Source organism: Aquila chrysaetos, chromosome 18 (genome assembly GCF_900496995.4).
Source record: "Aquila chrysaetos chrysaetos chromosome 18, bAquChr1.4, whole genome shotgun sequence".
In the NCBI taxonomy this organism is placed as follows: Eukaryota; Metazoa; Chordata; class Aves; order Accipitriformes; family Accipitridae; genus Aquila; species Aquila chrysaetos.
In genome coordinates, this window is record NC_044021.1 from 25496152 (window position 1) to 25743293 (window position 247142).

At 43.9% G+C, this 247142-nt stretch overlaps 8 protein-coding genes, 1 long non-coding RNA gene and 1 other non-coding gene across 29 annotated transcripts; 6 read left to right on the top strand and 4 right to left on the bottom strand.

Annotated features, from left to right (window-relative positions):
* Positions 1-17879: 17879 nt before the first annotated feature.
* Positions 17880-24315, bottom strand: LOC115353114. 3 transcript variants are annotated; one of them, XR_003927428.1, is made up of 4 exons: positions 24253-24315; positions 19070-19207; positions 18712-18798; positions 17880-18058 (listed from the first exon to the last, which is right to left on the bottom strand). It is a non-coding gene; the product is annotated as an uncharacterized LOC115353114 (long non-coding RNA). The 3 variants fall into 3 exon arrangements; XR_003927427.1 differs by lacking the exon at positions 24253-24315 and adding an exon at positions 23822-23917; XR_003927429.1 differs by lacking the exons at positions 19070-19207; positions 24253-24315 and adding an exon at positions 23542-23737.
* Positions 23998-85856, top strand: KCNG2 (potassium voltage-gated channel modifier subfamily G member 2). Of its 6 annotated transcripts, none has more exons than XM_030042096.1 (4): positions 24044-24121; positions 27003-27046; positions 59868-60691; positions 83463-85856. In XM_030042096.1, exons 3-4 carry the CDS (start codon positions 59936-59938, stop codon positions 84273-84275), a joined length of 1569 nt encoding a protein of 522 aa, XP_029897956.1. In that variant the 5' UTR covers positions 24044-24121; positions 27003-27046; positions 59868-59935; the 3' UTR covers positions 84276-85856. The 6 variants fall into 6 exon arrangements, with proteins under 6 accessions (XP_029897953.1, XP_029897956.1, XP_029897954.1 ...); XM_030042097.1 differs by lacking the exon at positions 24044-24121 and adding an exon at positions 24390-24483; XM_030042098.1 differs by lacking the exon at positions 24044-24121 and adding an exon at positions 25542-25612.
* Positions 85857-89314: 3458 nt separating this feature from the next.
* SLC66A2 (solute carrier family 66 member 2) lies at positions 89315-156977 on the bottom strand. 3 transcript variants are annotated; one of them, XM_030041676.2, is made up of 6 exons: positions 156659-156977; positions 146751-146884; positions 142381-142434; positions 140009-140047; positions 111908-112124; positions 89315-92448 (listed from the first exon to the last, which is right to left on the bottom strand). In XM_030041676.2, the coding sequence occupies exons 1-6, from the start codon at positions 156859-156861 to the stop codon at positions 92241-92243; spliced, it is 855 nt and encodes a 284-aa protein (XP_029897536.1). In that variant the 5' UTR covers positions 156862-156977; the 3' UTR covers positions 89315-92240. The 3 variants fall into 3 exon arrangements, with proteins under 3 accessions (XP_029897536.1, XP_029897537.1, XP_029897538.1); XM_030041677.2 differs by lacking the exon at positions 140009-140047; XM_030041678.2 differs by lacking the exons at positions 140009-140047; positions 142381-142434.
* A 5805-nt stretch (positions 156978-162782) lies between these two features.
* On the bottom strand, positions 162783-162854 carry TRNAW-CCA. Its single transcript has one exon. It is a non-coding gene; the product is annotated as a tRNA-Trp (tRNA).
* Positions 162855-168871: 6017 nt separating this feature from the next.
* HSBP1L1 (heat shock factor binding protein 1 like 1) lies at positions 168872-171817 on the top strand. Its single transcript, XM_030041682.1, has 4 exons — positions 168872-169067; positions 169311-169377; positions 170337-170431; positions 171440-171817. The coding sequence occupies exons 1-4, from the start codon at positions 169023-169025 to the stop codon at positions 171443-171445; spliced, it is 213 nt and encodes a 70-aa protein (XP_029897542.1). The 5' UTR covers positions 168872-169022; the 3' UTR covers positions 171446-171817.
* A 2249-nt stretch (positions 171818-174066) lies between these two features.
* TXNL4A (thioredoxin like 4A) lies at positions 174067-182832 on the bottom strand. Of its 3 annotated transcripts, XM_030041681.1 has the most exons (5): positions 182279-182453; positions 181067-181143; positions 179980-180088; positions 175335-175438; positions 174067-174653 (listed from the first exon to the last, which is right to left on the bottom strand). In XM_030041681.1, the coding sequence occupies exons 4-5, from the start codon at positions 175376-175378 to the stop codon at positions 174482-174484; spliced, it is 216 nt and encodes a 71-aa protein (XP_029897541.1). In that variant the 5' UTR covers positions 175379-175438; positions 179980-180088; positions 181067-181143; positions 182279-182453; the 3' UTR covers positions 174067-174481. The 3 variants fall into 3 exon arrangements, with proteins under 3 accessions (XP_029897541.1, XP_029897539.1, XP_029897540.1); XM_030041679.1 differs by lacking the exons at positions 179980-180088; positions 181067-181143 and adding an exon at positions 182714-182832; XM_030041680.1 differs by lacking the exon at positions 179980-180088.
* A 1625-nt stretch (positions 182833-184457) lies between these two features.
* On the top strand, positions 184458-192508 carry LOC115353023 (probable 2-ketogluconate reductase). Of its 7 annotated transcripts, XM_030041941.2 has the most exons (8): positions 184461-184951; positions 184982-185025; positions 185670-185917; positions 188139-188523; positions 189776-189947; positions 190764-190942; positions 191685-191781; positions 192157-192508. In XM_030041941.2, the coding sequence occupies exons 3-8, from the start codon at positions 185717-185719 to the stop codon at positions 192311-192313; spliced, it is 1191 nt and encodes a 396-aa protein (XP_029897801.1). In that variant the 5' UTR covers positions 184461-184951; positions 184982-185025; positions 185670-185716; the 3' UTR covers positions 192314-192508. The 7 variants fall into 7 exon arrangements, with proteins under 7 accessions (XP_029897803.1, XP_029897801.1, XP_029897800.1 ...); XM_030041943.2 differs by having other exon boundaries at positions 184458-185025; positions 190767-190942; XM_030041940.2 differs by having other exon boundaries at positions 184461-185025.
* Positions 192509-192625: 117 nt separating this feature from the next.
* On the top strand, positions 192626-201155 carry LOC115353024 (probable 2-ketogluconate reductase). Of its 2 annotated transcripts, none has more exons than XM_030041950.2 (6): positions 192626-193939; positions 194140-194524; positions 196278-196449; positions 198529-198707; positions 198905-199001; positions 199886-201155. In XM_030041950.2, exons 2-6 carry the CDS (start codon positions 194143-194145, stop codon positions 200040-200042), a joined length of 987 nt encoding a protein of 328 aa, XP_029897810.1. In that variant the 5' UTR covers positions 192626-193939; positions 194140-194142; the 3' UTR covers positions 200043-201155. The 2 variants fall into 2 exon arrangements, with proteins under 2 accessions (XP_029897810.1, XP_040974284.1); XM_041118350.1 differs by having other exon boundaries at positions 192626-193787.
* Positions 201156-204891: 3736 nt separating this feature from the next.
* Positions 204892-210182, top strand: LOC115353025 (probable 2-ketogluconate reductase). 2 transcript variants are annotated; one of them, XM_041118351.1, is made up of 6 exons: positions 204892-205040; positions 205739-206125; positions 207078-207249; positions 208584-208762; positions 209320-209416; positions 209830-210181. In XM_041118351.1, exons 2-6 carry the CDS (start codon positions 205744-205746, stop codon positions 209981-209983), a joined length of 984 nt encoding a protein of 327 aa, XP_040974285.1. In that variant the 5' UTR covers positions 204892-205040; positions 205739-205743; the 3' UTR covers positions 209984-210181. The 2 variants fall into 2 exon arrangements, with proteins under 2 accessions (XP_040974285.1, XP_029897811.1); XM_030041951.2 differs by having other exon boundaries at positions 204979-205224; positions 209830-210182.
* A 447-nt stretch (positions 210183-210629) lies between these two features.
* On the top strand, positions 210630-220709 carry RBFA (ribosome binding factor A). The gene is made up of 7 exons (XM_030042078.2): positions 210630-210789; positions 211207-211249; positions 211891-212067; positions 214616-214728; positions 215921-216005; positions 218208-218284; positions 219978-220709. The coding sequence occupies exons 1-7, from the start codon at positions 210677-210679 to the stop codon at positions 220360-220362; spliced, it is 993 nt and encodes a 330-aa protein (XP_029897938.1). The 5' UTR covers positions 210630-210676; the 3' UTR covers positions 220363-220709.
* Positions 220710-247142: the final 26433 nt, after the last annotated feature.

Here is a 247142-nt window from a genome sequence, read left to right on the forward strand (position 1 = left end):
GGCAAAGCCCTCGTGAGTGGGAGCCCCCCCTTGCTAAGTGGGTCCCTTCACCCATTGCTCCGTGCACCCCACCTCCGGGGAGGGGTCCCCGCTGGGCTTCGCACCCCTTCTTTCCACCTTCTTTCTTTCTTTCCACCTTCTTTCTTTCTTTCCACCTTCTTTCTTTCTTTCCACCTTCTTTCTTTCTTTCCACCTTCTTTCTTTGCGGGGCTTCGGGTGCCATAGGAATCGTGAACCGACTCGCTTCTCAAACGTCGCTGCAGGGGTCGGGTTTATTGTTGCTTGTAGAGGAGAAAACAAGCCGCAGAGGAAGGGAGAGCCAGGGCCAGGGTGGCCGTGGTGTGACTGCAATTGCCTTTATACGACGGGGACCGCAAGTCCCGGCTCTCGGACCGTTAGGCAGGGTCGTCTCGGGCACGAGGAGCAGCCCCGTTCGTGTGAACGTTTCAGAGGCTCCCGTTCCCGCGCCACCCGCACCTCACCGTGCCCGTCCCAGCGCTGGCTTTGCTGCCTGCTTCTGCATCAGGCTCATCAGTTCTCTCCCCGGGGCAGCGAGGGCTCTGCAAAACCCCAAGGGGCGTCTGGTGCCAGCATCGCAAATAGTAGCGTTCACGATGGGAAGAAGGCCGGAGAGCCGAAAAGAAACACGTTATTTTTTTTTTTCCCGCGCGGTGATAAATACCGCCTCGCGCCGACGTGTCTTGCAAGCTGGTGGGACCACGGCGACAACTGACCCGAGGCAGCAGCCCGCGGGGCTCTGAGGTACGTCGTGCTGCAAGAGGGGTCTTGTTCTCTGGCACAGCGACGTCGTGGATGCGACACGGGGCGCGGGTGCCTGGCTGTCCCCGCGCGGAGCCCGCTTCGGGGATGCTCCGCGGCGGGCTTGGCTCTAACACCACGGCAGCATTTCCAGGCGTTTAGCCGCGTTGCTGCGGTACCCAGCGCAGGAAATGTTGCGTTTTGCCGTGATTTCTTACCGGGTTTTGATTCCCTCCGTCTCCCGGACACAGGTGCAGGGCAGGGATTGCCCTGCGGACGCTGCTGCAGGTCCCTGAAGCAGCACGCCTCATCAGGGACCCCCAAAAACAAGCTTCCCGGTTCGCTCCCAAAGCTTTCTTTTTCCGTGTGCGACATCTGCTTTTGATTTTTGTCATGCGTCGTCACCGGTTGTTAGGGAACGAAAAGCTTTGCATTTTGAATTATAAAGTCGAATAATTATGGAAACACTAGCTGAGCAGCATGGCTGCAGCCCGTCCTCCTGGGCAGCTCTGAGCTCCCAGTGCCATTTCGGCTCCTCTCAGCTGACTGCAGAATTTTGCAGAGATGCTCAGCGTGTGCCCTTTCTGCTATGGGAAGGGGCTTGTCTGGGACATTCGGGCAGTGGTTACCTCAAAGACAGACCTGCCCGGTACTAGGTAGGTTCCTAGCGTGCGCGCGGCTGTGATCGCATCCCATCGTTCCCTCTCAAAGCAGGAAAGGGAAGGAAAAGGGATACAGCTGTGTTACCGCTTCCCGCTCTGGCGCCAAGGGACGACAGCACTAGAAGCGGTGTTGGTACTGAGGGCTTCAGGCCTTCGTCCTTCCTATTGTTTTGGCGAAAAGGAGCGGTGCTGCCCAACGTAAAGCTCTAAAATCCAGTCCCCTGAGAGCCGCCGAGTTCTGGGCCTGCCAGCAACCTGGCATCCTATTTCCAAACACATCAGAGATGGCAGGGATGGAGACAAGCTACCCCCCCATCGCCCAGGGATACGGGGCATTCCCTTGAAAAGTCGGCGGCTCCTCAGCTCTCAGCAGCTCCTGCTGCAGGCGTCAGCCTCAGGGTGCGTGCACCCTGCCTGCACTGCTGCCTGCAAATGCCACAAGACAGAAAAACGCCCGCCCTGGTGTTTTTCCATACCAAACTGCATATGTGCGATCGCAGGTGGAGTTCATGTCCTTTAGCACATAAAGGCCAGGAGCGTTGTAGACATGTTCAGAAAAACATAGTTGCTACAAGGCACGTAATAGTTTTTACCCACTCCTCCTGCACAGTATTCTCTTGTAATAAATTTCTTAATGGTTTGTTGAGTTAGTGGAAAGAATCCAAAATAACGACATTAGCCATTTCCTTAGAGTACTGTTTTGCTGGAGTGGCCTCCAGCAAACTGATTTCCAGGAAGCTTTTCCTCCCAATATCTGAACGACAGTTTTCAGGGGTCAGCTTTGCCAGCTTTTGCTAACCTCACCGCTTGCACTCCTCAAATGCCACGAATGTCACAGCCCCAAACACTTCCATCTTTTGTGGCTCTTCAGCTTTCAGGCTTTGGTAGGAGACACAACTCCGCGATCACCTTTAAATCGCTCGCCTTTTGGGTTCTGCTCCCAGCTTTCCAGCCTCTCGCTGGCAGCATAGAGCCGAGAAGAGAAAGGGGGACTCGGACTCCAGCAGCGATGCTGCGGGGCTCACGCAGCACCCCTACCGCAGCTCCGCTTCCAAGTGGTTCACATGGCTCGGCCACCCATTTGCCGAGGCAGAACTGGCAAGGGGTTGATGTAAATCGCTAAGTGAGACGATGCTTCGCTTTCCCTTGCTGAAGAAGCTGATGTTTCCAGCCCAACCTCAGCTGTTGCTTTTTAGCATCTCGCTACGCAGCAGACCTGCTGCGGGAGCTGTGCCCCAGGTGGCCCTGCGGACATCATCACCCAGGTCCTGCGGACATCGTCATCCAGGTCCTGCAGACATCGTCATCCAGGTCCTGCGGACATCGTCACCCAGGTCCTGCGGACATCGTCATCCAGGTCCTGCAGACATCATCACCCAGGTCCTGCGGACATCGTCACCCAGGTCCTGCGGACATCGTCACCCAGGTCCTGCGGACATCGTCACCCAGGTCCTGCGGACATCGTCACCCAGGTCCTGCGGACATCATCACCCAGGTCCTGCGGACATCATCATCCAGGTCCTGCGGACATCATCACCCAGGTCCTGCGGACATCGTCATCCAGGTCCTGCAGACGTTGTCATCCAGGTCCTGCGGACATCATCACCCAGGTCCTGCGGACATCGTCATCCAGGCCCCGCATCCAGTCGGGCTGCGTCTCACGAGGCGATTTTCCCCGCGGCATCGCCTCGGCTGGGCGCAGGTATCAAACAGGTCGGGTGGCTTGTGCCCATCAGAGTGCTTGGAAAAGTTCATCCCTCTCCCGTGTATTCCTCCGCATTCTCCTCTGTCTCAGTTCGTCACGCTCCCCTTTTCGCGTGCACGCTCTTTCCATGCAGATATTAGGATTACGCAGGCTGTAACGCACTGGAAGGTTTCTTTTCCCTCCTCCACAAATATCTAAACTTATCCCCAACTACCTAGCTAATCTGCCTGTCAGATCCAAATGTCCCCAACGTTTGGGGGTGTTTTGGTTTGGGATTCTGATTCAGGCTTATCTAGAGAAAACATCGAAAGGTCACTGCATTTTACTTCATCCAGCAAATGAAGCTGAAAGCCGTTCAGTGCTACTGTCTGAATGTACTGCCTGAAACCAATATCCACCTGCAAACACAGTGTGACTAATTTGGGTCTGAAAGAGTTTTATGTAAGTATTGTTTTACTTTTAATGTTCTCTTTACTTTTCATCACTTCTTTAAATCCCACCGAAGGCAAGGTTTCTCACAAGGTGATGTCTTGGCATTTTCACTCAATGATGTTGACTTCCTAATGGCAGCGGGGGAATAAACCAGTAGATTAAACTGTCCAATCAATTGCCCTCCTGCCTGTATTATGTGCATTATTTCCCACCGTACATATTCAACATTACGCTCTATGATCATTAACACAGTGGGTGCTGGTAGACAATGAAAGCCAGCAGCGTGCTAATAAAAGATTTAATTAATAACATGATATCCTTACCAATAGCTACAGAAAAGTTGTTTTAGGGAAACAGGAACTGTGTGTTGGGGCACATTGTACACAAAATAGGGCTGTCCGTGCTAATAAGCAAATACTCCTTTATTGCAGGGCTGGTGCTGAAACGCCGGCCTGGAGAGAAAACTGAGTTTGAGGGAAGTATCCCCTTGGATCAGAGAGGTGGACAGAGCAGACATTACCTCCCAGCAACTCGCTTTCTATGCTATACGGCTTAACTGCTCAGCAAGACATTAATGCCAAGAAATTTAACGAGCATTTTTCCAGCTTCAGCACTGCCAGGTTGCTGAGCCATGGCGTCACTCTCTGCTCCCTAAATTTGCCATTCAAGTCTTACCTGCTGCTCTCCTCCGCTTTGTGAACCGGGACACAAAGCTGCCCTTCTTCCCAAAGAGAGGGTCAGCCTTGCAGCTGCCCAGTTAGGGCTTCTCCTTCCCAGCTGACACCCTTTCCCACCGATGCGCTTGTACTCGCCACGGCTGAGAAATCCCACGAGCATCTGCCGGACAGGCTTTGGCACAGCTGGATTTGCAGAACAAACAGTGCCGTTCTTCCAGCACAGACTCATTGCGTGACCAAGAAACGCTTGAACCGAGGAAGGCGAAGGCTGACTTCTGGTGAGACGGAGGTTTTCACGCCTGGAAGCGTCTCGCAGAGAGTGGGAAGCAGTTAACCAGCCGTGGGCAGCGCAGGGGCACGGGGGTAGCACCGACCAGGGTCTCCGCATCCAACTGACTTGGGACTGCCTCGTGTCGTCCCTCTGGTGAGAACTAGGGGGGTCGAGGGAGGGCGGGGGAACATCAGTCACTTCTAGCCGGGCAGCCGAATCTGCCCGCTCCCGGCTGTCTTCTCTTGCACATTTTTTTCTCAGGTTTTGTATGGGCCAAGTGACTTTTCTTTCATTCTGACTCCTTGCAAGATCACTGCGCAAGCTAACAGGCTGTGCTGTTAGGAAAGGGACTGCAGTCTGAACTCCTCCTTTCTTAGCTTCACCTATTTATTTATGTTTGCTTTGGATTTGCTAGTTAAGTCCCTTTATCTACTTTATTTATAGGTTTTATGTATTTCAACTGTTCCTTTGTTCCCAGGCTGTACTTGTCTGTTAATCTAACTCATCTAATACGTTTTGAAGTCTTTTCATTCTTCCTTGTAAATCAGACTTTGCACCTTGATGAATCTCTTTGCTGCACTGATCTGAATTCTCTCCCGTTTGTCAGATCATCTTCACCTGATAAAGAAATGAACAGGCTATTCCAGGTGTGACTGTGAAAAGATTATATCTATATATTCCAGCCTCATTATATGTTGCTCTGGCTATTTTACCTTGGTATCCTGCATGGCAAATACAGTCCCCTAAGATTCTTTCCATGTCATTTCTTTGCAAGTTTATCTGATTGTGCATGCCTTAGAATGTTCTTTCCCCTTGTGAATTAGAACAGCTTTTCATTTTGATTGGGTTTTATTCCACAAATGGTATCTCATTTTCTCACTTTCTCTCTGTATTTTTCATCTGGGCGAGTTCTTTCCTATTTTTTTCATGTCTTTTTTTGTATTAGTAATTTCCCTCAATTTAATATATCTGGGACTTTCATTAATACGTTCTTTATCCTCTACTTTAGATAATTAGTAAAAGCATAAAAGAACAGATGCAAGTTATTTAACAATGTCTCTGCTAGTGTCCCTGCTGACCTATACGTCATTACTACAACTATTTGTTTATAATGTTTAATTTTATTTTTAAAAGACGTGATCATCTCTTAACTGTAGTAAATGATGCTGAGATGAAGATTCAATGGACACTCTCATAAAATAGTCTACAAATAACTCCAAATATAACAGTAGGAGGAGGTCATACGAGATGACCATTGCAGTCTCTTTTGTCTGCAGAGTCTGTATTACGTATGTTGTTTTCCCAGAGCTGTTTGTTTTGTAATTTTGCGGTTACCTATTAACCTTGACAGAAAATGGTGCTCAGAAAGACATGACAATTCTGTGCTTTGCATTATTGACTCTTTTTTTAAATTAAATTCTGTGGCTCTGAAAGGACATTACCTTTCAAAGGAAAAAATAGATCTTCATTCTGTGACAAAACTACACCAGACTACTGGAAACTAGAAATTACTTTTTCTGGCTTCAGAAGCCCAGCAAAGCCTTTTCATTATTATTTGTGTTTCCAGTGAAATTAGTCAAAAATCTGGCCGAATGCTGACTGCATATGGAAATAACCCTCATGAAAGGTGAAATCCTGGTTTTTACAGCATAAATCCGGGTCCTGTTTTTTGAAGCATAATTCAGTTCTTCTTGGAAAATGATTAGTTCCCTCTATATTTTTCCCGTTTCAAAACCTTATGCACAAGAATAAAAAAAAATTTTGCGATGTACTGTGAGCATACTGTCCCAGAACTGCAAAGAAGGGTCATTAAATCCAAGTGCTTCAAGAGGAACAAAATCCCTGTTTCCCCATTTACCTTTGTATTTTCCTAAGCGGTGGGATAAGCAGTTACTCTTACATCGCTCGCATTTCTCTCCTTGTGTTTTTGTGGCACTCCCTGCTTACGATATCCCAGCCTTCACGCTATCAGAAATGCTCTCCAAGGCTTTCAAGACCTGCATGCTTGCACGGAGAGGGGCCTTTCCTCTCCTGGTGTTCATACCATAACTGGGCCAGAGTAGGAAATCAGCCCTCTTCTGACAATCCTGTACGGCTTTTACTGATCTTTAACCTTCTAGAAAGTCTTGGGCTGTGCCAAATTTGTAGTGTTTCCATCAGTGATATAGAGAGTTTATTGGCCAAAACCCAGTTGGGTTTCATTGACTCTCGCTGTTCAGTGGAAGAAGAAGGACACTTGCAGACCCCTAAGACTCCCCCCTCCCCGATACTGAAGGACTTCTGCAAAATCTCTAGGTCTTTGCCAATCAATCCCTTATCAATATTGCTTTTAATAATGTTTTTCTCCCTGCTCGCTTAGAAACAGCCTAAAATAGCCCCCACACCTCACATTACCATAGTTTGCTTATTTAGAGATCACACCGGCACTTTGCGTAAGCAGCGTACATATACTACACCTTTCCTTTGTCCGCTCTTCTTTGTGACGGAAGATGTTTCTACGCAGCTATTCAGCATCTCAGCCATTCTCCATTCATCATTAATTTCAGATCCTTCGTAATTTGTAAATGGCATTGCAGAATTGTTCACATAAATGCTGTAAAAAAGATGGTTTAAAGTATGCAAAGGTCTCAGCTGAGTAATTGCTGCCTGTACAGAGAGTTGGACCAACAGTAGCCTCATAGGCCCTAAAACAGCATCAAATATTTCCAAAGCAGTCCTGATTTGTTTCTGCAAAACCAAACTCACAGCAAAAACACAGTGTCAGAAGTGCCTTGAATTAATCTAAGATCAACAATGACACTGAAAAAATGTTATAGTGGCACATGACTGGCAGTATACAACTAAAGTGGTCCACAGGCAGTGAGTGGCTGTCAGTATATATACATTTGTTTTAGCCTGTAATTACATAAACTAAATGGATCAGTCTGACAAAAAAAACCCCAAACTGTTCTCACTCAGTTCAGTGAATATTTCCTGCTGAAGAGAGATTACTAAGTGATAGTGCATGATTTTGCTAGTGGAACTTGAACTTTTTGCTCGTTTCCCCCTGGTAATAAGCAAAGCCAATTAATCTCAAATGTTGAGCCGATGAGTAATGGTTCCTTTTAGGAACAATGATGGCATATGCTAGTACATATGCCAGTACTTTCTTAATCTCTATTAATCATACAGAGACCAATGACAGTTTACTGAATTTTGTTGTTCAGTAAGCTCCATATCCAGTAATTTCAGATGGTTTGAAGCAGATCTTACACAGGAAGGTAAGACCAAACAACAAAACCTGAAGACTACTCCATCAATTAAATCTACAATTAAATCTAATGATTATACAGCACTAGTGCAAAAATGTAAAAGAAAGCTTCATCTTAGCCTTGAAAATTGGTTTTAAATTATGTCAGTTATATTATATATATATATATAAAACAACAGAACCCTTAAAATTGTTTCCACATTGCAACTGGAAGAAAATACATGCTGTAAAATCACAAGCACCTATACCTCTAACACATTTTCCTAAGAAGAGTTGCTGAGGTTTATTGACACCTTCGATTTCCCTTACCGTAAAACAGAAGCACAATTTTAATTGCACTGAAGAAGGAACACCAGAGAACACCATTGTTCCCACTAGACTGAAAAAACAACGCCCTGTACGTGACTTTGACCAAAGCACCTTAGCGCGCAGTGCAGGTGGGGTTGCAAATCGTTTGGTCTGCGCTCTGCTTCTTCGCAGCCTTGGAGCTCCGAGTCCGTGGCAAGGGCTACGGGGATGCGCCCGAGGAGGCTGACGCACCCCTGGGGGTACCCAAAGCTGACCGCAGCCTCGCCGCGTCTCCGCTTGTTTAAGGGCTTAAAACTCTTGTTTAAGGGCTGCCTGAGCTTCTGGCTGCAAACCTAGTCTCGTCCCGACGTGTCGACGCTTTGCTCGACGTTGTTTCCACTCCAGCGCTGGCGCTGCTCCGACTGCCGGCCGAGCCCTCGCCCGCTCTGGCTGACGGACGCGGCTCGCCCTCGGCTCCCGCTCGCCTTCCTGCGAGTCGGCCGCGGTTCCCCGTCCCGTCCCGCCGTCCCGTCCCGTCTCCGCTCCCCGCTCTGGTGGCGGGAGCCTCTTCGAAGCCCGAGAGCAGCAGGCGCGGAGCAGCCCTGCAGGCAGAGCCCTCTGCCCGCGCGGGCCCCAGCCTGCTCAGCCCAGCACGCCGTACCCACCCCCGGACTGCTAAAACATTGCTCGGGAAACAAAACGACGTTGTCAGTTGAAGCACGAGCTGGAAAACCAGCCACACTGCACGCAGACCTGCCTAAACCTGCGCTGAGCTTCGCTCCCAGCTCCACACTGCTTAAAGACCGATTGGATGGGAAATCTGTACCCATCTGCCTCCGAGGTGCCATCTCACCCATCTGGAGGCTGCCTTGAGAATGCAAGCGCTCTCCTTTGCACGCAATTTTTTTATTGCTTACACGCTCTCCTTTTTGAAAATAATAAAATATTTAAGCTAGAAGAAAAGAAATGGAAACGTGTTCACTAAAACTCCAGGGGCTGGCATGCTTCATCTTGTACGTCAGCGGATGACATTTCTCTGCTCACCTCTACTGCAGTAGCTCTCTGGTAGCACGCAGCAGCCTCATCTTTTCTCTTTCAAATGTGAAATCCTCTTTTGGATTGCACAGGGTGCAACTACTGGCTAATATTCACTTGGATGGCATTTTCTGACAGAGCTGGCTGCCAGGGTCTACAAATGCCAAGGCAGAAACGTACGTAGCACCTCGGCTTCTGCTTTAAAATACACTGCATGTGCAAGTGCTCTGCTGACCTGGAGGCAGGGAAAGGAGAGTAACGCTCACGGAAAGCAAGACTTTTTAAATGGAGTCGGTAACTTTGCATTGCACTGTGTCCCTCTACACACAGAAATTGCTGGTAGGTCCATCATTGCCCCAAACGCTGTTGTTGTGAACTCTTTAAGATCAGCAGTGAGCAGCTTTAGAAGTTAACAGACAATTTGCTGCATCAGTTGCCCTGGCAGTCCTATAATTAAGATGGTGAAAACTGACCCAGGAGATCCAGGAGGGTTTTTGAAACAGGCAGGCAAATTGGCTTTTGGCAGGTTTCTGACTCCTATTGCAGAACATCTTCGTCGTCCACAAAAGAGCTCTGCAACTGAGCAGTGACCTAATTATTAAACGCTGCTCTCGAAGGCCCTGTCTCCTGTTTGCTGTTTAATGTCTTTTTGGTGAATTCGGCTTTAAAGGTATTTTCTTTCCATTTTCTTGAATCACTACTCTGGCTTTGTGCTTATGCCAACAGCCTTCGGGCTTTGTCTATACTGAGTCTGGAAATCTTTCTTTCCCCTCTCCCCAAGCCAACCATGTTCAAACACAGCGCTTGTGGAGAGGTGCTGCTGTGTTTTCCCAGGCCTCTTCAGACACAATTTAAGAGCTGGGAGTTAAAAGCATAATGTAGAAAAATGCACTTGCAAAAGAATACATTTTTCTCCCACTTACTTTTTTTTAAGCAGAACTATCTAATTTTCTCTGAGAAACTGAGCCAGAGCTCATTTTACTTTGTGCAGACTTGGTTATAGCTGAGTTACAATTTAATTGCAGATGTGTTTTATAATTTTTTTTTTTTTCCACCACTGTCTAAGGGTCTGTGGTGGCTCTTCTTCAGCCTTCACCTGGGTCACCTAACGTCCTCTCCACCCATGGATCAGTAATGTGAGTAATGTGTGATGCATAACGAAACTGTGAGTGGTTTAGGTTCCATTGGAAGATGGTGCCTTCCATTTCAGAAATAAAATATTTTCCTGATTTTTCACTAGCAGTCTGACATTTTCTGTCATATCCAGCTCTTTGGACGTTTGTTCTTTCTTTTGATTAACTCTTTCAGATCATACATTTTTCTGTCTGTAACTGTAGTTTCCTGCTCAACTAATATCTTGGTATTCAGTCTTCTGCAGATGAATGCTATTTTATGGTCGTTTGCAATTTTCAGAGATGAATTAACCCATTCTCCCATACCCCACTGAAAGCTTGGCACTTACTTACCTCCTTTCTTTCATTCTGCACCTTTGAATGTGCCAACACTATTTTCCCTCGGGATGAAGCTCTCCTCTTGCACTCTCCCAGCCACTGTTGCTCCTACCTCTCTCCAGCTTCCTGATACATTGCGCTGAGGGGGTCAAGCCAAGTGGCTGCTTAAGGGCATTTCTTTTGGTGATTTTTATTATTTTTGTACCTGCCTTTAGGCTCTGGACATAGACCACTGGTTCCTTCCACATCCAGCCGTTTGAGACAATGTGTTGGTGACTCGCTACTGTCTTTTTATGGCTAATCCAATGGATTGAATATAGCTTAGGCTACGCTGGAGCCTGACTCAGTGCCTATTAGAGTACAGGCATCTTGTGCCACCACAAGCAAGTCACTTATGATGAAGAAAATAAAACACCTATATGTCTAGGTGTCTAAATCCTGGCACGAAATCCATCAGCTTTAATCCTCAACTCAGCCCTTACTGAAACTCTTTGCGCAAGGAGCAGGTCTGACGATAACTTCCAGGGTCTGTGGTGAAAAGTTAAGCTCCAAGTGTTGTTTAACACTTTCCCTGAGACTAGTTTGATCCAGGTTCTTGAATATGTTCAGCCTAGAATAGAATTGGTTGAACTTGCATATTAAACACTTTGTAATGCAAAGTGGAGCAGTTTGGAGTGCCATCTGTACAGCCTGAGAAGTGATGGAGAAGTATCTTCTTGCAGTCTCTGTTTCTGTAAACTTGTTAATAAATAACAATAAACTTGCCTGACTCTATGTGAATTTCCCAGGGTGACCTCATCACGCACGTGCTTCCACTGTCCCTTTTAAGGTGGCTAAATGCCACCTATGTGAGCAGATTTTTACAGATAAATATAATTTTCTTGTATGCTGTAATAAACTGCATGGGTTTGTATCATGAATAGTGCAGTGCCGGGGAGGGTGCCTTAAGTATAAGCTTTTCACACAGGTATCTTTTGCTTGATAATGGTTGAGAGGATGTTATTCTGGGGAAAAAAAAACATTTGGTTTGTTTGGTTTTGTCAGTAATTTACTGAGTTAATTTGCTTCCTGCATATGAACATGTTCATGCTCCTGGGCAATTGCTATATTATTATAAATTGAATTAAGTAGTAGGATGAAAAAAGCATTTGGATGGCTGTTGCTTATATGTGCAGAACATATAACAATCTTAAGCTTTATTATGCTGCATTTTTTTAACTGATATCCCAGCTGAACGGTTTCTTTTTCCCACCGACAAGCTAGTTGCTGGATGCTGTAGTAGTGCAAGGTTAAGTCTGCCCAGTGATGGGGCTCTGGTACATGATGTTCCTTTGATTTACCAAGGTGGTTTCTCTCTAGAGCTTCGTTTGGGTCAGGGAGCAGATTAACCGCTGGCAGACTGACGGTGGCACAAATTCCCAGTCAGACAACTGGGACCCTCAGCCCCAGCTGTGGGAGGTCTTCTTCCCCCCCCCCCCAATACTGTCCCAGGCAGAATGATCTGTAAATTAACTGGGGTGGAGGGGGAGCTGGTCATGTGGAATTGATTAATTTGGTGTTTGAAAGTTGTGCAGAGAAAGAGGAAGGTTTTAGCAGCAAGGGGAGTAGCACAGAGAAACATGCACACAGAATTGGTATAATTCCTTGGTGTAAGCTCGGAAAAACCTGTTGACTTCAATGGGATTATAGCAGAGCATGGTATTTTTCTCAAAAACAAAAAATTAAATGAGGAATAGCATCTTTGGTAATATCGTAAATGGAAAAACAAAGTAAACATATTTCTCTTAAATAGAAATCATAATTAACTGTGGCTCTTCTTGGAATAAGCCTAGGGAAGATGGGTAGGAGGAAAAATGGTAGCCCTGTGTATTGGGTTTGTGTGGCAAGGTTTTGGTAGTGGGGGAGGTTACAGGGGTGGCTTCAGTGAAAAACTGCTGGAAGCTTCCCCTGTGTCTGACAGAGCCAATAACAGCCGGCTCTGAGACAGACCCGCCGCTGGCCAAGGCTGAGCCCATCAGCGACAGTGGTAGCATCTCTGTCATAATATATTTAAGAAAGGGGAAAAAAACTGTGCAACAGCAGCAGCCAGGAGAAAGGAGTGAGAACATATAAGAGAAACAGCCCTGCAGACCCCCAGGTCAGTGCAGAAGGAGGGGAGGAGATGCTCCAGGCGCCGGAGCAGAGATTCCCCTGCAGCCCGTGGGGAAGACCATGGTGAGGCAGGCTGTCCCCCTGCAGCCCAGGGAGGTCCACGGTGGAGCAGATCTCCACCTGCAGCCCGGGGGAGAGAGGAGCCCACGCTGAAGCAAGTTTTCTGGCAGGACTTGTGACCCCGCGGGGGACCCACGCTGGAGCAGTCTGTGCCTGAAGGACTGCAGCCCGTGGAAGGGACCCATGCTGGAGCAGCTCGTGAAGAACTGCAGCCCATGGGAAGAACCCACGCTGGAGAAGTTCACGGAGGACTGTCTCCCATGGGAGGGACCCCATGCTGGAGCAGGGGAAGAGTGAGGAGTCCTCGCCCTGAGGAGGAAGGAGCAGCAGAGACAATGTGTGAGGAACTGAATCCGTAATTTCCCTGTCACCCTGCGCCGCTGGAGGGGCAGGTAGAGAATCTGGGAGTGAATCTGTGCCCAGGAAGAAGGGAGGGTGGAGGGAAGGTGTTTTAAGATTTGGTTTTATTTCTCATTACCCTACTCTGATTTTGACTGCTAATAAATTAAATTAATTTTCCCCAATTCAAGTCTGTTTTGCCCATGACGGTAATTGGTGAGTGGTCTCTTCTGTCCTTATCTCGACCCACGAGCCCTTTGTTATATTTTCTCTCCCCTGTCCAGCTGAGGAGGGCAGTGACAGAATGGCTTTGGTGGGCACCTGGTGTCCAGCCAGGGTCAACCCAGCACACCCTGGAAGGCAACTGCGTTGAGGTTGTCACCCGAAGGCCAGCTACTGTAGCTACTTCCAGCCCTTTCAAGCAACAAGGTCTGAACCTCAGGTCTTTGTAGTAACTTCCCGAGCACCTCCACCTCCCCAGCAGCTCGAGGACTCTGCAGGCCATATGATGAGCAAAGAGCGTCTTTTTCTCTGTGCTGCATTGGGGTAGCTTTTTCTCATAGTAAGACTTAAATGCCTTGTTTTCTCAGTATTTCAGCTTCAAAGTTAGCCAGTACCAAGAGGTTAAAATGCAATTGTTTGCTATAAAAAAAAAAAAAAAAAGCCTGCATAAAAGGAAACTGCGAAGGAAAAAAGGAGATGGATCTAATCGATCTACAGCCTGCTTTGCTTACAGCTTAGAAGGCTCATGGAGAATAAGATAAGGGTGTCTGACTAGTACTGCCTTGAGAAAATAACAGAATTATTGTTCAGGTTTTTTTAAATGTTACTGTTAGATTAACACTTCTTGCAAAAATGCTAATGAAGAATGGATCCAGGGAGTGCTCACAGAAATTACAAATATTTGGAGGATGGACGAAGAAAGAAAAACACTGTCCTTGCCCCACTGTACTGACTACCCTAGCAACATAGAGAAAGTTTTTAGTACTTTAGATGGCTTTCTATTCTGCATTGGGACAAAACTATCTCAAAATCACCAGGGTCAGGACTGCTGCCCCAATGGAGCCTACAGCCCACCAGCTAGGCATTGATTCTCTCTAGGGCTTTGACCCGAGCTATCTAACCATCCAGTTTCATGCATAATGTGGGAGTGAAGCCTGATTAGACTTCCTAGTCAGCATCTTTGTAAACAAGGACATCCTTCTCTGGAATCTCCTATGGGTAAAGAACCTGGCATTAGAAGAAAATTTTTTAGAATAATGATTCTAGCTTCTGAAGCTACTCATGCTCAATTTTTATGTAGCTTTTGGCAATGTGCTGGGTGTTTAATCAATTTTAATTTCTGTTTGGGCTTTGAAAGGTGTTTTGCAATGTGTGCTGTAAGGAAGCCATAGTACCATTGAACTAAAAATAGTGAAATAGGATTTAATAGCAAATTACTCATAATAAAGATGAGTTTTAAGTGCCTGCTGATTCACTCAGAGAGCCATTAATTAAAAGGAAAAGTGCAAAGGTCATGGGTGACATTTAATCAGTCACCTTGCTTTTACTGAAGACGGATAGCTAGGAGAAGGAGAGATGTGCTGCTATAGGATGACCTTCTTCGGGCAAGCAAACTCCCTGTTTTCACACTGTAGCCAGAGCTGTCTTACCTGGAACTCATTTGAATGTTCCAGGCATGCTCTTGGGCTCTAAATGATCTGCCACTTCCTTATTAAAAATAAAAAAAAAAAAAACAAAAAAAACCTGGCAAGATCTTTGTGAACAGTTCAGTGAAGATGCCTTTTCAATGTGCACCATCTAACAAAAAGGTTTATGGGATGCATCCTTCTAAAACAAAAGGCTCAAAAAACTTTATGAAAAGGATTGTTGGGCTCTGTTTAAATTAGTAAAACCACACCTCCAAAGCATCTGAAAGAGGGCAATGGAAAATGAGTGAAATCTTCAGCCTGCAGTGATTCAGCTCAAGAAAGCCCCAGCACGAAGCATGGTTTGATCAGGCTGCTGTGAATGCTGTCAGTCAGGTTATAACTTGTATAAGTGAGTCAATTTTGCACTCCCCAGCAGTTTCGTCTCCGTCGTGACCATTATATGACAATAAGCATTTCACAAAGCAGCAGCCTCATCTTCTAGCTCAGGTTAACCACTGGGTGAGGAGGAACAGCCTGCCAGCTCCCACGCAGCCTAGCACCTACTTTTTCCCGAGCTACTTTCCTCTGAAACTGGCTGCACTTCATAAAACGAGCCGAAGGCACCCGAGGTGGCTGCTGCTCCTTAACAAACTGCCTCCCTCCCTCTCCTTGCTTGTCTGTCCTCTGCTCTGCAACCATTCCCCCACTGTGGAAGCGGAGAAGTTTCCTTCAGCACAACGAAGGAGAAGGAGCCAAAAGCAAACGGCTCTTCTGTGATGCAGCCCCCACCGGTGCCTCCAAGCAATCCTGAAAATCCTTTTTTTTTTTTTTTTTTTTTTTTTTGCCAAAAGTACCGCTGGAGACTCTGGGCATTCATTACGTGGTAATGCAATCACTTGACTTTCCTGACCATTTTTTGTTTGTTTGTTTTCAGCAGCTCTGTTGCTGTTAAGCAGTAAATGTGATAACCAGTGTACATATAGGACATCAGTCTTGTTCTCATCAAGACTAAACACTGTGAGAAAAGCCCCAGTTATGACACAAAATTGCTTAAATTATTCTGCAGGTACCATTGCTGAAATTTCTCATGTTCTTCACTGCAGTGGCTTAGTTCTGCTTCTTGCTATAGCTCAGCCACTGGCACTTGTGAAGAAAATAATTTAAACATCATTCAACTTAAAAACTGATGTAGCACACATCAGAGCTTCCTTTACACTCTTAGCAGCATCCTATTTTATTTTTAAAGACACACCGCTGATGTGAGCCATGCTGGAATTAATGGGGTAAGCGCATTCCCTCCCTCTCCTCCAAACCACCCTCCTCTGGATGTTGGCATTTGCACCGGCATCTGCAAATTCTAACTCTCCCTTTTTTTTAAAATCCGTAACTGACAGGGTTCACAGATGACACAATGTGCATCTTGCTACCCTAACCTTCCCTTTCCGGCAGCCATTCCCACCCCTCTCATGTGCTATTGTCATCTGTAGGAATAGGCTAGTATCCACATGAATAATTTACAAACAGCCCGCTGGTTGTTCAAAAGCCACCTGAATCCCAAAAGGTGACTGTGCCTTAGGTGAATATTTGAGGTTTGTGTACAGCTACTCGGGACCCACCTGTGACCATCTGTTTTCCTCTCAATCTTAATTGCTGTGTAAAGAGGAAAAGCACACTTGCGGAACCTCACAGTTTTCTCTAAGTTATTATTCTAACAATAATGTTGCAAGCTGCTGGAACAGTAGGTCTGTTGTTTTCTTATGAAAAAGATGCCACATACACCAGCAACATGACATGAATCACAACATAAGCAAATCATTTACCCGATTCTTTCCTGTTCGGTGGTAAGTGGATTCAAGGCCAGAAGATGAAACTCACAGCAATGTACATAGCTAACAAATGCAACACTTTTAAGTCAGGAATAGCACCTCCCTTCCCGAACCCTGAAATTTGTTTCAAAAGCTCTGCAGTAACTTCAGCTTGCACAAAGAAGCTGAAAATGTTATTTAGATTTAATACAGTGTCTTTAAAAAGACCCAGTCAAATTCATTAAGCCCACTGACCTCTTGCTTAGTGAATCCTGTGGGCTGAATGCTCATTACATATAGGAGTCCGACGTTTCCGATGCTATTTAATTTACTGTTTCTCATGGCAAACAGGCTGGGGGAAGAAAAGCTTCAGGGCCAGCTCTCAATGTGGTCTTTATAATGTGGTTTTCATACCAGAGTGCTGTGCATCTTCTGAACAAAGTCTCTCTTACTTCTGCATCAAGTGCTGTGACAGTCTGAATGGTGCCATAGGCATCAAGATGAAGAGTCCTTTTCTGCATCCTTTTTTTCCATAAAATGGAAAATACCAACCTCTCTGCTAACTCAGGGAGTCCCCCAGCCACCCTCTAGCAGGTCTCTAGGACACCGGTCACCCCAGACTCGCAGCGCACCCAGGCTGCCATCAGACTAGCCCTTCTGTGGAAGGCATGCTCTGCTTGGGTATGCCTACGCTAGCACTGCAGTTCAGATTAGGACCGTGCTTTTGAAAATAGTTTCTTGATTCTCCCCATTTACTGTGCTCAGGTTCACACTGCCTGACTCTGGGCAGTCCCTGGGAGCACGCTACAGCTACTCTGAAGGAAAAACTCCTCAAACACTCAGAGTGCAGATGTTGGGCCCTCAGCACCGTTTTTCTCCTAATGTAGACATAGCCATCATTCACTGTTTGCGTTCTGATCCATTTCGTACCCAAAATGCTGCAATGTGTGCAAAGCAAGCTGAATAAGACATAAATTCGACCTATCTATCTGGATGCACGTCTATAGAGGAAGTTACTGTGAAGTTAGTGAGCAGGACTGTAAACTTGCTGTACACTAACTCTTTCTGTGGACCACTCCTAGTGCCAGTTTACTCTTCCCTGAAAATGGGGTATTCTCCTTCAATGAAAATTTAAAAGCTACTTTACAGCACATTAAGTTTACCGTGCTCGTAAGCCTCCAGTCGACATGAACGCTGGATGATTAAATATTAATCTGAATCAACTTTCAGAGTTGTTTTGTTAAACTGATTTAAATTTCTGTGTATTGACATTCAGAATTAAAGGGGATGTACTTCATTTCTCCTCCAAAATGAACTACAATTTATTGTGAAAACCTTAGTTCTGAATAAGAGAGTCAACACAGGAACTTAGCTTGGTTTAATGATCCATTTTAAAAATCTGAAACTAGTCAATTTGGATTAATTTTTTTCTGAGAACTGTAGTGTAGATAAACCCCACAGAGACCATCCTGATATGATTCTTCTCTCATTGTCCTTGATTTTCAGTCAAGTGGCTTAGGAGAACCCTTCAGACCACAAAGCCTGTAATGCAGCAAATATAACACTTTTAGGTGCAATGTTGAATTTACACAACGAATCGTATTTAAGAAGCATTAACTCTTGAGGTTGAAACTTTGCCCAAAGCAGGACAGGATCAAGCTTAACACTGTTGGATTCTTTTTGCATTTGTTTGGCTGCCTGACCATGTCTTTATTCAGTAAATACGGTTTCGTCTCGGAGCCCTGGGTTCTTATGTTTGGTTTGCGAGACGAAACCTGATTTCCAAATTGCTTGCAGTTTATGTTCTGTATTTCTTCCCATTTATAGAATGTTTTCTGCCTTGGTATTTTGAGTGGGCAAATCCCAACACTAGCAAAATATCTTTTCAGCCTGAGCATGGCTGCTGGGATTTGTTATACCAACACGGAGGCGGACATATGTTGATTTTTACATCCAAGCCCTTTGTAGACAAGCAATTTCTGAACATGTGGTGTGGTCTACAATCAGGACAGTATTGCTGCCTGGGTGCGAGGTACGCTGCCAGCCACCTGGGTTTGGCAGCTTGGTCAGATCTCTACACAGGGACAGTTTAGAGTGTAAGTTGGCATCTGCTCTGGAAAAAAGTAGCTGAAATCTAACTACACGTGTTGTTCTCATAAGGTTCCTGTTTTGATAAATGCTGTTAATATGTATACCTGGGTCTCATTTTCAAATCGAAGAGCCAGGTAGCTAACAGTTTCTTGCTTGGCAGAGTTACTCTCCCCTCCACCACTCCTGTGACTCTGGAGATAAACACAACGAGAAGAAAATAAACACCTTTGTAAATAACAAGTTTAATGAGGTTTCTGTTTCAGGGTAATTTGCATATACTACCTTAAAATTGAGTTTAGTGTTAATTGGAAGGTGGCTTGTATGCTGTTTGTTACGACTGTGCTCTTGCAACTGGATACAAGAGATTATAGAGACCCAAATTCATTGCTGTGACTCTCAGCAAAGCTGCAGTAACATAGCCTGATGTCTAATAAAAGCGGAAAAACGAGAGCTGTAACTCACAGCAAGATTATTTCCACACAAAAAGGATATGGAGTGTTTATAAGCCATCACCACAGTAGCTCTATGATGTCTTCTGTGACTTTCTTAATTTCCTTTGTTTATTTAACTCTTGTGATTTTCCAACCTGGGTAATTTTCCCTGAAATAATTTGAAAAATTGGCTTTAATATAAAAAGTACATCCTGCTTCCAGCAGGTTATGTAATTTCTATATATAGTTTGCCGAAAACCCTAAACTCTCCTTCTTCTTATACAAAAGAACATAAATACAAAGAAAATGTTATATTTAGGTAATATATACACATGGCCACTGTTATAACAGATCATTAATATTTTGCACACGCACTGACCACTTTACTCACAAATAACTTGAGGGGAAAAACTACTGTATTTTCTCCACTGCTGTCATTGATACAATTATATTATCCTTCCCCACTGAATTGCTATCTGCAGTATAATTTCTTAGCTCTGAGAACTTTGTTCGCATCAGGTGCCCTGAATGGAATCGGCTGCAGTCACGTAAACAGAAGTTCAGCTTAATTATTTTCCCGTTTGAAAAAAATCACTCTTACCTGAAGCAAGCGATGCTTCATTTCCCTTTCTTGTTTTTCCCCCATCCTTTTCCCTCCCTACAGCTACAAAAATAATTATCTCCATGACAGGTACCAAAATTTTGCTATCTGCCTCTCTCTCCCTTCAAAAGCACACTCAGCAATACTTTGTGACAATCGATCAAAAATATTACAATAATAGTTTTCAACACAGTCTTCACAGACACATTCACTTACCCATCTCTGGGATTTCTGTCTGCTATGAGGGCTGAGGAGTGGGAGTCAGGCTTCCAGGGGCTTCCTTTTATCCCTGCCACCAATTCTGAAGAGCGAGTTCCTATACCCATCTCCACAGTCCGTCTACACACACCCCAGGTGCCCAAAATTCATGGTCACCATCCCCTTCTCTCCCTTTTTGTGATTCCTCTTTTTACACGGGAATAACACATAAACCTCAGCTTCTGCCTGATGCCACTGCTTCTAGGCACGTCCTCTGCAAAGGCTTCCAATTCACCACTCGGTCCCTTCCAGCCAGATGGAGATAACTTTTTATACCAGTGTGCAGCTAAAACAACTTGGCTGACTGGGACACCAGGGTGAAACTACAAAATTACAGCTTTAGGACAGGTTCTTACTGCCTACAGCCATGTCCTGTTTCTTCGGTCACCAGTGAAGTAATTTAACCACGGTGGCTCAGTTCCTCCATCTGTGAAACACATGTACTAACAAACACATACATAAACCCTAATCCCTAATACTACTTATCCCCAAAATGTCCCGAGAAGCTGAATATATTTGAAGAGTGCTTTTCGACCCTCACCTGAAACATCTTATTGACCTGTAAAATCCTTTCTGGATTAGATGATACAAGTCCTAAACCAAATTCATCATGGCAGTAGTAACAACTGAGGTGATAACATAATCCAAAGAAATTGACAAAAAAGCAATGCTAAGAGTCATCCTATTGTGAGTGCAGAGGAAAAGGTAACCCTTTCCTCTTCACAGCTCTGGGATAACAGTCCAGCTTTTCTCAGCTTTCAGATAAAAAACCCTTGAAGTATCGCACTTAAAGCTACTTTTTTGCTTTATGAAAGTAGCTCTCAGTGAGCAGTGCAAGCATATAAAGTGTGAGTGCTTTTAAGTTTATTATTGTTAAAAAAATTTAAACATATTTAAGAAATTTTAAACTAATTGGACAAGTTAAGCTGAGGTGCACCCTGGCTTCTGTGTTTGCCCTGTCACTGCCGTTGTAGTTGCCGTCTGTGGAACAGAAGCAGTGGCAACGCTAGTGGGATGGATCAGGAAGAAATGGGTAAACACACCCGCAAAGCGTTTAATCATACTTCCTCTGACATAATTGGGACTTCGGGTGGTGATTTCATTTGGAGCAGGACCAGGACCTGGTCCAACTAGAAACTGGAATTTTTAAACTGGAAGTGGCTGCACCCACACTCCCATGTAAAGAGAGCTCCTCGCAGAAAACCATATAAATGTCTTTTTAATTGCAGTAGGAAGGCTTGATTGTAAACCAAACTGAATTGCGTTTACTCCAGGCAAGCCTGGGAACAAGAGTAAGAAGGAACAGTAGCTATCCCACTCTTCCACAGGCATGGGCACAAAACAAAGCAGCCATCTTCCCTTTTGTGGCCCACTTTTGCCACTAGGGTCTTCAGAAGGATTGGAAAGGAGCCTGTAGCCTCACTGCTGCAGCTTTGGGTGCTGCGCGAGGCGGGGAATGGCACACATGAGATGGCCTACGAGGGACATCAGCACAAAGCAGCACAAAGCAGCACAACAGCAACATCACTGTGTGAAGAAGGCTGGAGCCAGCGACCCAGCTTTCAACATCAGCTCTGCCGTGACTGTACAAATATGATCCTGTCAACTGCTCCATGCAACCTTTTCTCTCCCTGTTCGAAAATGCGGAGTTGGATTATTTTTGAGGGTAAGTGGCATGGATCCCATAAATGGCATTCTGCTATTGATCTTCACTGACACTCTATCATCAGAATTATTGCATCTAGTAAAGAAACTGCAACTTAGTGGGATTTGGGGGGAAAAATATTGGTTAATACTTTGGACAGATTCAAAAGTGGAATTACACCTGTGCAGTCACGCCCACTATTCACTTCTGCGGACATCCAACTAACCACACACAGCAGGGCTTGATCCAGTGCAAGCCAAAAGGTAATCGCTGAAGATAATGGTGCCACCTCAGTTTGTGAACGGAATTGGGCTCCTAATGTCCACAGCCTCGTCAAATCACTGGTTAGGAATTACAGAGTAAAAAAAGAAATAATAAAAGTATATCTCGGTGTATTTTAACACAGAGCATTTTGAAGAAGTGCAAGCTGTACGCAGGTGAAGCTAAATGGATAAATACACAGAACAGGCACCGAAAAGTAAATGCATGAAGATCTCGTGCCAGTGGAAATACGTCCCAGGGTATGTGTGCTGACAAGCAGCAAACAAATCAAAAGATCTTGCTGTATGAGAAAGGCAAGTGGTTTCACATAGTTCTTCAGTATTGGTAAAAACAAGGTCAGATATTACGATGCCTGTCTCATTTCCACAGAATTCAGTGGGAGAGCTGAAGGGAGTGATTCATGGAGAGCATGGAAGAAGCAGTGCCAAGCTGGAGCCGAGAAGGACATAAGCAAGATTGAATGGGTGGTCCTGTTTGTTTGTTCTCTCATAATGCAAGAATCACAGAATATTAAGTGAAATTAGAGGACAATATATTTAAATTGACAATTACTTCTCCAACATTACCTTGAAAATCAAATAGTTCAAGAGCAATGAAGTGTTTCCTTGAAACTTGATAGATTTTGTAGTAAATGTAAGCAACAATCAGTAAAAGCATGAAATGCTTATGTACGTACAAAGAGAACCTCCTTAATATCTACAGATAGCATCAGTAAAACTACGGGCAGCTTTCTCTGAGACGTGCAGAGTTGGCTCCTTGCAGAAACAAGGGGCTGCCTGGGATTGGCAGTTTTTATCAAGTTTGACCTGACATATTCTTGCAGCTGATCCACTACCTGAGAAAAGACACTAATTAATACATACATAATCTTTGCTTCAGTCTTGAGAGGCAAAAATCATGACAGATGCCAGAACTAGCCAGAAGTTTCCCCGGGGGGGTGGGGGTTGGATATAAAAAAAAAAAAAAAATTTGAATGAATGCCAGAATACACAGTACATAAATTAGAAGATGTAAAGACTGACAAAAACCTGGAGCCAGACACTAGCCACGGAGACATTTTGAAGAAACTGGCAAGAGATAAAGGAGGCACCTCAGGAAATTTATTTCAATCTTCGCAAATAAGTTGCGACTTGGTGTAGCGCCGGGGGAGGGGAGGAGGGGCGGAGGAAAAATAACCCCAGCAAGACATCCTCGTCATCAAAACCATGAAAGTGACAACTCTGATGTTTCCTCCGCACGGTGCAGCAGCATCCTGCGGGGGCCCACCTGCGGGCAGACCCCCCCCCACACGCTAGCATCGGGCGCCTTGACATCTTCCCCAGCGCCAGCTCGCAGACCTCGGGCAGGGAAACGGCAGCGCCTCGGCGAACCTCGCTCCCCGCCTTGCCCACCGAGAGGGTCCTGGCAGCCCCCGCTCCGCGGGCAGACGCAAACCCCACGGGCGCTGGCGAGGGGGATCCGTGCAAAAACCCCCATCCCACGAAGGGAACGGGGCCCTGCGTGACTGGGGCGGTTGGGCGCCGCTTCCCCGCTCGGGCTCCCCCGAGCCGACCGGCCCCACCGGAGTTAGGCACAAACTGGGCAAAAACAGCTCTCCCCAGCCGCGGGGAGCGTTTCGCACCCACCCCGGGCTCCATTTCGCACCCAGCCCGGCTCCATTTCGGACCCACCCCGGGCTCCATTTCGGACCCAGCCCGGGCTCCCTGACAGGACTTACCTGCCGGAGTCAGGCTGGGACTAGCTGCGCTGAAGCCTACGAGGGGATTTGGAAGGAGTAAACTCACCCCAAACCAGCAACGCGACTGGGACAAGCCCACCGACCGGGAGAGCGCCTTCACTTTTTTGGAAGTGCGTTAAATTAAGGCTGGGGCTTAGTTCTTTTTTTTTTTTTTTTTTTGGGGGGGGGGGGGGGGGGCAACTCACATCAGCTGCTCACGGGCGGGAGCTACGAGCCCCGGGACGGTTAAATATAATAACAACGGTATTAACGCCGTTACCTCCTCGTCGGGGTACGCCTCGCTGCTCCCCCCACCTCCCCTCCGCCCCAGCCCGGCGGCTTAACGGCGGGGCGGGAGCCGCCTCCCGGCGGTACCGGCAGGGCCGCCCCCAGCTGCGTGCCCCCGGCGGCAGGCGGCGCTCCGCGGCCGGCACTGGGTGTTTCGGCGGCGGCGGTGGAGGGGCAGCGCCGATCCGAAGCGAGCTGCGGGTGGAGTTGGGGAGGCGGCTAGTCCGCGATGGAGCGGGGAGCAGCCGGCGCCTTCCCTCACCCCGGCGGGGAGCAGGAGGCAGCGCCTGAGGTGAGGGGAGCGGGGGGGCGGGAGGGTCGGCCGGTGAGGTGAGGGACGGCGGCGCCTCTACCCGTGCCGCCCGCCCGGCCCTGACTGGAGGCAACTTTCCCGCCCGCAGCCGGCATCGGCCGCGAACTTACCGGCTCCCCGCCCCGAGCCGTGCGCCGGGCGAGGGGAGCAGCCACAGCCGGGGCGAAGCGCGGCCGCCCCGCCCCGTCCCTCCCCGTCCCTCCCGCCGGGCCGCGGCGGGACCCCCCCGCTCCCCTCCGCCGCCCCGGCCCGGGCCCCGACGGCGCTGCCCGGTGGCCGCTGCCGAACCGCCGGGCCGCCCCTGCCCGGGCACGCCGTCCTCCGCCGGCGGCAGCCGAAAGGTAACGGGTCCGGTGGCTGGGGGTCGGCGGCGCTGGGGGCTGCGGAGGGGACGCAGCGCTTCGGCTGGTGCCTGAACTGCCCGCCAGTGCTTTTTTGTTGTTGTTGTTTGCTGGCTTGCTTGGGGGTTTTTTTGGGGGGTGGCGTTTCGTTTTAGTTACAGAAACAGGGTGTCTTGGAGCTGTCGCTGAAATGACGGTGGTGTGCCCTGGCGTGGAACTGCACAGGAGCCCCAAATCCTGCAGTTTTTGCTGAGGCAGAGCTCCCGCCGGGTTCCCGGGTCTTTCTCGAGGTTTACGCAAAATTAAGTCTTTAGTCAGGTTGCAACATCTGCTAAATAACATGTATAGCTAACGTGATTATGAATTTCAGTTTGGATCCTAAGCAAAATTTGCTCTGAATATGCATGTCAGTCATAGTTAATGTTTGCTAAATGCGTTACTAAAAATTTGAGTGCATGTTCTCAGTAAGATCAGACCGTAAATTGTGAAGGAATATCCACGGTCTGTCTGATTCAGAACCACACCGTACGGTTTTAATATACCGGCTTCAGCACTGGCCCTGAAAAAAAGGGATTAAGATTTGTCCCGAGGAAGAAGGTTCTTGCCCGTAAGACCCTTGGCAACCCTGATGAATTCTAGCGGAGTCTTTCTGAAGAGGCGAGCTCTCCTTTTTTGTGCGGTGCTTGTGCTGGAGTTACTTTTGCAAGAAGAACTTCTTACTGCATCTTTCTCCCCAGGGGAAGGTTGGCTGAGTCCATAAAAGTGGCAAACCTCCACCTGAGGGCATGTTTGTAGCTCAGCCAGCAGCACCAAACTTATTTCAGAAGGAAAGGTCTCTTTTGAGTCTGCTTCTCCCCCCCACGGCTGTTTCTGTGGTTCTGAAATGACTTGAGGATGACCTTCAGAGAAGGAAGTCAGCTTTGCTGGGAGGATTTCAAACCTCTCTTATTTGCTCTTCTTAAGGCTTCCCTAAAACAAACAAGCAGAGCATTTGGAAGGAAACCTATGATTGAATATTCAGCACTTCCTTTCCCTTGGGTAAAAGCTGATAGATGTTCTCACTTGTTTTGGAAAGGTTTCTAGCCAAGCACGAAAGATCAGATTTGACACTGCTAAAGTAAAAGATGAGGTAAGGAAAAGGAGGGGAGTCCTTTTTTATACATCATGCCTTATGTGGGGAAAGGGGGTTAAAAACTAGGAAAATTGTGTCAGTTTTTTTTCCACGACGCTTTTATTTTGCTGGGTTAATCAGTGTATCAGTTTCTGTGAAGACTCAAGACTTTTGACTTTTAAAAAATACTAGCAATATCACCAGATATTTTCAGGCAGTACGTATCTGAGGCACTACTGCACTCGCTAGGAGATTAACAGCACTTGGCTTTGCGCCTCTGGTCTTGTGCCTGATAATACATCGTGGGAGCATTGCATTAACTGTCAATAAATGTCTGTCATCTCTTTGGGCTTAATTACGGAATGGTTTTAGAACAGCACACAAAGGAAAGTTTCAGCCCAGCTTTTAAATGTGATACAGCCCTTTGTATGAATAACTCTTGTGGTGCCTGGATCTATCAGCAGTGTCCCCATTAATAAAGTCCTGCTTTGTTTATGTGGCATTGAAGCCCTAAAATGTATGAGTTCATTTTTTTATTTCCCTTTAGCAGCTCTGTGTTGATAAAACAGACAAGAGAAGAGTTGCATTTCTTTGCTGAACAGGATACTTAGGCAGGATTGTGATGGTCTTCAGATGTTTCTCATCTTTCCCTGTTCTTTGTCGTTGTTGTGTTTGATTCTGGGAGAAATGCTTTTAAGTGCCTGACTACGATTTCAAGACAATCTAAGAAATTGCTCCCAGGTAATTGGATTGTGCCTCGCACTGAACCCAGTCCTGTCTGCAGTCAGAGAGGATCAGTAATGAAGCCAGTGTTGGATGGATTTTTATACGCTCTGGAAACCCTCATACTTCTGTTTGGAGAAGCTAGAGCCAGGAAAGCTGTTGGGAACTGACAATGCTGTAGCTAACCTATGCTAATATTGTGCACGGGTACTCTTGGTACAGGGTAAGAGTACCCAGGTGGTGAATTATTCCAGAGTATTGTCTTCTGAAAGCTCGGCAGAGCTTTTAGCTTGTGAACTTGCATCTAGACAGCTATTTGATTGCTTGTTTTGAGCAACTGGGGGAAAGACTGAACTGGGTGTGATCACTGTGTCCTCAGATTGTTTGCAAGGCAGAAAGAAAGGCAGCATTTTAAGACTGAACAGATGACAAAAATAAATGTTCAGTTTGAATGGTATTAAGGGAAGAAACAGAAAACTAGAGATAGTGAAAACTCTTAAACATTTTCTAAAGGTCTAAGTGATTGAGGAGCCTTTCTCCTATTTTAAAGATGACATAGGCAGTCAAGGCCCAGAGTCTTAAAGTTGTGATACAGATGGGTGGGTCTCAGTAGGGGGTTCAAAAACTTTGTCAATTGTATGTAAATGATAAGGATTGAGATTGGTTCTTTACCAATTTTTTGTAGCTCTACTAAAGAAAAAATGAAGAAGCCCTATCAGCTCTGGCCAGGTACCTCTTTAAATATTCGGTGTGGTTTGCATTGCATCGAGTAGCTTATTTGCTTAATTAAGACATCAGTTTTGAGTTATGTGACTTGCATGTTTCCGTACTCGGATTAATGTCTTCATCAGATTGATTATGACATCTTTTATAATCAATGGACCTTAATGCTTTGTTTGCATCAGGCATTTTTAAGTACTTATTAATTAAACCTGACAACTTCAAGTTACTTTCTACTGCTTTCCTGGTGTATTCTTATTCTGCATCACAGCTGAATCTATGTCCCATTTCAGGGGGTGGTTTAGCCATATGGAAAGTCAGATTCTGTTGCTTCTGTTCCTCTTGTGTAGTGTCTTGCCTGTGGAAGACCTTTTCCTTGCTCCTCGCTTTTTTCGTTTTCAGTGGGACTAAGATACCAAGGCAAATCAAGATTCTGTGCAGTGTGGTTAAATGGCGAGCAGAATGATTAAAAAAAAAAAAAATTTTTTTTTTTTTTTGAAGACTGATTCTGGTCATATTGGCTGATGGAAGACAAGTGGCTTTCCCCTGACTTCCAGCAGAATGGGCAGATGTTCCCCATGTTGCTCAAGATGAGAGAGGGGCCAGAGTCCCTCTGCTTTCTTAATATTGTCCTTCTGCCCTTACCAACTCAAAAATCATCTGTGATGTCTTACTAAAAGCTGATGTTCTTTAGGATGAGTGCTTCACATTTTAAAACTTTCAGTGCTTCCACTAACCTCAGGTGCATGTATTCCACTGAAGAGCAATTTCTGGAGCGTTATTCTTCTTATTAAATATTTAAAATCTCTTTATGTTTTTGCACCCTGGAAAAAGATGAGAAGCATACAGTCTTCCAGCTTCTTAACGTGAACTGGCATCTCTGATAATCATTCAGGTTATACCAACAAATTTGCTGTTTCACAGCCATTTGATGATAAAATCTAAAACTTTAAAGCAAATCAGAGGTTTGTGGTATTTTTTCCAAGTGACAGAAAACTAAAGGAAGAGTTTAAATTACTGTAATTGAATCAAGTCACTTTAATGTGTTCCTACTCCTGAGTAGAAAAGGTCCCAAATGATCTCTTTCTCATTGTCTTTCAGGATTCTAAATAACAACATTAAAAATAAGGATAATTATTAAGACTGTGATGCCAGCTATTGGTAAAAATAAACGTAAAGCCACTATGTTTACAGGGTATCTACACAAATAATGGTTCTCCATGCTCTGTGCTACTTGGTTAGCTAGTGTTTTTCATTTTCTGAGCTCTCTTGGTAGCATTCGTGAAGTTTGTTGAAAACAAGGGATCCGACTAAAACATGTTAAATTGGAGTTCTGCACAACTGGCAGGAGGTAAATCAATATTAGACAAATGGGAAAGAACATGAGCATTTAAAAGGAAAAATGTTGTACTCAAGATTCTAGGAATATTAAAGCAACTGAGACAAAACAAAAATAAAGCATCAAAAATGTATCCTTTCAGTGTTGTTTCAAAAAGTGAAGAATTACATACAGTGGTGATTATGGAGATTATTCTCATCTTCATTTTCAGAGCTTTGTGTTTCTTGAAGAAACAAATAATGTTTAGACTGAGATGGTACCCACAAGAAGCACTTTGTAAATATTAGTGGTGTAGGGGTTTTTTGACAACTGAGTTAGAACCATTTGTCTTAGCCTTCTATAAATGGCTCCGTTAGCAGAATAAATAGGTTGATATCAGCTGGGCAGGGAATAATGGGTAAGATCCAGCATTGTGTGTGTGCAGGGTTGTCATGTGCCAGGATGCTCAGTGCTCACCCTACAGCGAATAGGAGCTCCGTGGGAACAGCTGTGGGCGTGCTGGTGATACCCTTCTGCATCTGAACTCCATCACCCCCCAGGTGGAAAGGGGTGCTGACACATCACAGAATCATAGAATTATTTAGGTTGATCGTTGAGTCCAGCTGTTAACCTAACACTACCAAGTCCACCACTACGTTGGCTTTGCTCGGTACACCTGGGATTTGGGCATGGTCCCCTGGGAACTTTGGAGAGGAATGATAAACATGTTTATTTTCTGAGAAGAGCCATTCTGAATGTGTATATCTCTTGCCATCCTGTGATTTTATTTTTTTTTTTTTTTTAATGTTTCTAGTCAGACATATTACTGGAATGAGCTGAAAACAAGGTTTCTCAGAGGTACTGTAAAGCAGGCATTGTGTGTTGGCTGTGAAGGAAACTCCTCACACGTGTCGTCATTTTATGCATATTTACCCCACTGTCTGAATTATAAGACATCTGTAATTTTAAAATGTTTAAGTAGAGACTGGACAGATGAAGGAAAAAGGAGAAAAAGTAAACGAGTCAGTTTTAGGATAAACCATCCTCCAGGGATTTGGCACAGCTGTGAGAATAATTTTTTGTGCCAAGCCTTGTACCCCTGAAAAATATAGCTAACTTCAAGTGTCGCTGATTTCTGAGTCTTTGGGATTTTATCTATCCAGGGTGTTGAAAGGAACTGGATCCTGAATGGGAAGCTCATTTCCACCCACTTTTTAATTTCTGCAGCTAGAACTGGACCTAAGTGATTGCTTTTAAATCTTCATCACATCAAACCAGGTTTGAATCAAGGAAAATACTGCTTGGTTACTCGTTCAACTGAAAACGGCTATCTCTTAGGGCAGATCTGCCTAATATGGTGACTTTGAAGTTGTGAAAATTTGCATCATCTCACAGTCTCTCCCTTTTACCTCCTCCTCCCCCTCAGTCCCTCCCTTGCCATGGGGCTCAGCAGCGCATGGGTCATGAGCCCTGGTTTCTGTGCCTTATACCACTGCTGGTTCAGGTGGGTTTGGGATTACTGGGCTGTTACTGGCCTGAGATGGAATGATTTCATTCACATCTAAACTCAAAATTTGGTTACAGCTGAAGCAACACTGAATTGGGTAAGCAACAATATAAGAACACCGTATTCAGCATCGACAACAATGGGAACATGCTGGTTTAACTGCACAAGTGATGTAGATTAATGAAGGAAATGATATGTGATTCCCATTAATGAGTTAAGTTCATGTTGCTTGCATGGGTGGTGTGAAGCAATGTCAGCCAGGAGCCCAGCCCACTGTCTGAAGTTGGTTATCACACTGATGGATGGATTTTTCAGTGTGTAGAAAAATGTTCTGGGCTTTTTTTTTTTATATTTTTAAAAAGAGGAGCATCCTGCTTTGGAAATGAAATGGAAACAATTGCTAGAGAAAGTGCATTGTCAACACTGTAAATCATTGAAGGGTCAAAATAATAGGATAAAGGATAGACTGAGCATGAGGGAAGATGAGGGGGTTTTGAACTCCTCAGAGTGAAGTGCAAGAATCCCAGGTAGTCCGTGCTGAATAGATTGTGAGGGACAGCAGGAGAAATAGTTGTCTTCCTTCAGATTATCAGTGCAGTTTTTTCATCTGGTAAAGCCAGGAAGCCAGAGCCTCCATGGAGACTCTGCAATCACAATATAAATTCATTCAGCAAAACTCGGAGTGAAACCCAAGTCTCTTTAGGTTAGAGCTTTTCAAATATTATTCCAAGGCTAAAGTCTGTATGGGTTAGGATTCTACTTTATTCTGACCTGCCAGGATGAAATTTTTACTTGGTTCTCAAGAATGAGTTCTCTTTCCTCAGAAACTGCCTTTGATAATTTTATTCTGTTAAGGAGGAAATACTTTAAAAAGCAGATATTTCCCAGGATGTGGAGCACATCCTCAGAAATTTTAGTTTCTAATTCTGACATCAGAAATGATTGCTTTTGGAGATCGCTGTAACGTGCTTGTAGTTAATGAAGATTATGATAGACCATCAAGATTGATACCATCTTTCCTTATTTCATGCTTCCTTCCCTCCTCTTTTTTTCTTGTAATGAATTTGCAGTTATGTTTTGATGGCAGAGACTTGCTGTGTGTCTCCACAGACAGGCTAGTAGCACTTTGTTACCGTTACCGGACCTTATGCCATCTTTTCAGGCTGCAAGACGTTGTTCGGCTGAGCTGTTAAATTTGTTCAGAATAATGCACATTGACCTAGTTCTGAGCTTACCCCCATGCTCAGAATAATGACCGGTCTTGCCTCCCAGACCTAAGCAATCAGTGAAGCTGCAAGAGGCTTGTTTGTGCTTTCTGTTGATGTGTATGAGTATGCTTAGTTTGAACAGTATCATTTATATGATGTCTTTCAATACCCAGAAGCACACAGTAAAATCTTGACCCTGTTATGTTTAATTGTGAAGACAGTTCCTGTGGCAGTACTCACGTTAATATATTCAGTCTTAGTTCCCAGCTAAGTTTTATGCATCTTTTCCAGCTTGTCATTCAGTTGAACTTGTGTTTGTTGATTAAGGGAAAGTCATGGTACCACATCAGTGCCGTAGGGACCTCCCACTCTTCAGCCTACAAGAAGGCAGGAACAATTCCAGTCATACCAGTTTTAGTTCAGATACAGTTGATTTGCTGTAAGTTCTGTACCTAGAATAATTTTCTTGCTGTGTTCTTTGTCTGTCATGTTTTTCAAGGTCATTTGTTCAGGTTTGCCTTTGAGCTGTAGTTCTTAATGTTGTTAGATGTCTGTAAAGTCATCAAAGGTGTTTCAGGAAGGACTTATTCTGAGTATGACTCTAAAACCTGTGAAAACCTTTGAAAATATATATGGATTAGGGAAGTTCCTCAGGGTTACGTATGAAAGAGAGAAATAAGAGAAATTTAAAAAGTCTTTTCATGACAAGTTGAAGTAGTCTTGAAGCAGGTATAAGGCTTCATTTTATACCTACTGATTTCGAAACAAAAGGTTGGGTCCTTTGAGGCTTGGAAGTGCACGGTATGCACAACCTTTTCTTTATCCGCTGAGAGTAGAAGCACCATATCCTCCACACTTTTGAGTGTCCCAGCATTTGATAATAGTAGATTGCGAATCTCCCCTTTTGTGTGTATATTCTTCAATGTAAATGTCACTAAAATATTTCTTGGTTTAGTATTAAATTTAGTGTTTCCCTAAACCCCTTACTCTCTGTCCAGCTTCTGCTGGTGGTTTTATGAGGCTTCGTGCTGTGCAGGCTTCCTCTGGCTGCAGAAGGACTTGAATTTGTTCTGCAGACTGCTGTTAGGGGCTCTGCAATGGGAGCAGTTCCTGGCTAGATGGCAGAGAAATGTTCTTGGCTATGCTGAGGTAAATCAAAGGAGCCTGTCCAGATCTACCTTGGTATAAATGAGAGCACATCTCAGTCCTAGACGTTTGTTCTTGTATTTCTTTGTACTTGTACTGTGGTCTGGAGTTAAAACCCTCAGAGTTATGGATTAATAATTTATTGCCCTCAGGCTAAGCAAGAGTAAAACTTCTGATTTTATTTCTTGTCTAACTTTAAAATAAAAGTTTGTGAAAAGAGCTTATATTCAGTGCCTAATCCTGCCAGACTTCATGAGTAATTCTTATTCACACAAACAATCCTACTGAATACATTGGTGTCCTGAAGCTGATGGACTCATGTAAGTAAGGAGTTTTAAGAGTGGGTCCTTACAGAACATTTAAAAACCTTTTATTTATAAAATCTCATACATCCTAATTACTAGCTCACAGTTCCTATGCTTTGTCATGTTAATAAGCATGGTGAATCATTTTTAATAGCTGTTGTGTTTCTCTGTAAGCTCTGACAGTGTCTGTGGTAGACTGTGACAAATAGCACCTGTTCAAATGCCATACATGTGTTATGTGCGTGCTTCTCAGAAACACACTTTTTTGTTTCATATCAAACATGGCCCCTTATGCAATGACCTACTACAATTCTAAATGCTGGATTTTTTTTCTTTTTTCTTTTTTTTTTTTTAAGATTGCCTAGAATTAATTTATTCCCCAAATGAAGGGATCCACCTTTAGCTTAATTGAGAGAAGACCAGTGTATGATCCAAGACTCATACTTCAGTATGTTTTAATAAACTGGATTAATTGAGCTGCTTATAAAAAAGTGTTACAAGGCGCGGCATATTGCTGTATGCATGTATCAGTGTGAAAAACCAAAGTCATGTGAGGATTTGTCAGGTATAACGGCAGCAGCCTGATTCTTTTCTGAAGCCTCTGGAGTTAGCATTTCCCTGGGCTTTTCTTGCCTCCTCCTTGGTTGAGAAGATTTTTCAAGCATGATATAAAGATCAAAGAGAGTTGACGACATGATTTTCTTCCCCCCACTTTTTGCTTCCTTGGCATCCTTTGTTCTGATTATTCATGCTTGAATATCCTTGCAAAAAGGACGGTGTCTATTTGTTCTTCTTTTACCCCTGGAAGTATGGGTAAATTAACCAATTAGAACTCTAAGCTCAGGGTACTGTTTATTGTAGAAGGCTAACAAGCACAAGGAGCGAGATAAACAGTAGGCTCAATGGTGGCGTGTGCAGTTGGTGAGCTGTGCAGATTAATACCTGTTTAAACTCAGATTGCATCTCCCTGGAAGAAAGAAGCCAATTACCACCATCCTGGCCTTTGTGGTGTTAGCAGTAGCTTAGACACGATAGATTTCATCTTTCTTTCCAGTACTCTTCGCCACCATCACTTCAGAGATCTCTACAGGGTCCTGGCATCATATGCTGTAGTCCTTGCCTTGAACTTTGTTGTAAGAGCTATATGAGGCCCATAATGACCTACTTAACAGGATTTTGATAGTGCTTTCCTTCTCAATAACCTAGTTATTGCCTGTGTACCTTCCTTAGCTCAACCAACCTCAGTTGCAGGCAGAACTGTTGAGGAGACAGAGTACAGATCTCAGGGGAATTCACAGAAATAATTTGCAATCCTGACAGAGAGCAATATTTTCTTAATTATCTTTTTCCAAGAATTCGAGAATCCACTGGAGTATGTCAGTTTATACCACTCTTGGCATTCTTAAAAGTGGACCATTATTAAAAAGAAAAAAGAAAAAGTAATTGTACCACAGAAAGATCCTACTCTACAATTTTTAAGTTATTCTATGCATCACTGGAGATTTCAGTGCAAAATAATGAAGCAAGAGACACAGCTGCAGTTATATTAAATAGCACAGAAAGGTATAAAAGAAATCAGACCCTTTATTTTCAAAATGTAAAGGAAAATGCAGTGTCTGAGTCTAGGAGCAAACCGCTCCTAAGAGCGGGATATGTTGTGATTGCGCATTTTGAGGTTCCTTGAACCTTCAAGTGAATTCTGTTGTATGAGCTACTGATTTTTCCATCCTATTTCCATTTATGAAAGCTAGTAGAGGTGGCCTGACTTTGAGCCATTCATTGCTGGAATTTCAGCTGGCCATTAAATGTATTCAAATAGTCACAATATAAGCATAATGATCCACTTTCACTTAAAATAAGTTAGTGTAAAATTGCACAGACTGGTGTTTTGACTTAAAATGGTACGAGGTCAAAGTAGAACAGTGTTCAGGCTGTTTATCCATACACCTGCCATTATTTTCTGTCCTCCGTTGTCATGAGCATGAGTTTTGTCTCCGTTCATTTTGTGCATTCACTTATCCGTTCGCAGGGATAATGCGTGTCTCAAAGAGATGCCTTCACAGTCATCACCTGCGTATTCATTGGGCTGTCTCTGAAAAAAGGTGTAGGTCCTTACAAGCTAAGGCTCAGCAGTGCCTGACTTCAGGTTTCTGAATGAAGTCCTAAGCCCCAGGTTTGGTTTCTGTGCTGCCCGCACCATGAGTGTGTGCTACAGGTGAGTCCCTGAACAGATCTGTTCTGTAACACTCTCCTGTCCTGCTCCCCAGTTACTCAACTGGAGAGCTGTGCAGCGTGACCCGAAGCTTTTCTGCAGCCTGCACAGCTGAGTTTCCGTTCTCTGGAAACCAGAGTACTAGAAAGTGTGGGAACAGGCAGGAAAATAGGCATCTAGATATCTTTAGCATAGATTCAGGATACGGTCAGTTTTTGTACCTGTTTGCAGAAGGCAGAAAGCGCTCCAGACCAGACATCGTCATTATCATTTGGGTTTTTTTCTCCGCAGGAGTGTTTCTGAACCCCTGCCGCATAGCCAAGGCCGAGACAAAGCCGTGAGCATGTGCCTCCCTGAGTCCCATTAAAATGGGATGGTCTTCAGGGGTAGTCGCCTTCAATCCTTTGAAAGGACAGAGCTGAGCCCACTGTTTGCTTTGGAAGGGCAGTGAGGTGGGACAACAGTGCTCTTGAGCTGGAGCCGTGAGTCTGGGTACTAAGTTGCCCTCTGGAGTGAAAACCTCTGATTCTGAACATCTGAGGCAGCGCTCTGACTTCTTGGCTGGGCATTCCCTTCAACTCCCATGCTGAAGCTGTGCCACCCGTGCCAGAAACTCTTGGGGCTGGATTGAGAAGGCAAAGGCGAGAGGGACCATGATACTGTGCCCTGTATTCATGGTGGCATGTAGCTTGCTTCTCATACAGCGAGAGTGAGGATAAAGGGTGATGAATGAATGTGGTGATGAAACGGGTATCTCTCTGCCACTTCCGTAATTTCATCCAAGCCAACTGGTAAGTGTTGTAGTGCCAGGAAACAACATGTGGGTTTCCAGGGATCCAAGGAGGGATTTAAAAACATTTTTATGTTGCTTACTCACCCATGTTACATTTCTGCTACACCAGTGGGTTCTCAACAGCACAGCAATAAGTACGATATTAGTACAGTTATGGTTAGGTTTTTGTAATTATGTAAAAGAAGTTTCATTTATCAGTTTTTATTTCCCACCCGCATTTTTTACTGCGTGTTCTGAGATGCCTTAAAGTGTCTCTGAAACAAACAACACGGTAGCAGTCAAGGTTGTTAAATCCATAGCTCCTGAAGGAAACTAAATGTTTTTAATAGAAAATGAGACAAAGGTCATTAATGCAATGTGTTTGTGTGTCAGGCTGGGTGCTTTCTTCCTTGCAGTTGCACTTACTGACGCTGATACGGTTCTGGCTGCTGCCAGTGCCTGCCTTTCCCTGAAGGGACAGCCTCTCTGGGGAAGAAGTATGAGACCTGACCCCTGACTTCCATCCTTTTTTTTATTTATTTTATTGAGTGGAGAGGCAGGCATGGGTGTGAGAGAGAGAGAAGCAAGTCCCTTGGAGCTTTGCAGAGGCACGATGTGCACAAAGTGATGCCAAAGTCCCTTTGGAGGGGGGGCAAGGCAGGCAGGCGGGGGGGTGGTGTTAGGAGTGCCTTCTGTGAGCTGGCATGCAGGACGTGGCAGGAGAGAAGGCTTGGGTGAGGTTGCAAGAGGGAGGTCTGGGCTGGAGCTTCCATTTCAAAGCTTTTTGAGGGCAATAGGTTTATTGCACCTGGGAAGGGCTGGGAAGCTAGTGGTTGGGTGCGTGTGTGGCTAGAGAAGATGGGGACCAAGCTGTAAGAACTTTGAGTATTAGTGCAGTAGACAGTCCTGACTCCTTATGGGCATTAGCATTGTAGAGCACTTTGAAGAGTCTGTCTTTACGCAGAAGGTACTGCTCAGCCTTAACGGCACATGGTTAAGCTGTTGTTTTGTTAACACATGTTACAGGGATAGATTTAGGCTGAGCCTAGCAGAGCTTTAGCTCTTCTCCCACTGCCTCTCTCCTCTCCTTCCTTGGTATGGTGCAAGAGAATCAGAACAAGACTGTGGCTTCCCTCCACCTCCTCAACCCCATGTGCTACACGCGAGGAATCGGAGACAAAAAGACGGTGTCACACACAGAGCGAGCGGCTGTCACTTCTCCCCATCAGCCGCTTCGTGCCTGTGACTCAGCCTGCCAGGGGACCTCCAAGGAGCCTGCGTCCCTGTTGCATCACCCAGTGCAATGTGTGTGGAAAAGATGCATCTGCTCCTTTCAAGGGTGCTTAAAGAGCTGAAAACATATTTCAGCACCTTGGGGTGGGGTGAGAAGACATTAGCCTGCAACTAGATACCAGTTGTGAAGTACACACAATTTTGGGGAAGACTGAGCTAGTGGACTGCAGTACACAGAGCTGATTCCCTCCAGAGAGGATGCGAGTGAAGGAGGGGTAGACAGCAGCATATGGCAGTTCAGCTCTGAAAAGTCACTGTGCAAAATGGCACCTCCTTATTTAGCAGATCAGCTTCCTCTCTGGATGCCCTAACTCAATTTTGTAGAAGACCTAATTCTTTCCTTGATAACTGAATGGATTTGGTCTGGAAATAGAGAATCTCATGGTTCCTCTGACTGAAGTTTTTTCTGAAGTGGAAAGACACTATCAACTTCAAGGCAAATAACATATGTTGGAGGAGAATTTCAGGAGGCAGCATACCAAGATTTTAGGCCAAACCCTGAGAAAACATTTGGAAAGCATTTCAGAAGTAGCTAAATGCAGAAGAAAGAATCACGAAAGAAAAAGTCCATTTACTTTCATCCACTCCTGAGCTGGACAAAAATCAAAGGAACACCTTCACTTAACCGTGGACACATCTTGGAAACATCTGCAGGCTGATGCTTCAAATAACGTCCTTCCTCCTGCTCAGAAAGATGTGCAGGCTGGGAGGGGAAGCACAGGTAGGAGGAGACTGGGGCTAGTAGAAAGAGAAGAGAAGTTGTATTTGGTCTGGCAAGTTGCACGTTTTATTGTCATTTGAAGCTACCTTAAGCTGCATCTCATGCTCTGTGAATCACCTTGGAGAAGTCATGGAGCGCTGCCATGAGTTGATGAGCAAATGGTAGTAAGTCAGTGACATAACTAGAGTGATGGGGTTGGAGTAGAGCCAGAAGGCCAGATATGACAAAAACAGCTCAGTGTAACCAACAGATTTTGTTTTCCTATATATGTGGCCCTTTTATGGCTACACATGATTATTTCTCATGTTTCAAATCAGCATAAGAAATACTCATTTTCAGAGCAAAAATTAGAGCAGGAGGCATACAAAGTATTTGTTTAAATTTTGACTTTCCAGCATGTTAGTGGTCAGGTATAAAATTTGCTGGCCTCGACCTCCTGAAGGAAAAAAAGAAAGAGATGTTAAAATAATCTGTATCCATCTACCTTAGGGAAAGCAGTCAGATGGTGTGATTCCACTCAAAGTAGTTGGAGCATTGTAAAAGTGATGAGGAGAAGGAAAACTTAGAAATGTTGGTTTATTCATTGGCTGGGAAAGGGAAGGAAATATATATTTTTCTAGGAGAAGAATGCACTTTTGGTTTCATGGTTTGTATAGTATGTCCCAGTTACACTTCTAGGCATTGAATGGGAACTCAAATAAGACTAGTCAAGGCTGACTAGAGGTGTGTGCTCAGAATTTGTCATTATCTCTTGTCAAGGTCATAGACTGTCCTTATGTCATCTTGCACTGGTATTGAATTTCAGCAGACCAAATTTTGAAAGTTTTTAGGACTGCCAGAGGTAATCAATTGAGATAAATCTGCGGAGGGAAAAGAAGTTGAGGGAAGATGAAAAGTGCTGACAGTTAGCTAACTTAGTAAAACTGTAAGCCTAAGGGTTACACGTGCCATCTAGCAGTAAGAAAAAAGCCTAATAAAAAGAAAGGAAATTTGATACCAGACTTTGTCCTAGAAGGTAAACGATTATATGAGAAAGAGGGGCGTATGGAAGGTTAAATGTAACTCTTGCAGATACTTACTGGAAGTCTCAAGCAATAAAATTTGCAGGATTGAATAAAAAGAAATGGGAGGATTTAAAGTAACATTTATTAGAGCATAAAATAACTCTTAGGAAAAGGTTTTAAGAACAATAGGAATATAAGTCAGTAAAACAGAATGACTCTGAAGTAAATTGTGAATGACCAATTATACAGGTTTGCTTGTTCTGTTTGTGGGAGCTTTTGCACATTCTGAATTTTATAGTAGTCTCTGACCAGATTTCTCTTCAATGAATCAGGTGCGATTCTTTTAATGCAGAAACTGCAAACGTATAAAGGGATACCATAACAATGATTTACGTTATTAAAACTGAGAATGTGTTAATTAATATGCAATATCCTCTAGATTAAATAGCCAAATCTTCATCGGGCTTCTGGTTTGTGTGTTTACAGTCATTCAGATATGAAAAAAAATCTACATTTGAGCATATACAGCTGCACTTGAAAATGCATTTGAATAGCTGCATAGCTAATTAGCTGATACAATTATGTGGGCATATTTTGTACATACAAATAAGGAGGCGGCGAAAATGTAACCTTAAATATAATTTATTTTTGACACTGTTTTGATAATTTAAAAAGCTATTAGTCATTGCTTATTGCAAGTGCCAGGAAAATTTCATTTGTTGCCCACGTATTCCCTGTGTGGTAATAGTAACTCACCAGCCCTGTTGCAGTAAGCGAGGATGGAGAGCAGATGACATCAGTGCACAGAGCAGTATGTGAAAAGGCAGGGTGAACCTCAACCTCTGAACCAAGTACCAAGAAAAAGTTTGCCAGATGAAAAGGTGATTTAAGCATTGTTTCAAAAATCAATTCCAAGGCCTGTGGGGATGAGATCACAGTAGCTTTGAAAGTAGGACTTAGGTAAATAAATGACAAATTACTGTTTCCAAAACCCAGCCTCAGTAATCCATATTCAGTCAACTTTTGACTTTGCGGCTTAGATTTGATGGCTAGAAATAATTGGGCTGAAATTCTTGTGGTGGATAACAATTGCAGGTCAATTTTTTAGAACGTATGACCACATGATAGGTGATTTATATATGCTATACCGCATAAATGTAATTATGCATGTCTCTGCGGAAGAGAAAATGGACCTGGTAATGAGGAGCTGGAACTGATGCATGGTGAGTTGATACTGTGAGACATTTATTTGGGGTGAAAGGGTCCATGACAAGAGGAAAAGTGTGTTGCACCAGTGGAGAATAACTTGGAGAGAGAGTAAAGAATCTACTTAAAAGGAGAAGAGATTTGCCAAATTATGAGAAGTAAGAAAAGATACCACAAGCGACTCCTTTGCCTTTTCTTTATTAGGAAAGTAGCAGAAAGGGGGCTAATAGATGAAGGTGTTTTATTCATGCTTTACTAAAAGTGGAGTTCAAGATTTGGTTGAGGAGAGTGAACTTTAAACACTGACGGGGTGTTAAGAATGGGTGTCCATAAGGGAGGTGCTCAGCAACAGCTATGACACATGCAGGAGAATTTGGAATGAAAATGTCCATAATATCTATAAAATTCCTCCCTGCTCTCTGTCTGGGATGGCTTGGCTGGGGGTAGTGGAGCTTTCACTGCTCCTGTATCTCTCAGGTGGAAATAAAGGAGTTTAGGAGTGGTAGGTGGGGTGGAAATGAGGATCCATGTTGTCTGTTCTCTCACCTTGTCCCCATCTTGTCCCTACAATTTTGGGCTCGGTGTTCAGGAAAGCTCCTTTGTAGTGGTTTCTAATTCTTTGCTTTCTCTTCTTTCTTTCATTTGGTAGAACCACACAGGATCCGGTAGGTCTGCTGGAGCTGAGGAAGCGCTGGTTCCCTGTGTGGAAAATAACCATCAGTCTGAAAATCTTAACAGGTTTACATGCAAAAAGAGCGAGGACGTTCTACGCTGTTCTGTATCCAGAATTAAAATGAGCCTTCTTAATTTAGATGGAAGTAGGCTGTCCATATTGCAAGACTGCATCTACAGTTTGGGCATCTTTATTAGCTGTGTATTTATAACATTTCATGACACTGTGGCAAACACACAATATCCAAGTATTCTGAAATAGCTGCCAATTAATGCTCATATGATGCCTGTACATACATTAGGAAAAGTAGCTTGCTTTACTGTCACGGACTGGTGAATTCAATGACCCTGATTTTCCTTTCACTGTAGCAAATTCCCAGTTGTCTTAAGTCAGTGGGAATGCAGAGTATACATAAAACAGAGGCAAGAGGCCAAAAGCATGAGATCCTAGCATTAGGATTAGAGAATGGGATGTATTACAGAAGGGATATCTAGGTGATTAGCTCTACTTATTTTTTTATAGCTGGGCTTTGGTTTTGTATAAATATAATGAATAGTAGGATTTCTAGGGTTTGGAGGAAACTAGCGTTTTTTTGTGTCATGATTCCTGGAGAATGCAGTTTTGTTTCAAGTCTTTCTGCCTCACTTTACCAGTCCAGGATCAGGAAGGCTATTTACTATTTTTAGACAACGATGTTTATCCAGAAGCAGAAGAGGTAACACCGACTGACATTGTTTGACCCTTTCACTGGCTTCTCTTTTGCTGTTTGGCTCTCCTGCATGTGTATGTGCCTTAGAAGGGATGCTTGAGTACTCTGAAAGGAAAACCACAGCCCTTTTGTTATGCAAGGACCATCAGGTTTTCATAGTGCCATTGCGTGACCAAGGTATCTCCCCTCTAAAAATAAGGAATAATGTGCGCTCTTTTTCAACTTAGATACACATTCATCGTTATAAATATGCACGTATGTATTTCCTGCTGGTTCCCATCAAAAGTACCTTTGTATGAGCAGACACCTGACCAAGCTACGGACATCGGAAATTTGCATGCACAGGCTGGGTACATGTGAAACCACTGTCTGCAGTGATCGCATTTAACTTGAGAATTAAGGAGTTATGCTCCATAATACAAATTGTTGAACATGTTCAGCTTGGATAAAACAGGAAGCATTTAGTAATAAATATAGCTGCCTAATGTGAATCTTATGGAAAGCTTCTTCCAGAATGGCGCTTAACTTTTAATTACAGAACGTTTCAGGTTTACATGCACCACGACATGGTAGAATTACATTGATTTTTTTATTTGAACAGCACTTCTGCTCTTTCAGTGAGTATCTTATCTCCATGGAGAGATCAGTTGATACGCAGTGCTGACTTTTGATGTAAGAGTGCCATTCTTTAAAAAGTTATGAATATGGAGGATCTTTTGTTGCTGCCAAGAAATTAAAAATAAATCCCCAAAGGCTCTGTGTGCAGAGATTTTCAAAGGACCTAAAGGACCCTGCTCACCTAGGACAGTTTTGGTTGCCCAAAGATGGGTGTCCAGTGCTCTTTTAGATGTACTAGCACATCTTGCTTGGCATCCAGATGTTGGCATTGTCATATCTGCCATCCTCAGGGATCCCAGGGTATCTCGGATAGTGCTAGGTGCCTCTGTGCAGGCACCAGATTCGAGCTCTGTGTTTCCACTGGAAGCCAGTGAGCGCTGGTGGCTGATTTGACCCTTAGTGCTTTCTGGCCCTGCACTCCTGAGGGCTGTGCTTGGAGACCCACAAACATTTAATGTCTCAGATCTCATGTCTGTCATTTCCCTGCCTGTTCAGGGAAATATATCTATGTATGTATATACATATATATGTATATGTATGGGATATTTATAGGGGGAAAAAAATTTATAGGGAAGTGTTCACATATATTTATATATATTTAAGCATGGTCTTAGTACCAGTTATGTGTTTACTTGGTTTTCTTAGGTGATATAGCAGACTAGGGTCCTGATTCTGAGAGAGGCAGAGAGCTTCTTACAAGCTGCTTGGCACTTGCTAACTTACATGAAAAGTGCAGGGATTCAGCATATGCTTGGATTAGGCTCTAAAATAATGAAGTATCTGCTTTATACCATATTTGTCTCTGTTCAAAGCCTTTTATCCTTCACTCCTCCTCTTCCTTCACAGTGTTTCAGGAAATTACATATTTCTTTTTGATTTATTAGTTATTGTAAGCATAAAACCACCAAGTGATCTTAGTTCATTCTCATATTTTATCTGAAAACAGTGCAATTTACATTTCTTAGTTGACCACAAGAGGTTTAGCTAAGTGCTTTCTGTCTCCCACTCTCTTTCTATAAACCCATCTGTGTTTGCTCATGTCTCATATTTATTTCACACTTTGTTTCCCTTCTAGATCATGAAGCTATCCTTTACAGCCACAAAAACATCCCTGTAATGACTACAGAGATGCAGAATTTTATATTATGAACTGGACTCGCTATATAGCATTGGTTGTATTTTTCCTGCTGACCAGTTCTGTCTGGCAAGTGTTCCCAGGGGTCCCCTCCGCTCCAGCCCCTCAAAAGCCTGAGGATTGACCTCTCCAGGAGCCAGCTTCCATAGCCCCTTCAATTCCTATTGACTCAGTTGAAGCTAGGGCTTGTGGAGTATGATGATATGCTTCAGCACAGGGTTTCTGAGACCAAATGGGGCTGCAAGTTCCCATCAGGGTATAGAAGTATTCAGCAGCCAAATACTTATTTCGTGTAGCTGTATGGGATTGACTTTGGAGAGCAAATTTTTGTGTTGGGAAAGCGACTGAATGAACTGCAGAGCAGCTGCTTGATCAGAGCTTAAGCTAAATGGCTCTGTGTCAGAGTGAGCTACTGAGACGGCTGAATGCATTAAATAAAATGAGGTCATTTAAAGTGTAAAATAAATAATACAAAAAGAGTTATGCAGTACAAATCAGATTACATGCTTTCCTTTCAAGCATCCTCATTAAGTAGCTGTTAGCTACTTATTTACTGATCTTTATTCAGATTTTTAGATGCTTATATCCATGTTTACTTTTTACTTGATGAGCAAGCAAATGGGATATGAATTCACATTTTATGAGATGTTAGTTATTGAAAATTTTCAGGAGGAGAGACAATGAAAGTTATTTTTGTGCATGTTTCTTCAATGGCTCTTTTGTGTTAACAGTAGAGGTTGGTTGGTAGCAAGAAAACAAAATAATGAAGTTTTGTTTGGAAGTAATATCCTAGGACAAGTAAAATTCAGGGAGCTAAATCTGGGGTGTTCTGTAGTATTGCATGATACAACTATCACAGAGTTGTTGAGCACATAAGCCTTGTGCCTGTCATGGTTTAACCCCGGCCAGCAACTAAGCACCACACAGCTGCTCACTTACTTCCCCCCCACCCAGTGGGATGGGGGAGAGAATCAGAAGGAAAAAGGTAAAACTCGTGGGTTGAGATAACAACAGTTTAATAGAACAGAAAGGAAGAAAATAATAATGATAATAATAACAGTAATAATATGACAATAATAATAATAAAAGGATTGGAATATACAAAACAAGTGATGCACAATGCAACTGCTCACCGCTCGCCAACTGATGCCCAGTTAGTTCCCGAGCAGCGATTCACGCCCTGGCCAACTCCCCCCAGTTTATATACTGGGCATGACATCACATGGTATGGAATACCCCTTTGGCCAGTTTGGGTCAGCTGTCCTGGCTGTGTCCCCTCCCAACTTCTTGTGCCCCTCCAGCCTTCTTGCTGGCTGGGCATGAGAAGCTGAAAAACCCTTGACTTGGTCTAAACATGACTTAGCAACCACTGAGAACATCAGTGTGTTATCAATGTTCTTCTCCTACTGAACCCAAGACATAACACCAGCTACTAGAAAGAAAATTAACTCTATCCCAGCCAAAACCAGGACAGTGCCTCAGAAACACTTCTGCTCAGTACTGTCACTATGGAGGGAGAGGAAAGGGTCTTTGTAGAGACCAGGCTCTAGGTTCTTTAGCGGACAAGACATACCAAATATTTACCAAAGTACAGACTTAAAACTGAGCTGGAGCCTAGCTTTTTGTTAGTAACTATGAAACTCCCCTATTTTTCTCATTTAGCCAAACATCAAGTTTTTCTTCCTTGACTGTGCTGGTAATGCAGTGCTCCAGCAACTACGACCTGATGAGTTAGACCAGCACATTCAGCTGCAGAGCACCTTCTAAGGAGCCTCTTTTGGCAGTCAGGAAGCATAATCTGAAGGAAAAAGAGGTGCAAAATCATTCCTACGCTTGGCAGTCTCCAGCTTCTTTGAGAGCCTGTTGGAGCTTCTGGCAACACAAGAAAATTAGAGCAGCTTTCCACTGCCGAAAGTGAAATAGTCATGCATATCCTCCTAGCTGCATAATGAACTGGCTAGCTGCTACGCTGGCCTGTCAGGTAAAGGTGGAACAAAGCAGCAGCAAGCATCCTGGAGTTGCAGAGTGGGAAGATGGAAATTAGAGAAGCATCTTCCTCAACTCGACTGGCCCAGGTCACCATCTTGGTCACCTTCCTCTTTTCCATTGGTAATGGAGTTGCCAAGGGCCTGTTGCCTTTTGCAGATCTAGTTGTGAGCAAAGTCATCAGGGCAGGCACTCGGAGTGACAGTTCTGCACGGATACCTAGTGCAGGTATAAAGTGGTTTGTGTGGTTATACTACTTGTGCTGACGTGGAGCCTGTTTGTGCGTCCACAGAGCACCACATAACTAGCCTCTCTCCACAGAGCTATGCAGTACGAATGTTGCCATGGCAGGTCAGAATCAAGTGAAAAAGCTGCTCCACTGGCAACCCTGAATGAGCCCTGGATGCTGTAGTGAAGTCTTACACACAAAGTCCTTGGGTTAATTACCTCCTAATTTTCCATTTTTAACTCATGAGCACCACAGACAGTGCAGCTCATGGAGACTTCCTCACAGGAGGGGAAGGCTGGGTGGCAACGAACTGAAGTAGCTTGAGATTCCTGGTGATCTTTCTGATGGTAATAAGATTTAAAGCATGACAACATAGGGGAAGAAACCAGCAGGCTTGGAGAGTGCCAGAGATACTGGGATCTGGCAGAGTGATTTATTGTCTGTAGCACTTGCAGAATAATGTATGCTTTATGAGTAACGACACGTCCTTTTGCAGCATGAAAATAACTGCTCAGAAACAAACCCCTGTCCGTAGTAGTGATGCTGTAAAATGAACTCCGTAGCTGTATTTTACCCCAATGTTTCTGTGTATCTGCTGGTATTGCAAGTAGAATGATGGTAAGCAATCTGGCAGAAGCTGAAGGAGCTCTGAACAGAGGAGAGCTTTCTCATGGGGAGCATGAGCTGTTCATTTGCTAGCCCAACTGCAAAAACAATTAGTAAATAAATAACCACCCTGAGCATCACTCAAAAGACCTGGATTGTTTTCTTAATGTTGATGTTATTTTCCTACCTGCTTTCATGGCCCCAAGAGCTCACCTCATTCAGTGGGTCATATAAACCTATTGGGCCAAAAACCTCTGGACAGGAGGGACTGTTGTTGAAGTTGAGCTTCTCACTTTTCTGTCACTGAAGCAGTTCTCTGGAAACTTCGTATCAGAGTGTGTGTTCATGATCGCTGGTCTGCTGATGTTCTCCAGCAAGATATCAGTGAAGTGTTTTCATCTATTGCATCCATTGCACGATTAACTAGCCTGCCAGCCTACCTCTTGTATCTGTCCCGGTGTTTTTGAAAGGGGAGGTGATTTTTGAAGGAGTCAGCATGATTGTTGAAGATGTTGCACATAACTGGATCAGTCATATTTTACTTGATTTTTAAAGCCATCGTCTTCACAGTGGAATCCATTCATTCCCACTGCATTGCGTAGGTAAGTCCATTGAAAGTACAAATTTATAGAGAACAAGGTCTTAAAAATGCTAACACCCTTGCTCTGTGAGCTGACTGAAATAATTGCATTAGAGAAAGTGCAAAGTTTTCTAATCCTTTCGATTCATTATTAAACATTAAAACTGAAGTCTGATAACATTATCAGATGATCCTTTAAGTGAGCAAGTGCGTTTAGTGAATTTAAGTGTTTCTCTACTGAATATGGCAATGGCAATTCAATGTAGGGGAAGTGGGTTGCTGGTGAGAGAAATTACAGAGATACCTTAGACCATTTTAGGTCATTTTCATCCTCTTTAATAGCAGGGCAAGAATGGGGAAATGCATCTGTAACCCCAAACTGCGAAAGGCCTCTGCTATCATGTGTTTGAGGGAAAGAAATCCAAACCATCTCCTGCCTTTCCAAGAGCCAAAAGCATCAATGCTCCCACCCAGAGCTCTGGCTTTGTCCTGTCAGCTTTTGTTGGGAAGGCTGATGTTGCTACCACAGGCATCTGTCTAGGAGGAATTCAGAATAGAAGATGTCATGAAATTGACGTTTCAAAACATAATTTTGCGTTAAAATTAATATAACTACATGAGGGGTACTTTGCTAGTTATATTATTAATTTTCATATTTAATTCAGCAAAAAAATTAAATTTTTAATTTACTTCAAGCCACTGCAGTATTTCCAGTTCACCACATCTCAAGGCTGCAAAATGTAGATGTTCCTGCATAAAGACTGTGCAGAATAGAAGTGAGGGGCTCGAGGAGCTTCCCGCTCCAGGCAGGGAAGCTTGTTCGTTGTGGAAATGCAACATATGTACAGGGCAAGATCTGGAGCTCCTCCTCATTTAAAAAACATGTCTGGAGGACCGGATTCTTGAATTCTGCCCACAGAAGGTAGGATAGGCAATGCTTACTGCATCAAGCAGCAGTTACTAGCCATTTGTCATTATTCCCCATGTTCAGTGTCTGGCATCATGCCATAGAGTTAAGAACCCCCCCTCTGTTTAAAGGTCACCTCATCCAAGGGCTCTGAAACTGCAGCCTTATTTATGTTGTGCCAAAATACGTGTGTGTCCCTGCAAGCATGGGTAGGGTTATTTGGACAAACAAGGCAGAACTAGCAACGAGCTCTGGAGACCAAGGAGTCTAATCCCAGATTTTTTTGATGTTGACAAGATTCAGCTAGTGTGCACATGCAGCGTCTGAGCATGCAGGTCTCAAGGTTAAAATAATGATTTGGTAGTGTACCAATGGTTTCAACTGCTTGAAATTTTACTTGCCTGGTACATAGCATCCGTTACCTCGAAGGGCAATGCTGCCATTTAAAAACAAGTTTGCTCCTGTTACAGGTATGTGCCTAGCATAGGTGGTTTAACTGGTGAATGTACAGCCTGCCAAGCTGCAAGGGCTTCCACATAGATTTTTATCTTCTGAGCTGGCTTCCTTAAAGTGGTGTTTAGTAGAACTTGTACCTGCCATGCAGTCTATGGATGTTGGGTTTGACTTCATCAGATGTTGAGTGGTTGGACAGCATCTAACTCCAGTCTTCATTTGTTGCTGCTTTTTCTTGGAGGGGGAGGAGGGATGAACTGTGCATAGCAGAAAATGTAGAAAATACTCATATTCTCACAAGTCACTTGAGAATGATTGGTCAGAAAGAAGTGTGAGAGGGAAGGGAAGGGGAAAGGGACTGGTACAGTGAAGAGGATAAACAGAGATGGGATGAAGGGGAAGACAGTAGAAAAACTGGGAAAGCTTCATTCAGGTGAAGGACATAAGACAGGCTCTACGTGTGGATGAGTTAGGGCAAGTGGTGGAGCTCATTTGTCAGCTCCAGCTTCTCCTTTTCCTTGGGCACTGGGATCTGGCAGGTCCTGTCCACCTGAAGCTGTTTGAATTCCTTTCCAGCTCCCCAAACAGCATAGGATTTCAAGCATATGTACTTTCTGGAGAGTTTTTCTGCTCCTTTCTCTCCCTTGTTTAAAAATGTTTTCTAAGCTTCCCTGCTCTTTCAGCCAGGGTTTGGAGGAGGGAAAGGCTTACCACTTCATGGCATTTTATCCTTCTACCTAAGCACATTTGGGTCTGGGAACCTTCTTGCCAGCCCTGACGTGAGTCAGTGCAAACTTAGCACTTCTGGATAGGGAATTGAGATTTTGGAAGCATGCATCCAAACACGCAACACAGAGACTGGAGCAAGTGCTGAGACCAAGCATGCGTGATGTCTATATCAGAGGTGCTGGAGTGCTGGCACAGAAGAGTGGACGGAAAGTCCCTGGGGACTGTGTTTGTCAGACAGACGTGATCATTTCCGTAGTGAGTTGTCATTCAGCAAAGCAGAGCACTGAGGTGAACGGGCTGCTTCAGTAGGACCCCAGTGGCAGATATGTCAAATGTCAGGTGCCTTCCCAAGGCTTCGGGTTATCTTTTTTTCTCCCCCATTTCTGCTTGCTCTTCCCCTCTGACAGAGCCTACCTCTTCTCTTGAACCTACCACCTATAGCTGGAAGAATGGAAACTATTTTGGTGGTAGCTTTTGGTCCCCTGAGGCTGAATGATTTCTGCTGGTTGATTTATCACAATCCTTTTTGTGGTGTCCATAATACAAGTTGTACCTGGGCTTGAATAAAAAGCTGAGGCTAATAGGAGAAGTTCTCAATGGGATCCTTATGCTGTATAGCTGTAGGCATTTAATTCAGGAGTCAGAATTAAGAATGCAGGCCAAGCCATAGAGACAATGGTCGGACAGTGACTTCCCGAAAATCAAGTTTCTGAGCACGTAAGATGAGTTTGCTTCTCACTGACTACGTACAAACTGATCACTCTAATATTAGGCTACTGAAATAATGTGTCTGAAATCAGACGGTGTGTGCACCTCCATGTGACAGTAGAAGCCATTTGTATATTGTAACGTCTTGACGTTAAAATGAAGACTTATCATAATCGCCTTGGGTTTTGTTTTACTTTCTCTGTTTCTTTTCCATCTCACCTATGTTTGAATTGTATGTGGTATTTCTCTTCCATCCCACTCTTTTCACTGTCTTTTCTCTAGCCTGTGTTCTGTTTTGTCTGTGCTCCTCTGCATTCGTAGCGGTCAGAGAAATGAGAGCAGTAGGATTTGCCTCATGAATCTCCACTTCTCTTCCCTCTTCTCTTTGTTGGAGGGGGGCTTGATGAAATAGAAAGAGTAGACTGTGAGATGGATTATCACGGAGTGGGTTCAGTTTAAAACAGCTGTGTCTCATCCCTATCTTGCCCATTTTGTCTCTGTGCTGATTTGACACCCTGATCAAATGGCTGAATTTGAAGAGTTCATAATGTCTTAAAATTTGGAGTGCTTTTACAATGTATTTCAGAGAAGGGAACTGACTGTATCCTAAGCAATAAAAAACTAGCAGAGCCTGCAAAGATCAGGCAGAAAAAGTTTTTCCCCACAGAATTATTATTACTTACAACAAAAAACAGAGTACCACGTTCAAACCATGCTTTGTTTAGCTGTATTAACCCTCATACGTTTGTAAAATGTGCTTTCATCCTCAGTTCATGTTTCCTGAATATCTGAACAGAGACACCAGGTGTGCACAAAGAGAGTGATGGGCTAAAGTGAACAGACTTTAGACCAGGAGCTATATTTTAACCAGAGTCTGAGGAGATTAGATTGCATGCAGAGATTTGTTTGATCCAGTTCCTGTTAAGTGCAACCATAGATTAAGTATACAGTCTTAAGTGTCTAAAATTAAAAGGTATTCTATGCAATGATGTTAATAATTAACTAAAATCATGTTGAATTCAAAGGTAGACTTGTGTTTAAACAGAGATGGGAATATTTTTGAGGTCAATGCACTGCACAATTGACTTATGAAACACATGAGAACGTCATCTGCAAAAAACCAATGAAATGCACAAAATCCAGTGTTAACTAATTAAAGCTAACAAAAGGAGCAAGATGCATCTGTATACAAATTATCTTCTCTGCAAAGGATTTAATGTAGAAATGAAAAAGCCTAGATCTACATCTAAAACCTATAAGTACTTCATAAAAGCATTTATTCATAGAATCATAGAATCATTTAGGTTGTAGAAGACCTTTAAGGTCATCGAGTCCAACCACAAACCTAACACTACCAAGTCCACCACTAAACCATGTCCCCAAGCACCACATCTATATGTCTTTTAAATACCTCCAGGGATGGTGACCCAACCACTTCCCTGGGCAGCCTCTTCCAATGCTTGACAACCCTTTTGGTGAAGAAATATTTCCCAATATCCAATCTAAACCTCCCCTGGCGCAACTTGAGGCTGTTTCCTCTCATCCTATCATATTCGAACATGTATATCTAACAACCATTCATACAAACCTGTGAATGACCCTGAAAGAGACATAAGGACAGGTACACCCATCCATTTATTAGGAAAAGTGCCCCAGCGAATCATCGTGAACATCTGAATGTGGAACTGGTCCAAGAGTGGCATCACACAGTCAAACTTTGTAATTTCCAGTCAGAAATCTAGTTGCTACATTTTGTACTAAATCAAGCATATTAATCATCTCGGGGTGGTGGGGGGGGTGAAGCTGCTAAGTATAGAATTGGAAAAATCGGTAGGATCGATCAGAACTAAAAAATACTGGTATCGGTGTTAGAGAGGGAGCAGAACTCTTGCTAAAAACTGCTTTTCCCCCCTGTAGTGATCTGCAGATCCACCGGAACACCTGAATGATAATTCTGTGATTTGCAAAGACACCATAACTCGTTTGGTTTTTCACGATTCCAGAATTTTGGCAACAGAAATGAGACAATCTGTTTGATTTCCTGGGTGAGAGAAATAAACAATGCTGTTTTAACATACTACACAGTCTGTCACTTTCGCGTTTGATAGTGCCATTCACATTGTACCTTAGGCCAGCTGCGGGTGCATAATCATGACTGGAGCAGATATTTTAAAAACTGGGTTTTGATGATTGGTTATTCTGAAATACAGCAATCTAAGGACAGGGAAAGAAATATTTCAGATTGACAACTAACACCATCACGAGTAGCAAAGTTTAGTACCTTATCTGAGTCTCTTAGACTGGTTGATTAAAACAGGATACTAAAAGGATTAATTGTTAAGGCTCCTAAAATAAAGTTGTGTATGATTCATGGAAGGGTAGAAACTTCACCATCTAGTGGCTGCCAGTTGAGTCAAAGGTACCCTGTTAGCAGGGTTCAATCACTGACCAACCAAGTGCAGACAGAACACGTCTTAATTTTAGGCTCTTGAGACTGTATACTTAATCCATGGTTGCAGTTAACAGGAACTGGATCAAACAAATCTCTGCATGCAATCTAATCTCCTCAGACTCTGGGAAGTATAGCTCCTGATCTGAAGTCTGTTCACTTTAGCCCATCGCTCGCTTTGTGTGCAGCTGGTGTCTCTGTTCAGATATTCAGGAAATAGGAACTGAGGATGAAAGTACCTTTTAGAAAAGTGTGTTTCTCTTGTAACCTTATGAGGGTTAGTACACCTAAACAAATAAAGCATAGTTTGAACATATTGCTCTGGTTTTATTGTAAGTAATAATAATTCTGTGGGTTCTGCCTAATCCTTGTAGGATCTGCCTAAGCCTTGCAGGCTCTGCTAGTTTTTTTATTTCTCAGGATACAGATAGTTCCATTTAGTGAAATACACTGTGAAAGCACTCTGTATTTTAGGATATTTGTGAAATCTTGAAGCTTGCTAGCCTGAACAGAATTCTGTAATTCTGGGGAGAATGCAAAAGCAAGCGGTGCTTCCTCTGTCTGTCCTTTATCTACCACAGCTGCCTTCATCTGATGTACAACTGAAGGGTGCAAATAGCTTCATAGAAACAACAGTTAAATTTGGTTTAGGGTACAAAGATAAATGGGCACTGAATGCTTGTGGAAGTGCAGAAAAAGGTTGGTTTGTGCTATGAAGATACAGGTAAGGTTCCCATAGCTTCCGGTAGTTAGTTGGACCAAATCTCTGATTTCTTAAAGATATTACATTGTTAATACTTTCACTATACAGCTCTGGCAAGTGCAGTAGCACTAGATAACTCATAATCTAATAGAAACAAATAGCTGTGGACGCATGTCAGAATTATTAGTGTTGAGTCAAGTTAATTTGATTTGTTCATTTAACAAATTGAATTGTTTCAGCTAATTATATAGCGTGGCATAAATGCAATGAGGGATGTTCAGAGAAGAAAACTATTCCTTTTTTCCTCCACTAAATTAATGAAGCTATAAGGGAAATATACACTCAAGAGAATGCAAACAATGTCCAGCTTCACATGCTGAATTTTGCAACCTCCATTATAGCGTGACTCTTCCTGGGCTTCTTGTTGGACTGACCGATGCAGCATCCTCCTCATAGCCCCAGACTACTCTCTGGAGAAGCCTATTTTAACTGTTCTACTCCACTACTACATGAGGAGCCTGCCTTTCTCTGTTAGATGGGGACATATCAGCTAGGTGCGTAAGATTGTGTCCCTGCCTCCTGGAACTCTGATGAAGAAATGGACAAAATGAAGGACTAGAAAATTCTAGTACCTTTTCAAATTCTTGGACTATTGCCTTTTCTAAGTGGGAATGATGGTGGCTTAAGAGGTTAGGGGTATTAAAGATTACTGATAATAAATACAGAAATATGTAAAATTCAATTTTTGGGGGTTACATAGAAAAAATACTCTGTGTGAAATCAACCTGACTCCCCTTTCTCCTTTGCAGTGTATCCTTTTATAGATCATAGCAGTTTTACTCTGTTCTAATTTTCATTTGTTGTTCTTTTTTTCCTTGAACATTTTGAGAGTGAAGCTGGCAACATATATAGCAAACAAGTCGTATTTACATGTTTTCATGATTTTTAAAATCTAGTCTCTTTTCAAAATTGCGTTCAGCACTGATTACTTTAGAAACCTTGCAGAAGAATGCTCTGATGCTTCTGGTTTAACCAATGTTACTTAGTCTCACTTTCTATTCCTTATGAAACAACACTTTCATGACATAAAAGTAGCAAAGCAACAGGCAGAGTTCAGACCCCTGTTGTGCTTGGTAGGGTACAAATATGCTTGGAAAACTTGAAACAAAAATTTGAAGCAAAATGCGAGAGAGGTATCTTTGTCCATATCTTTGTATAATGATGGTTTAACATAGATTGGAATGCTGAAGTAGAAAGTCTTGGATCTGTATAGCTCTGGTTGACCTCTTCCCAATTTTGTGTCCAAGTTGTAGTCTCCTGTCAACCTCACTCCATACGTCTTGGTGCATACTTTGGTTCTACTTGGACACGTGTTGAATGGTTTCCTTAGCAAGAGAATTTGAATATAGACATGACATGGTTGCCAGAGGTAGCGTACTGCAGCTTTTAAAGTTACGAGTGCTCTGTCTGCATGGAAAAGCATCAGGCTGTGCAAAGATGCCCATGTCAGGTCTAAATGTGTTAACTTGAGGACAAGAAGCAGTAGAGTTGGGCAGTGTGGTGCCCTAACTGGGCGAGCACAGCCTGATTTTTTGTGTGGCCAGCAGGAGCAGGGCAGTGATTGTTCCCCTGTACTCGGCACTGGTGAGGCCGCACCTCGAGTACCGTGTTCAGTTTTGGGTCCCTCACTACGGGAAAGACATGGAGGTGCTGGAGCGTGTCCAGAGAAGGGCAACCAAGCTGGTGAGGGGCCTGGAGCACAAGTCTTAGGAGAAGGGGCTGAGGGAACTGGGGTTGTTTAGTCTGGAGCAGAGGAGGCTGAGGGGAGACCTGATTGCTCTCTACAACTACCTGAAAGGGGGTTGTGGTGAGGTGGGTGCTGGTCTCTTGTCCCAAGTAACAAGCGATAGGACAAGAGGAAATGGCCTCAAGTTGCACCAGGGGAGGTTTAGGTTGGATATTAGGAAAAATTTCTTCACCAAAAGGGTTATCAAGCATTGGAACAGGCTGCCCAGGGAAGTGGTTGAGTCACCATCCCTGGGGGTATTTAAAAGACGTGGAGATGTGGTGCTTGGGGACATGGTTTAGTGGTGGACTTGGAAGTGTTAGGTTAATGGTTGGACTTGATGATCTTAAAGGTCTTTTCCAACCTAAATGATTCTGTGATTCTATGATAATGAGTATGTAGGGAGCCATATTCATGCTCGGTGTGGACAAACTCAGAAGCTAATTCCGCCAAATCAGGTGAAGAGTCTGCCTTCTTGCTAAGCTGTGTCTGTTTCATTGTTTCCATATCCTCTCAATCTCATTTTCCTTTTTTGTTTTTTTAAAATCTGTGTATTGGTTGCACCCCATCTGTTCTGTGTTTTGTAAGCCTCATGGGCAGGTGCTTTCTTCTCTTCATGTTTCCACAGTGCCTGGCAGGGATGCAGGTTCTACCAAACTGTAGTAAGTACAAGACTAACCTGGATCTTCTGAATCTCTTAATCCAAAGCATTAGATGTAATACCACCAAATGTATGGTCAATTGTATGTGTAAGCTTTACTATTAAAATAATTGCATGTGTCGTAAATTATAAATCATGTTGCAGTAAGAAGTGGGAATTGCTTTGGTCCTAGACAGCAATGTCAGGTTCCAGCACATCTCTGACTGGAAATAGCTGAGCACTGCAGAATGGATTCACTGGCTCAACTCTCGCTGGACTTGAGAGAAAACTTGTGGTCACCCTAATCTGTTTCATAGTCTGTGGCTTTAAATTATGATGCAATAACCTGTTCTCTGTTGAAGTGTGTTTCATTTCACAAGGAAAATCTTAAAACATTAATTACTAAAAAGCCTCATGGCTTCCTCTTGCTACTGTAGTACAAGTGTAAACCTTCAGTACTTTGTAACTTATGGCAGAAGTTAAAAAGAGACTGTTCACAAAATCACGGAGTAGTTGAGGTAGGAAGGGACCTCCAAAGTTCATCTAGTTTAACCCCCACTGCTCAAAGCAGCATCAGCTAGAGCAAGTTACTCAGGACTGTGTCCGGATGGTTTTTGAATATCCCCAAGGACAGAGACCCCACGACCTCTCTTGGCATCCTGTTCCAGTGTTTGACCACTCTCATAGTACCAGTTTCTTCTGTGCAACTGCACACAGACCTCTGAATTCTTCCTGTTTGCTCCCCTGGCTGCATGCATTAGTGTACAGGCACTTCAGAGGCGCCTAGTCACGATGATTTCCCAGGAAAGGTATGAGCCCCTGACACTTCCCTGTAGGCGTACACTCATTTATGTGCCTGCACTTGATGTGGTCACCCTTCAGCCCTCTACTGATCATGAGGTCTCTCCTGGCTATGTCACCCTGCACCCTTTGCTCCACCGCTTCCTCCCCATCATCACTACTTGAAAGCTCTACTCACCAGGCTGGCCAGCCTGTTGGCAGGGATGCTTTTTCCCCATTTTTCATTCTTATTCAAGGCAGTGGAGCCACGTGCAAAAGCATATAGGACTTAGATGCAACAATACTGATAAAATAGGATGATGAAGAATGTTTGTGTGAAGATCGGTGATGGGAGCAGGCAAGGTGAAAAGGCAGTAAATAGGGAAATAGCCCCCTCTCCATTGAGAAAATAATTTAACAAAAAGGGGAATATGAAACAGTTGAATGCTTCTGACATTTTTTTAATCTTTAAAATTGTCGATGAGAAATACCTGTATTTTAAAGATCTCAACTGTCTGCTGTTGACAAAATTTGGCTGAACTTGTGTGTGTGTAGACACACACATATGCGTACATAGATGGCCAAAGAAAGTACTTCTTAGTGAATAAAAATTGATTGACTCTACTTAAAAAAGGAAAGAATCCACAATATGTATGACCCACCCTGTGTATGATCATCAGACTGGAACGTTTATACAGCATTTCTCCCACAGCATTTTAAAATGATGGACAACAAATATAGAGTCAAATTCTGTCTTGTGTCCCTGCAATGGGCAGCTTATTACAGGCTGTGTTTTAATAGTCTTTCTTGCACCCATGTGTCAGATTAAATGGTAGAAATGCCAACTGGATGATAATGTAGTATCATTTCTGGAAGTATTGGCTTTTAAAGTTAATCTTCAATGGGATGCTTTACTGTAGGCATGTGCATACATTAGATAACCTTGGCATGCAGAGAGTATTTTAAGACCCACATAATTTTGAAGCATCCTTTAATATTCAGTGAAGGTCATGATACATTCCATGCACATAAGATCAGAAACAGACCTTCCAGGCTTATTTTACTTCTCAGGATAGATACCAAATTGGGAGTCCACAGTGATGTATTCTGTTTTTCTGTAGGACAATTAAAGTGGCACAACAAGCTTTTCCATGCTGTTCCACTGGCATTTCTGGGATCTTGAAGTGTGAGGTCAGAAAATTCACTTTAGTAACTAAACTCCAGCATCTGATGCTACCAGTACTGTCCAGAATCAACCTGTTAAAGCACAGGCAATACCATCTGTAACTACTTCTGTTATCGCTTTCTGTTTATCCACTGATGATACAAAGAAAATGAACAGCTGCTTCCTTAAGCTTTACGTTTAATCAACATCATTTTATATCCACAAAATAAAAGACTAACCCTCTGTAATTCAGAGGTTTTGTAATAAACAACATGCTTACAGATTTTCACATTGAGTTAGCTGCTGCTTAGAAGAAGGAAGAAGTGCATGTAAGATTAGATTCAAAATAATTCTGTGAAATCTATCTGGCCCCTTTATGCAACAACCTGCTACCCAGGGGAGAGGAGAAAAGCAAATCCTGGCCTTGATGTCAAAACAATGTAAACTACTTTTTGTATGTTGACTTGTGTAACAAGTGAGGCATGAAAACAAAAGCGCAGTGCCCTGAGTAGTGGCAGTGAATATTTTATCTTACCAACAAAAAGCAACAAGAGACTAAATCCTTAAAGCATATGCTGTGCTGAGAGTGCGCTCTCATTGTGACAGTAATGGTGTTTGCAATCCCAGCTGCACTCAAGCCTGTGCTGTAAAAGCACCCATTTCTCAGAACGCATGTTGCTCCCTCTTACCCTTTATTGGCCCTTAGCCAGATGAAGAAGCTTTTCTCTGCTGTTCATGTTGCCCCATATAAATGGATGTTTAAACAATTTTTTTGCCCAAACTGAAATTGGAGAGATTTTGGCATCGTTAGTTCTGCTGAAATTTTCACAGTGCCAAGAAGTATCTTTAGGTGACTTTAGAGTTTTTGTATGTAAACTAGCCTTTCTCTGACTTTTTACAAATATCCAACATAATGCATTTCTAAAATTTAGTGGCTGGATCCTCACAGAAATGTTGAAGCAGGAGTACCATTGCTGCTGTTCTGATTTGGTTGTTTGAGTGTGGTTGGTAAGAATATTTAGAGGGTGACTCAGGGCTGGGAGTAGCAAGTATTCGCCACTTTCTGTTGGAGATTGTTTTGACTAAGTCTAATGAGTTAGTGAGTTGATTATGGATAAAGGAAGATGCTGCTCTGGGAATGTGTTTGAATGTGTGTGATTTCCAGTTTTTCCTGGCACCCACTTGTTCTGTGTTCCCTCCAGGCTGAGGCATGAGATTCAAAGGGAATTGGAGAATGTTGCTTATAAATTATGGAGTCACTGCCTTGTGGTTACTGACCTGTCATCAATAACATCAGCCTATCCTTCACAACTCAGCTTTTTCTCCTGTCTTTTGTCAACTCATAAGGTTTTTACATCCCCTGCTTAAGATTGTTCCCAATCGCTGCATCCGTTTTCAGTCCAGGTCTTTTGTGTGGAGTCCCACCAGTCCTACACCGATTTCTTGTTTCCTACTTCGTATTTGAGCAATTCAGGAAGTTTTGGGTGATTCATTAATAGGATTACATAGTAACATTTCAAGACATCCTAGTACCGCTTTGGAGAGATGGCTTTGGAGAACCTGGGTGGAGAGATCTAGAGAAAGTGAGGAAGCAATGTGGCAGGTGAAAAAATGTGTTCAGGAGATCTGTGGATTGTGGTGGTGTAAAAGGAGGGGTTAGCAAAAGACACAAATTAAATCCTGGAATTACGCAGAACGTGCGTAATTCCTGCTAAATATGAACGGTTGGGTTCTGCATTATCCAGAAGTAAGAGCAGCAAGCGGGTCGCTTCCAGCTCTGCTTCATTCTTGGGTTCGGTCTCCCATTTCAGAGCTGCTGCCAGGCTGCTGGGCGCCCTGTCCACCTCCCGCAGGCAAAACCGCAGCAGAGCCTCCAGCAGCTCCAGGGTCCCGGGTGAGCTCTGGTCTCTGCTCAGACCCAGGATGCGCACCTCCCTGCAGGAGATGTCACGAGCCTGGATGGCAGGCACCCCAGCATGAGAACTAAAGCTTTTCTGCCTTTTAGAAGTGGGCCTGTTCAGGTAGATACGCCCAGTATAGCTTTAACCCAGTTAGTTGGGGTACCAGTGGCAAGTGAATCTAGGTAGCACACATTTTGTGCTCAAGCACCCAGACCTGCTTGGGTGCTGGCTGCAGGCTGGATTCTCAGCTCCCACATCTTCATTGCTGTTGGTACCTAAACTTGGTGAATTTACATTGGGAATTACCAGCATTTCTGCAATCACATTTGTCGTGGTTTAACCCCAGCCAGCAACTAAGCACCACGCAGCCGCTCGCTCACTCACTCCCCCCCCACCCAGTGGGATGGGGGAGAAAATCGGGAAAAGAAGCAAAACCCACGGGTTGAGATAAGAACAGTTTAATAGAACAGAAAACAAGAAACGAATAATGATAATGATAACACTAATAAAATGACAACAGCAATAATGAAAGGATTGGAATGTACAAATGATGTGCAGTGCAATTGCTCACCACCCACCGACCGGCACCCAGCTAGTCCCCGAGCGGCGATTCCCCGCCCCCACTCCCCAGTTCCTATACTAGATGGGACGTCCCACGGTATGGAATACCCTGTTGGCCAGTTTGGGTCAGCTGTCCTGGCTGTGTCCTGTGCCAACTTCTTGTGCCCCTCCAGCTTTCTCGCTGGCTGGGCATGAGAAGCTGAAAAATCCTTGACATTAGTCTAAACACTACTGAGCAACAACTGAAAACATCAGTGTTATCAACATTCTTCTCATACTGAACTCAAAACATAGCACCGTACCAGCTACTAGGAAGACAGTTAACTCTATCCCAGCTGAAACTAGGACAACATTTCTGACTGTACTGTAGGTATCCGTTTTATCCTCACACTGTAGGCACTCTGTAATAGAAGCATTATATAGATGGGCCAAAATAATCAAAAACCAATTTGCAACTAAGTTTATTAAGTTGCTAAAATGTAAATTGCCATTTATCCAAAAGACCCACTTTTCCCTTCCAGTATCCATTGATGTCCAGGATATAGCTCGAACCTCTAGAAAGGAAATTGCTGAAAATGATAATACACCGGTTTTGTTTCCATTCATTCACTGACTAAACCCTCTAGAAGTATCAACATGGCTTCTGACCTTATTGCATTTTAAGTTCTTTCCCCAAGCGACTATCAAGCAAAGATAGTCCTAAAATATTAGGGGAAAAAATAATACCATGTCGAAAAGTTTCTTGGCATTGAGAGGATAGGATTGTTTTTCATCGAGCAATGCCCTAATTTTATTGTAATTTTAAAATTCTGTTTTACAGATTGACTCTCCAGTCAAACTCCAGATGCGTGCGTTTGAGTAGCCTCAACCTCCCTATGGACTCAACAAATGTATCACGAAATGGCATTGCTCACTGGGAATGCAGATCCTGAGTTCAGCTCCTACTCCTTCAACAACTTGGAAAACCTGTGTGAAGTGCAAACCGAGAAAGGATTCTTCTACAAAAAGGCCAAACTTCTGCACCCTGGGGAAGACTTGTGCTGCTTAGCCCGCCTGGATGACCGGACCAGGTTTGTGATCATCAACGTAGGTGGTATTAAATACAAAGTTCCATGGACCACCTTGGAGAACTGCCCCTTGACCAGGCTTGGGAAGCTAAAATCTTGCAACAATTATGATGAGATCATGAACATCTGCGATGATTATGATGTTAGCTGCAATGAATTTTTTTTTGACCGTAATCCTAGTGCCTTCAGGACGATCATGACTTTCCTGACAGCTGGGAAGCTGAGGCTTCTCAGGGAGATGTGCGCTCTTTCTTTTCAGGAGGAGCTTGTGTACTGGGGGATAGAAGAGGACCACCTGGAGTGGTGCTGTAAAAAGAGATTGCGACAGAAAGAGGAGGAGGCAGCTGAGGCCAGGCTGTATGAAGGGGAGATGGTATTTAGTGAAACTACGCAATGTGCCTTCCAGGACAATAGCCGATTGAGTTTGTGCATGCGAAAGCTCAGGGATATGGTGGAGAACCCCCACTCAGGGATCCCAGGAAAGATCTTTGCTTGTATTTCAGTCTCTTTTGTTGCCATCACTGCAGTCAGCCTCTGCATCAGCACCATGCCAGATGTCAGAGAAGAAGAAGATCGGGTGAGTGCAGCTTTTCTCAGAGTAAAGCATGTTTTGCATTGTTGCCTATTCAGGGAAGGTGATGGGCAAAGTCACTCCAGCAATCATGCAGGTATTGCATTCAGTTTTTATGATGTGGAGGGCTGGCGGGGTAGAGCACAGAGAGAATTATGTCACTTATTATTGAGGGAAGATTGGGCCAAACTCTGCCTTGCCAGCATAGCTTTGCCAGTTCACACCAGCAGGCAGCTTTACCCAACAGATTTGTTTCCTGCCGTCTCTAACCAGATGACAAACTAGCTATTGTGGGTATAGAAATCAGCCTTGCTTGAGGCTTAATGTTTTGAAGTTAGGTTACAAGCTAAGAGATCAGTTTTCCTTAAAGGTACTTTAACATACCACTTTGAATGAACTCTCAGTACCCCACTGTTAAAACCACATCGAAAATATTTTGATGAGGTAAAGGGCAGGGCAGCTGAGGCAGCAATTTAACAGCAGAAACAAAGCAAATGTCCCAATTTTCAGATATGCTTAGTATTCTCAAGTGAAAGCTGTAGATGCTCCATGCCCTTGAAAATCAAGTCTTATGGATATTTTGTTTATTGTTTAGTTCAACAAATTTCCTAAGGGTTTAGTCCCTTATTTGTGCAAGTAGTTCACTTTCCTAGGATTAGCTGTATGTAGGCCAGTGAGAGCTCATCTGAAGATCGATAGAGGAGGGCATTCACATTTTCATTAAATATGTGCTGAAATGCAATCTAAGGGGTTTGGGAGGTGGGGGCTTTTTGAAGAGTTCATGGCCTCTTTAGTTTTACTCATATCCAAGCTTGACACTAAACGTTTGGGCTTATTTCCCAGCGCCATGGTCATTAAAGGTGACTGTGAACTTCAGCTACAGTACTTCACCCCATCGAGTTCTGCCTCTCAGCTGAAGGCTGAGCTCTCCTGAAAGCAGAACCCTTCTTGTGTGCCATCGCCCGAGCGCCGAATGGCTCATCGCTCACTGCCACTAGCAGAAAAGAGTGGTCATTACCTGACAGGAGGCATTTACTGCTTTGTAGCGTTGAAAGTAAAAAGCATTCTGATGGAAAATGGGTCCGGTGACTCCAGAGAGACCCCTGCATTTGACTGAGTACCTCGTGTGCAGTTAAACGTACCCTTTGCTTGCAAGGTATGCTCAGGCTAGGTATCAGCTGAGTTGTTTCATGTGGAATCAGGCTGATTCAGTAGAAGGCAGGAAAAAAGACAGAACATTTGGTATGTTGTTTGATATTGGATTTATTATAAGGTCTTTGTTTTAAAGGCTTTTTATGATCTAAAATTTGAGGATAGTAGTACTGGGTACTTGTTAAAAACTATATTGTCCTAATAATTTTTTAAAAAGATCATTTCCAAAACACGTGCCTTTTACTGTAATTAACTAACAGTGCTCCAGTGTGCTGGAATTTTAAGCACAAGCAATATTTTACTGTTGAAAACTGAGATGTATTTAGTGTTCAGATGTTCCTGGATTGAAGTGAGAGCTGAACAGTTGCTTTCAGAATTACCAGAGTTTAGGCACCTTGTATTTTTACTAATCTGAACATAAATAGGGACTCATAATAATAGGCTAATAATACTGGTTGGGTGGAGCAGGGTAATAATGAGGGTAGAGCAAGCATATGAGAGAAGCCTGGATTTCTTGGTAAACTGGGGCCATTAAAAGGAGCACATTTTCATAGCCAAATGCAAAATTGTACAATAAAGATGAATGCAGACTTGCTCTTGCAAAAGCAGAGCCTGATTCCCCAAACAAAACTAAATAGGATTTAGGGTACAAGCAACTGAAAGTAATTGCAGTATTGCAGCCTGAAGTCAGAAGGGTTAATGTGATCCTTGAATATCTAAGCTGGCGAGTAGTGATTAGAAGCTGAAAGATGATTTTGTGCTTGTATGCGGCATCGGTGAGACTGACACTAGAATACTGCAGTCAGTTCTCACGTTCATATTTTTAAATGGTGTTTTGAAAAATTGGAGAGGGTGAAAAAACCTATAAATATGAGACACCTGGAGAAAAGGCCATACAATAAGCAACTTGAACATTTCCGTTTGTTTAGATTATTGAAAGGAAGGTGAGTGGATTAAGCAAATAAGTGGGTTTTATGGGGAGAGGAGAACTGTATCATCTAAAAGACCTTTAAATTAAGCAGGGAGAGGATGCATGGTTAAAAGCTGAATTCTGGTAAATTCATATGGGAAACTAGGTGCCAATATTTAACACCACAGTGATTAGTTACTGGGGCAGACTAGGAAGAGAATTAGTGGATTTTGTATTTTTTGATGTATTCAGTTGAAAGCTCAGTGCCCTTCTGGAAGGTAGCCTTCAGCTAAACACACTCTACTTCAGTCAAAAGTAAATTACTGATTTCAGTTCAAGTTCCAAAGGTGAAATGCTTGCAATACAGAGGAGATCAGAATAAATTATTTGATGTTTTTCTGTACCCTTCAATTCTAAAAGCACAGAGCTCCTGCAAATAGGCTTTGTTCTGCCCTTTACACAGGGAAGGTCTGTGGACAGAGTGGAAATGGTTATTTTGTTTGAGACAAAGGTGGTTCTGTAGCACAGGGTACAGGTGAAGGATCACTTCTTACATAGCTTATTTCATCCCTAAAGTTCTTTGCCTGCTACTGAATCAGTGCAGGTCAACACTCATAATTGAGCTGTAATTAGTCATGCCAGGAGTCGTACACAGTGTCTGATTTTGGTCCTGCACAAATGGATGTAAATACCCATGTAGATCTTTTCAGCCTCGGTAAGGCTGGGCCAAGGAGTCAGGCATCTGCCCACATGGAATTGCTTGTAGGATCAGAGACCTAGGCTGCAAACGCCTTGCCTGTCATTTGTACAGGGCTTAGCAAGCCGATGCAGCTCATCAAATAACAGGTGTGGAGAGAAGAGAGCTCATGTGAATTCAAAGTCATGTTAATCATCCTGAGCTGTATCCCTAGGACCTAGTTTAAAATTCGTGCCCAGGGATAGCTCTTTGGTCTGGTGGTGCAGTCTCCTAACAAGCAGAAAATGTATGTGCATCCCTCCTGGCTAAGGAACAAATAAACAGCGAATATTATTTCAAGGACGCACCGTACTCGGTGCGTACATTTTCCAGGCTCACTGGCTGGCACTACTGCTGTTACGGTTCCATGTCAGAGCTGTCGTAGATACTCTGGCTAACAAGCAGTGGTCTTTTCCTTGAGCTGGCGTTTTCCAGAAAACAAAAGCTTTTTGTGCCACCTATCTGTCCTGTTACTGCTTCAGGGAAAGGGAGAGGAACCGACCATGAAAAAAACCATGCTGGAGAGCAATTTTTCGTACCCAGGTCCTTTAATGTCATCTGAATGGACCAGCTGTTACACCCAGTGATGTCCTGCAGAGGTAAGTGACGTCACACAGATGTAAGTGTGGGACCTTCAAAGTTAGAAGTAATCACCAAGTATGTGAGGACATTACTTTAGGTGCCTGCCTCTCTCTTTTAAAATACAGAAGATGAATCAATCCTACAATTTTGGTAACTTTATTAACTGCTCCAGATGTTCTTGATGACAGTGGCAATCCCTAGTGGTTTAGCAAGAGTGGGAAGGATTGTGTTCCCGTGTACCATAGCTGTCTTGTTCTTACTAATGGTCACCCTGATTCATCTTGAGCATTGCTCTTTTTTGGAAGTAGTATCGTGTATTTCAGATGCTGCACAATTATCAATCAAGCTAACAGAATCAGATCCTAAACTACTTTTTACTTGCCAAACTAGGACATATATTTTATTTTGTCAATTTTTTTTCTCATTTAGCTTTTACTTACTGCTTAAATTAAATAAAACCCACCAATCCAGTAATGTGTATAATAGCTGCTTCTGGAAATTTCAGGAAAGGGACACTTCAGATGTATAAAGAAAACAAACCTGTGAAGAGAGTCAGGTTCTTCCATGTAAAGTAACAAAACAATAATTGATTTTTGATTTCAGAATTTTCAGAATGGGAGATTTCTATGCAAGATGTAGATTTAATGGTGACAAGTCCCCTCTTAAGGCAAAATACTGCTGAGAAAAATCGTAGCAGGAGCCCTCAGGCACTGAGTTCTTCCAAGGCCACCACAAAAATTATCTCCAAGCCATAAAAATAGCCAGAGGCATAGAGTATCCTTAAGGCATTTTAGGCATATGATGCCTTTAAGTGGGCTTCTCAACTCCCTAAACAAATGGCAGGGATCAAGTGACTCAAGAAAAGCAGCTAATACATTACAGGAGTCTTAAACCAGTTGGGGATGCATTACAGCAAAAGCTTTAACAACACAGTAAGAGCTGAACAGCTAAAAGACATTGAGAGATTCAACTGAAAGCCAGATGGTCATCATACGAGACTCTTCATTTTTTTCTTGGTGAAAACAGAAATGTCAACCATTTCTATCTGAAGAAAGCTTCTTTCTTGTGTTAGATAGTCTTCCTCATCACAGAAGAAAGGTGGTGAACTCGGAGATTAACATCAAGCATTTTGTCCTGATTCACAAAAGCATTTATAGGCCTGAGTCCCACTGAGCTCAATCATTTGTAGTACCACAGTGTAAAACAGGAGAAGAAGATCAGAGAGTACTTCCTTCTTCGCCGTGCTTTCTAACGTACCGGGAAAAGCTAGTCTAATTAAAGATGCTGTGATAGGAAGTTACAGTTCAATAACCTTCAGCTGAAGAACATTACAACAAAGAGAGAGAGACTTATAAATAATGAAGTTAATAATAGCTCATAAAGAAGCCTGAAACTATTTAACCTTCTAAGCTTAATTTACACACTGTGCTTCAACTTTCATATTGGTGAGGATGGGGAATAGATAAATTGCGAATGTGCGTTTTAAACAATCTTGTGACTAAAGATTTCATTTCACAAAGGTACACACAAAAGTAATTTCAGACAAGGTTAAGAGAGGCTTGTATAATGATTCTCAACAGCTTTTCATAGACAAGCTGTTGATGCAGGGGCTGGATGAGCAGTGAGGTTGGTTGAAAACTGGCTGAAAGGCCATGGCACAAAGTCTAGGTGGAGGCCAGTAACTCGAGGTGTACCCCAGGGGTCCATGCCAGGTCCAGTCCTGTTCAACATCGTCATTAGTGATCTGGAGGATGGAGCAGAGCATGCCCTCAGCAAGTTTGCTGATGACACAAACTTTAGATGAGCAAGTGACAGACCAGAGAGTTGTGCTGCCATCACAACCAACCTCAACAGGCTAGAGAAATGGGCTGACAGGAACCTCGGGAAGTTCGGCAAAGAGAAATGCAGAGTCCTGCACCTGGCGAGGAACAACCCCACACACACCAGTATATGGCGGGGGCCACCCAGCTGGAAAGGAGCTTGGCAGAAAAGAGGGTCCTGGTAGACACCAAGTTTACCATGAGCCAGCAACGTGCCCTTGCGGTGGAGAAGGTTGGTATCCTGGGCTGTGTTGGGTAATGTATTGCCAGCAGGTCGAGGGAGGTGATCCTTCCCCTCTGCTCGGCACTGCTGAGGTCACGCCCGGAGTCCTGCGTCCAGTTCTGGGCTCCCCAGTACAAGAGTGATATGGGCATACTGGAGAAGGTCCAAAAGAGGGCCATGAAGGTGATGGACTGGAGCATCTCTCCTATGAGGAAAGTCTGAGAGAGCCGGGATTGTTCATCCTGGAGAAGAGAAGGCTCAGGGGTGATATTATCAATGTCTGTAAACACCTGCAGGGAGGGTGCAGAGAGGACGGAGCCAGGCTCTTTTCAGTGGTGCCCAGTGACAGGACCAGAGGCCATGGGCACAAACTGGAACACAGAAGGTTCCCTCTGAACATCAGGAAACACTTTTTCACTGTGAGGGTGGCCGAGCACTGGCACAGGTTACCCAGGGTGGTCGTGGTGTCTCCATCCTTGCAGATGCTCAAAAGCTGTCTGGACATGGTTGTGGGCAACCAGGTGGCCCTGTTTGAGCGGGCGGAGGGGGCTGGACCAGATGACCTCCCGTCCAACCTCAACCATTCTCTGATTCTGTGGTTATAACTATTGATTTGTTTAGGTTTGTAACCTAAATAGGTAGCTAAATAGGAAGAAATACAAGTATTCAGGGCCTCAGTGTGTCAGAAATGCCAGACATTTTGTTGAATGAATGATATCATCTTGTCTCAAAACTCTTGCAGTTTCAGGTACTTCTGGGTGGGGAAAACTGTCATTTTTACACTAAATCATTTACTGGTTTCAGCAAAAAGTAATGTAAAGGAGTAAAACAGTTGTTATTGTTGGTGCTTTCTATCCTAAGATAGCACTCTGCTTGAGACTCTGGAATGAAGGTTTTCATTACTGGAGAGCTCATTTTTAGCACTTTCTTTTGTGACTGTTCAGCTGTTTTTCTGCATATGATACTGAGACCTTCTTGATTTTAACTTAGAGCCACATGTTTATGTGATGCATAGGTGGTCTGTTTTCATGAATGAAAGTCTTAAAATTGCAGCTTGTGTTTTCCCTTTCTTTGTGGAATAAACTGTTCTAGAAATTACAACACAATCAACATAAAACATGTATTTAAAAAAATCTCCCTGCTGGTATTAGAGATAACTATTTATAGTATACAGGCACCGAGGGTGACTTTTTATAAAAAGAATCTTGGGGAATTGGACTAACTAATTTCCCTGGAGATCATCTGAGAATTCGTTATACCATTCCCTCAGCTCTGCTGTTAAATGCAAAAACCATGAGCTGTACCAGTATCACCGGTTATGGCCTCTGAAGTGATCTACTGATGTACTCATCCCCTAGCTTGCTGGTTTGCATTTTGTGTTTGCTCTGGGCAGTTCAGGCCACAGCTGGCTGGAGGCCAGGGAAGGACCAAATGACTCAGTAACAATTGTCACCTGTCTTTTCTACAACATTGTGCACAAGGAAGTTCCTGTAGACGCGTGAGATTCATATTCACTTTCCCATTCACGTGCCCTTGGTTAAGGGATGTAGGACTTGCACCACTGCAGAGCGGTTATTTTAACTAAAAGTAAGGTGTTTCTTATTTTTTTCTTTCATAAGCTTAAAGTAGGTTTTCTGCTCAGATGGTACTTAAATCAAAATGGTAACACAGTCCAAATTACAAGCTTTGAGAGCATCCTTTGCCCACAGCTTTAGTCATCAGCAATAAGCAAAAGTTTGCTTTGTTGTTTATGTGCTCGATCTGCCTCATGTAATTTCATTGCCTGTTCTGTGTAGTCCTGCACTTAGATTGTGAATGCTTTGGGACAGAAGGTTTTAAACATAACGTCTGTGACCATCATCATAACAGAAATAAAAATTACATCTACACTGCTGTTCAGGTACATGGGCACATTCCTCATGCCTCGGGGCTGTGAGCTAGGTTTCTAAGCAAGGACATTTTTTTCTTTTCATAAGTGAGACCAACCTAGTTCGTGCAAGATGCAATTACTGTATGATATCCTTAGAGTCCAAAACTGGGGAGTAACTGCAAAGTTCTGCAGTGCAAGTCTGAGTCATCATAGTGTGGTCCCCCAGCTCCTATCTGATGGTCAGAGAAATTTGCTGTGCATGTTGCCTTTCAGACAGCTCAGGTTTGTCTGAAAGCAGTTGAAAGTGATGAGGTTTGAGAGATAAAAGTGACATTGCTTCTGTGGGTCACACAGCTTTAAAATCAAGGAGTCGAGAACCTCTGCACTGCTCAATCTAAACCTTAAATGTTGAGTTGTGTGGGGTTTTTGGGTGGTGTGCATCTTTTATCTGACTCCCATGGAATTTGCAAATATAAGACTAATGGCAAAATGTTCTTTGCAAATACCAAGAAGTGATGATCATGTCGTTTGATCATTTTTCTGGGAAGTGTGCTTGTCTGTGAACCATCTGAATGATACAGTCCTTAATGTAAAAGAAATAGATGTATTATATATACATGTCTTTCCTTTGCGGAGCTGAATCTAAATCTTTCTTTTACTGGTCGTCCAAATCCAGCTGTTAGCATTAGAGCATATCTCAGTATCAGTTTATTTTACCGAGTTCAGGATTGTTGTATTCACACACTAGGGAAACACATTTGGTGCTGTGAGTGCTCAGCATCGCAATTGCACAACACAGTTCCCACTGCATCCACTCTGCCCGCAACTGCCCAGGACTCCAGCGGCCTGGAAACCCCCTGGTCAAATAGCACACCGCATGCCAGCTTTGCCACCTCTTTTCGGAGATGGTCCTTGCCCTTCGCAAGGCTACCTGAAGCTGCTAATGAATAGAAAATGTTTGAAGGAACAATTGGTTGTTCTTGATATGGGTGGTGTGGACAGGGTGCTGGATAACGATTAGTGGTATTTAGTCATGAATACTTTTGGAGAGCTCTCGCCATTCCTTCTCCTTGGCTTGCTTGCTCCTCTTGCAGGGGTAAAAATTTACTTTCTGCAGTCCTCCCTCTCCTGAAAAAAAAAAAAAAAATCCAGCTTTCCTGCTTGATTGAAGCTATTTAAACTTTAGCAGACATATCTAGTTGTTCTGTCGTGGCAGCTCCTTCAAGAGAAAAAAAAAGAAACATGGTCCCAGTAAGAAAATCTTTCTCTATTGTATCAGGAGGGTTAGGAGGAATGTTGTGTTTTCTTTCACTAGAGTTGCCTTTAGATTGGGGGGTGGGGACATGGCACTGTGGAACAGGTTTGCACAGAGTCCCACAGTGAGCCTGCACACCCTCGGCTCAGAATTCCCCATCTCGGCAAAGTTACCGCCTGAGCTCTCACCAACTCCGGGTCTCACTGCAGCGTCTTTTCCCAAGTTACTTTTCCCAAGTAAAGAGAGAAATCCTGATGGGACAAGGAGCTGCCCTGGAAGATTTTGAGGACAGTGGGTTACAATATAGACTTTGGGAACCAACTGAGACTCTGCAGTGTTTTAGGCTTAGAAGTAAAAAAACAGAGAGTATTTCTCTGCACTGTTAGCTTGGGGATGACGCAAGAGTTGAGTAAGACAAAATTCTGTTGACTTGTTAATAACTTTATGCTGTGCTAATGAACTCTTTCAGACTACCAGATGTCTTCTTATGAATAAATAGCAGGCTCAGGTCTTCTTTTAAATATTGTATAAATATGCCGCAATATAACATTAGCAATAAATAATGGAACAGCTAAGACTCTTCCATAAAAGCATTGGTAACTTTGTCATGTTGTTAACTGGTTTATTTGTGGTGCAATGTGGCTCACCCAGCAAAATATGCTCCATATTTAATTTCTTTTAATATTTCTCTGGTTCCACCACCATAACTATCTATACCTACCAGTGGGTTTATTCTCCTAACTTCCAGGTAAATCATCCAGGGAGTCTCTGAAGCAATGTCACGATAAGAGTTGCTTGGCCTCCAGTCATGTTTGTAAAATTACTGTCACTACTCAGTATAGCCTGCTCTGTAATATCCTGAGGGTACAGCATCGCTTCTTTACTCCATAGATTGCTCCGCTGCCTTTTGCAAGAGTGTTTGTGCTCCATGGGGTTATTGAGTACTGTCCTAGTGTTCTGAAAGAGAGAAATCTTTCATTTATTTGTAATAAAAATATCATCTGGAAATTTCATCTCAGAGCTCCAGGATATGTTGCTATCAATTCTGGAGGTTTGGAATGAAAGAAAGCAACCAGATTTACGTTTGGCTAGACCTCATATAGCTAGGCTGAGGTAATGAGCTGATTCATGTGTATAGCACTTAGAAAAATTGCATTAAATCATTTAACATTATAAATGCTTACATTTTCGTTGCTTAAAATGTGGCAATTGAGATGAAATATATAAGTTTTTGAAATTGGGGACTTTTTGCAGTGTCCATGGAGGCATTTAGATTTAAGACAAATTAAGTTAGAAGAGTGGTATACAAATGAAAAAAAAAAAAAGGTTAAAGCATTTTTTGCAATAGGTTTTTAACAAAGACTTAAGAAAGGACCAGGAGAAAACTATAAGGTTGTTGGTTTTTCTAAAGGTAAGCATGATATTAGTTCCAAGTAAAACCATGAAAAAGATGGTACCGAGTACAATCGGCAACATTTTTGAGGACAACAGCATAATTAATTCCAGTCTACGTAGAACACCACTCCTTAGTCAAACTTAGTATAATTTTTATGAGGTTATAAAGTTTTCTGAAAAAAAAACTTCTGATGTAGGTACTTCTGTAAGATATTTGAATTAGTGCCACACAACATCCTTCCTTAATAAAAATGGCATTTTTCAAAAACTTACCTACCTTATTAAACGTTCAAAAAATTTCTCTTAGATTTCGAAGTGGCAGAAAACTAACATGAGAAATCATCATCTGGTGACAGCGTACGCAGAAAGGCATGCAAGTGTCTCTGGTGTTGGCCCAGAGCTACTTAGGTGTTTTGCTGGTGATTTGGGAGAAAATACAAAACAATTGCAAATGAAGTTTACGGGTAGCACAGAAATGACACACTAGTCAGGGATTGGAAGTATCTGGCACAGTTAGCTGAACTGATTTAAACATGGGGAGGTAACTGCGTGTTCATCAGCAGAGAGTGCAACCTGTAAGTGTAGAGAGCGTGGAGAGCCCAGGACAAAAGACGCTTTGGGAAAGTGGGTACTCAGAAATGATTTAGAGACCCTGGTGAACTACTGGCTTTACACGATTTCCCATCTGACTAGTTAAGAGGCAAAGCATGAGGCTTGAGATACTGTGTCCAGACTGGTAACCATTAAGCAGGTAAGTGGAAGAAAAAAGTTAAAAGAATTATTTAAAATCTGAAAATTCTGCTTTATAGTGAGACAGTAGAAGAGTTTTTAGGGCAGTAAGCAGCAGAATAAGAGAATGTCTGTGGACAGCAGTGAACAATAACTGGAACCTGCAGCTAGACAAACTCATGCTCTAAATAAAGTATATTACAGTGTGGGTAATTAACAATGGAAACCATTTATCTAAGGATGCTTGAGTACATCTCATAGAGTTTTTGAATACATTCTGTCAGTCCTTCTAAACATTATGTCTGGGCTCTGTTGAAACCACGTGTGTGATTCATGAGCCACTTGGTGAGACCCTCTGCTCCGCAGAGGATTAGCTCCAGAGCCCCCTCTGGCCCTACGGCTCGGTGAGCGATTGCCATCCCGCCCCGGCTCGCTCCTGCAGGAGCACTGTCCCCCCCGGGCAGGAGGGGCCAGCGAGGATGCTGTACGTCTGGGGCTTCCTTGGCCCTCGTGTCTATTTAGACCTGAAGTCATCAGTAAGATGAAATGAGCGGTGGCGGTTCATAATTGCAATTAGAGGCGAGGGCAGCCAGAAAACCTCAGAAGCCTGGAAGCTTTCTGAAGAGGACTGACGTGGCATGAGTCTGGCCCTGTGACGGCAGCATCCTGACCAAGGTATCTTGTCCAGCGCTGACTGTGTTCGTGGGGGGTGATACAGGGGCTGGGACATGTTACCGGTGGGGCTTAGTCCCAGTATTAGCGGCTGTTCAGACTTGAGCTTGTGGGTTCCTCACGAGCAGGATGCCATTCACTGGCAGGGCCCTCGTACCCTCACCTTTCCATGCAAGCACACGCGCACACACACTCCCTTTCCCTCTGCTCCAGCTCGTTTTCTGAGCCTGGATACAAGGAGGAAATACAGAGAGTAGTGTGAAGGTCCCAGCCATCCAATACACCCTGAGCCCTGTTGGAAACTTGGCACACGCTGTACTGGGTAGAGACGACGGCAGAAAAGAAATCACAGCACCCTCCTGAAAGGTTCAAACACTGAGTGTCTGTGGGCAGAAGCTGTGGATATTTTCTCCTGTTTCGTACACAGTAGAAATATTGGCTAATTTAAGGTAAGTCATGCAGTTCGTATATTCTGCACTACTGTCACAGAAAACACTGTTACTGTTGCCTTGAGCAGAAAGAATATGAGAGAGTGCGGGGTTTCGCAGTGGTCAGATCCACCTTGCAAAAATTCAGCCACTTTTTGCAAATGCAGGAGCACAGCTTACAGCATTTCAGTGCAAGGGCAATGCGGTAGCAGACTGCCAGCTGCGACTGAGCCACTACCAGCAGGAGAGCAAATCTACCCACAGGCAACATAGGCAAATCCTTCGCTTGCTTTCAGATAATAGGATAAAGGGAAAGAGAGGGAGGAAAAAACAGGTTTGTAAAAAAATGAAAGAGAAGAGTAAGCTGGACTCTGCCCTCCTTTTCTCCAAGAGAAAAAACGGACACCCCCAACTTTTATAGTAGGGTATGGGATTGCAGGAACCAGTAAAACTAATGTGGGTCAGTAAAATAGAACCAGCAGTGAGTGGGAGGCAGGAGGAGGAGAAGAGCTTCTAAAACAGGGATTGAAAGAAGGGGAAAACTGGGGGAAATAAGAGGGAAAATATGCTTTTAAATGCTGTTAGGAGTCAGTTGTTCTTTTTAATACAATTAGTAAGAGAGAGAGAGAAAACAAGGCTGAGATTCTTTTTTAGTGTGAGACAAGCTTGAGGAGAAGAAGAAAAGAGGGCATTGGGTTTAGGAAGACCACAGTTCTAGGCACTGTCTGTCTGCATCTATTTGTGAGCACAGCCAGGTACCACCACAGCATCATCTTTTCCCAGGGGTTGTGTAGGTGTGAAACCGTTGGGAATGCCACTGCTTTGTAACACAGCCCTGTCTCTCTTGGGCTGGTCCTTTCAGAGGGAAGTGTTGGGTCTAGGTGTTGTCATTCCCTGGGAAAACTGTTTGAACTGCACATAAGTGCCCTTGGCGAGGACTCAGCCCCGCTCTGCTTCTGCAGTGTTTTGATTTATGCTGCCACTTATGGGAGATATCCCCCATCTTTATTTTTGCAGTCCTGCCGTGTTTATGATAAGCAGGTGTGCTGTAAGTGCCAAGTGCCATTGCTCAAGTTTTTTCAAGCAAGAACCGAGTCTGTCTTGTTTTCAGAGCACTAGGATAGAAAATACAAGCTAGGATTATTCTCCAGAAATCAGGAGATTTGCTAATTCTCAAGGTAACTGGGCTTCTTCACGTAAAAGCTCAGGATCAAGCATTTGCTTAGGTTTGCAGAGAATGGATTTTTAAAAAAAGCATTGTAGTTTCCCAGCCTCGGGGGATATGATGCCTCTGTCAGAGCTAGAAAAGAGAATGGGCTGAGGAGGAAGATTTATAGTTCATGTGAAATCAGGGGGAGAGGGGGACACTTGCCAGCAAAGAGGCTTCTGGTGCCTCACTATTCTCTTGGGGTTTTTTTACTTTCAGTTTTAACGAAAAAAGAGGGCCAAAACCCAGAAAAACATTCTGGAAATCTGGAAATAGAAAATTCCAAGGTAATTTTTATTCAGAAACACTAAGAACATCAGTGTTTCTAAAGTGAAGCTGTTCTTTGACACCATTGCTTAGTGAAATCATCATTCTTTTTCCTGCGTTCCTGCCTCTGTCCGTGGCAGTGACTCTGATAAATAACTCCTTCGCGCTGAGCAGCCCCCTGAGGTCGGGCTGTGTCACCCGTGGGTGTTTCCCACAGAGGGGGGGTCTGCTGCATGGCAAAGGTGCCAGACAGCAAGCCATATGGGCAGTGGCCTGTGAAGTCCTGCCTTGAATGCCATGGGAGTTGATGAGTTTCAAATACAATACTTTGTTCTCATGGACCCGTGTCTTCCTGTGTAGCTGTTCGTCTTCAGACAATTTCCGAATGGCACTGAGAGGTTGTAAAATTGCCAAAGTGGACGCCAGATACAAAACCAGTGTTTTGACTCAGAATATTCGTTCAAACAAATGGCAGCAAACCTGTTCTTGTACATATAGGTTGTAATTCTCTAAATATTATTAATAGCCTACTTACATCTTACACACGGGCACAGACGAAAGCCATGGACAAGCCAGGTAGGGATCTCGGACCCCCTGCCAAGGCCCAGCTCCAGCAGCATCGAGCACATCGTTTCCTTTGCTAGTTGGACATTCTGGACAGGTAGGACTTGGAGGGGACTCTGAGGGGAGCGCAGTCTCCTGTTGTCGTGGGCACATCACACCACCATTTCCAGAAACTGAGAAGCTTCATCTTAAAAGGTCTCTGGCCTTCCCTGTTCTTGCAGGGGGCTCTTTTGGAACCTCATGTGTCTTCTAGAGTACAGATTCTGAAAGCTGGTGTAGCTGGTTTTTCTCCTGCCAACACCGTCCTTTCAATTAGTGGCGGGCTCTCTTTGCAAATAGCTAGTGCAAACTGAGCGTCTTGGGTCCTTCTCCTTCCCACTCCTGCCTCGCCTGCTGATGGCCATTACGTAGGTGATGGTGTTGCCCTTCCCAGCCACTCCTGAACGAAGTCAGCTGTTGTAGCATAACCAACCAGTGAGTTACTCTGTTTGACTTTGCACTGAAGAGGATTAAGGAATGACCCTATGTCCCGTTCCGTGGGCTGAGCTGTGGACTGTAAACAGACAGGTAGCAGATGGAGATAGCAGTACTTTTGGGGGGTCCAGGTAGACCTGAATGAGAGCATTTGACCACACCATTAAACAGTGCTTCTCTTCATCCCCTTGGTATATTTATAGACAGCAAACATGGCTCTACTCTGCCTTCACTTGATGATGGTAAACAAGTCAAATGCTTTTAATTGTCTGTTTTTAAGATGATAGGTTTTCCATTCCACTAGCCAACCCAACTAACGTTGGGTTACTCTCCCAACTCATTCCAGTTTGCATCATCCTTGTTGAACATGGGTGGTTCTTGAACAAATGGAATCCTTCACTTATATATTGGGACCTATCAGTGAGCTCCAAATGCAAGTGTTGGTTGTTTAGCATGTGTGTATTTGGTAAGCAAGAAGGAACTGGCGTCAAGGCTTGTTTCAAGGGTGAAAACCGCAGGTTGTGAGAAGCTGCGTGTACTCATTGCAGTGAAGCAGGTTACGAACATGAGAAAACCAAAGAAATACAAAGTGAAGGGAATACTAGCTGATGAGGAGGTCATTAGGCAGTGAGAATGGAGCAGAGTCTTAAGAAGTATCCTCAAAGAAAATGTTACCCTGGGTACATTGCTCCTCCTTAAGTTACAGTATAGCCCCTTTCTCCTGGTGTGTTGTTTGATCAGATGGGGAGATAGTACCAGCTGGCTGCTGGAGCACATACTGTTCCCTCAAGCTGCTCCCAGCCACAGTCACAGAGTCTGAGGAGTTTTAAGATGTTGGATGTCTTTACCCCCTCCAGCCTCTCTGGGAGAGGTACTGTGCTGTTCCTGATAGGCATCTGAAAAATCAGGCAAGTTGATGGTGTTCTGTTTCACAGGTATTTAAGGTCTGGTTTCTTCTTTATATGTTTGCTTCTTGCAGATTTTAGTTCTTGGTTGCTTTCCATAAAGTAGAGCCAGATAACATTCATTTCCCTTTTAACAAAAACTGTTGCTTTTGGAGAAGTGTGTGCTAAAAGTGGATGCAGGTGTGAGAAAAGCTGGTTGAGAAGAAGATACTAATGAGAGGGCGTTTTGTGCATCTGTAGTACTTCTTACCTGCTTTCATTTCTTCCCAGCAACTCTACTGGGGCAAAAAGAAGCAGGACAGTGGACTGAGGAACATATCTGCATGTGGCAGGGACAGTAAGTGAAGGAGGCAGGGAGGTGAAGGACAGCCTTGGGATCACAACAACGGTCTTGCCTGGTAGGTAGGTGATCGAATCCCCTGCGTCTGTGTCTTTCTCCACAATTCAGATGTATATGCCAAATCCATGCAGAGTCCAGCTGTTAAGACATCTACGGCATTTGCAGGGAAAAAGGTGACAGTTAAACAGGTCTCAAGGCTCAATATTTATGGCTTAGAAACCCAAGTCCTACCTACAGTATCCAATTTTGGTCATGCAGTTTGGGGCTGAGATGGCCCAAAGCAGCAGGCTGCTGGTGGATTGGGCAGAGGAACTCTGGAAACACAGCTGGTTCCCTCTGCAGCCTCCTGGATCACGAGTGCCATCTGTGTCTCCCACCTATTTAGTCTGCAAGGGTGGTCATAAGCTGCCACAGCGCATGGGTAAACTCATGCACGTGGTCTTCTCTTCCCTCCCATTGACTCCCAGACCCTTTTCTGAGCTTTCCATGAACGTAATAACCATTTGGCTTTGTAGTTGCATGTCAGAAGAGCAATTTGAGACGGAAAGGCAAGGCACCTGCAGGTAGCTGTATCTCAGTAACACCTTGGCTATATGACTGCAACTGAATGGCACGGCATGTAATTTTACAAGCTGACTAGACTCTGGCCATGGATTTTAGCACACCCCGAAGTTACCTTCTAGCATTTGCCAGGCTGTCGGCATCTCCCTTGTTTCTGTCGGTGTTCTGTGTTTATCTGGAGTGTCACTGGCAGAATACAAATGACAGGCTGTGAGGTTTTGAAAAGTGGTGATTTGGGGCTGTGCTGTCTCAGGATCAAAGGAAATCCAGAGAGGTAAGTCTAAAGTAGGTATAGCTCCTGCCCACCTCCTTACCCTGTCTCTTCAACAAAGACAAGTTGTCCAGGAACAGTTGTACAAGAGCTGTCTTGTGTCTGTAACATGACTGCAAACCGTTAATGACAACCTTCCCCACTGAAGGCAAGGCTCTGGTTACCTTTTCGAGCAGCTGGGCTGAAGATGAAGCACAAACTGAGCTCTAGTTAGAGATCAAAGTGTGTACAGCCAGAAGCAGAGGGCTCTTTCATGGCCCCTTGGCGACTTTAAAAAGAGAAACCGTTACTTTGAATTCACAGCCAGCCAGCTTTGAGGACAGAGCGTGCAGTAGCTGAATCATCTTTGCTCAGGAGCGCAAGAAATACTCGGAGCAGGCTGGCTGCGAGTTCAGCCTGACCCTGGCTTTAACGGCAGATGTACTGAATTGCATTCACCAAGCCTGTAGGTGGTCAGTGGCGAGGGGAGCGTGCCTGCGCCCGAGGGCAGGCTGTGTTGCAGCCCTTCCAACAGCCGGTCGCATCGCAAGGGTCACGCACTCATCCTTACTGTGAAAATTAGCTGGATGCTTTCACCAGAAAATCACTTTTCATCAGAAAATTGCTTTTCATCAGAAAGCGCCAGTGTGAGCAAAATCTTTGGGTTTTGTTGGGGAGGCACGTTTCTGGGAACGTTGCTGTTTTGCAGGAATTTTTTTCGGGGAAGGCTTCTTCATTTCACAGCGATAGTTGGGACGAGAGAAGGCGGTGACCCAGCACCCAGTGCTCTGGGGGGGTCCCGCGGGCTGTGACAGAGCCAGGCGCAGGCTTCCACCCTGCCGGCGTAGGAGCAGGAGCTGGGTCTCTCCCGAGCCGGGCACGTGCTCCAAGCGTTGGGCTGTTGAATAATTGGAAGTGTGGTGGGGTGTCTGTCCCCTGAATCTCCCTGCAGACGATCATTGAAACGGGCAGCTCAGCCTCACGCCCCAGTCGGAGGGGCGCAGCCCGAGCCGCTGGGCTGGGGGCTGTCTCGCTCGCCGAAGCCCCGCGTCCAGACTGCGGGCAGACCGGGTACAGCAGCCTCGGGGACTTTGTCCGCAGGTTACGTCAGAATTTCAAGTTCCACATTGTTGTTGTTAGAAAAGAGTTTGATCCGATGGGCACAGAGGAACACTTGAAATCCATGACTCAAAAGGCTCGAGTGACAAGGGGCAAGTGGAAGAGAACAAAAATACCATTTTAGAGATGTCGTGATTTAAAGCTTATGTAAGCATTTTTGCATGCAATGCCTCTCATGTTTGGTTTTTTTTATTTTCCTTAACATACACCTTTGACAGGGAGTGAAATCTTCACTATAGGGGGGAAGTGGGCAGCACTGAAACTTCTTCCTTGAAAGTACTGTGGAGCTGCTGACCATAAAAAAATGTGTGTGCAAAGCAACACAAGAACTGGGGCGGTTAGAGGTGATGTGGCTTTTGACATCTTCTAATGCCGGAGGGGGGAGATGGCGTCAAAGCCTGCAAGAGTCTAGAGGAGAGTCAGAATTTCTTCTCAGGAGACCAGAGGACAAAGGCAGGGTCAAGAAGTCACACAACACACAGTGGAGAATTTTTCTGAGGCGCAGTGCAGGGAAGTACCAGTGAAAGGGACCCTGCAAGCCAAACCAAAACAGTTCTGAAAGATGCCTGCAATTTTTAGACAGACCATACAGAGCAATGAGTACAGCTGGATTTGAACTCGAGTGACACCAGCTTTTCTTTTTGTAATTTTCTTTTTGCCAAAGGAACCTTTGGCAAAGAAAATGTTTCTCCGGAAGAAAGATACTGCGGTTGGCTTTTTGACAGCAAATTTCTATAAATCCTAGTGAAGGAGATTCACTTTAATTTGACTGCATAGAATTACTCACTGAGACCTTCCTTCTTTTATTTTCTTGTGCCCTGAGCTGACATTAGTATATGGCCCCAAAATCCTGTGCAACTGCAGATATTTCCCCATACTCCAGTAATCTCTGCACAGGAAAAAAAATCTACTTGTTGTTTGAAAGAAACACATGTACACACCTAAATAAACATATACATCTTGTAAAGAACAACATATATATTTATTATGCCACTGCTTTTTGCAATCAAAAGCCAAAGATATTGTTCATTTAATGGCATGGCTATATGCACATTAAAAAAAAAAAGAATGTTAGTCTTTTCATACTAGAAAAGTGCAATGGGGGTGTCCTTTGTGACTGCCATTCATGCTATTTTTTGTTTAGACCTCTAAAAGACAAAAAGAAATCAAATTGTTATGAAACCTAAAAAAAGCTTTCCTGTGGCCCAGTTTCATAAAGCTAGATAGGAAAATGTGATCATAAGAATGTATCCATTAGATTACAAGCTGAAGAAATCTGCTTAGTTATTATGAGAGCTAGCTATTTTGCTTACAAAAAGTAAAAAGGAGTATGTAGGTGTTAATGTACGTGTTTATGGCCATGAGTTGGTATAGCTTGATCTTTTTTGAGAACAGACAGATTTCATACAGACCTATTTTGGGCAGAATGCTATCCTATTCTGTTAGGACTTGTTTTTCTCTTATTCTGATGGCTGATTAATTCTTGATTGCTTTTTTCCATCTCTGTGTGTGTCTTTCTGCGCATTTTTGTTTTATTTTCTTGAATGGAAAAAAACCTCAAAGCCCTAAGCAGAATTACAGCATCCGTTTGGACTCGAATACATAGTTGAAAGTTTTAGAAAGAGAAAAATTGCCTTTTTTTTTTTTTTTTTTTACAATGCTGTAATCAAGGGGGAAAATCTGCAAGGAGAAGCAGCTGCAGCTGAAAGAAGCAAAGCACAAAGAGCATGAAACACGTTTTTGCTGTTACTGTTTTTGATTTCATGTGAGGATAATTATAGGTCATACCTAGATGATATTGAAACATGGTCCAGGGGACAGGAAGACATTTAATTAGTGAAAAAAAAAGGCCTCTGGCAGGTTAATTGACACACAGGTCTGTTTTCTAAAAGCCTGTTCAGACCCTCTTATTCTCAGGACTGCCTTCGGACAGAGCCTGGCTTGTTCAGGTTGCAATAGGTTAATAACGATACTGGGAAAGACTAGCACTTTGCTGAAGATAATTATGCATTAGCTAAAAGAGGGGATCGTTTCATCCCATTAAAATGAACGCTGTGTAGCAGAGCATTATCGCCCCACTCTACTGAAAGTAAACATTTCGGCATTCACAATGTCAGCTGTCTGCTGTGGCTAGTGGGAAGAGCGGAGAAAAGCCAGAGCCCAGCATCAGCTCTGGATGGAGTATATTTCAGCTTTTCGTTACAGTGATGGGCGAAGATGCCAGCTTGGTTCTGCCGTGTTGGATGGCCCGAGCTTCAGCTATCGCCAAGCCTCTCGTGCTCCGCTGAGCGAAGGTTGCCAGGCTGCTCCCGCGCTTGCGTTTTTGATGTAGTTCTGCAGGAAGATTGGAGACGTAAATAGCAAAGCTGTAGGTTTGTGAACCTACACAGGATAAACATGTCAGAGTGTGGGAGGGCAGATGGAGTCTTCCGAAAGTCATCTCCACTGGTAGTCCGTTAAGAGGAGCAATTTTCACTCCTGTTTGCTCCCACACCAAAACTCATACACAGAAGGACTTTGGATAGTTCCCTTTCCTTATGCACCAAATAGAGAGCGCCGGGGGAATTAGGTGCCAAATTAGCTATTAAACGCCTTAATGTCTTTGTAGGTCTATTCCAAGGCTAAATTCTCTATAGGCTTCACTGACTTTCCTTAAACTTTTAGTGACACGAAAATTATATATATGCACATCAGAATCCAGAACGCTTCCTGCCAGATAGGTCTCTTAAGGCGAGCTACATCTTAGTTTCCATACGCGGTGGTCCAAGTAGCGATGTACCTTTCGGAGAAAGCAAATTTGCATATTGGGGGTTTTTCCTTCTTGCCATTGCTGCTGCTTTGCTGAAGCCATAGCTATTCTTGTATGGGTTGTCTTCCTAATGTCTCAGCCTGATCCTTTTGTGCGTGTGCAAGGGTAGTATCGGGAGCTGCAGATCACCTGCAACCATTGCCCGTAGGCGTGAGATCAAGCATATCCTGATGAGAGGTTCCCAGGCAGCAGGGCTCGGGGACAGTATCGGTCTGATGGCTGGTTTCTTGGTAATAAGGTGAGAAGTTACAGTGGCACGGGCAGAGTCCTTCTGCTGACTTTGTGAGCTTTGGCTCTGGCCCGCAGAGCCAGATTTGTGCGGTGGTGTGAAAGCATCTTGGTGCTGTATCTGATGGGAGAGCCTGACAGCTTAATTATGCTGTGAGAGGAGCGAAGCCCCTAAAACCAAAATGTTTTGTCCTATGTGTGATGATTGTGACAAAAATACTTGTTTATGACCAAATTAGTTTGGTGAGGCAGATATAAATTCAGCTCCTTCTCGTCTTCACACCTATCAAAATTAGGAAGTTAAAGACAGGCTATCTGAACTACTACACTAGTAAAACAAGATTATCCTTCCTCCCTGCAATATGCTTAAAATCTTGACAGCAATTTCAATGGGACAAGTAAGTTTTCTCTCCGTATCAGCATGACCCGCTGGGAGACAGTGGGAGGTACATCATATGTCAATTGAAAAGTGGAATACAAAAAAAAAAAAAAAAAATCTATAAATACAAGGCACTACAGCCGTTCATCGTGTTTAATAGAAGAACCGTAAACACTGGCTCTCAGGATTCCTTGTCACAATTTTTTTCCTGTTATTTAGTCATTTAGTCATTGTCTCAATCTCTTAAGCTTGAAATGGGGAGGGTGCCTCAGCATTTTGGTTATCATATTGAGGTAACACAAGGCTTTATACTCACTCAGTGTGATGACACTGCTCTTGCTGCCGGCAGCACAGCAGCCCTTGAAACATGTGTCCAGGTGCTCCCCGACATTTTGGGGAACGCTGTGGTTAGCAAAGAGGGCGAAAGTCTCATCTCTCCTTTGCTGTTTTCTTTCACAACAGGGAAAAACCTGTGCATAAACGCGTAGAGAGGGATGAAGTTAGGAAGTGGTGCTGTGCAGTAGAAATTTCCTTGGCTCTGCCTAGCAAAAGACACCTGTGGTGAGCATGTGGGCAGAACTGTTCATAGAAGTGCCAGGTTCTCAGCTTCTCCAGTGGTGAAATGGGGACCAGCTTGACACAGCCTCGCCACTCGAGTGATATTTTATTGCTATTATTTAGCATAGGCGAGCAAAACGAGGTTTCACATTGGTACCTAATACCAGTGGCATGCAGTGGGAGTCACACACCCCACTGGCATGGATGGACTCCTACATGCTTACAAGCGTTTTCATGAACTGTTCAGAATCAAACTGGCTCACCGAATAAATATACACTTCCCTTAAATAAATATACACTTGCCTTCCGCTCAAAGCCCCCAGAGGATTAACACTTTTATATGAGCATTTACAGAGGAAACAGCGCTAGCCCTATAATTGTCCACATCAAAATCTGTTTATTTAGAGAAGCTCATTAGTATTCAGCTGGTGTTACTACCCGTGATGTAGCAGAGAATTGCCATCGTATTTGTGCTGTAGAATTAAGAATCCAAGAGCAGTCATCACCAGCATTATTGTTTATTGCTGTTCCAATGCGCCAAGGCTGGTTTGTTTACAGGCATCGTAACTGAAGAACCAGAGTTCTCTGTATATTTTCCACTAAGTGAGCCTGCAGGGAAGAGCCCCTCTTCCAGTGCCCCAGAAGGCTTGGGGAGGGCTTCGTGGTCATTAGTTGTTACAGGTGAGGCAATTAAAAATGCTTATCTCTCCGGGCCCTCCCTTTACTCTTGTGGTACTTTTTCTTTTAGAAATACCTACATTTAACAGTACTTTATATAAGCTTTTGACTATAGGGCTAGTGTGTTAATAAATGTTCACTGCAATATAAAAAATGATCTACATTCTCTGAATAATAGATTAAAGATGACTCCAAGCACATAACATAAAATGCTGTAGGTGTTTATGAGCCATTTATAAGCAATTTATTATTGATCAGGAAGGGAGGGAGGGATCACTCATTTATTAAAATCCGTGAATCCTGTACTAATCCTTTCTAAAGGGTGTTAAAGGCTTCGTTAGAAACGAGGTGTGAGCCACTGGCCTTTCAGCAGCGGGCTCCCTGGCCGACAGCTGATACCATCGCACCAAATTCTTGGCAGGCTCGGGATGCTCCTGAGCGTCGTTGACCTGTCCTGCAGCCAAACACGTAGCTGGTAGCTCTGGCTTCAGTTACCCGTTCCAGCCGCTCTTAGCAGCGATGATTTTACTTTGGTACCTCGCGATTCGTATCGATTTCACATGGTGCTTTCCTTTAAGAACTGCCACTCTCTGTTTCTTCGGTTCGCTCCCCGGCTAAATCTTTTTCTTCCCCCTTCTCTGTGTTCCCTGCTCCCCTTCTCCCCAGGGTGAATGCTCGCGGAAGTGCTACGACATCTTTGTGCTGGAGACGGTGTGCGTGGCGTGGTTTTCATTTGAGTTCCTGCTGCGATCCATCCAGGCAGAGAATAAGTGTGCTTTCCTGAAAACCCCCCTCAACATCATCGACATCCTGGCCATCTTGCCTTTCTATATCTCTCTCACGGTGGATATGGTCTCCACGAAAAACAGCAGCAAGCCCAGCGGGGGAGCCGGGAACAAGTACCTGGAACGAGTGGGCCTGGTGCTGCGCTTCTTGCGGGCTCTGCGCATCCTGTACGTGATGAGGCTGGCACGGCACTCGCTGGGGCTGCAGACGCTGGGGCTCACCGTCCGCCGCTGCACCAGGGAGTTCGGGCTCCTCCTGCTCTTCCTCTGCGTCGCCATGGCCCTCTTCTCGCCGCTGGTGTACCTGGCTGAGAGCGAACTGGGAGCCAAGCAAGAATTCACAAGCGTCCCCACCAGTTACTGGTGGGCTGTGATCTCCATGACAACTGTTGGCTACGGGGACATGGTGCCTCGTAGCATCCCCGGACAGGTGGTAGCCCTGAGCAGTATCTTGAGCGGGATTTTGCTGATGGCTTTCCCGGTCACGTCCATCTTTCATACCTTTTCCCGTTCCTACAGTGAGCTGAAGGAGCAGCAGCAACGAGCGGCAACCAGGCAGGTACGCCAGGGAGAAGAGAGCACCAAACCCCCAGATGGTGACGGCGCGCGGGGGCTCGGGGTCACGTTCCCACCAGATGCTGCTGGGCGGGAGGGTCAGCCCGCGGCGGACCGGGAAGCCAAGAGGAGTTGTTAACTCGAAACAGCTGAAGACCTACGTTGGCAGCACAAGAAGCAGTGGACAAGGGGGGATCCGTTCTGCAAGAAGAACCTCCTGAACTGCGTAACTGAGGGGCAGACACACACGAGGTTGTCTCTAAAGACCAACTTCTGATCTTAAGGGCCCTCTGAAAAGTGCCCCTAGAAACTCTACCAAGTACCGCTCTGCTCCATCGCTTTTCGTAGGGCTTTTCTTTTCTATTGAGCAGGTAATTTTGGCAACCTCCAAGGAGAAGCCGTTGAACGTAGCCAGCCAGGAGAACGTAACGTGAAGCACAGCCCGTGCCAGGGTGCCATTCGGCGGAGCAGCCGGCGTGCCGCCTCCTCCCCACTGGGTGACACTCCACGCGCGAGGGGCTGGACGAGGGGGCTCCCCGTGCTGCGATGCCCCGCGCACGGCGGGGGGGGGGTCGGCGGCTCCGCCAAGGAACGCAAACCTCGGACAAGCCGAGGTGTGAGGGCAAGAGAAGGGCAGGAATATCCCTTCAGCTTTCGCAGGGGCTTGGTTTTGTCTGCTCTACAGATCGGGCAGCGCGGCCTGGGCTGCCAGATGCCGGCTCTGACTTGTGCTCTAGCGCGATATGCATTATTTAGTAAATATGCGTATTTACCACCCTAAGCTTTGTAGCTTAGCCCCTCGACAGAAATAAACATAGACAATCTTCCCGACTATGGTACTGAATGTTAACTTGGTTTTTTTCCCTTTGCTAACAGTTGAATATAACAAATATCTTTACAAATCATGCCATTTCTCCACTTTCTGTTAACTATTTCCATCTCTCACGTATCAAAAAATGTGTTTAACGGACAACTAAACCTGAACTACACGCAGCCCGAGAAGGGGAGGGTGATGTTAAACCAGCAGCGACTCCCAGCTCTGCATACTCTTCCTCAGCGGTGGTGGCTTCACTGACTGCAGTCGTGCAAACAGGAGTAGTCCAAACCCGGAGAAGTCTATGAGGCACCTTCACGGGGCTCTGGCCCGAGCTGCACCATTACCAGTAGTCTTTTTTCTTTTTTTTTTTTTTTTTCCTAGTAAGAAAAAGACAATCCTGTCATCTAAAAATGAGAATTATTGTTCTGGCTCTTCTTCCTAATTCTCAAAAGATTGAAGTCAATTTAAAGGGAAAATGAACCATATGGTGGTATCTGCATGTTTGTTTACTGATGCCGGCCCCGTGAGCTCTCCAGCCCCCTCCCCGGAGGAGCTGCGTAGCTGGTCCTAGTCAGTGCGCTGTGTGGGTCTTCCAGCGCTCGTACAGGTGGGGTACCATCGGGGATGGGGGGAAATGGAGCACAACTGCCTCTTGTACCGATGCCCCCCCTTTGTATTAAAGCAGCGTCACCCTCCGTATTCTCCTCCTGCGAGGAAGGGAACAAAAGCTGATGTATTGAAGATGGGATTTGTCTGGTTTCGGGGTTTTTTTTTTGCCTCAGCGTATGTTGTACCACTGATAATAGCAAACTCCTGTATTAAGCCATTCCTTATAGGAATGGAGCAAGGGAAAATAAAAGGTTACACTTTATTTTAATAAAAATTAGGAGCTTTGTTGCTGAATGCTCGTCTCTGATGATTCGGGCGCGGGGAAGGAGGTGGTATTTCACCGTGCTGATGTGAAGCCACGCGTGCCGGTGCTCCAGCCAGGGTCCCGTGCCGCTGGCCCCGTGGCCCGTAGCAGCCCCGATGCTGCTCCTCTGCAGCCACAGCCAGCCCAGACAGCCCCGAGCAGCGCAGCGGGGTCACCGCGCCGGCTTACACAGCTCGCAGCAGCAGGCGCATTACGCGCACGGCTCGCTGGTGAGAGATGGAGGCAGCAAAACCGACCCCCACCCCGCAGGCTGCCTCCGGCTCTCCAGACCCCCCCGTATCGAACTACGAGCAAACCGAACGCAGCCGTACGCGCCCACCGCCTCCGGGAGCGCGTCCGCTCCTTGTGCCGGGCGAGGAGAGCCAAGGGCTGGTGGACGGTGCTGGGGCTGACTCAGGCTCCTGGCAGAGCAACACCAGCACTGGGTTGCTGTGAGTCATGAGAGATTTTATTTTTTTTTTTTTTTTTTTTTTTAATCCCGATGCAGGCGTTTCTTGCATTAAGGCTTATTAAGTTTTGGCATCAGGGATACAGCTTTGCAGCCGCTAAATGCAAACCAGCAAAGTGAGCAGCGTGTGGGGGCAAAGCGTGGCATGGTGCTGAGGGGCAGCAGTACATTTTATGGTGGCATTCGGGTGCTCGGTCTTCAGGTGGGACCTGACAGATTCACCAGGTGAACCCACAAGCTCACCTTTCGTGGTACTTTTTGGGTCATGCACACCAGGTGCTGTTCAGCGCTGCACCTCTGGGGTGAATGCAGTCATCACGGCTCGTGTACGCGGAGGGTGCAGAATACATCCCCTCAAGGTGCTGAGGCCCACGAATGATCAGCAGCAGTACTTGCTCTTAGAAGAGCCGTGTTGGAGTAGGCATCCTTGCAGAATGAAGAGTTTCACGCTGGCACTGCTAGCAAATAACCATGAATGAATGCTGCTTTTGGCCCCACAGCATGGAAACCCAGCACCGGGACAGCTAACTGCAGCTCAGCAGCTGTGCAGAAAACCAGACTGATGACACATGCTGTATTATTGCTGTGCTCCATCAAGTTCCTATTGTCCTACAATAGTGAGTTCTTTGTATTTTTCAAAAGGCACGTAATTAATTCCAGCACGCACAGAGTTTTAATGAAGTGACAAAACCCACTCATTATGCCCGTTAGTCAAGGCCCAGCTTTTAATAAAGTTTCATTTTATCTATTGAGATGACAGATGAGGAAACAAATATAAACCAGGAACCTTTTAAACAAATTATTTTTGGAAGCTGTGATGCACACATTGCCAGACATAAAAGATACTCAGAGGAGAGCAAGTTTCACCCAGCATAGCTGTTGTTATGGGTGATGCTCATTACTTTTGATCAGCTGCTGGAGAAGTGTTGGTTTTATTGTGTACGGTGGTTGTTGTTTTTTTCTTCGACACAGCACACACATGATTTAAGGCCATTTATCTCTTAACTATAATAAATGCTATGCTGCTGTCTGCATGCATGCTGGTGCCAGCAGGTTGTTATACCTGTTTCTTTGAAACACAATCTAGTGCTTCATGATGGTAGCACATTGGTTTTGCCCCAAGGAAAAAAAAAACAAACTCCTCTCTCCTATGGCACAGAGACTCAACGCAGGTGAGCAACGCCGCCTCTTCTCCACAGCCATCTCGGCAGCAGCACGTGAGGACATAAAAATTCTGGCAGTTGGCAACAATAATCATCTGAAAATGGTTCGAGAGCTACGGATGCAGTAACTGGTAAAGGGACAGTTAGAGGGAACGGCACAAAAAGTGAAACACAAGTCCTTCAGCTCATACAGCACACGCGCACAGCCATCTCCTACCTCATAGCAACCTCAATTAAGAAAAAGCACTAATTGCAAGAACAAGACGACACTGGTATCACGCCCTCAGCAGGAAGCTGGACAGAGGTTGCTGTCTCAGGCTCATGAGGCCAGAACAGACACGGTCTATGGCAGCCTCACAGCAGATGCTTCCCGGGGGCAAAGTATCCTTGGCTCTCAGGGGTCTGGCACCTACAAGCTCCAGCCTTAGAGGAGTACGAAGCCTTGGGGCAGAAGAGGAAAGGCGGATGGAAGGGCTGAGGGGCAGAGAAATCCAGCGTGGTTCTGCCGCCCCATCTGAGGCTGAGCAAAGCCCCTGGGTCTCGCAGCACAGCTAAGCCAGCCCCGACAAGAGCCAAACCCACATGAACTGGGACACGGAAGGGGCAGGATGGGGGTCTGAAGTCCTAAGTCCGTGTTTGCTGTCGGGACGTTTCCAGATGCTGACGTCCGCCTGGGACCTGGCTGCTTTACAAGGCTGTTTACAGGGAGATCTGCCCCTGCTCCAGGGTGTGCCTCACATTTTGTTCTAGTCCTTGTCTCTTATTTACTGCTGTTGGCTCAGGTATCCAGGCAGCGTGCTTATTTATTGGCATATTGTTGACTTACAAATTAACGTCTTCTTTCAGTTACAGAAAGCCACCAGCAAAGCTACAGCTGTCCGTCAGGTCCTTGAAGCCTTCCCGGCGCTCAAGCCTAAGCTAAGGGTCACAACCAAATTCAACAAACAGCATCTGTGCGCCAACTTTTGCCTTACTACCCCGTGCCAAATCTGAGCTTTGCTTTTTGTCTTAAAATGTTTTTAATTGCATCTAACTACACATGTAGATGCATGCACCCAAACATCTAACCACGACATCTGTGTCTCTGGAGCTGCAGAGCAGAGCACCGCCTGCCCTGCGCGGCCGAGGGAGAGCTTTTCCCCGAGGACAGGGCCAGCGCTGCCCCAGCCAGCAGGACAAAGCCCTGCTGCTGCCCTGGCTGCTGCTGCGGCGTCCAGAGGTGGCTGTGAGAGCTCCCGTTTACCGAAGGAGCTGCCCTGTTGTTTCATTTAGGGCCAGTCCCACCATTAGCTTCCCCTCCGTGACTGCCAGAGCAGCAGCCACTAACACCAGTGCTATTTGGGATAGATGGTGCAACCACGGTTGAGTAATTGAGGTCCAGACTCCTCCTGGCACTGCCGCTGGCCATGAGATGACACACTCTGTTTCCTCATCTTCCGTGCAGAGGCTGCGAGAGCATGTCCCTCAGCTGTGTCCCGTCTTTGACCTCATTATGCAGTTTGCATGATACAGGGGTTTTTTAAAGCTACAGAATAATGTTAGTCATTTGTTTTTACTGTGAGCATCACAAGCATAAAAGAGTTAAGTGGTCATGAGGGTAAGCTTACCCCAGGATGTATGGAAGAGCAGGGGGCAGAAATCCAGAATCCCTGTCATGCCTCATGACCTCAGGACAAATTACGCCTTGTGCTTACCCACCCATCAGGAGGAAAAAGCACGCTAATTATTCCTACGGACGATGCTCTAGACAAGACGAGTTATAGTAAGAGTAAAGAAGCACACATCTTATAGCTGAACAAAACAAGCAACACTGCAATTTATATATAACAGGTAATATTTATTTAAAAAACCATTGCAACTGACAGAGAAAATAAATGCCATGAAATGTGCCATACATTCAAAGAGATGTATTTAAAGTAATTGATTTCTTATTCTCTGAGGTGATCATTGATACAGATACTTCCTGACAATTAAAAGAACAAAACCAAAGTTCTGTAACATCCTGTCCCTAAAGTACCTTGCAAGATGAAGTTCAAGAGTCCTGGCCAAGAGTCCTACCTTGCTAAATGCCACATACAGAAGATGACTTCAGACATGGTTTCACTGGCTTCTCTTCCAGCACTTGCAGCTCTGGTGTGAATGAGACTGGTCTGCAGAGTTCACTGGTTTGGGTACCACCCAGGAAAGAGTCCCAAAAGGAAAAAACAACAGTTGTTTTATTCTCGGTAATACCTGTAATTCAAAGCCAAAGAGGTGGCCAAAAGTGTGCACTCCCAGGTGAAGCTATAACATACAGAAGTATATGTCTTAAGAGCCGTTTATTTCTTATATCCCCATTTCATAGAATGTTAGAAAAAGACCACCATATACAAAAATCTTATCATTACAAGTTATTAAAAAAACCCTTCAGACCACTAAAACACACAAGAAAGTGTTTGTTTGCATACAGTAGAAATACAATCCTCATTAAAGCAGCATACCGGAGAAGCCAGCTGTTAAGTAAGTTTTCAATTAAAAAAGACAAAAGCCCAGATGTTCCTGTAATACAACCAGAACATTGGAGAAAAGAGAACAAAACATTCATAGTCTGCCATGCCGGGTACATCTTCTTCGTAAGGTCACTTCAGGCCTAAGAGAGTATGGTATCGAACAAAGAGCATGGAGTCAGTGCCCGGGCAGAGCATTCCGTGCCCAGCCCTCGGAAACAGCAGCTCTCCTCGGCTCCGCTTTACTCACGCAGATCCGACCGGATCTGCCGGGGCAGGAGGGACTTCCCGAGGACGCCCTTCCTTCCACCGCGGGCAGGACGGCTCGGCCCCAGGGCAGGACTTCTGCCCGCAGGTTTGAGCCTCAGCCCTCCGCCACCAACATGTCAGCTCCAAAACCAAACAGCACGTGCGGTGGGAGCCCCGACGTCACCAAGGGGGGCACCAGTCTGTACAGCAGCACGGGGACAGCCCGCTCTTCCCTGTCCCACGACGGACATTCCCAACCGAGCGTCGTGCAACCGCTGCTGCAGCCTGCTGACGCTTCCCCTCCAGAGGACAGTTTGCCACCGATGAAGACAGTCCAGACTCAAATCATGAGATGCCCAAATAAAACAGGGTAGGGGAAGTATCTGATTTACACACTGAAGTTATTCAACCTCAGACTTGCTGCCATCCTTAAGAAAACATAAGCTCTTGGGCTAATCTTGGAGAAAAAATGGTTCTCGAAAATCTGTCCCAGCTCTAACACCTTGCCTGCGGTCAGACGGGATTCACCCGGCAGCAGGGAGGGAGCCTCATGAAGAAGCAAGCAGCTCAGGCATAGCTGTTGCTGGGACTAAGCGTCTTGCTCTGGCTGCCTCACACCAAGCAGGGCGGTTTCATGACAGCAACTGGCAGGAGCCCAGGGGCTCGCTCGCAGCCCCCTGCGGGTCCGCACCGCTTGCAGCTGCTGGACACGTGCCGTTCTCAGAACGGGCACGGTGACCTACGCTGGCGAACAGCCATTATAGACAACATTGACATTTATAAATAAACTCTCTGCTCTTTCAGCTTTCTCAGTCCCTCTAAGTACAGGCTGCTGATTCTTCTAAGAGCCTAGAGGATCTTAAGCAACAGAAGAAGGAAAACAGGGACTCCTTCCTTGTTGGGTCAATGCAAGAAACACCCCGAAACAAACTGGTTCTTGTTTGGCATTAAACAACATGAACATGAATCTCAGCCTCAACAAATCAAGCTGTCAGATGCTAGTCCTACTCTGTAGGATACGGCTTTTTCTCTGTCTCAAACTTTTTCACTTCCCCTTCTGAGGTAATGGAAGTGGAGTTGCTTCTACCTTTGTGGCTCAATCGCCATCTAGAAATACTTGCCTGGCAATACTGGCCCCATGGAAGACATCCTCCAGCCCAGCTCTGCCCTGAGCACAGCTGCAGGAGCAGTGGCTGTTCCCAAACGCCATCGTTTCGAAGCACGGCTACCTAATTTACCTGCACTCTCCTGTTAGCTCCTCCTTTTGGCTGCCCGCTTGACTGGCTGTGCCTGCTCTAAACGTGGCTCCAGCACTGCCCGTACTCAGACCCCCTTCGTCATCTCCTGGATGTGTCCGCCTGCCGCACTGATCCCGCAGCGGGGGTGAACACCCGCCAGTCACTCTTTGGCACGTTGATGGTTTACACTGGGTACGACTGGTTCGTTTCTGGCTGCTCGCCTCTTTGCAGGGCCTCCCGCCCTCACCTCCTCTGCTCACCGCACACCCTTCTTAAAGAAAAGAGAAAGCTCTTGCCTTTGCTCTTCAATACTCCTTCCTGCATCGTGGAGATACCGAATGCTAGCATATGCCACAAAATTCCTGCCAATATACAGACTTTATATTATATAAATAAGTAAAAGTTTCAGACAAAATATCCTATAATTTCTGTGGTGTAACATTTTTAAATAGCATTAAAACCACAAACCATCCAGCCCTTGTGATTAAATATACAAACATTTGTGAATTGATAAGGCTCATAGGTACATATGCAAAAATAAAGTGCCCCTCCCCCCACCAAGAAACAGTTCTGTACAGCTAAGTCTGAAAACAGAGAGAGTAAGTTATTTAAAATAAAACCTCCCGAGCTGGAAGTGCAGCCAGATTTTCAATCCTTGTTCTCATTTCTGCTTTCAACTCGGCAACACGGGAGTATTTACAAGCGGAAGAGGAGCTGCCATGGCTGACTCCGCAGCGCCGCTGACCTGCAACCTGTCCAGCTAAATGCCTCACAGGGCCTTGGTGCTGGCTGGGTGTGCAGTGTGGGACGCGGGCTTCTGAGGGTAGTAGCCGTACAAGTAAACCTGCAACAGGATAGCGATGTCCACGAAAACCTGCAGGAGTCCACAGATGGAGAACTGGAATGGGGCCTGATTCAAAATGAAGTAAACAGTCTTGAACGTGTCCCCACTGGTCCACATCAGCACCATCTTGACACTAGAAGACAGAAGAGAAGGGAAGAGGATTTATTGAGAAGAACTTGGCTTTGTGATTAGACCTGCAGTGCCAGAGGATCCCACCTATTTCAGAGAGGATTTACGCTCAAGAGTGGGTTGGGACTCCCCTCGACGAGGGCAGACAGTGTGCCTAGCCAAGACGTGGCAGCACTGTACTTGTAAGGGAGGATCAAATTCTCTACCCCACAAACTGCAGCACTCTTATCTCAGCAATTACAGCTCCAAATGCCTGTGGCTATGAAGGTATCCAACATTTTTAAAATATCCAGCTAGGATATTTGACTCAGCGGTGCTCTGTAAACGACTGCCACACACTGACAGCACTGACCATAAACCAAATACAGTGCACGGAAAACAAAGGCAATTCATCTCAGCAGTTACTTCTTGTGCGTGCAATTTTGTGCTCACGCAAGGTGAAGTAACACGTAGACTGCTCTCTCATGCGTGTGCACTTTTTTACCATCTGCTGAAAAAACACTTCTGAAAGAGACAAGGAATGATTTCTTATTGCAGAAAATGCAAAACCAAAAAAACCAGAAAGATAGATTGTCCGGTAATACAGAAAGAGGAGAAACGACATGCCTGCAGCTGTTACTGGAAGGATGAACATCAGTAGGGATTTTTAGCAAGGACACAGATCAAGAGCAACGCTCAGACTTCCTTTTAATAGCCATCCTTGCTTTCATCTCACTGTACTGCAGTCCAGCTCCTGCTCCCCCACATCAGGAGAAACTCTGGAGACTAGAAGCAAGTTCTTCAAATAGACCAAATTTTTTTCAGTGCCCTCAACAAAATGTGAACAACCAGATCCTGAAGGCTGTTTTCGAGCTTCATGCACTTTAACAAGAGAGCTTTTTAAGCAGCTGGATAAGCGGTAGTGGACAAAAGCTTTGTAGTTCACAGCATGAGCATTGCGCATGATTTGTCATAATTATGAGCAATTACATTTTGCCAGCGCTGACTCCAATTCATCAAATGCAGTCAGGCCCATGCGGCAGGGTAGGACTTCATTTCTCAAACATTCAGGCAGGGAGCTAGCACAATTTGTATTTTGGACACAAGTACACAATGCTATTGCAAGCCAAACGCTGCAGCCCACTCTCTCCCCATACGGGAAGGGTGGCCAAGAGCATCAGTTTATGCTGCCCCATCGCACTACGGAAACACAAGCCTTTTTGTAACTCATGTCGTGGGACCGAGAGCGTAAAACAGGTCTACAATCCCACGGACCTTCCAAAGAGCCTCTGTGGAAGTGCAAGCAAGGACATGGGGTTGAGTAAGCAGTCATTCCCCCCGCCAAGGTCATTCAAAAAAATGTAAATAAATAATCAGAGAAGGAAAACAACTGCTGAACCCACAGCGTCACTTGTGCTTGGCGCAAACAGCCTGCACCACCTGCCTTGTGCATGTTCCCAGTCACAGTGAGTCACCTTACATCACACTTACGGGAGGTTTACAGACACAGGCGGTGGTGGGGATTGTTTGGGATTTTAATTAGGAAGGGCAATAAACTCTGAGGGTAATACAACTGGCACCTTGCTTGCCCGCAGCCAACATTCCTCCCCCTCTGATTTTAAGCTTATCAGTGTTTGCTGGGCAGCTGATCACAATTTAATTGTGAATCTGTCCTGGCGTGGTTGGGGACCCTCACTAAAAGCACACACTAAACCTGGCAGATCAAACTAACTGCTCGCTCTTGACAACAAGGCAATTCAGACATGCCACGAAATACCTGAATAGGAGTTTAACGTGCAAAGGATATTTGCCACATATTCCCCACGGAGAAAACTGGCTGGGTTTTAAAAGTGACCACACGGTGCAGTGCAGATATGGAGGAGAAAATGCACACTGTCAGAAGATGTACAGCCTAGAAAAGAGTTTACTCCCCCAAAGAAAGAATAATCACTGGGGGAAACCTTACAGACACATGCAGTTCAGCAGCGCCGTAGGAGCCAAGCGCTAGTAGATCACGGCTAGCTGTGTCACATGCAGTGCCAAGTTTGCCAAAGTAATTCTGGGTTTTGCTAGGAAGCCACCTGTGCACTCAACAGCCTGCAGTACTGACTGGGTAACTTGGTGCATGCTCCAAGAGCCTTTGCGTGTTCCAGAGCCCCGCTCTTCAGCTCGTACATCAGACACTCAGGGAATCGAGCATCATGCCTGGGGTCTCACTAGGACATGACAATGCTCTACGCACAGGAAAATCTCAACTTGTGCTTGGCAAAAATGATTTAAAAAAATGTAACGGATAGTTTAAAGAGCCAACACCACCGGTCTGTCACCGAATCAAAAAATATACATCCTTCTCTGTCCAGCAGCTTGGACAAAACAGCAGAGAAAACCTGCAAATCACCAAGGTACTACAAAAATGCAGAATAAAAATTATACAAAACACTTGATGTTCCAAAAAAAACTTAGTACTGCAGCTGCACCGAGGTTCTCAGAGCCCAGGGTTAATACAAAGCAGCAACTGCGGGAGTGCTGGTTGCTTTCCAGAGGAGAGGCTGGGACTGGACAACAGGAGCATGTCCAACACAGACCTAAAAGGTGCATGGGGTAACTTAAAACAGCTTGGCAAGGAAACAGGGACAGTGTCACGCAAGAAGTAAGAAAAGGCAATGAAGAGCCCCAGAGGAAAGTCGAGGACACATCGGAGAAGCAAAGAGGTCGGTCAGAGGAGAAGAGGGTAGGAAAAAGAGGCTGGAGCAGGACAGGGAATGACAGGAACGGAAGAGAACTGGGAACTTGGGACAGAAGTCCTTGGAAACGACCTGAATTTGGGGTGGACAGACAGAGGAATACAGCCTGGGACAAGGGCATTCAGGGTTGTATTGGATTTCAAGGTTTTGGTAGCCAGCGACTACAGGGGTGGCTTCTGTGAGAAGCTGCTGGAAGCTTCCCCTGTGTCCGACAGAGCCAACGCCAGCCGGCTCCAAGACGGACCCACCGCTGGCCAAGGCTGAGCCCATCAGCGAAGGTGGTAGCATCTCTGTCATAATATATTTAAGAAAGGGGAAAAAACTGCAACAGCAGCAGCCAGGAGAAAGGAGTAAGAACATGTGAGAGAAACAGCCCTGCAGACCCCCAGGCCAGTGCAGAAGGAGGAGGAGGAGATGCTCCAGGCGCCGGAGCAGAGATTCCCCTGCAGCCTGTGGTGATGAAGACCACGGTGAGGCAGGCTGTCCCCCTGCAGCCCAGGGAGGTCCACGGTGGAGCAGATCTCCACCTGCAGCCCAGGGAGGACCCCACGCCGGAGCAGGGGGATGCCCGAAGGAGGCTGTGACCCCGAAGGAAGCCTGCGCTGGAGCAGGCTCCTGGCAGGACCTGCAGATCTGTGGAGAGGACCCCACGCTGGAGCAGGTTTTCTGGCAGGACTTGTGACGCCGTGGGGGACCTGCACTGGAGCAGTCTGTGCCTGAAGGACTGCAGCCCGTGGAAGGGACCCACGCTGGAGCAGTTTGTGAAGAACTGCAGCCCATGGGAAGGACCCACGCTGGAGAAGTTCATGGAGGACTGTCTCCTGTGGGAGGGACCCCACGCTGGAGCAGGGGAAGAGTGAGGAGTCCTCCCCCTGAGGAGGAAGGAGCAGCAGAGACAAGGTGTGACGAACTGACCCCAACCCCCATTCCCTGTTCCCCTGCAGGGGAGGAGGTAGGGAAGTTGGGAGTGGAGTTGAGCCTGGGAAGAAGGGAGGGGTGGGGAGAAGGTGTTATAAGATTTGGTTTTATTTCTCATTATCCTACTCTGATTTTGATTAGCAATAAATTAAATTAACTTCCCCGAGTTGAGTCTGTTTTACCTGTGACGGTAATTGGTGAGTCATCTCTCCCTGTCCTTATCTCGACCCACGAGCCTTTTATTTTCTCTCCCCTGTCCAGCTGAGGAGGGGAGTGATAAAGCGGCTTGGTGGGCACCTGGCCTCCAGCCAGGGTCAACCCACCACAAGGGTGAAGCTAGGGAACGAGCAGAAGAGGTGTGTGCTGGCCCAGGACCCCCACTTCATCACTGTAATGTCTGCAAGCATCCCTGAATGCCCCCAGCACCCTCTCCAATTATGTTCGTGTCTCCCTCTTCCAGTGCCCACCCTAGGAAGGGGAAAAGCTACAACTGCTGTCAGCTCTCCCCCATCTCAACCAGCACACACAGCCTGAAAGTTTGAGCTTGCTGAGAAACCCATCGAGTGTCTGCGTGGCATCTCAGGGGGGAATAGAGCTGCCCCTGCCCCCACTACCACACAACGGGCCCGTGCTTCAGGATGCTGGGAGAGGGGCTGAATGAAGTCTACACCATCAGCACGGCTTCTGCCACGTCCTAATTTCCAGACACTCGGGTACAATAGTAATGGTCCTCCCCCCTTCTTTGGGCTGTGCAATTGTCCTCGCTGCATATGCAGATGCCATTCGCAATAATGCAGTGGTGCGTGCATGACCGTGCGTGACTGATTGCATGGATACACCATCACTGCTCTCATAGTTCCAGCTATCGTGTCATGTCAGGATGCCACACAGGATAGAAAAGCTAATTTTTGTCTGCCACTTCTCAACTTCACAGACTCACTCGGGGAAGAGAGGTAATTCTTGTATTTATTCTCTCTTTTGGGGCAGAAAAGAAAAAAAAACAACCTATCTTGGGCAGATAGCTGCCTCTTACCTGCCCCAGAGGAGAAAAGAGCAGTGTCTGTGCAGAAAGGGAGGGTTTTATTGCCCAAAAGAAATGGCAGTTTTCAGTTAGTTGTGGGGAAAGAAGAGGAAAAAGGGGAGAGCACACCCGAGCCCTTCTTCCACTGCTCTGCTGTAACCTCCATTTGCTGAACGAAGCTCCCGTCCTTTCCTGCAAGACATGTAAGGCTCATTTTTAACAAGCTACCAATACACCGAACGGGGCAACCCTCTAGTCTCAGCTTTCTTCCCCTGCAGGACTCAGCAAGCCACGTGTCAAAAAATCTGTGGGATCACAGCAACAGCATGAGTCTCCCGGAGAGCCACTTGACGCAGCAGCAGCTCCAATGCAGGCTGCCAGCGGAGGCGACCAAGCCCTCTGCGTGGCTCTGCTCCTTTGCAATGCCAGGTACCAGGTGCCGCCGGCTGGCAGATCGCAGCCCGTTGGCGTACATCTGGCCCTTGGCTTCACGGTGCAAGAGAAAATGCTGCGCTGTTAACGTAGATGAGGCTTTGCTGCAAGATGCAGTCAGGGCCCATCATCAGTGCTGGCCGAGACTGGACAGCACAGCACAAGGAGGCTCCGTGCAGCAAAAATTTCTCACAAAGACCAACCTCACGCTGTACCTTCCTGACATCTGCAAAGCCACGTGAGCGAAGCTGTTCTGCGCAGCACTGGCTACACAGCAAAGCAGGATTTAGGAGTAAATAAACTGAGATCTTTCCTGAAATAGCCCAAAGCTAAGCTGGGGAGACGTGGAAATGCTCACCTTGTTGATACGGACGATACGGTCTAGTAGGACAGCACAACTGCTCTTAGCACAAATGAGCGAGCGGGTTAGGGGTGAGCAGTGCCACAGAGCAATTTGGGGAGGCAGAAATAAACAAATGGCAGCATTTGGTTGTGTGACAACAGAGATGCCAACTGGAGGGGCAGGAGGCAGGAATTGCGCTGAAATAGCTGGTATTGCCAGAGGCTGAAGCAGACTTGTGGTAAAAATAGCACTCCCAGTAATGTAAATCAGTACTGCAGTATCCAATGACAACAAACCTCCTAAAAGCAAGCACCTTCCTTACAGTTGAGCTCGTTACAAGGAGTTGCTAATGTAGTAACAGTCGGTGTCAAGTCTGTGTAAACTGCAATTGACCACAAAGAGGAAAAGCTGGTATTTTTCAACTGCTCTTAAAATCTGAAAGAGCACTTATTTATTCTGCCATTGGAATTAATTCTCAGAAAGACACCATCACTTCTGATTAGACACTAGACTAGGGGTGGGTTGCTAAATGCTATTTTTTAATATGGTAATATAAAAATGCCCTACAGTGCTGCTGTTCTCTACCACTGATTGTAGATTTCATAAAGACACTGTACCAATCTTCCTTTGCTAAATAAATAAATGGCATGCTGGAGAAAACAGCATTCACTCTTCTCAAGGAACAACTTGCTTCATTCAGGTTCCTTGTATATTGTGTATTAATTCTGAAGTGACAGTAACTAGAGGTAAAAAACACCTGTTAGTACACCATATCTGCAGTCAGCCAACAAACCATAACTTTTACAGAATACTCCTGAAATTATTCAGATGTAGGAAGAACTTGTAAAGTGCATTCAAAAGGAAAAAAAAAACACAAAAAACAAAAAACCCAAAACTTTCTGTTGCTTCTCTTTGAGGAACTGTACTAGAGGCTGAGTAATTTACAGAACAATGAGATTAGCCAGATATTTAGGCTCAACCCCCCCTTATCCAGGACTAACGCTACTCAAAACAAAGCTTTTCAGCATCTTCATTCCTTCTGCTCAGAACCTGGCTGCGACAGTCTCAAGTCTCTGATTTTCCATTGGAGTCTTTGCACACTCTGCTCAACATTAGTCACGTCTTGGTCATTATACCTTTATTCTTTTGTCATCTGAAAGAGCAAAAACTACCAAAAAAAAGATCTTGTAAAAAAATATGAGATGTGAAGCCCCCTCTACCTCCTTCCTGGTACACCAGTCTGTCTTAAGACTAGTTGCAACCATCCATCAAAATAACTTACAAGCAGCAGCACATTAGCAGACCTGCAGAGCAGCAGTCTGCAGAACACGGGCTGGTACTTAGTTCAAAACCTACACAAGAAAAAAGACACGACAGTACTCGCTTCCCGTTTGCACTGTAGATTTTCTCACATCGATGTTATGACTCTGCATGTTTGTAGCTTAACACACAAACCCAAAAATACCCTCCAAGCTGGAAGACACAAAGAGAATCAGACGTTAGACAGTGACTTCCGTTGAGAAATTCTGTAGTGGTTTGACCAGACATTTCAGCACAAATAGCAACAGGAGGTACGTGTTGCCCTGATGTAATTACATCCTGCTACAGTCACAAACTCAGTGCTAATTGTGCTCAGACAGTCAATGAACTCAAAAATCCTAAGTTATTTTCAATAACAGAAAAATTAGTATAATTTATTGACCTTTATCTACTTTGAAAATTGCTTTTTGTTTTCTTTCTATCTCAGGCAACTGGAACTAAAAAGAGGAGAATTAGCCTGGACACTTTTTTGTTCAAGAATCAGTGAAAGTTGACCACAACTTCCCCACATCACGGCCAAGTGCTAGACCAAGCCACAGGTGATGCCGGATTCAAAAATCTGACTTTTTAAATTGCCACAGTTTCAGACATTTCTTCATATATTAGCGCTTGACTTTCATTTATTTTAAAAAATGGTGACAGTTCTTTAAATGACTGGGGATATAAAAGGAGAATAAAGTCATTTAAGAGCTGACAATCTAGTATTTCCTTCAGGAATAAGGTCCACATTGAAACAGCCTGTCAATGAGTATTTCGAATACTGCATTTGGTTTTGGGAAGCAAAGAAGAGGGTACAGAAGGTATCTTTCCTGCAACCTTTTAAGCTGTTACCTCCCACAAGCCATTTGCATGGGAATGTCTGGAAGAGAAAGCAGATTCAGTTATAACATCCTGACTTTGGAAAACTTTCAGCTCCCATTTGCAGCTCCAAAATAGTCTGCTTAGAGAAGACAGCAAGCATCCGTAACACTGCACTTCAATCAGAGGCTGGCCTGCCTTCAACAGTGAAACACAGACCGGAAAACATGAAAGCCAAATACCATGGTATTTTTAACACTGCACAAAACAAACAAAAACTAATAAATAAAGCATTCGCTCCTAACAAAAAGCCATATGGCTTAACAAAAAAGGAGTTCTCCTGATAACCAAACTGTTTAGCCTGTCAAAAATTATTAAAAGGTGGGAAAAAAAAAAAAAAAAAGAGAAGAAGAAAACATTGGGACCAGATATCCAAAGTGTCTGAAGTTTGAAAATCTGGAAACTAAACGTGCATACCCTAAGACAGGTCCTTCTGCGTGAGCAAGCATAGATGTTGTTTTTAAATACTGCACAGCCAGCTGGGAATCCAGGCACGAAACTGTTCACCAGTCCTGCGTGCTCTGCCTCGACAAGAGCGCCTTACCTCACTTCTCAACAATTCCTCTGAGGCTGGAGCAGCACCGACCATCTCCAGAGGGAGCCATTTGTCCAGCCCCGCAATGCTAGCAGGAGCTCAGAGCAGCATGCAGCAGGAGAGATCCAGCATTTATTTTGGATCTCTGGAACCGAGTTAAAGCAGTTGAGTTGAAGCTGCGTCCATGAGCAATCGATACCACAGAGGGCTGCAATACAAGAGCAAACTATCTGAAAGCTCCTGTGATTTTCAAGGACTGTATATGTCACTGAGGAAAGACAAAATGGAGGATTTCACCCTGGAACAACCCAGAAAGATGCAGTCTAAAGTGATTGTTTGTTGGCAGCTTCTTTTTTAATAGTTGCATTTTATGCAGACTCACAAATAAACAACAAAGTTTTATGGAAAAATAGGGTAAACAGGTATTTGTCAATTATTTTTCTTCATTAACATCTGTTTTCTAAACCCCCAAGAGCAGCAGGCAGTCAGGCATTTTGACCCCACTTAGCACATCCACCACCCAAAAGCCAGTAGTTGTTAGAACATGTCTGTCAAAGGAGAGTCAAGGGCAAACTACAAGACACGCAACATGGGGCTGGGGCTGGTGGATAGTCCAGGATGACTGGTATGGCCTCTGGCTATTTCAAGCAGCTATGCCTAAAGTTTAGTCTGTAAGGGTCCAGAAACTGGTAACCCTTAACAGCTACAAAATATTTCTAATACTCTACAACTTGTGCTGCAGAAAGATGGGCAGCAGGTCCTAACAGCCTCGAACACCCCAAGTCTGTGCAGCAAGTGGGAAAATAAATCTCTCCTGTGGATCCAAGGAAAGACTTGAACCACAATTCCCACCAGTGGGTGGTGAAAGGGCTATCCCCACGTCCCAAATGCCATGCAGCCATCCGGCAGCAAATCCTTCCTACGGCTCGTCTCCCTGCGCGGAGAATTGGTCCCCCGCGCCCCGGCTGCTGCAGCCTGCCCACGGCCAGGAGGGACACCGCTGCTATGCCCCGCAGTGCTAGTGCTAAGAGATGGCAAAATAACGTCCCCGTGTAACACCATTCAGTGTATTTCCTTCTCTAGTTCTAAATAACTTGGGAAACATTCAATTTGAAAGGTAATAAAAAGATGGGAGGGAATACAGCTTTGCTTCAGCACAGCTGCGTATCCCAAGGCTCAAATCGTAATGCTTTTAAATCTTCCTTTCTTCCTGCCCCAGACAACAAAGAAACGATCAGACTCTTCATCCAATTTAACTTGAGGTAATTGCAGCACATTTTTCCCTTCATCTTCATATGGTAACCAGTACATAGGCTGAGCGTGCTTTTAGTATTCCAATTCAATAATTGCAATTATCACTTCGGTCAACATATACAAGGTAACAGTCCTAGCTCTAGTGCCTACCTTGTCCTGGAGGACTAGCATTTAGTGGCTGTCTCCAAAGCCAGCGCCCCCGAGGACAAAATCTAATGACATTACAGTCATTACTTTTCATAAATTAATCACATCCTTCAGCTAGTAAAATGCTTCTCATATTCTAAGAAAACACTGGAGAAATGAAAATCCCAAACACACTAGTGTGTAAAATAAGTGATCACTCAGGGACAAAGTCCTACCTTCCAGTCAGCTTACTCCCTGGAAATAACGTAAGATTTTTGCAAGAAACAAAGCTCATTCTCCTCAAAAACGCTTTACCGTTTATAGGAAACAACCCCTTGTAAGCTCTGTATGAAGGTATGTTAGTGTCTAAGTCTTCATATGAAATACCAGGTTTTCCCCCTTCCTTCCACATGCACGTGCGCGCGCAGAGGTACAGAAGTGAAGTTCATGGCGACGGTGATGCACCATACACGTGTGCTGTTCTCAAAGCAAAGCCCAGCAGGAAGGCTGTGCTTCGTCAGAAGGTGCCACCACAAACCAAAACTTTGAACAACTTCCCATGTGCATGCAGCATTACCACTGACCCACAGTGGCTGCAGAGCGGTGCTTTAAAGCCCTGCTGAGGACAGAACTGAATGCTGTAGGGAGGAAACGAAAGCATCGCAATCACACCCCACACACAGTAGCATGACACAAATCTTAACATTTCAGCCCAAGTAGGGTCTTTGCAGTTCAGAAAGGACAGACATCCCCTAGCCTATCTTCATTCCCAAACTCTTGCCATCTGCCCCTTTGCACACTATGAATCCTGTTTCAGGAAATTCTCTAACAGAAGACTTAGTAACTGAAGGGAGAGGGCTTCCACCACTACCGTGAAAGCTTACCTGACAACGCCAGGACATCTTGCTTGGCATATAATCGCATTCCCTTATGTGGACATATATCATTCCCAGCCATCCTCCCCGGAACAAATTAAAACCCTACCTTTGAGCCTTGCTGAAACACCTTTTTCTGACAAGTTTTGTTTCTTTCTACATCCCACCCAAGAATGCTAGGAGCACTTCCTCCCCTGTCTCAGTTTTCGGGCAGATCATCCAACATGCCGGTCACTGCACTTCCCTCTCTTCTTCTTCTGTTTGCTTGCCCCTCTGTGTCTGAGGAGCAGGGGACCAAATGCACCAGTGCAAGTCAACTTCTAGTAGAAAATCTCTTGTCTTTCTGGACCACCCTGCAAAGTCACTTCCCAGCCTAAGTTCCACCAACCTCTTTTTCCTGCTGTTCTAGCTCATCTATTAACCACTTAAATGACTCGCCACTCTGCTCACTTTACAGATCTTCATCACAGTCAGTATTACTATTACTGCTATTTGCATCCTTGCATCTCAACCTACATTTCTCCAAACCCAAATCTCATTTTACTTCCATTCCGTATTTCTAATCCCACTCAGTCCTACTGCACTGAGGGGGATAATTCTGCAACCACAAAGTAGATAACTTATCCCACTTACACAACTGGCTGCGGTGAACTCTGGCAAAACAATACAGGTGCTGGAATTTCAAGAACTGATGCACTTTTGTTCCCAAATTTGTTCAGGAACAGAGGAAAAAGACATTTTTAGAAAACTTTCATCTCTCAGGTGGCTCTGAGCTCAATTAAGCTCAGTTCTGACCTTTTGTGACTTGGCAAGACCTGACCTTAACTATGCAAAATACCTTGCATAACACTTCCTTGCCAGCAGAAAATAAGAGTGCCCAAACTTAATGGAATGTTTTTGTAACAGAAATACAACAAATTTTCTCTTGTATTTCAAATTTTCAGGGCACAGAGAAAAGCACCAACTGAAGAGAGCACTGATTAGACATGCCTGCAGTGCTTTATTCCTATTACTGTAAAGAAGCCTTGAACTATTTGTAAAAGATGAATGCTTTCAGTTTGAAGTCATTTGCTTTGAATTTGCTTTTTGAACTGATGGGATGAGGTGCCAAGGGAAGAAAAATGAGAAAGAGGTTCAATATGTGCAAGAGCTTTAGCAGTCCACACTGTGCTACAATCTGGACGATGCTTAAGGGAAGTGGATACTGCTGCTCACACTGTCAGAAGGGCTGGGAGGGTGAGGGAAGGAAGGTCTCCCATTCCCTCCTGGGTTTTTCCACCTGCCTCTGAAATCCTCAGATGTGTTGAGTGCACAGGGCACAAAGAACTGTCTTTGGAGCCTTGTGTTGTGCTACTGCAGGTCTTGAGAGAACAGCTGTGGGGAGACACAGCAGGCAAGCACAGAGGTGAGTGCGGTGCTGACCCCAGCACAGCAACCTGCAGGCCACATGTCCACAGGGAGTCAAGCAGAAAGTGCAGGTCCTTGAACCTGGAGCACTGATCACAGGTCTGCTGTAACTGAAAAAAGGGTGTGGAGACGAGGACAGAATCTGTTTGCTTCCTGGGATCAGAACAAAATGGTTTCAATCTATCTGTTCACATGCTGACAGGACTCTGCCCTCATCCTGAGTGCACTGAAGAAAGACCAAGCCTGTTTACTTTCCCGATGTAGTTAAGACTTGAAAGGGAGAAGAAACCAGAAGTCTTCTGAGGACTAGAGACCACTTTCTTCAACCTCTTAGCTTTAAAACAGCTAGATTCAGGAAGGGAATCTGAAGTTCCTGCTACCTATTAGAACCACAAATGAGAAGGGGAAGAGAGAAGAGAAGCTCTAAGTGGTAAGCCTTACAGTTGTACAAAAATCTGGTCCATCCAGTCATGAAAATTGTTTACTGACTGCTCCCCAAACTCCTGCAAACGTGGATGTGTATGCAAAGTCCAAAAATTAGAAACCCCGAACTATTTTATATAAAGGCCACCATAAAGGACAACAGTAACCAGCTGATCAGTGCCACAGTAGGGAAAGAAGAAATGTCATCAAAGCAAAACAATGAAACAAGTAAAACTTCCCCAGAAAATTGTATGATGCTGGCTGAAGCCTCAGAAGCAATGACAACAATTTTTGCAGACCCACAGAGAAAACTAAAGAACCGAGTAGAAAGAAAGAGCATTTAAGGAGACAAATTAATACAATCACAGAACTACAGTAAATGTTAAGAATAGTTTAACATAGGCCATTTGTAAGCACACTGACAGACAGTTTTGATTAACTTAGTGCAATAGGAAAGGCAGTGAAACTAAGGAATGGCCCATACAACATTAAGTACAAACCACTTTTAAGTAGTGCTAATAATTTTGGATTTACCCAATGTATTTCTGGCTCACACTTAAGACCTTGATTTCTTCATTTGCCAGGCTCCCAGATTTACATTTTAGTTCCTAATTATTCTCTTGAAAACTACTTTGTCTTATATGACTTAGTCCCTTATGATTGTCTGTACAATGCTTTCTGTAATGAAAACCTGCTTCTCATTAGGTCAGCTGATTTAAACCCCCAAAACCATTCTGCCCTTTTTTTTTTTTTTAAAACTAAATGGCCCCTACTTCCCGTACCCCTATTCCACCTTCTCTGTTTTGACTGTTTAATATATAAAGCAGCTACTATTTTAAGAATAAGAGTAGACACTGTTATACACTGTTATATCAGCATCTGGAGGCTACAATTGCAAAGCCTGAGAGAAACAGTTCTCTCTCTTAAGCAGCTTCCTTGGTGTTAGTCCCGAACAGGCCACAATGCACTACTAACTCAGGTCACCATTGTACTGGCCAGTGTCTGCTTTATGTATATGGCATACTCAGAAAAAAGAAATCTGTAGGCATCCATTATCCCTACTCATACTTCTTTGATTTTGCTCTCATCCATGCAATTTCTGTCAGTGAGAAACAGGAACTGGGGGAAAAAAAAACAAACCTAAAAAATCAATACTACCATTGCCTGCATCATCCTCTTTCAACTTTCCTTCTTTTTAGCACTTTTTAAGTCCTTTTCCAGTTAATTTCTCTTACTCCTTCACTGAAGCTCCCCAAAGAAGCACAGATATCTAAAAAAGTTGCTCTAACAGATGTCAATTGCATCTAACATCTCTTTTCAATGGAACTAAATTTATTCTTTAGTTAAGAAGCTAATGCATAGTTAGTGCCTGAGCAGAAACATCCACAACTCTTGATACTTCTCTCTAGCTTAGGGGTTTTTCTTCTTTTAAACAGCAGAACTCCAAAGGAAGTAACTCACTGGAACTGTTTTACCTATTCACTATTCAAAAATTCCCTCAGGCTAAAAATCCCAAGAAACCACAGCAGTGGCATTTTTAGAGCACTTGCCTGATCTCCTTAAATCTAAAATCTCACTAGAGGAGGTGGCCAGACATTGGTTAGCCAGTCCTGAATAAAGCCACCTACATCTGTTCATCACAGCACCTGGCTAATCCAATACAGGCAGAAAATCTAGCAGCTCGCATTAATCTTCACAGAGTTTGAATAAAGCCAGGATTTGTCTCTGGGACAAACACTGTCTTCAGGAGTCAAAAGCTTCTCTTAAAAAATAATACAAAGAGCTGCATGTGTCAAAGGGAAAAGCTATAGAGCAGTACTAAATAAAAGCACCTCACAACAAAAATTTTATCTCCCTAAGAAATACTGTCTCCTAGTATTTTTAATATTATCTATAAGGGAAAAGAGGAAATATCATCTCAGTATATACATTTAATATAATTTCTTTCTTTCATACCTCTTTACACTGCACTTATTTCACTGGATACATTTCAGATAAATGCCTGCTCATAACTAGCTCACAGCTGCAGCGCACCTCATAAAACACTTCTGAATGGAAAAGCATTCTTAAAATTTGCAACTCTTGGCTCCAGCAGCTTCTGAGACAAAAATGCCAACTGTTTCTCCTTCAGTGACTTATGGTTTTTAAAACAGGGTAATCACAGTGACTGACCCAGTACTGCCACAGGAGGGACTAAATTAATATTTTCTTTATTTCATCACACAATAATCTGCTTGAATGCAATACTGGGATTTTCCCCATTCAGCCTTTTCAGGCCAGATTTCTCAAGACAGGCTCATATCAACACATAAGTAGAGTAACTGGTTGTGCCAACTGTCTCCGGGCCGCAAAGTTTTAACCCTTTGACCCAACGTCAGCCAAACGTGACAAAGATGTGGAGAAAGGAAGATCCTTTCAAGCCGACTGAAAACTGGCCACGGGCTAGAAGAGAGACCTGGGAGACAGCTCGCAGAGGGACGACACAGCCCTTCCCTGGTTCCGTCCCTCCGACCCTGCAGCTGCACAAGCGGCCCTGAGCCCGGCACGGGCAGCCGGGAGGAGACAACAGTGAGCACCAGGAGCTCAACAACCGCTGCAAGAGAACCGTGCTTATTGGACCCACGTGCTTCCACGCTAACCGTTGATGGGCACATTTGGGTATCACCTGGACTGTGGTTTCTGAGACTTCAGGATATGCAGCCCCGCTCAGTCCTACTGCCAGACTTCTTTCTTGGACCTGGGGAGATTCTGCCATCCAGCGGCTCTGAACTCCAAGCACTGACTGAAAAGAAACCGTTGCTCCATGGGGTTGGAGCAGCAGCTGACAGTCAAAAAGGGTCACTACCAGGTGATTTTGATGAGCTTTTGTGAAAAACTTTCAGCAAAGGACAGTTATTTTTTCCAGAGCAGAGCAGGGCAGCGCAGCAGACAGGAACGCACTACAACAGACTGCCCTGGAGCAAACCCACTCGTGTACGGTCCCAGGGTTAAGAGATCCCTGGGTAGGACAGCACACCCACAGCTTTGTCACAGACATACAGAGGAACACCGTCCATCCTCCTCCTCTGGTGGAGGGAGGTCCTATGGGATTATGATGAGTGCATAATAACACCAGTGCCTGCAGGAGCCCGTGCCTCCCACAGAGATGAGGTTCTCCCCACCCCTGCGCAAAAGCACACACTGCAGGAGCTCCACAAAGCTGTTGTCCCCACAAGGATGTGATTTTCCCAATGAAATGACCAGCACGTCCCTACCTCTGTGTGCAGCGGTGCTGCTGCCAGATCCAGAGCCAGCCTTCCCTCCATCTCCACTGCCTCATGTTGAACACTATCCTTTCTCATGACTGCAGTTTATTAGAAGGGGAAAGTATCTTAGAAGGAATGGGGACAGAAAGGTAAGTAACAGAGGAGGTTCTTGTCTGTATGGTTTTTGTCACAAAGCAAAAGCAGTTAGTAATGAGGAGCATCCGATCCCAGCTGTAGTTGAGTCAGCACCTCTGCCTCCTGAAGATGGGAGAGGAGAGTTGGTTTTGGTGTCAAGATCTTGAAATATTTTACCGCATAATATAAAAAAGTACAAGTGATGAGCAATCTTTTAGCCTCATAATGCCTTTTTTTCCCATATAACAGGAAGCCTCCTATATTCCACAGCTCTTAAGTTTTGAGGTTGCTTTCCTCCTTTTTCTAACCAATGCAAACATAATCATACTTATGATTCTAATCCATCCCGATAACAATTAATGTCATTAAATTACTCTTTTAGGTGACTGGACAGAACTAGTTTAGTTCTTGAACTGAATGGAGATTAAATTAAGTGATTATTTCCTTGATAGGTATTAACACAAGTCATTAAAAAAGCACTTCTATCAAGGTTAGTACCATAATTAATAGAACTATTCAAAAGTACTTAAACGCTTGAACAGAGCTCTAAGTTTCTATAAAGTACTAATTCCAAAAGTAATCAGGTGAATTGTCAAAGAGAACATAATGAAACTTTCTGTTCCTTTGACTGGCTTAGTTCTGTTTACTTAATCATGGGAAAACTTCCACCCTTCAATCGTCAGCCCACCAGGACTTACTACGCTGTCTTCCCTCCATAAAAACTGTTACTCAGCATGCTTTCTGCTTTTATTGTTTCCACCTCTTTCCAACTTCTCCTTTGGTCTCTGCTCTCTGAGAACACAGGAGGAAACTACACCACTTAGTAGTGATATTGCTACAAAAAGAAGGAAAATGAAAGAAGTAGGGAGAAATGAAGACGTAAATAAAAATAAGAGGAACTCTATCCAGCAGAATTGAGATATGAAAGCACTGGAAGACTCATTCTCAGGAGCACTACAATACACATAACAGCCATGCCCTGTTACAATAAACATAACTGACTCGCTGCAGATGTCCTCTGGATGTTTACCTCAGACACTGAGCACATTTTCAGTAAGGGACTTTTCAGACAGTAGCAGATTGAAAAACAGAGGCGAGATGATGGGACTCTTTTCACAACAGACTCCCAAAGGACATCCTACTTGTCACCACAGCCACCTGTCCCATTTACCTCTCTCATGGCCTCTGGTCTCCAAGTTTGTTTACCGGGAAATGACTGCTACCTCAAGCATGAGATGTCCTCAACTTCTCATTTAAACAGAAAGGGGTGATTCGGGGTGGGGGGGGTATGGGTTTTTTTGTTTGCCGTCTTGTTTTAGAAACAGTACAATGTCTCAGGAGTCTGGCAGGATACCCTGATCAGATGTGGCCACATACTGGAACCTTATTCTCCATTTCTATTTTGTCAGTTTACATTTAGGGAAGGAATTATTTGCTAAAGTAGAAACAGACTTAACTTATCACCTGCTGTGCCCCATTCTGCCCCAATTCAGAGACAGATGCATGTTGCTTCTCAGGCAAGCCGTGAGGACCTCCAAACAAGCCATTCTCTGCCAGTAGTATAGGCTGTGGTGTTCATCAGGGACACAGGCTCCACTCATGCACCACAGGTGACAGAACTACTGTGGTTTAAGAAGTTACCACCTCTAACCAGGATGTGATAATCGTCCAAAAGGTCACTAAATAGAACAGCTTAATTCTCATTGCTCTTAAGTAAATAACTGCACAGAGCAGTGGGCATCAACCAGCCCCCATCTGGTAAATACCCATGCAAGCTCATAAAATTAAGTCGTACGAGTAGCCTGGCTGGACTGTTAACATGCTCCCTTCAGTGGTTCCAGGACCGGGGTGTCTTCTGTGACATGCTTTTAGACAGAGAAGCAGGCACAGGAAGGGAAGTTCAGAAGCAATATTTCCAACAGCTCCTTCAACAGAAGGTAATACGCTAGCGGATGTCACTCTCACAGTACAAACAGCCCGGTAATGCTTACAGACCATCGAGTCAACTCAGGATTGCATGGTGCTAGAAAGTATGTGTGATATATATATAGATATAGATATATATATATATATGTAAGCTGAAAAAAGAAAGAGTACTAACATGCATTTGCATGAACATACTCCAACTGCAGTATAGCAGCATAAGCTGTATATTGGCTCATCAGTCCCCAGACCCATCAATGTCCAATGCCGTGCAAAGTACTGCTTCAAGAGTAGAACCAGAGAGGGGAATGCGTTCTGGAAAACCTATGGGCCCAACCGATACGGAGGGTGGCTGTTGCTGGACCTGGTTCTGTTTGATGGCAAGGGAATGAGAGCTTTTATGCTATTTTCTCTTGACTAAACACAGCACTCTCTTGCCAAGCAGTTTTAGATGAGAATTCTGCAATTCTGTGCTTAATGCTTTACAAAGAAACTGTTGTGAAGAACAAAGGGTTTTTTTCTCCTTTTGCTAAATAGCATATACAGGAAATTGGAAACCTGAAACTCAGGTCCCCAGAGAGGAGCTAAGGAAAAGCAAAACACTATCTGGCAGCAGCGATCATAATATGGCATTATGATTCACAGATAAAAAACACAAAGGGAAAAGTCAAACCAGAGCATAAAGAAGGTCTAGTAGGTAAATTGCCTTCTGGATATCACAGGTACAGAGTTTTCCAAGGCAGCGTGTGCATGAAAAACACCCCAATATTTTGGAAGTAAATCCTGACTCACTCTGTACCAAAGGGGCTCCCAATCAGAAAATGCCTTAAGCATCAAAGCAAATTTCTGAACAATTCCTCAACAATATTTCAAGCTAGAAAAGAACTTAAAGTAGCTAGTATAAGTATCTCCAAGCCAAACAAGTAAAAGGAACAATGTCAACAAAGGACAGAATTGCTTTGGTTTGGGGACAGTGGGGAGTGGTTATTTGTTTTGACCAAGGTAAAAATTATCCCAGCAAGTTTAAAAGCAATGAAAGAGAAGTCACTGCACAACAATGAAAGAGAAGACAGTTAAGAGTCTGTTAGTCACAAATGATCACAGCACTCCATGAACTGAATTTGCTGCTGTACTCTTTCTACAGACCAGTGCACTGATGCACCACAGTGAACATTTTCTCTCCTAAAAAGCTTTACAAGTTGCCTTTGCAATTTGGAAATCTTAGTGTTATCATTGAGATATCCAGTAAACGGTATGAATAGATAATCCAGTTTAACGCCCCAACAATGGGCACAAGATTAAAGTTTTCTGTCCTACACTTGTTTACAGAAGGTTTTCCTAGTCATGACTGTAAACATCTCGTTTGAGCTTTTTTAGATGTCAGTTACAAGCTTTGACACAAAAATAAATACTGATGTTATTTGCTACATGCATAATAATGTATTACAAAAAAGTGAGGAGTAGATATGTAAAAAAAAGTGATGAGCTAGTATGTGAGTTACACTGACAGAGTTACTCGCTGCAGGCTCAAAATATTTTTTTCCTCTTTATTACTTTGGATATGCAAGATCTCTTTAGTTCATTTCTAATTACTAGCATAGCACAGCTCGAGTGGAACTGCAATATGTTGCTAATGGCAACAGCAGTAGTTTTACGTGTTTATTACGCTAAAACATGTTTCACCTTGGAACCGTCCGGCTGGACTTGGACAATGGGTCAAACCTCAGAGGTGTAACACAGCTCCCACTGCCTTCAGCAGTGCTGCAACAGCTCCTACTGACAGAGAATCTACTCCAACAGCTGCTGTATTTTCAAGTAAAATTTAGAAAGATGACATTGCCCTCCCTAGAAGAGTATTCCCACACTACGCAAAGATTTACCTACATGCACACACTTAAGTGTTTTATGCAAGACAAACACCATACCTCATTCCTTCTGTAGACCTATTCTGGTAGTTACGGTAGAGCTGGGGAACACCTAACATCGCCTCGGTGAACACTGCAAGGAAGCCCAGCGTTTCCACAAAGAGAGATGAGTCAAGCCAGAGGTAAGTGATGTAACCGGTCACACCAGTGAAGGTCAGGACACACTGCACGTAGTCTGTAAACTTGCTCCAATGCCAAAAATAGTTCAAGTCAAAATCTGCAACAGAACAGGAATGGAAGAGGAATAAATAATGTTTTCCCAACCGGACTCAAAGTTAATCAGGGTGGAATTGAGAACTGGGAAGTGTGAGGGAGCCACTGTCAGTCTTTGGAGGTAGGGGAAAGTAGAAAGCAAGGGAAAGTATTAAAAAAATAAAACCAAACCAACCAACCACACAAACCCAAAAGAACAACCAAAAAACCATCAAACTCAAAACCAACAAGAAAAATAAAAAATGGGAGTCTTGATTTGGAAAACATTTTTTGGGGGGTATTCAATAAAGAAGCAATAAAACAAAAAACTTGCAGACTACCAAAATATTTACAAAGATGACTTTTAAAGAGAAAGCATTGACCTTCAGGTATCAAACATGAAGAACTCTGGATATAACTCTATCAGAGTTGGCATAGGAAGCGTTTCACAATAAACTTCACAATACTAAGCGCAGGCCCCCACAGGTGAAGGGCAAGCTGCCATGTGCAGCTGGTACAGCTTTACTGAGATAGGTGCAAGACTGTGACAAGAATCCCCGCTGGAACAAGGCCTCCCACAGACGTCACCACTTTTCACTCCAAGGGCAAAATGCACTTCGCTCTTCCCTTTGCCAGTACCAATGAGTGCAGGGTGCGCACCCATTTCTACGTCCATCAGAACAAATCACTATACCACAAAACACAATATCCTCTCTTGAGAGAAGGACAGAAAGAACAAACCAACCATGGCATTTCCTTGGCACATTAACAGCATACCACTGGAAGATATGCATCTATCTTATTGATGAATAATAAAACACCATTACCATTGACTGTACAGCAAAATAACAACATAATTTTGAATAATAAGAACTCTGAAATAACTGTTCATTAGCAGGTGCTGTTCATGTCTTCCTTTCTTAAAAGCACTTGAAGTTAAAAATACTTACATCAGACCAACTGGATTCTGTTAATTATCAAGATGATGAACCATCATCCTAACAGGGTTATTACAACCAGCCCAAATATGTGCAACACATTGGCACATCACTAGAAGGTTTCTGTGGCTGCCTCCTCAGCAGAAGTACAGAATGCTACAAAAAAGTCCTACTGTTAACTCAGGCAAGGAAGACATTGACCTCCGCTGACTAACACTAACAACAAATGCAGTGAAATGGGAATACAGACACTTAGCTGCCTAATGATACATATACATGTCAAATAATAGTTTCATTTTCTGCATCTTTTCACACTTTCATAGCATCAGTCTGGCCCTCAGACACTTTTTTTAACTAGTCTCCCCTTTTTAGTACTTGGCAAACCCATGCCTCAAGACAACTAGTGACTGCATCCAGCTGAGTCATTTTACTTTGCCACAAAAAGAGGAAGGCAGAACTGGCCAGGAGCCATACCCAACCTGTAGCATTGTCGGCTGTCACCCAGAACTGCATCAAATAATCTGTGGCAAAGCCACTGTCAATATAATGTTGACCTTCAGTATTTTATGGCAGCGGCTCCTCAGCCTCAGAATTCAGGGACACAAGACTAAATAAAAGGTAGACCCAGTGCTGGCACAGCCCACGCAGCACGTGAGCATCAGGCATTTCTGGAGCTTTGTGAAGGCTTTCTTTTTTGGAGGTGAAGGAAGAACAAAACAGAATGAGGCAGAAAAGGGAAGGCACGAGACAACCACAACCCAAGGCAGGAAAAACATTATCCATTTTAATTTATCTCTAGTGCATTTTCTGGAGAGGAGCAGAGTCAACAAGAATCTCTGACAAAGTAGAAGGAATAAGAGACACCCAAAATTCCCATTCCTTTCACTTTGCCTGATCTACTTCTAATTTTGCCAGCTTCATGAGCAATACCAAGCAAATGGCCTGACCCAGCATAACAAATCTGATGCTACACAACTGTTAAATGCGCAAGAGATGCTCTCTGGGACAGATGCATTTAGGCTTACAATGGGGACAGAATAAAGTACAGCAGAAGAAAAAGGGATGAAGAGAAAGGTAAAGTTGGTGAGGTTTGAGGCCATTTAGAAAAGCAACCTCCATTCTGGAAAAGGAGAGCTACTGATGGCTTCTGAGTAAGACATAACTACTACTTTTACCAGATTATTTCTTTAAACCTTCTGAGATGCTCTCACACAGACTTCAGTTTCTTCACAGACACCTAAAGCACTGGCTTTCAATCCTCAAAAAGGCAAGTGTTTCATTTTCGTTCAGAGCTCTCATATTTAAGTATGCAGGGTGCAAAACTTGCATTTACTTTCCAGCAAGGGTCATTCAACTTTGATACAGTGTTCAACAGATACTGTCTCAGACCAATACCTGAAAATTAGCAACTGGTGGCAGCCGTAGGCAAGAACACATGAAGCACACTCTTCCAGGCAGTTCCAGCCCTAGAAGAGACCATCTTGGGCTCTCAAGATAGCTACATAGTCACTACAACTCGAATCCTGGAATGAACAGCATTAGTTTGGATCTGGTTGCTGTGCTGCCTTGGGCATGCGAGACCCTTGGCCCCTCACTCATTAAACCCTCCCACCAGCTGTCAGGGCTACTCTGCACACAGTGTTTCTCCTCCTGCGTTCTCCACATGCTCAAGGATCCTTTTAAAATACCCATCCCTGTACACCAAATCCTTATTTCCCCAAGTTCATTTCTGTAAAAGAAATGAAAGAACTAAATCTACATGGGGGTGCAGAAGTTTCAGAAGTTCATGGAACAAAAAAAAGTCAACATTCACACAGCTACTGTAAGGCCCGCTACAAAATCCACGGACCCATGCAAACACTTAAACACGCAATTACCTCCTGCTATGCCAGCTCCTCATGTGCGTATTCAGTACTGCTGCACTGAACTCTATTTCCATTCATATAAGTATATGTAACATCCCTGAACCTAGTATTAGGCAGCCAAGAAATCTGGTAATGATGATAATTTACTCATCACCTTTTGTCTGATAATCTTAAGTATTATTTCTATTATAATAACATACATAGATGAGAAAACTATCATGTGAAACAGGACTTCAACTGAGGCAGGAGAGTTAATTACTAGCACAGGAAAGAGACTGAGATTCTCTTTTGCTCAAAACTATCATGATGCTATATAGTCTTCATTTCACTATACTAGGTTATGAGCAAGAAACTAGAATGTTTCTGCTATAGATTTTGCTTGGTAATGTTTCCAAGAAAGAAAGAAAAGGAAGACAGAAAGAATGAAAGGCAAGAAAGACAGACAAAATAAGATAAGACCAATCATAACCTTGGTAATAGCCTTACAGAAAAACAGCTGAACATTTTAAAAACAATCCAATAAGCAGAGCAATTAGCAATTGTGTAACAGATGTATTTTCCAAACCCAGATGTCTTTTTCAGGACACTACCCATCACCAAACTCTGCATTACTAACTACTTCCAGGAAGAAGTAAAAGAATGACTGGACTTTAAAAAAAGAAAAAGAAGAAAAAAAAAAAGGTAGAGAACAGTATACCTGACCTTTCATCCAGGTCGTAGTTTCTCTGGCCCTTACTTGAACTGCTAAACTGTTTTGCCACATGATTGCTTCTTTTTAACCAAGGCTGAAGCTTATCTTCTCTGACAAATGGTTTCAAAAATTCAGAGGGAAAAAAAAAAAAAAAAAAAAATCACATACCCATCACTTCAAGATTTGGAAATAAACTGTGACTCATTTTTCCAAGTGGCTCCCTTCTCAAGGGGGTCCATTAGTTCTGTAATAGGAGCTGTATACTTTCAAAGAAAAAAAATGTTGGTTGTGCTGAGTACTGTGACAGGTACATCAAAAAAAGGCTTTTAAATGCTTAAAAACAAAAGGGAATTGTCCCTTTAAAAAAAAAAGGGGGGGGGGTTTAAAAACAGAACAAAATCCAAGTGTGTGTGCAGACCAGTCCCATCCCCCTCCATACAGAGCAATCTGCAGCAGAGGGGAGAGGCAGATACAGCCACAACTGTCCCAAGAAGATAGCCAGAGGACACCAATCAGTGCCCTGGGCCATGCCATCTGAGGTGCAGAACTGAACAAAGTTATAAATAATACTGCAAACGTTATTCACATTTGAAGAAAATTATGAATAATAAGGACGATATTGGGATTTCTGCCCCGCTCCCCACACCCCCACAAACATCATCCCTTTTCTTTAAAAGGACAAAACAAGAAATCCCACTGCACCACAATTTTTTTCTATCAAATGTCTTAAAATCTGTCCAAGTTAAATCTGGATGCATATCTTTCTATTGCCTGAAATGGGAAGGCACTGCTTGCACAGCTGACTCCATTCACAAGCTCCCCATCCCGCCCAGAGAGAAATTCATGACACAAGTTTATAACCATACTCAGTTGATATGGTTCAAATGGTAACTCCCAGTCACTAACGTCCTGGATTGATCCAAACCGGCATTACTGCAGTGAAAGGTACTATATCTTATTACACATGCCTGAGCTCTTTAATCCACTCAGTGAGTTGCATTTTAAACATGTTAATCCATTGATAGATGAGAGATTTATGTTGGAAAATCCTATTGATGCTGGGGGAAGGAGCAGCTCAGTAGGTTCTTTGTGCACTGACTGGAGAAAAGTCTACACAGCTTGAGGGTGAAGAAAGATGAGATTAAAAGACCTCCTCTGGGAGACATATTGCATGTCAGATACGAAAAATGTAAAGCAGGCAGAGACAGCATTGCAAATAACCATGGTTAGCACTAGTCAGGCCAAAATGCAAGTAGTAAATTCAAGATTCTGGTGTGGGATAGATGCCAAGTGACACAAAGAAGAGTCCACAGTATTAACTTTCACTTAAGGATGACACAGAGGTCCAAACAGTTACATTATTTTTAGTCAAGAAGCATTTTATACCAAGTCAGCTACCATGCTAGTTCCTTTTGGGAAACTGAAGCAAAGACTTTGACATCCTAAAAATTATTTACTGTAGCTCTCAATTTCTCTTGCTCATTGCATCTTATTTTGTACTTTGACCTTTCTAATTCTGTACCTGCACCCTTGTGCTACATTCACTTGTACTTGCCTTAGCCATCTGACCTAGTTCCCACTTTTTGTCTGGCTCCTTCTTGCATCTGAGGTCAATGAAGAGCTTGCTATTTACATTCCCTGTCTTTGCAAGGTGGGAGAGTTTGCATTTGAGCCCTTTGTATAGATTCATCAAGGAAATGAACTCTTTCCTTCTTATGAAGGCTACTGGTTTTATTTTACTGTGCTCCCTCCTGCTCATAAACACCACCAATTCATAGCCATTCACCCAAATTGCCTCCGATAATCAAACTCTGGACCTCCTATACAAAAAACACTGCCCACTACCTCATTCTAAGAGCATGCTGGACAGTCTCTACTCCTGAGTGCCTTTCTAAACAGATGCCTGGGTAGTTAATCCTCCTCCCCCGGGGTTACAGCTAAGTCTTGTGCTTTGGGAGACTGCAGTGCTGTTCAGAGAACCTCCAATTTCCATCCTCTAACTCTGGACCGCAGTGCCTGCCCACCTGACCTGACTGTTCTGTCACAGCCTACTTCTGCACACAATCAAAGGAGTCCAGCCCCAGCAGTCAGACGTCCAACGCCTCCCTTAACACTGGAATCCAAAACCTGAGGGCTGTGAAAGAGCCTGATAATGGCAATTCAGCCAACCTGGAACAGTTACAAAATGCAGTCACGGCTGGGAATTACTTCAGGTTATTATCCATCGTCTGTTTATTGTAAAATGTACACACAATTTGAGGCTGCAGGAGCCGGAACCTACAACTCTCTGCTCTGCCTGTGGGTCTTAAACACCAGGCTACGGCATGGCAGGCTGCCCCTCACTTGCTCTTTTTCTTGTCTCAAGAAGCTTGCGGGCTCTGCTGTAAAAGAGGTTCAGCTCTGAGCAGCAGGCAGATACAATGCCCATCCTCATCCCAGCCTGGCAACAAGGGCAACTCTTTGGACAGCTGGAAGATGCAGACTTGTATCCCCAGGCTCACAAGAGAAATTACCTCAGACCTCTCATACCTTGAGTGCTCTAAGCTACACACGGGTACCGCACTCAGCAGTAGCATCTTAAACTAAATAAATTTTGCCACATCCTCTGAAGAGGACTTGGGAGGCACCTGCCACAGGACGTGGGGCCCAGGCAGTGGATTCTGAAAAGGAGACTTTTACACTTGCAGTCCTCCAGCTGCAGCAAATCCTCAGGCATTTGCCTCAGGCGTTATCTGTCTCCCTGGCAATCCTGATTTCAGATGCCTCATCTCAAAACAGCAGCAGGATTACAGAGAAGCACGCTAGCTAGCACTCCCCACCTTGCTCATTCCGAGCAGCTCCCAGCCAGCCGGTGGGTTTCGCCAATCCTCTGTTCTGAAATTCCTGCATACTCCACAGGGCACCCAGAAATAACTGGGGTGACAAGAGCGGGAAGGCTCTGCATGACCATTACTGGGCGATCTGTAACTTTTTCTCTCATCAACTACATATCCAGCTAGGCACCTTCTTCTTTCCTTCCAGAAAGAAGGAAGCAGCATTAGAGACAGACAGTGAGAACTGATACATTTAGATTTTCTTTCTTCCTTTTTAAGAAGTGATAGAAATGCTGTCTGAAGCCAGCATTTCTTTTACACTCACTGGGACTGAAAAGGGACTTGTTATGTTTCACCCATGGTACAAAAGAGAAGAAATGAGAGCTTAGCACCAAAACCTTCTGGCTCTGATCCAAATCACTCTTCTTTTGAAAAAAAAAATAAGGCATCCACCACCTTGCATAGTCTCTATAAAGATGCTAGTATCACCATTCTCCATCTCCATTCCTTCAGGCCTGTGACCTACAAATTTCTGCATCTCTGTGTACTTTCAAGTACCTGCACAACCCTGTCACCCCAGTACCTGAACATCTCTCCATGTGCCTTTACCTTACAGCATTCCCATCTACAGGCCATTGTCATGTGGCCTTCACACTGGGTAGTACCCAAACACTGTCACTTCTTCCTCTCTAGCACGTCTAAGATGGGAGTAAAATATTCCAGAGGGTCTTGAACCTTCTGAAAATATCACCCCAGCCTATACTAAACAAATCACTGTCATTTAATGAAATCCATTTTTGACATCCTTTGGCCTGTACAGTGCCTTTCCTTGGCCACATCTAAACTGATGTCAGAGTTTCAATAGGGCCAATCCTCTTAGTATTTGACTCTCCTTAAAGCCCCAGTACAAAGTCCTTTAATTAACAAAAAGTAACCAGTAGATTTTCATGGGAGAGGGGAAAAATGGCAAATCTTAATTACAGAGAAAAAGGCTGAAAGCCTGACCCAAATAAACCTTGAAGATTCATACAAAGCTCACTGGAAGTTTTCATACTTGGTGGAGGACTGTTACACACCTGAGATTAGAAGCTCAAGTCTGATAAAACCTCCTCTACATCAACATTATCCCTGTCTCCCTCAGTCATCTGCTGTAGCCCGAAGGCAAGTACTTGCCTTGGTTTTCTTTGCCTCATTGTATGTGATGACACCAGCTTCTAAAATCTCTTATACTAGGTCTCTGTTTTGTCACATCAGGTTCATGTTTTTCCCCACCATCAGGGTTATTACCCACTCTTCTTCATCCTTCTCAAAAAAATTATACATAAGTGGGCTGAAATTTTCCAGCACTGTCCCCCGCTCTGGACTTCTCACTCATCTTCCATACTGTCCCCGAGCACAACATACCTCTAAGCATCAGCAACTGCTCCGCCCTCCCCCTTCAGGTCCTATGAGGTCCACTCTACCTCCTCACCAAAGGGAATTAGTAATTGCAAGGTTAAGAGACACATGTTAGTTACAACTACTTAAAAAAAAAAAAAAAAAATCACACACAAACGCACTGGTATATATAAAAATAGTCAAACAATCCACACTCTATTTCATAGCACTCTGCCTTTCCCATTAATTTGCTACTTCCCTGATTTTATAGCCTTTGGTTTAAGGGAAATCTTTGAATACCACTTAGCACAGTGGTCTTGACCAGAGATAATTAGCAATAACAGCTATATTGACCATTTTGTGAACCTTAAAGAACAGCAATTAAACAGTTATACTTAGTCTGAAAGTTTTACCCCTGCTGCTAATAACACAGAGGACAAGTAAGAATGAAAACTAAACCAAAATATTCATACCCTGGGCACCTCCTGTACAGCTGACACCCTTTGCTCTGCTACCTGCAGTGTCATTTGCTTTGTACACAGCTTCAGTTTATGGTAGTCTCACAGTAAAGAGAAAAAAAACATTTTAGAGAAAACTGCAGTTCTACAAACCCGCAAAATTAGGTTGACCTTTAACTCATCTTCGACGTTTTCCATTGTCTTACAAAAGGATGCAGAATTGTTTATATCACTTGCGCTGCACTGTTACCAACCCTGTCAAAATTTTAATTTGTGTGTGTGTTTACATATACACCTAAATATGCTTGCATACACATACATACCCTTTCCTCACAGTGCAACTGCTAATGTTATAAGCATTAAAAAGAAAGGAAAATTATAAAAGCAAGCAGGGGAGAACAACGTTTTTTTGTTCTATTACAGCGGAAGTTTTAGCAAGTATGGTATCTGTGAACAAGGCTCCAACTGTTGGGCTCAGAGACTGCTGGCGAACGCCAACTGAGCTGGGAAATCCACACGCAGCAGGACAGCTCAGCCCAGCCGTCTCTGCACATTACCACAAAACGAGTGTAACCAATTTTGGGTGAGCCAAAAGCAAACTCCTTCCCTGCTCCCCCCCCAAAAAAGCCCGCAGAAATGTACTCCAGACTAGGCTCTTCCAAAGCAAGGACATTTCTTGGAGTTCTCCAGATGGCAGATGCTTTCAAGGGAATCTTGCACAGGGTACACTTGCAACCCCCTACTAACTTACCTTGTGCAACACATGCCATGCAAGCTCTGGTTTCTTCCCAAGTCCAGCTGAGAGAAAACACCAGGTCTGTACTCTTAGAGCGGGCCAGTAAGATTAGAAGAAAAAAGACAGACAACCACTACCACAGATAGGTACCAATATTGCTACTAGGGCAAGGCACTTAGCTTAAGCCTAGATATACCTAAATCAACGTAGTTATAGGACTGTATTTCCTCTGTGAAGATTCACCTCCTCAGTAACATCACTACTGAAATGATGTACTGTGTTACTGCTACTTTTGCCTGTTCAGCACACAAGAAGTCTCTCCTCTGTCTATTCCTATGTATTGACCGTTATTCTTAGTCACTGTCTTACAAGATGACTGATGAAGGAGAACAGCCTAATAACTAGGCAGATCATGGGGCTAGGAAAGCCACTGCAATGAGGTAGCTGTGACCCAAAGGAATTAGCGCTACAGAAAATAAGATATGTATTTGAAAGGTGGAGTGGAAGCAGCATCAACAGCTTCAGAAACCCCATGAGACAGAGCGAGCATGGACTTCAGGAGGAAGTCCTCCTCCCAAGGCACAGCACGGGAGTGAAATGGGAAGTCCAGGGAGCACCACAGCAGTGTTTTGATGTCTCTGGGCAGCCAATGCTTTCAATACAAACACTCCCAATTCTGCTCACCTCCTACGCCAAGAGCATCAAAAATCCCAAAGCAAGTCGAAATAAGGAAATAAATCCCCCAACCCCTCACCTGCAAGCACAGCTCTGAAGTAAGGCCTTTGCTACCAACTGCGCTAATGATGGAGGCGGCAGATTAGAGCCAAGCTCACTCTTCTTTTGGCTAGATACGCCTTCCTATGCTAACTATAGAAAGAGACTTCTTTTTCTGACAGTAAGCTAAGCAGGAATGATGAGAATGTCACAGCAAGAAGAACGTGTAGTACCAAGTTACTATTTTTACAATCGTTTTAACAATATTTTACACTCTCCTCAGCATGGTGTATCTAAGCTATCACCCACAGCCCTACCAGGCAGTACACAAAGGCCTCCAAACAAAAGACTAAAAAGTCTTTGGAGTAAGTTAAGCACTGCAGAGCAGGCAGCCTTGGCTCCAAATTCTTGTAGTTGGAGTTATAAACTCTCTATGAAAACAGTTTAATTTATTTTGAATAGTACTGAAACTTATTCTTTAAAGTTTAAGCCTCAGAAGATACCAAGACTACTATAATATTAGAAACAATATGCACTTACCATACTCCTTCTCATTCAAAGACTGCAATTAAAGAGATGAATAAAAGTTCTTCTGAATATTACAGAAGCAAGCTGTGCATTAGCCCAGATGCAGGCTGCCTAAGATACCACCATGCCAGGGATGACAATGCCAAGTTGCATGTGTAACACAGCAAGTTACTCCCAGAAACTCTGGAAGTACCTGTCAGGTAATACTTCACCCTGCTTTTGAACTGCAGATCTCTGGGGAAAATGCTGAATAGCCAGTAACTTGCCTAAAGATAAATGATCTCTCTCTTTTTCAGCCTTCTCTGAGCTTGACATACCTGAGACCCTATCTCCTCTATTGTGAAGACACCACAAAAAGAACGCATGTATGTAATTTTTTTTTTTTTTCAGATACTGAACTCAGGCACGCATACATGCATGTGTAAGTATATATACAACACAAAGTTAAACACTCTTCCTAAAAATATAAAATTCTTTCCTCATTTACGATTGGGGGGGGGGGGGGGGGGAGTTTAATCCTTGTTTCCTAGGTAACCCACCACCAGCCAAGACAAATTCTAGCCCCCAAACTGGCTCTATTAATTTAGCATCCGAACAGAATAATGCCTTGTACAGCTGCTTCCTTTGCTAAAATAATGTTATGTGGCCTGCTAAACATCTCTTGGCAATTGCCTCAGTTAACCTCAGAATGACCCATTTTAGTATTGATAGTTTAACGTTTCAAAATCATCACAAGCTTGTAGGAAATTGTAGAAAGCTTTCTGCTCTTTTTTTCCCTTGCCTCTCTCCTCTGCCCAGTCCCTGCTACACACATGAAAATGTCAGACGTTTTCTTTAATGATCTGAACTGCATTACAAGGTTGCTAGTATCTCAAAATGACTGCACAATCTACTCCATTTCATAGGGCTTCCTTTCAAATATCTGTTGTAGTTGAGAATAATGGGGTAGGCTGGTGAACAAGCATCCCGTTTTGAAAAAAAGAAATTGGTATTTCTGGATTTTTGTTCCATGCTGGAACAGAAACAAGACTCTGGAAAATCTGGGGGAGGATGAAGAGAGAGGCAAACATACAGAAGGGATTTGGGAAATAAGTTCAAATTTTTAACATCTCTGATTTGAATTAAGGACTTTCTGCCTATGTTTTTCCACGTCCTAAGGGAGCACCCTGTCATGAGGCTATTGCCCAGTCAGGTCAGGAAGTGCCTCCTCTCAGCATAAATTCTGTCCTTTCCAGACGAACAATTTTGACCAAATTCATTGAAATAATTTATGTGCATGTTTGTGAAGATGTGACCATTCACCAGTGACAACCCTTACCCCCAACAATCAATTCACAAATTTCTGCCCAGCAGTAGCAGAAAAATCTCGACTTGTAATTTCTCATTTGCTACCATAAACATCATTTAAGCATACTGACATTTGTAAAGTTGACTATGGAAATTCATCCACTTTAAAAAAAAAAAAAAAAAAAGTAGGTAAATGAAGCTGGGAATAATTTCAATCTCCATATGACTTTCTAGGGAAAGGGGAAAAAAAACGGACTTCTGGTAGCTGAAGGTTTTCCAGAACCTACATGCCTGCGGTGTTCTCTCACAACCTTTAAACTAAACTCCCTCTATTTACAACAACAAGTTTCCAAATTGTGAAGATCTAAATTACTGTATACAGTGACCAAACAGGAGGAATTTCCACAAAAGTTACGTCATTGCATTAGCAGGAAGAATTTACAGGGAGGGAGACCAGTACAGAATTTCACCTGAGTGCTCGTAGACCGCCTTACTGATTACAGTACTTGTAACTGGAGAAGCCAAGTGAGACAGAGCTACCCTGAAACAGAACTTCCCCTTCAACTCCTCAGCTGTTTAGTTTGACCACAGATAAATCCCTGCTTTGACACAGGCAGTGGTTGTTATACAAGACACACTTCTGAATACCACAGTTTCTGAATACCTTGTGTCTGCAGTTTAATGCTCCATAGTCAATGTATCTTCAAGATCTGGAAAGAAGGTAATGGTACTAGATTTAAGAAAATTGCTCTGTCTGTTGGTGGCAATACAGGAGTGCATTCACAAATTGTTCACATTTCCCATCAGAAGTTTAAGCCCCTCTCATCCCCCTCAAGGTACAGCAGGACAACTGTTTAGCTCCCTGAAGCATTTCTCATTGAAGCCACAAAACGTGGGCTTTTCTTTTTTTAAGATTTTACACACAAAAAAGAACAAGCCTGCATTTTAAGCCAGATCTGTTCAGTTATTTGGTTCAAAACATAATCCCACAAACTGTTCTGTCAGTACAACTGAGGGGGCAAGAATGAGTGGGGGGAAAAAAAGAAAAAAGAGGATCAGGAATATCTTAGGCTGGCATTGCTGCCAAACATCCTGGCACCCTGCCACTGCTGGAGGCAAAAGACTTTGGCTGTTATGCCCCTTTATAAATATAATTAGTTTTAAAAAGGACAACAAAAAAAAACTCCACAAGAAAACAGGCAGAAGACAGGGCACTGGCAGTGTTCACCGGTGAGATGACTTTGCCACCACAGGGTAGTGTCCTTTTGTTCCTGGGTGAGTGATACAGGGATTTGCCTTCCATTGCTGTGTCCCTTGCACATCCCGTACTCAGGAGTGCAGGGGACACAGAGAACGATGACAGGTGAACCATAAACAACAAGCTGCTGAATAGTCCTATCTACAAATTCCTCATTAAATTTCTATGTTCTTCTGTGAAGAAACAGTAAAGTTCTTCAAAGACTGAGCAGTTCTTTGACACCTACTGTACACAGAAATTTAACAAGGAACTTGTGGATAAGACTACTTTAAGCCATTTCAATAGTAAGTTTGCTCTATTCCTTGAGTGCAGTTACTTGTTCTTGTACTACAACCTACTCCCAACAGGGGGTGAAGAAAGGCACGAGGGAGTAAATAGCACTTCTGAAGACACAGTACAAAATTTAAAGCAAAGACATCTTCTGAAATAACTGCTCCTGATTTTTACATGCCATGGGGCGCAAAGACAAGAAAGGGCAGCAGTATAAAACCTTAATGTAAGGAAGGAGTCATTTCAAGTGTTTAGTGGTTTGTATAAATGGACAAAAAAAATGGGGGCAAGAGGAAGCAGAGCATTTAAAGACCAGCAACCGTTTCTTTTCAAAGGCTATACAAACTGGAGATAAAAAGGGGGAAAAAAAAAAAAATTACCTAGCAACAACTGCACAGTTTGTGACATTTACAAAGCAGCCTACTAAAAAGTCACTTTAAGTAAGGAGCGGATGGCAAAATTTTTATTATCATGAATATAAAGATAGACTTCAAATTTTAAAGATTAGCTATGCACATGCACACACAAAAAAATGCAGTGAGCTTGCAAAGGCTACTGAAGTGTGTATAAAAACCAAAGCAGTCTATGTATTTTAGAAACAGCAGTATTGGCCCTGATTTTGATGGGAAAAAAATCCTGAAACTCATATACCTTAAGCGAAGAAACAGTGATGTTCTGAATACTTAAAATGTTGCATCTACCAAGTTCTCATCAGGCTTTTGAGTTGCAATGAGTAATAGTAAAAAAGACAGCTTTAAGCAGCTATTAAAAATAAAAAATGTTTCCCTGAAATACTGAGGATCTGTCTTCCTTTCACTAGTTTCTGCGTCTCCATGGAATCGTCCAGGATGAACAAGACCCGTTTTTTTAAATGTACAATGCAAGTAAAAATAAATCTGCCAGAACTGAATTCTGGGGTTTGGATTTTTTCCCCTACCCATGGGAGGGAACATAGGATCCCGATGCAGTAGATGTAATGCATACTGATCACAGAGCAAAGAGAAAGTAGGGCACATAATAAATGCATATGAAAGGAGACGTTCATAACTTCAGGAATAGTGGTGATATAGTTCCCTCCACAAGGAGGGAAACATGCCGATTACTAGCAATCGGAGTGTCTGGAGGGAGACTGCATACACCCTGACCCTCACCATAAATTCATGATTCACCGAAAAATTACACCTTTTCTGCTGTTGATTCAAGAGGATGCAGGAAGAACCTTCTCATGAACAGCTAAGTTACATCCTTTCTTCCCCAACCTCACTCAGTATTATGTCATCTCCTCATGTAGACAGAGACCGCATATAATTCTTTTAGTAACAAGGTAAAATTTTGAAGTTAAAAACATTTACTCTGAAAAATAAAACAAATTAATATTTAAAAATGTGAGTATGCACACTAATGAGGCCTATGTTTGCCAATCTATTAATTTCATTTAAATCACTGAGCATCTACTTCATAGCTTTAACAAGTCAAAAACTAAATCTAAAGAATTACTGGCTGATGCACTGGAACCAGAGCTTATAAAGCTTTGCCTGCTTCTGCAAGAACAATTTTTTACTTTTTCAGTTTAGCTTAATAAAAATATCTCATTTATTCAAACAATAAGAACCTGATTGGGAGCTGAGTTAACACCTGCTTTGTTCTGTGTCTTTGAATAGTGACTGAGAGTATAAAAGGATGAGATGACCAGATAAAAAAGCAGTAAATTAATTTTACTAAAAGCTACCTAAAAATAATACCTGTTTTATTTGGCTTTTTCAAAAAGCATGCTTCCACAAAATGGACCTTCAGTATAAACACTGCAGTTTATTTACATTTTTTAAGTTTAAATAAGTTATTCCGCATTTCTATTTGAAATCAATTTTCAACCACAACGGCTTGATATAAGTTACAAGTAAAAGTAATCTAATACATAAACATTTAATGTATTTTTAACATGATAAAAAATGTATCACATACTATGCTGTACTTTACTACAAAAATGTATAGGTATTACATTTCCTTCATCAGCAACAGAACCTATTTTAGCGTAATGACTATATTGCCACACACATCACCGTGTGAACCAAGCTTTCTTTAGTAAATGAAAGATACAAAATAATTTATTTTATTCCCATATTTTTTGCTTGATAATTTAAATCATGATTTGCAAAGGCAGCTTCAAACCCAACCACGCTCACAAAGACAAGAGGAAAAAATCTTTTACGATGTAAGACTTCCTCATCACAGCTTCAATGAACTGGAGTCTTTGGAAGTCAAAGGGAGATGGCTTGAGCCTTAAAGCAGGAACAACTGTGGGACAAGACTCTGAGGTGAATTCAGGAACTGATATGGCTTGCAAAAAAATCCTTCCACCTTAATCCTGTCTCTCCCTTGACACAACGTCCTGTACAACCTCCAGCAGTGCAGGCCGTGAACTGGAACGTAGCTGTAAGCCAGCGCTGCTGAACACTGCACTGTCACACCACTAAATGTCTAAATAATTGGTCCCAATATCTAATGTAATCACCTCTTCTGAAATAATCTATTTAGGGTGCATGCAATAGTAAAAAGTATCAAGCTGGGGGGTGGGGAGGGTGATGTACTGCCTATCTTTGAAAGTTGACTATCATGTCTCAGTGAAGATGAGAGAGAGAGTATGGTCACAGGAAAAAGATACTTACAACATGGAGTTCAGAAGAAACAAATCTCTTGTATTGTCAAAAGTAGAGCAGGAGTGTTCAGCTGTTAAATTCTATACACAGGCCAAGTCTCTGCTACTGCAGCATTCCCATCAAACAGCCTCCACACTAAATGCCAAGGTCTATGCCGTTTTCCGTAACAACGCCCATCTCCCCAACACACTGGAACGGATGAGTAATTCATAAACAAATTTCTTCAGCATTTGTAAGTCATTCTTTGGGCACCTGTTAACTGCCAAACATCAGAAGTGACAATTTGGCATTCACACCAGAGGGCTGTTTGGTTTTTGTTCTTCAGCATGCCTTGGGCCTGCAGGTTCATAAAAAATGACTCAAAAAAATAAACATAAAGGCAACTACGAACGTACTGTCGCAAGAGAAAATTAGTAAGCAACACTTAGTAAGGCAGAGGGAAGCTTTCCATGATGCAGTGCTGCTCTCGGCACCACAGAGAGCAGTATCCATCCCACCAGACTCGAGTCCAATCCGCTAGCCTGAGCTAGGGATTCAGGCCCTTTGCCATCAATCAATGGAGAGAGACTGGCCTGCCTTCAGCTTCTGTGGACGACGTGGGGAGTCAAGGGTAGAACCAGACAGCAAACCTTTTTCTTTTAGGGGAAACACTGCGGTTTCAGAGGTTTCTCCGTTCCAAGTCAGGAGGACTCACGCTCTTTCAGATATGCTCATTCAAAGACAGGGAACCCGAGTCCCTGAACAGCCTAAGGGCTAGCGTGCTTGCCTCAGGCTCCCACTGGGACCCCTCGCTCCTGCCTGGAGCCTGGCTTCCCCAGGGACCATCAGAGCCGCTTTGCTCAGACTGATACACTCCGAGTTACCTCTGCAAGCCAGAACCTCTACCTCAGTCTCTCATATCCCATGTGAGTGCCATGATACCGGCTTATAGCCTAACTGGATTGCTTCAGCTCCAGTCTTTAAAAGGCTAGAAGCAGTCAGGGGCAGAGGCAGACACAAACTAAATGGGGGGTGAGGGCAAAACAGAGCCGACTGTACGCATCCTTTTTGTGACGGCAACAGGGGATCAAGAACATAGAGGAAAGCAGGAGCACCTAAGCCCCCTGCCCTGATTCATCCTTGCTTAGCGCTCCCATGGGATACGGATACAGAGCACCTAGGTTCCGCTGCTTAGTTTTCCTGCTTCAGAGCCGGGACATATAATGGAATTTCCCGCGTCGTCTCCCAAAAGCGAACAGCCCAGAGGGACTGGCTAACTGGAGTGTAGCAAAGCTCTTTCTTCTTTCTCACTTGAAACATCCACCTAGGGCTTGAAAACCCTTTTCCAATAAATGTTCTTTGGTGCATCACTGCTTGCAAAGTGGGAGTGTGCAGTGGGGGGAAGGTGGGAACCTTTCAGTAAAATAAAGCTATCACTAATTGTTTTCAGTCAAGGATGGTCAGTGTGGTGCATTACAGGTTAAAAGCATGGTATTTGCATCTAAATAGAAAAGGTTTTATTTTGTTTTCCCTTGATACAGCAATGAAAACGGCAAAACACTGATGCTTCAGCGATAAGTGCCTTTCAATATCCAGCATAAAGAAATGTCTTGTTAACATATCATTATTTATAAATAAGAGCTTCAGAAACGTAGATTTATTAAATATATTCCCTATTTCTAGCTCAGTAGAAACTAGTAAGTTCATATTCCCAGTGCACTTTAAATAAAAGAAGGCTAATAAAACATATAGGACATAAAATGCAGTGAAAAAATAAATCAGACTGAGTGCAACAATCAGGTTGTACCTTGAGCATCACCTCCACATACAGTTCCATTGAGCACGGTACGTCAGCTCAGACATCCTACTGTCACACCAGCCCCTTGTAACACCATTTTAATTGGGACCAAGTGAGAGCTGCCACCCAGCTCAGCACTTCAAAGTACTAGACTTTGGGTCACCTCATTGTCCATTCCTCCCACTCCATATACTGCAGTGGGTATGGTTATCTCAGTAGGCTCATTTCTAACAGACTAAGACAAACTGTAGACAGAAGCAAAAGCTCTAAGCAAACGATGCCCCCAGGGCCTCAAAATAGGAGACGAGCGGCTTTCCAAAGTGACAGGATGTGTGTCTTTCATATGGAGCCCATGTACAAGAGTCAGCAGCAGAAACTGAGTGCAAGCTATGCCCCCACCTCCTGTACAGGACAGAGTTATCTCTTGATGTGCTGACTCTGATGATGTGTTCACGTGTTAAACTGTTGATTCTACATCACTTACATAAAGGCAAAGATAACATTCTTTAAAAAGACATGAAATCTACAAAACATGGATGTGCCAGGATCTATAACAAGATCCTAAAAATGTGCTGCAGCCAGAACTGTTTTTCCCTAGCAAGCTGTCTAGACAATCCACTATGTCTGAGCAGGCAGCGCTGGGCAACAGCACTTCTTTAAGCACACACCGTGTCATCCAGCATTACAAACCACTTACAAAAAAAAAAAAGTGAGCTATCAATGCATATGTACTAACAAATAAAAGCACCTCAGCTTGAAAGTTTATTCTGAAGTCTGTGGGGAGTTGAATTACCCTTTAAATGTTTCACTACTTATACCTTTTGCACTGAACTGGCAATTTGGCCATCATCTAGAAAATCATTGTTTCTCTTCTCACCTGTTTTGCTTACAGAAACTGAAAGATATCAGACAAGCAGCTAAGCAGGATATCACAATGAAAGCCAGACAACTAATTCTCACCGTGGCTTTAAACTTACCTATTGCCTTCTTACATTAATAATGCTTTAATGAGCTTTCACTGGTAAGGTCTGCCCCCTACAGCTCCTGAGCCCTACTAGCAAAGTTGAGGGAGTGAAGCAGCTCCCACAGAACAGGAAAGTAGGAGTTTGGGAGCATCTAAATTAATGGATTTACACGAGTTGTGGCACACAGATGGGAAGCATCTGAGGGTGTTGAGGGTGCAGGCTGATGTCTTTGCAAGGCTGCTCTATCATCTCTGAAAGGTCATGGTGACTGGGAGAAGTTCCCTATCACTGCAGGCAGGGAAAGAAAAAAAAAAAAAAAAAAAGAAAAAAAAAATCACACCTACCTTCAAGAAGGAGGATCCGGGGAACTACAGGCCAGTCAGCCTAACCTCATCCCTGGGATGGTTATGGAAGAAGTCCACTAGGAACAGCCAACGTAGATTTACCAAGGGCAAACTGCACCTGACCAACCTGATTGCTTTCTATTATGAGATGACTGGCTTTAGGGACAAGAGAAGAGCAGTGGATACTGTTTACAGAGCCTTTAGCAAGGCTGTAGACAGTGTCCTACAGTATCCTTAGTAGCAAAATATCAACTGGAAAGCGGACAATAAAAAGGGTAGAAAATTGGCTGGATCATCAGGCTCAAAGAATTTTTCCTCTCAAAGGAAAAACATACAATTTATGGCCAGTTTACAAAGCAGCCCCCAGTGATCAATACTAGGGCCAACACTCTTTAACATCTTTTATTAACAACCTGGATGATGGTAAATTCATGAATGATACCAAATTAGAGTGAGCGCATGATAGACTGAGGGACAGCACTGCTATTCAGAGGGATCTTAGGCTGGAAATACGGGCTGACAGGAATACCATGAAGTTCAGGGCTATCGCTCAGTGGGAAGGAGTAACCACACACCACAGTACAGGCACAGGGGGCTGACTGATGAGAGAGCAGCTTTGTAGACTAGTGGAGGATAGCCTGGCAAACAATTTGAGCACGAGTCAGTGGTGTGTCCTCGTGGCAAAGGCAGCTAGCCGATCACTTACTGGGCTGTACAGCCGAGCAAGTGTGTGGCCAGCAGACAGAGCAAAGTGTTTATCCTTCTCTGTTCAATACCCTCAAGACTGTACCTGGAGTAACGTGTTCAGTTTTGGGCTCCCAAGTACAAGAAATACATTGACCTACTGGAATGAGCCCAGTGGTGGGCCACCAAGATGATTAAAGGGCTGAGGCACATGGTGTACACGAAGAGGCTAAGAGAACCAAGTTTGTTCAGCTTTAAGAAAATAAAGTTTCTTGCTGCCTACAGCTATCTAAGGGGAGAGTGTAAAGAAGATGGAGGCAAGCTCTTCCTGAAGGCACATGGTGACAGGACAGGAGGTAACAGACATGAGTTACAAGGAAAATTCCAATTAGATGGAAGAAAAACTTTGTCATCATGAAGATGGCCACACACTGGCACAAGTGCACGACAGGTTGTGGAATCTCCATCTTTGGAGATACTCACAACTCACCTGGACAAGGCCCTGAGCAACCTCATCTAACTGGACCTGCTTCAAGCAGGGAACTGGACCAAATAACCTCAGAGATCCCTTCCAAGCCAAATTATTCTGTGACCTTGTTTAAAGAACAAATCTCACCATTTGGCTCTAGATGTGACCAAGTGTACAATGGCATGTGATGTGCTCAAGTAGGCAACTGCAAAATCTTCTCACAGTTACCAAACTGAAGCAGCAGCTTTGCCGCGTACGTGTTCCCTGATCTGCAGGATGGGCAGACAAATCAGTTGTATTTGAACATTTAGATGTTTTAGCGCTGATGTTATTAAAGCACCTAATTGTTCTGGCTCCCACCACGAAGGAAAAGATTTTTGCAAAATCTCGTTTCTACAGTTACCCCCCCCCCCCCAAGCCCTGAAAGCAAGATAAGACTCCTCTCCCAGGTTCCAGTTGAGTGGCTCAGCAGGCAAGATTTGGAAACCCAAGAGCACCCTCATGTGGCTAGGTGTTGCTATGAGCGCTCCCTCCTCCAGTTACATTACATGCAGCACAAGCAAAATTCGCATTTTATTCACAGGTTAATTTCCCCACCACACCACCAACTAGAAGCGGTACCTGAGCCAGAAGTAATATTTCTGCTGCCGCCCAGTTCTTCCAACAGACCCCGTTTAAGTCATCTTCTTTCCACAAGACTGGGCGACAGCCACGCAGGGACTGTCGAAGGGCTGAGCAGGGGCACCAGCAGTCAGAGCCATCGAGAACCCCAGGCAGCACGCTCCAGAAACACAGCGCTGAGCCTGGCCTCCTGTGATACCTCTTGGTATTACTGCTCACGCCAAGCTGGAGACTCACCTTTACCACCTCTCTCTTTTCTCCCAGTGTTAAAGGACAGTTTTCCCTCAATTTAAGATAAAAGTAGAATTTCCTGGTAGCAGATAAGGATTTTTTCTTTTCCCTGCCCACCTTTTTAAAAAAAAAAAAAAAAAAAAAAAAAAAGAGAGGCTGAGAGAACGACAGCTGCACTCCTTCTTCCCAGATCCCCCAACCACTGCAGCGTGCACTTCATGCTGCATGGCAAAGGAAAGGCCTCCCCACCATACAAGCCTCGCTCGCTCCGCCTGACCTGCATCCGTGCCCTGCCCATCCCATTCCCTTTCTCCTTGTAGCAGGTAGGCTTTCAGAATAGGCATGGGCCCTTCACACGCTACATTCAACCTGGCAGATCGTTTTAAACTATAAACACAAGCACTGTAAACTGCATTAGAAGTAAATAAAAAGAATGGCCTGCTTCCATTTTCACGTCGAAGTCATTCAAAAGCAGCAGCAAGGCTGGTGCAAAAGGATTGGCCCGAAGGCCGATAACTCAGGTCTGAACATACTGCTCTACCACCAAATATAATGTCTCACTGAAACCATTCTGACCCAGAAGAGATTTTACAAATCTCTGGCTGGCTGTTTTCCCTACTGCCTGTAAGCTGAAAATTTAAAGGTGGCTAAATAATAATTTTCAAATGTGGTAGCCCCAAAAACATAACACCGCCCTCCAGGTTCCCTGCCCTGATCACTAGTGAACACATGTAACAACTTCTTCTCAACTCCCTGTTTTAGGGATAGAGAAGATGTATATTGTTTGATTACCACCAATGACAGGAGCCAAATGAATTAACGTGTGATGCAAAACATTACAAAGCTAATACATCTGACAAAATTAAGAACATAGTCTATTTCTGATTATTGTAGAAATACTCATTAGCTAACATATATATATATATCCTATGCTGAAATGGACAAGTGAGTAAAAGGAACAAACGGACTGTATTTTCAAATTGCATGTGGTGGTCTCACAGTAAACCATCGTCAGAATATCTTATGTACAATCCCACAGTAGCTTGGATTGGAATAGCTCTCTGCAGGTCATCTAGCTCAGTCTCCTATTCAAAGCTAACCTGTTAAAATTTAAAAACAGAGGACATTTCACTCTACTAAGTGGTACTTTGGACCTTTCAGATCAAGAATGGGTAGATTTTTAAATTATGATGATGAACCAGCTTGACTACAAGTTACTGTGTGCACTACAATAATATATAAGCAAAATGTTATTGCCCACATTATGCATGAGATAAGGATAATCCCTTCAGCCCTTCAGGCTTTAGAGATTTCAACTTAAGAACCAAAAGAATTTGCGGGTGGCAGCTCCAGTTTCTCAAGTCTTTTGAAAAAACACTTTTTACAATGACCTTTCCAATACAGCCCTCAAAGTCCAGGAATGCTACTTACACTTACCACTGAATGTAAAATATTTCATGCAGTATATCAAATCGCCTGGTGGAAAACATGTGGCTAATACGAAACAACCACTATACACAAAGTCCCACATAAAAACTCAAAAGAGAGAAACATTACTGGCCAGATAAGTTTTTCACTGTCAAAGATGCCATCTGTGATCTCTGAGTGGAAGCCTCAAGGAAGAAATTTTTTCTGTCAAGCTGCCAAATGACAAGCCTAGAAACTAAAATTAATCAATGATCATCAAAAATTATAGAGACTCTAGAACTGTTGGCTTCATTGCATGCTAAAAGTATTTCCTGAAATGCAACTCACCCATCCACATTCCATGGTGGGTGTTCATCCCATTCTCTGTCTCACAGGGGACAATGACCTGACAGGTGGCAACTATTCTTCTCACTTAACTGGTCTAACTGATAAACAAGCGGAACTTGGAGAAAAGTAGCTTCCAAACCGAATGGAGCTTGAAGCTCACTGCTTCCAGATCTGCACAAGAGCTTGCACAGCTGAAAACATTTTTTCCCCTAAGTAGTCTGTTAAAGGACATTACCTCTCTGCCTACCAATCTTAGTCTCATCTTAAAAGAAGGTAAAATATGTAAATTCCAATCCAAAGCCTGAAATCAGCAGGAACCTGGTCAACCATCATTGTGCTAACCAAAATTCTGAAAATAGGATTAAGTGCTACCACCCAAACAAGACCCCTCTCCTCCCTGAATTATGCTACCTACACAAAGAAAACAGCAGGTCAGCAGTCAAGAGAGCTGTTTACCTGGCAGATACATGTCATTCCACTTTCAGATGATAGTCAGACCCAGTGAGAATTCAGCATGAACTGTGCTAAAAACCAAGACTGCAACTTGAAAAGAAGGACCCATGCGCTAGCATGAAGTACACAGGCTCTCCATAGATCACACATACTAATAAACCAGAAAGCAGGATTAAGACATGAGTCGTTGGCATCTTGGCATTTCTCAGTCTCTGGAAAGAACCAGCCTTTTTTTTTTTTTTTTTTAATATAAACCACATTCCATCACCTTACCTTTCTCCAAGAAGAAACTCAAGACAAAACATTTGAGGCAAGAATGCCCAGATGTCTAAAAACTGACTACTCAGTGTAACATTGGTATTTAATCAGTCTAGACAAATGGTGTTTATGCAGATGTTCATTGTGGGAAAATAATGGAAGATTGGCAAGGAGGACTGTAAATACGCTGAATTGACTTGCAGCTGGGGTGTCAAAAAACGCATCTATCATAGTACTCACTGTTTCATCTTGTGTGTTTGACAAGTAGAACATCTGTGTTTAGATAACATAGGCCTGTGATAGACTTAGAGGCACCCTATCAAACATGCTTGAGATTCCTGCCCTGCTGTGGGACAGATCAAAGCACAGTGGTAAATTACGCCTGCGCAAATCCCTAAAATACAGGCACAAACAGCAGGTTCGGCAATCCTCTAGCATGGACCAAGCTCCGTGGTGCCTGCATCCCTGCTTGTGTGCCTCTGCCTGGGTGCTGCTTCGGGGATCCCCCAGTTGGCAAGGTAACGAAAATAAAATTATTCTTTGGATTTCATCCATGGTTTTGTGGTTGTTCCTGTGTCCTGCCTGTGTTGGCTCACACATTCATCAAGTGATCACAAAAAGCGTAAGCAGCATGCTCAGGAGGAGGAAGGGGGGATGTCTGGAGCTACAGTTTGTCTTCCCAAGTAACTTTACGTGTGATGGAGCCCTGCTGTCCTGGAGATGGCTGAACACCTGCCTGCCCATGGGGAGTGGTGAATGAATTCCTTGTTTTGCTTTGCCTGTACACGCAGCTTTTGCTTTACCTATTAAACTGTCTTTATCTCAACCCACGAGTTTTCTCACTCTTAGCATTCTGATTCGCTCCCCCATCCCACCAGGGTGTGCAGGACTTAGCTGCCTACCAGGGTAAGCCCACAACACAGGGACAGTGTGTTATTCCCTGTGGCTTTACTATAACTACTCAGGTTATGTCTGTAGTTCATGAATGGAGCAGCAAGACTTTGAAGCTATTGCCTCATCCTTTATGTATCGCTTGTGCAGGTAATGTCAGTCTCTTCCCCTTCTATTGCTGAGCTCATTCATGTCTCCCATGAAAAGAAACAGCTGGTGATCACCGTTACTCTCATGCCTCTCACCACTTGTCTCTCCTGTATAAACCTGCTACATGCCATGCATTCCCGGAGCGACCTGCCCACCTGGATCCCTCACCACAGCATCTGTAAGTCTGTGGACAAATTTATCCCAAGTCTCCCTCTCCCCTCCTTGCTCCGCCACACAGCCAGGTGGCCCAGTTGCCTCCGGCACAGGGAAATCGGGGAATAAAAGAAAAGCCAGCACTGCACTGTGGCCAGGAATGTGCTTTCACATAGAGCTCTATGTTCCACCCTGTAACAAGCACACAGGCAGGCAGCAGACATACTGGCCTCATCCCACCACCTCACTGCAGGGGCCGCACATTTCTGGGTCTCTCACGCTAAGGAAACTGCAAACCACCAGAGGCAGGGATCATGGTTGCACAGAGGCTTCAACAATCATAAGCTATTATTTGGGTCCCTCCCTTCCCAGCTGTCTTTTCTAAAAGGAAAATGTCTCTCTGGAATATAGAATTTAAAGTAGATAAACTTATTCCTTCCTTTTATAACATCTGAATAATACCAGATAAGGCTGCAAAAAGGTATGCCCTCCTACTGAGTAACTTCCAACACTTTTCAACAGGACAGAAAAGGTCACAGTACAACTCTTCATTCAAGGCCCATTAGCCTGAGGAGCTGAAGAAAGATTTACACTAAATGGAACTTTGAAGCTTGAAAGAGTATCTACTGAAACATAACACTGGCCCCAGAAAACAGACTGACCCAAATCCATTTTTTTCAAGTTTTCTGAAAGAAAAGTATTTTAGTATGGGTTTTGCAATGGTTCAAGAAACATAAATTCCCCATGAAAATAAAAGAACAACCTTTTTAATGAACTACTTCCTCTCTGTCTGCATCTGTAGTTAAAAAAAGTTACCCGTTTGGTATGCAACAGATTTGTAAGTTTCGTTTAAAAAATTAATAGTGTTCTATTTGGACTGAATTATTCTGAAATGCCTGAAGAGTAACTCAGACCTCCCACACAGACCCATACCTGGATAGACAAATTATTTTCCAGACCTCTGTTTCTTTCATCTGCAACATCAACTAAGAAGAAACCAAAATTATGTATTAAAAAACCCCAAAGATTCTACAGTTTTCAACTTAAGTATTTATTTATAACAAATTGAAAATTGCCACTTCATCCTTTGAATCTCTATTTCTTATTTTCTTTTGTGTCCTGAAGAGGTCTAAATATTGATGCAGAGAAAGACGAGGGGAAATAACTGTTTCCACCATCCAAAGAACTACAACTGCTGATGCAGCCAGGTGCCATTTCCTCACACAAAGTAGACCTGAATTCCTCAACAACTAGAACTCCATTAATTTAAAAAAAAAAAAAAAAAAAAAACCTTTTGGCATCCTAGTTTCATACAGAGACACCATTAAGACCCCCCCCTCCTCAACACTCTCCCCAAAAGATCAACAAAAGCACTGTGAAAGTAGTCTGTTAACAAGGATGCATATAAACCTGAAGAGAAGGGATCTAAACCCCTTCACACCCATGCGCAGTCATGCACAGACAGAAGTGGTGGCAGCTGCATCCCAGCAACAACTGTGCTTTTGTTATGTATTTAACTGCACAGCAGCTGTACAGGGAATTCAGCTACTAGAGAGCATGGTGCATGGTGTAAAAGTCACATACTTTCAATGAAACCAAAGTGCTGCTGCCCACAACCGGCCAAGGAAAACCACGTCTCTGCCCTGTCCTCAGCTCCGCTCAGGATGTTGAGGCCCGGACAGAGAAGCACATTGTGCACCTTATTTACAGAGCACCCGCAGAAAAATCACACCACACGCCTGCACATTTGCAAGCCGGATGCCTCTGCTGAACCCAAACAGACCAAACCCTCTGAACAGAGGGAGCCAGAGAGCCAATTAAATAAAGTTTACGTCCTTCGTGGCACATGTAACATATTAGTGCTGTTCTAGAGTATGCCAACACTTAATTTATCACAAACCAACTGATGCCCTGAGTTAAGTAAAGAGTGCAGGCAAAAGAAGAGGTTAAAGTGTGAGTTATTTACCAGGCTGTCACACTGCCAGTGGAACCACTGTAGCAGATGACTGCACCTTCACATTACTATTTTCTCTTCATGATTATGCAGATACTAACTCTGTGAAAGTAACTACACGTACATTTTACATTTCCCCCCCCCCAAAAAAAGTAGTTTTAAATATTTTTGCAACAGGTGTTTGATGAATCTAAGTTTTTATCATTTTATTACTAGTCTTTTAGAATGTAATGTTACATGGATAACTTTTTGTTTGGGCTCAGGATTCAGTAATATGGCAAGTTTTAAAACCAACTTCAGAGAAGGAAGGAAAACCCCTGTGATCCACCAGAAGTGTCCTTCAAAACATTTAAACACCTACTTGGAAAAAACCAAACAAGTCACATTCAGCTTGAGACTTGCCTGCCACACCAATGAGACAACTCCAAACAACTTCAAAAGATACAGCCTCTTTGGAGTGATGCCTTGTTTAGTGTTTTGCTACTTCTGCCCCAACAACCTCCAACTCTCAAAGGGCTCAAAAACATATATAGGAAACTTGTATTTTAGTGTAACAGATTAAGACATTTATCCACATTTTTTCTAAAACTTCTCATCAAGAGAAACAAACAAACATCACTCAACTGCAGCTTTGCTCAGCCTCAGCGGTAGCCATCAAATGCCAGGCAGGTACTAGGTAAAACTAGATACTTGCGTTAGTAAACAAAGGGAATAAAGCATTATTCCTTCAGAACCAGAACTACTTAATCCTTTCTAATCCTTCCTTTGCCTAGAAAATTAGGGGAATAATTTTATGTTGTGGTTTAACCCCAGCCAGCAACTAAGCACCACCCAGCTGCTCACTTCCCCCCCACCCAGTGGGATGGGGGAGAGAATCGGGGGGGGGGGGGGGGGGGGGGGGGAGTAAAACTCATGGGTTGAGATAAGAACAGTTTAATAGAACAGAAAGGAAGAAAATAATAATGATAATAATAACAATAATAAAATGACAACACTAATAAAAGGATTGGAATATACAAAACAAGCGATGCACAATGCAATTGCTCACCACTCGCCAACAGATGCCCAGTTAGTTCCCGAGCAGCGATCCCCCCTGCAGGCCAACTCCCCCCAGTTTATATACTGGGTATGACGTCACATGGTATGGAATACCCCTTTGGCCAGTTTGGGTCAGCTGCCCTGACTGTGCCCCTCCAGCCTTCTTGCTGGCTGGGCAGGAGAAGTTGCAAAGTCCTTGACTTAGTCTAAACACTACTTGGCAACAACTGAAAACATCAGTGTGTTATCAAGATTCTTCTCATACTGAATCCAAGACATAACACTATACCAGCTACTACGAAGAAAATTAACTCTATCCCAGCCAAAACCAGGACATTTTATTTCTGTATGAAATCAGGAAACCCTACACTCTGGGGCCCACCATACTGTAAATTATATTTATTTACTCTAGGTCAGTGAAACTGCAGCAACCTTCCCCCATACTCTCAACATCCCTCAGCACTGACTGCTATAAAGTCAGTTTTCAGAGTCATGTGCCAGATAAAGGCTTTTTCAGATAACATGTGGAAAAACAGTGGCATTAAGTGGTTTGTTGGATTACTGACAAACATACCTAAACACAATCCCAGGGAGCACAGCAGGAGCTCAGTTCCTATTCAAAAAGAGGCATCAAACAAATGTCTTGGTATTTATCTAACAAGTTCACCTGAAATTCATTGGTAGACCAGTACATTTTCAGATTAACAGTTCAACAGTTCTACAACAAAATAGCGTTCATGTATAGCCAATCTTCAATTACAAATGCAGTATACAGAGCATTTACTACGTAACCAGAAGAAGAAAGTAATATAATAGTTTCTGAAGTCTAAAAACATATTGAAAAACATTTTTTACACCACTGAAATAAACAGGGGAAATGAAAAAGCCAATTTGTTCTTCTTGAACCAAAGTTTAATCAAAACTCATTAAAAGACATTGTAAGAATGCACTGCCACATGAAAGTATGGCAAATACTCCCCTTACCTAACATCTAAGTGAGCTTCCCCAGAGCTGTAGCGAAACATAGCACTGCAGGACATAGCTCAGTTAAGCCCTTTGTAAATTGAAGTATGACATGCTGTGACGTAAAGCACCATGCGTCCCACTCTTTAAACCACTGGGATATACTTCTGTGTGTGCATTATAAATAAACACCTCAAAACACTTCTCATTTGTTTACCCCAGCAAGAATTATCACATTCAACAGACTTGACCACGCCAGTCTTGAAACTTCTGAGCAGTAGTGTAAAACTGTCCTGTTCCTTAGTGATAATTCAATTCATTCCATTTTGCTAAGCAATTCCAAAATGAACTTCAAGTAACATTTATTAACCAAATGCTTCAGACTTAAATCAGTTGGATTAAGAGGTGTGGTGCTTTTTTTCTACAAACCTCAACTTTTTAAGCTATCAAACTACCAAGACAAATGACTTTTTAACCAAAAAAAGACAAAAAAAAAAATCTGAAATGAGTAAAAGGTCACATTAAATAACTTATTTCTATTTAATTTTAACCACTTGAAGCATTTTTAAATAATCCACTCAATCATAACTAGGAGCACAGACAGCTGTTTCTAGCTCTGACACTGTAAATAAAGCATTGCTGAACACTAGCAAAAGACAACAGGAATACAGGCACAAGGAAGACAGGACTGCTTAAAGTTTACAGTCCCTTGGTTAGTGTTGCAAGCCAGTGAGAATGACTACAAACCAGAATTAAAGACAAACAGAAAAACAAAATAGTTTGATACTGAGTCCAGAAAAAAATGTTTTGAAAACACAAAAGGAAAAGGTGCTTTGCAAAATACTGGTATCAGACCAGAAAAGGTAAATTTCCCAAAGTGTGCATTTTGTCCCTAAATCTGAAAGGGAAGATCCAGAAGATGAATCAGTAAAAGTGAATGTATCTAACCTTAGCAGGAATGGTCTTACGGCTTCAACAAAGTACTTGCGTTAATATTACTCTTTGGTAGTGTTTCTCAGAGCTAACTCCAGTTTAATTAACTGTGTGTTGAAAAATCTGGAAGTAGAGACTCTCCTTTTGCATGAGTAATATTCTTCTTTACCCTGTATTTTTTCAGCTCACCCCTTACTAACTCAAGAATTGCAACAGAGCATAACTAGTATCAATATGAGATTCTGTATCGGTTCAATTAAAATCAGTCTAAAAGTTGACTGTGGTGAATTTCTGTGCCTCTAGTCAGTATAACTTCCTTAATTCGATACCCCAACTAATTTAAAAGCCTAAAACTGTCTTTCCAAACTACTACGAGTTGAAAATACTGCAAAGCTGGTTTGCATCTAATACTTCCTCTTCCTCAGGCAAATTAAAGAACAAAGATTCCAACTCTGAAACTGAAGATTGGAAGCTCTCACCTTAAGTGTTACTAACTCCCAAATAATTTTGAGGCTGCTCTAATGAAAGAGAGGAACAAGCCAGAAAATTTCACAAGGATGCAGGCATTTTGCTTGAACACCAAGTGTTGTGGGAAATTTCTTATCTAGCATTCTGAACAATGCTGAAAGATACTCCTGTATTTTTCATAGTTTCCTCCAGAGTCAGAGCTGGAAGAGGAAGAACATGAGTCTGAAGAGATGGATCCCTGTATCATGTAATATTTTGCTTGTCTAGCTTGGGGAAGGAAAAAGGAAGATATCACTGAGACACACAATGCGGTGAATTCAACTGCCTTCAAAAAACTGGTTTCTGAAATAGAGCTGAAAGCATCTTTTCCTCTATGAACGTTAAAAGCGGGGAGGGGAAAATAAAAATTTAAAAAAATAAAATCACGCACCAGGTTTTAGTATGTCAAGAAAAGGTAATGCAAACATTCTCTATAGAAATGATCATGCAATCATTTCTAAAAATGGTTATAAAAAGTAGCAAAGCATGAAATACGTAGTTGAGAGGACAACTTCATGCAGAATGGGTTTGCACAGTACATACCCAGATAGGATCTCTTGGGAGGTGCTTTGATTTCTTCATCCTTACTATCTGCAGCTACATAAAAAACAGTTGAGGGGGGGAAAAAAAAAAAAAAAGGAAGGAAAGACAAACAGACTTGTATGATTAAATGCAACAGTGGGTCTTTTAGTTACAGTTTAGTCAGTTAGTACATTTTGCTTATAAAAAAATAATAGCCAAAACAAAACATGCCAGAAATTTTAGTCTCCATGCTTTCTGTAAGGCTCCCACCCCATGATGTTAAGATAGGGTCGAGCAGTAGGAAGTCCCATAACAGTCTCAATGCACAACCCAACAGCAATCTACCTAGGGGAAGAAAATGAAGACTTAAAAACAGTGAAACAGACAGCTTAACGCTTACTTTATAGACTTTTCATGATGAGAGAAAACAGGTTGTTACTTCAGCAACCTTGAGTGTGTAGATTTGTATATATAATCAGCTAAGACAATACAGTTGCCTTGCCTCCTGTGGAAAATGCTGTTCTAAAATAGTTTCAAAAAGCCTGAGCTTAAACCAATCGTATCAAGGATGGAGTAGATCCCATCTGCAACCATTCTGCATGTTAAATTTTTTCACACTAGCCTTCCTCTGCCAGCTGAAAACCATGTATTATGCAAGAGTGCTTTCCGGTGCCAAAACCAAAGCTCTTCAAGGGATCAGAGTGCTATAATAAGATTCAAGTTATAAAGCAGGTTAAGACAACCAGCAGTTGGAAGGAAGACAAAACTGGATGAATGACCAGAGGAAATCACCTTCATGTGAAAACAAGAGCCCATGTTCTACTTAAGGAGCCTGAGCTGTACTATAATAAGAAGAGATGACTAAGAGCCCGCTCTTAACAAATTATGTCCACTGGTTTTCAGTATAGTTCATACATTCAGGGTGCTCAAAATCTGCCACAATGTCTTGGGCATAACTGAAATTGAATCTTTGTGAGAGAGAGGTGGAAGGCTTATTTGGGGAAACAAAAAGAGGATTCTTCATAAGAGTGTCTGTCTCTCCAAGAATATGAAGAGACTGCTCTGGCCTGCCAACATTTTCAAGAGGAGGTGTTTTTAGTTGTCTGTATCTGTGAGCACCTTGCTTCAGCCTCCTCTTGATTCTCGACTCAAGACATGGCACATGCACATTTTGCTCTTCAATATTTAACTCTCTAGCATGGTAGCACCATCATGGCCCAGAAATACTACAACACTTTTAACAAAAACAATTACAACAAAAGAAACTACCAATGAACCTTGACCCTTTCTGTACTGAGCCAACAACACAGCATGCATATGGCTGCACAGACACCAATTTAAAAGTGGGCAATGAATAAGGAGAGCTATTGTTACCACAACAATGGTACCAGGAGATCTGCATTAAAGCAGTCAAGATGCAATTAAAGTGGTGTTAAATAAGGGATAAAAGATGAGGAGGTATTGTTCATGTCTGCTGATTTCATCTGAAGACTCTTTAACACAGCTTTCAAAGTATTCATATGCTGGAGAGAGAACTGTTCTGTCATGGAGGTTTTAAAATAAAGTCGGGTTTTTTTGTTTTCTTGTTTTGCTTGTTTTGTTGTTCGCTTTGGGTTTTTTTCAGTTAAAAACGGGCTATACAGTCCACGTTTAAAAAATAATAAAACAGTTGGATATATAAAAAGGACTTACTCTGTTTTCAATCAGTACATGTAATTGAAGGTTAAGGTTCATGTATCCAGAACAAAAAGTCAGAGAAGGCAGCAGCAGCACAAGATGGGCTCCACCAATTTCAACTTACTGTCACTTTGCAAGACTGGGGGCGGGGGCGGGGGGGGGGGGGGGGCGGGGGAGAATCCCATAATCGAGAAGTAACTGAGAGAAAAACATAAAAGATTATATGAGTTTTCCTAATACGTTCTCTACGTAGATCCTAAGAGAAATAATCAAACATTACTGGAAAGCATCCAGGGAGACTGTATTTTTCATGCTATGATAGTCAACCTATAAATGGAAGTACAAGCATTTTGATTGAACGGCTTTATGTCTATGTTCTGAATTGCTATTGATACGTATTTTAACCCAGTAATGCCACAAACAGACTACAGAATACAGAACAAGCTTGTCAGGATTAGGATAGACTTCCTTAATGCTTCAAGAAATTTTAAGTAGATTCCTTCTGAACTAGTTATTATTTAAGGGACTTTATTTGTGAGAATAATAAAAACAAAAGAAAAAAGGCTACTCCCACATAATTCAAAACACACTGGTAAACATATACTAATGTGACTCAGGGGGAAATACCGCATTTAATAGTAATACAAGAAAGTGGCAAACTCCCTTCCACAGAAATATTCTATTCTGTTCCCTTCCTAAATATTTTGGATTATTTTGCAGAAACATTCAGAGGGAGGATAGAAATTAAAGAAGAAAAATGTTTAAATTGAAGACCAGCCATCTGAGAAATAATAAATTATATTATCCTGCAGAAATTGTATACTTTTCCCTCAGGATTCTGCAAGGTTAATCAAAAACACTGGCTTCAAGCCTAGCTTCTCACTGCCCCGGTAAACTATGAGGAAAGAAAGTAAAGTACACAGATTTATCAGCTTGCCTAGATCACCATAAAACTTAAGGAGATAAGATTAGGTGTAGGATTAGAAACAGGTATCTCACTGTGCTTGAAATACAAACCTATCCTTCTGCCTCGCTTGAAAGGAGCTTTGTATGCATTTATATGCTTATTCTGAGCCATCACATTATAGTTGGCCTTACTAAAAATGAATCATAGGTAAGAAAAAGATTTTAGCTGTTCTCAAAGCTTGTGGGAGGATGCAAGCCTTTCAATGAAAACAAATAATTAAGGTCCACAAGTAGGTAAAATCAGTCTCTCTAGCTAATTAAACACATGACAAGCTGAGTTTCAGAAAAAAGGATCAAATGGCACAATGCAACCTTGAGGAGTTTCCATTACCTGGTAAGTGAAAGACTGATTAACCTTAGGAGACTGTATGTCTTTCAGGGAGAGTTGTTTGAAGAGGGCTATATACTAAACTGAATAGCCTCCCTTTTTGTCCAAAGGTTACCGAAGGAGTCTGCAAGACTGTGTGTCTGTGTGTAAATGTGCACGAGGATAATTTCCCCTCAGAAAGGGCAAACAGAGAAACCTTTCTGCCACTTCACAAAACGCCAGCACAGAGAGGAAAGGAAAGGAGGGAGAGAGCATACATGCCCCTCCCAAATGCTTCCTGGATTTTAACTGCTGCTAAATCTGACTGAAAGTAGTTTTAAAGTAATTCATCCTGCCAGATTAACAACCCTTGTGAACACAGCAGCTTGTGTTTGGGAGCTGGAGTGCAGCTGCTCTTCCACATGAATTCACTTACCTGAATAGTTTCACACTACACTCTACAATGAGCAGGAAACGAAGTAGCTTCCTTAGCTATTAGATAAATTAGCCTACTGCACAGCCAGTAGCTGCTGCCTTCTACTGATGGCTGTGGATATCTGGAACTGGATCAGACCCTCAATTATTAGGGAGTGAGGGAAGAAAACAGATGGAGAGAATAAATTCTACATCCATATTGGCAAAACAACTGACAAAAAGCTGACAGCATTAATTCTGTTCTTGTTGGTAATACGCTGTAACGTAAAATGTTGTAAGTCAAAGTCAACACAGAGAAACACAAAACCTACCCCTCTCACACTTATCTGGGAAAAAAAGCAGGGACTCTCCACAAAGCTTGAACATTTCATTAAATAAATAATAATACTCTGGCCCTGACCAAAATTATCAATGCCTCAAAATTAACAAATAACCAAAATAAAAAATATGTGAAAATTCCCACAAATCCCAACTAATCCCACACTAAAGCCCAACAAAATGGTATACAAAAAGACACAGTTTTGCGGCTATGATATGACAGCACCTCCTATTTTGACAGCCAATAACTCAGTAAGTAGAAAATAAGTTATGTACAAAAGCAAGCGTTTGCAAATGCAAAATAAAATTTCAGATAATATTGTATGATCATACCTAAGAACTTGGTAGGAAGTACCACTGAAGAAAATAACTTCTTATTCTGGCCAAAATCTTAAAAAAAAATCCAGACCAGCACAATGGCATAACAGCCAGCTCTATATTCAGGGCGTGGTGTGAAATATTAAGGAGAACTCTGATTTCTACACTGAACCAAGACCTGTCTGAAATAAAATGACAGTTTTATATATTTATCTGGAATAAAGCAGTTTCAAAAAAAGTTCAGGAAATGCTACACTGAAGTAAGCAGAAAGGAGACTGGATTGCAATTCAGACAGAACTTTTGTCCAAAATACAGCACACCATGCTTTCAAAAAGATTTATCCTGCAAAAGCCAGTTCCTGTCACTAACCTGCAAAAGAGCGGCGTTTTATGTTTAGCTCGTTGGACACACGTACTTCAGTGCACAGTTTCAGCATCAGTAACATAGTAATGATCATGATAATGCTTTGCCACAAAAGAGGGGATTCAAAACGCCTTCCAAACCTAAAGAAAAAAAAAAAAAAAAAGGAAAAGAAAATATATAAAACATCTCAAAGGTGACAAGTGTTGTACTCAGTTACTTTCATTCTTTGATCCTATATAAGCACCTGAAAAAGGAAATCCTAACTGTAACAGGTATGAAAGGCTCAGGAAGAGAAAGTCACCAGCCAAATTTAGATGCACATACAGTATATCAGAGTCACAATCCCCTTGCAGGAGTATCCAAGAACCTTATTACAACATCGCTGTGGACTGATCCTAGAAATTCTGAAGCCAGCAGCTTAAGTCTTTGTTTCCAAAGCCAGCAGCAAACCTATTATTTTGAAAGGAGAAGATTCATTGAGCAGTCAAGGCAGTACAGAGAAACCAGAGAGTTATGCCACATAAATACCAGTTATGTGTTGTCTCCACATACACACTCTGTAGATTTCACAAGGACTTCCGTGCAAAACTTACCTTTCGCAATTTTCCATTTTTAAGGTGAAGTCATAAAAACAATAGCACTTGTTCTATAAAGAAATACGTAACCACAGCTACTACCTTGCTACATTTAATGTAATGTCTTCCAGGGGCAGGGGGTTGGGGGAGCTGCGGTTTATGCTTTGTCTGCCTCTAGACATCTGAGTGGAAAGACCATCTGCAGAACACACCAACCAGTTCATCAATTTGTGCCTAATTTGGACCAGGGTTGGGGGAAGTAAGAAAGTCCAAAAGATGTGCGAACCAAACATACATGATTTGTCCTCTCCTGCCCTCCCCCCTTCCCCCAGTTTAATTTCTGCTCGCTCACAGATGATGCTTGGTGGGAACTACTGAGCCCTTCCTGCACGTAACACAGAGGTGATCTTGGATTGTGGCCAATCTTGACTGAAGAGCTTACTCTTATGTGATTGCACGAGGTTCTGCTGTAGGAAAATGAGACCCTTCGGTGAAGACCGGTGATGCTCCGAGCTCCTCTTCCTATGTTACTTGATGAAAGCTCAGCAATCCCCACCAGACAGACTCAATAAGTGCATTAGAGGTAAAAGGTGGAGCTTTTCATATGCAGCCCTCAAAGCATATTAGATTTACAACACGAAGGCTGCACATCATGGTGAGCTGCTTCTCTGTGCTCAGTTCTGCCAGTTTTTACACCGTGAAGACAGAGATGCTGAGGAAAGAATTTGGTGAAAACACATTGCTCTGCTCCCCAACTCCTTCAGCCTGCACCGTGAGGCACACAGGCTTTCTGAACTTCCTCACAGCACAGTTACTAAGGCCATTTGCTGAACACATCGTGCTGCCCAAGATCTCAGCCTCACAGGCATGACAACCATTGCCCTCTTCTTGACAGCTCCTGTTTTATAGCACCCTGGCAAAATAGAATTTCTTATGCTTGGGCTACTTTCATGGCCAAGCTCCATGTTAGTAAAAACCAACTAGGTTCACCATCACACTCTCTCACACAATACTGCATTTCCACTATAGCCATTTCACCAGAGAGATATTTTTTTGTTATGAGTCAACTAATAAGGAACAGGAGAGAGACTGGAAAGTCCTTAACTAGCTTCCTTGGAAATCTTCCTGCGCAGAACAGCCAAGCAGCCCACACAAACAAAAATGGCCAAGTATTTCATGCCTAACGGCATACAGCTAAGGAAAAGTACAACGCCTTGAGCCTCCACACCACTGCCAAAGACACCACCAGTAGCTACTGGAGGAATAGCAGTTCCATGTACCTTAGTCCCCCCCCTTCTTTCTAGCATCGATGGATTTGTGGTGGGCCACATGACAGCGATTATCGTAACAAATTTGGAAGACACTCTGAGGCAGGAAATAAAGAACACAACTGATGCATGTAGTCATACGCAGAGTGCACTCTGGATAAGGCCTTCACTGCACCAGGAAAAAATGCAGGGGAGAAGAACAAAAGTTTGGCCTAGCCTATGCCTGATGCCCCTGATCATTCAGCCTGTGTTGCTGACCATGGCCAAGTTCCCCTGAACTACTGGAATTCACTACTGTTACATTTATCTCTTATTCAGGGAATGAGGAAAAAAAAAAAATGGGAAAGACTTACTCAGAATTACAGAGCAGTTAAAACTGCTTACATCAGGTTTAGAAAAACATCTCCAATTACAAATGCATTTTCATGTAAAAATATAGTAATGCATTTAAGAGGGGCTGAGCTAGCAGCACAATAAGCTAGAAGCTATTATGATGGTAAATCCAGCCACAGGTCACTGCAAGGTTAGTTTCTCCCTACTGATGAGATTATTGGCCATTCAGTAATGGATGCCTCACAAAAGTATTGCTTGCAGTATAAACATCCACCCACTACAAACACACCTAAGCATGGCCACCTGCTGTCTGATCATAACAATTTGCCATCACCACAGCCTTACTGGAAATGAGGCTGGAAGTATTGCTGCAGATCCTCAACCCCTTAAAAACTGGGGGGATGGGGGGGGGGGGGTAAAACAAAACTCACAACACACAAGAGGTGAACTGGAAATTTAAAAATTCTTGTAGGGACTTCAAACAATGCACAACACCTGTAGATTTTTTTTACAACCCTCCAGCCAAAGACAACAAAGGTTACACAAAAAAACATACTTATGTGAAATACATCTCCCCAAACACCAATCCCCAAATTGAGTCTCACAGGCAACACAACCCTCTAAGCTAGGTCACATCTACAGGAAACCAAACAGCTGCCACGGAGACCAAGAGGCAGAGCAAACAGGACATGGCCTACACCACACTACCTGGACAACAAGACTGAAGAGAATAGCAGTGTCAAGGACCACAGTCGGGTTCCTGAAGCTTTAAAAGCAAAGCCAGAACATTCATTTTGCTCAGGATGACAGAAACAATCACCACTCCAAGCTGCTTACTCTACTTCGCATTGATATTAGGGCCTGCCAAAGCAACACTAATCCAGTTTAAGACTCCTCAAGCCAGCTTGAGCTAGGAGCACAGCAAGATGTGAGCCCTGCAGGGAGAGCGTGCTGTTCCATGTTCTGTTTACTTTCTGCCTCACAGACGCTTTTCCTATCTTTGCCTAAGCAGGAGCCAGGAGGGGAGGAACATTAGATTACAAGAGGAAGATGAAGAGCCTTGGATACTAGAATAGGCTCGCAGAAAAGAACAACTCTGAAGTCCTGGGGATGAGAGGGTCACCATCATTATTCTGCATTTTCACCCCACTACTACAATGTTATGTGACAAAGTGAACAACAGTGACATTTGCAGTATTCGGGGAACTCAGACTTCATATGGCAGCCTACAAAGAGACAAAGAGCCTTTCACTGTTTACTTAATACTATAAAAACAAAAGAACTCTTTCTTGTGCTAGTCAAACGTGCCAATAAAGGGGTGGAGGTGCTTACATTTTGTTAGTGTTTCAACAGCCTTAAAACGATTAGAGCATGTTCAAGGTGATAAAGACATGAGAAGTGCACATTCAAGCCAGAGGAGAGACTAACTAGTCATTGAGCAAACTACATCATTCCATCGGTACAACTCAATCCTGTTGCAATAGCCTTGCTATTCCAGCCCTGGGCCTACTCAAAACAGCAAATGCCAGTTGTGCAAAAGAAGCCCAAACTAGACCAAACACAAAAGGTTTGCTTATCTCTTTTCCTAAGACAGCTCTGAAAAGAAACTGACTGCTGTTGGTGCAACCAGATCACCATCACCCTGACCGCACTGTTTCCTCCTACGCTGCTGGACGCCATTCCACCTTCCACCCGCTGGCTGCTGTCCCAGGCGGACTCCCGTCTGGGGCAGGGACTCCGTCCCGTCCTCTGCCCGTACACCGGCAGGGCTAACGTGGCACCGCTTCAGCTCACAGAGCCGGTTCCGCTCACCACAGGAGTGGAAACCACCGAAGTTCCTACAGGCCTCACTGCTCTGGGTCTATTTTTCCAGCTCTTTGGGAAGTTACAGGAGCTAGGGAACACGGAGAGCATGCAGGATACCGCACGCACCACCGGGGCCACAACAGGTAGCCCAGGGTAGCTGTCTTGAAAGACATCCCATACAACTACAGAATTTAATCAGCAGGAAGAACAAGAAACAAATTAGTGTTACAACAGGATCTCTCAATACAAGTTTCTCCTTGACACGTAAACTTCCAGGACTTTATGGAGCACCCAAAACAAGCTTCTCATGTGGGCATACAAAATCCTGCTTTACCTTTACTTTTTGTACAAAAGAGCAGTGCATCTTATCCTTGCTCTCTGGCATTTATAAAAAGGAGGAGGAATTGCGTAACTCTCTTGCTCTCAATATCTGAGCAAGATTCCACCAGCAGGCCATATGTAATGCAATCTTTCAAAGTTGTAGTCACTCTGTCAGCTTGGTTGACAGCATCATCCCACCATCCCCACATGGTAAAAGCTGGCAAGATTCATTTTAGTAACAGAAGTCTTAAAAGCAAAAGTTTCTCCTTCCCACAGGAAGTCCTACAAACAAGCACCACTGGCCCACCATCTGAAGCCAAAGGAACAGCTGACAGCAGGGACCCGATCCACAAGTAGCACTGTATGCGTTACAGCAAAATAAATAAATATGTAGGAATCTACCCCAGACAACAGCAATACCATTTTCCTATAAATTACCTCCAGCTGCATACATGTCTCAGTAAACCTCTATTCATAATAGGGAACTTATTCCACTGACTCCAGCACAGAGAGCTCCCAGTTCCACTGACATTACAGTCTTCAGAACGTGCTTTGTTTCAGGAGAACTGATGTGGAATGCGTAGAGGGTTACCTTTGCTCAAAAATAACAGACTCCACAGTTTTCACCTTTTCCCTGACTGTCTGAACTTGTTTCCACAGTTTGTCTTAAGGCAACTATTTTGTGAGAACAACTCCAAAATCGGACAGCTTTATTTTCTTTTGTTTGGATTTCTATGGTGTTGCTGTATGAGGTTTAGGCCAGTGGCCCACAGAATTGCATCTCAAAACCTTTGGAAAGAATATTGTCTTCCTGGAAAATATACAAACCATATTATACTACTACATAAAACATTTTACGGACTGCAAAACTGACAAAAAGTCCAAAAGCCTCTGGGAATAGCAGGGAGCATAAATACTTTTGGCTGAACTTACTCAAGATACAAATAAAAATGCCTACTGCTGACTTCTAAGAAATCTGCAGTTCCCTTTCATCGAGCTATTTATTCTGATTTTAATATTAAAAGAAACTATAATTTATCTCATCATAAGCTCTGTTTTTTAAAAAAAAAAAGGGGGGGGGGGAAGAGAGAGAAGGGGAAGAGAGGGACAACTCACAAGTAAGTTTTTCTGCATCCTCCACCCCCAACTGATTACACAACTCTCGCCCACCTTCTTGTTCCTGTTTTGATCATGACAATGCAAAGCTAATCAGCTGGCAGAGTGCAGGCCACGTGAACCAAGAAGACATGTCCGTCTTGGTTGCAACTGAGTTCAAGTGCCACAGTGCGCTCTGAAGCCGGCCCACTACTTCAAACCAGCCTAGGACAGCTTAACCAGATGATTGACCACCTCAGAGCTCAAGCATCAGTAAGACTCGGGGTACAATATTTTAACCAGTCTTGAACAAGAAATCAGAGCTAACTCTAGCAAGCACAGTAAGACATTAGCTAACAAAAATGTTAATGAAGTGTCTTACTAAAAATGCAGAGGGGAAGAAAATTGATACCAGATTTTTTTGGAGCATGCCAAGCATCTTCCTATGTACCAGAATTACAAAGGCGTTCAGTTTTGCACTGCCTCTTCCTCTTTACCCACAGCGCAGACCTTCTCCAGGCTGATCAGTCCAGAAGTCGAACCGAGTGGAGAGTGAGAAACAATGACCTATGGCGTCTGGAGAAGACAGACAGGAGAAGCAGTACGGACAATGGCAGAAGGACTAGAACAAAGGAGCAGCTGATACCAATCATAAATCACAACCAACAGCTACACTGCCACCCCAAAATAAATGCTGCTTTGAAGCGTTATATAAAATTACAACAATAGATTATTACTAAAGTAAAGCTAACTTGATATCAAGTCTAGTCACAGCACAAAATCTGCTTCTCACACTGGTAAGCAGAAACCCCATTGTGTGATGCTGTGAGCACAGACTGTCTACTTTTCAAAAACTTTTTTTTTTTTTTGTCAGAATCCTCTTTAAAAGGGCCAAAGACTTCACATACCGTCAACACACTGAACCACAAGTTTGCATGGTCAAACTTCTACTTTCTTTTTCCTCAACAAAAGCCATGTGTGCATAAACAAAACAAAGTGGAATCATGCCTGTTGCTATCCATATGCAGTTTTCATTCTTGCAGACCAGTCCTCTCCCACTGCTTTTCCACAAAGTTCTGGCATATTGTTGGAGCAGAGCAAGGCCAAACACACATAAGTGAAAGCAGAAATGTCTCTTTAAAGATGACATTTTGAGACATTGTGAAACAGAGAAGCATGAAAAATGACTTAATAGATAATGTGTTACTGTCATCACTAGCAAACAGAAGTTCTTTGAGCACACCCTGAAACTAAGGGATTAGGTGGGAGGAAGACAAGGAGGAGAGGCATTGCACTGAGTCCTCCTGACTTTAAAAGATGGCTTACTATTGGAGACAATCTAATTGGAGGAAGAGAAACTGTGAAAACAGGTAACTGGAAACAGGATTGTTATCCTTATCTCAGTAGTATTTTGTTCATTGGCTACTGTCACAGTGCAATACACCAGCTGCAACTCTACTGACACATAAAACATGCCAAGAAGATTAGGAAGTAAATACTCTATTTGGAGGGGAGATGAAAGGTCAAAACTTCACCCACTGCAAAACCAAATGTCAAAAAAAAAAAAGAAAGAAAAAAAAATCCTCAGAGATAACTAAGTACAGTTCTACGAACACATGGAATCTGCCAATTCACAAAGAGGAAATGAGGGAATTGCCCCCACAGCTGAGGTGAACAAAGTATAGTAGAGCCATAAGGGAGTGGTGGAACCGAGTCTGTTTTGAGTGACAGAGATACAGAAAGGCCAGCACTACTCAAGAGTGAAAATACAGAGGAAACATGGCATAAAAGGTAGGAACTGTCTCCTCCTGTTGCCTATGCATCTGAAACAGGTAATATTCCACTCTGTGAGCCTCAAATTCAAGAATATATGAAATTCAGGGAAAATCTGGAAGTAACAACAGAAACAAATTACAGAAATGTCTTTGAAGTTAAAAGAAAAAAAAAAAAAAACAAAAACCAAAAACCAACTGTGAGCCATCCTAAGAAATAATTAAGGCCTGAAAAGCAACACTGACAGTTTTTTAAGGCCTATCACTTTACATACTTATTTTTGGAGCAGGGTGGAGGGGAAGTCAGGAGGGATGAATCTGGCACAAATCATATGCTTAATAACCAGGGGTAATGAAAAGAAACTAAAAACAATTGAAAACAGCAGCTATATGTCAGTAAAGTTTTCAGAAGAGACTTGGAGTAAGGCCTGGGCTGGTGTGCTAAAGGGAAGGAGGAGTAATCTTACCAACTGGTACATTGAAAGTCAGATTGGGGAAAAACCATACACAAAACAAAATTACTTGTAGGAACAGTTCTGTTCCAGCACAAGAATGGATCAAATTACTGAATAAATTTAAAACAAAATAAACAAAAACCTTCTAATTCCCTCCAATGAATACTACATACACATTGAAAATAATTCTGCTGTTTATGTCAAATTATTTAGAGTGCTGTGTCCCAGATAATACATCAGCCATAGGTGACATTAAACAGCTAACGCAAAAATTGAACTGCCAAGCTGCTCTATGGCTGCATTTTAAACATGTTCACAGAAATCAGAGGCTCTTGCTCTGCTATCTTCCTTTAATCATCCATATGCCCAAAGGATAATATCCACCCTCAATGCTGCTTTCATGACTTACTGGTGTTTATAACGAACTACCAGGGATGCCTAACCTTTGTAAGTAGAGAAGCAAAATATTCTCTCTCAGGGAACACTGAATTATCATTATGCAAGTCTTCTTTTCTGTCTTTTATTTCAATAGAACCAGAAAGAGAGGATTCATTGTAAGTACAGACAGAAAGGTTTCTGCAGGCTCATGCCTGCAACGCTTCCCCATAGAAGCAGCTGCACCACGAGCGAGCAGCATGCCTTACACTCCCACTGTAGCCAGACACACCTATGGACATGCTGTGTGAAGCCATTCCGTGCCATCACCGAGCTCCAAGATGACCAGACCCTACACAGAGCTAGTATGTGTCAGGGAGTGATAACTATTATGTGGCTTAAATACTCACCGTAAAAAATTACGTAATCTTATCAACGTAACTGCATTCTCTCTCTTTTGAAGTGTTGACAAATCTTTTAACATTGACATAAACTACAACTTTTCATTACTCGTAGTACTTATTCTTCTGCACATCTCCTAACTAGATATACTTAAAATCAATTCAAATTAAAGAGCTTTCAGTTCTTCCATAGTCCAAGTCTCATTTAACAGATGTGCTCGTCTGGGTTACCTAGAAACTGCCAGCATCTCCATTCAGGTGCAAGTCACTTGTACATTTCAACCACCTCCAGTGAAACAAAAAATTAGACAATTTCTATTTCTCAAACTGTCAACTCGGGCTTTTCACTTCTCCCCTTGCCTGTTCTACTTCCTTTCTGCTCTCTGCTTTCTCCAACAACTGCTCCATACACTTCTCCCCAGGAAAACATAGGTCCAATGCAACAAGTAGCTCTGATATAGTGATGACCCCTCAGTTTGACTGCCAGCTGTGGTGCCAAGAGAGGGTCCCCTATTTTCTCCACTCCAGCACAGCACTTACATGTTACATTTTGCTGTGGAAGAATCCAGGAATCTCCTTATACTTAAAGAGTCAGAGGAGCTTTAAAAAGAAACTGGAAACGAACCAAAGGATGTAGCCTGCTGCCTATCAGTTCTTTGTGGACTACAAGGCAGTATTTTGTAGTCCAAATATTCTTGGAGTAACTGTTCTTAGTTGCAGTAATTTCCCAGACTATTTAATCTTTGGTTTCTCAAGTACATTCCCAGTGTTGTAGCATCTATATTATACGAAGCAATGAGGAATGCAAGTTACTAAAATTCATTCACAGCAATCACGCCCTAATAACATTTTCTTTGTCCAGCAGCACAAGACCTAAATATGGAAACAAACTTGCTTTTAAATATTTAAAGTGGTGCTGAAAACAAAAAGCATCTGCTTTGAAAGGTAGCCCACCTATCAAAGAATTAATCGCTGAATTATCAAAGAATGAATTATCAAAGAATGAATATTTTCATCTGTAGTTGCGCATGGAGCTCTAAAAGTGAGCCCCCTCTGAAGCCAGTCGGCATCCCGGGAAAATGCAAGAACATATGGCAAGTGTCCCAGTGATGTTAACACCAACTAGATGCTAGAATAAGTGTGCGGGACCGGGGCCTTCACTCTGAGAACGGTGCTAGAGGGGCAAGGGAAATGTAAAATACAGTCAGCAAGACAAAGAGATCTTAGAATAAACCTCTTTTCTTTACCAGCGAGTTAAAAAGTTGCATCTCGGGACATCAGAGCACTGATAATCAGATCTGGCAAGGGTAACAGGCAGCGCTCCTGAGCCCAGTTCATTTCACTCGATGCAGATTCGCCTGCTTGCAGAAAGAGTATTCTGATCTTCAAGAGAGGGGAAAAAGCACGCAAAACGTATTATTTCCTCAAACATTCCGAATCAAAGCTTTACGACCAGCAAGCAAGCGAGAACCTTTCGGACCGGGCAGGCACAGCACACGCAAAACCAACTTACCAAAAAAGTATCCGCAAAATGTTTGCGACCAGCAACACCAGGCAGACGTAGGTGGAAAAGCCCTCCGCGTTCTGCGTCCGGCGGATGTCCCTGTACTGCGGGATGTAGGGCACCACGCCGCCGAACACCATGGCCCCCGCGGCACCCCACGACACCAGCTGCTGCATGGGGACCAGCAGCCACTCCAAGCCACCCGCCTCCATGACGGGGAGGGATGGCGGAGGAGGGGGAGAAGGGCTGCCCCGGGGGCGGTCAGGCTGAGGGATCGCCTTCCGCGGCAGTTCTCCCGGCGGAGGGAGGGCGGCTTTAGCCACGCAGGGGCTCCTGGACGGGATGCGGCACCGTGACCGCGCCCGCTCTCGCCGGGCCAGCACCTGGGGACAGGGACGGGGCGTCAGCCTGGCTCTGCCGCCGGCCACCACCGAAACCTAAACCGCAACACCCCCCCCCCCCCCCCCCGCCACAGCCCGGCGCGACCCTCCCGCCCTCACACGGGGAGGGAAGGAACCCCGGCTCCGGCGGGCCCCGCCGCTGAGGAGACAGACCTCCCGCCACGGCTGAGGGGGGAGAGCACGGACACAGGCCGCCCCCGGGTCGTTTCTCTGAGGGGGGCCTCCCTCACCCGCCCGCGGTTCCCCGCCGCGCCCCGCTCCGCCGGAGCCACGCGAGTCTGCCTCCCTGTCTCCCTCTCCGTCTCCCCCCCCGCCTCCCCACCTGCTCCCCGAGCTCCGGCCGCCGCCATTCCCCCTCCGCCCGCCGCCGCTCCGCAACTGGCGGGGGGGGGGGGGGGGGGGCGGTGAGGAACGGGCCGGCGGCAGCGGCGGGCCCCGGGCGGGCCGTGACGCCACGATGACCAGCCGCGCCTCCGCCAATGAGCGACGGGGCCGCCCCGACGGGGCCGCCGCTGGGTCTTAGCGCCCGGCCCCGCGGCGGCGGCGGCGGCAGCCCACGCCGTGTCACCCCCTCCGTGTCAGTGTCACCGGGGAGGCTGCCCGCGGGCGGGACCGGCCCCGCCGCCGCTAACCTGGGGCATTACTGCCTGGCCGCCGCCCGGGTGCGCTTTGCCAGACACGTTCCGCCCTTGCTTGCGTGGGCTCCCGCCGCTCACGCAACAGGGGAGAAAATCGGATGGGTTTTCCCGCGGCTGGGTGATGTACGCCTTCGTGTCGCGGATCAGCAACTGTAAATGGGTTGCTGTGAGTCTTGAAAGGAGCTGAAGTAAAACTGGAAAGAAATGTTCGCTTCGGGGCTTCGGCAGCTTTCTGTTTATTTCCTGCACAGCTGCAGCCGTTTCTGCCACCTGGCGAGTTTTTGCCGCGTACGCGCAGCACGTGAACCTGCCCCGTTGCTGCAGAGACTATTTTTCAAAGAGCATTTTTGGGGTACCATCACGCAAACATCCAAAACACTCTCCTACGTAGATGAGGTGACCGGTGACAACATTGGGACTCGCCTTTCCCACAGGGACGTTAGTAGCTCTGCTGCTTGAACGAAGCTCTACTTCATTCCAGAGACCTGAAAGTTTCATTGTCGAAGCTAAAAACACACAGTGGAAATCTTTAATTCTGGTTTTTGGATGAGGAGCATGAAGTTCTTGCTTTCAGAGCATCTGGCTCATTCAGAGAGAGTATAACAATCAAATTATGTATAAACTGCATAATTTAAAACCTGTTCTATTATTTAATGGCTCATATTCCATATATCACTTGTGCGTTGTTATAATCGTGCAGTTACACCAACTTCTTTCCAAACTTTTCTTGGGAGGCCTCGCCACATTATTTTTCCTTAAGCACAAAGGTCTAAACAAGCCTTAGGCTGAAACTAAGAATAGCCCAGATTAGGAAGCCAACTTTTGTTCATGTAAGTACAAGTGTTTTGAGAAATTATCTGGAGAAAATAGGTGTTTTGAAGTAATGGTGACCTACGTAGAAGAAACTGCCCAGGCTGACACCAGTTCTCCAGGTTAGCTTCCAGCGTAATTCCAGGACACTTTTAAGTCTATGCAATAACAAATTTCATACGATATTAAGATTCTAAAGGACTCAACTGGAAACAGACAACTGCCTTAACATAGGTTCTTTACCCTTACTTGAAACTGTAGGGGTAAAAATGCTGAATTACAGCATGTTGCTGTGTGAATGTAGTTCAGTTTTGGTCACTGAAAAATGTCCTAGTTGTTCGGGAGTTAATCCCCTGATGTAAGCTAAACTGACTAGTGATGCCAGGCACTGGGTAAGGGGAGGAATGACGGGGTAGCTTGAATTCCTCCGGCTGAGCAGCTGCACAAAAACTCGTGCCAGCACCAGGGAGGGACCGTTCAGGTCTCGGAATATTCTAAGCAGCCAAAGGCAACTTTCTTTGGCAGCGGTGCCAGCCGAAGGCACTCGCTGACTCCAGCATAGCATACAGCCCAGCACACAGAATATCCAACCACAACAGACCCAGCAGGACTCCAGTAGGAGAGTCCCCTGGAGAAAATTTATCTAAAGCTTGGGTGATAACAGGTGATTGAAGAGAGTCTTGCCTCATCGAGGAAAAGTTCCGCAGCCTGCAGCTCTGAGTGCAGCCAGATGAGAATGCTCAGCCTTGTGAGGCTTTACATCAAACTAGTTTTCTTTGTCCGGTAGGTAGTAACTGAGAGGGAGGTCAGAAAGACCGCTTCCTTGGTGTAAAAGCAGAGCCTACCATAGAAACAGCAGTACTGCTTCACTGTCAGACAGCAATCCTCTGTTTCTGAGTGAGGAGGTGCATTTATTTTTCCATACAGACTGGCAAAATTCCCCATTTTAAAAAAAAAATAATCTCCATTTGCTAGAACTGCATTACCCGTTCAGAAAACAGAAGCAGGTGGTATGTTTCACACCAGGTCTTTGAAGACTAATGTTAATCTTTTAATGACAACTGCTGTAAGAGAATTGAAATTGAGTAGGTGAACAGCTCTAGCCACCTAGTTACGAACTAGCTCCTAGCAGTTAACATGTTGGTGACAGTGTAGTCCCTAAACCTCCAACTGTAATGAGAACTTTGATTTATTCCAGATTAACAAATCTGGTAGAGATTATACTTGTAAAGAAATGTTCCTATGGTATCTGTGGATACAGTTTAAGCAAGCTGAAAGTGGTGAACAGACATGGGATATTTTCAAAGGGATTTTAACATTGGTAGAGGTCATAAAAATTATTATATAAGGTCTTGTTTTGCAAATAGATCCACTGAATTAGAAGAATAAGCAGAGGCTTGTTTCAAGAATTGGCTCCATGTAGCCATATTCCTAGCAGAAGGACACTAGGGCCCATAGGACGCAGGAATCAACTGCCCAAGTCAGACCAGTTTCAAGACTGAAGCCTTAGCTCCTTCTTTGCAGTTTTTTATAGGAGGAAGGTGGCTGTTGGTGCTTCACTCGTAGTTACTGCAGTAGCAAAAATAGCAGATTGTTGCAAGTCTTCAAACCAGTCTGTTGTTCTGTCAATTGATTTTGAAAGATGACTATTAAAATTATTTTGTATTCTACATTAGAGAAATGCTGTTGCACTGAAGCAAGCCTAGGAAGTCCCTGCAAGACACAGGCTAAAGACACAGTACAGATAAGCTCTAGGTCACTCCTTGAACACATTGCACAATAAATGTTGTCATAAGGATTACATTAATTCCTACGGTAGCCAAATTCCCTTCAATTATCACATTATATCTCATTCTACAACTATAGTCACGGCGAGATTAAAAAGAAATATTCACTGTACTGTTCATAAAGCAAGTAAATGGGTCTTAAGTACCTTGAAATTGGCCATTCCTGCCCAGATGTATTATCACTAGATCAGCTGTCCTCTCCACTTTTGATTTTCTAAAGCAACCCCACTGCAACTGGTGGCAGAAGCTACCTCCTGGCCCCTTCAAACACTGGTGAGCCCTGGGTTTTGCCGCTGATGCACAGAATCAAGCAAGCGTTATCAGGAGATACTGTTCTATTGCACATCTTCACAGCTTTTGCTTTCTCCTTCTGCACTGGTCTTTGTAAACAGAGCAGTGAGTATAAACACGGGTGGACTACCCGCCGGCGTGCCAAGGAACTCCCTCGCCAGTTCCAAGGAGGACCTCTGACCAACGTGCCCAGCCCAAAAGCCCACCTCCGGGCAGCAGCGGCATGCTCTGCACCGGGGAGCGGGAACCAGGACCCCTTCTCCAAACTGTTGCAGCTTTGAAACGACGGGCAAAGTTCAGGCGAGGGGAGAAATAAACAAACAACAACATATCACACGGGCACGAAGTTGAACCAGGACCGCTTAACCCACAGCCTATTCTTCTGTCAAAGGGGTCCACCTGACTGCGACCATTTCTTCCACACATGGTTTTCATGTGCTGTTGCCCGTGTCCCCTGGCCACGGGGTCACCTCAGCTGGCTGGTTGCAGCAGAGGAGCCCACAGGCACCGGCCGCTGCACCACCTGCGCATCTTTGCCTGCATCTAACAGTGCAGCCAGAAGTTCTCACATCAACAACCTTTAGAAGTAGAGTTGTTTTCTCGTAAGAAAATGTGCAATAACTCGAAAGACCAGAAACAAGGAACATCTCCACAGGTGGGACCTGCACAGCGTGCCGTGGGAGAATCCATACAGGCTCCGTCTAGCGCTGAACCATGGTGCCCAGCATCAGAAGGGACATAAGGTTTACTCACTATCTATATTCCTCTTTTTATTCTGTCTTACTAAAATGGCTATTTTATGAAGCCATTTTTTGTTGGACCTTTCTTGCTGAGGTGCAGAAAGAGCCCTGCACCATCTCCCTCTCTCCCACACTTCACCCCTCCCTGGAGTGGAATACTTACTAATTACAGGATCATTGCATTCACCAGGAAGCTGCTGATACTGGGGAGTGAGATGGGAAAGAGGGAGTGTGGTGGGTTGATGCCAGCCAGCAGCGAAGCCCCAACCCAGTCACTCATGCTCCCCCTCAGCAGGATGAGGGAGAGAATCAGAAGGGTGAAACCAAGAAAAAAACAAACTCATGGGTTGAGATAATAAGTGAAGAAAAAGAATAAAAATAAGTGATGCGAAGGCAATCACTCACCACCTCCCACCAGCAGACCAATGCCCAGCCAGTCTCCAAGCAACAGCTACTTTGGAAGAAACTACCCCCTCCCAAACCCGTTTTTTTTATTGCTGAGTGTGATGCTACACGGTCCGACATGTCCCTTTGGTCAGTTGGGATCAGCTGTCCTGGCTGTTTCCCCTCTCACTCTCTTGCCCACCCCCAGCCTATTTTTGGGGGGAGAGGGCAGAGTGAGAAACAGAGGCAGCCTTGATGCTGTGTAAGCACTGTTCAGCGATAGTGAAAACACTGGTGTGCTATCAACACGGTTTTGGTCACAAATCAAACACAGCACCATACAGGCTGCTATGGAGAAAGTTAGCTCCATCCCAGCCAGACCCAGCACAGGGAGTGAAATGCAACTGGGGAAATCCTTAAACTGTCTTTATCTCTGAAGAATGAGTGAAGGTGCAAGTGCAGCGTCTTAAGTCTCACCAGAACTATCCTTAGCTGCCTCTGACTCATTTTGTCTCTCTCTTGGTGAAGCTGTGGAGTGGCTTGGAAGCAGGGAGAGAAAAGAAAAATGACAGAGGACCTATAGCTTCAGCATGATTCAAAATACCACCATATGATCTGGAGTCAGCAGCATTACAAACTCTTTTTCTTTTTCTGTTCCAGGACAAGGACAAAGCGCTTCTGGTGGCATTTACACACTTAGCACACTCCTGTTTTGCTTCTGTTGAGATAAGCTCAGCATCTGTGGTACACATAAGAACGTCTTCTACACATAAGGACAAAGCAAAACAAATTTACGCTGCCCTTACCAGGAGCGGAGCGGGTGGACAACCAAAACGCAACTTTATTGTGTGAGTAACAACGAAGTCCAAGACCCTTAATAACCAGGACGAGACAGCTACAAAAGTTGCAGTCCCATTTTTCTGAAACCCAAAGGAGCTGCAGTTATAGGTCCTTTTCAGCTAACACAGCATTTATCCCAGAGAGAAGCCAAACGTCCTCACGTGTCCTCTGAGCCTCTCCGGCCAGCACCAAAAACAGGAGCAGCCTTGAGAGGAGGGGGCTGACCCCAGTGTGACTGTACCTGACCCCAGTGTGATTCGAACACACAACCTTCTGATCTGGAGTCAGACGCGCTACCGTTGCGCCATGAGGCCACGCCGCTGCCCCCGTTGCCCCCCCCCATGGAGGACCGAGTCCCCGGAGCTCCTCAGCCCGGGGGACACTTGTGTCAGCCCACGCTGGCAGAGACCCTCGGCCGGTCCCTCTACGTCCTTGTCACTTCGGACGCCTTTTACCGGGCACGCTCGGAACGTGCACCCACAGGACTCCTGCTGCCGAACGCCGTGGGAAGCGCTCACTGGAGTTCGGGGTGGGAAGGCGTCCTCCAGCAGCCCGGCTCCGCGGAATACCTGACCTACCCTCAGCACCCCCCTTCTGCCGCAAACGTCTCGCAGAAGAAAGCGAGCGAAGCAGGCCAGGCCAGCGGCAGTAAAGGTTTCGGTCTTAAAAGCATGTTTGCAAAGGATCTTTGTTTCGGAGAAGGAAGCGCAAGGTTTTTCTCCTGACAAAAATAGCCAAAGGATCAGATTTCCACACCCTTGGGTTTTGATATCACGCTCCTTGCTCACTGACTCAAACTTTGTTGTTAGAGCACATAGCGTTTATCCTACGGCTGACGTTGCCCAGTGTTATTCCCCGTATTTGCCCAAATCCACCCATGTTTTCTGCAACCGTAGTAAGTGCTTTCCACTAATTCAAGGTGAATTTAAACTGCCTGTACCAGGAAAACACTCCAGTTGTCTTCTCTGGGATAAATTACCTCCAAAGCTGCAAGGAAGCATGAACATAGCTGCAGTTTGCTCACAGGAAACTTTAGCCACGGTTCTTTGCAGCTTCTGGAAAAGCAAAACGTGCATCTTCAGATGAACCATTCCCTCGTTCACCCAGCTTCCAGCCTCTTCAGCACAGGCTCTTCTACCAAATTTTGTAGAAAAATACTCTTCCCATCACACACCCCGCCACATGCCACGTTTAATCTCTGTGTACAAAACACACGCTCTGCTCTGGACCACGAGGTACCTGGAAGAGAGCCACACAAGGCTGCGGGATCCGAACACGTGGGGTCGGATCACCGTCCTTGTGCCGCAGAGGCTGCCTTGCCTTGCCCTCACAGCAGAGGCTGGCAGAGCCTTGCCTGCTACACACTGCATTTTCTTCAAGAAAACTCCACTATGCACGTATGACACCCAACATAAGGAGCAAGGCTGTGGGGTGATTTCAATGCAGCCTCCAGATCCAACCAAGCATGCCACCAGGCCAGTGAAACAGACCCCGCTGCCTTTTCCAGTGGGGACAAACACCTCCAGCTCCCTCCTGCAGCCTTTCAGCAGGGAAACTACTCGATGAATGCTCCTCCACCCTCATTGTCCAAAGACCGTAGGAACAAGGCTGGAGCAGAAAGCGGCATGGGAGGTAGCATCTCTTACCAGCCATGCCCAGGAAACATAGCTAGAGATTTCTGGATTGCCACATAATAATTCAGTCAACAGCAGCTAGACGGGTGATTTCACACAGCCACAAATTACACACAACCCTTCGCAGATCCAAAGGATGCCACCATGCCAGCTTCTGTAGTCAAACCATCTGCAGCGGCTTTTCTGCTGCTCCTACATTTATCCCCCAATGCAGGGAAAACTATCCCATTTTCTGTTACAGCTACTTAGCGATACATGATGTCCATAGTACACACAAGGAACTTCTGATAAAGAATATTCTTAACCCTGTCAGTTTGCTTTCTGGAGAAACTTGCAGAAAAGGGCTGACTGAACAAGTTTCACAATAAGGGGATTTGTGAGCAGCAGTCCCAAGCAGCAACACTTTGAAGGCAGAGCACCTCCATCAGGGATCGGGTTTCCCGACAGCTGGAATTACCCTTTTCTCTTCAAAGACACAGAGCCTGAAATTCGAACCATGCACAAACACCCAAGCTTTTAGTATTCACCTCAAATGACTTGTCTTTCAAAGAAGCACTGCAGTTGTCAGACACCATTGACCCGAATGCCTTTTCCCCCCGTGCCTGAAGCATTTGCATTTCACTCACCACATCTTTCCATGCTTTTAAATAACAGCAACTTGTTGCTTCTACTGATGTTACCAGATGAAAGGAAAGTGATGTCTTCACCAGTAAGTATTCCAGCGGAACAAGCTTTCAGTGAACTACAGTGTGCTGAGTCAAGAGAAACAGGTAAATGTTAATAGTTTGCTTGCAAGAACCATTCAGCACCATTTAGGATTTCAGCATACAAAAGCTGATGACCTAGCAAAGCCAGATGCTTTCTCTGCACATTGTGTCCCTCTGAACAACGATTGTGAAGTGACACAAGAGAAAATTCCTAAGAGAGAGGGAAAGACCAAGCACAGCATGACTCAAAGACCCAACCCTACAATTTGGTAGCAGAAATACCATGACTGTGGTGCAAGAACTAGCTTGTACCTAGCCCTTTTTCTCTTCAGAGAAAACTTTACAATTGACAATGCCTCTGCCAGCAAGGGGGGAAAAAACCAAAACCCCAAAATTTGCAGTGTGATTTGCATCCTGCCTTCTGATCTACAGCCAGACAAGATGCCATGGTGGCCCAGGAATACTTGCTCTTGTCTCCTTCCAGGACTAAATTTCCTGTTTTCTTTCTTACCACACATATAATATTAGGCTTTTTTTCGAGACACCCTCTCTCTGTCCTCACCTCCATTCTAAAACAGCCCAGAGCCAGACAGGCTTGGAGTATGTGACCGGAGGATTCCTGACCCCTGGTATATAAAATCTCATTTGTCAGCAGAGAGGAGAGGAAAGGGGCTTTAAGTAACATCCAAACAACAAGAGTAATGCATTTCTACAAAACAATTCCTTTATCGCTCCACACCACAGGCTATTACAGCATGGCGTCCTATAGTAGTGGAATTGAACTTGGAGCTTAGGACTATAAATGTTTAAACATACTTTTATTTCCTATCCTACTACCCTGATTTCTCCTTCCAACATTGGAGGGACTGAAATTTCCCTAGGAAAGAGCAAGAGAAATAGGCTTTGGATACCATTTGAGCATAAAAGCACAATGGGAAGAGTTCACAGCACAGAACTGCAATTCTGAAATAGGATGGAAGCAGATGGCTCCCCAGCCTCCAGGTCACCCTGTTTTTTATTTTTACTTCACCTGATTTATACCAAGAGGCCATATTTAAATTGAAAGTGACTAAAGTCTAAGCTTTTAACTGAAAGGAAGTAGCATAGAGCATATTTGGCATGGAAAAGGAATTTCTATTGTCAAATCTTCTCTTTTGTTCCTTTCTCTAACCCCCTCAAGACCTGTTTTTGTATTCATTGCCAACAGGAACTTCTTGGTACCCTTTTAGTAAATGAAGTATTCTTTACTTACTGCAGTAAATACTGTTATGAGCACTGGTAGCACTGGTTGTTTACTGGTTGTTTACTGGTTCTCAGCTAAACCTCTGCTTTTGAAACCACCAAAAAAAAAGAAAAAAAAAATTTTGCCTGGCTTCCCTTAGTCCATGGACACATGCCTAACATGGATTACTGCTTTTAAAATATGGCTTATCTTACATTCCCAGGTTTCAGACCCTAGAAATGTATGTAACAGCTCAACTCTGAAAAACTGAGCCCTCTGAGGCAGGAGAGAATAGAGGACAGCAGGGCAAAGCTGAGAGCAGCAGTTCTATTTTAAATGAATTCATTATTAAGCAAAGTCTTTTTGTTGTTTGTCTCTTCTATCCTTAGGTTTTCTGAACTTTGGAACTTTTCCATGACAATTTTTGGATTTACAGACACTTCCATTTTTACTCCATAAACCCAGCCATGGACTATTGGCCTAATTCAGCTCCAGATTTGAACCAGGAGGGCCATTCAAATTAGCTGTGGAGGCCACAAAGTACCAGACCTTTGGAGGCAGAAATATACAGTAAAATATTTCCTTCAGTCTCCTTCACACTTTTAATTGCCCTTCCTCCATTGCTATGCTGGCTGGATACCATGGGTTTTTTTCTGACTCCACTGACCTGCCTTGCAAACAAGAGGAGCTATTTACAAAAAGCCTTTACCGAGTCATGCTTGGTTTCAGTTGAACTCTAACCTAGCCATTGCTAAAATGTGGCGCTACAAAGATTTAGTGCAATTCTTGCAAACTCGTTGGCTGTATAATGCTTGCAGCTCCACATTTCCAGCTGTTTCTTTACCCCTGCAAGCCCTTGACTGCAAATAGGACTCTCTGACTTTGTTCAAGATATCTGGACACAAGCAGCCAGAGCCACCTCAACTGCCTCCATGGGAAAATACTGCTGCCTAAGTGGGAAGCTTATATAGCTGTTCTGGCAGGAGCGAAAACGAGGAAGACTATGTCTGTTACCAGGAGTAAAAATGCAAAAGTAGTACAGCTATACTATCTAGCCCAAAGGGAAAGGAGATTTATTAGCAAACAGGTAAGAAGAAACAATTCTTTCTTATTATTTATGCAGTAGAACAAAAAAAGCTATGTGGTTACAGCTAGTGGCTATGTACAAATGCAAAGCATATCTATATGCATATCATTGTTCAAATTGTTTTATCTAGAAACTTTCTAGAGTGGTAACACTACTAGAGCACTCAAGCTCTGCAAAATTTGCTTGGTTTTTCTTTCTACAAGGAGAAAGGCTGTCCTGGTTTTGGCTGGGACAGAGTTAATTTTCTTCCTAGTAGCTGGTATAGTGCTATGTCTTGGGTTCAGTATGAGAAGAATGTTGATAACACACTGATGTTTTCTGTTGTTGCCTAGTAGTGTTTAGACTAAGTCAAGGATTTTTCAGCTTCTCCTGCCCAGCCAGCAAGAAGGCTGGAGGGGCACAAGAAGTTGGGAGGGGACAGAGCCAGGACAGCTGACCCAAACTGGCCAAAGGGGTATTCCATACCATGTGACGTCTTGCCCAGTATATAAACTGGGGGGAGTTGGCCCAGGGGGGATCGCTGCTTGGGAACTAACTGGGCATCGGTTGGCAGGTGGTGAGCAATTGTATTGTGCATCACTTGTTTTGTATATTCCAATCCTTTTATTAGTATTGTCATTTTATTATTATTATCATTATTAGTTTCTTCCTTTGTGTTCTATTAAACTGTTCTTATCTCAACCCACGAGTTTTACCTTTTTTTTTTCCTGATTCTCTCCCCCATTCCACTGGGTGGGGGGGGAAGTGAGTGAGCGGCTGGGTGGTACTTAGTTACCTGCTGGGGTTAAACCACAACAAAGGCAAAGAAGAGAATCTGCAAGAGTGGAAAGATCAGGATGTACAGAGGAGAAGCCGCGATTATGGGAAGCAAGCAGCAACGCAGCGGTTTGCTTTGACGCCAGCATCTCACCACAGAGATTTAACACGCCGTCCCAAATGAGGTGGGGAAGGTCAAGAAGGAAAACAATTAAGTTTATTACAAAAGATTGTAAGTGGTAGGCTTACAGGAGATAATCTTTCCAGCACATGAAGTCACTACTAACTCAGGAGAGAAACTTTTTGTGGATGAAGGCACTGTTATGTGTTTGGCCTATCTCTAAAGTAATAGGCTAAGGAAAGCTATTGCCCAGCAGTGATATTCTAAACATATAGGCACAGTAGATTTAAAACCTCGTCATTTACATCAGGCAACAGTTACAGCGCCCAGGACATCTGCGTGGGCAACAAGACACCTCCGCGATAGATGCACCAGGAGCTTTTTGTGCTCTGAAGCTGAAAACCGCAGGGATGACCTACATGCTAGCACGACTGCAAGAGCCACGGCCCAGCTCTTGCTGATGCCTTCGGTCCTGCCTCCTTCAACGTTCTGGTGCAAGGAACGTCAGCAAGCACGGTATTTTTACCACTCTGTATCAGAAAACTAATTACATGGGGAAAAGGAGACAAACCTTATAAAAAAAAAAAACCAACCCCAAACTTGGGCCTTTTTGGTCGACGAGCATCTTTCTGCGCTTAATTTGTCACTTCTGTCCTACGAAATCGTAAGGCCTCTTGAAGGTCGAACCTCGACATCCTTCTGTAGCCACCGCCCTGCAGAGTTAGGATTTCTCTGGAAAACAGAGGAAGAGCACCGCGAGGTGCCATTTAACGATCCACCCCGCTCCCTTCGGAGCGCCCAGCCCAATCTCACCCCCCCACACACACACACTCCACCACCATCCTCCCTCTCCCGCTGCCGAGCCCGCCGCCGGGGCGGAGCAGGCGGCTCCGGGGGAGCGGGCGGGCCGCTCACCTGCCCGCCCAGCCCCGCCGCGGCCGGGGAGCCGGAGCCGATGGCGGCCGCCGACCCGCCGGACGCCGGGGACCTCTCGCAGCTGGTGAGCTGCGGGGCCGGGTTTTTTTGGGGGGGAAGGAGGAGGCGGCGGGGGGGGGGGTGTCCCTGGCTGCGGGGCTGCGCCTGGGCGGGCGCCTGCCCGGTCCCGGTCCCGGCTCGGCGGCGGGTCGCCCCTCAGGGCTGAGGGGAGAAGGGCGGGAAAACGCCCGCCTGGGCCGTAGCTGCCCTCCGGCCGCCGCCCGGGGCTCCTGCTTTTTCTCTTTAATTCCTCTCCCCACCCCCCCAGGCGGAAAATCTGCTGTATCAGCTGCAGGAGAATTTTCAAGCCCTGACTGAAAAGATAACGCTGAGAAATATCCTCTTTCGAAGGCGGGTTAGGAGCTGCGCGGGAGAGGCGGCCTGCGCCTGCGGTTCCCCCCCCCCGGACCGGGCTCGGTGCGTGTGTCCCCACCGCGGGCGTCGATGTAAAGAGGGGGTTTTGCTTTTTAACATCAAATTCAGATACAGTGACTGACGTTGCTGCACACCTATGATGTAAAGACAGCTGAATGGCACCCCACCCCCCTCCCCCCCCAGTTTGTTTTTCCCCTCACCAAGAAGGAAATCCTAAAAAAGGTTTTACTAAAAGTCCTGTCAGCTCCCAGGGAGCTGGTCTCTGTGCGGCAATTCTGGCTTTCAAGTAAAAGAAGCACTAAATTATGTGTAAAGATTTTGAAGGTATATTAAAAAAGCAGCCGTCTTCAAAAATGCCACTTAAATCAGCGTATTGCTGCGCATTGTTGGTTTAAAACCAGCTGTTGGCTGGGAAGGCGAGCCCTTAAAAAGAGAAATTGAGACCTGAAGGGGCTCTGTTACTGACAGAAACTACCTCTGCTTTCTGAAACTGCGAATTTATTACACTTTCAATTTTTTATGAAACTCCACCTTTCAGGAAGCGGCTGCTTTAGTATCAGAGAATAATGTTTTAGCAGCATTTGTATTCTGATTGTTTAGGTTGACTATATGGTATCACCTAAAATAGTCACTCGGAAAGAAAGCAATCTCTCATGCAGAAAATACTCCAGTTCACTCATGAGCATACAGGAAGGCATTTGAAAATATTTAGAACTTGAATGCTTATCTGTTGCAAGAGACAGTGGGGTTGTCTTGTAATAATGCAACCTTGTGCATGCTTCATCCTGCATTAAACATGAATAAGTAAGAGGCTGAGACATCTGGAAGAAAGCTGCTTGTTTTTCTCACAGAAGAAAAAAAAACCACCTATAGAATTCTAGAATTCTTATTTATAAATAAGTTATCTTTAACTTTTTACTGGAAGAAATGGGCGAGCGCATTGATGACCTCGAGAAGCATGTTGCTGACCTGATGACAGAGGCTGGGATAGAAAACACCGACGAAGAGTTGAGAGTAAAGAAACTTAACTTTTACTGTATTTTATGTACTTCCACTTAGTTTTGAACTATGGGCAGCACCTAGCATGAAAATATTGTTTATGTATTTATCATACCTGCATTCACTTGGAGTTTAAAGTATACTGAGATTTTTAAAAAAAATATTTAAAACTACCTTGGCTTTCTTTTTGCCAAAAGCCAAAGAATGCTACCAGTTTTTGAAAAGAAAAACTGTAGCTTGCTACATCTCTTCCAGCTGAGTGCCACTACAAGGGGTAGTGCAAACTAATCCCAAATATGTAAACCGGGGCTGGACATTTGTAATAAAACATGTGTGGCTTAAAGCACTCCCACCCACCATTCCTGTCCCTCAAGTATGCTAACCTAGCTGACTGAGGATTCCTGCTGGTCTAAATTTATGTACATCTGCTTTTAAACCTGCTTCATCTTCCCAATGTGGCTCAGAGCACACCTCTTAAATACATTCACCCCGACCACAGCAGTAGTTTGTTCTCACAGCATAAGATGGGGGATGGAAGGAACAAGGATAAGTTTAGTATTATTGTCAAACGCTCTGTAATATAAAATCATACTACAGTTCAGGATTGCGTGCTAGATTTTAAGTTGCTATCTGTTGAAACTGCTACCCGCCCCAATGAATGCCTTAGTCAGGGTTCTTGGTATTTAGGAGACAGGATTGCTTCCCTGTTCCTTGGGTGCAAGTGATGTAATCTTCTGTTGTTTTGCGTTTTCCTGATTCAAACTGAGACACACCAATTATTCTTGTCATTTGGAGACTGCTCACACAGTGAAAGACAGGAATATCTGTAAATATATTGAGCTAATGTAGGCATCCATTCATTCGGATGCCTTTTTCATGATAAACTATGAAACAATTTTCAGAAGTATATTAGTACAATCTGTGAAAATGTATTTAACTGCACAGAGATCGTCCTACTTTTATGCTGAATCACATTCATGAATAATTAAACCACTAACCTACTTACGCACTGTTTCTCTGCAGCACTGAAATGAGGATGTGATCAAGAAAGATAAAGGGAGAACAGCACTGCACTGAATCTGGGAGTTTACAATCAGCGTCACTAGTCACAAAAGCATTAGTGAAAACAAACATGTTTGCATCATGTCACGATAGAATCTAAAATGTTATTTATTTTTTTTTAATTATTGCCCCAGGGAAAAAGGAGCAAGCTGGGTTTATTCCTCTAAATGGGACACTATTTCCTGTAACTGGAAAAGAACTGTTAGTTTCAGGGAAGGAAAAACCCACTATTTTGGATAGAAAACTATATCCTATATAGTGAACTGATGCAGTCACAAAGTTTTTCAATGTATGAAAATGTATTTCATTTATTTCAGTAATATTAAATTTTTCATCATATTTCTTTGTTGTCTTTTTAACTTAAATGTTCTCAGAATAACAAGATCCTTCGATGACAAAACTTTTCCATTTCCATGTGCCATTTTGATGCTTCTTTAAATGTTTTACGTTACAAAATGCACCTTACCTTATTTGATGTTATTACAAAGGTGCCTTTGCAAAACTTCATAGGTCCAATGAATATAACTGTTCTGCACTAAAAGAAATGGCAGTATTTGCACAGATCACAGCTATTCAGTTGTTACTCTTTTCACAAGCCCACCGAAAGCTGTGCACACCTCTGCAGGTAACATCATCCAGGTATGCTAGTGCGCCTATTTCAGTTCTTTAACATCAGCCATTTTGATGAAAGAGCCTGTTTTAAAGACTTGTAGATAAGGAATTCCAGTTACTAAACATGACCTAAGCAAGACATGGTAGAGTCAAAGAAAACCAGACATCTGCACTAACTTTAAGGTTCTTGTACACCAAAACGTTGGCACTTTTCGCAGGAAAGATTTTGTTTGAAACATAATGGGAACCTCTTGCAACAAATGGAAAAACTGAGGCATTACCAGGTAAATACCTCCGCTAATGAAGGATAAATATGCTTTTTAAAACTTTGGCAGGTGTTAATACTTCACGTATATTACAGAGTCTTCATTAATATCAAGAAATCATTCCCATCAATGCTTTAATCAGTGTAGATTTGCAAGCAATGTCAAACTGGGGGGAGAGGTTGATATGCTAGAGGACAGGCTAGAGAAATGGGCCAACAGGAACCTCGTGAAGTTCAAAGGGGCGAGTGCCAAGCGTCACCTCTGGGACAGGGTAAGCGTACGCTGCAGGGCAGTTGCGGGGGCTGGCTGGCACGCAGCCTTGCAGGAGAGGAGCGGGGGCCTGGTGGACAAGCTGAACCTGCGTCAGCAGGGTGTCCTGGCGACAAAGGCTGCAGCCACATACTGGTCAGTGTTAGCACAAGTAGAGCCAGCAGGTCAGTCCCCTCTATTCAGCTCCTGTGAGACCACACCCAGAATACTGTGTCAATTTTGGGGCTCCCCAGTTCAAAAAATACATAGTTATGAGGGTGTTAAAACAGAGCCACCAAGATATGGTGGAGTACAAAGCATACAAGGGTTTGAGAAAATTCTGTTAGTTCAGCCTTAAGAGAAGACTATGGCTTCTTGCTGGCAACAACTACCCCACGGTAGGTAGAGCATGGGGAAGAGTCAGACTCTAGTTGGAGGTGTTTTACACGAGGGAGTTAATAGACACAAGCTGGAACACAGGAAATTCCAGGTAGATGCAAGGAAGACTTTTTTCAACTACAAAGGTGCTCAAGCAGCAGAAGAGGCTTTCCAGAAAGGCTGAGGAATCTCCATCCTTAGAGGTACTCGAGACTGGACACAATCCTGGGCAACCTGATCAAGTGGGACCTACTTTGACTGGGAGGTTGGTGGTCCCTTCCGACATAAATGATTCCATAAGTAATAATCACTGTAAACCAGATTAATTCAAGCAGAAATTAGGACCCTGTGTTTTACTTCCTTAACTCATTCTAAACCCTCTAAAACGCACTTGACAGTAAAAAAGCGTATTCTACTTTGTCTTGTGACAAACGGGACTAAAAATACAGGTAATCTCCTTTCTGCATAGCCCAGCTTGGTTTTTTTTAATCCTGTAAATATGCATGTATCAGTTTAAAACAAACAAACAAACAAATCCAACCAAAAAAATGCACACAACACTGGCTCCATTACCACAAAACAAAAGTTGTCAGAAATGCAAATGGAAACTTCAGAAGCCATGCCACAGTGGAATCCAATCCAAGTCTCAGGAGTATATATCCATTTTAGTATACCATTAGACAAACTGGAAGTCAAATGAGAGAAAGCACAACTCATCCTTTCTTAAGCTATTGACTATGCAGCCAGCTCCAGAACTGCAATTACCCCGTGGCACTGCAGAATCTTGAGTACTTCAAACTAACTACTGTACGCATAATCACCATGAAAAAGAAGTCCATCACCAGAAGTCAATTAAGTTTGGGGAGGGGCATATGCACAAAGTCATGGAAGATGTTTTCTCTGAGTTTTGCTAAATATCGATAAATGCACCTTAGCGTTTTATTCCTATTTTTAGTGGATACAGAAGACCAAGATACTATGCAAGAAAATCCTGACAGAAGTGATAAGCCTTCATCTTCAACATTATGACTTTGCATCCAATTACATTTGTTTTCATTCTCAAATTTAATGAGCTAGAGAAAATTAAGGTGAATAAGTGGAACTCACTTTATTCTTTTAAAAAAGCTATAGTATAGTTTTCCCAGTTATTTGTGTAACAAAAGCAAACAAAAACAGTCTAAATGTTTTCCTGCAAACAGGCTTTTGGTGTACAAAAATACATAATACCAAAAGGACAACACAGAGTAAAGTCTTTAAAAAAATGAAAATAAAAAAACAACCCAAAATTCAGCTACAGTATTACTGCAGTCAGACAGTTCCAGGCTTCATGTCTTCTACTTTTCCAAACAGAATTCAAACCTTTTAAATAATTCAGAATATGCTCAAAGTTGAAGGATTTGTAGGTTTTTTTTCTTTTAATATATATATATGTACACACATACACAAGAATAAATTTAAGTGGATGTAGGGTTAAAAAAAAGGCATCTCCAAAGAAACGTCAGTATCTGTATTTAGTGGAATAATCTTTTGGCGATACCACCAAACCTCGACCTTTGCGGGCTCCTCTATAAACAGTTTCTATAATGTCAATCATCTCTTGCTTATCTTCCATTGCCCAGTTGATCTTGTTGTTATTACCTGTACCCAAATCAATCATGATGTGTTTGTTCCTTTAAAGGGAGAGAAAAAACAGACAAGTTAATATGGTATTTTAATTCAGAAAGAAACTTTATATCTCCCACAAGAATGGTTTGTAGGATTCAAAAAAAGCCCTTATAACATAAACAGTCTTGCAAAATAAGCCTCAAAGAAAAGAGTATCCACTCCTGTCACTCAAGTTGGCATTTTACTGCCCATTTCTAAAGCTAGAATAAAGATTGCAAACATGCCCCCAAGACTGCTACTCAGTGCAATTATCCTTCAGCATATTCCTCATTGTTTGTATTTCTTTCCCACTACTGTATTAACACCAGAGAGAGTTCCACACTTGTCAATAGCACATTTTATCTCATCAATGTAGACGCCTTGGCTCCAAAAAAACGTAATACTTTGGGTATATCTTTAAAAGAAGTTTGCCAAGCTTGGCTGCTGTATTACTCCAGTATTCTATACAGGGAGTTTCAGATTTAAAACTAAAAACAATGGATAATAAAAACAGTTTCCACTATCACTAATTTGTACTCTATTATATTGGAAAACAAGCCATTTTCCTATTTAATCAGTTTACTCTTGTAGAGCAATGAAAATATAAGCATCACTATGCTAATATGCATTTAGAAATGATCTACCTAGACACTGTATTTGACACACAAAAAAATTTAACTGAGTTACATTCTAGAACCATCACGTACCTGAAGAAAAACATGACGGTACAGGGATCGTACAACTCGTACATCTTGTTGAAGTCTGGTACTTCAGTGATATCCACAAGATAAATAACAGCAAAGTTTTTTACCTAGACAGAAGAAAACAGGAAATATAAAAGCAATATATATTACCAAGCCTTTGATTATTTGTATTACCAATTAAAAGACATAAGCTTTCATTATTGCAACATTTATTTTCCAAAATATTAACTCATAAAATCCCAGTAAACAGTATTGCTGCTATTTTTAACCACAACCACCAATTAACATGGAAAGTATTTTTAAATATAGCCAAGATGCTCATTTCACATCTAGTATCAACTGGAAAGATACGATGCTAAATCAACATCCAGAGAAACAAATGCCCTTTATATACAACTGAGACCTCACAGTGACACGCACAGCTCTAAACAAGTAGAGTAACTGCTCTGTGCAAACCAAGCTGACACATGTTGCCTCTGTTGTCAGCTGCTTATAGACTTCAGAAAATTAATGATCTAAAATGCCCTGGTGCCTGCCTCCAAGCCTTTTTTTCCTCTCTAAACCACCTGATTTGTTTAACAAGGCTCATTAAATGAAAGTAAAACTGATAATTTAATAATAAAAACTGATAGCTTTTTTGAGAGGTGTAAAGCTAAAACAGGAGCTTAAAAACTTAACTGATAATGAAAAAAAGACCTTGATGAGAAGCTATTCTCTGGGCAGTTCTGGTAGAACAGCTTTCATTTTGCAGAGTTACTGAGTTAAATGCACAAGAATCCTTCCCCTTTAATGTCACAGTTAATGTCTTCATTCCCAAAAGAAAACAATGTCACATTTTTATTTCCTAGATGTAGCATATTTGGCCTCAAGTGGAATTAGGGGAAGTTTCAGTTTCTAAACTTAGCTTATGCACGGACAGTAGAAATTAACACAAACACACTAAAATATAAGTCAGCAGACATCTAAATTACACAAACCTTTAACTGTAAGGTGTATTATCAAGTACTCCTGCGTTACACCATGAACACGCAATCTTGCACCCCCCGTCCTTCCTTACATACAAATACGATTTCGGTCCTTCCTGTCTGACTGTGCAAAATTGCCAGTCTGAGGTTAACACGTGGTCTAAGATTTATGACAAACTTACTGTTTGTCACAGTACTTCCCACATGTTAATTTTGCTATCAAGGTCTGGAAATGCTATGATGAGTATAAATTTCTGCGTGATGTAAAGATATTTTATTTTAGTCCACAAAACAGTATTAGACTGTACCAGAAAAATGTTATATACGGTGTACCCTGTAATTAAACATCCTAGCAGGCACTCTAGTTGAGAAAGTATGGAGATATTTGTTTACAAAAAAACAGAAGTGCACAGTAAATAAATTTTGATGGAATTCTGCTTCAAGACAGTTTCTAAATTATAAAAAAAAAATATCACACTTAAAAGATGTAAATAAGTATTACTAGTGAAGAAAGGAAAAACTGTTCTGGAGTGAAATAGCATTTAAATAGTTTTTACTGTGCTTTTATGGAGGCAGTTATAATCCTAGACTCTGTCAGTAATCTAATGAAAACATCCCATTTAAGCCATGTTCCAAAACAAGCAAGACGTAAAGCCTTGAAAACCCAAGTTAGTCATGATACCAAACTCTACCACCCTCTGAAGTCTTCATTCATACCCATTTCAGTTTTATATGAAAGATTTCTAAGAAACTTAATGGGATGTTCAGAGTCAACAATTTAGCTGAGAAGTGGCTGAAGTTACTCCCTGGTTTGCCTTAGGAGGCAAAAGACAGTTGTGGTTTTCTGTTTGGTGGGTTTTTTTGGTTTGTTTGTTTTTTAACAAAACCACAAAATCTGAAGGGCCATTTTCATTTTCTCCTATCATTTCTTCTTCCATCCTGCTGGCATTTTTAGCATCAGCAGTACAGCTTTGCCACATGGGGAAATTTCTGCAACACATTTGGCAATTCCGACAAACTAAACAATCTTTGAACAATTATTTTATTTGGAGATTAGAAAATAATTTTAAGTTAAACCAAGCATTAATACAACATTCTTAGGACCTGCTTTGTTCACTGAAAGATTAGTCCAAGGAGGTTATATGTTGCACCAGAAGACCACTAAAAAAGCACTGCTAAACCAAAATTTTACTTCCAAGAACTGTGTACTCCACATAGTACTGGAATGACAAAACTTTTAAATTAGTTTTACACTATATACATTTAATTTAGTTGAGCTGTTGCAGAACCAGAAATGCTTGTCACTAGCAATGAACATCAACAGCCTGAGATTTTAGAAAAGAGAACCAGACTATTCAAGTCTTAAATAAGTTATTACATAAATCTTACTCAAAAGGACTGGATCATTCAAATCACCTTTGCACAGCACATCCACAAGTTACCACTGTTATCCATGTATCTCAGACATTAACTGAATCTTCCTTCTCTCCTACCTACTTTTATAGAAGTGAAACTGATGACAAGTCACCTGCTCAAAAGCTTGGATGAAGTCTAAAGCAGACCTCAAAGCTAGATACGGACTCTCAAATTTGAATGCAGAACTTTGAAAGTGGGTCTATTCTTTCCCCCTTGCTTTCTTAATTTCAAATGTGACCACATTACCACTCCAAAACCACTTAGCTTGCAAGCGCATTGAATAAGGATGTGTTTTGCTGAGTTTGGACGCTGGCTGCCAAGGCTGCCCGTGACATGGGCCTTGCCATGCAACGCTCCGATATATGTAGCAGGAGGAGGTTGGGATTCAGGCCTAAGAATGAGCTAGAAAAAAAAGATGGGTAAGAGGCTAAATATGGAAAGGGTGATGCAGAAGCACTGCAGTGGCCATAATACCTACTGTTTAGTGGCCATGGCAGGCTGGGCAGGCTTGTCACCAATAGGCATTTTATTTCAACGCAAGACAAGCCCTGCAGAACTACTCAAAGGTGTCTCTCTGCACAGTATTGACCAGTTTTACAGCCTGAAGCAGCACTTGCTGTCTCAGATACAATATTGGAGCCAAGATGCTGTACAGAGCCAGCTTCACAGCACTACAGAGCAGCACCTGAGCCAGCTGGTTCTAATTCACAAGGCTTTAGCTTCTTTCTAAGCAAAAGCAAGTGAAGTATTTCTGGATTCAGGCTGGTATGGATGCAGTAGTTGATCTATACTTGAGCTAGTAAGTCTGTGGAGACAAACCAAAGCTTAACCTCTCCCCATCCATTGGGACATGAATCCGTTCCCCAGACAGAGCTGTCAGTTCAAAAAGCACGTTCCTATATAGAACAAGCTTCACTATCATTTGAAGGCAGTGGTTGCTGAGAAGTTATCTTCCTGACTTTTGAGTTATAGCTGGGCTTACAGTACAGAGACCTCAGAACAAGAATTAAATACAACTCTGAGCAAGGAAACCACACTGAATAAAAGCAGTTGCAGCTGCAACAGTTGAGACTACACTGAGGTTGTTAGTGTAAACCAAAATTTTACCGTCCAGACAATATGCAAAAAACCTTGTGGTATTTTATAAGTTGAACACATAATAACACAAGTTTATTCTGAAAGTACTTAACCTCATAACATACACTAAAATATAGTAAATTTGTTGCAGTAAGTCAGCTGCTTTCTGGAAAAAAAAAAAAACAACAAACAAACTCTAGTGATAGACCTCCTTTTGGACAGCTTGCTCAACACCTGAAGATAAAAACATTTTCAGCAGAAAAACAAGACACGTATTAACTTTCAAATGTATTTATTTCTGACACTCTGACTTCCTTTAGCCATCTTTCAATTCAAAACTTTCTCTGTCTTACCAGGCCATTGTAGCTGCTTGAGGATGAGTAGGAAACTAAAAATCAAACAGCAGCATGAATTCAGAATTTGGGCTTCAATTTTGATTGGGGTTTTTTATTCTTAATTACTGTAGCTTCACAAATTAGTCTACGTTACTCAACACACATATACAAAACCCAAAAGTACAGTATTGCCTAGCCACAGTTACAGACTATTTTAATACTTGACAGAACTGTATCCGCTTGGGTGGACTACTATTAAATCTTTAAACTGAATGGCTCAATATAAAGCAGAGGAATCTATAGGACCCTTAACATCAGATAGAGATTCTGTATCCTATCTTGATGAAGACCATACACTTAGCTAGTAAATAGGAAACATGGATGTAGGAAAAATCATATGCCAGGTGAAACAAATCTCGTTTGTCCTGCGAAGTTCTCCCTCCTGACTTTCTTCATTAACAATGTCATTCCAAAAAAATTAATGCATTCCTACAACATGAGATTGCCACAGAATATGATCAATAACTAGGAAGAATGGCAACGATCATGAAGTCTCTTTATATTTCTTTTAGGGGTAAGGAATACTCTTCTTTTGTTAAGATTTCAGCTCCCTTTAAGAAGCAAATCTCACAGCCATACGTTACCTTATGGCCCAAAGCTCATACAGCAAATACCCAAGGAAACCTGAGACAAGATCTTACAGTCCATCTTCCTAACCAGTTTCTAGACAACGTTTTTTATGTTTAGAAGTTTTTATGGACATGGAAATCACAGGAGAGAAAACCCAGGAACTAAGACGAGCTTTTGCAACACATCATTCAAGCTGAAGGCAGCTAGCAGACTTGCATTACTGACCTGAAAGAGGCTGCACACACAGTAAGTGCAAACTTGAAAGTCTGTACTGTCAATATTTATTTGAATTTTTTTTCTTGCTAATTATGCTGTAAGTTTAGGTGATAAATTTCTAGGGGAAAAGAGAAAGACATACTGCTGAGAGCAATGCTTACAGCTAATAATTTTGAAAATACTGTAGACATGAGTAAATGGATTAGCTTTGCTCAGCTTTAATTACAAACACCAGTAACTATAATACCAATATATTTTTTTATAGCTCCCTTTTTCCCTGCCCCCCCTTCTTTTCCTCTCTCACTTTTCATGTAACCTTAACAGAAAGGCAGAGGCACAACTAATGTTTGAGTGAAAGCCACAGCTATTCACACTTCTGATTATGGTTAAACAAATGCAAAATATTTGAACAATCCTTCCTAAACCCACATTGACCCAATACAACCTATTGGTTAACGTGACCTGGTTTCACAAGAGGTTATCTGATTTACAGTATTCAGTCCTACATAAATCATGGTTTTAACATTATTTCTTAAAAAAAGGGGTATTAAAGTAATTTAGCAGCCAAACCCCTGTATTTCAGGGGATGGGTTTTTATACTTGTGAGCCTCCTTTAAAAAAAAAAAAAAGTGTATTTTTAAAAAAGGTGTTCCAGAGGAATTTTGTGAAACTCAATCCTTAGATGTTTGGCTGAAACCCTGACAAAGCAAGAATCTAACATCTTACAATTATAATTTGTTTTGAAACTCAGTGAAATGTTGCTTCTTTTTCATGTAACACTGGGAAAAAGAACCACCAGTCAACTGTAAGTGGAGTACATTTCAGTGAAAATAATCTGCTTTGTATTGTCATATAGTGTTCTAGTTTCTTTTCCCCCAAAAGGATTCAAACGGAAAAAATCCTGTTTTCCTATTATAAAGTACAGATAAACATTACTGCTACCCAAAAATATGCTGCAGACTAAAAGAATATTGCACCATGGTAACAAATGTAAAACGTGGCTACATTTTTTCAGATGTAGCATGCAATTACAGCATGTTAACATTCTGCATTATTCTCTAGTAAAAACACCTGTACAATTGGAACTTTTACTCACTCTTTAAAACAGCAGAGATCCAAACATGGCTTGTAAGCAAGAGGATGAGGAAGGATCTCCCCTTTAATTTGCCATTTCTGCAGAGGGAGATTTTTAAATAAGAAGTTACATTGTTCTTTCTTCCCCCAGTCACCCCTAACTGCCAATGTCTGCCAAATTGCCAAGCATCCTGCCAAAAGTTGATACTAACAGTATCTGAGCATAAGACACTCCCACCATGTTAAACACAAAACAGCTACATTAAACCATGTCACAACTCCTTACTGTATTCCATTATGTCTTAGCTTTTGGCTATGGGTATAAATCTTTCATTGTAAGGGTTTTAGAGACAGAAGTTTATTTATTTAAAAATAACATTAAAAAAAGAAAGGAGTCCACCAAAGAAAGAACTCCGTATGCATACAATTTTACATGAAGATAGCAGACTCCTTTTCATACCCAAGTTACCTTTTCTGGTTCAGATTTTTTTGCTTCATTTTCTATGTGGTTCAGTTAAAGAAGAGCTGTCAATTTTCTATGTCTATCGCTATGCAAAACCTCTACCAAATATAAGAACAGGTAAATCATAGCTGTTCATAAACAGCCCAGTTTTTCTTCAATATCTGTCTTTCTTGAGCGAGTGACCAGCCGTCAGCAGGCATTCAGTTTCCATCTGAAAACAGCTTCAGAGTTTGCCTCCTAAAATTTAATTCAGCCCATGCAACTCAAGGGAATGCCATCTGCCTCCACGAATAATATCGCCGATAGATTAATCAAAACCACCCTGTATATTTTAGGATCTCAGCATTTTTAAGAGTCAAAATGAAAATAACTTTTCGAGTTATTCAAATGGAAACCTGAAGCTACTATACATTCTGATTGTGAAGTGACAGTGCTGCATTTCCTACGGTCACAGCAGTCCTACTACCAAGCGCTTTTTTTTCTGCCTGAATGCTGACGTTCGTTAAACGATGGATTACTAACCGGCAGCGATTCTGCCTTCAGAACTTGCAACGCTCCCCCCCCCCCCCCCCCCATTAAATACTACAAACATCAGAGCAGCAAATGACTTTAGGAGATGCTCACGAAAGCAAACCAAACAGCTTTCTCGCTGCCTCCTAAAGCGGGAATACCTCTCCAGAAACCGAGTTAAAACCTGCCTCAGGCTTCGTGTCAGCCGTTTGAAACGCTGAGCGCAGAAAGCGACCGTCCCACGTTACGGTTCCGCTTTACCTTCTCGGCGATGCTGTATAACACTTCATCCATTTTCATGCAGGTGGGGTCCCAGTCGTGCCCGAAGCGGATGACCACGACTCGGTCCTCTTCCGAGAGGATGGCCTGGTCCACCTGCCAGCCGTTGTGCAAGTGCGGTAACATGTACGACATCCTGAAGGCCGGGGAGGCGGGCCTGCGGGACGACAGCAACCACCCGGCAGCTGACAGCCCGGCCTGCCTTCGCACGGCCCCCCCAGACCCCCACGACGGCACCCTCGCCCCGCAGGCCCAGGCCCGCCTTCAGCGGCCGCGGCCTCCCGGGGCCCAGCCGCGATGCCACCTCGCCGGGCCCTACGGCCAGGCCAGGCCGGGCCAAGTTCCCCCCGCCCCGCCCCGCCCCGCCCCGTCCCGTCCCGTCCCGTCCCGTCCCGTCCCGTCCCGTCCCCGCCGCACCCCGTGGGCGCCCTTCTCGGCGAAACGGAGCGACGGAACCCCAGCGGGAGCGGAAACGGAAGTGAGGACAGACGTTCGTACGCTCGGAAACGCGCTTCCGCCCCGTGGAGGGGGCGGGGTTTCCCGTCAGTGGGCGGGGCGGAGCGCGCCGAAAGGGCGGGAAGGGGGGGGAGGGGAGGCCGCTTGGAGCATACCAAGTGTGAAGGCGGGAGGGGAGGGGCGGAAGAACAGCTTGGACCGTACCAAGCGGGGAAAGGGGGGCGGCGCGAGGTAGCAGTGGGACGTCACCGCTCATCGCCGCGGGTGTGACGTGGCAAAGGTCCTGCGAGAGCCCCTTGCGTCACAGCCCTGCCCAGGGCCAGGCGCAGGCGTTGTCCTCTCAGGGGTGTCCGTGCCCCCATCCCACCCGCTGCGGAGCCAGGCCCAAGGCGAGGGGGAGGCCTGGGGCTGGGGCCTGGGGCCTGGGCGACGGCCAAAAGGGCAACCCAGAATGGCGGGTGGCCCTGTGGGGGTGTCCCCGCTGCCCGAGAAGCCGGCTGCACCCAAACGGGTGGGCAGGTTGTGCTGTCCGTCTGCTGGCCGGGGCCGCGGGCCTCTCCCCTCGCGAGCGGGACGTGGAGCCGTGCGGCGGCGGTTGGCGCAGGTGGCCCGCGGGGTGCTGCTCGGTGGCACCGGGAGGAGGGAACGGAGGTCACCGCAGCCCAAATCTCCGAAACGTCTGCTGCTGACCGCTCTGGGGATGTTAAAACACTCGCTGTGCCTCCATTGGATTTGATCAAGGGGATCCTGCGACAGAGTGAGCGGCTGCATGCATCTCCTGGTTATGGAAGATTCTGTCACTGTATTAACCCGCAGCAATGAACATTTTCATGCTTGAGCCGGTGCTAGTTGTGGCTTGAGTGCTGTGTCAAAATGCAGGTATGTTTGAACCAGCCGGGTCACAACTGCATATTCATCTTCTGTATTCCTTCCTGATGCTCTGTCGTGGTTTAACCCCGGCCAGCAACTAAGCACCACACAGCTGCTCACTCACTTACCCCCCTACCCAGTGGGATGAGGGAGAGAATCAGGAAAAGCAGTAAAACTTGTGGGTTGAGATAAGAATGGTTTAATAGAACAGAAAAGAAGAAACTAATAATGATAACACTAATAAAATGACAATACTAATAATGAAAGGATTGGAATATACAAGTGATGTACAATGCAATTGTTCCCCGCTCACCAACAGAATGCCCAGTTAGTCCCTGAGCAGAGATTCCCCCCCCCCAGGCCAGCTCCCCCCCCCCGTTTATATACTGGACGTGACATCACACGGTATGGAATACCCCTTTGGCCAGTTTGGGTCAGCTGTCCTGGCTGTGTCCCCTCCCAGCTTCTTGTGCCCCTCCAGCCTTCTTGCTGGCTGGGCAGGAGAAGCTGAAAAATCCTTGACTTGGTCTAAACACTACTCAGCAACAACTGAAAGCGTCAGTGTGTTATCAACGTTCTTCTCGTACTGAACTCAAAGACATAGCACCGTACCAGCTACTAGGAAGACAATTAACTCTATCCCAGCCGAAACCAGGACATGCACCCAGCACCCAGAGCTAACCCTGCCCGTGGGAGCTGCGCTGCACAGCCCTGGGCTGTTCTCGCACCTCAGTACCATTATGCTCTCTCATCTCTCGCAGTCAAAATCCCAGTGCTTGGAACACACTGGGTAAATGTTTTTGGTTGTTTTGAAACCAGGACATTTCAGCATTACATTTCAGAATCGAGCTGCCATGGAGATAGGGCGTCCCAGGGCAGTCTTCCCACTTCCTGAAAGGCATTATTTGTTCTCCACAGGACGCTCGTTTAAAAGGCTAGCTTGCAGCAGACAGGGAGAAAAGCATAGTTCCCACTCCAAAAAAATCCACACCGGCTTGAGCTGGGGCTGTGGGGAGCAGTCGTGGAACAGCAGCCTGAATTTGCACCAAACTACTTTCCCCTAGAGTTGCGGCGCTCCCCCCAAAAACTACCAAAACCCTCCTTTTGCGCTATCTCCTTTCTGGAAAATTCAGTGCCGGGAGAAGAGAAGAAGGTAGCCATTTCAGACCAAAGCACCCCGCCGTCAGCCGTCCCCGCAGAAGCGGGCGGTGACACCCCGGCACCCCCCCCCTCCCCGGCGGACCGCAGCCCGGCCGTGCCGCGGCTTCCCTGGAAGCGTTCACCGGCGTTACCGGAGACCTCCCCGCCGCGGCTGGCAGGGCAGGAGTTAAACCCGGGTCCGTAGCAGGGTGCCGGACCCCCCCACACACACCCCCCCAGTTCGCCGCTGGAGCTGGACACAGGTAGCCCGGGGCCGGGGGGAGGGTTGCAGGGAGCTGGAGCGGGTACACCCGGGTGGGAGCAGGAACCGTGAGCTGAAGGCTTTTCCAGCTGAGCTAGGATGGAGCTGTGAAAAACATCGTCAGAAAGAAACCAGCCCTGGTTAATTCTTTGGTTGTTATTCAGGTAATTCGTTTTTCTTAATAGAGAAGCTAGTGGGAGGAACTTATTCTGGGTAACGCGTGCTATTAGTTTGAAACAGAGCTCGGAAGAAGGACGTGGGTTTGTTTTGCTATGATTTGGCTAAGTCCAAAGTGGTATAGCAGTGCCAGTCTGCAAGGAAGTAGTGAGTCAAGCTCCACACAAGAAACAAGGCCAGCTTCAGTTAGCACTGAAGTTAATACTTCAGTGTGGTCCTTTTTATTTGCCCACTTGTCTCGATCTGAGTCATATTTTCAAAGTTTTCTCTGCAATGCGAGGACCAGAACTTAGTACAGATACATTACATCAATGTGTTACATATGATTATAGATGTGTACATACACGGAAGCAGATAATCTTAGGGAAATAGAAAATGTGAGGAGACACACCTTTAAAAAAAAAAGAGAGAGTTAGAGACACTGCAGATGATACTAGTCCAAAACCAAAATTGTCATATCCTTAACAGGTGTCACATTTAGCACACTGGACAAGACATCTGATAACTGAAGAATTATGCTCAGGAGCAAAGCATTCAGTTTGTTAAAACCGATTCCCTTGATGTCTGGCCAGTCAAATTTGGCTTATGAATTTATTCATCCAGCTATTGCTTCTCATGGACATTGCTGTCACAGGAGAAGTGTGGATTATAGACAGAGGTACAAGACACACCCCAGTAGTGCTGGAGGACGAACAATAAGTGCTCCTCAGACCAAGGTTGGTATCTGGAGAGGCCCCTTCCCTCTGCAAGGTTCCTTGAAGTGTTTTTAGTTTACTGGTATCAATGTAATTTTTTAAGATTGTACCTGGTACTAGCAGAACCCCAATTCTCGAACCAAAGCTGCAGTCTATTAGTGGTTCACGCGCGCATCAAACGTGGCTGAAGTTGTGGTGCACTCAGCATATCCATGCTAATGAAAAGATTAATTACATGTGACTAGCCTGTCTGTAGTGCACCAGCTGGTTTGTTTAAAGCTAAACCAGCTCTTGCTGCACTGCACTGTACTGTGGCTTCCTCGTGGATCACCTTTCTGCTTGTGAAGTTCAGGAAGTGCTTCTAAAATGAACGCAGGTCTGACTCTGACCTTTGTGAGTGGTGTTTTGTAATGGAGGAGGAAGCAGTGATGAAGGCAAATGATGTAATACAGTGCCACGTTACTGGCTTCTGCAGTCAATTCATCATGTCTGGTGCCCAGTCTTCCATCACTTAACAGCATAAGGTTTAGTTGCCATCCAGTCTGAGTAAGTTGCTGCAGGAGCATCAGGTTGTGACCATCAAGAAGCTGGACAATGCTGTCACCATATGACATCAAATCTTGTCTTTTGTTCTATGCCTCATTCCATCTGGAGGACGAATCTAGTTCATCCTTCTAAGGTCACATTGTGTGATACTCTAAGCAATATACAGACTACAGCTGGGGAAATTTGCACAATTTTCACAACCATATGGGGCTGGGAGGGTTCAAAAATGCTTCAGTTGGCAAGAAGTAGATTAGATATATTTAAGAACATGGTCTTCCTTTGCAATATGGTTGCACTATTCATCTCATTGCGTTGTTTGCTGCTGTTCAGAACCAGTTAGTGTTATCAGAGACTCTGTTCGTGGTGAACTGTAGACCTGTCCTAACATGGAGGCCCCTTCTAGCCCATGTACAGCAGCAGACTGGAACTGAGGCAGAAATGCAGGTCAAGGCCAGGATAAAGCAGTATTACTGGTGTCGAGATTGAAGGCATTTAATAGATGCAGTTGGCATAAGGCTGAGTTTGCTCAGGATGAGGGTAAATACAGTTTGACAGAAACTACCAATCTGCATTGACACCTTTTTGTCACAGGTTTGAATTCTGGTTACTTACTGAAAGCTTGTGTGAGAGGACTGAAGCAGCAGGAAATCTCTGCCCAGCACTGTGTGCCCAGAATAAATCAGCGTACTGCTGTGGAAAATTGTTCTGATTCAGTTAGCACAACGTCAGGTTTCCTGGACCCAAGCCTAGGACACAGTATGGGATAGAGACCTAAAGTGAGTGGAGCACAGCAAACAGAATTGTAGGAAATTGGGCATGACTGTTGTTAAGACATGCAGCAAATCTTCAGCTACCATTTTTGTCAATAACCACTGCCTCTAATTAGGCATGTGGCTATCTGTGGAGCCCCTATCTTATTGCAGGATACAATACATTGGCATGAGTGTTGCAGAGAGGACTGGGCTCAGAACTGTGTGCGTAGGGGAAAAGTTCTAGTATGAAGGACCGTGTTGTCAGTGGGACTTACAGTATCACCTCCAGTGCTCTTCCCCACTGGTTCAGCTTATAGGCATGGGTGTGCTAAATTTCTTGGGAGGTAAGTTCAGGTACAGATCTGGATGTTTAAAACACTGAAGGCAAGCAGTGTCAGAGCTGTCCAAAGGTAGCCCTTCATCGTGTGAATTTGTTAGACCTAAACAATTCCTCACAGATGTTTGTCAGACCCATCTGAGCCTCAGTGCCTCCCTACACTACCTGTGGCTTCACCAACCGTAATCAATAGGCAAGAAACTTCGAGTAACTTTCTATTGGCCTCTGTTTCATACCACTGCTTACAGAAATTAATTTGTGAATAAGGTTGAGAAGCTGCCAGATTTGTATGAATTCAATATTGATTCAGGACTAAAATGAAACTATTTGAGAAGACTGGATTTAGATCTAAGGGGGTGGACATTCCTTGGTGCTGTAGTCTAGGTGCTGTGATAGTAAATCAGCACTTAGTGAAAATACTGGGAATTTGTCTGATGCACCACGCTAGTACCAAGTGACTGTGGGTTCATTCTGTATCGTTAAGAGCAGTATTGAGTTCCATCAGTTTCCTGTTTTACAGGTGTGAATTTAAATGATCACTACAGCATCACTCCTTTAAAGGTGTTCTCCTAAACAAAGGAGTATTTCTTCTATTCCCCTGTTGCAGGTCATGGCAGAAGAAGAGTTACCGGGGGTTTTGATTCTGGATATAGGAGGAACTCATGGTGTGCTAGAAAACCTTGCAGCACTTTTGAAGAAACACTTTCGCCTTATCACCATGAAGGAATTTCTTCAAAACAAAAAAGAAATGAGCAAAAAAATCCAATCTATTTTCGTGTTTGAGTGCAGGCCGACTATTGACCGAGAGCTTCTAGAAAGCCTGCCTAATTTAAAGGTAATTGGAAACTCTGGGGTTGGAGTCAATCACTTAGACTTGAAAATGATTTCTAGCTTTGGGGTAAAAGTGACCAACACCCCACATGCCGTGGCGGACCCAACAGCAGACATAGGAATGGCCTTGATGCTGGCCTCTGCCAGAAGACTAGTGGAAGGTAATGTTTTAAATTTTCCTGGATCTTAGCTACTTCTCTGACATATCTCACTTTTACTATGATACAGATGATCTGTCTGAATCAATATTTGGGATGCTTTCATGGGGAAAAAAATTTCTGAGGACTCCGTTTTCAGAGGCCTCTGCTTTTCCTATGTCCTGCTTCTTCGTAAGGCGATGGTGACAAGAGTAAGGGCTTTGTCTAAATTATGCACTTTAAATTCACTTGGGATATCCTGTTCGGAATGAAGTCTGGGGCATAATTCTCCTCTGGCTGTTCACTGGGTGGGTTGTTTATAGCTGTAAAAACTGAATACAAAATGCATCCAAATCAAATGTCACCACTTCTCCATTTCCCTTGGAACAAGTGTTAGGAGCTACAGGAAGGTACAAAGCATTAATGGCCATGTCCCCATCTCTAGAGCAGTAATTACTGTAACTCTTCTCTTTTTTCCTGCTTCTGTGAAGAGTTTTTCTAAACCAATGCGCTGTATTTCTAGAAGAGCATCATCACTATTATTAAAATAGCTGATAATCCTTTTGACAAAGTTATTCCAAACTGTACCACCAACATTAGTTTGTGTCCTTAAAAGTAGGTCCTTTCCCCACATACCCTTGCTACGCAATGCCTTTCAGGGGAAGGAAGGTGTCAGTAGAGCCTATCACAAGAAGTTGCCTCCGTCTTGAGGGACTCATAGTCTTTCTGTCACTGCTGCTGCACCCCTGAGCATGAAATAACACCTCTTTCCCCGTGATGTTTTCTCACTGTTGCATCTTGCTGGACCTCAAGTTCTTTGTATAAAAGCTCATAGAGATCCGTGGCTGAGCTGGAAATTGCAACCGTCACCCTCATTCAAGCAGTGGGGCTGCTTTGGGTTGTGATCCAGGAGAGAGATGGTGAGATTTACCCCAGCTAAAAAAAAAGTGAAGTCAATGCTTGCGCGGTGGTAAGTGTGAAAGAAGCTATTTTTAAACTTTCAAGAAAATACTCCAACCGTGGAAGAGTTAATTCCCTGAGGAGCCATTCCTCCCAGCACGGTACCCACCTGGCAGCCCTCCTGTGCTTCTGGCTCCAGCCCTGGCTGCAGGGAATGACACCATCCAGGCTCTTCCATAAACTGGTCAAAATTAGCAAGGATGTTGTTTAAGGGGTGCTCCAGAGCCCTACCACTGTGACGGTGAGAAACTTTTTCTTTCCCCCAAACCTATGTTTATGGTCGGTTTGTACCCATTTAGCATGTATTTACATTCAGGCTGCCAGATTGCAGTTTCTCCAGACACGAAGTATTTTGCTGTTGACTGGCTGGGAGTGGAAGTAACCAGAGCGACGCTTGGGATCATCGGGATGGGCAGCATTGGTTATAGAGTGGCTCAGAGAGCCAGAGCCTTCGATATGAGGATCCTGTACCATAACAGGAACCGGAGGTAAAAACTTTTGGATTCTGCATGTAATGAGTCAGGGGGCCGTGATGGAAACCACAGCTCTGCTGTGTCCCCAGTCTTCCTAGGCACTTGTGACGGTTGTGAGCAGCATGAGGAGCACCAGCGTGCCGCTGCTTCTTCCCTTGGGCTCCCTACTGCTCCCTTCCCCCTCGCCTCCTGCGCTCGCTGGGCCCTGGTTAGCTACTAGCAGTTGGAACAAGGGCCGCGTAACCTTTCTGAAGATGTTGTCCAAGCAAACGAGGCCTTGTGCCCTCATTGTGTCCCCTGTCCTGCCAGACTCTTCTTACGGCTTCTGGCAGCATCCCTGGCCCACCCAGCCAGTCACCCCTCTCCTCAGCCCAGCCAGATCACTCATCACACCGGCACCGATGACAAGGGTCTTAACTTCTGTTAGTTTCATAGTTCCCTTTCTTTCAGACTTCGCTTCCCCTTCATTCCTTTTCCACCCCAAGTCCTAACTCACATGTCAGGCAAGGAGAGACTCTACAGGGATTGGCACAGACGAGAGGAGAGTGGGGTCTGACTGCATCCCCAACCTCCTATACCTAATATTGCCTACGTGCTTTGCTTTCACACGTACATCACACCTTCAGTGTCCCACCACTCCTCTAGCCTCTTGCTCCCTCTAGCCCACATGCTTCCTACCTCCTTCCAACGTCTGTACCTATCAATGTCTTTACCTTGGCCTCAAACCTCTTGATCTCTGTCCTGTTCCTGATCTCTCCTAAGGTTGATTGATTGTTAAAGCCAGTTAGAAGTAGTTGTGTCAGTTTGGGGGGGTGTGCATTTTTCCTTCAGAAGAAAGGAGGAGGAAGAGGCAGTTGGTGCCCACTACTGTGAGAAGATGGAAGACTTGCTGCAGCAATCTGACTTTGTTATGTTGGTTGTGAACTTGACTCCTGAGACTCACAAACTGATTGGGAAAAAGGAGCTTGGGCTGATGAAACCCACAGCTACTCTTATAAACATCAGCCGAGGTAGGATGATCTAAAAACACTGTTTGTGGCTCCACAGTTAAGGTTGTGTTTTGTCTGATTGTGTTGACATTCCCCCCTCCAACCTCAGTCTGTGATATCCCTGTATTGTTTGAGTCATGAAGTAGCTGGCAGTCTACAAATGAATGACTTATCATAGATCAGATGCTATGTGTTCAAAGGTCCTATGGAATTTAGGGATGCTCAGCAGATGTTCTGTTCTCTTTAGCCTTATCCTAAAGACAGCTTTTTTTAGTGGAAATAACTGAAAGGTTTATCATCACCGATGATGAATGAGGTGCAAGGAGAAACCTAAGTTTCATTTGGAACAGCTATGTAGAAAAGAAACTTCACATGGGATTACAGATCTGTTGGCACTGAAGAAGCATACGAGAGAGATTATAGTTTCAGTAAAGAAAGCAGAGATAAAAGAGTGGAAAGCTTGAAGAGATTAAATGATTTGTCTGTAATAATACAAGAAGTCAGTGTCAAAATGAGGAAAAGACTGAAACCGGTCACATCCCAGGAAAAGCCTTACACAGTGGACCATAATCCTCCTCTAACTAAAGATTAATAAATAAAATCTCTGTTTTGTTTGGTTAATGGTTATTAGAAAGACATTCTACTTTCTAACAAGATGAAGATCCTGTAATTTTTCTCACTAGACCCTTGAGACCTTTCCCCACTGCCAGGTAAAAACATGTTCATTAACTCATCACGATAGCAAGATTTCATTTCCATGCAGGTGCAGTTATTGACCAAGATGCATTGGTAGAAGCTCTCCAGAATAAGGTTATTAGGGCTGCCGCTCTGGACGTGACGTACCCTGAGCCTCTGCCAAGGTAAAGAAACCTGCTTTCCATTCTATTAATCTGAAATGTTTTAAACTGTGTGCAAAAGTGTGCTCATAATCTTGATCTCCATGGGGAGTCTCTCTCACTGTTTAAGGGCAAAACCTCAGCCTGTCTCACACAGTCATAAATAAATGACAAACTGTTAGCCTTTCCCACATCTGTCAGTTCTTTGCCAGCCTAACTGACAGGCAAGGCAACGAGACCAATAGAGACGAAGAAGAAATGGGTAAGCAAGCTTCCCACAGCTTTCTGCTGGTTCTGTGCTTGTGGCCCTTTTATCTCAACAGTTCTTAACAACTAACATGGGATAGCTGCAGAGTAAATTCCCTGTGTAAAACATTCTGTTCTTTCTGTTTCTTACAGAGATCATCCTTTGTTAAAATTAAATAACATCATCATAACCCCTCACATCGGAACTGCAACAGTCCAAGCTATCCGTATGATGGCAGAAGAAGCAATAACAAATATGCTGGCTGTTCTTAATGGCCAACCCATTCCAAGTGAAGTGTTTCCCAAATGATGTGTGCCAGATGATATCAGTAAATCTCATATGTGTGGGAAGGCGCTATTTCTTACAGTACCACTTTTAAACTAAAAAAAACCAACCTGTTCCTGCACTGCTCTTGTCATGATACTGTAAAGCTGTCATCTCACTAGACTTGATCTGTACTGTTATTTACAATTCTGAAAAATAAAGTGGAACTAATAAAAGGGACTTGTTTGAAGATTTTAAACTGAGCAGTTATGCACTTTGATATCTTCAGTCCATTATTTCAATGAATACCTGTATTCTCTTCCCAGTACTGGCTGCTACGTAATGATAAGCAAGTACACCAAGCAGTTTGTGTAACACTCTCAAATATATTAAGGGTGAATTGAGCAGTAATTGCCTGCAGAAATTTGGCTGTATCCTGAAACACTTTTCAGCCAATATTGCAATATTCTGTTTTTATATATATGAAGAAAGCAGTCTCCTTTGAAATTATTGTAGGCCTAAGGTTTTCTAATGTAAGAAGAGCTTTGCTTCATCTACATGTTAAAGCAAAGCAAAGCCAATCACTGAAGAAGTATCTTTGATTTTCCTGAGGGGATCCTTTGAAAACCAAAGTAAATACCAAGAGATTTAATTCTTCCATGCAGACGAAAATGATGCTTTTATCTTGACTGGCCATGAAACAGTGGTAGATCTACTACTGAAATCACATGGGTGAGGGCACAGCCTAAAGCAAAATTCGTAGTCAGTCCTAACTTGCAGCCCAAGGCCAAGCTTTTTCTTACACTCTCTTTCCTATGAGCAAGCCACAAAGTCAGAAAATTCAGCAAAATGTTTGTCACCTCCATAAAATCAGGAAGCCTTTCCATTATTTTGCAATATGGTTAGGCTTCTTGAAGGGATGGTCAAACGAAGTTTTAGTACAGGAAGTGTAGACAGGCCAAGAGTTAGACATTCAGATGCAAATAGTGAAATACTACTAACAAGACAACACCAAGTATTGCAATAACAAGACAACAAGTATTGCAATAACAAGACAACAGCAAGTATTGCTATAGGGGATTCCAAGATCTTCAGCCCTTAAACAGCTCTCCCCGCAGCTCTTCCCAAAATTCCTGTGGAAAATCAATGGTAGCTGTAAATAGTCTATTAAAAAACCCAAAACTTGTCAATTCACAGACCCTCTGGGAACCACAAACAGATGGTCAGTGATTCCTGCAAAAAAACGCATGTTTTAATTTGAGTGCATAAGTCCTTGGAAAACACTTGCCTAAGCATCTATTAATTTGTTAACTTATGATAGCCTCAGGAGAAGGCACTGCAGTTAAGAATTCACTGGTGTCTCTTCAGGACAGGAGGCTGCAAAAGTCTCTGCAATGAAGCATTTAAAAATTAACCTGGTAACAAAGTTCATGGTGAAGCTGTGCAATTTGTTTTCTCAAACTAGATTTGGTCCAACATTTTTCTTAACTACTTAAACACAGCAGTTTGTGATTTCAGGGTAAGGAAGGAGATTTATTGCACCAGACTATTGATGGTCTGCAACTAAGTAATTAATGAGAAATAATTTTGTGTTATGAGCCTGGTGGCAGTGATACGAGACCTTACAGACCATGAGGGACAGAACTTGCTCAGACTTGATCGTGTGAATATGTGTGTGTGTAATTGGTAGTATACTTAAAAGAGCTGCTTTCTTGCCTTGGTTTGTTTATCTCCCTAGCTAAATATGTGGTTTATAGGATCTTTTGTCGTAGATGTCACGAAACAGGACATGAAAGTGATTCTTCTTTAAAATGTCTGGAAATAATTATACGTCTTTCTTCTGACACTTTGTGTCTTTCTTCTTTGTGTAGATCATGGGAGAAGGAGAGCTACCTGGGCTTTTGGTAAATGAAATCAGTGGCAAACATGGGATATTGCATGGCCATGTGGCATTCCTGAAGAAACATTTCTACCTCATCACCATGAAGGAATTTCTTGAAGACAGAAAGCGTATGAGTAAAAAGGTCCAAGCGATCTATTTGTGGTGGCACAAACCAGTCATTGACCAAGAGCTCCTCCAGAGCCTGCCAAACTTGAAAGTGATTGCGAATTCAGGAGTAGGGATGGATCACCTGGATCTGAAGCTTGTCGCTAGCTTCGGTGTGAAGATGGCTAATGCTCCACGTGCTGTTTCCAGCAGCACAGCAGATACTGGGATGGCTTTGCTGCTGGCATCTGCTAGAAGACTAGTGGAAGGTAACATCTTAATTCTTTTGTGGCTTCTAAAAATTATACAAGATTTACCTACTATTATTAATTTGACTTTTTCTACAGTTATCTGTAGGGCACATAGTTTCACAAAAAATGTGAAAATCTAAATATGTTGGGTTGGCAAACAGAATAATCGGTATTTTCATATATTTTATATATCATAAATATATCTAAATTATTACATTATACACAAACATACAAAACATATATTTCAACCAGGTATAAATAAGATCATATAAGTTTAGTTTTCACAGATCACCAGCCTGGGTTGAAAATATTTGAGCAGAATCGAATCACATTTGATTCAAATACAGCTTTTTGCTTTATGGACCAAGCGGGTTTAGAAGCTGGAATTTAGTTTTTAGAATAAATACAGCAGTAGACTTAGTTTAACAGTTTCAGATGAACAATACACTGAAGTGTACTTCCTACATATGAAAACTTTAAATGTCACTACCTTCTTCAGCAGCACATTTTCGGTGACTATGACATTTGGCTGACATAGGACGTGCTTCTTGATGTGATAGCGTTACAGTGCTATTGACCAAAAGTGAGGGATGCCAAAGATCAGACGAACGCTGCAATCACACGCTGGCAGCAGAAATTAGAGTGTGGGAGGCAACAATGGAGCAGAATAAGGGTATATGCTGAAAGCTGGGGCTGACACGGACATGGGCATATTCTCAGGGACTGAAAGGGATGGGTGCAGAATTGGGGAATTTAAGGGGCATTAGAGAGCAACAAGGCAGCCTGCTCCAGCTTCTGCTAGTAGCATCCTTTCTAGTTTCTTCCACATTTTTTTCTTGCCATTTCCCCAAATAGACCTACCCTTGGCTCAGTTAGAATGCCTCCTGCTTCAGGAGAAGACCCTCCAGATTTTTTCTATTAAATTTACCTGCCTTTGATTTGTCAGCTCTACCACAGGATTCATAGAAACTCAAAGGAGACTTGTCTCCCCCTAAATCTGTTTCTACCTCACAAGGAGGAGACAGATTAAAAGGGAGATTAATTTCTTGTTCCCATCTACAGAAACTATGCCTGGTGGCATTTCTGTTAGCTGTGCCTTGGCAGAGCGTTTTACCCTGAGGCATTTTTTGATACTTTCACAATATTCTGCTTATGTTTTAGAAGAGCTGGCAATATCAGAAGACTGAAATATCAGAAGCGTGTCACCTTGCTAGCAGACTATTAAGTGCCATCTCTGTGCATATATTTTCTGTGTTGTCAAACTATCCAAACTCTTGTAGGTTTAACAGATAATTATGGAAATTAGTGACTAGTGTTTTTTAAACAAGTCACACTTTTCTTTCCAAGAGAGTGGCAGAGGTGAACAGGAAACCAGTTCTTATTATTCTAAATAGCAAAACCAACATCTGGTGTTATTCTCCACATGACATTTCCAAACTCTGCAGTGTTACTGGCAATAATTATTTTGATTGGTGATGCAGAACATGGCAATGTTTTTATGAGTCTAAAGCAGTAAAAGGATTTTTAGGGGAGATTACATCAAAAGGCTTTTTGTAGTATGGTGAGAATAAATGGGAATGTCACATACAGGTGGCAGGGAAAGATGATATGTTAGGGAGTCACCTAGGACATTACAAAAACAATTGCTATTTAAAATTGTCTGTTTGTAACCGTTAAAAGTGCGCTATAGTAGCGCAAGCCCAGACTCTTTTGCCTTGTTCCCCCGTGTGGGAGCCCATTCATTTCTCATATTGGAGTGTTTTTCTTGCAGGCTATCACATTGCAATGTCTTCAGGTATGGAGTACAGTGAAGCCGATTTTCTGGGAGTTGAAGTTACTGGAGCTACTCTAGGGATTATTGGCATGGGCAGCATCGGGTATAAGATTGCTCTGAGAGCCAAAGCGTTTGAAATGAACATTTTGTACCACAACAGGACACGGAGGTAAAGATACGTCTTCACCCTAATTACAGCAGAAACTCCCTTTTAGATAGTCAGTATTTCCTTTTCAAGGAGTTATATCAGAAATATAGCAAGAAATGAGGGAATAGGGCCGAGATTAAAACAAAAGGGAAAAAAAGAGCAGTTGCCTCAAATCAGTCTTGTAAGGAATTACTTGGTGATTAAACATTTGGAAACTTAAATTAAGTTTTATATTAGAAATTCCAAGGTTTCCTGGAGATGTGAACAGAAAACGGAAAATCAAGCTTATACCTTTTTTGTTCTTATCATATCTTACTATAGTGACACATAACTCTAGCTTTTGTTTATTTTTCCCCCATCTTTCAAAGTTCAGGCATGATCTTGTTGAAACTGAATGACTGGAGAACTAAGAAATGTATAGCTTGCTCAATATTAAAACTGATTAACTTGAGAGCTGCTCTTGAGAAAACCTTGTTTCTCTTCAAACCAGTAGGAATTTTGCCAAGTATTTAACTGGATTTCACCCTTTATTTCTAGCCCCTCCTAACTTGTGTACCTGGGAATATGATCCTTGTTAGAGATGCAGCACAGGGGCTTTTCTAATATAAAGGTGAGCAAGATCCCCATGTATAACTCGAGGCTGTTGCAATCAGGCAAGGTGCAGCCAACGAGCAGAGCAAATTTTTACTGCTATAAACCACAATCTACCCTGAGAGAACTTTCCTCCTCCCTGACTGAAGGGAGGAGCTGCAGTGCTAGTACATGTGGCTTTTAGTGATTTTCTCCATATGCAGACTGCAGAAGGAGGGTGACTGCCCTAGCTAGCCCTAACCAAATCGCAAGGCTGGATGAGGCCAGAAATTTCTAGCCTTGCTTGGCATTCCTGCTACTTCAGAAATTACAAAAACAGCTGAGCAAACTCACATTAAAAAAAGTATTAGTGAACACCCTCCTTAAGATCTTTCAGAATTTCCTCATAAACCACAAAAAAGAGAAAATAAGGCAGAAATACTTTTCTTTTTTCCTGCAGCTCATCACTAACTCCCTCTGTTTAATACTTTTCAGTCTTTAAAGTAATATCTATGCAAGAGTGCTATGATGAATAATCAAAGCACAGTGCAATAGAAATTAAAAACCTGCTTATTTTAAAGTACATTTGCACTTCAAGCTTATGTGCTGAAGTGAGGTGCACTCTGCATGCTGCAAAACTGGCTGTAGTTCCAGTCTGTTCTTTACCCACTTAATCTCTGGTTTTTGACCTGGACACTGAACGAAAACAATGAAATGCATGAGTTAGGAGGCACATGCTCCAAAGTCACACTGAAGTTATTTTCTTAGTGTGACTTCTTTCTTTATTTCTAGATTAGGGAGGAGATAATTAAAGCCATTCTCTTGCAATCAGGAGCAGAAGATTGTACGCACAATCGCCTATCATTGCTTCTTTAGTTCCTGAAGTTCAGGCAGCTAAATGTACAAAGAACAGGAGAAATGGCAAGTATTCTTTTTTATTGTGAAAAGTTCAAACTAAAAATCTCTCCCTACTTTGGTAACTTTTTGTGTTGAACACTTTATTTTGTGAAAGTCCTGGGGCAGCCGGCAGCCTGCCAAAGAGCTGCCTTGCTGATTCCACTCATCAGAAAATGCTGGGCTGACTGGAGGATGCCAACAGGATGAGGACCACCAGCATGCCCAGAGCTCACACCGATGAGTTCTGGTGAATACCACTGCTCTGGCTGGAGCGATTACTGCATCCTGTGAGGTGCACTTTCCCCACGGGGGATCCTGGAGAACGGACCGTGTGCTGCCATCGGTGCCGGTGCTTGGCCTTAGTCCACCTGCAGACTTTAAAAGAAGCCCCTGGACCCTGCACTGCAGCGGCTGAGAGGCAGGCATGCAATCCGTCCCCTGCTGTAGGGCTCGAAGCCTTCCAGAAGGACCCAAACAGCCAGCTGAGACTAACTTCACCTTTGTTTGCCACCTGTTTGCTACGTGAATGTGATAATCAGATCCTTTAGTTTGTATACCAGTGACATCATTGAAGAAAATATTTTCGTGACTGATGCCCTGAAATACAGCGTGACGCTTCTTTTTCCCCACCAGGAAAGAGCAAGAGGAGCAAGCTGTCGGCACCACTTACTGCGAAAAGATAGACGGCTTGCTCCAGCGGGCAGATTTTGTGATGGTGGTGGTGAGCCTGACACCTCAGACGCACAAGCTGATCGGGAAAAGAGAGATGGAGCTGATGAAGCCCACGGCTACTCTCATTAACATCAGCCGAGGTACCATCCACAACCGTTGACTGGCCTGACGAGAAAGTACGAGCCAGCTCCCGGTGCGTTACCCGCAGCGCCATGCTGCATCCACCGCACAGCTGATCATGCGTGGTGAAAATTCCTCTCTCTCCCCTTCTCTTCTCTTTCCACCCCCAGAGCGTTACCTGCAAATGGCACTCAGAGACACTCTTATTCCAAACCAGGTGCAGTAGTTGACCAAGAGGCGCTGGTGACAGCTCTGCAGACCGGTGTTATCAGGGCCGCAGCTTTGGATGTCACCCACCCCGAGCCACTGCCCAGGTTGCCATCTCTGCTTGTTTCTCAGAAAGGATGGGTGAGCCCGGCCAGAGGCAGGCAGCATCCCTGCAGCGGGCAGGCATCTGGCAGAGGCATCCTCGCCCTCCCCTGGGGTGGAGGTTTGCCTGAAAGTGCCATGAATACGAATGGGATGCAAGCCCAGATGTTGGATCTGATAACAGGGCAAAGGGAAGCCTGGGCGCCGGGAAACAGCAGGAGGGGGCTTGTGTGCCCAGGGGAGCATTAACCGCCCTCCCAGAATCACCATGGGGAGCTGCAGCAGTGCTTCGCTTACAAATTGCTTTACCTGAATGGGTGGAAGCCTCTTGAGTCATCCCTCCCTAGACCTGCTGCATTGCCCCAGGGTGTCCCCTCCCCGCAGGCTTGTTTCCCCAGCACAAGGCTGAAGTGCTGCAGATCTCTTGGCTACTCAGCTTCTGTAAAAAAACACCTCTTTTACCAGCATGGTGCCTCATGGATTTAGCTGTGCTGGCTGCATTGTGGGTCGGGGGGAGTTTGGTCTTGGTGTGCCAGGACATCACTCTCCATTATCTGAGTCTACATACGTAACTACAGCTCAGAGCCTTGTGTAGGGTTAATGTGTCAGGAGGGCTTAATCCTCTCTTCTGACAGAGTTCAAATTGCTGCCTAATGGCAAAAGGCTGTTTCCGGACAAAAGAGCACAGTATAAACTCTTCACGTGTACTTTTAACATCCAAAATTACTTGAACACAGGTGATCAGGTTCTGTGGATGTAAGTGGGACTTGTAAATTTATATTAAATTAACTTTCTGTTTAAATACAGTGCAAAAGCCAAAGTAGGACTCCTCTTTATTTGGATGAACAACAGTAGGTAACTTAACTATCTCTTTTTTCCTTTCTTCCAGAGATCATACGTTGTTAAAATTAAAGAACGTCATTATAACGCCTCACCTTGGCATCAAAACAGACAAGGCCACCTACATGATAACAGAGGAAGCAGTTGAAAACATACTAGCAGCTCTTAACGGTCTCCCCATACCCAGTGAAGTGCTCCCTAGCTGATGGGCAAAAGGATATCACGGCTCTCTTTTTATTCTTCTGTTTCCTCCTATCAGCTCTTAAGGTTTTTATTCTTAGATTTTCTCCATTAAGAGAAACCTGTTCCAAGTGGACACGGAAAGCGCTGGCTTGGTCTCACATGTCATTAAAAACCAGCTTTTACATTTTAATTTTCTTGCAAATTGGAGGAATACATTACTTTTCACTTCCAACCATAGATAGATGCATGCAGGTTTTAAGTGGCTCCGGGAAAAACAACTTCTGATTGCCAATGCACTTCTTGCTAGGCTCCCTAGTCCTAAAGAAAATGTCATTTTTAGATTACATAATTCACTTTGTTCCCATTCTACTTACTATCAAAAACAACAAAGTAAGCTACCTGGCTAGAAAAATGACCGACTTTCCATATGGACGCCTGCATTTAAACTAGCTCCTGAGACACAAAATGCTGAGGCAAAAGTCAGTTTTCAGAAATGTACTCAGAATCACTTATTTAAAGCAGACTGGATTTTTAGAAGACAATTTAAACTACTAGCACTAAGGAAAATTAGTCTTCAAGATGAACATGCTACTATGTTTGTAATACCAAACTTATGTGCAGTCTACCTCCAGATTTTCATCTTTGTGCAAATATTTGGAAGAACTCTTGGAGCCCTCTAAGCCTTCAGCACCATCCTGTAAATTAGTGGGAACACAAAAGGCTGTAAAAACACACACAGCATTAAAATCCAAATCTATACACTTTCCTTTGTATCACTGCTTCTGGACATTCGCAAGAATAATTATATTTGTAACAAGATAAAACAGGGAGCTTCACTACTGTGAAGAGAAAGAAAATACTTTGACAAATTGGTTTTGTTACTGCAATTACTATTATGGAAAAAAATCAAAATCCCATGGCTTTCCTCCACTAGAAATAGCACCTATATTACAATTAATACCAATTCCACAGGAAAAGGATCTCTTTAAATAGAAGAATGCTTATTCACCTCACTAAGGAATGCTCGTTCACCTCACTAAAGCTTTGTGGGAAACAGTTTGCTATCCTCTCAGTTGTCTTTATGTACTCCCTGTTGTCTTAATACAAGTCCAAAAGACAAATAAACCAATGGGCAACTCAAAGTGGCAGTGCTATGCCTTTTATTACGTAGTATGACTTTATGAATAGTACGATTATTTAATCTATCAGTGAAATTTATAGCAAAGTTGCCATTAAGTGCAGCTAAGATTTTGCCTGTAGTCTCATGCATCTTTAGAGAGCCATTTCCCCTTCCTTTTTCTTGCAGAAGGGTGTCACTGGTGCTTGCCAGAAGACACTTCCTTCCACCAGTTTAACATACGATGATGTTACCAGCTCTTGCAGCTCAGGGAGACAAGACATTGCAGCTTGTCGGGAGCAGCAAGGTGGCTGGCAAGACTTTCAAGACTGTCCCAGGGACCTCCCTGCTCTCTGAGGTCCAGGTGCCCAGTATGCCTTTCGTTGTCACCTGTATAAAGGTGACAAAAATAAGTTGAGCTTATTCTTTCAAAGTAAAAGGCTAAGCAATAAATTACAGAGCTGAAAACAAAGCTACAAGAAGCTAAAATAGCAGAAATAAACAAAACACCTTTTATTAGATCAATATCCTAAAACTGGAAAAAACACACAAGGTTTTGCACATGCAAACTTTTCTCCAGACGTGAAGCAGCAAACATAAAATCAGTACTTCATTTCACTTCTATGTAAAACAATAGAACGTGCTTGGCATTTTCTTGGACTTTTACTTGTACTTTTGCAGGTATTTCATCATGAATTTGTGTGGATTAGTTACAGAAGTGTCCTGCCAGTGGGTGCTTTAGACAGGAAGACACAGCGCTAGACAACAGGATACCTGTCAGTCATTGGAGCCGTGGGTTCACTCACACACGCCTAACAACTTGGCGTTCCACAGACTGGAAATGGTCACTTAAAGGACAGCTTCCCAAAATGTCTTTAGGAAGCAACTACCTCTCTTTTCAAATTACATTGCAAAAAATGGCCCTTTGTTTCCTGCCTTTCCTTAATTTATAAATATTCATTGAATAGTATTGAATTAACTGACATACAGTTCAGGAAGCCTTCCTGTGCTTACTAGATGCTGTTTCCCATCTCTGCTATTCTACTTAGATTGTGCTTGGAAAACACAATACATCCAATCTTAAGATTACTAAAAATGGATCAAAAGCAGTGGCCACATGAGCAAAGAGATGATCTGTTACAGTTCACTCCATTGATTCAGATTTGTTTGAAACATTTTTGACGAGCAAACAGTACACAATCTGGATTATAGTGCTGCTATAGTAGTCTTCTGGGAAAGCTGGCCTTAGCTATGGCAAGCAGACGGTTAGTGATAACACTTTATGGTGGTTTAGGGTCAGTGAAAACAAATGCATCGCTTGGGTTGGCCTTGCCTGAAACAACAAACTTGCGAATACAGATTTCCTGCCTCTGCTTTTTTTGTCCTATGAATCCTGGTCATGTATGATATTGCTTTATAACACATAATGTAGACATGGGAAATGTATGTCCTTATCCAGTTTCAAGTTTAAGCTAGTCTATACATCCCAGCTGGGAAATGTATTACATTACATTATACAAAAGTCTTTTAGGCAAACGCAACACTTCAAAGGTCTAATCCTAAGAAACAATTATTATGCAAGCACCTTATTAACACTGCAGGCATCAGCTTGCCCTGCAGCATTATATGGACACCAATGGCAATATTTAATAATGGGAATGAAGTCCACAGGCTGTGCAACACCTCCCTCCTCATACCCACAGACATTAGTAATTTCAGGGAACTTTGTCACAATGCTGGCATAATAGATCCCTTTCTATCATAGAAAACCAAAAGCACACTGCAACACTATGTAATTCAGCTTAACACACTACATGGAGGTCTAAAAGGTACTCTGCAAATTAAATCTACTTAGAACATGATAGTGCGCTGGTGCAACACTCTGATCTTGTTTTACCTTAATCAGACTTAGTTCATGGTAACTGTTGTTCGGTTGCTGCCCACACTCTTACTCTGTGACATTCTGTGTCCTAGTAATTCGAACAGCTCTTCAATCACTCAAAATATAAATGGTTTCCTGACCTCTTCTGCACATATGTTGCTATACAGATATATCTCCTATAGAGATCTATATCAGCTCCTGAACGATAACTTGAAAATTAGATGTTCAAGTTACACAAAAAAACTTTGAAGCCGCCTGATTCTCTCCACATCTAACCACATAACACACCCATTTTCTTGACATTTGATATGTATGTCCTGGATTTTTGCTTGAAAAAGAGTGACATTCCTTTGACTATTATTTTTTTGACTCCTCTGACTAATTGCTCCTTCATTTTGTTCATTCGAATTTGTTGATTTGATATGCAAAGGGAAAAACTACCGTATTTTCCTTCCAAAGTTTTTTTTTTACCTTCACTACTAAAACGTGGTAGACCTCCCTCCTCATTTCATAGCGAGGCAGAATGACTTGTGTCTTTGAGAGGGGCTTTACAATGGTCCTTTGATCTCAGGTATTGTAATGTAAGCAGTAAGTTAAAAGGTCACCCATTATGTCTTATCAGCAAACTTGGAAGCAGTTGATGTGAAACAGGGAATGTGTAAGCATTTTAGGGTTTGTTGCTTTCTTTTGAAAGAAGAAAATTCAAGTAGACTTAACTAAGAATCCAGCTAGTATGCGGTAACTCCATCTTGCTAGTTAATGAATTTTTGCTTTAAAGTTTAACTGTCTGAACTTGAAATCCATGTAAGCAAATGATACTCAGAAATCATCACCAGGATAACAAGAACTATTTACAGTTTCGTGTAATCATTACAACATTTTATTATACTTTACCTTTTCATTAGTCATTTTATAGAGGATTCGGTGTTAAATTTGACTGCCTTAAGTGTTCAGCATAGCAAAATGCGTTTGGTAGAATTGAAGACAACACGATTTTGTAACCCATTCTTTTGCAAGGCACTACGGTAGTCAGGCGAGACCCAGCAGTGCCCAATAGCTGGTTATTCCGTAGCGTGGAAGGAGAGAGATTCCCGGTGCCCGCAGCAGCGGTGTTCCCCGGCTCTCGAGCTGTTCTCGCCGCAGCAGCCAGGCACCCTCTCCAGCGTTCTGCTGGCCACTTGCCCGGCAAAGGGGACGGCTCCAGCACAGCTTGAGCGAGCAGAGTACTGAAGCTGTACTCTGCGCCCTCCATCACCCGGGATTCACAGTCCCAAGTAACCTCGTCAGGAAAATTTTCACACGTTTCTCAGCTGGGATAGGCCCAGGAATGCCTGTAGCCGGGCTAACAGCCGCAGGGAGTGAGCACCTGAGCCTGCCCCAGTGGCTTAGCTCTCGAAGAGAGGTTTTGAGGGTATTCTTAGAATCCTTTAGGTTGGAAAAGACACCTGGTGCGTGCAATGAGATCTGTCACTGGTGCCTGCCGGTCAGAGGGTCAGAGACAATGCTTCATGCCATGTTAATGTACGTGCAAATAGTGCAATGACCGACAGAGAGACCAGACTGTAGCTGGTATTCAAAGACAGGATGGAAAAAAACAGTGTGCTTGACATTAATGCAAAATCCCAATTATTTTCAAATTACTACCAGCTCAGAAACACGGTACATTTTAAAAAACCCACAACTATTTGTGAACACCCATCGCTCTCTCCCAGCTCCCCTGAGGGGGCTAGGGCTCCAAGGGTCTCCGCGCCCCTGGCTGGGAGCGGGAGTGGGAGCCAGAGCCGGAGCAGGAGGGGATCTCTCCCGTTCCCTGCCCTCCTTCACGGCCAGCCCAGCTCCCTCCCATCCCTAAGTCCCACCTGCAAAGAACTGCAAACGCCTTCAGAAAGGGCTGGAAAAGCAGACAGCTTTGGGCGGGGAGGACGGACGGACTCCGGTCCTGTGGAGCAGGTGGTGCGAGAGCAGTGGAGCCTCATTCCAGCAGCCCTGGAGCTGGGGATCCCATCTGTGCTGCTGAGCGCGGTACAGATTTTGTGGGGTTTTTTTTTTGTGTGTGTGCCTCTGACACGAGGGCTGTGATTCCCGAGCGGCTGAGGGGCAGCGTGCGGGTCTCCTGGCTTGAGCCTGGGGTAACAGGCTTGGTTCGTCCCAGAGTCGGCAGGGTGAAGAGTTGTCGGGACGCTGGAAGAGGCGGAGGAAAAAAAAGGTAAACTTGTGTTCAGGAAGTAAATTGATTTAACTCCAAAGTTCATAGTTGTGAAATTATAGCTCTGTTACATTAAACAAGATTTTTTCCCAAGATAAGCTCATTAATTACTAATTACTTAATATGGTTGCATAGGTGGCAATCAAAGGCAGAACTTGGGGGCTAAAAGACACCCTTCCACTCACATGGTCTCATTCTTAAACTATCAAGACTTTGGCCTTTGAATATTGAACAGGAGTAACGCCTGGTAGCTCTTTTGTTTAAGAGTTAGCATAGCTGGTGTGCCAGAAACAAGTTTTTCTTGTCCTATTGACAAGAATATATGGAAATTTAAATTCTGAGTAACACAGGAAAACACAAGACAGGTTCTGCATGTGGGAGTGACTATCTTTAGCCAACTCTGTCATCAAGTGGGAAAACAGCATGTAATGGAGCCAATCAATTCCTGTTTTTTAAAAAAGGTATAATGAGTCACTTGAGGACATACCCTTTTGGTTTCTCATTGCTTTTGTAGAGGGCATGGAGGGTCAGGACCTGCCTTATGTGCTAATTGACCGTATAGGAGGGAAGCATGGAGTATATGAAGACCATGTTGAATTTCTGGAGAAACATTTTCATCTCATCACCATGACAGAATATCTTGAAAACAAGAAATTTCTCAGCAAAAAGATCAGAGCTATTTATATGTGGTATCACAGACCGGTTATTAACGAAGAGCTGCTCCAGAGCTTGCCTAACTTGAAGATAGTTGCAAGCTCCGGAGTGGGAATAGATCACTTGGACCTGAAACTTCTCTCCAGCTATGGTGTGAAAGTGTCCAACACTCCGTTTGTTGTTTCCACTGACACTGCAGACTTGGGGATGGCTTTGATGCTGGCATCTTCCAGGAGACTTGTGGAAGGTAATAACTGAAACGGTTTTAGTCTTTCTATAGAAAAGGCCACTTTTCAAAACATGCAGTTAGAAAGTGTGTGCTGATGCAAAGGTAAGCTTAAAAGTAGAAAAACAGGAAAATACAGGGATGAGGAAAAAGTTAGGACAAATCTGTCATGTTGACAGTAACTTGCATGCAACGCGTACTGTTTGCAAACAGGCGTATCAGCAAGGTAGATGTGTTCCTTCTTCAGACAGCCCTAAATTCAGGCCTCTTCTCCCTCAGCCCACACCCACTTACTCATTACACTTGTTCACTGCAGTCTTGCTTTGCAACTTTTAATAAAAGGGGATTAAAAGAAGGTATTTTCAAGGAGGCTTGAAACCTGTCCTTGCCGAGCTGACATGTATCTGAGTCATTACGAGCAAGCCCTCCAGAAATCTGTCCACTGTGCTCTGTCTTTCTTTTCCCTGTCAACTTTGGTATATTGGCAAGACAGCTGGGAATCTGTATTGGCTTTGCTGAAAGTCTTGATGATATTACAACTGATTCATCAGTTGCACCGTTCAGTATTTACAATGTAGGTGACATCCATGGCGCTGCCAGTTTCATGAGCCCTGCTGATGAACCACCGTAAGTAAGAAGCTGTCTTGCTGAGATGCGTTTCAGTGGCACAATAATCAGTACTGTGGGCAGAGAAAGGTGATGGGCAGGTGTGTGATGTACATCGAAGGGAGGTTGCTACTGTGGCCTTACCTTCTTTGTCTGCCTAAGAGGGGCTGGATACGTTCCTATCCTAAGCAAGAAATCAATGTCAGATGTCATGTTGACAGTGCAGCATTATTGTCCAGAAACACAGTAACGTGATGTTACTGCTCCTGTGCTTCTGCCTTGTCTTATGATAAAAAGTGGGGAAAAAAGTAACCAGATGGCAGGACATCCTTTACGTGACGTATTTCCTTCTTTTCCCTCCTCCAAGGTTATCAGATTGCGGTCTCCCCCGACACAGAGTATTTCCCCGCTGACTGGCTGGGGGCTGAGGTTTCTGGAGCCACCCTGGGGATCGTGGGAATGGGCACCATCGGCTACAAAGTGGCCGAGAGAGCCAAAGCCTTTGAAATGAAGATTTTGTACCACAACCGGAATCGGAGGTAAAGCTGTTCGCAGCTCCATGGCAAGTCTATTTTGCCACTGCTTTTAAACGTTATTTGTAACTTTCGCTGTCAAACTGATCTGTTCTCTCCGTGTTAGGATAGGACGCTGTGCTCTCTGCACTATTGTTATTAAATATCGTGCCAGGAAGCCGCGAGGCCACGTTCACCCGAAAGTCCAAATCATCAGGCGATTTCATGGTGATAAGGCAGGGCGGAGGCCAGACGGGGGCTGAGGGGAGCTGAGACCGGCCCTGCTGCGGCATCGCTGGGGTAGGGGCTGACGGCCCCCCGGGAGCTGCCGTGGGGTCCTGGGATTTGGGGAAGCGCCAGGGTGCCGGAGTGGGACAGCCAGGGCTGGTGGTGCCCTCGGGGCCGTGACAATAAGTCGCTGCCTTATTAGTGGCTCTTTATTTTGAGTGGCAAAGTACATACACTTGCTTCAAGGTGGTCATTCATTTCCCGATTTATAGAGAAACAAAGTCAGGACGGAATGGGAGAGACACATCTCGCTGGCCTCCCCGTGAGTCCAGGGCTCCCTGGGCCTTCCTGTCATGTTGGTGACGTTGCAATAGACTGGGGAAAGGAGAAATAGCCTGGGAGGACATAACTCCGTGACTTAGGGGAGGCAGGGACGCAGGCAGAGACATCTCGCCCTTTCAGAGCCAGCTGACAATGAAAAGCCGGGCTTGCCAGCCCGTTTGCTGTCTTCTAGATGAGGTGTCTGTGCCCTTCACATACGCCGTGACTCCCGCCAGGCCCATCCCATCCTCTTCTTTTGTGGGGATCTGATGGGAGCCGGGCAGTACGAAGGTAGGGATCGAATGCACCGGCAGGTCCTGCAGCGTGGGGTTTCAGTGAACCAGCACTGATGCACAGAGCAAGCAGACTGCTGCTGACTCAGATTTCTGCAGGTTTAACCCCTGCCCTGTCTTGTGTGGGTTTCCTCAGTAATTTTCAGACAAGTTACTTTTCACAGGGAAGGGAATTCATGTCAAACATCAGTCTCGCTTTTGGGTTGGAAAAGAAGCCCCGTTACAACCAGGAGCTGTGACACAAATGCATTTGTTTTATTGTTTATTCAGTGCATTTACATGATACTAATTTCTTACTTTCCATCCCCACAGGTATAATACTGCACATTTGTGTATAGTGCACTCGGTATTGTGGGAAACAGCTTAACATTTTTCTTTACTGCCTTTCTGTCAGATAACTGGCTAACTGCTTTGCACTACGGAGTGAAGAAAACTCTTAAGAAACCTTTTCTCTAATGGTGATTTGAACTTTTTCTTGTTGCTTACTACTGGAGTTGAATTTTGGGTTTTTCCCCTCAGAAACAAGGAAGAAGAAAGTGCCGTTGGAGCTATTTACTGTAAGAAGATAGATGATTTGCTCCAGCAGTCCGATTTTGTGTTGCTGTCTGTGAACCTGACTCCACAGACACACAAACTGATTGGGAAGAGGGAGCTGGAGCTGATGAAACCCACAGCTACTCTCATTAATACCAGCAGAGGTAGGGTGCAGAATAAACAAAACTGCGTTACGGTTTGCTGGCATAAAAAGTCCTGGGAACACCCAACCCTAATATAGAGCCTGTCACTCTGAAATTTTCGATAAATTCTCTGATTACTAGATTATTTAGGTGTCTGTGGTCATATCTCGGCCAAACATTTAAGCATTTCCGTAATTATGAGCAAGTAGGTCTCTACAATGTTAGTGAGCGTGGAGGGTTAGAAGCCCGTGTATATTTGCATAACCTCCTACTGAAGCTTTTTACTTATTTAGTGCAGTCTTGCTGCTAACATGCATCAGGGTGGCACAGCCCGCTCTGAAGTCTGGCACCGTACTTTGTTTTACGGTGCTACGTACTGCCTTCTAAAATTCCTGACTGTCCAACTCTGATGCACGTACCCAAGGTTCTTCCTCCCACTTCACCACGGGATCTCTGCTGGCGCTGCTGCTTTGTGAACGTCGCCAGCCAGGCCGTTTGCCTGACCGCCATGCCCAAAAGGATGGTGAGAGAACAGTGTGGAATATGAAAATAAGAGTATCCTTCTTACTGTAACCCAGGTCTGGTTGTGGATCAGGATGCTTTGGTGGAAGCCCTTCAAAACAAAGTTATTAAGGCAGCTGCTCTGGATGTGACATATCCTGAACCTTTGCCAAGGTAGGACATGTATTTCAGTTAAATATAAATGAGCGTAAGTGTGCGGTTCAAACTAAGTACAAGTTTGTGAGCACGTGAGAAGTCGGATAATACTTTGTTAGTAGGAGTACACGATGTGTGTGCACTAGCCCTACTGAAACGATGTCCCCAATCCTTCCGTCCTAGCCAAACAAAATTCACAGTGACTCATTTGGAGGATTTGTTGCACAAAAAAACCGCAAGCTAGGCAGCAGTCTGAACTCCTCTGAGTAGGCTTGGGTCATGCAGTTAGTTTTTATTTTTAATTATTATTTTAGCAGTTAGTTTTTATTTTTCATTATTATTTTAGATATTTCCCTGGCTCCCTTCAGGTGACGAGATAACAGGTGAATGCTCTGTGAGTGGATAGCTCAGCATTTCTTTTCCGTTCCCAGGGATCACCCTTTGTTAAAGCTGAAGAATGTCATAATAACTCCTCACATTGGAAGTGCCACCAAAAAGACACGCCGCCTTATGATGGAAAACATGACGGAGAGCATACAAGCCGGTCTTGCGGGTCTTCCTATCCCTAACGAAGTATTACTGTAAAGCGGCCTGCGTTTAGTGTTAATGCCATTAGTGTTTACCCTGGTGTGAGGAAACACTAATTTGATCGCTCTTCGTGTAACTATCCCCCGCGTGTGTTAAACAGATAAAATCGATAACGCGTGCCTCCGACTCGTTTAATTAACCCAAAGCGATTTTGTGTGGAGAACTGCCGTTATTCTCCCGTGAACTCCAGTGAGAAACGCCGGAGGGCCCAGAGCCTCGCACCGGTGTCATTTATTTTGCTCGCACCCTCTTAAAACGGCCCATCGACCTCGCTCCGGGTCGACGGGGGCCGAAGTCGTCCCCCGGTTCCACCGAAGCACGGCAGCCTTCCCGAGGCTCCGGCAGCCCCGTCTTGGCGGAGGGGACACGCACGTTGTCCACGGCCTTTTTTTTCCTGCGGCAGCCCCCAGGTTTGTCTTCGCTTCCCGGCCGACTCCCGTACCCCCACACGAGCGGAGCCCCGGCACGGCTGTGCCCGCCCGGGGCTCGGCTCTGGCGCTGAGGGAGGGGGTGAGGTTTCCCTCAGCTCGGCGCCCCGCCGCTCGCCTGTGCCCGAAGGCACCTCAGCCTCTTCCCGCCTTCCCTCCCCGGGGCCTCCCGCCGGAGGCCGCCGCTCCGCGAGGGGGAGCCCGCACCGCCGCCGCTGCCGGCGAGCTCCGGGCCGGGCCGGGCCGGGCGGCTGCGGCCGGTATGTGGAGCGGGCGGGCGGCGGCGGCGGTGCCGCGGTGGTGGCGGGCGTTGCGCAGCTCCGCCGCCCTGAGCGGTTCCAGGAACCTGCTGAGGAAAATGCTCCGCAAAAAGAAGTAGGTGCGGGGCGGAGGGAGGGAGGGAGGGCCGGGGGTGGTTTGTGTGAGAGGATTGGGTTTGTGTGAGAGGATTTGGCGGGTCTCGGGGAGCTCCCGTGCTGCCGGTAGCGTCGGGGAGAGCCACCCGCCCCGGGGCGGCCTTGGAGCAGCAACCCCGGTGCCCCGTGGGGCTGCGCTGACGGTGCTTCTGTCTTGGGCCACGTTACAGCGATCTCTGAGGAAAGCGTGGGGTTGTTCTTCCACCCGGCCCGGCCCGCCATGCAGCCGCGGGTGGGGAGAACGGCGTGGGGGGGGTGTGACACACGGGTGTCGTCGAGTGCCTTCGGGCGGGCGGCCTTCTCCTGGCACGGGGAAGCCCGTTGTTTCTCTGAGCTGCTGAAAGGTAAAGCTGATTTCCTTTTCTCTTCCCAAAAGAAAGAAGTTTTGGTACGAGAGCCCGACCCTGGGATCTAAAATGGTAAGTGGAAGCTTTTAAGGCGTTGCGTTTATCCGCGCCGTGAGGAGCAAGCCTGGGCTTCTGCCGTTGTGTCCCAATTTTGGGAAAAGCGTTTTCTATTTTGTGAATGAACACTAGGGCTCCAGTTTCACTACGACACGCCAGGATTGCTGTGGAGAGAAGCCCTTCGGCTCCCCGTGGCCGTTTCCCTCTTCTGTGCTGATCTTTCGCCTGCGCCAGCAGCAACACCAACACTCTCTTGCACGCTCTTGAAGCCACAGCAGAGAACTGATCCAGGTTAAAACTTCTGGATACCAGCTCAGTTTTACAGAAAACAAGTTTTCCTGTTTGTTTTTCAAACAAGCAATGCTTTTCAGTTAATACGTGCCATGTTTTAGAAAACAGATTTATTGAGCTATATAGCTTGGTACAAAATAATGAAGAAACTAAGAAACCTTGACTGTAATACATGAAGGTCAAAGATTTAGTGAACAGAAATACTCTTTATGGAAACACCTGATACATAAGACCTATATAAAGCCATCGCAGCTGCAATAATGGCATTCTGAGAGTGTACTTAGTAGAGTGCACAAGACTGTATATAATTGCCTAATACAAGTTTGTAACTACTGATTAATGTGTTGTTTTTTTTTTTTTTAAAGATGTATAAACAAACCAAGTTGGCCTCTGTAATGAAAGATGACCAGACAAAAACTAGGAAAGAAGATAACATACGCTGCAGAGTCTTGAATAGTCTCATTCATAAAGCTGTGACAGAGATGATGGCTACCTCTGAAGTTAATCAAGAACTTTATGATCTCAAGCTGGAAATCTGCAAGGCAAGTGCCAAAGCTACAGCTCGTGTTGAGCCGCTTTGACTACACCTTGAGGTCAGCATGGCGTGCCAGAGGAGCTCCCCTGGGTGTTGTGATGTGTGTGTGCAGGAGGAGTTTTACTGCATTGCTTCTGATGTGGCAGGGCACAGCAAGGTCTGGATTCACCTTGCGCGCTAGGAGAACTTTGCCACTGTTGTACCTGGCTTAGTAGACCTTTGCCACTATGATGCAAATGCAACTTAGGCCAACTAAATGGTGATTCTCCTGGTATGACTTTTTTTCTGTTACTCAGACATGTATTATTTGCCTTGCCCTTTCAGAAGGAGCCTGGTTTTACCAATGTAAGTGTATCTTTCCAAGAGTCTTTTCTTCGTGCAGCTGTGTGAGAGTTGATACCTCCTTGTGTCCCTCACCGGCGTCATTACACAAGTAGAAGACCTAAGTGGGGCATGAGCTTAGTTCGAAAAAAAAAGGCAAGCCGAAGAAAATGACATTGGCAAGCAAGGTTCCAGAAAGAATCGGAATTTGTACCTAACTGTAGCTAGTGTTGTCATAGTTCACGGGTTTGAAAGGGATGTTAAAGTTCTGGTTCAGGAACTAAGTCAGTCTCCACATTCTTGTTTGTTGTCTGTAGTTTTTTCTTCTACATTTGCTGTTTTGCCAAGATTAAATGATACCCATGTTTGGCTTAAAAGCTTGATGGACTTAGTTTTGTTAGTTAGAAGCATGGAAAAATACTTGCACCTCATAGCTGCATCTGGGACAAGGGGTTTGGCATTTATGGTTCAAACAGACGTTTTTGCCAGCTGAATTCATTCTGTCTTTAAGCAAGTGATTAAAATTACATGGGCAAGATGAATTGGCTCTAAATGTGCAGTAGCCTTCATATAGTATTTTTGTCTCTCTCAGGCTTTGAGGATTGCTCGTCTAACTCAGATGGCATGTCTGCACATAAAAATACTGGCTGGTGTAGGCAAGCCACAGCACTTTCAGGAGGCATTGCTGTAAATGAAACAACTTATAACGTGAGAGAGGGAAAGAAACAGCCTTCTTCCAAATGTAGTACAGCTTTTACTATAACTGCGTAGTGCTTAGTGTTTGTGCTGCACTGGGACGTGGCTGAGACTCGGTCCTGATTTACTCTTGAGCCGATTCTGGTCTGATACCATTACTTCCGTTATCAAAAGAAATCTTCTAGCAGGCTTTCTGAAATCCATCAGAATTTGTTTTTTTCGGTATCAGAAGTTAAAATTACATAATAGTAATACAGATAAGAATCTTGCTTCAGGACTGATACATCAAACTTTTATCCGCTCAATGATATTATTCATGTGATGATGAAGAAATGGCTTGTGTTAGATAGGGTTGTTATGTGCTTACATCTGACTCAGTGTGGGAGATGGGGAGGGTTGATCCTGCAGTAGAAACAGCCGTTTAATGATCACGGTGGGCTTTTTTATAGAGTGGTGGGTTTCCTGAGGGAGGAGTTAGTTAGGGGTGGAAAAAATCAGTATCTGCTTTGGTTGTTGGGGACAGTCCATTCTGCCCTAGGAAAGAGTAGCACTGTCAACAGCAGACTGTGATGCAGTTTTCACTCCTGGGAATACTCTGATGGAGTTGTCTTTTCCTGCTGGTGTATGTAGACACCTATTTGTTTGAAGAGTTGGTTTCTGGACTAGGGGATCTCTGAACTGTGCCTTCCAATGGGTAGTTTATGCTTTCTCCTCCCTCTGCTCCTTCCTTCGGTTGAGCCAGATCGGTTATTAGAAGTTTGCCGAGTGTGCTCTCATAGTGAGAACCTGTTCTATAAGAGGCTGCTGGATGCAATGAATGACAGTTACAGAAATCTTTCAGAATCCAATTTGTGTTCCAGAAGTTTATTCTTCAGGAAGATTGTCAGTCTCTCTCCTGTGTGTTTTGGCCCCTGCACACCATGCGTTTTCAATTGCATGCATGACAGCTATGAATCGTAGCTTGTTAGTGAGCTAGGGGTTCAGGCACTGGAGGCTGCCAGCAGGCTTTAGAACTGGAGAGACTCTTACATTGCAGTGGCATGGAGGGCGTCCTCTTTTCTGTCAATATCAAAACCAAACACTGGGTGACAACAAACCGGGCAGTGTCACAAGTCCTTCTGCAGCGGAAACTTACACTTTCAACTGTATTCCAAAACAGCATGCCATAAATTGTCATTCTGCACTGTTGGTGGTGGTAGCACCGTTGCATTGACTAAATGTAGCACTGTCAGTAACGTTGCAGTTGTTGACAGACTTCTCCTCCATTTAATCTCGGTTGAAGGGGAGATTAGGGAGTGATTTGCCTAAAAAAAAAAAGTTCTTTCAGGTACTGACTGTAAATCTTACTTGGTGTTAAACTCTACCTCTATAAAGGCACCATGTAATTACAGTTCTTAAGAGCAGAGATGGAAGAGGTTCTCCTAAGAATTTACATATCCAGTTTGGATCACTGTATGCTTATTCATGAATTAGAGACTTTGTTGTGTAAGAAGTGTGTGTATATCTACAATTTAAAAGAAACGTTTGTCTTTTTGCAGGTGTCCCTGGCATCAAACTTTTCAGCCTGTCGTGTGTACTGGAATCCTGCTGCCACTACGGAGAAAGAAAGTTACGTTGAAAGCGTACTGCAGAAGAGTGCTCCGCGTATACGGTACTGCTATGGGATAAACAGACCACTTCATACATTCATAGCCATGTACCATTCCATGTGCCATTTCTTAAGTGTTCCTAACAATCTATATCTGACCTGTTAGGATGCTTTAGTTTTTTAGATGTTTGGAGTCAGAGCATCTCCTGTGATGAGCCTCCCAGGGAAGGATGGCTGCATCAGACCAGCTGTGTATTCTCCTGCTGGAGCACAGCTGCCTTATTTGGCTTCTGTGCTTTCCTAGGATTGGACTGGGCTGGGCAGAAAGAAAGAGGAGTCTGGATGAAGTTTCACTTCATTTTACTAGTGGTGGTGGACAGGACATGCTGTGCACGACAGTAGGCCAGAATATGATGCTGCACAAGAGGACTGGCAATTACAAGTTTCTCCTTACAGATTCACTGAGCAGTTCTGATCGCTATGGACAATTTGGATCTCCAGAAGGGATGACTGATGTTACAGAAATCCTTTGCGATACTGACACCAAAAAATAAATGTCGGGATGCTACTGTGTATTGTAATGCTTTTACCCATTTTTGGCAGAGGGTCTAGTGAGTTTTCAGGATATCGCAGAGATTTTTGTCTCTCCCTCTTTCCTTGGCTTACCCTCTGCTATCCAGCCAGTGTGTTGGAAGATCAGGACTTCACCCCATGGGGAAGGCAGCATTGAAGCATACTTGTAGGGCCATCTCCTTTCCCCCCGTTTCCCTAGGCTGTGTAATTCCTGCTCCAGCACAGTCCTCTCTTCTACTCCCAACAGTTTCCACTCTTTGACAAGGAATGTTGCTGGCTGGGAAGAAGACGAGCGGAGCCCTGTCAGTCCTTCCTGCAGCTCGCATGTAGGACTAGTTGCCTTGCCCTGCTGTAAGGTCTCTGTCCCCCACTGCTCTCACCCCTACAGTGGGGATAAGGAAGCCAAATGAAGTGGGGAAAGACCTGCGCCAGCCTGTGCATGTAGGAGACAAATACTCAGTGGGATCTGCAGCTAGTAGTTTTTGTATGTTACACGTTTGGAGTTGGGATTCTGCAGTGATGTATTGCTTAGCACTAGCCTGAATGGATACCCATCAGACTGTAAGTTTTGCAAACCATTATCTTTAGATTTGCAGTACTGCTGGAATTAATTTAATATATTTTATCTGTACTGGAGGTGCTGTATTGTTACTCATACTGGTGAATGCTGTATTTTTGCCAGGTATCTTCTGACGAGTCAGCAGATTCTAGGAAATGTACCTCCAATAGTATTTTTAAAAGACAAAGAAGCTGCAGCTGTAAAAGAGGTATTTGTAATCTTTGACTCAGTGTACAAATATAATGATATGCAAACATGGTGACTTAGTATAACATAATGCTTAGGAACATGGAGAGAATGATCATTCAATTGCTCTACCAATCTACATTAAAAATCAGTCTTTGTCTATACCCTTTCCTCTTCACCTTCCAAAGCTTTTTAGCAAAGAATCTTGAGTAGGACTGATACTTATATACAAGGTAAAAGAATTCTTGTAGGTATTGCCTCATGAACTTTTTCTGATGTTACTGTTAAAATTTCTGAAGCGAAGTGTTCAAAGCAGCTTGTAGGCCAGATCATTAGGCCAAAAAAGAAACCCTAAAAAAATGAAATTATGATTTTTAAGGAATAATATAGGGTAGGCAGTTGTCTGTTGCCTGGTATACACATTATAGAAATGAGGTCTGAGAAGCTGTCTTCCACATTTTAAATGTTATGTTTTTTTTTAAATTCCATTGAATCTAATCAGTGATTTTTAATTTTTTTTTTTACCCCAATCTTTTTCCATCTGTGAATTGTTAAAATGTTTCTAGGGAAGTGCAGATCTTTGCATAGAGGATGTGAGCTCACTCATACTATTTTTTTTTTTAAATTTTTAAAATCATCTTTACTATTTCACATTTTTTGTCAAGGTGTTGATAGTTTTAACTAGTTGAAATATTGCTAGAATAATGATGTTTTCTAGGAATTTGCTGTCATTAGGACTGCAAAGTGAGATCTTTTCAATAGTAAGATATTCAGAAGAGAAGGGTGACACTGAGTGGAATTTCCTGAAAAACGTCTCCTCAAGCTGTTGATGCTGTTGATGCGAATGTGAAGAACATTAGTTGAAAAGAGCACGTTCGCATTTCTGTGCCCTGAAGTGTCTTGTTCTTAGATGTGTTACTGTTACAACCAATTACTGTTGGTGACTTACAGGTTTGTGCAGTGTGTATTAGCAGAGCTGGAAGGGATAACAAAAACTTCAGATTCTTTAGAAGTGCAGTGAACTGCTTGAACTTTCTGTGGTCAGAAAAATTCTGAGTTTCATGCCAATATACTGATCCACAGTGCAAATGTTTTTCACCTGCATTAGCATTAACAAAAAGCACAAGAATAGAAATGAACTAAACACTTCTGGAAGCCGTTTATATTCATTATTATGCTCCCCCTAATTGACACAAGGAATTCTGCACAACAAGTAACAAGTGATTATGGAAGCACTTTGTCATTACTGTTACTATTATTAACATACCTAGATGGAGCTACAAATATCTACTCCTGCAGGTCCTGCCTTTCAGGTCTGTTACTGTGGAACCTGTTCCATTTATCACTGTTTCTCAAACTTTGTTAAATGACCACTTACTCTTTTTGAAGAAGAAAACCCCTGGACTACCTTACCTTCAAGTTCAGTGCTTAGGCACCAAGAAAGTTAACCGCACAAGACAAGAAAAACCCTCCCTGTATAGCTTCTGTCAGTGAATGGCACTGGGAAGCACTTAGGTGGATCATCTTTTCACACTTTGCAGATCATCAGATTTATGTAATCCACAGATTTGAATAACAGGGCTTGAAATAACGTAGCTGAACCTAATTTTTAAGTATTGGAAGACAGGGAAGGACCATCCAATTCAGCTCCTAGAATATGCTGAATTAGAAGGGAAGTAACGTAAAGAAAAGTAGGAATGAAAGTTTCAAATGAGATAAAGTTTTCACAATTAGGTACAGTCTATAAGCACTGAATATACTAGTTCTGTAGCATTTACTGGTTAGGTGCCATGTTAAAAGGGAGTTGGGAACTCAATATTTACATGTAATAGAAATACAAACTTGCAGAAAAGGGGAAGAAGTGAAAAAAAACTCAGTGCAAGGATGTTATGAAAAAGGATTTGCAAGACATAAGACCAAATAAAACAAAAATTATATATGTCACACAGTCCCTAGCCAACTGTTCAGAATGTACATGAGGCAAAAAACTTTGTAGGAATCCCTGGATCAGGTACGCTATTTGACACAAACTTCCCAGGCAACAAGTATAAGCAGTTCCATGTAAATGGAGGAAAAGGCTATTTTGAAATGGTTTTGCTAAATATTCCAAACATGTAGAAAATAAAATATTTGCCATTAGGTACTTGTCTGTTTCTTGCGTAGGTGTCAACAAAGTAAATTTAATACGGGACCTTTAACATGTATTGTCTTCATATGTTAACAGATTGAGGAATTATTGTCAATTGCTGATTTTGGACCTCCGGAAGAAGAAGAGGAAACATTATCTCAAAATGAGTCTAGGTGGGTTTTTTGAATTGGAATTGTACAAGTGTCCATCTCTGTTGGCGCACTTAAATTGGGTATTATTTGACATGACGGAAAGTATATTTTAGTTAGATGTGTACGTTGTTGTTATCTCAGAGTTCAGCAAATGGCGTTACAAGGAAATAGGAAGTAGAAGAGAGAGACTTTTTGGAAGACCTTACCGAAAAGGCATCTCAACTTTTAAAGAGATCAGTTGGGCCCTTTTATCAACAGAAGAGGCTACAGAATAGCCTAGGACCAAACTAATATGTAATCATCCCAGAAATTAAGTGTAGAGGATGACATTTTATTTTGTGGCTTAAGCTTTCTTTACTAAAGTTACACCCATTTATTAAAATTAAGGGATAATATTTCTTAGTATATATGCTCTGGTTTACTTTCATATTTTAGTGCAGACACATTTTCGTAGGCTATTTTGTTGTTGGTTCTTGTGCACAAGTACCTTGCTGCAGACCACAGGTTTGCAAATATGGAAAGTCTATTTTTTATATATGTGGACCTCTGTTAAGCTGTGGAGAATGACTGAATTGTCACTTGTAACAGCATAGTGTATACGCTTTCAGAGGCAACTAACCCATAAGGTGATACCAGAACACAATCTTAGAAGTCAGCTGTGTTTGATGCCTGTACTCTGAGTGACATAGTCATCAGACTTGTCACGTGCAGACCCAATACTTGTTCTGGTATTAATATCTTTACTTTTATGAGGGAAATATTTTTAGGATTTCTAAGAATTCAAGACTCAATGTGTTTGTGATAATTAAATTAAAAAAAACTCTTTGCGGCAGTAATATTTGTTTCTTGCTGGTAACTTTCTCATGAGGATAAAAGCTCTACATTTACCAGTACTCCTCTATTTGGCCACTTTTTTTCCTGGTATAAGTTTGGTTTGTTATACACGAGTTACAAGTTTACTGACGGATCTCCCTAAGTTAACAAAAAGTAAGTCAATTTAGCATTCTTCTCTGAGGGATTTTTGGCTATTGAGGGATAGGACTGAACAGTCTATTGGAATAATGATTCTGTGGACTGGATGCTTTCAAAGCCAACAGCCTCGCACTTGTGGGCTGCAGTCTGTTGGTGGAAATGCCTTCTGTGCCTTAACGTCTCACAGGACGGTCATCAGGTGCAAGTCAGAGATAGCTTCTTGGGGGAAATCATTGTTGTGACAGACTTTCCCACAGGGCACCTAACCTCTTCCTCTGTTTGTGTCTTGTGGAAATACTTAAGTCCAGCTTGAGGTGCCATATACAGCCACTCGTACGTCTGTCTGACGTGTTTTGGGCACAGGCTGCTGCTTCTCACTTCTTGGAAGAGCTGGGAGAAGTCTAACTTCCTTGGGGCTCCCAGGTCCAGTGCTCACGCTGTTACCTATGCACAGCTTTTCCCAGAAACAAGCAGTTTTATCTGGAATGTAGTTGCTTCATTGGTTTCCTCCCATTAAATCTGTTGACACGCTGGCAGGCTTATGCACAGCTTGTCCTTGGACACATAGTCTGGTGATATCTCTTCCTTCTTAACATAGGGAGCAGAACGCGGAACACAGTGCATTAATAAAGTCAAACTGAAAACTCCAGTTTATTTCTGTGTTACTCAAGTTGTCACAGTTAGCATTGCCCCTTAAAATATACACGGGGAAAAAAACCCACATTTGTTTTCCTTTCCACAGTGAACTGTTGTCTTCAGCAACTCAATCTTCAGATTCACCCATGCGGTCTAATCTTTTTGGTATTGATCATGAACTGCTGAATAAGCAGATAATGGACTACAAAAGACTGAAAGTGTCAAGAGATACAGGAAGCATTGCCTGGACAGAAGAGCAGGAGCAGCAGCTTTCTAAGATTCAAAAGAAAATGAAAAAGAAAAAAACAAGGAATCCTCCTGATGATGACATTATACCACAGAAATACTTACTGGACGAAGCTGATGACTGGGATGATAACACTGAATCAGTCTTGGACTATGAGCTGGAGGATGAATTACAGGAAGAGGTAGATGAATTGGAGGCGGATGATGGCAAAACTCTAAGTCAGCCTATGGATAAACTGAAATGAAGTGAAAAAGCCACTCCCTTTAAAGTGGAGGCTGCCAATAGCAAAAAAAAAAAGACTGCCATAGATACTGAAAGATTAGTTTTGTACAGCCTGTTTACCACTTCCTCTTTTGAACTAATAGGTTTGCCACATGTGGGGAGGTTTGCTAGCACAAAGTATGTAAGATAAACAAAAATGCTATTTGTGACATTCTGTTAAGCAGCTTTCAAGCTGCTGCAGTTGTAGGACTTTCAACCAGAGAGCAGTTTTGTAATAACAAAATATACATAGTGTAGCACTGAGTTAAAACTTCTTGCAGTTCTGTCAATTATTTCCAATAAAATTATGGTGTCTGTGTTGAAATAAAATGTCTTCTTTTTTTTGAGTGATCTGGATAAAAATAATCACAAAGTGATGGCGTCTGTTATTCTAACGTCAGGAAGGAAGAGGGAAGCAAAATAACGACAGTGGCGTTCAAAGAGCAGCCTTCAGCGCACAAAGACCAGGACAGGGTATTCTCTAGAGGACCTAGTCTAATGGGGGAACTCTTTCCACAAGAAGGTGAAACTCACTGAAATTATGGCCAATAAAGTTACAACCCTGAAAGAAAATAGATTTATTTATTTATTTTAATATTTAGAAATTTACAGTTGTGCAGGCGGAACTGCAGTCAGAAAAGAATAGAGAACTGCTCATCTGTTGGGTAAAATTGGGTAAAGCATTGACCATGACTGAAAAAAATGTATTAAAAACTCAAAGGCAGAGACAAAGCAGCAGGGAAGAATGCCCCGGTAACGTTTGAGATTTGGAAATGGATGGTGAATCGTATAAAAAGTGAGAATAAAGCTTTCTGGCTCAAAGCAAGTAAAAAATAATAGCATGAGTGTATAAAGTCAGAAGGGCTGAAGCTTCAAAATAAGTTAAAACTAACAAGGTAGTAAAAAGGAATTCTACCAGACATAAGGAACGTTTAATTCCATTAGTTAATGGGGAAGTAAAGAAAGGCAATGCAGGGGAGGTTGGACTACAGTATGTTGCTCTAGTTTTTCAAAAAGATTTAAAAGACAGCGAGTATAAGCTCCAGAATATAAAAGACAGTCTAAAGGATTTTTAGGTTGAAGAGAGGAGTTCAGGTCAGCAAAGAACACCGAAATTCACTGTAGGTTATTTAATAATCCCCTTGAAGCATATTCTGAAGATTGATTGCCTGTAAAAATACGGAGAGGATATGGGCTACGAATGTCCATAGGCTATTCTATAAGCTGTTCAGAGCTTGTATTGAATAAGGGTCAGGATCTAATACAGGTATCTGTCACTTTTATTAGGGTACGTACCGAAGCTGTAGCTCACATTAGTACTTGCCTAACTTGAAGTAGGTGAATAATCCCACAAATTTCAGTGTGCCTTGTTGGGGCTTTCCAGGAGTTCTTCCTAAATTCCACAGGACAGACACACTTTGAAGTAGATGCTTTAGTTTGTTTTCCAGTGAGTGAAGGTATTTACCATATCAGAAACTGTTAATTTGCAGTATCACTGTCAATCAAAGCTAACCATGATTTTGTTGCAACTTGGCAACAAAGCTCTTAACTTTCTGAATGAACGACAGTAACCTGTTAATTGGTACTTGCTAAATGAAGCCACCGACTACTAGTGTTTCCATCTTTAGTTTCTGCTATATGTGGGACTGTCCTGCCTCTACTGTAAGGTCAAAAAAAGAAAAAAAACCCCAACACCCAAACAACCTACATAGGAGACTTTTGAAAGAACAAAGAGAACAAAGTTGATTACCTCTGCTGCTTGTTTAGTTTGGGCATCTATAAGCTAGGTTTGCAGTTCATAGATGAGATTTCATCTAAAACCAACCAAAACCATTCTCACTGTCAGCCCTGATACCTTCGCTCCCTTGTTAAGCGAGGGAGGGCAGTTGACCTCTTCTGCTTGCCACAGCTAACGTCACAGAAACCAGGCTCTGTTCAAGAAGAGAGATGGCCCAGCGCTTAACGCAGGGCGTCCAGAGATGGGACAGCCGTTCTGAACCTGGTGATGAGGAAAACGAAGCAAACCCAACCAGCTTTAGAAGAGATGGATATCTTAAAGCAGGACGGACTGGAAGGAAGAAGTGGCCCAGGGGATATCTGGAGAACGGCACCAGAGTAGGGGGGTGGGAGCAGCTCCCCAGCCTCCCCCCTTGGCAGCGCTCTGCCCCAGCCTCGCTGGCGTCCCGGGGAAGCGCGGGGTGGGCAGCTTTCTCTGCTGTGCTACCCGTGTAATAGTAACCTCAAGGCTTTTATAGCTGCAAAAGGCAATACATGAATGTTAGGCTCTATCTGAGCAATATGAACTATAACCGCTTGCAGAATGCCTTGATTTAGTTTTTATGTATTCTTTAACCACAGATGAGGAAGGAACTTCTGGGGCCTTCAGACCCGGTCCCCTACCTTTAATGGCAGCCACTTGCTGCAGTCCTGTCTTCAGCTGTTAATCCTCATTAGGAATACGCAGCTGGGAGTAATTGTTATTTAACATTGGCAGAATCAGACCTGCCGCTGAATTTAAGCAATTTGTGCCCCTGTGAGCATGGGCTACACCACTCGTGTTTGAATCAATGGGATTAGTCACTGACAGTTTTAAAAAGCACAAGAGCTTTCATTGCTTCCCATCACTGTCAATCCAAACCTTCCCAAACACCCTGGGACCCCACAAGTGTATTGTTCAGATCTAAGTTTCAGACCAAAAGTAAAGAAATACCTCCGTTATCCCTCCAGTCTGGTTATTTTCCTGAAGACCTGGTCCTATAAGGTGCTAATTTTGAAGGGGACATGAGGGCATATAGTTCCTCTGCTTCATTTTAGCCAACCAGTCTGATATCGCTGACCCCTCTAAGACCTTGCCATGAAAATGTTTAAGCATTTTGCGTCTTTCCAAAACAGAAGCGTCTCTCCAGCGGAGTTGCTGAGTAACACTGCTGTGCTGCAGACAGGTTGACAGCGAGAAGTTTACTAACCCTCTCCAAAACATATGACTCAGGGAGGGCGACAGTCTCCTTACTCATATGAGTCAGAAAAGCCACTGACAAAAATGGCATCATGCCAGGGAAATTAGAAAACCAAGATGCACATCCCATCGAAATCTTATTTTCTGTCCAATGAATTACTTATTTGTCATGAAAGCCAATCTACCCTTAAGCCTTACTTGCATACGTAAAGCCAAGAAATGTAGAATAAAAGCTTGGCAAGGAGAAAGAAATTAGTATATTGCGCAATGCTTTGCCATTTTGTCTTATATCTAACTCTCTAAGAGGATAAGTGAAGACAAAAAGGCTTAAAGATTTCAAAGCGCTATAGAATGTGCCCTATCACACCAGAAGAAAATCTTCATTAACAAGGAATAATGAGTTGCACACATGTTTTTCTTGCACTCAATCACTGCTGAGAGCACATTGCTGCGCTGCACTCATTTGTACTTTAAAATCTGCTATGGTGAAAGACCAGTCATCCTAAACACCTAACCAACAAAGCATCACACTTCAAACTGTAAAAATAAAAATGCAGAAAGGTTTGTCTATTGTAGTAATTACTTCTGACTTTTTTTGGTAGGATGTTCTTCAGGTAGTCCATCTTACCTGGTGGGCTTTGCTCAAACTTACTGGAAAACAAATTCTAATGGAGAACACTTGTAGTTAATTTCAGTTAATTACTCTCTCTTTGGCTCCAAGGAATAGGTAAGGAAAGCAAGAGAGAGAAAACAAAGCCATGGGAATGGGCATAGGAAAATGGCAGTGTGTTGGGGTTTAACCCCAGCCGGCAGCTCAGCCTCACGCAGCCGCTCGCTCACTCTGCCCCCGGCAGGATGGGGGAGAGGATCAGAAGGGTAAAAGTGAGAAGACTCGTGGGTTGAGATAAAGACAGTTTAATAGGTGACGCAAAACCTGCACATGCAAGCAAAGCGAAACAAGGAATTCATTCCCCACTTCCCATGGGCAGGCAGGTGTTCAGCCATCTCCAGGACAGCAGGGCTCCATCACGCCTAAAGGTGACTTGGGAAGACAAACACCATCACTCTGAATGTCCCCCCCCTTCCTCCTTCTTCCCCCAGCTTTACATGCTGAGCATGACGTCTTATGGTCTGGAACGTCCCTTGGGTCAGTCGGGGTCAGCTGTCCCGGCTGTGTCCCCTCCCGACTCCTTGTGCCCCCCCAGCCTCCTCGCTGGTGGGGTGGGGGGAGAGGCAGAAAAGCCCTTGGCTCTGGGTAAGCACTGCTCAGCAGTAACCAAAACCTCCCTGTGTTATCAACACTGCTTCCAGCACAAATCCAAAACGTAGCCCCATGCCAGCTACTGTGAAGAAAATTAACTCCATCCCGGCCAAACCCAGCACACAGTGCTACAGCAGATGTGTTGAGATTGGTGGCGTCTCGTAAAGTAGACAAGTTCTGCGACTGGGATCTATGGGCTTCCAGATTCAGCAAGTTACCAGGGACAACCTGGCATCGTTTCAAGTGATGATTATTTTATTCTGCAGGTTCAAGCAATATTTGTAGCCTTTTGTTGAACCACCTGCAGTTGCAGGATTTACACACTTTCTGTTATTGGTGGTGTGTAAGTGGCTTTCCAAATAAAGCAATGCATATATGTCTATTCCTGGCTCCCACACTAAAGCCAGAAGCCCGTATTTACTCTCTTTGACATGAGGGTTTCAAGGGTGCTAGACCAAGAAGTCTGTGAGTGTCTCCACTGGTGTGTGTCTCGGGAGAAGGAGGCTTCTCTATTTCTACTGTTTACTTCTTCAGTGGAAAACTTTGGTTCAGGATTTTGCAGCAGTCCACAGCTGTGGTTCATGAGACCTTACTGACTTTATTGACATTGCTAACTTGTAATTGAAAATCATCCCCTGATTCTGAGGAGAGGCTTCAAACAAACAGCGAGGAAGGAGGAGCTGCTTCTGCTGGACTCTAAGCAGCTTAATACATCTTTGGCTGCAATCAGACCAAAAAGAGTCTCCTAGGAACACAGGGTGGCTCCTGACAAAAGAAAACCTGGTATAACGGAGCTTGGGTTCTTCTCCTGTTGGCCTGATGACAAGCTGCAATAGCAACCACAAAATCACAGAACAGTTGAGGTGGGAAGGGACCTCCATGGACTCTCTAATCCAACCCTCCTGCGCAAAGCAAGGTCAGCTACAGCAGGTTGCCCAGGGCCGCGGCCAGTTGGGCTTCAAATATCTCCAAAGACGACTCCAAAACCTCTCTCAGCAACTTGCTCCAGTGTTCAACCACCCCCACAGTAGAAAAGCGTTTTCTTTTGTTCAGACAAAATCTCCTGTGTTTCAGTTTCTGCTCGTTGCCTTCTCTGTCACTTGGCAGCGCTGAGAAGAGTGCCTCCTGCCAGATATTTATAAACATTGCTGAAGTCCCCCTGAGCCCTCTCTTCTTGAGGCCGAACAATCCCAGCTCTCTGTCTCCCCTTGTATGAGAGATGCTCTGTGCCCTATACTGTGAACAATTAATAACACTGAAATAAATTATCAGCTTAATATTAAGCCTATGTTTAAGCTAAGCTAAATGAGGAGGCAAGACTTGCTAAATACATGCAGCTTTTCTAGAACATGGTGTTCCCAAAGAGGAAGCAGACAATTCAAAACAAAAATGCTACAATGCAGAAGCACCTAACCCAGTCCTCCATCAACTCCTGAACTCCAGGGAACACCCGGACATATAGCAAAAATCCCCATCCACTGCAAACTTATGGCTAGAAAATATCTGGAACTAAAGCAATAAAATACCTATCCAGCATAAATCCCATGGTGCGGAAAGAAAATCGTGTCCCTCATTTGACAGGCTAATGGAAAGAAAGGATCAGCTGTGCTAGAGAAATCTCAAACCTTCTTAAAATGCTGAACTGAGCACCAAAGGGAGTGCCTGACATTTCTGTTCTAGCCTGAGGTTTTTAAACAGGCAGAAATCAATGAGAAAAGTTATGTTGAAGGTGAGGCAGCTTCATTCACAGAGACGAGTGCTGCTCACACAGTAAATCTGTTTTGCCCGAGTGCTTGGCTGGGGACCATGTCATTTTCCTGAGTAACGGTCAAGCCAGGCATTAATGATTACCCCCAAAACACAAAGATGGAATTTGTCAGTTAATGGACTCCAAACGGCTGCATCGATGGCCAGTTTTTCTGGGGAGGAAGCTGAACTCTCTCAAAATAAACACTATGTTTCTCCATCTAACTTTTCACAGTTCATATATAAAGAGCGAGCCACCAAAATGCTTACTTCACATATTTTCTTTCCCTAGGCAGCACAAGAGATTTGAAGAGCTGACATGCAGACTGGTATGTCTGGTATGCCTGGTAGATTCTACATGGTTATTATAGCCCACAGAGTGTGCGCCTCCTTAAAGAAATATCGAAAAATGAATATTCGAAAGCAAACCAGTCAGCAGTGATACGCTCAGATACAGTCTCCTCATTAAGAGGCCCTGAGAGTCCAATCGTTCGTCACTGCTGCTGACTCACGTCGCGCGGTCGTGACTTTGAACACAGTGAAAGAAACTTGGTAGGAACCCAAGCGGTGGAAGTGGGTGGCGGAGCTCAGAGCAGACGCGCAAAAACAGTTATGCCAGGCTGCGAGGTGCTGCTCCAAGCACCCGTGTGCCACCACACTTGTGGGCAAGCCCTGACCAGGAGATCCACGTGGGCTTTCTCACCGTCACGGCCCTGCTCCCCTCCCGGCGGCAGTCGCTGGAGCTGTCAAGCGGGACTCAGCTTCCCAGCAAGTAGGTATTGGGCCCAAAACAGCTGAAACTGAGAGCAACACCACTGCGTGCCCCTGCGGTATGTTATGAAGGCTTACAGCACAAATGGGAGCCCTTTCCATCTACCGTCAAAATATTGAGGTTTGCTGCAGAAGAGAGGAAATATTGCCTAGAGCACAGTTCCATTACAGAAGATTTTGGGGTAGAAGCAAGAAAGTGCGGCGTCCTGCAGAAAATGCACAAGCGTGTTCTCCAGGCTGGATGCAGTTATTCACCTTATCTGTACTCAGATTTCACCCCTGTCTGAGAACTACGACTACACTGAAGCTCCCCTTTCCCAGGTGGGAATGGGATCCGGCTCCCGGCTTGCGGGAGACCCCCGCCTCTGCTGGGGGAAGGGAGGCGAGGGGGGGGCACAGGCTGCGGGGCTGCTGCAGACCTACTGCATCCTGCTAACGTAGGCCTTGCTGCAAAACTGACATCTAAATTTGGCAGTTTAGTTAGTTCAAAGAGCCTTTGTTGAAGAACATGATTCCAGCAGCTGATAAGCAGCAAAATTGTGCATATTTGGTCAATGGAAAGTCAGTTCAAGTATTTTTCTTCTTGTCACCGCTGAAATGTATTGCAAGAAAAGGGGAAATGTCTTTCGGTCTTTCTTCTCCCAAACTCTCATCTGTTTGCAAAGTTTCCACTGGAAATCAGACTTAAAAAAAAAAATAAATTGTATTTTTGGCAGTTCGTAACAAAGAATGGCAGAAAAACCTGTGAGGGAGCAGGCTGGGACAAGCTCTATGCCCTCACCAGCATTCGAAGGCTAACAGAAGACAGCCAGCTGCTCTCTGTGCGTCACTCCGATCTGGATGCTTGAACTTTAACTTCCTCATTGGTACCTCTGACTGCTTTGTTTAAGAGCTTGACATTTTGTGCATTTCTATTTCTGTCACAGCGGCAGCAGTTAGTGGGAGTCAACACTTCTGTTAGAATAAAAATGAATGCCTATCCCTTGGTCAGTCCCAGACAGGCTGCCATTTACCCTTTGTTGTATGACTCCTGGTAATTGTTTTCCTCTTGTGTTAAGATCTCTGGGATAGAAATCTTTAAAAATCACTATTCTGAGTGCATCCCTTATCAAATTTTTACTTTTTATTTACATCGATAGGCTGTTCGTGGGCAGATTCGTAAGACGCTTGTCATGGTAAATAAACATCACCATTTGCAAACACAAGCGGTCAGACTTGCTCTCATTTTCCTCATAGTTTTTGCCTTTGAGTTTTATGAACTATGCCATCACTTTGGCTTTTTGATCTTTCTGGGGAAATTTCCAGTAGGGTCAAGAGTGGGATGGGATGCTGCAATCCCAGTGAAGTGAGACGAGATGAGCAGAGGCAGAACAGAACTGGTCTGTAAAACAACACTGTGTCTGGTGCTGTTGTGTTCATCTCTGATCTCCAGGTCCTAGCATTTTTGAATATGTGCCATCTCCTGGATGATTCTTAGCTGTAACAAAGTTTTGTTTGATAGTACCCAAATAGCGTTGTTTCACACTTATTTCACACAACTTTTTTTTCCCCCTTTTTGCTTTTGAGGCTACATTCCCACCTTACCTTATCTTTACAGATGACTGGCTTTGAGAGTATTTATTTTTCTTTTCTCTCCTCAGACAGGTCAGCAATCTCAAGGGAAGCCAGACGTTATGGAAGAGTTGATGATATATGGCTGTATACTAGAAGAGAAAAAGGAGAATGCACTTCAAACCACTGCTTTCATTCACCTGCCACGCAGCCTCTTTAAAAAACTGAGAAAGTTCTCTGAGTAACTGCAGCTCAAAGAGAGTTCACATTAGGTTGGTACAGATTATTTTGTCCATGCTTATTGCTGTGGTATTGGATAACAAGTTCAAGATCTGTTTAATCTACAGAGGCTCTGTTTCAGATCCCTGGCACAGGGAGAGGCTTCCCTGTTCCCTGAGGTTGTGCTCAGGCCCCTGTGGCATCTGTGAGACCTGCTGCAAGAAATGCGTCAATGAAGCAGCGTGGGATGTGCTTGACTTAGCTGTGACTGCTTTGCAGACCGGCATTAGATATAGTAAACATACCACGAAATTTTACAAGTATGATTCTGAAAACATATGAGAGGACTGGGGAGAGAGTGAGCAAAGCGGTGCCATTTCTGCATTAGACCGTTGTTTAATTTTTACAGGGGCATACACTTGTCCACTAGCATATTAAATCAAACTGGTAGAACTTTAAAAGTTTTTCTAATACCTCTGTCTCTATTATAGCAGTAGGCAGTGTATATTTAGAGAACTATGTAGCCACGTGACACAAGACAAAATTTTTTAGGAGTCTCTTCTTTAAGCTATTAGTCAGGACCTTTACAGCATTACTTGTCAGGTACGAATACAGCTTTTATTACATACAACGTTAGAATGATTTGGTTTGGAAGGGACCTTTAAAGATCATCTAGTCCAACCCCCCTGCCATGGGCAAGGACATCTTCCACTCAATCAGGTTGCTCAAAGCTCCATCCAACCTGACCTTGAACACTTCCAATGATGGGGCATCCGCAACTTCTATGGGCAATCTGTTCCAGTGCCTCACCACCCTCATTGTAAAGAATTTCTTCCTTATATCTAATCTAGATCTACTGTCTTTCCATTTAAAACCGTTATGCCTTGTCCTATCACTATATTTAAAGAACAGTGCAATCATCAGGCACAGTCAAAGTGAGTTCACAAAGAGAAAGTCCTGTTTAACTAATTTAATATCCTTCTATGATAAGGTCACCCACCTGGTGGATGAAGGGAAGATGGTGGATGTATTTTTTCTAGATTATAGTAAGGCTTTTGACACTGTCCCTCACAGCATCCTTCTGGACAAGTTGTCCAACTGTGAGATGAGCAGGTAGACGGTGCGCTGGGTGAACTGGCTGAATGACAGGGCTCAAAGGGTTGCAGTGAACAGGGCTACATCTGGCTGGCGACCGGTCACCAGCGGTGTTCCTCAGGGTTCAATTCTAGGGCCAGTTCTGTTCAATATATTTATTAATGATCTGGATGCAGGAGTTGAATGCACCGTTAGCAAGTTTGCTGATGGTAGCAAACTGGGAGGTGCTATTGACTCTCTTGAGGGACAAGTGGCCTTGCAGAGAGATCTAGATAGACTGGAGCACTGGAGACTTTAGCTTTTGGTCAGCCCTGAAGTGGTCAGGCAGTGGGACTTGGTCATTGTTGTAGGTCCCTTCCAACTCAACTCTTCGATTCGATTCGATTCGACTCTTCTTCCTCCCTCCTTCTTTCCCTACCAGTACAAGCTGAGGGAATCTTTGATGACATTTCTTCCCAGCCCCGCACTAGCAGAAGGGATTGAATGGGTAATCGTGTCCCAGCACGGGCATTGGCTCTGTCACTTTCTGGGGAGGAGGCATGCACCTTCTGATGGGTATGAGAGCTGTGGATCGTCTCAAGATCATTTGACCACCTGAACAAATTTGCAAAAAGCATATGGGAACTGCGGTTTTTGAAAGTCTTCTATGTTCATCCAGTTTAGCTGGGCTTCCACAGGATGGCAAAAAACCACATCTCTGACACTAGCGAGGCTCAAAGACCAAGCCCTCGGTCTGAAGCAGGGAGTGCTCTGGGGTTTGAGGAGAGCAATACCTGTTCATGCCCCTGTGGATTTTTTTTTCTTCCCTGTACTCATTTTTAGAAATGCCTGAGCTGTTTCCCTTGGAAAAACACGCTAAAACAAAAGAGCCAGAGAGCAGCAGTACCCCAGCAGAGCGAAGGTCCCTCTGGCCCAACACTTGGTCTCCAAAGCGGCCAACCCCAAATGTCTGAAGGAGAGCACACGAGCAGGGCCGGTCTGCTCCTGCCAGGGTCCTGGGGGTGCTCACAGGCCTCAACGGCTGGGGCCGGCCTCCCCCGGGACCCCCAGCCCCACCGTCCTCTGCCGAGGGACGAGGGGTCTCGGCTCTGCCTGCGGCCTCCGGTCCCTGCCTGGTGTAGGGGCCATCTTGTAGGTGTGCCCGCCTCTGCCCCTCTCTGCTGGGTGGGCCTGGGACCTGCACTGCAGAGAGCTGCTCTCCTGGACGGAGCCCTCAGGCCTGCGCCAGGGCTTGTCACGAAGAACTCTAGGCATAACATACATCACCGTTCCGTTCCGTTCCGTTCCGTTCACCACGAGTCGATTAATGATGAGACTGTTATTTGCCTGAAAAGCTGGGGAGGGGGGGGTGGTTCAGCTCCAAAACCACTTTCAGGGACGTAAATCAGAAAAGGTACAAGTGGAAACGGGATTTTGTTTTCAGATTTTATTTTTTGTCCTTTTGTGTCGTTTTAAGTTATTTTTATGTTATTTTTCTGAATCTGGTTCAGAGCCGATGCTCACAAGCATTTACCCAACGTGCATGTGTAGCCGGGAGCAGGCTGATGCGTTCTTCAGTGTAGCTTGATAAAACATCCCTTGCAGCCTGGCAAAGGCAAGTCACAGAGACACAGAAAGTAGCAGCAGGAATACAGGCCAAGCAGTCCCTGTTTCCTGAAGAGTGAGAACCTGAAGGAAGAGGATCAGGACCGACCACACACAAAAGAAGAAGAAGAAGAAGAAGAAGAAGAAGAAGAAGAAGAAGAAGGAGGTGTGTGGTGCTGTGGGTATTTTCCAACGCAGGACACATATCGATGACAAGCATCCTTTTTGCCTTCCAGAACTTGCTCCGCTGTGCTTCTTGGCCAACGATGCATGCAAGGCGCTCTCGTGCCGGCCCTGCGCTTGATTTGCATGCAGGGAGAGCTGAAAAGTGGCAGCTCCTGACGGGGCAGCGAGCCTGGAGCCCTTCCAAGCGCAGGCTGTTTTGCCCAAGCCAGAACCCCTGGGGAAATGGAGCTAAGGGAGGAGCAGAGCTCGCTCCCGCTCCAGACTTGCACTGGGCAAGAGAGCCCGAGAGAGCCAGGGCACGAGCGGTGCCTTGGAGGGAGGTGCAAGAGCAGCAGGCAAGGACCTAGGCGAAAGGGCCCGGGGAGCCCTGCCAAGGGGCTGTGCTCAGTGCTACAGAGGACAAGAAGCAACCCCCCGCGAGCATCCCTCGGAGCCCGCCGTGGGAGTGAGAAAGCTTCCTCCCCCCGGATGCGGGGCACGAGGGCCACCTTCGTGGAGCACGAGCAGCGGGCACCTAGCCACAACGGCCCAAAGGAGCCCTGGCGAGGGGCCGTGCTCAGTGCTGCAGAGGAAGGCAAAAAACCCCCGGGGACGCTTGCTAGCCCACCGTGGGGGAAAAAAAGCCTTCCTCCCCCCAGCTGCAGGGCGCGAGAGGCCATCTTCGTGGTGCACGAGCAGCGGGCGGTAACCTAGCCCCAACGGACCGGAGGAGCCCTGACGAGCGGTCCTGCTCAGTGCTGCAGAGGAAGGCAAAAAACCCCCGGGGCCCAGCGCCAATCTGCCCCGGGGGAAAATTCCTTCCTGACCCCAGAGCCGGCGATCGGCTATTCCCTGAGCACGTGAGCAAGACCTGCCTCCCGGTCCCACAGGCTGGTCACGCCTCCCAGAAGATGCCCGAGCCCTGTTCTCCCTCAACCTGGAGCCATCTCGGGGGCTTCCGAGAGTGGCCAAATGCCCACGGCCTGATCGACCTTGGGGGCAAGAATCCTTCCCGCGCCTTCGGGCCACCAGCGGGTGCTCCACGGCACCGGGACCCCGGCAACATCTCTGCATCCCACTTCTTACGGCTGCTGCCACTGGTTCCGCAGGGAGTGAGGACGGTGAGCTCTGCAGCGCTCCTCAAGAAGGCATTCCCTTGGTCTGGCCACTGCTATCCAGCTGAAAAGGATTTCCATCCATCAGATGAGCTTTGAACATCGTCCCTCCAGCAGCCTCGTCCAGCCTCCGGTCTTCCTCCCTCCGCCCCCCCCAAGTAATTCCACCGGCTCCTCCAGGATTTCCTCTGGGATGTCTTCGGGCTGTCCCCGGACCAGCTCCGGCAGTGGGACAGGGGAGGCTGCCCCTTTTATACTGCCCCGGGGCATTGTGACTGCTGCGGTGCCGGGTGGAGGCACTGTGACACGGGGGTGAGGGGGCCCCCCCGTGCCCAGCCCCGTCCGCCGTCCCTCCGGCCAGCATCCCTCGGAGGAGGGTTTTTGGGGTGCTGGCCCCGAGGCAGTCCCTGCGCCCAGGAGGCCCGGGAGTCTCTCCCTGCCCTGGGTGGCCATGCCCTGGGCACAGCTGCTGGGTGTCCCTGGCGCATCCTCCACCACCCGGCTCCCAAGGACAAACCCAGTGCCGTTCCTCTTCTCTCGGGCCGTGGCAGAAACCAAGCGTGCAGCCCAGAGACCACCCCTACTAGCCGTCCCCTCTCTGCCCCAGAACTACTGTCCACGAGGCCCCGCAGCCAGGAGGAGCGGGGACTTGATCTGGCTGGACACAAACCCTTTTTGGGGGGGGTGGGGATGATTTTGGCAGCCGCAGCCTGGAGGAAAGCCAAAGCGTAACCAGAGCTGTAGGTTGGGATGGATGGTGCCAACAGACCGCCATGGAAATAACACAGGCTTTGAAAAACGAGGGAGCGGAGGTTACGCTGGGGTGGTGGAAAGGTTGGTCATTTGCAGACCTCGAACATTTACATCTGTGCCCAAAGCACAGCCCGGCAAACGACGACTCTTCCAAACTGTGATAAGACCCCATTGCTGCTATCGCTGTCACATCCCCTTTTCCCACTGAAACCAAGCTGCACAGTTGGCTGTGTTTATATGGGATACAAAACACGCTTTAGCCACGGGGTAAAACTTTCACAGCTCATTGGTGACTTTAACCTTTCTGCCTACCTCCATTTGTGGAGAGATGTTCAGATCTTATAGAAAAGCCTGGCAAATCTCTTTTTCCTTTAGGAGTTAGTATTTTGAGTCCTGAAAGAGGAAGAAGGCACGATACTTGTCATTTTGTATGTTGGTGCCAAAACTGGTTTGTACATTCAGACTATGTAAAGAAGGGCATTTCTACCACAGGCACTCATTTGATTGTGGTGATGCCAGAGGTGAAAAACAGGGTTTTGGTTCGCTCTGCATGAACTTTGCAGAGATGTAGAGAGCATGCAGGATTTCCTCACCATTCCTTAGCAATGCACCAAGGGACGTTTGCTACTGGTGAGGTCTTCCTCTTGGAAAGAAGTACTGAATTGGTTTGTGTTCTTGACCGTCTTTTCCCTTGCACTTCAGTAGCTCTTTTCCTTCTTTGGCCTTCATCCTTGCTACCTTTCACAGAAGGCTACCAGATTAGTCAGGCAGCTGTGATGTAGTTATATACTTACTAAAATACAGTCAGTATACTGTACTACAGCTAACTGTCCTAACTGCAGAAATGTTTGAATAAAAATTATGCAGAATATGCAGAAGTTGAGGGCCTAGCGTTCAGGTGGCCAATGTCTGTGTTGCAGTCTTTGACAGTTCACTTACGAGATAGCAAATTTCCTTTAGGTGGAGAATCCAGAGTACATTAATGGAAAGAAAGGCATTAATGCATGATTTTACCTTATGGAGAAGGTAAATTTTGTCTTCAAAACAGACTCTTCCATTAAAAAAAATTCAACAGAGTGTAACTTCCCAAGACCATTAGCCTGCTCCTGATAGTTATATTCTGAGTATGGTGGCTGGTCAGCTGAAAGTGAGAATTGCAGTAATCTGCAGGATAGCATGTTAAGTGTCTTACTCTTAAAATTAATTACTTTTATTGCTATATCTGTCTATTGTTATCTTTTTTTACTGGAAGTGTCAGTTCTGCCTGATGAACTACAGCTAACACTGCTAGTGCTCTCTGTTGGCCTCAGTTCAGTAGTTTTAAAGCAGAGCAGTAAGTGTGTAACTGAGCCGTGCTGAACTAGCATGCTTGGGCGACTCAGAGGATTGTGAATACAAGTAACTTAAGTTCAGGAGAACCCATGGATGGACTTGCCCTCTCCACTCCTAACTGGTTTTGGCTTTTATTTATTTATTTAGGTAAATGATGACCCAGTAAAGAGATTCCACCAGTTGTTTCTTCTCAGGAACACTAATGACAACTAGGTTTGTACCAGTCGTGCTTAGAAAGGCTTACACAACTTTGCTTGAATTATTTCTGTTCTCAAATGGCCATCCCTACAGCCCTTCGCAAATCTCTCATACACAGATAAAAACACAAATAACTTTAAATGCCATAGAGCCTTGCCCTGTTTTGTGATTAATTCACTTATGCTGTTTTTCCAGACATGCAAGATATGGGGTGGAAAGAGTGATAGCTCTTCATAGAAAGTGAACACATTAGCTACATGAATTTTCCTCCCTTACCCTTAGCATATCCCTGAGGTCTGCCGTTGCTTGGATTGAGACTCTCTAGGTCAGTGGCTGACAACACAAAAACCTCAGAAAAGTGCTCTGCAGCTTTTTAGTACACCTATGAGCGGTTGCTGACTGTCAGAAAATGCTGCTGTGTTGTGCTCTGTAGATACACCTAGAAAGCTCCATTTGCAGAAGAGCAGACTGGAATTTCATAGCAACAGGATTGGAAAACTGCTCCATCCCTTGCTTTTCCTTCTCCAATTCTACTGCTACTTGCATCCTACCCCTTTCAGCCTATTTGTACCTGAAGTGGTTGAACTAGGAACTGATCAAAACAACAAAAGAAACCTGACTTCTTGCTGTTTGAAACGGAATAAAATAAAAGGAGTGAAATCACAGGTGATTATAGGACAGAAGGTGAGCAACAGGACTTCCATAATGAAAGGAATGGACAATCTTGTTTATGTGAGGCAGAATGAGACCCAAGATAATACTGTTTTTATTTAATGGGGAATGGGCAGAGGGGGAAACCTGCAACTGCATTCCTGGCACTGTCCTGCTATAGCATTAGTTTGGCCCATATTGAATAGACAGTTTAAAATATTAAACCTAACGGGTCTTAAGATGAGTGTGTATATGACTAAAATAATTAATGTCATCATGAGCCATATTGGTATTTGTGCATTGCACATATCAGTCTACATATATGTATATTTAAAAAAAGAACCTAAGTTGCAAAATACTTATTATAAATATCATTTTAACCATGTGAATTTCTGTAAAATAAACAAAGTAACACTTGCTGTAAGTGTGAGTTGGCTCACAGTGGGGACCGGAGCTCTTCCACTGGAGTCAGTGGTGCACAGGCTGTGGGAAGCAGTGACAGGTAGCACGTATTCCCATGAAGTATTTCACTGGATGCAGACTACAGCAACACGGGGAGGCTACAAGAGCCTCGTTGTCTGCTCTGTAGCTCATTGTGGTGTATTGGGTAGTGGTAGGTCCCAAAGAGGTATAAGGGGTGAAGGCTGGGTTCCTGTTGTCTTCTGGGTCCTTTGGTGGCTTATAAACCACCAGAGAAAGGGAAAAAAGCGAGGAAGGTAATTAACACTTTTTTTCCCCCAATGGAGACAGTTTTGACTGATTTGATTTGGGAAACTAAATTGTCAATTAAACTCATGTTTTCCATTTGTTGTTAGTGGTCCAAACTTTTTACAGGTGCAGGAAGATTAACCTTAGGTACACAGCAAGCTCTAATTCTTTCCCCACTTTCTATTTGGAAAAGTTCATCTATGTTCAGTAACATTCAAATTGTGATAATTGTGTTATACTATTCCCAGGTAGTATCTGCTGCCTTTTTTCTTTTACAACAAGAGGAATTACCAAGTGGGCAATTGTTTTCACCCTCCCAAGGCTGATGGAGATGAATTAAAGTAATGCTCTCCTAACAGGAAAACATCCCCCCACCCCGAACTCTGATAGCAATGGAGATTGTGATAGGTGGAGTCATGAACCTAGAAAAATGCATGGCAAAGTCTTTTGAACGCTGTTAGCCTTATGTATAAAAACTCAGTGCTATACAGTATCAACAACTAGATTGGGCTGCAATTAAGCATAACCATCAAGTGATTATAAAAACACCAAATCTTGTCAGTCTAGAGATTGAAAGAGAAATTCTTGAAGGTGCCTGTTCCCAACAGCAACACTTCAGTCCTTAATTCTGTCTTTCTCAGGAGAAGTTCTTGAGCTGTTCAAAGTGAGCACAAAGTTCAGACACTTCCCTCCAAGGGACCTGTTGTTCTGTATCATTTTTGATTGCAATCAGAGTATAAACATGGACTGCTGACAATTAGGCCAACCGTGGCTCTGCGTGTTCAAGCCTTGGAAACCTCTAAGGATGAGGTTGCCACAACCTCCCTGGGCCAGTTCCAGGGTTGGGACACCTTCATATTAAGAAAATGTTTCTTAATGATCAATCCAAACATCGTGACCTGCAACCTGTGGCCATTGTCCTTCATTTTACTGTCTGCCAGTATTGAGAAGTGTTTGGTCCTGTCATCTTTGTAATTAACCTTGAAGTAGCTCTAAACTGCTATTAGATTGTCCCTCAGGCTCCTCTTCACCAGACTGAGCCAACCTAGCTTTCTCGCATCTTGGGCGTACCCTATCCAGTACCACAGATTTGACATCTAGCTTCTCCAAGTCGTTGCGCTTTTGCTGTCCTTCACCTTCCCGAACTGTGCTGGTATGCACATACATCTAGGAGGAGACTTCACTTGGGAAGAGCGAGGTTGAAAGACACTGAGCGCTTCAGCCTTGTCCATGTTGTCTACCAATAAGTTGTATGCACCATTCATCAGTGGACCCATATTATCTCTTGACCTCCCTGCTGTTAATACACTTGTAGAAATCCTTCTTGTTGACCTTTTTATCCCTAGAATGTTTAAGTTTCAGCTTGGCTTTGGCCTTCCTGATTTCGTCCAGAATACCCTTGCACTTACGCTTCTCCTTTTCCTTTTCTGCCTGCCGTTGTTTCCCCTCTTGTACGCTCTCTTTTTGCCTTTCACTTCAATGGCAAAGCAGGTAGTCCTACCTGCCCTGCTTTTCTACCCTGAATAAGCCCATGTCCACTCCCCCAGAGTCCAAGCCCCAACTCTGCTGCTTACCTTCCTAGCCTTTCTCCAGATCCTCCATTTGATCATCTGGTGGTCACAGCAACCCAAATTGCTGTCTACAGCCGTATTTGCCATCACTTCCTCCGTGTTTGTGAGAAGCAGGTCAAGTAGCGCATTACCTGGTCAGCTTATCTAGCAGTTGAATTCAGAAATTGTCATGAGTGGTGCCTAGAAAACTCATGGACTGCTTGCACAGTCCTGTTTTACTGTCCTAGAAGATATCTGGATGACTGAAATTCCACAGGAGTGCAAAGCCTTGCAATTGAGGGGCTTCTGATAGTTGTCTATAGCTCATCCACTTCGTCCTCTTAGTCAGACAAGCTGCAACAAACTCCACCACAATATTACTTTTCATTCTGATTTTGAGGCAGAGAGTCTTGGCCAACAGGTCTCCAGTGTCGCACTGTGCCTCTGCACAAAGTGCCCTGCTATTTGCAGAGATACATATATATATATATATTTATTTTTACGTCTGTGTTGAGCGTATGCACTTTGGAACTGATTGTTAGTAGCACTCTCAAAATCTAATTCGAGACAGGATAAAAAATGTTGAGCCATTTATTTATGCTAAGTTACAAAATATCTGACTAGCAGGGCAAATGTAAAAGCGGCTCTTGTCACAGCAGATGATTAGCAATACTTGTAAGTCAGTATCAACGGATACATTTGTGTTACCTAGAAACCAACTTATTTTTCTGCACCCTCTCCTATGTAGCTATCCGACTGCTGTGCCAACACTGTTCCACAAGACAGGGAATAGTTATTCTAGCATGGAAAATTGTGAGCAATCACTATCTGTCAAGACCCACTGGGACCTTTGTTTAGGGAAAGATGTTGGAGAGGGAGACAGGCAAGTTGCAAGAGTGCTTACAAAGCTGAAAAGAAAAGCCATTCTCTATTTCTCTTTAAAAGGTCTGGGCCTGTTTAAGTACAGCTTCTAAAGTAATTAAAATATTTAAAAATTAGTTTCTCAGTCTTGATACACAGTACTTGTATGCTTTTATTTTTTATGGGGAAGAGCTGACGTCAGTGAAGTCAGGATAAACACTTAGCTGAAGTCTAAAGGTTAATATTGACAAAAACCCAGCCTAACTGCCTAGCTGGTTAGCATAGCATTGCTGCATTATTGCTGAAAGGTGCTAGCAGAGATGTTTATTTTTGTGCAGGCTTAAAGGTGATTAGACCATCCAAATGGTTGTGCCTGACTGGACACGTTTGCACTGGACTGATCTCTGAACTGGCTCATGCTAGCAGGGACAAATATGAAAAAACAGCACAGTTTATAGCTATAGACAGCCTGCTGGCTTCATGACCCAGCTGAACGTGTAAGAAAGATTTTAGAGCCATAATGGCATTGTGCATATTGACTTAGTTGTGGTAGAAGCCCAAGTAACCTGAAAACATTGTTTTCTATTCATAGATTTGGCATCCTTCCTTTTGAAGAACTTCTGATACTTAGTCCAACGATGCAACTCTGTCACAAATAACAAGCAGCCCCTCAAAATTTACTGATTTTCCCCAAAGGTCAGGTGCAGCCAGGAAACACCCGGTACTCCTAGATGATAGTTCCTCCACAAGGCACTCTGCCCTTCCAGCTCCCCATGCAGCTAAGTGGAGGAGCACCCTTTCACTGACCGAATGCCTGCGGGAAGCACATCAGTGGTCACGTATCACAGTTACAAGGACTGGCATCACGGGAGAACTGAGCACTGCAACTCCCACCCATTCCCTGAAATCACCCTTCGGTTTTAAGGTTAGGTATATGTGAAGAAAGCAATTTCCTTACAAAAATGTATGTACAAACACAGGAGGTGCAGAATCTACAGAAACAATAAAAAAACAAATGAAAAGAGAGCTTTGCCATTCCCGTTTCTTCCTTCAGCATCTAAGCTTCCTCCCTGTCGTGGTTTAACCCCAGCCGGTAACTAAGCACCACCCAGCTGCTCACTCACTTCCCCCCGACCCGCTGGGATGGCGGAGAGAATCCGGAAAAAAAACCTTAAAACTCGTGGGCTGAGATAAGAATGGTTTAATAGAACAGAAGGGAAGAAACTAATAATGATAATAATAACAATAATAAAATCACAATAATAATAATAATAAAAAAATAATTGGAATATACAAAACAAGTGATGCACAATGCAATTGCTCACCACCTGCCAACCGATGCCCAGTTAGTTCCTGAGCAGCCACCCCCCCCTGCCCCAGGCCAACTCCCCCCAGTTTATATACTGGGTATGACATCACACGGTATGGAATACCCCTTTGGCCAGTTTGGGTCAGCTGTCCTGGCTGTGTCCCCTCCCAACTCCTTGTGCCCCTCCAGCCTTCTTGCTGGCTGGGCAGGAGAAGCTGAAAAATCCTTGACTCGGTCTAAACACGACTCAGCAACCACTGAAAACATCAGTGTGTTATCAACATTCTTCTCGTGCTGAACCCAAGACATAACAGTATACCAGCTCCTAGGAAGACAATTAACTCTATCCCAGCCGAAACCAGGACAGTCCCATTTTGAAGGTGAGGGGCTCCTTGCTGTTCACACCCTCCTGACTGACAAGCCAGTCAGCAATTCTGCACCCTTAGGTTACCCTTCATGGGAGATGATCTGGAATTGGGGATTGCCACTTCTTTTTGTCCTCTAGAAATAGTTATGGTTATTTAGATTATTTAGATTTACTGTGTACCTCTCACACTCAACATAAACTTAATCTCTCACAAAATAGAAGGTAAACGTTTCTGTCTGCATCTGAAAGGTTGTATAATGGAATAATCTCTTAAGCTTTTTAGATATTGTGACTTGGATTTATATGTCAACTTTGGGAGAAGGAGCAGCACCACAGCCATTTTTTCACTTACACAGCTGAAACTTCTCATTTCCAAGAGCAAGTCTGCCAGTTGTCAGTGGTGGGCACTGGCTAAGCTGTCTACAGGGACTGCTATGATTCCACAGTAAGTGACCATTATTTCTGTTTTTCTGTTGGTCCCCCACCCCCCCCCCCCCCAGCAATATTTCATCAAACTTCTGAATCCATAGAAGAGGAGGGATTGTTCAGGGTGTTATATAGCTAAAGCACTATAATTTTAAATTTAAATGTCTGTTCTCTTGTGCAGAGGGCAAAGGAGTTTCAACCCTAGAAATATTCAGATGGGATTATGATGTTTTTAAAAAGGAACGTAGAACCTTTTGAGATTGATCATGAACACTCAGAGCACCCTATTTAATGAAATTTTTAATTGTTTTGGACTTAAAGCTATTACCTTTCAAATGAATGGGAAAATTCCTTTATATGTGAACAGCATAATATCAATTATTTAAATATTCACTGAATTATTTCAAGTATGTATGCAGCGTGCTAACTGGAAAAATGAAGCTGTAATTTATTTCAAAGAACTCCACAAACATTGGGCTGGGACTGGCCAAAGTCAGCCCGGCTTCTTGGAATTAGCTGAAATATGTTGATTTTACACCTGGTCAAGGACGAGGCATATTATCTGTTTGGTTAGGTAATTTAAATAAACTCCACTTAATGCTAAATCTAGTGACAACAAGCCGCTAATTATTCTCTTATAGATTAGTCTGCAGCTCTGTTAGACATCAACTACTTTATGTTTTGTTTTATCTTATCTCCCATCAAATGTGCAGCACACCACGCTGAGCCAAGAGGGGGGTACACCTCCTGCAATGTTGCCTTTCCTGAAAGACTACACCGTAACTACTGTGGCTATACAAATAAATTTGTGCATGAATTACAGTTATTCTAAGAATTTGCTAAACATTATTTCTGAACAAAGAAAAATACTTAATATGTAAAATGTAAATAATTTAGAAAGAAGATACAGGATACCAGCTTATAGCTTTCTCAGAATACTTGCCTGATGGAAACACTGTCTTTACTGGAACATAGCAGAAAGGCTGAGCAGGTGAATTAAGAATCTGCATGTATAAATACCTATTTAGCACACAAACTGCATGTGACATCAAGCACTACAGGAAACTTATTTGCTGATAAAACTTAATAAGGAGAAAATACAGGTGAGAAAAATATAGCTCATTCTTTGAATATATTCTTCAGTTTAATAAAGGTAAAAAAAATGCAGAAATGTGGAAGTTCTAGTAGATTTCATTAGCCATACTAGCCCTACTGTGTGATCCGAATTTGTACTTCTACAGAGTTATTCAGCTCCCTTTGATGTTGGCAGACATACACCCATGTACTTCCAGAACAACTGAGGGAAAATTGGACCAAACTTGAAGGGATGCTTGACATTAAAAAGGCAAAGATTGGCAGCACCTACTCCATTGTTATAACTGGTTTTTAATTCATCTTCTAAAATTAGGGAACATCTGAAAAATAAAATGACAGAATTGTATGTGCAAAGCGTTGGCAAAAGCAGTGGTGATTGTTTTTCTCTACCATGTTCTTGTTTGCATTTCCAGACTTTAGAAATTATGAAAAGCACACTGAATTGTGTTTCCCAACGGAATTCTCAAAGCAGAAATACTTGCACCTGCTGAGGAATTTCCTGCATTACTGTGCACATTTTATGATTAAAATTTTTTTACCAGATATATTTAATCTTTCTAGGCATACTTTTTTCAAATTTGGCTAAAGTGCTTCTAACGTAAATGAAACTGAAGATTTGCTGATGATATTTGAAGTTCAGAAATATCAGATTATTTCCAAAATTAATTTGATTAATTTTGAGTGTGAATTAGTGCCTGAGAGACTCATTAGTGGATGGATGTGAAAAGATTCCTCGTTTTTTTCTGGTAACGTTTACTTTTTAGTTTGTCTGAATTATTAATTCTTTTCTACAACATGACCTGGATTTTTAAGATCCAACTTCCTTTTAGCCAAATAAGTCACGTAGTTTAACAGCAATTTTAAATCTATTTTTGTAGGTAAAAACATCTTGCTAAACATTGTTTTGTAAAGAAAGTGATCTTGCTTCAGCTATAATTAACAAGTAATTGTGATAAATTTTTCCTCTTGAAATCTTTACATTATGTTCATATAAAAAAATATTCATATAGAATATGGGGAGAGGTAATTTCATTAAGTATCCAAACTAATACAACTGACTTAGGGAAAAATATCAAGGACAAGTTAATTTGGCCTAGATATTGTATTCTGACATGTGACACGACCTATTGGTTTTGTAAATATTACCTAATGAAGACTGAGACTAGAGATTTGCACGTGTTTAAATTACGGTTATTAATGTGTCTAATTGCAGCACAGAAATCAAGACCCGCTGTGTACCTTCCAAATGAGAGCTTGGGTTTTAAAGAGTTCTCAAGAAGGTCTCGTGCCACCTAGCTATGACAGTGTCTCACAGCGGAGAGTGAAAAAAGCAAGTTGTGATTAAAAAGTTTTATTACGGTAAATGAGAGACTAGCCTCCCTGGAAAGAGCTTCTCTATCCATTTTTTATTTTACAATGGTACTCAGTTTTTAACTCTTGTCATCCTTTCAATTTCTCCAGCGCTGACTTGGCAATGTGCTTTAAACCGTAAAAACAACCAGACTTTCTGAACATGGTTACTTTTTTGTGTAACTTCTGCTTGCCTGGCATTGTGCTTTGCCTTTCCTTTGTGCTTTGTTTCTTGGCTTCCTTTTCTTCTTCGAGAAGAAAAGCTCCTTCATTCTTGATAAAAACTTGCTCGAAAATCTATCGCATTCAGTAAGAGACTTTCTAGACTTCAGTGGAACTTGGGGCTGACCTAAGGAAACGGGCTGTGCTGGCTTGCATCATCAAACCCTGAGCACAGTAGATATCCTGCTATTTTAATTGGACTTAAGTGAAATGTTCTTTAGCTCTTAATACATAATTTTGTTTGAACTAAAGAATTCAGGAGTCCTAACTGTAGGGTATTGTTACTTAGGAAGGATGGATTAGAGAGGGTCTCCTGCAGGGAGCAGAAGAATGGGGCGGCAGTGGGAGACCAGCACAGGGCTCCTTTGCAAACTCTTCCCAGGTCTTCTGTGTCTCCAGAATCATAGCAACACTACAACAATCAATAAAACATGTTTTTCTGATGAATTAAACATAGGGATTATGCAAAGGGAGAACTTGTAACTTCTGTTTGTTGGGAAGAGATTTTGTAAAGTAATTACATTAATCTTTAAACTTCTAGAATAGGCCAATGAAAATATTCAACAGACAGTTTTGAAAATGATCACTGAGACTGGTATGCACTGCAGTATCTGCTTCAAAAGCAGGGAAAATTTTCCATTAATATGACGATGTAGAAAATGTACTGAAGAGCTGAAGAGAAAACATATTGGCTGAAAATCCCTGTAATAAGACAGAGCTCCCCTCTTTCTTCTTGCACTTCCCCAGAAGACCCATCTAGGTCAGTACTGGTTTGGGATCTTACTCCAGGACCTGGAAGAGAGCTAGAGAAGTTAATTCTCTCGACTTTTCTATAGACTCTGAGGAGCCCCTTCTGCCAACCCAACTGTTGGCTGTACACCTGCAGGTAGGTGCTCTTCGCTCCTGCTGTTCTGCTTGGAGAGAGCTGATGGGAAAGAGCTGAAGTTGTGAATCTCGCCCGCAGGAAGGAGAAGAGAGGGCTAAGGCGCTCACAAGTCACCGTGAGCTGCCAAAGCACTCTCCTGCTGCTGTTGTCACTTCCTCCAGACCTGAACTGTCCAACAGTAAAAGCAAAAATATTACTTAAGAAGCTACCGTTAAATGCCACTTAAAATGTTACTTAAAGGGTATAACTAACTGAAGAAATATTTAACTCCCATATGACAGCAAAGCTACATGTAATTAAAACACAATCACCAAATTTCTTGATGTCTCCTAGTTGGAGAAGTACTTGTTGTGAAACACATTTCCAATGCAAATGATGAATCCCATTGGATTTAGTTGATCAAAGCTATTACTTTTATCTAAGAAAAACTAACCAATCCTTTTACTCTTCCTTACATTGTGTGTTTCTGACTTTTCTTCTCTTCACTCTGTTGTCCTCAAACCCACTTATTTTTATGTTTTGAAATTGTTGTTGACTTATGGGAAAAATGAATACATACATTGCTCCTCCCTTTGAACCTCATCCATTTTTATTCTTCCAAGTCCTTCTCTGAAATTAATTTTGCATGTTGCTCTCCTATTTGTTTTTTACAAGGGGAGGAATTTGAAGTCTAGTCACAGGTTTCACTTTGGAAAGTCTTAAGCGTGTGCTGGAGGCCAAGGGACCTTCTTCCAAAGCGTACAGTTTAACGCTGGTCCTGCAATGTGAAAACGTAACCTCCTTTCCCAAGTGAATGAGCGCTAACTCCACCTCATTTAAATAGGACCTGACTTTGCTGAGCACACCGCACGGTTTGACAGCTGGAGATAAACAGAGAACAGATTTACAACTGAAGTTATTATATGGGTACATTTACTTTGCGCACTTTATAAAGTAGCTCCCATTTTTACTACCGTGATAGAAACCACTGGCTGATTTCAAAAGCCGTCTGGACACGATCCTGGGCAACTGGCTCTAGGTGGCCCTGCTTGAGCAGGTGAGGTTAGAGCAGATGGCCTCCTGAGGTCCCTTCCCACCTCAGCCATTCTGCGGTTCCGTGAAAACCAGGAGATAGGCCACAGTTTTGCTGTAATGTTCAGCCATGATGGGTTCTCTCACAACTGTTTTTCTCTTAATCTTTCACTTAATCTTTTCAACATATCCAGTGTTTGAAGCACTCTGCAACTATTTGGTGGCGCTTTGTTGCAACGGGAGTTCAATGTTGTTGATCACATGGGAGCCATTGGGCATTTCCATTTTGGCAGAGCCATATTTAATTATTTTACGTCACAAATTATTAGACAGCAGCTAATAACTTTATTTCAAATGCCGCATTTTAACTAACTGGGACATATCCCTCCTCGCCCCGCGTAGTAACAATTTTTTCTATTGTGGTCATACGTCTACTACGCATAATTTATCTTTCATAGATGGCCGCCGTCTTCTCCTTTAATGTTTTTGAGTCTTGACTTACCTACCCCCTCCCCGCATGTACAACGGCGCAGAAAGTACATGGCTAATGAACTTATATCACATAAATGTTTAATAACAGAAAGTTATCACCCTCCAAGAACTTAGAACTAATTCCTTTTCCGTGTACTTAAGAGCGTTGGCCACAAAGGTAAGTAATTTTTGCGGCCGCTGCTGCAAAAACCAGAGTAATTTTCTGCCAATGTGAATATTTAATTAGCGTTACTTCCCGACAAGATACCACTCAGTCTACCGCCGCGGCCTTCACGGGCTTTGGCGGGAGTTGGCCAACCCGCTGGCCGGCGCGCAAGCTGTACGTAGGCCCGCAGTGAAATCGCACGCCGACCGAGGCCAACGGCGAAGGTTTCGCGGCCTTCGGGCGGCACGGGCGTGACGCCGCCGTGCTCCCCGGCCACGGCCACGGCCACGGCCACGGCCACGGCAGCCCTCCCGGCGGGGCGGCCCGGCCTCCACAGAGCCCCAGCGCCGCCGGGCCCGCCTGAGAGAGCAGCGGGGCGGGGAGGTGTGAGCCACGTGGGGAGGCGCGGGGTGGGGCCTCCTCCAATGGGAAGGCTGGCTGCCGGGCCTCGCCTCGCCCCATTGGCTGGCGGAGGTTGGGCGGGGCCTCCGGCCCCCAGCAGGGGCAGTGGTGGCTTCACCTCAACGTGCCGGGCAGCTGAAGGGGGAGCGCTGGCCGGCCCGTCACGTGACGGGCACGATGCCGCCGGGCCCCGCCCACACCGCGACGACGTCACGCCCCCGGCTCTCGCGAGAGCTCCCGGCGGGCGCCCCTCGGAGGGCGCGGGAGGGAGGGGCAGGTGGCAGGGGCGCAGGTGAGAGGGCCCCGCCTGAGGCCCCGCCCCCCCGGCCGCGCCCAGCTCCTCAGGCGAGCCAATGGGAGCGTCGCCCCAAGTCTCTTCCCATTGGCTGGCTGCCTGGCATGCAAATGAGCCGCGACGTCACTTCCTGGGATAAATCGAGCGCCATTTTCTCTTTCTGGCTCTGGATGAGGAGCGGGCGGAGGCCGAGGGGCGGGCGCGGGGGCTGAGCCGAGGTCGGTCCCGGGATCCAGCGATGCCGCCG

Coding starts and splice junctions, on each gene's coding strand:
- KCNG2 (XM_030042093.1), top strand. CDS start 59,936: ATGTATCACGAAATGGCATTGCTCACTGGGAATGCAGATCCTGAGTTC. Junction 60,692..83,462: donor TCAGAGAAGAAGAAGATCGG/GTGAGTGCAGCT, acceptor CCTTCTCCCCAG/GGTGAATGCTCGCGGAAGTG.
- SLC66A2 (XM_030041676.2), bottom strand. CDS start 156,861: ATGGAGGCGGGTGGCTTGGAGTGGCTGCTGGTCCCCATGCAGCAGCTG. Junction 140,048..142,380: donor TCCCAAGAGATCCTATCTGG/GTATGTACTGTG, acceptor CTTTTTGAATAG/GAACTGAGCTCCTGCTGTGC. Junction 92,449..111,907: donor AGGTCTACAGAAGGAATGAG/GTATGGTGTTTG, acceptor TCTGTCTTCTAG/TGTCAAGATGGTGCTGATGT.
- HSBP1L1 (XM_030041682.1), top strand. CDS start 169,023: ATGGCGGCCGCCGACCCGCCGGACGCCGGGGACCTCTCGCAGCTG. Junction 169,068..169,310: donor CCGGGGACCTCTCGCAGCTG/GTGAGCTGCGGG, acceptor CCACCCCCCCAG/GCGGAAAATCTGCTGTATCA. Junction 169,378..170,336: donor TGAAAAGATAACGCTGAGAA/ATATCCTCTTTC, acceptor TTAACTTTTTAC/TGGAAGAAATGGGCGAGCGC.
- TXNL4A (XM_030041679.1), bottom strand. CDS start 182,431: ATGTCGTACATGTTACCGCACTTGCACAACGGCTGGCAGGTGGACCAG. Junction 175,439..182,278: donor TATACAGCATCGCCGAGAAG/GTAAAGCGGAAC, acceptor TCTTCTGTCTAG/GTAAAAAACTTTGCTGTTAT. Junction 174,654..175,334: donor ACCGTCATGTTTTTCTTCAG/GTACGTGATGGT, acceptor CTCCCTTTAAAG/GAACAAACACATCATGATTG.
- LOC115353023 (XM_030041940.2), top strand. CDS start 185,717: ATGCTCAGGAGCAAAGCATTCAGTTTGTTAAAACCGATTCCCTTGATG. Junction 190,943..191,684: donor TCTTATAAACATCAGCCGAG/GTAGGATGATCT, acceptor ATTTCCATGCAG/GTGCAGTTATTGACCAAGAT. Junction 191,782..192,156: donor TACCCTGAGCCTCTGCCAAG/GTAAAGAAACCT, acceptor TGTTTCTTACAG/AGATCATCCTTTGTTAAAAT.
- LOC115353024 (XM_030041950.2), top strand. CDS start 194,143: ATGGGAGAAGGAGAGCTACCTGGGCTTTTGGTAAATGAAATCAGTGGC. Junction 194,525..196,277: donor TGCTAGAAGACTAGTGGAAG/GTAACATCTTAA, acceptor TTTTTCTTGCAG/GCTATCACATTGCAATGTCT. Junction 198,708..198,904: donor TCTCATTAACATCAGCCGAG/GTACCATCCACA, acceptor ATTCCAAACCAG/GTGCAGTAGTTGACCAAGAG.
- LOC115353025 (XM_041118351.1), top strand. CDS start 205,744: ATGGAGGGTCAGGACCTGCCTTATGTGCTAATTGACCGTATAGGAGGG. Junction 206,126..207,077: donor TTCCAGGAGACTTGTGGAAG/GTAATAACTGAA, acceptor CCCTCCTCCAAG/GTTATCAGATTGCGGTCTCC. Junction 208,763..209,319: donor TCTCATTAATACCAGCAGAG/GTAGGGTGCAGA, acceptor ACTGTAACCCAG/GTCTGGTTGTGGATCAGGAT.
- RBFA (XM_030042078.2), top strand. CDS start 210,677: ATGTGGAGCGGGCGGGCGGCGGCGGCGGTGCCGCGGTGGTGGCGGGCG. Junction 211,250..211,890: donor CGACCCTGGGATCTAAAATG/GTAAGTGGAAGC, acceptor TTTTTTTTAAAG/ATGTATAAACAAACCAAGTT. Junction 218,285..219,977: donor TTATCTCAAAATGAGTCTAG/GTGGGTTTTTTG, acceptor TCCTTTCCACAG/TGAACTGTTGTCTTCAGCAA.